The sequence below is a fragment of the Camelus dromedarius genome, chromosome 31, assembly GCF_036321535.1.
Source record: "Camelus dromedarius isolate mCamDro1 chromosome 31, mCamDro1.pat, whole genome shotgun sequence".
NCBI lineage: Eukaryota > Metazoa > Chordata > Mammalia > Artiodactyla > Camelidae > Camelus > Camelus dromedarius.
Window position 1 is genome coordinate 23,759,868 of NC_087466.1, and position 283,105 is coordinate 24,042,972.

At 53.7% G+C, this 283,105-nt stretch overlaps 1 protein-coding gene and 3 long non-coding RNA genes across 10 annotated transcripts; 3 read left to right on the forward strand and 1 right to left on the reverse strand.

Moving 5' to 3' along the window:
- Positions 1–23,633: 23,633 nt before the first annotated feature.
- On the forward strand, positions 23,634–180,941 carry ADGRD1 (adhesion G protein-coupled receptor D1). 5 transcript variants are annotated; one of them, XM_064481327.1, is made up of 26 exons: positions 23,634–23,708; positions 55,433–55,585; positions 55,674–55,710; positions 65,985–66,068; positions 70,122–70,244; positions 80,046–80,225; positions 82,101–82,355; positions 86,231–86,295; positions 87,371–87,526; positions 91,501–91,560; positions 94,575–94,692; positions 95,659–95,769; positions 97,662–97,737; positions 105,930–106,071; positions 137,514–137,587; positions 141,268–141,391; positions 152,685–152,788; positions 154,357–154,468; positions 156,797–156,950; positions 162,074–162,140; positions 164,482–164,548; positions 172,547–172,638; positions 175,314–175,440; positions 176,623–176,664; positions 177,956–178,048; positions 178,448–180,941. In XM_064481327.1, exons 2-26 carry the CDS (start codon positions 55,520–55,522, stop codon positions 178,541–178,543), a joined length of 2,625 nt encoding a protein of 874 aa, XP_064337397.1. In that variant the 5' UTR covers positions 23,634–23,708; positions 55,433–55,519; the 3' UTR covers positions 178,544–180,941. The 5 variants fall into 5 exon arrangements, with proteins under 5 accessions (XP_064337397.1, XP_064337398.1, XP_064337399.1 ...); XM_064481329.1 differs by lacking the exon at positions 23,634–23,708 and adding an exon at positions 68,195–68,290 and having other exon boundaries at positions 54,892–55,585; XM_064481326.1 differs by lacking the exon at positions 23,634–23,708 and adding an exon at positions 54,892–55,313.
- Positions 180,942–220,426: 39,485 nt separating this feature from the next.
- LOC116149973 (uncharacterized) lies at positions 220,427–222,782 on the forward strand. Its single transcript, XR_004133565.2, has 2 exons — positions 220,427–220,740; positions 222,358–222,782. It is a non-coding gene; the product is annotated as an uncharacterized LOC116149973 (long non-coding RNA).
- A 19,040-nt stretch (positions 222,783–241,822) lies between these two features.
- LOC116149972 (uncharacterized) lies at positions 241,823–247,165 on the forward strand. Of its 3 annotated transcripts, none has more exons than XR_010378620.1 (4): positions 241,823–242,482; positions 243,144–243,275; positions 243,473–244,262; positions 246,628–247,165. It is a non-coding gene; the product is annotated as an uncharacterized LOC116149972 (long non-coding RNA). The 3 variants fall into 3 exon arrangements; XR_010378619.1 differs by having other exon boundaries at positions 241,826–242,482; positions 243,961–244,262; XR_004133563.2 differs by lacking the exon at positions 241,823–242,482 and adding an exon at positions 242,835–242,971 and having other exon boundaries at positions 243,961–244,262.
- A 26,776-nt stretch (positions 247,166–273,941) lies between these two features.
- LOC135319777 (uncharacterized) lies at positions 273,942–278,715 on the reverse strand. The gene is made up of 3 exons (XR_010378646.1): positions 278,552–278,715; positions 274,347–274,442; positions 273,942–274,029 (listed from the first exon to the last, which is right to left on the reverse strand). It is a non-coding gene; the product is annotated as an uncharacterized LOC135319777 (long non-coding RNA).
- Between the last annotated feature and the right edge of the window lie 4,390 nt (positions 278,716–283,105).

The following is a 283,105-nucleotide window of genomic DNA, read 5'->3' on the forward strand; positions in this document are numbered from 1 at the left end:
CTTTTAATAATGTGTACGGTTTGTTCCCTAAGTTCTGATCTCTGTGCTCAGGGTTGTAATAATGGCAGCGAAGCGTTCATCTCAGGTGGGCGGTCCAGTCTCTGCAGAACTGCCGTGAGGCTGAGATGCTGAGACAGAGGCCTGAAAGCCTGACAGGAATTGAGTCTGCCTGAGAGCCCAGGGAAAGACAGCGGTGATCTGAAGGTGTTTGAGGAAGAAAGGACTTGAGGCCAAGGGAACAAAACCCTGGGCAGAGAATGTGGCTGGAGAGCCGGGCGCCAGGTGGATGGAGGCCCATGGGCAGGGGTTTCAAAGTCCATTTACAGCTTCGACGCTGGGGAACACAATGGGGAGCCGTTGATGGGTCAGAGTGGCATTTTAGAAATTTGGCATCAGGAGTGGGTGTCCAGGGGCCGGTGACAATCTAGACTTGCCCCACTCCAGTCCGTTTGATGCCGCAATGTTTCAGAAAAGGTAGGATGGCACCATGGTTACAGCAAAACCTGAACAAGCAGCTTGGCAAGACCTAAACTGAATACACACCCGCCATGAATGCCAGGCACCATCTTTTTTTTTTAACCACTGAACTCATTTTTCTTCCGCCAACATCACTGAGGTATAATTGACACAAATTATACATATTTACGGTGTACAATGTGGTGTTTTGACATACCTTATGAAGTGGTTACCACAGTCAAGGTATTCAGATCATCACCTCACAGTTGTTTTTTGTGTGTAGTTGAACGTTTACAGTTACTCTGAGCACATTTCAAGCACATAGTACAGTATTATTAACCCTGGTCGCCATGCTGTACGTTAGCTCTCCAGAGCTCATTCATTCTGCATGGCTGGAGCTTTGTGCCCTGTGACTGCCATCCTGTTCCCTGCTCCTGTGTCTCCTGCTCCCAGCCCCTGGCAACCGCCTTCCTACTCTGCTCCTGTGAGTTCAGCTTTTTTAGATTGCACATACAACTACTGTCACACACTAAGTGTCTTTCTGTCTCTGCTTTATTTCACTGCACAGATTGTCCCTGAGTTTCATTCACGTTGTAAATGACAGGATTTCCTTTTTTTTTAAGGCAGATTAATAGTCTGTTGTGTATAGACGTTTTCCTTAGCCACTCATCTGTCCATGGACACTGAGGTTGATTCCGTATCTTGGCCATTGTAAATAAGTTTGCTTCTTAAGACGAAGGGGTGAAAAAATTAAGGAGCTTCTCCAAGTAGTAGAGGTGAGACCTGAGCCTATCTGAAGTTACTGCACACATGAATTCAAGGCCAGTTAGTTGATGGACAAAACTATCTGTTAGGTGAGGTGGCTCTGCTGTGATCCCCTGGGCATGAAAGATGAGAAGCCAAACTGTGAGGACACTTTATTCTAGGCAGCGCTGAGGCCAGCCTGGCCGAGTGGACTGGTGGGCAGTCTTTGATTGAGTAGCATTGCTTTTTGTTCCCTCAGATAGCTGACCATTTCCCCTCAAAGGGGAAAGTTGTTAAATACTTTGTTAAAAATTCAGGGGTTTGATTTTACAGCTAGGAAAAAAAATTAAGGGTTTGAACAGCTAAAACATACCCAGTAACCACATTTTCCGTGTACTATTTAGAGATAACTTGTCAACCTTTTGTCATGTATCCTTTCCAGCGTCATCTCAAAGAATGGGAGTACACTCTGATAGTGTCTGATAATCATTCTTCACTTTTTATTGTGGGCTTCCCCGTGTCGGGTAGCTTTGCACCACTTTCAGTGATGGCCTCGTCACCCACAGCACGGACAGGCCAGTCCGTCATCCGACACATTCTGTCTTTGTTCAGATTATGTTTCTGTGTTCTCTGTGCAGCTGTCAGAGTGGGTTTAGCTCTAACTTCCAAGGGCTTTGAACTGCCACGTTCTTTCACCGCCATGTACTACTAAAACTTGTGTTTTTTAATTTTGACTTTGAAGATGGGCCCTGCTTTATCAAATCCTAATAGATGGAAAATCAGAATTATTTTGAAAAGAATCTTTCTGTGTGTGTGTTTTGCCGTATTATCTTCAGCTCTCTATCCCTGGTGTCTGACGTGGCGCAAGATGCTGCCGTACACGTCTGTGTGGAATTAAACACTTATTAAATAGTTTCCTTGCTGCCACTTCCTCCGCAAATTCATATTTTGTCTTTTCAGAGAGATTCAACATGAGGCATGTACTCTTACCCCTCTTCCAGTATTCAGACTGTGTTATGTTCCAATTTGGAACTCAGGCAGTATTGACTGATGGTGTGGGGACTGGATGTATAGGGAGAAGGTCTGGGGGAGATGAAACCAAAGAAAACTGCCATGAAGAAAAGGAAATTGAAAGCTTAAACTGCAAAACACACACACACACACACACACACACACACACACACACACACACACACACACACCCCTGTTAACAGGTGCCAGTTACTCAGTAGTGGCGCTGAGATGGCCTGCTCCCTTCCAAGACCACATCTGGCTGTGCGGTTACTGTTAAGTGCGTCTGAGCAGACTGGAGGAGGATGGGTGGGCAGTGAACGTAAGGAGTCTCGTTTCCCGGGTCTGTGACTGGAGGCCCTGTAGGTAAGGGATTGTGTAAGAAGGTAAACTTTGTCGTAACGCACAACTGTTAATAAACTGGCGGCTTAAAATCTAGCTCCCAACTCCGTCATCGCTTCCTCTGGACACGCGGGGACTTCTGTCTAGACCGTCTGCTGCTGATGTCTCCGGAGTTCCAGAAGCAGTGTCCCTGCCCTTGCAGGGATCCGGAATGCTGTCCCTCTGTGACTAACTTCTGATTCCAAGCCTGGGGCCGGTGCAGCCCAGAGGCGGTGTGTCCTCGGAGCCCTGCTGTGGGAGTTCCAGAAGGACGGCCTGACTTAGACCCATAGTGATCTGTCTCTGTGACCCAGCGGGTTGCTGCCCAGAACAAAGTTGGGGTCCTCTTAGCATGGGGTTAGGGCTGAGGTCAGGGGTGGTGGCTCTGGGGGTGATCACTTAATGGCCATACATTGATTATATATTTTTCAAGTAATTGTTACTAACCAATTTATTCACACTTTATACATAACCGCAATGGACATTTTTTGTATATATGGTTTGAACCTTTTTTTCCCTTGAGGTGGGAAGCCCCATAAAAAAAGACCAGCAGGAAGCCCAGGCAGGGCCACTACTCTCCTGCCGGCACCATCCGGTTCCCTGGCCCAGAGGCTCTATCTACACTTTTTGCCTCTGAAATGGCTTACTTCTAGAAAAATGGAACTTACCCCTAAAATTATATTGGTTCCCTGAGCTCACTCCTGATTGGTTATTTCTCTCACTCCTGATTGGTCCAGTTCCCTCACTCCTGATTGGTTATTTCTCTCCCTCCTGATTGGTCCTTTTCTACAAAGCTTGTTCCTAATTAGTCAACTTTTGTTATACCTTATTTGCATACGATGTTGCAAAGTCTAGACTAGCAGCCTATAAAAGCCTGTGTAAACCGACAGACGGGGTTCAGAGCTTGGAGTGTTAACTCCTCTGGGCCTGCTGCCGTAAGAAACCTGAGTTCTCCAACCCTCCAAGTGCTGCTTCTTGGTGTCTCCCCCAGTTCCAGGTTGCTGTCACAACTGAGCTTTCACACACTTTTCTGCAACACCCTTAGAAATGGGAGTGGGATGATTTAGTCCGGGCTTATGATAATCACTGTGTTTGAAAAGGCATTGTTCAACTCCTCTTTTGGGCTCTGATTAATTTTTAAAACGTCTTGCGTTATTTTCGTAATTCCTTTTAGCCCACTTGAAATACTAAGGTCATAGTTGTCTTTCCCAGAGGAGGCCCCTTGCTGGCGTCATGTTGTTGTCTGCAGGTGAGCTGCTTCACCTACTTCCTCTCTTCCTGTGTCTTAAGAGATTCCACCATAAACCCTTCCTCTGGCGTAATTTTGGGAGCTTAGTTCCCGAGCTTGCAGAAGGGAGAGACGGATTAGAGTTTCCGTGGGATGCGTGATGTTTAGGAAATCCCTCCTTCCTTGGCCATTTCCTGGTTCTTACCCTTTCCTCCTCTGTTTGGGCTCTGCGTTTCCTCTGCTGCTTTGCCCCCGTCCTGCCTGCTTGAGAATGCATCCCGAGAAGCTCGTCAGCGTGGGGCGTGTGCCTGCTGGCGCCGCCGTGACAAGGTGCCACAGCCTGGGTGGCTTAGAGAGGCGACATCTGTTTTCTCCCGCTGCTGAAGGTTAGAAGTCCAAGATCGAGGCTCGGGCGGGGTTCGGTTTCTGGTGAGAATTCTTCTGGTTTGCAGATGGCCCTTTGTCCTCACATGGCCCTTCCTCTGTTCTCTGGAGGGAGGGAGATTGCCCTGTTCCTCTTCTTACAAGGACACCCATTCTGTCCCATTACAGCCCCGCCCTTATGAGCTAACGTAACCTCCAGTACCTCCCTACAGGCTCCTTCAAATACCGCCACCCTGGGGGTTAGGGCTTCAACGCGTGGAGACGGAGGGGCACGAACATCCAGTTCATACAGCGTGTGAGTTTCATGTTAGTTCATAAGGTGCAGGTGCTCCTTGAACCTGAAGCACCACCTCCTGATGTGTGGGATGCCCCTCAGTGGCCCTTCTCAAACTGGCCAGCTTTTTGCTTCTCCGTGAAGAACACGTTGACTGCTCTGGGATCCTGCCTTCGGGTCCCACAGCTGCCCCGCTGCCGCCTCACAGGTGCTGGTACTAAACGCATTCTTCAGGCATCCATGGTTTGTCCTTGCTTGCTTTTTTTTTTGAGATGTAATTTTTTGTTTGTGCTACTCTAGTTTCCCTGTTAATCTTTTTAAATTGAAGTATACTTGATTTACAGTGTTGTGTCAGTTTCTTGTGTACAGCAAATTGATACAGTTATATATATATATGTATTCCTTTTCAGATTCTTTTTGATTATTGGTTATCACAATATTGAATATAGTTCCCTGTGCTGTACAGTAGGACCTTGCTGTTTACTTTATATATAGTGGTGTGTATCTGCTAATCCCAAATTCCTAATTTATCCCTCCTCACCCCTTCCCCTTTTGGTAACCATATGTGGAATCTAAAAAAATCATACAGATGGGCTTATTTACAAAACAAAACCAGACCTGTTTTATAGGCAGAGGCGGAGGGAAAATACGCCACTGTTGCCAGCATCGTCAAAGTCCCACCTGTGAAATGTTATTGCCAAAAAGTAAACCCTGAAGAGGCAAATCCAGCTCTTAAACTTCACCACCAGTTTACAGAAATGCAGCATCAGAGGAATATGTCCAATTACACTGTTCAGATCAAGTCAGCAAAATCCAGAATGTGAGAAACTGAACAGAACAACTTACTTCTAGGGAAAAAAAAAAAAAAGAACAAGGGAGAAAAGACAGCTTAACTGACACTTAAGAGCATCATAAATTAGAAGCTGTCTGTGGATTTTTGTTTGGGTCTGGACTTTGACAAAGTCTAGAAAAATATGTATTTGGTAGACAATCCAAGAAATTTGAGCATTGATTATACATTTGATTAAACTAAGGAGTTACTGTTAATTTGGGTGTGATAAGCTTTTTGAAAGTCTGCTTTTGTGTATGTGTGAAAATTTCTGTAATGAAAATGTGAGAGTTCTGCCTCAGCCCTTCCTCTGATGACTGTAGCAGTCACTGGTGACTTCTAGGCCCACCGGTTCCTTAGGGGTGGCAAATGGCAGGTTCCTAATTTTGTCGCTCCTCCCGCATGTGTTAGCTGGACATTTTTATCAGGAATAACTTTCCTTCATCAACCATCTGACTGCCCTAAGACGTGGTCCATGTGGGGCAGACAAGACAAATACTCAAGTTCTGTTCTCTACTGACCTTCTGAGTCATGATTTATGCTCTAGGAACCTTCAGATGTGACCAGGGAGTTTTTTTCCTTTTTCTTTGCAATTTCGTTAGGTACGCGTGTCTTTTAACATATGTGTTGTGCTTCAATATTTTGTAGTCCTTGTTTCTTTTTCTTTTTTTTTTAACATTTTTTATTGATTTATAATCATTTTACAATGTTGTATCAAATTCCAGTGTAGAGCACAATTTTTCAGTTATACATGAACATATATTCATTGTCACATGTTTTTCTTTGTGAGCCACCATAAGATCTTGTATGTATTTCCCTGTGCTATACGGTATAATCTCGTTTATCTGTTCTACAATTTTGAAATCCCGTCTGTCCCTTCCCACCCCCCACCCCCTTGGCAACCACAAGTTTGTATTTGATGTCTATGAGTCTATTTCTGTTTTGTATTTATGCTTTGTTTTTTTTTTTTCAGATTCCACGTATGAGCGATCTCATATGGTATTTTTCTTTCTCTTTCTGGCTTACTTCACTTAGAAGGACATTCTCCAGGAGCATCCATGTTGCTGCAAATGGCATTATGTTGTCATTTTTTATGGCTGAGTAGTATTCCATCGTATAAATATACCACTTCTTCTTTATCCAGTCGTCTGTCGATGGACATTTAGGCTGTTTACATGTCTTGGCTATCGTGAATAGTGCTGCTATGAACGTTGGGGTGCAGGTGTCATCCTGAAGTAGGGTTCCTTCTGGATATATGCCCAGGAGTGGGATTCCTGGGTCATATGGTAAGTCTATACCTAGTCTTTTGAGGAATCTCCATACTGTTTTCCACAGTGGCTGCACCAAACTGCATTCCCACCAGCAGTGTAGGAGGGTTCCCCTTTCTCCACAGCCTCTCCAGCATTTGTCATTTGTGGATTTTTGAATGATGGCCATTCTGACTGGTGTGAGGTGATACCTCATTGTAGTTTTGATTTGCATTTCTCTGATAATTAGTGATACTGAGCATTTTTTCATGTGCCTATTGATCATTTGTATTTCTTCCTTGGAGAATTGCTTGTTTAGGTCTTCTGCCCATTTTTGGATGGGGTTGTTTGGTTGTTTCTTATTAAGTAGTCCTTGTTTTCTTTCTGATGGTCAGATGATGGTATCTTTGCCCAGTGGGGGCCCCATCAAGTTAGTTCCTGTGTCATTTTGATAGGACCCTTCTCTCTTTTAATAACGATTTTGCTTGAGGTGAGACAAGATATCCTAGGGTCCTCCTGGCTGTTTCCTGGCTCAGACCACAGAGATTTCTCTGGGAAGTCCTGGAGAGAGGCTCTTCAGAGACAAGAATCTGGGTGCTAGGGCTGTTTGTTGTTACTAGTTTATCACTGCTTCTAGCCTTTTGGTTGACAAAGGTAGGCAATAAGTATTTTGTGAAAGGGAAAAAAAATCAGTTCATACTGTTATTTTCAATTAAAACTTAAAAATGCTCTTTTTACTTTGTTTGATTTTATAGTTACATCTTTTTTATGCTGAAATCTTGGTTTTTTAAAAAAAAACAATTTTAATAAATTGCTTCATCTTATTGCATCTCACAGATCTAGAGTAACAACATTATGGATATTACCACTTATGAGAATAACACTGAATGCAGTCTACAGTTTCTTTCTGTACGTGTTTTCTTTCCTGTTAACAGTATATGGTCAAAATACAGTGTTTTTTTGGGGGGAGGGTGAGTATAGCTCAGTGGTAGAGTGTGTGCTTAGCTTAGCATGCAGGAGGTCCTGGGTTCAAACCGCAGTACCTGCATTAAAAAAAAAAAAATGTTTTACAGAAACACACTCACAGGCATAGAAAAAAAACTTGTGGTCCCCAGCAGGGAGAGGTGGGAAGGGATAAATTGGGAGTTTGAGATTTGCAGATACTAACTACTGTATATAAAATAGATAAACAACAATTCTTCTGTACAGCACAGGGAACTGTATTCAGTATCTTGTGGAAACCTCAGGAGCATATGTATGTGTGTGTATGACTGAAACATACTGTCCACCAAAAATTGACACACTACTGTAAACTCACTATACTTCAATTTAAAAAGATGAAAAAAAAAACCTTTAAAAATCACTTGGAATAATTCTCTTTGTGGTTATGCCATCAACTTGGTACAGAATTAGGTTTGTTTATTTCATTTTTTGGGTAACGGTCCTTTTCTTTTTTATAACTTTTTTAAAAGGGGGAGAAACATTTATGATCCTGAAGCTAAAACCAGAAATCAAGTTTACCTTGAGAGGTTAAGGTTTATTTCTGTCGCTCCCCTCCACCCCAGGTAACTAGTTTATTAGTTTTTACTTTATTGTTCTGCTGTTTCTCTTGGAAAGTAAAAATGCACATTTTTATATGTTTCGAAAATTTAAGCCTGTATGTGTGTGTGTGTGCGTGTGTTACATAATTTATATTCTCCCTTCATTACATAAAAGTTTCCACACTATATATACTCTTCTGAGCTTTTTAATTTTAATTGAAGTACCGTCAGTTACAATGTGTCAATTTCTGGTGTACAGCACTTTAAATAATACATCCCGGGTCGACTCTGTAGCTATAGAAGACGTTTGCATTCATTTTCACAAGTGCGTGGGTGTATGTTAAGGCCATGATACTCTTAAGATATATTCACAGAGACCATCTCGATGGGCACGGGGGTTACTTCCAGTCTTTTGAAAGAACATCTCTGGGAATATAACTTGGCAGTGTAGTTCCAGAGCACATTTGTAGCAGATAACTAGAAGTCGGGTTGGGGGTCAGAGGGTAAAGGCACATTCAGTTTTGCTAGATATTGCCAAATTCCTCCCTTTCGGGATCATAAATGAGTTTCATTCCCAGCAGCAATGTATTCTGTTTTGGCCACAATAATTTTTTAAAAGTTATTACATCTTAAAAATTTTTTACCTAAAAATTTAGATTTCTCACTTTCTCTTGAGATTTGAAACAATCTGGGGACACACACTCCATCCCACGTGGCCGGAATGGGTTCTCCACGTTGTCACAACTCCCGCTCCTGACCAATGTATGCATGTTAGCTCACACATGGCCCAGGGATTGGTTCGTAGGCATGTGAACTTGCGAGTCCTTGGTATAAGTGGTCCTTCATGGTTAACTCATCATTACCTGTGAATGAGACAGAAAATGTACCTGCTTCCGCAGTACTTCCATTTGTGAGCATGTGTGTGTGTGTGTGTCTGTATCTGTGTGTGGAGAGAGGGCTCTGTATAGTTTATACAGTTTTTGTGTAACATAGAAATTTGTAGATCTTCAGGTTTTTAAAATTTTTGTTATTTTTGTTGCATAGAGATTGAGTGGGTTTGAAATAGCGAGACTATCAACTTTATTTTAGGACCTTTACCTTAATCTTACTAAGAAGCCAGCACAGAGGGAAAGGTGTTTGTGTGGGTCAGGGCAGGTGTGTGTGGGGCCTGGCCTGACCTTGAAATCGAGATCAGGGGCCTGAGTTTTTATGTCAAACAGCTGAGAATCGTCACAGGCATCTAACGAGGACAGGCTTGAACTGGTGCTTTTGGTGGCGACAACTGACATGCTGAGAAAGATGGAGATTTCACTGGTGAGTGATCCTTTCAAGATTAAATCGCCAAATATTTGGTAATATTAAATTCTTAAAATATTCTAGTTGAATAAAAGCCTTTTGATATCAGTCCTTGTTGTCGGAGGATAATTGGCACTGAAAGTAGTCACTTGAAATAAATCTGTTTAAAAACAGAGTCAGCATTTCAGAGTGAAGAGTGAAAAGTGATTAGGTCTTTATTTTGAAAAGTGAAGCTAAAAATTATGACAAGTTTTATATTTAATGCCACTGAGTTTGTGATTGAAATTATGTGCTAATTCTCAGAGCAAACCAAAAATGAACTGCACGAATTCGGGAGGAATACAATTTGTATGGTAGCATTACAGTTTCTGCTTGAGTTCACACTTGATTTTCACAGCATAATCATAATTTTTTTTGGTAAATATATCTAAGGCCTTAGTTAGTCTTTCAGGATTTGAGTTATTCACTTTTTAATTTTTTAAAATTTTTGTGTATATATATATTTTTATTGAAGTATAGTCAGTTTACAAGGTTGTGTCAGTTTCTGGTGCTCAGCACAGTGACTCGGTCATACATGAACATGCATATATTCGTTTGCATATTCCTTTTCAGCATAAGTTACTACAAGATATTGAATAAAGTTCCCTGTGCTCTACAGTATGAACTTGTTGTTTATCTATTTTATGTATTTTAGTATCTGTAAATCTAGAACTCCCAATTTATCCCTTCCCACCCACTTCCCCCCCGGTAACCATACGTTTCTTTTCTATGTCTGTGAGTCTGTTTCTGTTTTGTAAGTAAGTTCGTTTGTCCTTTTTTTTTTCGATTCCACATATAAGTGATCTCATATGGTATTTTTCTTTCTCTTTCTGGCTTACTTCACTTAGAATGATGATCTCCGGGTACATCTGTGTTGCTGCAAATGGCATTATTTTATTCTTTTTACGGCTGAGTAGTATTCCATTGTATAACTATACCCCAGCTTCTTTATCCAGTCATTTGTTGATGGACATTTAGGTTGCTTCCGTGTCTTGGCTGTTGTATATAGTGCTGCTATTAACACTGGGGTGCGTGTATATTTCTGAATTAAGGTTTCCTCTGGATATATGCCCAGGAGTGGGATTGCTGGATCATATGGTAAGTCTATTTTTAGTTTTTTAAGGAACCTCCATAGTGTTTTCCACAGTGGCTGCACCAAACTGCATTCCCACCAGCAGTGCAGGAGGGTTCCCCTTTCTCCACAGCCTCTCCAGCATTTGTCATTTGTGGATTTTTGAATGATGGCCATTCTGACTGGTGTGAGGTGATACCTCATTGTAGTTTTGATTTGCATTTCTCTGATAATTAGTGATATTGAGCTTTTTTCATGGGCTGATTGGCCATTTGTAGGTCTTCCTTGGAGAACTGCTTGTTTAGGTCTTCTGCCCAATTTTGGATGGGGTTGCTTGTTTTTTTGTTGTTAAGCCATGTGAGCTGCTTATATATTCTGGAAATTGAGCCCTTGTCAGGCTCATCTTCCGCAAACATCTTCTCCCATTCCGCAGGCTGTCTTTGTGTTTTGCTTGTGGCGTTGTCCCCTTTCGGAGCACTGGTCACCCCTGCTGATTTCTCTTTTGCAACTTTAGCTGCTGGAATTCTGCCAGAGTCTTTTTTTTCTTGGGGGTGGGGTGCCTTTGCCTGAGATTTGGGCAGTTCTTCAACGTGCCTTTTATCCAGTTTATCAAACCTTGCATGTTCTGCAGGACTTAAAATCAAAGGAGATTTTTACTGCTACTGATTTTTTTTTTTTCAGTATAATTCCATTAATTGAAGAGGGATCACTAAGACCAGAGATGTTTGCCTCCTGGCTTGGGAGGTGACAGATGCAGGGACAGGCATTTAGGAGTTATTTTATAAATGGTCAGTCATGGATAATGTTGCATTTTGACTTCCACCTCCTTTCACCTCAGTTTAGGAATGTGGGTGGGGTGATGAGACCCCCTGTACTACACGTGATTCTCAGAGGACCCTGTCTACAGCCAATCTTCGAGGCTGGGGCACGGTGGTCACCCCGGGTCTTTTGTCACACAGTAGGCCTGGCGCTGTGACGGCTGCTCTGAAAAGATGACATTTTTAGAGCTGCCAACAATGTTAACATACGCATACTTTAAAAAGTCTTAAATGGGAATTTTATTTCAAAGAGCTCTTTCTTTGCGTCTTAGGATTAAAATGACTATCACACACTGTTAGTGTTTTCTTTTGCCAAAACTCAAGCAAATTCAAAAACTCCAGAAGGGGTCTGAGTCCACGATGCTTTGGAACATACCTAATTAAAGTGACGCGTCCTGTTCTTCATACAAGTAGCTGGAATCCCTGTCGCCTTCCAAGAGGTGGTGACTGGGGTGACTTGATTTCAATCTGAGTTAGAATTAACTCAGTTTCTTCATGGAAGGCATACCTTTTTGATGTACGTTAGTGGTAACACTAACAATATGCCTTATTTCTCTCTCTATAGTCGCACATTATACACACATGTGTGTATTAAAGGCAGTTAGTGTTTATGTCATGGACGTAGCAAATGCAGCAAGTACCTTCTCATTAAATCCTTTTACCAATCCTAATAGAGCCATACTATTATTTTCCTCATTTTAGAGATAAAAAAAAATGCTTGTTTGGAAGACAGCTGTTAAGAACTCAGCCATGCTACACAGTAGTAGGGTCAGGATTTCAACTCAGGCAGTCTGCTTGATTTTAAGTCATAAGACACCACGAGCCTTCTCAACTTGGCCGCCGTCCACTCCAATTTATATTACTTACTGAGTCGGTAGGCATTTACTGTAAGTCATTTTGTGTGGAAGGAGATTTGGGGAGGTGGGAAAAAAGCAAGTGCGTCAGAGCTAGAAAGACCTGGGTTCCAACTGCATGAAATCTCTGAGCCCCAGTTCCTTCCTCCGTAGAATCGATTTCTTTCTGCCACGTTCACCAGTCCCCTGGGTTGTGACGGTTCCTGGGAGGGGAGGAGCGGCCAGGCTGTCAAAGAGAAAAGGGGGCAGTCCATCACGTCCTCATGCAGTCCCTGGTTCCCCCAGCGTTTCCTGATGCCATTTCGTCACCACGGTGACTGGAATTGCCACACACCTATTCTTCGTCCATTTAACATTTTATTCTTAGGGAAGATAAAGTACTGTGTGTCTCTTAGGTTTCAGGGAAAGCCATCAGAAATTACTTTCTTTTTCAGAAATTGAAGTAGAGTTGATTTAAAATGTGTTCGTTTCTGGTGTACAGCGTAGTGATTCAGTTATGCATATATATTTTTTTCATATTCTTTTCCATTATAGGTTATTACAAGCTATTGAATATAGTTCCCTGTGCTCTACAGTAGGACCTGGTTGTTTATCCATTTTATATAGAGTAATTGGTATCTGTTATTCCCAAACTCCTAATTTATCCCTCCCACACTTTCCCCTTTGGTACCCATAGATTTGTTTCCTTTGTCTGTGAGTCTGTTTCTCTTTTGTAAATAAGTTCCTTTGTGTCATTTTTTTAGATCGCACATACAAGTGATACCATGTGATATTTGTCTTTGTCTGACTCACTTAATGTGATCATCTCCAGGTCCATCCATGTTGCTGCACATGGCATGATTTCATCCTTTTTTATGGCTAATACTCCTGTTGTATAAATACACCACAGCTTCTTTATCCAGTCGTCTGTGGATGGGCACTTCGGTGGCTCCCATGTCTCGGCTGTTGTAAACAGTGCTGCTGCGAACACTGTGGGCACGAGAAGTTACTTTCCTTTTAGGAGAACTGCTGTGAACTGTCCTCCTGGTTCCCAAACCACAGGGAGCTGGGCTGCGTCTCAGCAACGTAACTCTTGGATCGTTTACATCAACAAGCTCATTTTACATGGTAAAGATTTAAACTTTCTCTTAAGAAAAATTTCCAAATACAGACAATTTAAGAGAATCATATAAAGAACCCAATCTAGCGCCATCCAGCGTCAACAGTTAACAAAGGCATTTATAAACCAGTAAGGTTCACGGCGGACATTACTTCACGACCAGTTACCTCAGTAATGTTTTACATCGAAACTGTCAGGCATCAAGGTCCTAGCGATTTCTTTTTTTAAGAGATTTTTAAAAAAGCTCAGGATAAGACACAAATACAACTGAATTTGGAATTTGTTATTTCTACCTAGGAATATAGTAAGGGGTTTTCAATAAGAAAAAAAAGTTCCTTAGTTAAAAGAAGACATCCATATTTCTGATTTTTATATTTTCTTTCTGTGTTGTAAAATCTGGTGTTTATTTATTTTTTGGTTTTTCTTTTTGAGAAATAAATGATGTTTTTGACTTGTTGAAAATTTTCTTAGAAATAAATAACCAGTTTTTGATTCTGCAACAGCAGGTGTTGATTATACAAAACATCTAGACAAGAGCTACAAATATAAAAGCCACCTGAACCCGCACGCTCTGAGGCAGGCGCCTTTCTGGCCTCACGGTTTGTGTCATCACGTGTTCTTTTTTTCGGGCACTTTATAAGAGGACAGTCATTTGCGTCTTCATATTTAAAACGAGGAAGGGAATTCATGGCACCTCCGCTAGGTGGCACGGTGCCTTAAAGGGCCCAGCCCAGTGCCTGGCACCCGGGTGAGCGCTCGGTTCGACGTGGGCTGCTCGTTCTCTGTCGGGAAGACAAGTCCCCAGCCCCACCCCACCCTCCATCACGTGCAGTGAGGGCTTCCAAGCTCAGGGCCACGCCCTGTAGTACGTCTTTCCCGACGTGCTCCCAGATGGACGAGGGCGGGGACCCCAGCTGTGCGTTCCCACAGTACCTGCACGTCTCCTTTGCATGCGGGGCCGTGTTTGCTTTTACCTGCCCGCCTCCCACCCTGGACCGTGGGTTCCTTGAGAGCAGGGATGAAGCTGTGTGTCTGCCAGCACATCCCTAGGACCAAGCCTGGCACACAGCAGGGCCTGATAAAACGAACAAGCGAATGCAAAGCCCGTATGCCTGGTCCTCACCGCTCCATTCCCACGCGGAGATTTCCCCCTCACCACGCAGGCTAATACTTCATTTCATGTGTCTTGTAATATTCCCTGTTTCCTGTGTGAAATAATAGATCCTCTGAGTGAACACTCATTTGACTTTTCTTCCATCCCCCTCGTGCTCAGTAACCAAAGGTGACAAACTGGTGGGGTATGGTTCCATAGCTCTCAGGTTACCATACTCTGTGTGTGTGTATTTAGTGAGTTTTTAGTACTTCTAATGCTTTGCACAATGGCACACACAATATATTCCTTGGGTCCAAAAATGAAGACATGTTAAAAGGCATGCTGGTGAAAGCTCTCCCCATTCTGGAAGTGCATCTTGAGGTGGGAAGCCCCATAAAAAAGGCCGGCAGGACCCCCAGGCAGGGCCACTACTCTCCTGCCGGCACCATCCGGGTTCCCTAGCCCAGCAGCTCTATCTCACTTTTTGCCTCTGAAACAGCTTACTTCTAGGAAAGTGGAACTTACCCCTAAAATTCTATTGGTTCCCTGAGCTCACTCATGATTGGTCCATTTCCCTAACTCCTGATTGGCCCATTTGTAGTACTTCATTTGCATGGAGCTCATTCCTGATTGGTTATTTCTCTCCCTCCTGATTGGTCCATTTCTGCAAAGCTTGTTCCTAATTAGTCAACTTTTGTTATACCTCATTTGCGTACGATGTTGCAAAGTGTAAACTGGCAGCCTGTAAAAGCCTGTGTAAACCTACAGACGGGGTTCAGAGCTTGGAGTGTTAACTCCTCTCGGCCGACTGGTGTAATAAAGCTGAATTTGCCAACTCTCGCATGCTGCTTGGTCTCTCGCCTGGCCCCAGGTTGCTGTCACCGCTGAGCCGTAACACCGAGCAACACGATTTTCTGCAACAATCTCACCCCAGCGTGTCGTGGCTCTTACTAGTGTCTTACGTATCCTGCCATACTTTGTTTATGCACAAACCAGGCATAACATAGACTCTTCCTTTTCCACCATTTTAAAAACACAAAAGTTAGCTTACTTAGACAATACGCATTTTTCTTTTTGCACACTGCCATAGACCTTGGAGATCAGGCGGTGTTGCGCGAGATCTCTGTCTTTAACTGATTGCGTTGCAGTGCAGCTGAATGGAGGCACCAGAATTTCTTTAACCAGTCTCCTGCTGAGGATAGCTGGGTCGTTTGCAGTATTTCACTGTGACAAACACGCTGCAAGCGTATTGTTGTGTGCTTGTTACTGTGTGTGTGCGCAGACACACCCGCGGGGTAAGTTCCTTGCAGCAAAATTGTGGGTCACAGATGAACTTTGACAGCAGTTACTGATTTGACTCCCAGAGCCAGGCACCGGCTTACACTTCCTCGGGCAAAGCTGAGTTCTCCCATAGCCTCAGTAACAGCGTGTGTTACTCAGCTTCTGCACTGTGACCGTTAGGATAAGGGAAAGATGGTGATACAGTGTGGTTTTAGTTTGCCATTCTCCTACTAGCAGTGAGAATGAACCACGTTTCACTCACAGCTGGAACTGTGGCAGCCTTTTTGGATTGGCTTCTCACCTAGTAATTTGAATCTGAGTTTTCTCCATGTCTTTTCATGGCTTGATAGCTCATTGCTTTTTGGTGCTGAATAATATTCCATCGTCTGGGTGAACCACAGCTTATCCCTTCGCCTACTGCAGGACATCTTGGTTGCTTCCGAGTTCGGACAATTATGAATAAAGCTGCTATAAACTTTTGCATGGGCTGAAGTTTCCAACTCCTTTGGGTCAATACCAAGGAGTGCCGTGGGTGGATTTTATGATAAAAGGATGTTTAGTTTTGTAAGAATCATGGCTGTCTTCCACAGTGGCCGTACCATGTTGCATTCCCACCAGCAAAGGAGGAGAGTTCCTGTCGCATTGGCTTATCCTCTGAAACCATATTCACCTGAGGATTTTCAGGGCGCTTTCTCTATAATTTTCTATGCTAATATATCAATTCTTAAGAAAGCTGCTTTGTTAAGTTACATTTTCTTTGAAAAATAAATATTTCATTTAGGTATTCTAGTTTATTTTCATAGAGTTAAACAAATTGTTCCCTCCAGGTTTCTTTAGTTTCCTTTCTCTGCAATTAACTGTCCTTTGCCATTTCTTATTTTACATTTAGGCATTCTCTTATTTTTCTTAGATTACGTAAAAACGGAAGTCCTTAGATTTTTAAGATAGCTCTCATATTTTTGTGTTTCTTAGTGTTTTGTTTCCTCTTTATTCCTTCTTTCTTCCCCTGGAATTTTTGGGATCTTTTTCTAATTTCTTTAACTTTAGCTTTAATTTAGACATTTAAGAAATTCTTATTTGGTAACAAATTATGCTGGACTGATTTTTTTTTTTTTTGTCTAATGCTGTAGTTGATTTCCATTGCTTTGTTTCAGAGTTGTCATTTTCTATATAATGTGCAAATTTATTTAGATTGAACTCTAAATATTTATGAGGTATTTTTAAACAGTTTCCAAAGGGTGGTGTTTTAATTTTTTCAACCTTTATTGACTTACAGTTGATATAGGACATTGTATATGTTTAAGGTTTCCAGTGGGATAATTCAATGCCTGTATACACTGCAAAATGATGATCACCGCAGGGTTAAGTAACACTTCCACCACCTCATAGAATTACCATTTTTTTGGTTGTTTTACTCTGGTAAGGGCATTTAAAACCTACTCGCACAGCAGACTTCAAGTACACAATACAGGGTCGCTAACCACAGCCACCATGCGGTACATTGGACCCCAGAACTGATTCTTCTTATCACTAGAACTTTGTACCCTCGGGCCAGTGACTCCCCACTTCCCCCACCTCCTGCCCCGGCAGCCGCCATGCTGCTCTGTTCCTCTGAGTCACACAGTGTATTTTTCTATTTGTGAAGGTGTTGTTTCCTGTCCTCTAGTAAGACCCATTTCAAAATTCATCTTTTATTTTAACTTTATTCTGAAATGGGTATCCCTTTAGACAAACGGAATGGTTTTCTCCATTTTAAGTTTCAGCTGGTTATTGCTAACACGCAGATAAAATTTTTAAAGATTTTATCTTTAATCCAACTGCTTTAACACACTCCTTGATTTGACAAGTCTTTTGCCTTTTCTGGGGATTCAATCACGTTCTGCAGAAAGAGACTGTATTAGGGTGTTTCTAATATTTATATTGATTATTGTATCTTTTCATATTTTTGAATCTGCTGGAACCACTGATTAATTTGAATCATAATGGCAGTTATGGGCGTCCATGTCTTGTTCCTTATTTTAATGGAAAAAGCATTAGTATTTACTGTTTTAAATGATCTTTATTCTTGGTCTCTGGCAGAGAATTTTTAATGTCTTTAAGAATTTTATTTGTAATGATTTCATTTGAAATGATTACTGATCTCTAACAATCGCCTTTAGACAGCATCTGCTCACAGTAATTTGTTTTTTCCTCCTTTGTTGGATGTAACTTTTAACATGTCGATAGATTTCTCAACAGCGATTGTTCTTGAATTTCTGGAATAAATTGGTCACAGTGTGTGTTTGATGCATCCCTGCGTCCTCCTTGTCAATTTCTGTGTCTGTGCGAGGGAGGGCGGTCAGCAGTGTTCCGGTTTTATGTCACCGTGGTCGGGTTGTTGGTGCCAGGCTTCGGGAACCTCCTCTCCCTGGCTGGCTGGCTGGGTGCCTGCGTCTGCCCACCCGCTCTCTCCCCTCTGCTGGCCGCCTCTGTGAAATGAGAATGCTGGTGATACTCTCAGGATTGCCGTGAGGACCGAGTGAGCTGGTGCACGTGAAGCACGAGGTGGCCTGCCACGCACTCTCAGACGCCAGGGGAAGCTGTGCTGCTGTCCTCAAGCGAAGTGAGAATCTTTCTGTATTTTCCCTCATCTGGAATTATACACAGGATTTGTCCCCTGACTTCAACCTTGTCCCCGCGGCACAGAATGTCAAGTGGTCCTGAAATGAGGGCACCTGAGGTGGGAAGATCTGAACGGAAAGTGATTTCAGAGAAGGAAAACCACCCCTGGTGGGCTCTGCGGTGCTGGACCTTTTTGAAGCCGGTAGGTAAACCCCTTTGGTGGCAGACAATGCTGATTCCCCCGCTGGAGGAGGAAGGAGCTGGCGCGCAGCTGCACCGTCTCCTCTGAGGCTCCCGGCCTCTGTGCTGAGATGTTGACGCGCTCTCATCTGTCAAGACCCGCGGCCCAGCCAGGCCTCAGTGTTATGGGTCAGCAAACAGCGATCTCTTCCAGGAAGAGGCGGCTTCTCTGTCTTCTGTATTTAAACGAAGAGAGTTAACCTCCGACTTAGGGGCAGACTTGCGTTTCTGAAGCGAAGTCCCATGCCCACACGACTGTAAACGTAAGGTTGTGTGTACCAGGGCAGAGAGAAGCGGAGAAGTAAGTCGCTAGGTTGGCGTGGCCGTGGCTCACTTAACCAGGTGGTAGAGTTATGTTGGAAAGGGGGAGGTCCAGCCACGGGCCTCAGTCACTCCTGATGGTGTCTGATGTCGCTGAGAGCAACATATCCAGTCTCACGTTGACTCTTCAGTTTATCCACATCGCTCCAGCCCTGTCATTCTTCCCTCTGTCCCACGAATATGCCAAACTCCCGCCCTTCTTTCCATCCCATTTGCCTGGAAGGTTATTGCCGGCTGCCTCCTTTGTCGCGCTCAGGGCTCTGCACAAGTGCGCCTCCTGACTGCCGTTCCCCAGTATCACGGCTCCAGGAGAGCTCTGTTTCCTTGATGGCTTTACCCCCCCAGCGTCAGGCCCCGGGGGAATAAGTAAATAAATGAGCTCCGGGGATGGCTGGCCTGTACCAGCCAGTGTTCTGCATCCTGGGAGCAACGGGCCATCAGCGCATTGTGAAGTTTGGAAAGAAGTGTTCTGTTGAACGCTGTGAAATTACCGATATTTTTACATTTTGACCTACAAAACGGCAAGTTCCTATGGTTGAGCCTAAGAACATGGCAGCTTTCTGGCTCTTTTTTTAAAATCACAATTGGAGATTTTTTTTTTAACAGAACTCTCTTAATAAATGGTAGAATCAATATAAAAAAAAAAACCCAGTCGAGATTAGATGATCATTAAAGAACTTAACCAACTTTACACACATACAACATGGCACCTACCAATTGCAGAATAAATATGTATTTTCTTTTTTTTGTCGTTTTAGTTTTTTAAAATTGAAGTGTAGTTGACTTACAGTGTTGTGTTAGTTTCAAATGTACAGCAAAGTGACTCAGTCATACACACATATTCTTTTTCATATTCTTTTTCATTATATGGTCTACAAGATATTGAATGTAGTTTCCCTGTGCTCTGCAGAAGGACCTTGCTGTTTATCTGCTTTATATACAGTAGTGTGTATCTGCTAATCCCAAACTCCTAATGTATCCCTGCCCCTGGCTCTTCATTTAAATATTTCTCACTAATGTTCTCACACAGAACAAAGCTCCTCCTCCTCCCCACCCAGGTATGTTTTTCTACCAACGCTGACTCTATTTCCAACCCAAATTTCAGATCATTTCTTCTGTTCACCATCCCCACCCTCCAGACTAAACCTCCCCTTTTCAGTCTGGCCAATCTCAGCCAGCAGGTGGAAAGGTGGAGAGCAGTCAGAAACCATCTGCATTCATATGAGAAAGAGGTGATGGCTCTACACTCTTACTGGAAATATTGGCATTTGAAAAAGAGTTTTCGTAACTGATGCGAATCTTCAGTTGACATAATTTCAGACACTTTAACAAAGTGAAATGAAACAGTTCAAGGTGACTGGCTGTATTTGTCAGGTTTTTTTTTCTTTTCTGTTGCACATGACAGAAAAATCTAAAAGTGGCTTAAAGAGTATTTATTTCTATGTAATGAGAAGTCTAGACTTCTACCCGAAAGAGAGTGGTAGGGACTGGATTCTGTCCCCCCCTCCCCGAACACCTGAAACAGATGAAAAGTTGGACAAGATAGATAAAACAATTTTTAAAAAATTAACAGAGCCGGTTTGCGATGTTGTGCCAGTTTCTGGCGTGCAGCACAGTTATTTACAGATACGCATATATATTCTTTTTCATAACAGGCTATTACGAGGTACTGAATACAGTTCCCTGTGCTGCACAGTAGACTGCTTTCCTATTCTGATTACGGTACCTAACGCTGCAGTGAATATCGCGGTGTATATAACCTGTCCGATTAGTGGGTCTTTGGATGTACACCCAGGAATGGGATCACTAGATCATATTGCTAATTCTGTAGCTCTGTTTCTAATTTTTGGAGGAATCTCCGTACTGTTTTCTGTAGCAGCTGCACCAATTTACATTCCCACCAACAGTGCACGAGGCTCCCCTTTCTCCGCATCCTTGCCGACACTTATTTTTTATCTTTTTGAAAACAGCCATTCTGACAGGTGTGAGGTGTCTGGTAGGCATGGCTGGCCCCTGGTCTGGTTGGTTGTCAGGCCCTGCCTTGTGCAGAGGCTGCTGGCAGCTGGTGCATGGGGCTGCATCCTGAGGCTGAGCCTGGGGGAGGGGGGCGGGGGGCCTGGGGGCGATCACCTGCCCACCGGTGGGTGGAGCCAGGTTCAGGCGTGGGTAGTTGCTGAGCTGGGGGTCCTGGATCTAGAGTCAGCCTGCTGGTGGGCAGGGACGTTCCCGACATGGCTGGCTGTGGCGTCTGGGTGTTCCAAATTTGGTCTTGGCCTGCTGGTGGGTGGGGCCAGGGCCCAGGGTCTCTGGCTGCAGGGCCCTGGGGTCCTGAAGCTGATGGGTGGGGCTGGATCCCCCAGGGGTTCCGGTGGCTGGGCTGGATCCCAACGTGACAGGTGGTGGGGCTGTCCGGGGGTTGGCGTCCGCCCTCTGGCCTGCTGGTGGCTGGGCTGGGTCCCAATATGACAGGCGGAGGGGCTGTCCTGGGGCTGGCGTCCGCCCTCTGGCCTGCTGGTGGCTGGGGCTGGGTCCTGACGGCTGGCTGTGGGGCCCCGGGCTTCCAGGGGCAGAGCCGGGTCCCAGGGTCCTGTGCACTCAGGGGGCCTCACAGTGGCCAGCCTGCTGATGGGTGGGGCTGTGTCGGCGCCCAGTTGGCTGCTCCTCTTGAGGAACCCGGTGCTGGTGTGAGCTGGGTCTGGGAGCTAACAAGATAGGAGGGGTGATGTGGGGCATCCCAACGTCCGCGTGCCTGCACCAGTGTCCATGTGGTAGAAGGGACCCCCCCGCAATGACTGTGCTGGTGCCTGTGTTCCCAGGGGGCGCTCCCCTGGCCTCCTGCCTCTCAGGGAGGCTCTCCAAGATCAGCAAGTGCGTCCGACCCAGGATCCTTTCAAATTTCTGCTTCTGCCCAGGGTCTTGGAGTGGGTGAGAGTCTTTTTTTAAAATTTTTTTTGCTTCATTGTTATTTTATTTATTTATTTTTAGGGGGGAGTTTATTAGGTTTACTTATTTATTTATTTATTTTTAGAGGAGGTGCTGGGGATTGAACCCAGGACCGTGCGTATGCTAAGCATGTGCCCCACCCCCTGAGCTGCACACCCCACCCCCGGGTGAGATTCTTGGTATCAGGGCTTGAACCTGTTTCCTCCTCTTCTGTTTTTGGACGCATCTGAGAAGAATTGGCGCTAATTCTTCTTTAAGTGTCTGTGAAGCCGTCTGGGCCTGGACCTTTCTTGGGAGGTTTCCTGGGAGGTTTCTGACTACTGATTCAGTTAACAACCCTTCTCATGGTGGGTGTGTTCAGATTTCCTATTTCCGCGTCACCTAGGGTGCAGCTGAACGCAGGAATTCCCGGCGTCTGCCCCACACTCAGTGAGTCAGAGGCTGGGTCTGAGCGTCAGTCCTGGTGAAACGTCCCCAGAATTAGCTCACCATCGGTCAAGTCTGGAAGGTCACTGTGATGGTTCTCTTCTGTCCAGTCTGATGAAGTGCTTGTTTCGTCAGACGATTTGCCGACGGTCATGTGCAAAACCAGGCCCCCACGCGGTGTCCTCGTGTGACCAACGTGCGTGGGGCTGTCGCTCTTCCTGCTTTGTAAACAGACTCAGTTCTGCGATGTTCCCTGGGCCTAGAAACAAAATCCTGTTAAATAAAAAGAAAACCTTGCAAGTGGTCCCTTTAAAGTTTAAATGATCCACGTAGCTGCGGTACTTACCACCGTCTGAGAGGGAGGCCCAGCCTCCCCACGGCCGGCCCGCGGGGACTCCCTGACTCGGCCGGTGCCCCCCGACAGACTCCCGCTCTGGCCTGCTTCCTGGTCCTCAGGTGTGCCCGCCTCCTGGACACCCAGGGTCGTTGCTTTTCTGTCGTCTCTGCCTCGTCTGTGTTCCCCTGCAGCCTCCCTGTCTCTCTCTAGTGGATTAAAATAAATTTATCCTCTTACAGTTCCAGAGGTCAGAAGTCAGAAGTTAAGGGGTCTGCAGGGCTACCGTGCTTTTGGGGGGTTCCGGGGAGGCCTTCTTGCCTTTTTCAGGCTGTCGATCCCTTGGCCTGTGGCCGCTCCCTCAAAGCCCTGCGACCTCTGCTTCCACCCTCACGTCCCCTCCGACCCTGACCCTCCTCCCTCTCCCACGGACCCTGCGATGACATTGGGCCACCAGGATGGTCCAGGACCCTCCCTCATCTCCAGGGCCTTGACTCAGTCACACCTACACGGTCCCCTCCCCCTGCGCGGTGAATCCCACGGGTTCACTTAGGGTGAGGACGCGGACCTCTTTGGGGGCCGTACTCAGCCAGGCCCAGCAGGCATCTCTGCGGCTTGTGCTGCTGAACAGGTGCCCCCGTTCCCCCCACGGGCTCCCCTCCCAGTAAGGGGTTAACTCTGGGCTCCAGCCTCATGTCACGCAGCAGCTGGGGGAGCGGCACCTCCGTGACTCTGGTCCCCTCGCCCTGGTCACGCTGTGCCTGGCAGCCTTCATCCCTGTCTTGTTATCTTCCGATACCATTTAACGCTGGGTACTGAGCACCTGTCAGGCCCGTGCCGTCAGTGAGCATCCCGGGAGACTGGGCTGCTGCTTCCGAGCCCCTGCTGTCCCGCTAGGATGTGCACCTCGTGGGCGCAGGACCCTCCTCTATGCTGTTCGCTGTACCCCAGAGATTAGAACGCGGGGAGCGGGGCCCTCCTGAGTCATTCAGGCGACTGTTGGGTGAATTCCCCTGCCAGCCACCAGGGGGCACTCACGCTCCGTGCTTGTGGCCACATGCTCGGTGGGAATCAGCTTTTAAAAATCCCCGAAAAACAGATCCCTGGTGATCACACCTGCAGTTTACTTTCTGGAAAGGGGACATGAAGGGGCCCCCTGGTGTGAATGACCGCAGCGCGGATTTGTAAGCTCTCAGGTGAGCGGAGCCTCCCGGGTGTGTGTCGGGGGGCGGGGGGGTCTGGCTGCCTGGGCTGCACCGGGGGCCGCGCTCCCCTTTCCTGAGTGTTCCTGAGCTTCCTGAGGCCTTACCCAGGGGCACTCATTCACCGCCAGCGAGACCCGTACGTGCGCCAGAGCCCAGCACTCAGGAGGGCACGGGCCGGGTGTCTCCCGGAGTGCCAGGGAGACTGCAGATGCCGAGCGCCCGGCCGCTGGAGCTGGCAGCCTTCAGGGAGAGGCTGCGGCGCCCCCGGTCCCCGCACGCGCGGCTGCTCAAGGCGCCCGGGAGCAGCAGCAGCCTCGCCGGGCGCGCGCGTTCGAGCTGCGCAGGTGCTCCCCCCTCCTCTGACGCTTGGAGTCACACCACGTCGGCTGGAGGTTTTTAGGGAGATGATTATGCACTCTGGACCTGCATCTTGAAATAATTAAATGTTCTAAGTCGAAATGAAACTGTCTCTGGCAGACGAATAGCTGAAAATAAAAAAATCAGCGCAGAGAGCCGGACTTCGCGGCAGCGTTGCGGGGGGCAGGTACCTGTGGGAGGCACCAGGCGGATGTTGTAAGCCGGGAGAGCCTTTGAGGTACCAAGGTGGCTTGTAGGACGACACAGATCTCTCTGCCAAAGGCTGTTGCTCTGGGGACCCCTAAGGTGTTAGAGAACGTCAGATGCTTGGAAAGAAGAAAGGGGCGAGATCGCAGCAGAAGGGCTCGGAGACACGCTGCGGCTTCCTCCTCCTCCACCTGTGCTTGTCCCCGCCGGCGGATGCAGACCGCGAGGGGCCGGGGGGCCACCTGCGGGCTCGTGGGGCTCGGGTGCGGCCGGGCTGGGCTGTGGCCCGAGCGGTAGCATTTCTGACCAGCTCCCAGCGGGTTCCGAGTCTCTGGGTCTTGGATCCCACTTTAGTGCTAAGGTGCGAAGAGGCAGGCATCTTGGAGGGGCGACTTCCACGCGGGGCGTCAGCCCGCCTCCCACCGGGGGCCACCTGCGCTTTTCATCAGGAGCCCTGGGTGCTCAGCACCGTTCCAGTGGCTGGAGGGGCATGGTGGGTACACTTGAACTTGACCCCTGCCCTATTGGGGTGATTATTTTCACTTGGGGAACACGTGATCCCAGAGACCTGCTATTCCTGACTGTGAACGCCACAAGCCACGAAGCCCGGTGGCCGGGATGGGGGTGTCGCTGGGCTGGTTTCCGAAGTCAGGGCGGAGCCCGAGAGCCGAGGTCTGCGGGATGAGGGGGTGATCGGCTGAGATGGTGGTGGGGGGCGAGGGAGCTGCCTGTGCAAAGGCGGGGGCAGGAGGCTGGAAGGCCACGTGGTGGGGACACAGTGGGCGGGACGCATCGGAGCTGAGGCTGGCAGGGAGCCGGCGGGGTGGTCTTCCTGCCCAGGGGGCAGCCCGGGTGGCGACACACTAAGGGGAGGTGGGATTTCAAGACGTAGGTGCAGCAGGTCTGCATCCGACAGACGTATCCCTGCGAAGCGTGAGCTCGTTTCAGGGGCCGAGGAAGCGGAGAGGCGTGCGGGCGTCTCCACGTGAGGGCGGCAGACCCGCGGCTCCGAGGGCTGGCAGTGCAGAGGGCGGGGGTGGCTGTAGAGCCCTTACACCGATATTCCCGATGCCTTGGCGGGAGCTGAAAACCCTCACCAACAGCCCCAGGCGTGACATCCAGGTGTCCTACCTCCGTCCGGCTGCTTGTTGGTTTCCAGGTGAAGGTGACACGTGGGGTGGCAGGGGGGAGGGCACCTGCCTCCCTGACCTCTCCTGTCTCATCCGGAGCATGTGGCGTGGCCCCCCGCCCCAGCCCTGCAGTGGATAAGAATTCCCATCATGATGTGTTGCAGGGGTCCCGGCAGACACACAGATGATTTGCCAGATGGCAAAAATAATTAAATCCCGAATTAGCTCTGAGGAGGGAGCAGGAGCCGTCCACTGCAGGGGTTCTGGGGACAGGTGGCCAAGTGTTGCAGGCGCCGCCATTCCACCCTCTCTGAGAGGCATTAGGCTGGCCGTCCTGGGGCCTGTGACTTGCATCCTTTCTGAATTCAGAGGACAGAGCAGATGGCAAACAGCCCTCCAAAGAGGGCAGGAACAGCCGTCAGGTGGGACCACTTCCCGCCAGGGGCGAGGTCAGAGTGGGCAAGGCGACTATCTGAATCAGCGCAAGAGGACAGCTGTTTCCATTCTTCCATGCCTTTTGTACAAGTGGGACAGTGAGGAGGCTCAGATTTCCCCATAATTTCCGAGCAACAGGGAGTCAGCCAGTTTCCAAAGGGGTGTGATTGTCCAGGGTGGACGCCATCACGCCCGCATCCCCGAGGCTCATTCTAGTGGCATCGAAAAAAAATGCTTTACATTTCCCTGTGTTGAAGTTGGAGGGGCCAGTTGGAGTCACACGTCTGTCGTCCAGGACCGAGCTCCGCGGGGTGGGCAGGTGGGCACGCCAGCGCGTCAGTGACGTGCTCTTCAGGCCAGTGGCGGGGGGCGGCTCTGCCACCCTGGGGCCGCATGCTGCTGGAGGCTGCCGGGCACGCGTCCTTTCTTCGCGGGCACAGGGGCTCATGTCCTGGCTTCCTGGGAAGCTGGGTGTGGCTGACGGAAGTGAGCAGACGGAGTGTGAGGCTCCCGGTCCTGACCTGCAAATCAGCCCACACCAGCGGCTGCCTCCTTAAGGTCCGGTCCACTGGCTTGAGGGAGGTTAGTGGGATGAAGGCACCGTGGGCACAGAGGGAAGCTGCCTGAAGGCAGGAGCCATGTGGGGGTCTCTGTGAGGAGGAGGTGAATCTAGCTGGTGATTCTGGATTTGCTTGTTCCTGAAGGCCGTGTCATCCAACCTAACGCAGAGCGAGGCCGTCTGCTGGGCTCGGGGACAGAGGGCAAGGGGAGAACCAGCTGGCCTGGGGAGTGGTCCAGACTGCTCCTGGGCCTGTGCTGGGACCGGCACTGCAGTGCGGTCCAGGTCACAGAGCTGGCTGTCAGGGTTCACGGCGAGGCTCACCCCCGAGGTGCTGTCTTCAGCGTGGTGGTGTGAGCGCCGGCCGCCCAGAATCTCTGAAGGCAGCCTCCCGACCTTTCTCCTAGTGGAGTCAGGCTTTATCACTGATGCTCCGAAATCAGAGACTGCCCGTGGAATTCAGCACCGCTTCACCGGCCCTTTTCTGCCAGCACATTTTTTGGCCAAATGATGACGGGCCTGGCTGTTTGGACTGTCATAAATTCAGAAGACATGTCCGTGTCAACCTTGCCAAGGGCGTGCCGCGTGGCCGCTGCATCCCACCAAGCTGTGGGGAGGAGGGGTGGCCGACTTGGCTGAGAACAAAGTCTGCGTAAACATTTTTTCGTGGCTGATATCAAATGTGTTAGTCAGGGCCCTTGGCTGCAAGCCACAGACTGACTCTGGGTCTCTGTGAAGAAAGGAAAGTTTTGGAAGGATGTGGAGGGTTCACAGAGTCGCTGGTGGGGGCTGGAGGGTCCTGCTCGGAAAACAGAACCAACCAAGGGAAGGCTGTGTGCTGGCATCACGGCGAGGCACACTGTCCACTGCTCACCCCGGACGCGGACCCGGGGAGAGGACCCCGTTCACAGAGCCTGGGCACCGGCTTCCCCGGGCTGCGCCAGGGTGGGGAAGCAGAGCGTCCTGTCCCCTTCAGTGTCCCGAGTGGGTGGAAATGTTGCCTCCACATCCAAAGGCAAATTCCTCTCCCCAAAATTAAGATTACAGAAATGTCTTTCTCGGGGGGAGGTATAGCTCAGTGGTAGAGCGCATGCTTAGCATGCCGGAGGTCCGGGGTTCAAGCCCCAGTCCCTCCATTAAATAAATAAGTAAATAAACCTAATTACCTTCCCCCTCCCCAAAATAAAAAGTCTTTCTTTCACATGAAACAGTCCAGATGAGTGGATTTGGGGGTGCAGGCCCTTCCCACTTGGGGCTTCACTGTGTCTCAAGGAGGTGGGGAGCGTACTCAAGTGCCTCTTCAAGGCCTGGTAGGGGTGGGGGGATGGGTGACACGCGTCCTTTTGCTCCCGTTCCCAGAGCTGCTGCTGAGGCTAACGCAACTTCAAGCGATGCCAGGGAACAGAAACAAAAGGATGCCAGCGGACACTATCAGGCCCCGTTGGAGGAAGAGAGGATGGTTGGCCCCTGGACAGATAAAAAAAGTGATCCGTGTGAGCTCCCAGGGCTGGACGTGCGTGCGGGGGCGTCTTGGGACTTGGAGGAGACCCGGAGGGCACTCTTGTTTGCTGAAGGGCTAAATGCGTTAGGCACTTTGCTAATAGAATCTCGCTTAATCCTCCGCACAACCCTTTAGAGTAAATATTATTCTTTCCACTTTGCACACGAGAACACTCAGTTAACAGGCTGCAGAGGGGTTCCATCAGCCAGCAAGGCCCGGAGCTGGAGCTTGCACCCCGGTGGTCTGCCCCAGAGCCGGCCCCCTTCCCTCTGCCACCCGATGTCAGGGTCCCTGGGCTCCTGGCCTGACTTGGAAGACACTCTCCTTTTCACTGGGACAGTTTGGAATGCAACTAAATTTGGTCTAAGATAAGCCACAGGCAGGAAAAGTAAGCAGCAGGGGTCGGAGGTTGAATTTTGGGAAAAGCTGGAGAGGGTAAGAGGAAGAGGGAAAAGGGTGAATCTGGCTCAGGCGTGGGCAGTTAGCATCAAATATTTCCCTAACTGCAAAAAAAAGAAGAAGAAAAAAAATTAAGGGACGGAGAGATGCCAAGAAAATGAAGTACAAGGCGTTGGCTTTTTTGGCAAAGCAAATGTGTCTGAAATCACTTAGAAGATAGGGAAGGAGTTGCCTCACACAGTGTGATCCCTCAGGCCTGGCTTTTTTATCTGTCTCTTCAGAAACGCTGCGTCTGGAGGAACCCCGTTAGCCGAAGACGGTGGGCTTGCCTGTTAATTGCTTTCTATTATAAATCTCAGCCAGTCATCGCCACAGGGAAATGGGAAGTTCTCAGAGACGCCAAAAGTGGAAATGGCCTTTTTCTGAGCCGAGAGTTCGGCCGTCCTCGGCGAGACCGACTTGGTTGAACGTTCCCGGAGCGCCGCGCTGTATCACTCAGTGGGGATTGTGGGCGCGGTGATCACAGGCTCCAGGAATCTCTAATGCTTCGTAGGTCTGATAGGAAGTGTCTGAGGCAGATAAGCTGACCTACTCGGTTGGACGCTGAGCTCTGAGGGAAAACAGCATTTGATCCTGCGCCTGGGATGGGGCAAGGGCAGGTGCTGCCACGACTGCCAGCGAGCAGCATTCCAACGTCCGTGGGGTCTCTGACCCGCGTGGTGGTGTTTTGTCGGTCAAACCCCTTCCGCCAGCTGGTCAATGCCACTCTCCTACTGAGACTGAAAGTCTGATTTGAGCCCTCAGGTCTGGTTTGGCCTGGGTGACTCTTTTCAGAATATTCGAATTCGTGGTCAGCGTTGAAAAATCAAAAGGGTTTTCCACAAAATTTAGGATTTCCAGCATCTCCTAAAAAACCCCCACAAAAATGGAAAGATCTTACCAAACTGACCCGTTTCTACCTGGCAGAAGGGACTGCATTCCTGAGATCCCCAGGAAAGCCCGCGTGGCCTGCAGGGCAGGTGCCGGCTACCTTTTGGCTGTCGGGGACGCCGCTATGCCCCCCCTCCGCCACTCCAGCAGGCGAGCTCAGTCCTCTCGGCCTCCCTTAGCTCACCTTCGCAGCCACGTGTGAGAGCTCAGGCTCGGCTGCGTCCTTGCCAACACGTGGGGCGGCCAGTCCTTGTCATTTTAGCCGTTCCGGGGCATGGAGAGTGGGACATCGCTGTGGTTTTACTTTGCATCTTCCTAAAGACTGATGACGTGGAGGAATTACTCGTGGGCTTGTTGGCCACTCACAGCTCTTCTTTTCTGAAGGGCCGTTGTGCCGGAGACGGCCCCCTACCCTGAGTTTTCCAGCTGCTTCTTGCTCTCCCAGAAGCACCTCTAACTCCTTCCTCGGGGCACCAGCCCTTGCTGGTGGGCAGCCCGCTCCTTAGAGGGCTGGTGCCAGCCCCTTGGGAACCCAGCCGGAGCCGGATGCAGGAGACCCCTCGTTAGTGCCGTCTCTGCCCGGCAGCCTCCTTCCACACCGCGCGTAGGGGAAACCGAGTGTCAAGGGTTTGAGCCTCATCCTGACTTTCCATCAGGTGACTCGAGCTTCTGTGTCTGGCCTGGGGGCAGAGAGCGGCTTAGAGAGCCCGCAGCACAGGTGAACAGCTACGCCGCGGGGACGGGGGTGGTGATGGGCGCGCTGCGGGCGGAGAGAGCAACACATGCGCGAACACTGCAAACGGCATCGTACCCAGGCCTGGGGCTCACTTGCCCCGTGCAGTGCTCTGCTGACCTCTGGTCCGTGAAGCAGGTGAGGGGGCCTTCGCCCAGCCCTCACCGTGGGACCTCCTTCTCCGCCTGCGGAGGATGTGTCGTGAGGAGAGCTGCCCTCAGGCCGACCGTTGCTTGGTGGTGGCCGCTGGGTGGTGACCACGCCACCTCTGCGGTCTTCCCTCTCGTTCCCCGCAGGCCCACTCTGCTTTCCCAGCAGGGCTGTGACTTCTCTGGGTCAGGAGCCACCCGTTGTGTCAGTCCGCGCGCCTTCCAGCACTCAGCAAGGAACCGCGCAGCACCCCGGGGGCTCGTCTCCGGGTGGTGGTCGATGCCAACGAGTCCGGCCAGGCAGTAGAAAGCTGGGGCTGTGGACTTCCAAGCAGAGACCAGCTTCTCACTAAGGAAGGCGGGCGCCGTAACGGGGCAGCTGGCGTTGCCCAAACAAGCAGTCACTCTTTGGAAGCGCCCTGAGCTAAGCGCAGAAGGAGGCAGAGGTCGGCGGCTTCGGGAACACGCGGCGTTCTTTCGTCTGCTATTTTAAAGGCTTCAGACTGGTAAAGCATAGCCTTTGTTTTCTGCTTCTGAGTGAAAGGAAGGGATACGTTCGGATTTTGTGGTTTGGGAGGAGAGATGTTTCTCCGCTGTTGACTGAACTCATTCAAATTCTTGAGCCTCGTCTGCGTGAATTACATATTTGGAAAAACAAAAGATGAGTGAAGAATCGAACATATAATAAAGAACATTTTAACAAGCCGGTTTCTTCAAAGCAAAAGTCCTAACATGTGCTCTAAATGTTCATAGAACAGGAGTTTGGTTAAGTCACGTGCCGGGATCCATTCTTCTTGTAAAGATGTGCAATGTTCCATGTGAGGCGAGAGGGCCCTCTCTCTGTTTTTTAGAGGTGTATTCTCTTCTCAGATTGCTGCCTGTGCTTCCAGACTGGTTCCTCACTCTTTACATGTACTTTGTGTCCTGTGGACAAAGAATGTGGCCATTTCAGTAAACAAAAGACAATGCAGCTATTAAGCCACCGGCCCCTGCAGCTGCCCCGAGAGGATTCAGGATGGAGAAGACAGGACACGGTCCTGGGTAGTTAAGGTGCAGATCAAAGGAGTGATTACGGTGAGCGCAGGCCCTTGCACCCTCCCATGCACAGAAAAGCACTAAAAATCATGAACTTGAGATGCCTGGTTTTCATGATTAGCAGTAATCTTTGGATGTTTGACTACATTTTTTTGTTTGTTTGTTTGCTTTGTCTTGTCACATAGTACCTATCCTGGCTCCTCCCTTACCTCCTTGGAACTGTCCCTCAGAGCCGGCTGTCTGCCGGGCTACAGTCCTCAGCAAGTCTGATGAACACAACACAATTCTCAACTTCTAGGCTGTGCACTTTTTTCAGTTGGTAGTACCCACCCAGAGAGAAGCGATGTGTGTGTGCGTGTGTGTGCGTGCGTGCGCGCGCAGGTGTTTTACATAAATGGTGTCATGCCTATGGCTGACTCTGTGACTTGATTTTTTCGTGCAGTGTTTCTCGGAGACCCTCCTGCGTTGTTGGCACCTGTAGGTCTGATTCATTCTTTCGGCAGCTACGCGACCCAGTGAGACAAAACAGGCATGTGTGTCCATCTAGTCACTTCTAGAGCATTTGGAGAATTCTGGAGCCTTTCAAAGTCATACAGTTTGACAACTTGCTCCCATTACCAGGGAATGAGGAATCACGGATATTTCTAAGCTTCCTAAAATCCCAATAATTTTGAAGATGTCCCCCCTAAATATCTGCAGCAAGTCAGGATTTCTTTCCCGAAAAATGGTAGCCTTTTTGTCCATGAAGCCCCCTCATTTTCCTATACATTCACTTGCCTAGATTAATTGGCTGCTCTGCCCTCTCCCAGTCCTGGATAACTGAAATTTAAAGGGTCATGATTTCTCTATGATCTTTGTCAGAGACCAGTCTGAAGACATAACCCCAGAGGGGGTCCCCTCACCTGGAGCTGCTGGCGTCTTCCCACAACACCACCCCAGGGACGGGTGTGAGGGGACCGCCGACACTGGGCAAAGCTGCACCACAGGATTCGAGTTCCTGGATTCAGCTGCGCCTGCAGCCAGAAGCCCCCACTGGCCTTTTCCTCCAGTGGGCTAATTGTACATGCCCCTTTTGCTTCCATCAAATGGTTTGGCAACAGATATGAAGCTCACTGACAGAGCTTCCTTGTCAGATTTTTTCCCCACTATCGTGCTATGCTTCTTTCTGGTTTCAGCATCCCCCACGATGCCCTGCCTTTCTTCGCTATTTCTTTCAACCTTGCAAAAGACCCAAAAGATCAACAGTCTATATACAGTGAAACCATTACTTGTTTGATTGCATAATGATTACTCTGGGTACTGTATATTAGTTCATATTTGGCCTAGGTAATATGGCAAAAAAAAAAAAAAAAACCTCACAATTGAGCAAGAATTCTTTTCTCTGCAGCTTTAGCATAACCTAGTTGGCAACACATTTTACTGGGAAAGTAACATATGGAGAAGCTTTGCTGCCTCCTCATTACGTTTATGTTTTCTTGTATTCATCATTCTGGAGTTCCTGCCAAAAGTTTACATCTAATTGCCTCTGCATCACATTTTCCCTCCCAAATAGAGAAGAAAATCGTGTGGCTTATAAATTGTTATAAACACTTTCACTGTGCATTGATTTTGTTTTCCTGTTCCACACGGACTCACAAATTTAAAATTCTTCGTAAGGCGCCTCGGACATTATTTCAGGCAACGCAAAGCATGAGTGGTACTATTTCTCTCTTAATGAGAACACTGCTGGGCATATTGGCCAGCAATTTCCATGCTTTATTATTGTGGCAAATGAGAAGGGACTGTTGTTAAAAGGTTCAAACAGGGATGGGATACGAAGTTTTTTTTTGTTTGTTTTTTTTTTAATGTTAAAGGAAGAAGGATTCTCTTGAGAGGAAGATACTATGGAGACTGGGAAGGTTTCCAAAGTCTCTGAATCATTGCACATGAAATCACAAGAAAAAATGGAATCCCTCCAGGGGTGCACATGAATGTGAATCTGTGTGTGTGTTTGAGAAATTAAGGCAACCACGAGCTGTGTGTGTGGATGTGGTAACTACATATTTGTGCACTAACAGAACATAGTATTAAGGTAGTAGTGACCTTTAAAATGTACACTTTTTTATAAAACATTTTTCTTTTGGAATATTTAGAGGCTGCACAGTGTAGTGGTTAAGAACGTGAGTGCTATGGAATTTGACACAACATTGTAAAATGACTATAACGCAATAAAAATGTTAAAAAAAAAAAAGAATGTGGGTGCTAGAATAAAACTTCCTGGGTTTGAACCTTTATCCTCCTGCTCATAAATGGTTTGATCTTGGGCAACTTACTTCACCTCTTTGGGCTTAAGTTTCCTCATCTGGAAAGCAGAAATTAAAAATAGCATATATATCCAGCACTCCCACTCTAGGCATATATCTGGAAAGGATGAAAACTCTGATTTGAAAAGATACATTCACCTCAGTGTTCATAGCAGCACTATTTACAACAGTCAAGATAAGGAAGCAACCCAAGTGCCCATCAACAAGATGACTAGCTTAATAAAATGTGGTGTATATATATGATGAAATATTACTCAGCCATAAAAAGAATGAAATATTGCTGTTTGCAGCAACATGGAGGGATCTAGAGAGTGTTATACTTAATGAAGTAATCCAGACAGAGAAAGACAAATATTATATGCTATCACTCATATGTGGAATCTGAAATATGATACAAATGAATCTGTATACAAAACAGAAACAGATTCACAGACACAGAAAACAAAATTATCGTTGCCCAAGGGGAAAAGGGAGGAGGGGTAAGTTAGGAGTATGGGATTAGTGGATACAAACTATTACATAAAATAGATAAGTGGCAAGGATTTACTGTACAGCACAGGGAATTATATTCAGTATCTTGTAATAACCTATAATGGAAAATAATCTGAAAAAAGTATAGCTGAATCACTTTGCTGTACACCTGAAACTAACAGTATTGTAAATCAACTACAATTCAATTAAAAATAGCATATATCTCATTAGAGTTGTTATAAGGATTCAATGAATTATTATAGGTAGGCACTTTGAACAAGGTCTGCACAGGGTTATTGCTCTAGAAGTGTCTGCTTTGAGGAGGATGGTGATGGTGATGAGGATGATGATGAAGGCGATGATGTCTTTGATGGTGGTGTCTGTAGTGATGAAGACGGTGATGCCTGTGATGATGGTGAATGTTGTCTATGATGAGGGGGATGATTATGAAGATGGCGACAAAGAAGGGGTAGGATCGCATCTCCTTCTACAAGAACTGGCACTGTCTAGCAGTCAGCCCGACTGAGGAGCTTCTCATTAAGAGTGCCGAGACACAAAGTCAAGAGCAAACTAAAAATATGCTTGTTGTTGAAAATCTCAGAAAGGTCATGGTTTCAGATATATTTCCTCATTTTCCAGAATGCATGAAAACCTCATTACTCCCCTGCCTCTTTTGGTGGCTCTTAGAGGTCTTGACTCTGGGTTCGTCTGGACAGCCAGTTCAGCAGCTGCAAAGACTCGGGGAAAACAAGGCTGGCTGTAGACACAGTAATACTTTTGGAGCAGGGCTACATGCAAGGGTTTTTTCCTCCCACTTGCATAATGGCTACTCCTGCAGGTCTGACTAAGACGTGTGACGGCACAGTAAATGTCAATTTGCCTTGCAAGCAATGTTTCCCCCCACACACAACAGCCTTCGCTGTTGCTTTGTACTGCTTAGAAGAACTATATTCTGATCTTGCAAGTGATTTTCAGAAGATTTTCCTGAAAATGTCAGTGTATAGATTGAGAGCCTTTTGCCCTAGGACATGCTCCAGTTTTCAAATGGGCTTTGGCCAATCCACCCCGCCCCCCCCCCCCCATTGCAGGCTATGATTTGAAACCTAACCAAATGCTCTCAGAAGAATAGACTGTTGAGTAGTTTAATAGCATTAATTTAAATAGATTAGAAACAGTATTATTTTCTACATTTATAATTATCATGTGGCATACTCTTTGTCTGATCATCTCTGAGTACATGTACAAGGGAAATAAAGGATAGTTCCTGCCATTACAGAAATAATTTGATAAAGAGACAGAAGAGGAATGAGGTGTATAAATGATACCCACACAGCCCCCTTATTAACATTAGTAATAGGAATTAACTAGTTTAAAGTAACCTGTAAGAGATTATGTTCAGGGTTCAGGAAATAGGATCCTTAATGACTGTACAAAGGGCAGAGTTTTCTTCAAGGATGAGGAAAATTTGTAATTGTTTAAGTGGGAAACAAGCAGTTGAGTCCAGGGCATAAAAACTTTGTAATTTCAAAAAATTCTTCACCTGCTGAGACAATTTTTTAAGAGTGGTTTACAGACATCCAAAATGTAGGGTCAAGGACATAAAATAATTCAGACTGAGACACATGAATGATTTAGGTGTCTCAGTTCTATGACCGAGATTATTTTCTGTGGCAGATGTGGAAATAGTAATTAACATCAGTGGGCACTTGACATAAGTTCTCTATTGTCCCTTTGCCCCCTGAGGCTGGGAGCGCGTGTTTGAGCAAGATTTCAAAAGTAGTTTGGGCACTGGCATGCTTACACCCTTCTTCCCCCACCCGTCTCCCCTGTACCCCAAATCTATGCGTGCGTTACGGCCTTTGGTCCTTGAAACCACCCCCCTCCCAACCAGGCAAAATCATCCCAGCAACAGCATCCTTTTTATTCCCTTTCTCATGAGAGAAGTGTCAGACCCAGTAAGCAGCCAGTGGCAGTCGTCACATTATTTTAGAAACAGTGCTTTGTGAGACAACCCATTTTCTTGGGAATTTTTAGTGTTGTAAGTCTTTACGGGAAATGAGGTTGACCAGGGATGAAATGTGGCAGCTGGAAGTTTGTTCAACTCTTTTCCCCCAGGATTTACTGAAGATTTTAGGACCAGCGATCCATGGGGATCTCTTAGCTGGGTTATCAGCTACATTCCAAGCAAATCTGTCTTTTTCAGTTTTTAAAAAAGGAAGCTATAGGTGGTCGTCTTTGGGATAAAGGGAGATTACAAAATACAAAATAAAACAAAACAAAACAAAACAAAACCCCACCAAAACCCCAAACACCCTGATAAGATTTCTGTCAGCCCGAGAGGGAGAGTTTTAATAACTTCATCCTCCTCCCCGCTGTGTCATATCTACTAACCAAAATAACATCTAATCTGTTGAATTCCAAGTGACTTCATTAAAGGACAGAGTTTGGGGTTTGAGGTCTCTGAGACTGACCCTGGGTTTCTCTGTGCTCTAGGATCTCAGAAGGAAAGACCAAAGGAAGGTACCTTATATGCTGGAAAGATCTGTGGTGGCTGAGAAAGGGAAATGGAGAGGGTGCTTCCTCTGTTTTTTCCAAAGTTACTTTTAAGGAATTGACGGTAGGGTCAGCTGTCTCTTTCCCTGTTCAGCTCCAGCTCAGCTGGCAAGAGAGGAGCATTCCTCGGACACTTAGCAAAACACCACATTGAAAACAAATAAATATGGGTGAGCCCCAGGGAAGGATGCTAGGGAGAGGTCTACGGGGCCGTGAAAGTTTCTTTTGTTAACAGCTCCAGCCGCTGGGACCCAGGGACGGACGCAGCGGGGCCACTCCGCTGAAGCAGAGATAAACACACTTCAGAAAACAAGCTGAGCAGTGAGTTGTTTCCACCCCTTTAAATTACAAACCAAAAAGTCAAGAAGGACATTTTTAGTTATGCAAGTGGTTTCTTAAGTGGTTCTTGTGGGCAATGTGTGAATTCTCAAGAGCGTCACCAGCCCGTGACGTGGAGGAGACCAGGGAACTGTGATGTGTGAGTCACTGTTGAGATGTGAGGGCTCCAGGAGCCCTCAGCGGTCCTCTGCCTCCTGGCAGAGCTGCTCCGGGACCCCAGGTGGTAAGCCTGTGCCCAGGGGGGCGTCCACACTTTGTGTTGTTCTCCTAATAACCCTAAGTCTCCTGGGGTCCAGGCCACCCCTTGAGGGCCCCCAACATGGCGGCCGGATGAGGATGTCCTCCCATCACTCTGCCTTCACACCAGGGCTCCCAGCTCACGTCAGCCACCCACATGGTCCCTGGCAGAGCGGGATCACCTTGGAATCTGGTTATCTATTTAATTCTGGGTTTCCGGTGGATGGGGTACCTCCTTCCCCTTGACTCCAGTCCCCTGCTGCCCCCAGCCTGTTTTTCATCTTCTTAAATTGCACCACCAGCTACTTGGTTGCTCAAACCCAAAACCCAGGAGTCTGTGGTGACTTTTCAGATTCTCTCCTTGGCCTCATCCAATTCATCATCAAGTCCCACCAGCTTTCTTTCCAAAAGTCTGTCTTCATTCCCATTGTCACCACCCTGTCCAAGACACCATTACCTCCTGGCTAGGTGTCCCCAAAGCTGCTAAGCCAGATTTCTTGCATCCAGTGCACCCTGTTCCCCAGGGGTCTGCTGTTTATACAGTCACTGGAGCAGTCTTTTAAAAATACCAGTTAGCTTTGTTTATGGTTTCCTTTGCTGCACAAAAGCTCTCAAATGGGAGAAAATATTTGCAAACAATATGACCAAAAAGGACATAATTTCCAGAATATACTAAGACCTCATACAACTCAATAGCAAAAACAAAACAAAAACAAAAAACAACAAAAAAAACCCCAAAAAACAAAAGACCCTAACAACCCAACCCAAAAATGGGCAGAAGACCTAAAGAAGCATTTCTCCAATGAAGACATACAATTGGCCAACAGACACATGGTTAAATGCTCAATATTGCTAATTATCAGAGAAATGCAAATCAAAATTACAATGAGGTATCACCCCACACCTCAGTCGGAATGGCCGTCGTTAAAAAGCCCACAAACTACAAATGCTGGAGAGGGTGTGGAGAAAAGGGAACCCTCCTTCACTGTTGATGGAAATGTGGTTTGGTGCAGCCATTATGGAAAACTGTATGGTGCTTCCTTAAAAGAACCAGAAACAGACTTACTCTATGATCCAGCAATCCCACTCCTGGACATATATCTGGAGGGAACTAATTTGAAAAGACACATGCACCCCCGTATTCACAGCAGCACTATTTACAACAGCCAAGACATGGAAGCAACCTAAGTGTCTATCAACAGATGACTGGATAAAGAAGTTGTGGTATGTTTATACAATGGAATATTACTCAGACATAAAAAAGAATGAAATAATGCCATTTGCTGCAGCATGGATGGACCTGGAGATGGTTATACTAAGTGAAGTCAGCCAGAAAGAGAAAGACAAATACCATATGATATCACTTATATGTGGAACCTAAAGGAATGACACAAATGAACTTATTGACAAAACAGAAATATACTCACAGACATAGAAAACAAACTTATGATTACCAGAGGTGAAAGGTGGTGGGAGGGATAAACTACTGTATATAAAGTAGATGAACAACAAAGGCCTGCTGCACAGCACAGGGAACTACAGTCAATATCCTGCAACAGCCTATAGTGAAAAAGAATATGGAAAGGAATATATATATATGCATAAATAACTGAATCCCTATGCTGAACTCCAGAAACTAACACCACATTGTAAACCGAATGAGCTTCAATTAAAAAAAAGAAATCAGTTAGCTCAGGTACTCTCCTCTCTGAGACCCTCCAGTGGCTTCCCATTCTAAACTGAATCCAGTCCAACCTCCTTCCACAGTCCACAGAGCTGTTTGTGGTCTGGCCCCTGCATGCTTCACCCTCTTTGGACCTCTCTGCCTTTGCTTATGTGTTTCAGGCACATCAGTTTTTTTTTTTTCTAACAGATACCAGGCTCATTTGTGCCTAAGGGAGTTTGATGTCTTCATCTGGGATAATTGCCCTCAAAGTTTTGCTTGCCTGGTTCCGTCAGATCATTCAGGGCTCAGCTCAAATATCACCTGTTTAGCAAGGAAGACTCCTGCAGACCATCAGCTAGGGTAATACCTCCGTTCTCTCCCCCCAGGCATGAACACCAAACAGTGTTTTATTTTATTTGAAGCACTTATCACCATTTTCAGTTTTCCTACTCTTTGTTCTCCTTGTGCTGTGGGTTTCTCCTACCTCCTCCTCTGGAATATAAGTTCCTTCAGGGCAGACATCTGTTTTTTGTGTTCACTGCTCCATCCCCAGGGCCTGGAAGAGTCTCTGGTATGCAGTAGATGCTTAATAAATGTTTAATTATAAACAAAGCCTCTGAAAGGACTGTGGCAGAGGGACTGCGAGGTTGGGGTATTTTGTGCAGGGTCTGCTAAGATGCTGGGTTTATGGGTGTATGTGAAGCTTACCCACAGGTCACTTTTCCTAGCGGGAGCGTCTGTGAGGGTGTGGATGCATCAAAAAGCAGTTTTGTTGGGGGAAAGGAGGCAGTGGTTGCAAGAAAGAAAGGGCTGACGCTGAGCCCTATCTCATGGCTTCTCAGCTTCCATAATCACATGACTGAATCCTAAATCATCTCTCTCTCTGTATTTCTATACGTATATGTATATATAGAAAACATAGCTATCTATTTATTTATTCATTTTATCTAGGGAACCCTGACCAATATACCTTCCCTCCCTCCCTCCCACCTACAAATATATATTAAGCTTGAATTTAATTGAATAGAAAATTGATATAACCTGGCCTTTGTGCTCTAGGAACAAATAATCTAGTAAGAGACTTAAGGGCACAAAAACTCAGAACTCGAGGCAGGATTTAGCAGGTGACACGAGATAGGTGTAGTAACACAATACTCCGAGGGCTCGCAGAAGGGAGGCAGACCACGAAGTGGTTGGGGGGATTAAATCAGGAGCCAGGCTGTCTGAGGTCAAGTACCTGTTCCCCCTTTTTATGGCCTGTGTAATCTTTGGCAAGGTGTTTAATGGTCTGTGCCTCATTTTCTTTACTTACAAAATACAGAAATGATTAGTATCTACCTCAAAGACTTTTCAGAACTAGGAGGCAAAATAATGCACACAAGGCACTTTAGATGGCATCTTAATGTTAAGTATTTAACATGTAGGATTGAGGAAGGAGATACTTTATTCTTCAGTGGGGTAGGATTTACATTTAAGGTGAAGATGGGCAAGGACCTTCCAAGTGGAGCCATGTAAGCAAAGGGAGCAAGAAAGGGTGAGTGACAGCAGTTGAAATGTTCAGCTTGGTGGGAAAATCGGAAGGAGAAAGTGATGATACCAGGAAGGGATGTGGGACTGCAGTGGAGAAGAATGTATTAGTAATCGCTCTCTTTTCAGTGAGTAATTATGTTATCACTGAAGATCTCTAAGCAGGGAAATTACTGCAATGCTTTAATTTCTGCAACAGTTTACTGGCTCAGAAGTCCCTGGTTACCTATGATGTCTTAGCAAAACATTTCTTTCCTTCTATTTGATTGAGTTTATCTTGCTATTTCTTTTTTAGTCTTAACATGGAAGCTTAGTTTATTGATGGGATGTTTCTTTCTTTTAATGTAACTATTCTGTGCTATCAATTTCTCTTTAAGCACTGGGTTAGCTGTAACCCACATATTTTTATGTGCTGTATTTTCCTTTCCGCTCAGTTCAAAATATTTTCTAATTCCCCTCGAGTATTCCTCTTCCACCTATGGGATTGTTGGGAGAATGCTGTTTAATTTCCAAGTGATTGGAAATTTTTCTGCTCCTTTTCCATTATTGATTTCTAGTTTAATTTCATGGCGTCTGGAGAGTATGCTGTGGATGACTTCAATTATGTAAATTGGCTAACCTCTGTTTTATGGCCCAAGATTTGGTCCATGCTGGTGAATGCTTCATGTGCACTCGTGCATTCTGCTGTTGTTGGGTGGGGTGTCCCACACATGCCAATTGGATCCAGATGGTTGTTTTTCATTTCTTCTAAATCCCTTGCTAACTTTCGTCTCCTAGCTCTGTTACTGAGAAAGGAGTGTTGAAGTGTCCAATTCATATTGCAGATTTGTCCACTGCTGCTTTCATTTCTGTCAGTTTTCTCTTCATGTGTTTTGAAGCTCTGTAGTTAGGTGCATGCTTGTTTAGTATTGTTATGTCTTCTTGATGAATCGACTCTATTATCTATGTGGGATTCCTCTTTTTCTTCAGGAATTTTCTTTGTTCTGAAGTCTATCTTGTCTGGTATTAATATAACCAGTGCAGCCTTTTTCTTTTTTTTGGATTAGTGTTTGCATCATATAAATTTTTCCATTTTCTTCCTTTTAACTTACCTGTATCATTATGGTGAGTTTCTTGTAGCTGGCACATATTTGGATCATCATACAAAATTTAATCTGACAATTTCTGTCTTAACATTGGTGTGTTGTACCTAACTTATCATTTTATTATTATTTTCTGTTTGTTTAAATTTTTTGTCCCTGTCTCCTCTTTCCTGACTTCTTTTGGATTATATTTTAGCATTTCATTTTATTTATTATTTTTTATTTTAACTGTGTCTGCATAATTTTTTAGTGGCAGCTCTAGGGATTGCAATATGCATTCTCAACTTTTCACAGTCTGTTTAGAATTAATGTCTTGCTACTTCAGTTTGAGTGTAGATACCTTGTCACTCTGTAGATACCTTTACCTCCTCTCTTTATGCATGGCTTTTTACATATCACATTTGCATACATTCACGACTCCTTCAGTCAATGTTATCTTTGCTGCTGTTGTTATTTTTCTTATATTATTTTGCTTTCAGCTGTCAACGTGTTTAAAGAACTTGAGCAGGGGGAAGAACAGTACATTTACACATGTATCCACTCTTTCTGTTGCTTTTTCACCATTCCTAGAGAACTGGGCCAACAGAAAGTAAGTGGAGACTGAAAAATAGAGAGACACCGAGTTTCTGATGATGTTGACCGAGTTCTGACTATGGCCGTACTATCCTCTGGACTTTTCATAACTTGAGTAAATTCATAACATTCTTTTCCCTCTGTCTAAGCAGTTTTGAGTTGGATTTTCTGTCATTTGCAACAGAAAGTACCCTGGTTGACACTGGCTTAAAGGAGGAGGTTTTGGGGAAAGGGTACTGTGATACTTTTTGGGCTATGGTTTAGGTTATAAGAGGCTAATAAATGACAAAATTGTGGTGAAACTCAATTGGATTTCAAATCCAAATATCTTTAAACAAATTTCTAATTAAATCCTATGTGTAGGGTCTTTAAGAATTTCAGGATTAGAATATTTGTTGGTGGACGCTTTCCCAGAATAAAGCCCCTGAAATGCAGCTCCATCTCTGAAGGTTTTCGTGGAATTTGACATTGCAGTTCACTGAGAGAGACAGCAGAGTATTGACTCATTGCTGGTTTTCCTGCAGTGGTCTAGCATGATTTTTTAAAAAGGGCAAGATGATTGTCATTTCCTCTGCAGCTGATTTCACTTCTAAATGGCAAATCATAGTGTTTGCTGGATGAAACGTTAATTGCTCGCACGGTGATGGTGGTGGTGATGTCAGATGATGATCACTTTGTGCCTCACTGTCTCTTAAGGCCCCACCTGCTAATATCTAGAGTTGTTTATTCCTCCATTGCAGGTAGATGAAAATGAAGGTGGGCTTGTGGGTAGATGCCCATGACTGTGAAAAAGTGACTGAGCTCAGAGACAAAGTGGAAAACTCACTCTGGACTGAGAAATCATCTACGGTGAGTGAGCACGATGTGACCCAAATCAGCATGTCATCCTGTATTAGCTGGAGATTATTTTCAAGTACACTTAACTGAAACTAGACTCTAGTGGCTTAGCCAGATAGAGGGGCAGGTAGGGCAGTTCCGTGACGTCATCAAAGATCCAGCCTTTAAGCTTCTAACCTTTGGCTCTGCCATTATTAGCCTATGGGACTTTGGGGGCAGGTTTACTAGATATAATTCATATATAGGAAAAAAAATCACCCTGTTTAGAGTACAGTTCTATGAGCTTTGACAAACACATAGAGGCATGCGACTATGACCATAGCAAGGTATCGAACAAAGGTAACACCCCCCTCCACATTTCCCCGTGCCACTTTATTAATATCTCCTTTCACCCCTACCTTGACAGCCGCTGATCTGTTTCCTGTCTCTACTGTTTCGTTTTTATAAGAATGCCACATAGAACGTGGAAATCCAATCATAAAGGACAGTCAAATGTGCTTACACATATTCAAGAAATCAAAATAATAATTAGTTCATTTGTGTCCTTATTATAATGGTTATTATTTTTTAGGTTCTCCGTATAAATGTCACATGGCATTCTTCTTTCTCTTACCGCATTCTGTTGATTCTTATTTTGTAGCTGGCTTTATTCCTTTGATCACTATGTAAGTTTAAAAAGCTAAAGATCTAATCTGTTCTTAGAAACAATAATTAGTACATATATGAAAACTACAAAAATGGTCAGTGTACTGTATATATGTATTTCCATGCAATATACTGTGTACGTGCAATTGAACTGTAAGAATTCTACATAATAAAACTGAAAAAGGGCAAAAAATACAAAAAAAAACCCAAATAAATGAACTCATTCTTTCATGTGGGACAAGGAATTTGAGATTTGTGGTGTTGTGTGTATCAATGTTTTTCCATTTTAGGAAACCTGAGATGTACTCTTTTATGGGTATACCTTTTATGAATATAGTTTGTCAGTCCATTCACAAGCTGAAGGACATCTGAGGTGCTTCTCGTATTTGGAGGTTATGGCTAAAGCTGCTACGAACCTCTGCATGCAGACTTTTGTGTGAACGTGTCCCAAGTTTTACCTAGTAGTGGGATTGCTGGGCCATATGGCGGGTAGACGTTTAGGTTTATGTGAAACTGCAAAAGCGCATTGCAACGGCTGAGCCGTCCAGCACAGCAACGTCTGGGGGTCCCAGTTGTTTTATCTCCTCACCCGCATCTGCTTTTGTAGTTTCCTCCCGCCTGATAGGGTGTGCTAGTGTCTCTCTGCGCTTCTAATTTGCATTTGCATCATGACTACAGCTGTTAAGCATGTTTTCCCGTGCTGATTTTCCATCAGTGTGTCTTCTTTGGTGAAATGTCTTCTCAAGATCCTTCACCAATTTTGTATTGAGTTGTTTGTTTTATCGAGATTTGTGAGTCTTGGATCAAGATATGCACTTTGTAAATATCTTCTTTCAGTCTTTGGTCTTTTCATTTTCTCAGCACTGTCTTTCGAAGAGCTTAGGTTTCAGATTTTGATGAGGTTCGAGTTCTCATTTTTGTTTTTCTTTCGTGGTTTGTACGTTTTGTTTGTCTTTGCCTTACTCAAGGTCATAAAGATTTCCCCCTGTGTTTTCTTCTAGAAGTTTTATACTTTTAGGTTTTATGTTTACAACTATGATTCAATTTGAGTTAAATTTTTCTGTACTGTGAGGTATGGGTTGAGAGTCTTTTTTTTTTTTGGCGTGTGAATGTCCAATTGTTCCAGCTCCATATGTTGAAAAAGCTATCATTTCTCTATTGTGTTCCTTTTGCACTTTTGTTGGAAATCAATTAACAACGTAGACTGGGGCTACTTAGGCTGCATTCTCTCTTCTGTTTCATCCACGTAAGTGTATAATCTTTTGCTAATACCACACTCTATAGCAAGTCTTGAAATCAGGTATTAAAGTTCTCCAACTTTGCACATGTTTTCCAAAATAGTTTTGGCTGTTCTGGTCTCTTCGCTGTTCCATATGCATTTCAGAATGAGCTGGTTGATTTCTATCCGAAAACCCTGGTGGGATTTTGATTGGGATTGTACAGTTGGGATTTGAGCGGGATTCTCTGGGGGAGAACTGACATGTTCACAGTGTTCAATTATCCAGTCCGACAGCACGGTGCATCTTTCCACTGACTTAGGTGCTCTTTGCACGTATTTTGTTAGATTTATACCTATTTCATTTTTGGCACTATTATAAATGGTATTTTTATATTTTAATTTCTAATCACGCACTGCTAGCCTGTCAAACTACAGTAAATTTTTTATTTTGACCTTGTTTCCTGTGACTTTGATAAACTCACTTGTTAGTTCAACTAATTTATATAAAGTTCCCCATTTAAAGTGCACAATTCAGTATTTTTAGTGTATTGACAGAGCTGTGTAAACATTGCCATAATCTAATCTCAGAACATCTTCATCTCCTCGAATCCAGATGTCTCTCTTTCGTCTGGATTTCTAGTTTAACTCCATTGATTAGAGCACGTACCTTATTTGATTTGATATTTTATGTTTGTGGAGGTTCTTTTTATGACCTGTGTTGGTTAATGTTGTATGTGCGCTTAAACAGGACGTCACTTCTCTGCGGTGGAGTGTTTTATCAGTGCCATTAGTCACGCGGGTTAATAGTGTCGGTCAGGTCTCCTGTAGCCTTCGCGACTGTCTACCTACTTTATTGTTTGCTGAGAGACGGGACTCCAGGTTCAACTGCAGCTTCGCCTAGGTTTCCCGTCACGTATTCCCGTTTTTGTACCGTGTATCCCACAGTTCTTCTGTCAGATGAGAGCGTGTTTAGGATTGTTACGTGTTGTTGCTTCGTCCTTATCTACGGATTCTCTTTACTCCGACTCTCCCCTTGTCCCGAAGCCTCCTTTGTCTGACAGCAGAGCCACCGTGCTTTCTGTTGTGCAGTGTTTGCGAGCTGTATCCTCCCCGTCTACTTTTACTTCTAACCTAGCTACGTACTTGTATTTAAAATGCGTTTCTTGTAGACAGTGCTATGCTTCAGTCTCTCTGTTTCATCCAGGCTGGGAATCTCTGCCCTGTCTTCGCTGTGCTCACACCCTCCAGACTCAGTGCAAGGACTGAACACAACCTTCTCTTCTAGACGGTTAACTTCTGTTTGTTTCATCTCGCCTTCATCTTCCTCGACTTCTGGTTTTTGATCCCCTTTTGGATTAATTCAGAATTTGCTATGAGTCCGCTTTGTGTATTTTTGTTCGCTTATTATGTATGCCTCTACGACATTTCCCCCGGGGGCTGCCCTAAGGTTTACAACACGTTTTCCCCCTCCAGTGGTTGTCATAGGATATGTCTCTTAATAGATCACATATTACCTTCCGGACATATTATACCATTTCCTGTGCGGTGCAGACACCTCACACCTGGACCCCCACTTTCTCCCTCCCCTCTTTTGGGATATTTTTCATGCATTATACTTCATGCTGCATCTAGAATTCTCTCTTTCTCTTTAACTTTTGCTGTTTTAATTATATGTCTTGGTGTGGGTGTCTTTGGGTTCATCTTGTTTGGGATTCTCTGTGTGTTTGTTTGTTTGTTTGTTTTGTACCTGGATATCTGTTTCCTTCTACAGTTTTGAAAGTTTTCACCCATAACTTCATCAAATACTTTTTCAGCCCCTTCCTCTCTCTCTCTCCTCCTTCTGAAACCCCTACCATGTGAATGTTGTGCACTTGACATCCTCCCAGAGGTCCCTTAAACTGTCCTCATTTTAAAAAACTCTGATCTTCTTTTGCTGCTCTGATTGGATCATTTCCATCATTCCATCTTCCAGATCACTTCTTCTTCTTCTTTTCTTTAGTCTGCTGTTACTTCCTTCTAGTGTGTTTTTCATTTCGTTTATTGAATTCCTCACCTCTGACTGGTTCTTTTTTATGTTTTCTGGCTCTTTGTTAAAATTCTCACTGTGTTCATTCTACCCTTTCCCTGGCTCAGTTGGCGTTCTTATTACTGATGCTTTGAACTCTTTATCTGGTAAATTATTTATCTCTGTTTCATTAGTTGTTTCTTAGGTTTTTTTTTTTTTCTTGTTCTTTTGTCTGAAATATATTCCAGTCTTCTCACTCCTTGAGACTTTCTCTATCTCTATGAAATGAGGAGAAACAGCTACCTAACCTGGTCTTGAAGGTGTGTCCTTGTGTGGGAGCCTCCCTACGAAGTCTGCCTGTGCCCAGTGGCTTTGGTGGGAGAGCTGAATCTGAGGGCCTTGTCTTGCCCCACAACGTGCTGGCAGCTGGCACCTTGGTGGGAGGTGATGCTGGAGAAGGAGGGCCTTCTCCTCTGCTCAGGGCTCTCACCACCCTAGCGGGCTTGGGGGTGGGTCCCCAGGTGCTGGAGCAGAAGCCCAGAGGGTCATGTTCGAGCCTGTTCCGTTCCCTCTGAGTGTGCACGCTCCCTATCCCAGCCAGGGCACCTTCGCCCCAGAGGGGAACAGGGCTGGACTGAAAGGCCCAGAGTGAGCACCTGGTGCAGGCCTGGACGAACGCTGGGGTGGTCTCGGCCCACCAGCCAGGGGTCCTGACCTGCTGCCTCCGAGAACATTGGTAACGGCCACTCTCGCCTTGTTTGGATGCAGTGCTGGGTTGTCGCCACCCCTGTCCCCGACAGCTGCACACCCTCTCTGGCCATGGCGGCTTCTGTCCTCGTGGGGAGCTGCACCGGAGCTGCACGGGTGAGAGCAGGCACGTGGCGTGCGCTGGGGTGTGTGCGGGTGTGGCCACGGGAGTCCCGGGCAGTTTCAGTCTGCTCCCTCTGCCGGGTTCCTGGGTGTGAGCATGTGTGTGTGCACACTCATTACAAGGGGAGTCTAGGTTTCTTACAGCCCTCCTGTTAGTCCCACTGGCTTTCCAACCAGCTAACGGGACCCATGTTCCCACTGTCAGACCCCGGGACCGGGATGGCCCGCGTGTGGTCTGAGCTGCTCACTCCCCAGGGAGGGTCTTCCCCCTGCGTAATCCCTTTCCTCCTCTGCGTCCCTGCCTAGGGGCACAGGTCTTGGCCTGATCACATCTCTCCCCTTCCTACCTGACTCCACGTGGATTTTTTTTACAGCCTTGGTTGTACAAGAGTCTTTCTGCCAGTCTCCAGCTGGTTTTCGGTGAGAGCTGTTCCACGCGTACATGTATTTTTGATGCGTTCTTGTGGGGAAGGGGAGCCCAGCCTCTTTTTGCTCTGCCATCTTGATCCCTCCCCCTCTCTTTCATTTTTTATTGAGGTAAAATTCAAGCACCTACAACTCACTTCTTTAAGGTGCAAAATTGAGTGATTTTTTTTGTATATTCACGAAGTTATGCAGCCATCACTACTGTCTAGTTTCAGAACATTTTCACCCTCCCCCCAGAGAAATTATACCCAGGACCAGGCACTCCTCAGTCCCCCGACTCCCAGCCTTTCTCCTTCACTTTGAAAAATAATGTTACTAGATACAGAGTTCTGGGTTGCAGGGCCCCTCCTCCTCATGCCCCAAACTCCGGATGTTTCACCACATTGTCTCCTGACTTGCACAGTTTCTGATAAGAAGTCTACTGGCTCCTCCGTACGTGATGTGTATTTTCCTCTTGCTGCCTTCGTGATTTCTCTTTTGGTGATCATGTGTCCAGGCGTGTTTATGTAGTGTGTTTACATGGTGTGTGTGCACGTGTGGTGTGACGTGTGTGCACATGCGTGTGTGTGTGCATCTGTGGGTGCGCACCTGTGTGGTGTGTTTGGTGTTTATCTTTCTTGGGATTGTCTGAGCTTCTTGGGTCTGTGGTTGAATGTATTTCATTATTTGTGGACTTTCTTGTCCGTTGTCTTTTCAAATGCCTTGTTCTGCCTCACTCTCTCCCGTCTACATCTGGAATTTCAATTTCAGCATCAGAATATCGGATAGTGAGATACGCTTCTTCATGCTCTGTTTTCTTAAAAAAATTATTTTTTTTTGACTTTGTGCTTCGGCTCGGCTCATTTTAATTGACTTATCGTAGGGTTCGTGGATTCCGTCCCCGCCAGTGTTGAGTCTCCTGCTGAGCCCAGAGCAGGAGTGTTCGATCTGTTATCAGCTGCATCTTTAGTGAGAGCATTTCCATTCTGCTCCTTCGTGTGCGCCTCGTCTCTCTGCAGACCTTTCCCTCCTGTCCATCAGGGCTGTCGCACGTCCCAGGAAAGCATTTAACATATTAGTCAGCGTTACTGGAACCTTTCTGACTTCCAGTTTTGATTGCTCTGTCTCTTGACAGCGTGTTGGTTTTTCTTGCTTTTTTGTGTGTGTCACAATTTTAGAATGAGTGCTGGGCATCAGGCGGGAAACAGTGCAGACTGAGGTAAGTAGTATTCATGCCGGGAAATGGGTACAGCTCTTTTCTGCTAGGTCACTAGTGCACATGCGTGCTTGTGCCTGTGTGTGCAAGTGTGTAAATGCATGTGTGTGCATGCATGCACATGCTGTGTGTGTGTCACATGAGCATGACTACGCGTGTGTGCATGCATGTGTGTGCGTGTTAAGCCAGTCTGGTTAGCAGCGGAGCTGGGTTTGGGTTCTGTTGCCGTGGTTACCTCGGTGCACCCCTGGCTTCGGCTGCCTCTGGCATAACCTTGCACTTGGGGGGGGTTTGCTTTGGCAGAGTGTTCCTGCTCCACTTTCAGTTTTAGGCCTTTCTCGTCTGCCAGAACATCTCGTGCTCTCGCCTCTCCCATCACCAGGGTGCTGAGTCCTGCTGGCCTGGAAGTCAGGCAGTGGGAATTCTGTTTCCCTGGTCAGCCTCAGTCTCAGGTGGCCCAAGTCCCTTGTCACGGGTGGATTTCCTCAGCGGCTCTGCCCCTCTCCCAGGAGAAGGGGATCTCCCTGCCTCTCTCTGGGGTCAGAGGGTGGTGTCTCCCCTGCCTCCTGCCATAGAGGTGCTCCTGGTGCCCTGGGGTGCAGTGCTGGCTGTCCTCCAGCGACTCCAGGACTGTGGTCCCTGGGGGACAAGGCCCAGGCAGGCATGATGCCTTCGTGGTGGTGGCCACTCACTTCTCCAGTGGGCCCCACTGAGAGACTGTCTCCAGGCTCCCCCCCTGCCCTCATTTTCCTCTGAGTACCTGTTGGGGTCACGGAGAAGGGGGGGTGTGACCTCCCCTTTGTTTGCAGCAGCCAGGACCCTGTGCTCTCAGCCTTGTCCACACCAGACATTCCAACATCACTGCAATTCTTTTTTTTTTGGTGGTGGTAGGGTAATTTGGCTTGTTTGTTTATACTGGAGAAACTGGGGACTGAACCCAGGACCTCGTGCATGCTAAGCACGTGCCCTACCCCTGAGCTGTACCCTCCCCCTCACTGCAATTCTTTTGCCAAATTCTCCTTACCTGCTGGAGCCCCACTTCTTCCCGTGCTCTGCCTCACATGAGCCAAGGCCCACGTCCCCTCTCTCCTTGGAGGGGTCTGTCTTCCTCACACCTCCAGCCAGGCAGGGTCTCTCAAACGCTCCCTGTTCATGGGGTCAGGATAAGTCACGATTTTGGAGGTTAAAGGGCTGTTCTTGTTGCAGAGTGGGAAATGCTCCTTCCAGCTTTCTACGTCCTCGGAGCAAAAGCTTGGTTTTCCCACTCCTGCTCCTGCAGGAGAGCGTCCCCGTCTCTTCAGGAATAGTCAGTTTCCAGCGTTGTGTTAATGTCTGGTGTACCGCGTACTCATATGTGTTCATACACATATGTGTTCAGCTGTATGTATATATACATATGTACTCCTTTCCACGTTCTTTTTCATCATAGGCTGTTACAAAGTATTGAACGGAGTTCCCTGTGCTACACAGCAGGTCTTTGTCTGGTTTTAAGGTTTTCCTTGTGTTTCCACTTGTACAAGGGCTTCTGCCAAAGTTCAGTACGTATTCTGTGAGAATTGTTTCACGTGTGGATGCATTTTTGACGGATTCTGAGAGAGGGTGAGCTCCGTGTCCTTCTTGAAGGCCCTTCTCCATCCCTTCTTATCACTTCCACGTTCTGGCCAGAAAGAAGGTCCAGGGCAACAGGCTTCAGGAAGAGCGAAGATGACAAGCGTTTTCTCAGACGCCCATGCCGGACACCTCTCCCTGTATCTTGCTGTGTGTCTCCACTTGGCCACCCTGACTGAAAGGGAAGCGATCACTTTTCACTGAGCTTACGGGCACCCGGATGCACGTGGGGTTCTGCCTGGGGAGAAGGGAGAGACTAGATCTGGGTAGGCCATTAGCCACGTCGGCCATGCACAGCCTTGCGTAAAACCCTCCTCCCCAACTCGACAACTTTTTAAGCTTTTACCTCTCCCCTCCTCTTTGGAAACTGGATGAAATCTATGCACACTCTTCCCCTAAAATTTCACATAGTCTGCATTTGGACAAAGTTGTGCGTGTGATTTCAGGGTGTGCTTCCCGGGCGGGCTCTGGGAACCCAGTGGGGGGATCAGCAGGGCCCAGCGGCTCCTCACAGGTCTGATGGTTTGCTGCAGGGCATGTGGAGGGTGGGGAGGTGTGCAGGGGTGATGAGAGTCAGGCGTTAAGGACTGGTGGTCCTCACTGCTTCTCCAGCCCTGCCCCGCGTCTGGGCAGCTCTGCGGCGTTTTCCTTCGTGGGGAGCGGGCTGTCCTCTTGCCGGGCACGAGGACGCTTGTCTGGATGTGGGTGAGTCATCTAATTATGTCCCCGTTTTCAGCCGGCTTCACACTTGGCTTCATCCTTGTAAAAGTTTACGGAATAGAGCCTAACTGGAATTTAAAGTCCCTTTACATTTGTTCGGCTTTATTGATGTATAGTTGACAAACTGTAACACACGTTGGGTGTGCAGCGTGGTGACCTGATACACGTGTGTGTGCTTGTGAAAGGGTTCCCGCAGTAGGGTCAAATTAACACGTCCTTCAACTCACGCCTCACATGTTTACCTTTTTTTCTTTTTTTTTTTGGTGAGCCCACTTACGCTCTACTCTCTTAGCAAACTTCAATTACACCACAGTTTCACCAGCCACAGCCACCATGTGGTACTTTAGCTCCTCAGGCCGCGTCATCGTGTAACGGAAAGTTTGTACCCTTTTACCAACCTCTCCCCATTCCGCCCCCAACTCCCCCAAAACCACCATTCTGCTTTGCTTCTATGACTACAAGTTTTATTTATTTATTTATTTTAAAAAATTTCACACGTAAGGGACATTAGGGTCCCATTTAAAATATTTAATTAACATCTACCCCAGTACAAACCTGATATACTTTTACCGTAGCATAACAATTTTTCCACCCCTTGAGTTAAACACATTCGCTCATTCAAGAGATATTATTGATGGCAAATGCTGGAGAGGGTGTGGAGAAAAGGGAGCACCCCTACACTGTTGGTGGGAATGCAATTTGGTGCAGCCACTGTGGAAAACAGTGTGGAGAGTCCTTAAAGAACTAAAAACGGACTTACCCTATGAGCTAGCAATCCCATTCCTGGGCATATATCTGGAGAAAACTCAAAGAGACACATGCACCCCAGTGTTCATAGCAGCACTGTTTACAACAGGCAAGACATGGAAGCCACCTAAATGTCCATTGATAAATGGCTGGATAAAGAAGATGTGGTATATCTATACAATGGAATACTACTCAGCCATAAAAAAGAATGAAATGCCATTTGCAGCAACATGGATGGACCTAGAGATGACCATACTAAGTGAAGTAAGCCAGACAAAGACAAAAATCATATATCACTTGTATGGGGAAACTAAAGAAATGAAACAAATTAACTTAATTATAAAACAGAAACAAATTCACAGACATGGAAAACAAGCTTACAGTTACCAGAGAGGAAAGGGGAGTGGGGAGGGCTAAATTGGGAGTTTGGGATTAGCAGATACACACTACTGTATATAAAATAGATAAACAACAAGGTCCTACCATACAGCACAGGGAACTCTATTCAATAGCTTGTAATAGCCTATATTGAATATATGCATAACTGGATCACTATGCTGTACACCAGAAACTAACACATTATAAATCCATAAAAACCTAGAAATATTGTTTGAATAATATCTTGAATATTAAGTACTAGCCCTGTTCTAGGGGCTGAGGATACAGAGTAAACCAGACAGAAAAATTTCCCTACTCTTATGGGGAGACACTGATAGCAAACGACATAAACACTGAAGGTATAAAGGGCGTCGGGCAGCAGCGGCACCAAGAAAAATGTAACAGAAAAGGAAAGGCTTTAAGGAGCGGAAGCATGAGCGTCAAGATGGTCTTGGGGCTGACCTGAAGGAGATGGTGAGGCCAGCACACAGAGGGTCCACGGTCCCGGCGCCCGGACCACGCTCCGCCAGCGCCATCTCCAGCGTCTCCCACTGCGGGGCAGGCTGCTTTCCACGAGGGCGGGCTCGTCTCAGCACCCGAGCACGCAGGGGGGAAGGTGAGCGGTGTGAATCCACACAAACCTGCTCTGCAGGGGGTTGAGACGGAAGGTAAGTCCACGGCGAGTGAGGGCAGGCTCTGCCGAGTTTGATTTATATCCAGTTCACATGACTATTACTGTGCTGCGATACCTCCCATTACCTGATGCTGAATTTTATGGTTAAAAAAGGAATATTACTGGGGGTGGGGAGGGTATAGCTCAAATGGTAGAGCGCATGCTTAGCATGCATGAGGTCCAGGGTTCAATCCCTGGTCCCTCCTCTAAAAATAAATAGATCTAATTGTCTCCCCCTGTTAGAAAAAAAAAAAAAAGCAATGTACTGGCAGGGGTCCAGTCTGGGCAATGGGCAAGCTCCACATCATTAGCAATCTGTCTAATTCTTTGCAAATGAAGAACTGCACCGAGAAAACCTGCATCTCCTGCGGTTCCTGCTGCCTGCTTCCCTTTCTTCCAGCGGGAGGCAGCTGGAGGGCAGAAGACTGCCGAAATGCAGAGATAAAGGCTGTAGATTCGTTTCCCCGAGGCCACCAGCCGAGGCAACAGGATAAAGGTCGTAATTACAACAGTGGAATTGATCATTTTCTCAACTGCGAAGAGATAGAGAACCGTGCGGGCAGTTTTCTGGAGCCCAGCTGCAGCGGTGCGGGGGGGGTCAGGCTCTCAGATCATCCGCGAGGCTGTGGGCTGCAGGCACAAGTTAAAAATAATCACTTCCCGGTTTTGACATCACATTTTTTTTCTCCCCCATGGAGACTGGAAGTCATTTTCTTACCCTCTTTAGGAAGTGCTTGGCCTCAGGACTGTTCCCATTTAAAGTCAGGATGGAGGAGGTAATAATATTAGCTAACGTTTAATGGGTGTTATTGTCTACTTTACAGTAATAGTAATGATCCGAGCTAACATTTATTGAGTGCTGTGTCTTTTTTCATTGCAAAAAATAGCAAGCCTTTATGGGGTGCTGCATATTTTCCAAGCACTGCTTTTGAGAGCCTTGTCTGTATCATCTCATTTCTTATTACAACCCCAGGGAGCAGGAACGATTACCTCCATTTTACAGATGAGGAATTTGAAACAGAGATGTTCAGTAACTTGCCTAAGAACACACAGCGAGTGAACACTGGCAGTGCTACAGGGAGGTGTTAAACCACAGCACATTACAGCTGTGACGGTAACCGTGTGTGTGTGTGTGTGTGTGTGTGTGTGTGTGTGTTTACACGTATGCTGTGTAGATTAGATGAAGTTTTGGTCTCTTGTGAAATGAGGTGCAGGGTCTGCTGCTCTGCTGTCCCCTTGAAAACGCTGTGCGGGTCGCTGTGCTGGCTGGGACCTGGGGTCTGGTGTGATCGCACAGATCACCTTGTAAATGGTTTCATTCGCCTGGGAAAGGGTTAAAGAGAAAAATGCCAGAATTATGTGGAGGGCACGGGGGTGCAGTTCACTGTCTTTCCCCACCCCCTAGATCATCTTCTTTCTTTCTTTGGGCAGACAAAATTCAGCTCTCCACGGAGTTTATGGTTTGCTGTACGTTTTGTATTTGTTGGTGTTTGTGCCGACTTCTGAGGGTGTTGTTGGAAGGCACCTAACGTGGACACAGCGCAGGTCTGTTCCCTCTGCTTCTGAACCTAAGGTCCTGAAAACGTTTCCAGTTGCTCTTAACGGACTGGTGTTAGGACCCAGGAAGGGCAGAGCAGCCATGGGATATAAATAGAGAAGCAGAGCAGAGCGAAGTTTGTGGAGCGGGCCTGACATCACTCACTCTCTCCACTCCGGGCGCTGGGGACGGACAGACAGGACGGACAGACGAGCTGTGAGCCAGGGTCAGACCGCCAGGAGCTGGGCAGAGACGCACCAGCCGGGGCGCCCACGGGGGCTCCAGAAAGTTCCTCCCACGTCTAGGAAGGAGAGAACCGTCCAACTCCAAACCTGTATGGAGACAATGAGGACTCTTGACATAAAAAGGAAACCGTGAGGGGCCACGACCTCCCTCTGCGAGCCTGAGGCTGAGCGCTGCCGCCCCAGCCCCACTGCCCCCGGCCGTGCCCGGGGCTGCTTCTCCTCCCCGGCCCCCAGCCCGTCCGCCCCGCCGGTGTGTTTAGCGGTCACCGGAGACTGAAGCACTGGAAGGCGAGGGACAAACCCCGGTTAGCTCCCCGCGGCTGACTCCCTGCGTTAACTCTCTGTGGTTCACAAACTTTGGAGAAACAGATTGTGGGGGTTTTGTCTTTCTTTCTGGAACATGTGAAAATGTCCTTTTCCCAAGGAAGTGAAAACTAAAGAGGACACTGTGCCAGAGACCCTCGGGAATTCCGCTTGGACCACATTTTCACCTCGTCGGGGGAGAAACACCATGAGGAAGCTGCTGCCCCTTTGCTGCTGGCGTCCCTGGCTGCTCTTACTTCACTGCGGCTTCCAGGTAACGTCCCCGGCCGCTCTCACCGCGGCGGGCTAGGTTCTGCCAGGGGGCTCCCAGCGGGTCTCACAATGTGGTGTTTTGTGCGCAGGTGCACGGAGCCGTCGCCAGGTCACAGGCCCATCCAGGTAAGGCAGCTCCCCTCCCGCTCCGCGCAGCGCGGGGGTCTGGAAGCACTTTGCTTGTCTGTTTCTGCACCTGTGGGCGAGGGGCCCTTCCTGGGGCGCCTCTGGCCCCCAGCCGCCCTGACACCCTGCCCTCCGGGTCACTCTGCTTCACCGCCCACGTCCGACTTGGAGAAGCAGGTCTCCCCGTGCGCGCCCGGGAGCCTCTGGCTCTGGGGCATTTGAAACCTTGTGATTCAGGAAACGAGGTGAGCTCGGATGGAGGGAGCAGCTCTGTCTCGGGCCCCCATCATGTGTCTCCTGTGCAGATTCGATTCGCTGGAGCGGACTTAGTGCTCCCTCCCCGCCCCGTTCTGTCCCCGTCCCACCATGGGAACTTGGCCCCTCTGGCCCTTCCGAGGAAACCCTCTGCCCGCGTGCTTTCCTGCTGCCGGGCCCACGTTTCTTCTGCCGCCGTGAGTCCTCGGCCTGCAAGTACTGGCACTAGGCTCTCCACCGGGGCGGGCGGAGAGGGCATGAAGCCTTCTGCTGCCTCCTCTGCAGCCGGAGGCCCAGCGCGTAGAGGCGGAGGCCTGTGTGAGGGTGGCGGGAATTGGCCTGGCTGGTCCTCGATCCCATTTGCTGCTTGGCTGGCTTGTGCGTGGTGGAGGAGACCCCAAGTCCTTGTTCGGGAGCTGTGAGAACAGCCCCGGCCTCGGGGTGGGCACGCCTCTGACCCACGATTTCTCCTATGAGCAGCGCTGCCCGCCTCCCCGGCGAGCTGGGCGTTACCGACTCACCGGAGATTGTGGGCACAGCACCCCGGCCCATGCAGGTCCCAGGGGACAGCTCAGGTCTGGAGGGAGCAGCAGTGCCCTGCGGGTGAAGGCGGACGTGGGGTGGGGCTCCGTCCCCTTTGGAGGGACGCTGCGCTCACGGTGATTTGGGGACATCCCGCTGTCCCCCACCTCCACCTGCCCTTCTCAGTGGTTCTGGTGTTGCCATTTCTCTCTCGTCCCCACGTTCAAGTTAAATCTTCTGTTGAAAGGGTGTGAAGGCAGTGCATTTGCACCAGCTCCCCTTTCCAAAATGCTGAAAGAAAGAAAAGGGCTTTCTGTGGTTGGGGATAGAGAACTCCATCCAGCACCACGTGAAAGAGAGCCCCTCTCGCTTCTCCACGCCTGGAGGCTCCTGCTGGCTTCCCAGGGGAGATGCGGGCAGCCCTCTGGCCGGGGATGTCAGGCAGAGCCACCAGACCGCCCTGAGGCTCCGGCCCGGGCAGGTGGAGAGGAAGCTGTAGGCGTTCCCCACTTCAGGCCTTGGCCATGTGGAGGCCACCGTGCCCACCCATGTCCACCCATGTCCACTCGCATCCTTGACCCTCAATTTCAAGGAACGGCTTAAATTCAATCTTGGTTCCATAGAGAAACTGCTCCTCTCACGTCTTAACTTAGGGTTGGGAAAAAAGCGTTCCTCGGTCAGCTAACCACTGTAGAGAAGTAGTAATGATACTGACGATCATAGAAGTGTTACTAAAAAGAATCAACGAGCGCCAAAGCCCGTGTGGAGAACTGGGCCCGGGGGTGCTGGCTGCTAAGCCCCGGGCCGCCTGGCGAGCGGTGCTCGGCGCTTGGAGGGCGCCGCTCCTGACGAGTTCTCCAGCTGTCACGCTCTCGCTCTTCTCGTTCTCCGTCACCCCGAGTGTGTGGTGCCCATTATTTCCTTCTCTTCTGCCTTCCCTCCTTCCCACTGAGAATACAGATGAAGGCTAACCTAGGTGGGTCTTCATCCCCTGTGGACGAGGCGTTATTTCTTCTTTTCCTTTTCTTCCTCCCCTCTCTCCTCCCTCCCTCCCACCTTCTGTCCTTCCTTCCTTCTCTTTCTCTCGCCTTTTCTTTCCTGCCATCCTTTCCCTCTTATTCCCTCCCTCTCCCTCTTCCTCTCCAGTCCTTTTACCTTGTCTTCTCTTCCTCCGTCGTGGACCCTGCTCAGCCCCCTTCCTGCTGACAGGTCAGACCCCCCAGTGTCACTGCAGCGTCAGCCCCTGGGAGCCTTGCTGCGTTTCTGCTTCTGCGCAGGACGCCTGCAGCATCCCGAGGGGAGCCCGGCGGAGGAAGCCTGACCCCCAGCCGGCCTTCCCGAGAGCGACCGCCTAGGCACACATCAACGCGCAGAGACCCTGTTCCTAATGGGAAGAAATTTGGGTTTTTTTTAAAAAATATATATATTTTTAATTGGAGTGTAGTTGATTTACAGTGTTGTGTTAATTTCTGGTGCACAGCATAGTATTTCATTATACACATGTGCTCCTTTCAGATTCTTTTCCGTTATAGGTTATTACAAGCTATTGAATACAGCTCCCCGTGCTGCACAGTAGGACCTTGTTGTTTATCTGTTTTGTACGTGGTGGTGTGTATCTGCAGATCGAGTGGGAAGAGATGTGGACACAGCCCGAGTACTTATGAGTGTGGCCGTGGCTACGTGAACTGTAGCCTTTTATTCTGAGGAACGCGAAGTGGGAAGTAAGAACGCCAAGATGATGGTGTCTGGGGTGGGGTTACGTCGACCCTGTACAACCCCCAGCCCCTGGAAGGGGCCTCGTCACTCTCCTGCTGCAGGTGAGGACGCGGTCTCTCCCAGAGAGTAAGTGCTTGGCTCAAGGGCGCACAGCCGGTAGGGCACAGAGGTGACTTGAGGCGGTCACGGTGTGGAGTGGCTGGGGGAGGGGTGCCCTGGCTGTTAGGTGAGCCTGAAGCAGGGGTCCCCAGTAGAGGCTGGACTCCTAGTCTCCTGAAGGGCAGCCTGTTTTCCAGCACACCCACGCCAGGCCGTCCTTTCTGGGGCCCTAACCGGGTGAGTCCGCGTTTCCTGCTTCCCAACACCGTGCTTGCGCACAGTGGGTGCTTAGCTAACTGTCCGCTGGCTGGATGAGCGCCGTCAGCTGATTTGCTGGCCGTCTGCTGAGCTGAGTCACTGAAGATGGCCAGCCTGGTGATTTCAGCGCCCAGCTGGGGGTCTGGCTTCATTATCTGGCTCAGCTGCCTGCATCTCCCCGGTCTTTCTCTCCCCCATGCAGGAAGGCGTTTAGTTTCACCAATAGTTGGAAAGCAACCTCAGATCCTTTTGAGTCTTTGCGTTATCTGTGTTCTGTCATTTTGGAGACGTTACAGCATGCTGTGGCTGGAAGGACCACCAAGCTCTATCTAGCCCACCTCCCCATTTGACAGCAGATGGAGGTGAGGCCCAGAGAGGGGAAGCTGGGGACCCCACCCCACACCTGAAACCTTTTCTCTGGCCCCAGGCTGCCCAATTTCTTGCTCGGGCCCCAAGGACGGTGTTCGGAAACTGCGACCGTGGGTAGATCTAATCCATGAATGGTACCAGCCAAGAGATTGCACGTCATTTAAAAAAAGTTTATAAACAGATGACTTTTTTTAATGAGGAAAGGGGGACTTAAAACCCATGTCATCGTCCACAAGTTTCCTGGCCCTGGGGGACGTGGGCAGCTGGTTTCATCTCCAGGGGGCGGTGCCGCTTGCCTCACTGGCCCCAGTTAGAGGGCCGGGCGGCCAACACCGTGATTATGGTAATTATAATTCCCTCTGTTTACAGAGTGGATTTTTTTTTTCTGGGTGAATCAATAGTTTTTTTCCTTCATTTTTATTTTTTAATTGAGATATAACTGGCATTTCAAATTGCATTAGCTTTGGTTGGGGGGTATAGCTCAGGGGTCGAGCACGTGCTAGGTGTGCACAAGGTCCTGGGCTCAACCTCCAGTGCTTCCATTAAGGGGAAAAATATACATTTGTTTCAGGTGTTTGGCATAATGGTTTGATTTCTGTACCTTTGTGCAATGATCAGCACAGTACGTCCAGCTGGTGTTTGTCACCAGCACAGTGTTGTATGTATAGCCTCTAAAGGACCGTTGGAACCACGAGGTCAAGGCAGAAACCTCATTCTTCATCCCCCTGGTGCAGACACAAAAGTGTTTATGATGGAATTGGTAAAAAGTAATGTTTATGCCCTACTGAATGTGAAAATTAGGCAAACAGAGATTTGGGCGGCATCAGAATTACATATGTAGTCTTTCTGGTTTATTCTTTTGTTTATTCATGATCGCATTTCATCATTCATTCTACCTGTATAGTTAAAAAAATTTATCTTTAAATGGAGGTGCTGGGGATTGAACCCAGGACTTCGTGCATGCTAAGCGCACACTCTACCACTGAGCTGTACCCTCCCCCACTACCTATATTGTTTAAAAAAATTAATTGCTGACATTAAGATTGAGAGGAGATTTCAAATGCAAAACCCTGAATTTCTGGTGCACACACAGACACGTGCCAGCCCGTTTTGGACGTGGGGAGACAGCGCAAACAGAACAAGGTCTCTGCGCTCAAGCTGCAAAGAGCCTGATACAGGAGGGAAGCAAAAAGCAAACATACTCACGAACAGAAGCGTTCAAATAACAGTACGCACCGCGGGAAGACACAATGAGGAACTGGGAGAGAGTGTGGATTGTGGTGGTGGCCAGGAGTGGTCAGGGAAGGCCCCTCAGAGGAGGTGTCCTGGGGGCTGAGGCCCGAATCACAGAGTGAGTTATGCACAGTGAGAGAAGGGCCTTCCGGGCAGTGGGGACGGCAGGCCAGCCCTGCCGTGGCGGTGAGCTTGGTGTGCCATGGGCAGAGCAGGACGGAGCCGCCATCTGCCCAGCGGCCGGCCGGGACCAGTCTTCCTCCGGGTGGCGTGGATTTCTGCGGAATAGTCAGCAGAACACTGGGGACGTATCTCCCTACACAGATTCAAGGCGTAAGGGCTTCGCTTCAGTGACACAAAGAGTAACAGGGACGGGATAGAAGTGGGAAATTAGGAAGAAAAACTGAACAGGAAAAAATGAAAGGTTTGGTTCACTTTCTTTTTGAATATTTTCTGTTTTTGGTGATAAATGTTTCCTTTTACTGTTACTATCTTATTTTCCAACCAGTGTCAAAGAAGGATTTGCCGGCCACTGTCACTGCTGTCACTTGCGATACTTATTATTGCTTTAAATTGAAGTACAGTCAGTTGCAACGCGTCTATCACAGTGTCTCTTTCTGAATATTGTTTGTTTGCTGAAGGGGAGCTAGTGAGGTTTCTTCATTGATTTCCACCTGGAGGAGGCACCGGGGATTGAACCTGGGACCTCCTGGGTGCTGAGCGTGCGCTCTGCCACTGAGCTATACCCTCCCCGCTTCTCTTTCTGAATATCGATACCCCTCCTTTCCTCCCTCCTTACCTCCCTCCCTCCCTCCTTATCTCACCAAACTGGATCCAGGGAACATTAAACCCAGACGGGAAGTTGTCCCTGAAGAACTGATGTGGCGATGCAGGCTGAAAACCTCTCTCCTAGCTTATCTTTTAGGGCCGGGGACGTTGTGAAGTCCCTGTGTGAGCTGGGTTATCACACGGCTGCTGCCTTGTCTAAGTAGACACTTAGTCTGTATGAGAGTTTATCCGGTGAAAACCAGGTGATTGTACAACCCAGAGATCTCATTTCACCTTCTTTTTGGGAAAACAGCCAGAGTGAATTATTTGCAAAGAATGAGATCTTCTTCTGACAGTTTCAGGGTGATGGGTGATTTGCCCCTTAGGTTGTAAAAAGGCATCTTCATATTACATTCAGTTCTTTGGATCTTGGTGACATCTCGCGATGTTTTAATTTAAAAAAACAACAACAACAACAACCCTTAATTGCTAGCATTAACATTTGGGGAGATTTCAAATGAAAAAATCTGGGTTCCTGGCTTGCCTTTGGAAATGGGAGGCCTGGCTTCGTCCTGGGATCTCTCTGCAGAGGGGTGATCTTCTGTCCTGGGGAGCAGCACTCTTCTTTAGAGAGGACACACAGTGTCCGACTTGCACCAGCCTCCACCCCTCCCACCTCGAGACTTCAGTACCGAAACTCGGGGTGATTCCTTTGTTTCCAGCCTCTGTCCTGGTGGGTCCCCGCCTGGGCCTTCCAGGCTGGAAACCGTCTTGAACACTATGCCTGGCCTCGGTCCAGGTACCTCCTCATGCCCCTGGCCCCTGTGGATATTTCAGTCATCACCCCCTCCATTCCTTCTTTCGGTCTGTTGGACTAACTCCGTGTTGATCGTTAACCAGATGTCTGTGCAACGTGGTGGGAGTTCACCCTCGTCCGCAGTGCAATGGTGTGGAGTGGCCGCCCCTCCTGACCGCAGACCCCCCCTTCCCATCACTCACACTTCCCATCCCTGGGCTGGCTTGGACGGGGCGGACACAGTCCTTTGATTCTGTCAGCCCTGCTGCCCAGAACGGACGTGGCCATTTGTAAACGGAGCTGGCAGGAACAGATTCATTACCCACAGGGTTTACTTTCTGAGGATGAGTATGCTGAAGATACAACGTCTGTTCTTTGGGCACAGATGTTAGTTCCTTTTCTGACTCTACCCGCCCCACGATGAATTGAATAACAAGTCCGGGATGTTTTCTCCTCTTCAAAATGAATATCCTAGATTTCCCCAGAAAGCATGGTAGAAATGAAAGTGAGTATGTCTGAACGCTGTGTTTCGCATTCTCGCGATTGCAGTGCTGGCGAGAACCATTCCCAGCAGACGTCCGCTAAGTCTCTTGACTTCCAGTTTGGACCCGTGTCCATAACCCGGGAGGGACCGCCTCGCTGATGCAAACTGAACAGCAGACCCGATGATGTGGGGCTGGGTGCGCGGTTTGCATCCTGCAGACAGAAATTCAGATGTTAGACGGGGCACTTCCGTTTTCATCTGAAAATTTAGTGTGGACATCACCTATGGTTGTTTGAATTGCGAAGCCAGCCTTAAAGTACTTTTTAAAAGAATACAGGTCTGAACATTCAAATAGAACAGAAATATAAATCTTCTCACATCTTATACCCACTTCCTCAATTTCTTTTCCCCAAAATACGGTTATCAGTTTCTAGGGTGTCCATCCAGACCTGCCCCACTTCCTCTTTTCCTCTTCCCTTCCTCCATGCCCATTGACAACTGTATTTTACGCAAATAGTTCATAGCACATACATTTTTTCTCACTCTGAGTTTTAAAAATGTAACAATGTAACTTGAAGAACATTCTATATCCAGGCCTGTATATGAGCCTCAATATTTACCAGCTACACACTAGACCATTATAGAGACGCCCCGTATTTGCCCAGCCAGCCTGCTGTTAATGAGCATGTATGCTGTTGGCAGATTCTTGATACTATAAAAAAAAAATGCAGCTGTTACTCTTGCACGTAGGTCTTTGATCATGTGCATGAGTGAATCTGCAGAATAAATTCCCAGGCGTGGAATGACTGGATTGCATGGAGTGTGCGCTTAAAGTTTTGATAGATATAACAATCCTGCCCTCCAGAAAGGCTGTGTGGATTTGAACTCTTACCAGAAAAGTGGTAGAACCTGCCAACTCAGTGTATGTAACTTCTTGTTTGCCAGCCTGACAAGCGAACAGGCTAGCTCACCGCAGGTTTAAACAAGCGTTTTAAAATTATGAGCAAGGTTGAGCTTCTTTCCATATCTCTAAAAATCATTTGCATTTCTTTTCCTTTGAGCTGTCTGTGTCCTTGGCCTCAATATTCTGTTGGTTTCAATTTCCTTAATGACAGGAGTTTTATTCGCAGAATGCATTTAATATAGCTAACAATAAATCAGTATGTTTTACTCTAGGTGCTCTATAAATACGGTTCCCCAGTTTAATTTAGCTTGATTCATTCTTCAGAACAGGAAATATTAAAAATCTTCCGTACAGAAATTTTAGAGTAAAAACTTTTTAATTAAAAAATTGTTTTAATTAAAAAATTTTCATATTTATAACCTGCTTTGCTCAGAAGCTTTTATGTTTTGTTTTATGGTATTTAAATTTTGATCCATCTGGAAATTGTTACAGTAGAAAGAGGGAGGTGAGGATCTTAATGTTTTTGTAGGTGGCTGATGGGTTCTCATATCTTTGGCTGAATGAATGAACTTTCTCATCTGATTTAAAATACCGTCTATATAATAAATCAAACCTTCGTATTTGCTTGGGAATATTTATGGGCTCTCCCCCACTGAACGGTCTACTCGTGTGTGAGACCACATCGCCTTTACCATCTGGCTTTACAGTGCGTCTCAACATCTGCTGTGGCTAGCCCCCCTCCCCCACTGTCCTTTCACGTCCTCTCTCCAGATTTGCTGGGTTATTCTTGCTTATTTATCATTCTCTATAAGATCCACAATCAGCTTTCTCTGACACAAAAATCTCAGGATTTCTACACCAAATTTCCTAATATATATATATTTATATTAATGAAAGGATAGGTGACAACTGAAATGATTTTTTGAGTTTTCTTTATGAAGAATAGGTTAAGTCCACTATGGAGGACAGTACAGAGTTTCCTTAAGAAACTAAAAATGGACTTACCATATGATCCAGCAATCCCACTCCTGGGTGTATATGTGGAGAAAAACTCTCATTCAAAAAGACACATGCACCCCAGTGTTCATGGCAGCACTGTTTACAATAGCCAAGACATGGAAGCCACCTAAATGTCCATTGCCTGATGGCTGGATAAAGAAGTTGTGATGTGTTTATATATACACAATGGGATATTACTCAGCCATAAAAAAGAATGAAATAATGCCATCGGCTGCAACATGGATGGACCTAGAGATCTCCATTCTAAGTGAAGTAAATCAGACAGAGAAAGACAAATATCATACGATAGCACCTATACGTGGAATCTAAAAAATGATACAAATGAACTTACTTACAAAGCAGAAACAGACCCACAGACATAGAAAACAAACTGTGGTCATTGGAGGGAAAGCGGGGTGTGGGAGGGTTAGGTTAGGAGTTTGGGATTACCGTATGCACACTGCTGTTTATAAATAAAGATAAACAACAAGGACCTATTGTATAGCAGAGAGAACTGTATTCAATTTCTTGTAATGAGCTATAATGGAAAAGAATCTGAAAAAATATGTATGTATGTATATGTAGAACTGAATCGCTTTGCTGTACACATGAAGCTAGCATTGTAAATTGACTACACTTCAAGACGAAATAAGAATTAAAAAAAGAGTAAGTTAAGTCCTTCATTTATCCAAGGGTTCTTTTACACCCTTCAGTATTGTTTTATTGTGTTCTTCACGGGCATGTGGTGTAGTTCTTATTCTTTTGTTCTTAAATGTCTTCTCTTTAGTGGCTGCATTTGCAAATGAGAACCTTGCTTCTGTTTTTTAGCATTATTTTTTGAATACAGGAGAGCCACTGACATTTGCATATTTAGCCTGTATCAGCCGTCTTACTAAGTTCTTTTATTGTTTGTAACAGTTTTTCACTTTCCAAATTCTTTTCTTATGTGTAATAGCTTTTCATTTTCATTATCAGGCATACATCATTTGAAAATAATGATCGTATTATCTTTTTTTTTTTTTGCAATGAACAACCCGAAGATTCCTTTCTTAATTTTAACTTTTCTAGGATCTGGCAGACATTAGGGCATTTCGTCATCTGGACCATTATTTCCACTTTTGGGAACCCATCACAGAGAACTAATCCAAGAGATGATTCAAGTTAGAGAACGGTTGAGTGTGTGACGGTGCAGCCGCCCGAGGGACAGTTACCCCAGCTTGATTATGAGGGCTAGAGAGAAGAAAATGCATGAAATAATTCGTGTGGTATTAAGTGAGTAGAGCTGGGCCAAAAAGAATGTATCTGCACAAAATAGCATCTGCTCAAAGTACTAGGCTCACGGAGGCAATTTTGGAACAATTCGTTTTTAGTATGGCGGAAGCAGAGAGAGAGAGAGCAGAAAGTTCAAGACCAAACACCACGCCCAGCACGATAACAGTGCAGGTTTTCCTCCTTTTTCAGCCTTATTTTTCCCTCTTGTCTGATTGCATCAGGCACTTCTTCTAAAACTCGGGAAGGGATGATGGGATAATGGACTGTCTTGTCCTGTTTCTGGTGCATGTGGGCGTGCTTCTCACGTGGCACCATTAGACGCCGTGGCTTTCATTTTCTTTGATTAAAAGATCATCTCCCTTCCAATTTATTCTGTTTTATCCTATACAAATATTCGTTTATGTTTTAACTTACTGAGTTTTTCGAAAACCAGGAGTGGCTGTTGAGTTTTTATTCACATGCCTTTCGAACCCACCCCACGGCCCCTGCGATGCTGACTCCACCTCCCGTTCCTGATGCAGGTGGTAAGTAGCTCCTGGTGTCCAGCTCTGTCTTTCCTAGTGGTGATTTAACATTATCATTGTTTTTTTACCCCCAAGGGTTTGAAGTCTTGGCTTCCGCTTCCTATTACTGGCCGTTGGAAAATGTGGACGGGATCCACGAACTTCAGGACACAACTGGAGGTAGGCACGGGTGGTGAGAGTAACTGAGGCTGTCGGCAGGGTGGCTCTCGGGAATCGGGGGGCCTTCGGGAGAGACAAGCAAAGAGCACCCGCTTTGAAGCCAGGATGGTGGAGATTAATATGCATCTGTGTAGCTTCCCCCAATCATTGTTATTGCAAAGTATTGTACTGGAACTGTTATAGATTTTTATGATTGAAGGACAGCGTTTATGATTCGAAATACTATTAAGATGTGCATTTTCTCCAACAACCTTACAGCAAAAGCAGCTGTTTAAAGCTTTAAACTGCAGACGATAGATCAGCCTCTGTACGAGCACAGATGGATGTTTCCAGAGTAGACCCACCTAGCATCAGCAACATGCCCGTCAAAACAGGGGTCCATCTGAAACTAGCGCCAAAGGTCATGCCAACAAGGTGAACCCCCTGTTTGCGGGGTCACCATTTCACTCAGCAAAGATGCCCCCCTCCTACCCGTCAGCCCCTCTGCACATGACTGGCAGCTCCCCTTTGAAAAGATCAAACATATAAGATGCTTCCAGTGGTCCCCAACTCCATGCGAAGTCGTTAATGTTTCCAGTTGACTCAGTTCAGGCAGTGCAGAAGGCACCCCGACCCCAATCTCCCCGAGCGCTTTTTCCATTCCAATAAGAAGCTTTTGTAAAGTCTAAGTGCTGAGTGGTTTCGGATGCTTTTCCATTTTAATTTCTCTTTCCTTGCCGCTCTTGGTCATGTCAGACGGCCGACGTGAACAGCAAGGGCTTATGTGCTGTCCTTGCACGTGCTCGCAGAGTCCATACTGGCTCTTTGTAATGGATTAAAAAAAAAAACAAAAACACGCGACACGTTGCTGATCACTGTGCTTCCCACACCAGCACACGGCTGTTTCCTTATTCCCGGGACTTAACGGGCTGCTGTAAGTTGCCGCCTCAGATTCTAAAACGTTTCCCTTGAAATTTGCAAATGGAGAAGCATGACAGGTGAGGTCTGGGCGGCTGGCATCCTGAGAGCAGCAGCTTGGCCAAGGGCGGGGTCATCCCCGCTGGCCGGGCCACCTCCCTCCGCCCCCTGCTGCCTCGCGCTGGCCTGCGTATCGGGCAGCAGTGGCAGCCGCGGTGAAAATCCGTCCAGTGGCTGCGTATTTGCTCCAAAGAATCTGTACCACAGGGGTGCAAGTGCCCTGTGGAAATCTATTTTATGACTAGCTCAGGTTAAAAGAAATGGCTTCCCCTTGTTTTAATCTGACTCTCTTTTCTCAAGGCCTTTATTATAAAGCCTCTGAAAGGAGATCATTCCTCCAAGTGGAAAATGCATTGTCCGAACACCTCCTAACATCTTAGCAATTACTTCAAACAGGGTCTCCAGTAATGAGCAGTGTATCTCTCTCCTCGCCCCCTTGGCTCAGCTCATTGTGGAAGATGACCAGACACAACCACACTGTGGTGGAATTTTGTTCCCCGAATGTATTAATTCCCCATAAAACTGGGCATATATCGATGTTTGTCCCGAAACCCTCGAAAGATGGAGATTGCATCCATTCTTTATGTTATGACGCTCTGCTGGCTGGCATGTGTCAGTTTGATTATAGGCTTCTTAAGGGGGAAAAAAAAGGCCCCGAATCCATCAGCACGTCTTGCTGCTGGGGACAGCTGAGTGGCGCTGAAGCCATTGCCGGGCGCACTGCTCTGTCATTTGTTGCTCAGTTCTCTGTTGCTTTGTCCATTTGTCATAATAACGTGTGGTCATTTCCATGCCGTGTTTCATGTTCCATCCATTCTTGTGACATCACAACCATTAATCCTCTTGTGAAGGCTCTTTTATGGCCGAGTTCGATTTCATATCTCTCAACTAGGGATCCGATGGCAGGGGGAGCCAGCCAATGGGACCCACTGTTGGCGGCCAAACGCAGCGGCACGTGCGCCCCAGCTTCCGGCCTGAACCAGCCGCTGGGGTCTGCCCTGATGCGGACTCCGCCGGGGAGAGGGTGCTAGGACTTACAGACAAAGTCTGCTGGGTAAAAGGCAGGCTTCTCGATGCGTCCGCTGAGTTGAGAGATATGGGGATTCCGTTTGTGTTTTGTGTCACTCATTCATTGTGCTTTTTCTTTTTTCTTTTGTTGTTTCACCCAGCGTTACGAACCCACAACCTCACTGTGCTTCTTCCCCATAATTCTGCCTTTGTTTATACCAATGACTCTGCCTACTCAAATTTCCCTGCGACCGTAGGTGAGCACTCGTTCCTTCTGTGTTCTGCCGAGTTCGGATCTGCGATGAGCGTCCAGTCCAGTCCCCTTTGGTTCTCTGTGAAGTCCCTGTAGCTTGGCGAGCCAACAAGAAAATGTCCCCAGAAAGGAGCCCAAGGTCCAGGATCCTGAAGATGGCTATTTCGAGTTAGGTCTAAAGAAAGTGTCCCAGATTGCCCCGGATAGGTGATTTCAAGTGACCTGGGTCTTCCAAACCAGCTGCTTGTTTTTAGAACGATACAGACGTAAGATGAGATGTTTTCTAAAAATAGCAATTGTTTGGATTTTTAAATGGATTATACTCTTTTGGGGGAGGAAAAACATGCCCTTCTAATGGAAAATCCAAGCTGATTTTAGCATACCTCATCAAAAATTTGATCTCTTCCAAACATTAAAATCAGCGTTTCTTCTGTAACTGGAATTAAAAAAAAAAAAACCAAACTCATTGGAAGCTGTTACATAAACTGCACACCCCCCAGGAGTCATGGTTAAACGATTTCTTATTTAATAACCTCCAGACCCCGTATGTTTCAGATTTTTCTTGCCCAGCACAGAGCGACAAGGTAGCAGCAGCTGTGGTATCTCCCCGATCAGCACAGAAAATCAGCTCAGATACTTCAGGTCTCACCGAGGGTCTTTTTTCAACGTACAACCCAATTGCTTTTTCAGCTACAAAATGTTTCGCTTCTAAGATTAATTTTACCCATCAAACTGGCTGGTTTGGGGGTTTCTATAGCCTCATTCAATCATGCAACTGCTAGTTATTTGCCCTTTTAATTTCACAACTATATGAATGCCACCCCCCGCCCCCACCAGCAATAAATGAGATAGAGGGAAGAATAATGAGTTTAAAGACAGAAGGGAAACACGCTGGAACCCTTCAAGTTGTTTATCCCCATGGCAACGGTTGTTAGCAAACCTGAGCTGGTGGCGTGGTCTGACCCCAGAACCCGCACCTCCGGTACGTCTTCAGTGGGGCCGACGGCTCCACGGGCAGTGGGCATGTGCCCTTGTGCCTGACAAGGCATCTGGGCGACTTTGACCCCGGTTAACAATCCGTGACAAATCACCCTTGGTCTTCGTAGTCTCCCCTGATCCATTCTGTAAACCATTTACATCACACTCACACCATCAGATAGGTTTGCTAAGGGAATGGAACAAAACAAAACGATGACGGAGTTCGCGTCTCAGCCAGGACAGCTGGCCCTGAGGTCTTGTCCTTGGCGGGCTCCACTGGGCCGGCTCGGAATGTAACTCTGGGTTTTCCTCCGGGAGCCTGAAAACGGATTCTCGTCAAGTCACGGGCTCCCAAGCCTAGGTTTGGGGTGCTTTCGATTAGAACTCAAAAGGAGACAGAGTTCAGGGGTAGTTTTTTGCTGAAACTTGCATCTCAGTGTTTCACTTGGAAAGTCTAGTGTCAAGGTGGCCGTGGGAAGGACTCGTGAACAGGCTGATGGAATGAAAGTTTAGGGCAGGAGGAGATGCCAATCATAGCGCTCCTGGCAGCTCTGCCATCAGCAGATGCAGGCATTAGAATCTCATTATATTATAGGACGTACTATACCCTAGAAAATACTAATATGGTAGGATATTTACTCTTAAATAGTCACCCCAACCTACATTGCTGATAATTTAGTTATTAATAAATGTTGATGCCATTAATATTATAGACTAGCAATGCTAGAAATACGTAATTATAAAGATAAATCATGCAGTGTGTTTAGCTGTAAGTTGTCTGTAAGCCTCACACGTCTTTGGACTTTTCATCTTGTGTGGTTATTAAGCGACACCGTCTCGCCGTTCTTCTTGCTTAGACATTGTGGAAGGGAAGGTCAGCAAAGGCGTTTACTTCAAGGAGGACAAAGGAGTCACGTTTCTCCATTACGGGAGCTACAAGGCTTCCTGCATCAGCAACCCAGCGCAGTGCGGCCCTGAGGGTGAGTGACGGGCCACCGTCTTTTTTTTTAATTCATTTCACTTTCAGGTAGCATCTAGTCCTCTGGGCCGGGGCAGACACGGAAGTGAGGTTCCCGTGGGCTGCGGGATGCGTGAGAACCTCACACGTGGACCTGAGCGGATGGGAGGGCGGGGGATGGGGGCACCTAGAATTGTAATGAGAGACCACCCTGGAGACAGAATTACTTACTCTTGTAAAGAAGAAAACAAAACAAAACAAAACAAAACAAAACAAAACACCGAGAAACAGCAGGGGAGGGGATAGCGCAGTGATGGAGTGCATGCCTAATGCACCCGAGGTCCTGGGTTCGATGCCCAGTACCTCCATTAAAAAAATGAATAACCTGATTACCTCCCCCCCAAAAAAAGATGAAAAATAAATAAATTTAAAAAAATAAAATAGTTGGCAAACAATTGGAAAAAAAAAACCTAAGAAAGAAACAAACAAAAACCCCTCCACATAAAAGAGACACAAGGATGTCCTGTTGGGGCTTGGATAGGGCCGTGGCGTTGGTGGGAAGCAAACTGGCGGTGTGGCTCACACAGTGTCATTTCTGGCTCTAGGCTGCTGGTGATCGGTCTGGGCAGGACTTGCCCTTCTTTTTTTCCTTTCTTTTCTTTTTTAAAATTGAAGTACAGTTAATTACAATGCGTCAGTTTCTGGTGCACAGCACGATGTCCCAGCCATGCATATATATGCATGTATATGTTTTCATATTTTTTTCCATTAAAGGTTATTATAAGATATTGAACATAGTTCCCTGTGCTCTACAAAATAAACTTTTTAAAAAATCTATTTTTATATAGATAACATTTGTAAATCTCAAACTCCCAAATGTATCCCCTCCCACCCCTTTTCTCCAGTAACCGTAAGATTGTTCACTAAGTCTGCTTCTGTTTTGTAGATGAGTTCAATAGTGTCCTTTTTTTTTTATTTTTATTTTTTAAATTCCACATGTGAGTGATATCATGTGGTATTTTTCTTTCTCTTTCTGGCTTATTTCACTTAGAATGACGATCTCCAGGTCCATCCATGTTGCTGCAAATGGCATTATTTCATTCTTTTTATGGCAGAGTAGTATTCCATTGTATAAATATACCACAACTTCTTTATCCAGTCATCTGTTGATGGACATCTAGGTTGCTTCCATGTCTTGGCTGTTGTAAATAGTGCTGCTGTGAACATTGGAGTGTGTGTATGTTTTTGCATTAGAGTTCCCTCCAGATGGGAATGGCCAATAGACATGTCAAAAAAATGCTCAGTATCACTAATTATCAGAGAAATGCAGATCAACTCTACAATGAGGTATCACCTCACACCAGTCAGAATGGCCGTCATTCAAAAGTCCATGCACGATAAATGCTGGAGAGGCTGTGGAGAACAGGGAACCCTCCTGCACTGCTGGTGGGAATGTACTTTGGTGCAGCCACTGTGGAAAACAGTGTGAAGATTCCTCAAAAGACTAAAAACAGACTCGCCCTATGATCCAGCCATCCCACTTAAGACCCGTGCTCGTGGGTTTGCTTTTATGTCCATCAAGGTTGGAGGGGGGCGGTGCAGAGAGCTGTCCCAGCAAAAGGTTGCAGGTCTGTGGTTGAAATGATGCCACGGACAGAACACACAGAGGCCAAAGGGAAGCTAGGGGCCTGTTCCTTCCTCTTTTTCTCTGTGAAAGGTAACATGCTCCCTAGTCGCTTTATCTGAGCTTCAGGCAGTGGACATCTGGGCCATGTTTCAAAACTTCCTGGAAAATTGTTCCCGGCCATCCAAATCAAGCCTCAAGCCTCCAAGTTCCATTATCCGAAACAAATGAACATTTTTTTCTTTCTAGGAAAAAAAAAGAGTTTAATGCAGCCTATCTGAAAGTCCTAAAGATTTTTGGTTATCCCATGGCCTTATCAAAGCAGCCTGGCGGTGAATTCATTGTTCTCGAAGCTGGGCCCTATTGGAGTGCGTTCCAGTAAAAGTAAACAAAACTTCCCACGGTGATAACCTGAGAGAGGAGGCGTCTTGGCCTCTGCAGGACCAAGTTTTGAGAAATGGTTTTGAGGTCCGAAACCGTGGCCAGGTTTACAAATCTTCAGCTCAGGCCGTTCCTGAGTTCCAACAGCCCTATAAACACAGCAGACTTGTTTATTTCTCTAAATTTAAAACAGCCCCACCTCAGCTGCGGGGACCGCGGCAACCGGGAGGGCAGGCGTGTCCCCGCCCCGGCCGGGAGGGCTGGCAGGCTCTGCCCGGCCCGTCTCCGGGTCTGCGGGACCCGCTTCTCTCCAGCTGCCCACGGGAGTGTATTCACCTGGGATGGGAGGGTCCCAGGAGGTCCCGTGATGGGACTGTCCCAGACAACCAGCCCTTGAAGGGTGACTGGGCTGGGACCCCTGGGAAGCATGGCTGTTGGAAATCAGAACTGTTGGGAAGTTTTATCTGAACTCTGAGGTCACAGACTGGACGCCTCTGAGCGGACTCTGGCCTCTGGCTGCATTTGGTTTTAAATTGGAGTTAAAATTTTTTAATTAGCTGCCAACATTGAAACATAGGAAAATGTCACATGAAAATATAGATTTTAATTTCTCTTAAGAAATCCGCCCCCGACCTCGACTCTGACTGGGTGGGACTGAATTGCAGGGGCCCCTTTGTGCTGGACGTTGCCCTCCAGTTCATCCCAGGCTCCTGGCCCTTTGGGCATTGGGCCAGGTGGACACGGAGCACAGTAATAATGTGGGCTCCGTGGCCAGGCGGCCTGGGTTCCAGCCCCAGTTCTGATCCTTTCTGCGGTGACCTTGGGCAGCCACTTAACCTCTGAGTCCGAGTTCCTTATCTGTAAAACCAGTCAATCAAACTGCCTTCTCATGCAGCTGTCCGGAAGGCTGAGAGTTCACACACCCCTGGCACGTGGTCGGGCCAGATTTGAGAGGCCCTTGGGTTCATTTTTGCCTGTGTGGGTGGCTGTCACTGGGATCTTGGTGTTATCCAACTTGCCCATTTTTTAAAATATAGTTCCATTTATTTTATAGTTGATTTACAATGTTGTGTTAGTTTCTGGTGTATGACAGAGTGATTCAGTTATACATACACACACACACACACACACACACACATATATTCTTTTTCATTCCAGGCCATTACAAGGTATTGAATGTAGTTCCCTGTACTATATAGTAGGACCTTGTGGTTTATGTTTTGAATGTAGTGGTGTGTATCTGCTGATCCCAAACTCCTAATTTATCCCTCCCCTGCCTTTTCCCTTTGGTAACCATGAGTTTGTTTTCTATGTCTGTGAGTCTCTGTTTTGTAAATAAGTTCATTTGTGTCATTTTTTTTTTGATTCCACACATAAGTGGTATCACATGGTATTTGTCTTTCTCTGTCTGACTTACTTCACTTAGTATGATGATCTCCAGGTCCATCCATGTTGCTGCAAATGGCGTTATTTTTGTTCTTTTTAATGGCTGAGTAGTATTCCATTGTGTATCTTCTTTACCCAGTCATCTGTAGATGGACATTTGGGTTGTTCCCATGTCTTGGCTGTTGTAAACAGTGCTGCTGTGAACACTGGGGTGCATGTATTTTTTCAAATAAATTTTCTCTGGATACATGCCCAGGAGTGGGACTGCATAGGGTAAGTGTACTTTTAGCGTTTTAAGGACACTCCGTCCTGTTCTCCATAGTGGCTGCACCAGTTACATTCCCACCAACAGTGTGGGAGGGTTCCCTTTTCTCCACACCCTCCAGTTTGCCTGCTTAATGTGACCCTCTGATGAGGGCAGACATAGTTGGACTGATCATAATAATGACCCATGATTGTTAATTGTTTACTACATGCCAGTCAGGGTTTTAATCCCATTACACGTATTAATTCATTTCATCCTCAAAGAAAACGAGAGAGACTGGAGCTCCAGTGGTGTAGAAAGCTGTGAACTTTGACTTCATGTCCCACCCTGTGGACCTCTCGTGTGTCACAGTTAACGGGAGACTTTTAAAGTGTTTCTTGGGTGGCCACCTTCCGTAGAGTATGGCCAGGTAGCCAGTGAAGCCAGGAAGCCTCCAGTCAACCTTGGCCCCCCCAAGAGAGGATGCTGGTGTGGGCCTTGATGTGGACACTGAGGGAGGCTGGGTATTCCTGGATCTACCGCCCTTGGTCTAGACTTCAGACAGGGCCTCCAAGCATGGATACCACCCTAAGGACCACTGCATGCGTTTCCTGGTTTTATGACCATATCCTTTGCTCAAGTGGGGTTCCCTGGGGCCTCCATGAGCTTGTATGTCTGGATTCAACAAGAGCAGGGTGTGAACAGGGAAGATCTGTCCAGCATTTTCCAAATGCACCTCCGTGGAGCACGTGAGGTCTGTGAGATGATTCAGGTGGCCCTTGGAGCGGTTACAAAATGCATGGTTATGTTTTAATTTTAAGACAGATAGCTGAGCAGAACTGGGATTCCACTCATACTAGTTAGAATGAGACTTCAGTAAGTAGCAAGCTTTTAAAATTTTTTCTATTTTTTTCATGGAGGGAGGTAATTAAGATTTATTTTCTTATTTATTTACTTGATGGAGGTACCGGGGATGGAACCCAGGACCTCGGGCAAGCTAGGCGTGCACTGTGCCACTGAGCTGCACCCTCACCCCAGTAGCAAGCTTCAAAAATGGGTTGACTTAAAGAACAGTGTTTCATAATCATAATAGAGGCGCTTTGCAGACGTGATGAAAACATGAGCGACTAAAATGCAGGAACCGCGGCTTCTTCGGGTACCTTGGCCTCGCCTCCCCCTCACTTCTTCCTGGAGGTGCGGGTGGGCACAGATGTATAACCCGTTATTCTTACAACGGAACCAACACTTAGATAAAGAGGGAAGCTCTCCCACGCCCGGTCCCACAGGTCAGCTGTTTTCATGCTTGTTGTTTTCAAACTCTCTTGTGGTCTCTGTTCATATTTTCGGCTGTTTTTTTTTTTTTTTAAGGAATGTTTTAAGAGACAGGGTTGAGGTTAGAGCTTTTCAAAACAGGACGAAGCATCTGAGCAGTCTGGCTGCTCCCTCTCCGGGCTCTCCGCTAGACCCTGGAGTCTTCCTTGTCCACCCGGGCGCCCGCTCCAAGCCCGTCCAGCCACATCCTGCTGGGCCCTGGGGGTCTCTCCACCTGCCCGTCCACCTTCCTTTGTTTCTCCGAACTGCCCGTGGGGCTTGCCTTCTGGCAAACGGCGCCTCCTGAGGAAGGTTTCTCACGGTACTGGGTGTGGATGCAGGGAAGCTTTTGAGGATCTTTTGAGAGAAAAAGGCTATTTGAACGTCAACCTCGGGAAACACTGCGTTCTTTCAATACCAAGCTGGCTCTCCAACTCCCATGAGCGGCACACACACACGTGGGGAAACCCAGAGTAGGAAGGGGCCCTTCCTGGAACGTCCCAGCACCTTGTGTCCCCCCCGTGTAGACGTCGAGGGCTCAGTTCCAGTGTCTCCTCTTAGTGCTCACCACAGCTGTCACCGTGGGGACGCCCGCCGTTTATGTCTGTCTTTCCACTTCCTGGCCACTTCTGTCTTCAGACTCTTGCTCATAGTGCCTGATGTGTATGAGCTGCTAAAAAATGTTTGTTGAATGAATAACTGAATGTATGAATGACCCTGTTGCTGTGGCCTGGATGTCTATGTCTGCCCCCTAATTCATACACTGCAGCCGTATCCCTGCTGTGACCATATTTGGAGGGATTAGGGTTAGATGAGGTCATAGTGGGGGACGAGATTAACGCCCTTCTAAGAGAAGGCGGGAACGTGGGCTCTCTGTGTGCGTGGACCAAGGAAGGCCATGTGGAGACAGAACCAGGAAGAGAGCTTTCGCCAAGAACCCAACGTGCTGGCAACCTGGTCGCAGACTCTCAGCTTCCAGAACTGTCGGAAACGACCGTTGTTTAAGACGCCCAGGCTGCAATGCTTGTTACAGCAGCCCGAGTGGACTGAGACAAGCGTTGTCCAAGACAGGTCTCAGCCCGGAAGTGACATCGATGTCCTGAGCTTCCCCCTCCAGGATGTTCTTTATAAAAAAAAAAAATTTTTTTTATCGAAGTGCAGTTGATTTACAATGTGTTAGTTTCTGGTGTACAGTGAAGTGCTTCGGTTATACATACATATATATATTATTTTTCATATTCTTTTCATTATGGTTTATTACAGGATATTTAATATAGTTCCTCATATTATATAGTAGGACCTTGTTGTTTATCTATTCTGCATAAGGTAGTTTGTATTTGCTGATCCCAAACTCCTAATTTATCCCTCCCCCTCCCTTTTCCCCTTTGGTAACCACAAGTGTGCTTTCTATGTCTGTGAATCTATTTCTGTTTTGTAAATAAGTTCAATTTGTGTCATAATTTAGATTCCACATGTAAGTGATACCATGATGTTTGTCTCTCTCTGTCTGACTTACTTCGTTTAGAATGATGATCTCCAGGTCCATCCATGTGGCTGCAAATGGCATTATTTCATTCTTTTTTATGGCTGAGTAGTATTCCATTGCGTACATACGCCACATCTTTATCCAGTCGTCTGTGGATGGACACTTAGGCTGTTTCCATGTCTTGGCTGTTGTAAATAGTGCTGCTCTGAACACTGGGGTCTGTGTATCTCTTTGAATTAGTTTTCTCCACTTAATTTCCTTTATAAGGTATTCTTTATACAGTAAGGAAATTCATTTCTGGTCTGTTAAATGTATTACAAACATTTTTTTCCTGGGCTGCCGTTTGTCTTTTGACTTTGTCATGATACATGCTTTGCCTTGCAGAATGTTATAATATTTATGCACTCAAATTTATCCATCTTTTCTCGTGTCAGCTGGGTACTTTTTCTTTTCATTGTTTTGTCTTATTGAGAAAGAGCTTTCCTCACTTTATTTTTCGGATGGGTTAGGGTTCAGTGCTCCTAGGAAGAAAAAAAGCACTGAATCAATTTGTCGATACTGTGCTTATTTCTCCTTCAGATTTATTCCTCTTCGTGCTGACAGTCCCAAGTGCGGGAAGCAAAGTTCCTGAAAAAAATGCGAATATTAGCAGGCTCACTGTGAGCCTTTCAGGACTCTGCAAAGACGCAGATTGATATTTAAATACCAGCTGTTCCTCAGACAGAAACGACTCTCCTCCAGGCTGGATTAACAGAAATGGAAAGCTTGCCTTAGAATAACCATCGTTTCTTTCCCTCTTCCCTTACCTAACACCAAATTGAATGTTTTGTCTTTTTCTCCCTGCGCTGAAAGACATTTGGCCAAGACAGGACTGACTTAAAGGAATTTTTAAATGCGGCGAAGTGTTTGGGGAAAAATGGACTTTTGTGAATCCTGCTGGGAATTCGTTTCATAACAAAAGTTTCACAATGCACTGTATTCGTTTCTCTGTGAAATTGGTTGTTTCTGAGCGGAGGGGTGCGGCAGGAGGTGGGGGTGGGGGTTCTTCTGGAATCTGGGCCGCCGCAGGGCAAGGCGGACAGAGGTGGCAGGATGCCCGGCCCGTGGGTCCTGCCACCCACCGCCTTCAGGGGGTGCGCTGGGGACAGAGTGTCCGGGACAGGCCAGCTGACCCCTGGGCAAACTCCAGAGTCCCATCCTTCTGCTGGGGTGACCCACATCACAGGGCACTTTTGAGGACTTCCTGCTTTTCTCACTGACCCTAAGAACACAGTCCTCACGACCTGGAGTTCTCCTCTGGGGTCTCTCTGAGCTCAAGGAGAGTCGTAGGCCCCATCCGTTTTTTTGAGATTTCTCTTAACATTAAAAAATACAGATTTTCATACTTCATAAGTGAAGTAAGCCAGAAAGAGAAAAAAAAACACCACATCACTCATATGTGGAATCTAAAAAAAATGACACAAATGAGCTTATTTGCAAAACAAACAGACTCATAGACATAGAAAACAAACTTACGATTACCAAAGGGGGAAGGGGGTGGGGGATAAATTAGGAGTTTGGGATTAACAGATATACACTACTAACTATAAAATAGATAAACAACACGGTCCTACTGCAGAGCACAGGGAACTATTCCAGTATCTTGTAATAGCCTATAATGAAAAAGAATATGAAAAGGAATATATATATATATAAAACTGAATCACTGTGCTGTATACCAGAAACTAACACAACATTGTCAACCAACTACACTTCAATTAAAAAAAGGCAAAAAAATAAAGAAACTCCAAATCAGGCTCGTAAAATCCTGCCATGTTTACACGAATCATACCAGGGCTTTGGACTCACAAAGGCATCATGCAATGTGATTGTCACGATTTCATTGTCACAAGACATTTGAACAACTTGTAACACATCTGTCCACTCAGAAGGCATTACAGCCAGGACGGCTGGTAGTGGGACAGAAGTTTATACGTGATGACAGATGTCTTCTTTGAACTCAGTGACTCAGCCTGTGTCCATAATCTCATTTGAAGGTAAGGGCTGAAGTCTCACTTTGGCGCCATTTATATAAAGAGGGTCCTGGGCAAAGGGCCTTCCGCGTTTCCCTCCCACCCCCGTCGCGGGCGGGCTTTGCTCAGCTCTGGGCATCACACGCTCTCCCCGCCCAGAGCCTGGGCCAGGCTGTCGGGGGTGCGGGGGCAGCCTGACCTAGCTCTGGCTTTCACGCACCGGGGCCAGGCAGGCTGCTGGTGCGCACGTGCGTGTACACACACACACACACACACACACACAGACACAGAGTTACTCTCACGCAAAGAAGGGACAAATGTTACGGCGGTGGAGAAGCAGAGCAAAACACTCAGGGCTCCAAAGGCGACGTCTGGAGCCTCTAGCGCGGTCAGGCTCTTACCCGTCGCTGGGCGGCGGTGGGGGCACCCGCCCCCAGGCTTGCAAGGTGATCGTGGCGCCAGGTCTTCACCATCATAAGCTGGACTTGCTTCTCATGCTCCACCTGCTTCTGGTGATGGAGAGACACCAACCAACGAGCCAGCTCATTCCTGCTCCCGTTTGAGTGGAGACCATTCAGTCCACGTGGAGCATGGGGCCCGGGCCCAGGACGCCAGCGTCTGCAGACTGGCTGTCTTGACAGGGACCTTGGCTGCCAGGGCCCCGGTGAGCCCCACTGTGTTGGAAACAGACAACCATCGGTATCAAAACCTTTAAGACTGGGTCTCCCCTTGGACTAGAGACTCCCTACTACTGGGAGTTAATCCTGAAGGCATGTCGTCTGACGTGTGCAGGAAGGCTTAGCTTCCAGTGCTGTTTGCAAAAGAAAGAGTTGAAGGAAACTGTAAGACCCCGCTCTGGGAGGGTTGCTGTTTAAAAAAAAAATTAGAGTTCCTGCTTAGAAGGTAACGCTGTGCAGATAAAAACAATAGCGATGTGAAGGTGTAGGTATGGGCATTGGAGGGGGTTTATGGTGTAGTAAGTTTAAAACACGTGCCTTGTAAACTGGCCAAATAGGTTTCTGGAGGAGCTCCCTCAACAGACGATGTCTGTGGGGTCAGAGTGGGTTTGAATCTGAAGGGAGTCCATCTCTAGTTCAGTGACTTGGGCAAACCGGCCTCAGTGTTTTCATCTGCATAATGGGGATGAAAACCAGGATCTGTAATATTTAAAACTCTCAGAAAAGTGTCTGGTACTTAGCGGGCTCTTGATAAATATCACCTGGTGGTGTTGCCTGTATTTTATGAATTGAACATACATTGTCTCTAGAATGAGGGGGAAAAAATGCCTTTTCAAAGAACCAGGAGAACCATCTGCTTCTGTGAGGTTAAATCCCCTCAGCTTTTCATGAACACTGACCCATCGCCTTTCCTGTCCTCAGGGGTCACGTTCTCTTTTTTCTGGAAGACCCAAGGAGAACAGTCCAGACCAACCCCCTCTGCGTACGGGGGTCAGGTCATTTCCAACGGGTTCAAAGTCTGCTCCAGCGGTGGCAAGGGCTCGGTGGAGCTGTATGCGCGGGAGAACTCCATGACGTGGGCGGCCACCTTCAGCCCCCCAGGTAAGGGTGCCCGCGGCCAGAGGGGTGCGGGGAGGCGGGAAGAGGGGGAGGCGGGAGGAGGGGGAGGCAGGATCGCCCACGAGGGAGGGGACGGACCCCAGGGGCAGCGCGCTCTTCCTTTGGCCTCCGGGCACATGAGCCCTCCCTCTAAGGGGCTGTTTGGGAAACTGGGCAGGGTAAGACGGTGTCCTTTGCTGAGATGCCCGTGGTGGGTTAAGGGCCTGGGTCCTGCAGCTGGGTGTCTGGGTTCCCTCTGACCCCCGACTGTGTCTCTGCATCATGTTGCTTAATGTGCTGAGCCTCGGTTTCCGGACAGTGAAGAAATGAGTGCTACTTAGCTTCCAGTTTGGGGGAAATTACATGGAATGCTGCCTGCAAAGGGCTCAGCACAGTGGTGTCTGTTTTCTGCCTCTTCCTGCACATCCCCCGCCCACCCCCGCATCTTTCTTTTCCTCCTTCTCCCCGCCTCCTTCGTTTTGGTGGTACAGACTTGGAAGTATTTAGAAGATGATGCAAAGAAGCTTTTGGAAAAGAGGGTGACGACTGGGGGAGAAAGGGGAGCAGGAGGAGGGGTGTGCGGGCACTGGGCAGTGGGGGCCTGGGGCTCGGGGGGATGCTCTGGGCCAGGTGGGAGGGTGCGGGCAGGGCAGCATGGTTCTGTCTGATGACTCTGATTTTCTCCGGGGTGCAGTGTCGTGGGTGGACGGCCGGGCCTGAGGCAGAGGTGCAGGGCAGGCAGCTGGGGGAGGCTGGGGTCTGGAGTGGGAGCGGGGAGGGGGCCCGGGGACTCAGAGTGTTGTAGGTAGCGTGGTGAGGGGGCCCAGGCCAGACTAGAGACTAAGAAGGGCAGTGTGGTCCTGTTTGTTGATGGAAGGGACTTGTTGTTCTTGCTTCCACGCTCAAGGACAAGCGATGCTTTGGGCCTGTCTAGGATCCAGGGGCGCTCTGGGGACTCACAGTTAGAAAGCTGGGCAAGCCTGAGCACGAAGCCGGGGGTAGCTGCTGGGTGACTTAAGCTGACCGCCTGGCTCGGGTAATCTGTACCCTGCAAAGTGCCCCTTCCAGCAGCAAGTCCGTGAGGGCGTCTAGACACACACTTGCACAAATATTTGTGGGGCAAGCTGCCGCCAAAGTCCGGCGGACTCTCTTTTTGTTGGTGAACGTGGTTCTCATGCTGGAGAGATGAGTCATGCAAAGGCTCCTTGATGGAAGGTCCTGATGGAGCCAGGACTGGTCTGGCCTCCCCTGGAGCTGCCATGGTGGTTGGCACGAGGTCAGGGCCAGGGTGGATGGGTACCAGTGGCCTGTGGGCTGAACTGGGTCCTCCAAGAGGTCTCATTGACCTGCACTGTGATGGCCGAGGCTGGGTTAAAAAAAATATTTTTGAACAAATTATGACCATTAGTTATTACTTCATTTAATTGAAAATAGCCAAGGGTCTCTTGGAACTGCTTCTGGAGTTTGGGGGGTGGGGGCAATTTCTTTCCTGGTGCTGCGAAGGACTGAGGGAAGTCAGGTGGATATTATGACCCATACTAGGACTCAGCCAAAGGCAGCAGTGCCCCGCCATCATAGGAAAGAGAAATATCGGGCTGGGTACACCTCAGTGGTAGAGCACGTGCTTAGTATGCATAGGGTCGGGGGTTCAATCCTCAGTGCCTCCATTAAAAAAAAAAATGATAAATAAACCTAATTACCTCCCCCTCCCGAAAAACAAAACAAAAGTTGCTTAGTAAATGAAAATGAAAGAAAGAAAGAGAAAAAGAAAGAGAAAAAGGAAAGAGAGAGGGAACGGTGCTTACAACTGAAATAACCATGGGCGGAGGGGCTGGCACTGGGCCCGCGTCCTCAGAAGGCATCTCTGCTCTCTCCCAGGCCCCTACTGGACTCACGTGCTGTTTACATGGAAGTCCAAGGAGGGTCTGAAGGTCTACGTCAATGGGACCCTGAGCACATCAGACCCAAGTGGAAAAGTGTCTCACGCCTACGGGGAGCCCAGCGTCAACCTCGTCATAGGATCTGAGCAGGACCAGACCAAGGGCTACGAGAACGGAGCTTTTGACGAGTTCATCATCTGGGAGCGGGCCCTGACTCCGGATGAGATCGCCATGTACTTCACGGCCGCCGTTGGTCAGTGAAGGGGGGGCTGCGGGCAGGCCTGACCTCGGCTCCTGGGGTCCCCTTCCCACCCGCCTCCCCTTCCCGGCGCTTCTCTTCTCCCCCGTCCCGATGCAGCCGTCAGGACTGCAGGCTGAGATGGGTCCTGGTGAGCCTCAAAGGCAGTGGTTTTTCTAGAACCCCTGTTCCCTAGGATGGAGGAATTAAGTAACGGTTTCCCAGAAACACACGGAGATGAGTATTCTCCCGCTGGCCGTCGGGGAGGTTTTGAGGTGTCTGTGGTAGGCGGTTATGGAAAGCTTTGGGGAACAAATATTCCAGGCCCATTAGTGCATGCGACCCACAAATGACACAAATGGCGTTTACCACACGTCCCTTCATACCAGACTCGGCGATGGGCCCTTGGGGAGCCCCAAGGATGCCCCCCCCCCCGCTCAGCACAGAGCTGTGGTTCAGGTTGGGGACCTGTGGGACAGGTGGACCTGGCTTAAATCCTCACTCAACCGCGACGAGCCGTGGGACTTGGGAAGTCACCTTTAAAAATCTGAGGCAAAACTCATATAACGTGAATGTAACCATTTTACAGCGTGCAGTCGTGTGGTCCTCACTCTGTCCATGATACTGGCCAACCATCACCCCAGCAGGAAGCCAGGCACCCACGAGCAGTCACCCCCCACTTCTCCTCCTTCTGGCTCCCGGCAACCGCTTGTTTACCTTCTGTCTCTATGGACTTACCTACTCTGGATTTTCCATATAAATGGACCATATAACATGTGACCTTTCATGTCTCAGATGATGTCACAGGAAACCTCTGTTTTGGACTCTGCCTTCCTTTGCTTTCTTGTGCTGCCAGGACGGGCTCCCCGCAGGGTTCCATCCTCCAGCAACCTTGGCAGGAAACTCGGTGTGTCTCTCCTCTGTTACCTGCTGACCATCACTCTCATTGGCCCAGATTGACCCGTATGTTTCCCACGAACCAACTGCTGTGGGTGGGGGTGTAGAATACCCCGATTGGCTTAAGCCTGGGTCACAACCCACCCCTGAAATGGCAGTGGGGTCAGCCTCACCCAAAACAAAGAGAAAAAGGGGCTCCCCAACACACGGTCAGGTTTGCTGGGTTCAAGAGCTGCTGTGCAAGCGAAACAGCCTGTGTCCATGGAAGCTCTGACAATTCCATCTTTCACCCAGAAAACAGAATTCATCCCTTTTCACAGAAGTGACGTAGTGAGACAGGCTGGGACCTGGGGCCGGAGACCCTTTACCGCAGGGCTGGCACCTGGACAGACCTCTCCTCGAGCAACAGAACACAAAGAAACTATAAGGGACTAAAACTAGCCGCACACATGCACAGTAGCAGTCGGGGCAAATGATGACCCCTAAGATGAGGCCACAACCCACAACATGTGTTACCAGCCTGTGTCCTTGGACTCTTTAATCAATAGACGTTGACAAGAGGCCAGATGAGACATTCAGGCAAGGCTTTACTGGGACTCGTGCTGCAGCCTCGGGGAGCAAAAACAAGGAACAGGTTCCCTTGCTCACTCCCTAGGCGGGTGGTGGGGAGGCTGTGAGCTGGCCCCATGGGTGAGGGTGAGGGCAGATTGATCGATCAGGCCAGAGGGGTGGCTTAGGGGTCTGCCCACCCCCTTGGTGGTGCTGTGAGCAAGGACCGTGTGCAGTCCTCTGCCTTTGCTCCCAGCACCTCAGAAGTGGCCATCGGGAGGCTTTGCCTAGATTGCTCACCTGCCCTCTTATTAATTTTTATTGATTAAAGAGTCCAAGGGCCCAGGCTGGTCAGTAGGACAAAATATACCTCTCTTTAGGAGAAAGAAAGGATATCAGCCTATTGCATTTTATTGCCTAAGAGTCAGAGATTTGTCACTTTGAGACCAAGATGTCATCTGTATTTGCATTACTGAGAGCCTCAAACAAATCCTGCCTTCGCGATAGCTTGCTGTTGTAGCAGCCTTAGGAAGAGGCCGTACCGCTGCTGGTTCTTGTGGCCGTCCCAGCAAACCCTCGTCACCAAGACATGCCCAGGCTCAGGGATGTGGCACGTCAGTACCCACCCTCCCCCAGTGGTACAGCGTGTCAGGAAGTCCTTGCTGCTGAATCGCGTCTGTGCCGTTCACTCTCGCCCTCCATGCTTCTTGAGGATGCCGTGCGAGTCTCTGGGGGACTCAGGAGAAGTGTTCTGTTAACATTCCTGCATCCTGGTGTGGGGGGCGGGGGGTGCGTGCCCTCACTTTTGCTGAACCAGAACTGGACCCATGGGGTCCCCACGCCACTTGGGGACTTGGTTCTGAAGACGGGGCCATGATGAAAAGCATCATAGGAGAAGGGGCCCTTGAAGCCCCCGCAGGGCTGCCCGTGGGGCTCTGGGGCCTTCGCTCTGTCAGCCAGCTCAGCCTGTTCACAGCCGCTGTGCTCAGACAGACGACTGGGGCTGAAATCCAGCCTGCCGTGGGGCTGTGTCCACAGGAGGAACTAGACCCTGGTCTTTGCACAAAGATGTGTGTGCACGTGGAGCTGTGGGCAGGGGCTGCACGTGCCCTGTCCTGAGGGGCCCTCTCCTGACCCTGGTAGCTCGGGCAGGTGCTGTTTTCTGACGGATCGGTCCAGATGGGGTGGCCTTCCTTCTCTCTCAGTCACGCAGAGGTGGAGTGCCGATCCACTGCCACCCTGGCGGGGCTTCCCTCCAGCACTGGGATGGAGGGCTCCTCCTTTTGTAGGGAAGCAGAGGGAGTGGAAGGCTGTCTTCAGAGTCCCAGGACTGGAACGCGTGCCTCTTTGACACTAGGAACACACTCAGCACAGCCAGATGCTCACACAACAAGAGCCACCCAGGAACCGGGGCTGACCTAGGACACGGCAGACTCATTTCTCACCTGAGTCTCGCGTGCGCGTCACTGTGAGCGGCGGTGCGAGGAGCAGGGCTGCGGGCAGAGTTTCATTGTCCTCCACTTTCTCTGCCGGACTCACAAGTGAAATGTAATTTGATGGGGCTCCTGGGCCTTCCAGGAGCAAATGTCACTCTGACTTGGAGAACAGAGTCTGGGGCCCTGGGCTGCCCAGCAGTGTCACGCTTTCTGCTCTCACCAGCTACCCAGCCCGACCCCCACCCACGGGGTCATTTACTTCTGGAACCAGCGAGGGGGGTGATGAGGCCACTTCCTCAGGCCACCGAAAGCTACCGGAGGCGTTTCCAGCAGTGAAGCAGCGTGTCTAGCCAAGTCTGTGTCCTCACCAGGGACTACTAAGATTAGGGATCGTTGGTGGAAACAGGCAGAAAACAGCAAGTCACGGCTAAGTCTTTGACCTGAGATGCCTTCATTGTTGTAATCGTTCGTAGTTAACCAAATGGGGTCTTTAATAGAAAGAACAATTAGAGTCCCCGGGGTGGCAAGGGCTCAGGAAGATAGTCCCCCCACCACGTCACTGGGGTCCACTCCAGCATCCCCTCGCTGGGAGGGGAGGTGGCCAGGTCTCCTGTCTGTCCCGGCCCAATGGTTCACAGAGCTCTGTATTTTATCTCCGACTAGTCCAGACGCAAAGGAAATCCATTTCCTCTGCTTCTTTATTTATTTGAAATCGGCAAAAAGCCTGTGTAAAATCATCTTTTTCTGTGATGACTTGCATGATGGGTGTTGCAAAGCAATTTAGATTATACATAGAAAAATAATTGGACCTGGGAAAATCCATGCCATCTAGCCATCCAGGCAATTTATTAGCCCTGATCTTCCCAGCAATGTTCCTCCTCAGAACATTCTCAGGCTGGCTTAGTTGCGTCTGAAGCTAGTAGGTTTCTGAACAAGGACAAGCCTTCCCGAGGGTGAACCTGGTGACCATGTTTTAGTCCCTAACTAAGCATTATCGATTTTTTCCAGGAAAGCATGTCTTCTTGTCTTCAACACCACCAAGCCTCTTCATGACACCCACAGCAAACACCGTGGTGAGCAGACACGTTTATCTTTTGTCCCCCATCTTGGTGATGTCTTGTTGCTGATTTTTCGCTTGGACTGTATGCGGGCAGAGTGGGAGTCGCACTAGACAGCCTGGCTCTCCCTCACTGGCAGGATAATGTCTGGGAGGAAATAATACATGGAGGAGAGGCTGACTTTGGCACTAATTCTTGATGCTCAGAGTGACTAAAGGGAAGCCCCCTCTGCTTCCCGGGGCCTGTAGCCTCAGGTGCCTCCACGGAGTAGCCAAGACTGTCTGGGGACACCTGGACACTGAGCCTGTTTGCTGGTGCACTTGGCACAGTGAGCACAGAGCGAGGATGAGCTGGCCTTGATGCTTGACTTCTTCCTTTGCCATTTTCTTCCTTTTTGGGGGGTGGAGTGGGTAATTAGGTTTGCTTGCTTGCTTGTTTGTTTGTTTGTTTACTAATGGAGGTTCTGGGGATTGAACCCAGGACCTCGTGCATGCTAAGCATGTGCTCTACCACTGAGCGACATCCACCCCCTCCCTTATGCCATTTTTTTCCTGATGTTTGAGGAAAGGATGAATTCATTTAGAAAGCATTCCCCTCTGGAATTAGCATTTGTGATCAAACAATTTTTCTTCCACGAGGACTTTAATGTCAATTGCGAGTGAGCAGACTCTAGAACCATCTGCTTGGGGTCAAATCCCGGTTCCACCAGTCATTTCTGCGCAAGTGTCTTGATGCTTAGTTTTGTCTGTCAAACGGGTGTGTTATTTCGTGAGGCTGTTGTAAGGATGAAATGTTAGCAAATGTAAAACAGTCACAAGAGTGCCTGGTGTACGGTAGGTCCTATTACTCTTATTATTGCGGTGTAAGAAGCACAAGACCCAGAGGATGCACTGAACTTCTGTAGAACATCTCGGCTTTAGTTCTTAATAGGAACTCAGGTCTCTGATTTCTTAAATATTTTTCTTTTTAATGGAGGTACTGGGGATTGAACCCAGGACCTCGTGCATGCTAAGCGTGCGCTCTACCACTGAGATCTCTACCCACCACCCTTCCTAAATGATTTATTTTAAATGTCACTGATTTCTTTTAGCCGCCCACCGATGCCTACCATCCCATCATAACCAACTTGACAGAGGAGAGGAAGAACTTCCAGAGTGCTGGAGTTGTTTTGAATTACCTCCAAAATGTGTCCCTCAGCTTACCCAATAAATCCCTCTCGGAGGAAACAGGACTGAATCTCACCAAGGTAAAGCTGTTTGATTTCTGTGCCGAGCGGATCGGGGATGGCCGACTGTCAGACTATGGCCCACAGATGTGCCTTGTTTAACTTACACAGAGTTTAAAAATTAGAAACTGTAAAAGTCTGGACTTGAGACTTCTCACGAACAACCAGGTGGTGTAGCCACTCCAGCCAGCTCTGCACAGCTCCGTGGGGCCTCCTTCTGATGGGACCCAACCCTTCATTTCTTTTTCTCAGCACTCAGCCAGCCTGGCCCATCTCCCCATCTACCTGGCCCCCGTAGGCATTCGGGTTTGGAACTCCTGTTCTAAATTCTGCCGTCTCCCTTGTATCAGGTAAAAGGTGGAGCTGGGTCTTCGGCAGATTTAGCTGTGGGGCCATAGTGGGACCCCAGCGCTGTGACTTGTATCTCAGTGGGAATTCCCAGGCTCATCTAAATCGTTTTGTAAATGCACCGTGCAAGGCATTGGCACCAAGGTGCTTTCTCTTTTCATTCTCCTCAAAATCTTTCCAGGCCAAGGTAGAGGAGGATGCTGGGCTCTCGTGGACTTGATAACTTCAATCTCAGCACCAGGGCTCTTGGCTGATGTGGAGACAGAAGGGATGTTTGAGGCTGTTTCACTTCAAAAGTACAGCATAAGGGTGAAGAGCAGGATGTGTAGGGTCTGACTGCCGGGTTGAATGTCTCTCTGCCGGGTTGAATGTCTCTCTGCCGGTTACTTCCTGTGCACCCTTGGTCATGTTACTTAACACCTCTTTGCCTCACTTTGCTCATCTGAGAAGTGGGGGAAAGAACAGTAGTATTCACCCCATCGGGGACTAAATGGGTTCCTCCGCAAAGCCTGATGAGTACTTTTTAAGGGTTCTTAATTTGTACTGGTTTCCTTGCTGAAGACAGACCCAGAGAAGCACCCAAAGCAGCAGGTGAAAGCACGTGTTCAGTAAATAGAGACACCCTGAAATGCAGGGTGGGCCCCAATAGCTTTCCTGCCCAGGTGAGGGAGGCAAGAGACTTCTCAGATTGCTTTCATCCATTTATAGCACATGCTAGGTCTGGGGCTGCAGGATGGCCGAGAGCCACTTCCTGCCTCCAAGAGGCTCAGGGCTGAAGGGCGAGGGTGGACCACGGGCTCTGAAAAGCGCTGGAAGGCGAGGTCCGGAGCTGCAGGAACCGGGGGGTTCAGGGCTCAAGCAAACCCAGCTCTGTGTCCTAGCACGCCTCCGCTTCTGGACTCACTCACCCAGGGCTCTCTCTGTTACAACGGTTGTGACCGCAAATCACCAATATGATTAAATACTTTTCAAAAAATAAAAATCAGAGCATTTAATCGCTTCCCTCCAGGCAAATCGGTTTCTTCGGCGTTCAGTCACGGCAGGGATCCGGGAGGCAGCCCTCTGGCTCCCTTGGCACCTGCTGTTTCCCGGGCGCGGGGGCAGCTGCACACACCACGCCTTACTGACGGCGACCCTGTGAGAAAGGAGGGGCGGGGCGCCGCTGCCTTTATAGGGAGGGACTGTCTTTCCCATGAGTCCCTCTGCCAATATCCCCTCACATGACCGTGCCTAGACCAATCACTGGCCGAGGGGAGGTTCCCGGCATGCTGCCTCAGCCAATCACAGGAGGTGTGGGCGGGGCCGAGGCGGCCCGAGCACTTCCGGGCTCCCCACATGAGCCCAGCGGTGTGGGTGTGAGGCTGCCCAGAAGGAGGAGGCTGCCGGGAGGGCTCGGGCCTCTCTGTAGGCTTGACGGGGTGTCTGTGCGGGAACAGAGAATCCACTGCTCGTCTCCTTGGAAAACGCTCCTGAGCTTGGTGATTCCCTGTTTGCTTTGACTCCCTTCTCCCCTCGCCCAGACAGGACAGTCAGAGGTCATAAGCTCAGATGCGTGCAGGGACCAAATAAGGTAAATGGATGCCGGGGTCCGATGGATAATAGGGAGGAGTGGAGACTGTGGCAAACTGGAAGGCACCCACCCACAGGGAGGAGCAGCTAGCTGCTCCGAGTCACCTGATTTTAATCTTTACCATGACCGCTTCTGGTTTTGCAAGCAAAGCTCCATACCTGGATTTTTTTTTTTTTTTTAGAAAATCATCCAATTTTAAAAAATAGACAGCTGACTGAAATTTAAAAGCAATTATGGACAAACCAAATCAAAGACAGTCATGAGGCAGATTTGGCCTGTGGGTCATCAGTTTGAGATCTCTGGTGTGGATCCGTGTGGAGATACCCAACTCTCAGTATCCCGGAGAGGAACCATACCGATGTACCCAGAACTCCACCAATCTCTGATTTGATGAGAAATAAAAAATCTTTGGCATCCATTATTCAATTTTCCATTAAGTCCTGGCTTCTCACCACTGATAGCTGAACAGGAAAATGACAAGAATTCGTTTCCTGTGCTGCATAATAAGGTGGTCATTAGCCACAAGTGGCTCCTGGACACCTGAACTGTGGCCAGTTCAAATTAGGATGTGCTGTAAGTGTAAAATACACATAGAATTTCTAAAACTTAGTATCACAGAAGAATGTGAAATACCAAATTGATCATTTTTACAGTGATTACCTGTTGCAGTGATATTTTAGGTTTATTGGACCAAGTAGAATATGTTTTTAAAATTAATTTCACCAGTTTTCTTTTTACTTTTTAAAATATAGCTACTAGAAAATTTAAAATAAAAATGTGGCTCCCATTGTATTTCTATTCAGCTGAACCACTCTAGATCAGTAGTCAGTAAACTATAGCCCTTGGGCCAAATCTAGCCCATTGCCTGTTTTTGGAAATAAAATTTTGCTGTACCACACTCATTTACTTGTGTGTTGTCTATGGCTAATTTTGCCCGACAGTGGCAGGACTAAGGGTTTGTGACAGAGTGAGGGTATAGCACATAAAGCCTGAATTTTCTACTAGGTGACCCTTTAAAAACAAAAAAGTGCTGGTCCTTGGTCTACATTATAAACTCTGCCCACTAGACCTCAAGCCCAGTGAGGATAGAGATCACGGTTGGTTTTTTTCATTCTAAATTCTTCAGGCATTGCACTTAGGGTCTTAGTATCTATAAAATAAATATAAATGAAAGAATGAGGGGTTTTGGTGATGTATTCTCTAAATATTTAGTGTCTAAATGTGTGAGGAAGAATGTGATTTTTCCCGAGAGGGCAGTTTGTTGGAAATACAAGAGACTTAGATCAGGCTCTAAGTGTAATTCTGATAGTAGGAGACACAGTTAAAAACCTGCGTGAGTAATGAAATGAGGGAGACAGACTAGGTGTAGCTATAGGGCGGGGTGAGGACTGGGGTGACCCGGGTAACGCACATCTGCCCAAGGGAGCAGCTGCTGTTCAATTTTGGTCAGTGGCGGCCATGTGGGACAGTGGGGTAGGGATTGTTCTAGCTTCTGCTTTTTTTTTCAAAAGAACCAGGAAACACATATATTTTCAGTTAAATCTCCCGTTTGAAGATGTTAGAAGCTAATTTCCTTTTTCAGAACAGTAGTGAGCCAAACCAGACATGGTTTTAAGGTGATTTTGACCAAGTGCCCCCAAGTAACTTCTGCTTTATGGAGAGGTAATTTCCAATGAACAAGTGTTTTGTTTTGTTTTGTTTAATGCCAGGGAAAGCATATTGAGCATGATTTGTTTGTTTATTCATTCAGCCGTTCGTTCATTCATTCATTCATTCAACAGGCATTTACTGAGGGCCTGGCACTGTGCTTAGGGCTTCTGCTGTAACTAAATGGTGTTCATTCTGACATCTAAATGCTTCTCGTTGCCTAAAGGGTTGTCACAGGGAAAAAAATGAGAAAACGCGTATAAAAGGGCTTTGTAAAATATAACCCAATCCATTCATGGGAGCTATTTTCATTTACTACTTTACATATTCAAAATGCAGCCTGTGGCTGGCAAAGATGGGAAAATCGAAGGTCTTACACTTCTGAGACTTAAGGACACACACTCAGCAATGTCATCTTGTCTGCTTTTAGACTTTCTTGAAAACCGTGGGAGAGGTTCTTCGTTTGCCCAGTTGGACTGCCGTGTCAGAGGTAAGAGGAAAGACCATTTTGAACTTCAAAACGTACATACCTTGGGAGCCATTTTGTCTTCCTTGAAGGGGCGTTAACCTGGCCCCATCCTTATCTGTGAGGGAAACAGCCCTTAGTCCTGAGATCCGGGATATAAAAGCTCATTTCGACTGGATGGATGACCTACTTGCCATGCTCTTTCTTCTCTGTGGACCAGAGTTCTGTGAGCATCAGGGACATGGTGCCGTTGTCAGTCATGAGCAGGGAAACGGATTTCTTCATGAAGAATGTATGCTTGTTTATCATTTTAATAATACATATATTTTCACCATCACATTGTTCCTGAATGATAATAAAACACATGTATGATGTTTAAAGATCACTAGATTAAATGAAAAAAGTAGAACATGTAACAATACACTTCATGATTTTCTTTTTAAATTGAAGTATAGTCGGTTTACAGTGTTGTGTTAGTTTCTGGTGTACAGCATAATGCTTCAGTCACATATTATATATATATATATATATATATATATATATATATATATATATATATATATATATTCCTTTTCATATTTTTCTTCATTATAGGCTATTAACAGGCTATTTTCTGTGCTATACAGTGGGATCTTGTTGTTCATCAATTTTATGTATAATAGTTAGTATCTGCAAATCCCAAACTCCCAATTTATCCCTCTACCTCTTCCCCTTAACCATAAGTTTGTCTTCTATGTCTGTGAATCTGGTTCTCTTTTGGAAATAAGTTCATTTTTTGAAGTTTCCGTATATAAGTGATATCATATGATAATTTTCTTTCTCTTTCTGACTTACTTCACTTAGAATAATAATCTCCAGGTCCACCCATGTTGCTGCAAATGGCATTATTTTATTCTTTTTATGGCTGAATAGTATTCCATTGTATATATACACCACATCTTCTTTATCCAGTTATCTGTCAATGGACATTTCACTTCATGATTTTAAGTGTAAAAATCAAAACAGCTTCTCTTTTTCTCTGTAATCAAAAGAATTGGAAAGGAGGTTAGAATACTTTTTGTTTTCTTTTTTAAAATAACTTTATTGATTTTACTTATTTAAAAAATAAAACAAGTGAATATGTTGTGGAGAAGTTAGAAAATGCAGATGATAAAAGTATATAAAATAAAAGTCACCTGAAATCCTCAGGCTGAGAGATAATGTTAACACTCTTGTGCATATTCCTTAGAGTCTGGTTTTCAATTCTCTTGTATGCATATATAGTCTGCACATATGCTATGGACCTGAGTTTACCCATTTTCCTTCATTATGTCAAGAGCACTTCCCAATGATATTACATATTCTTCCATGATGCTGTATCAGTCAGGCTAGGCTAGGCTGTGCTGCAGTAACAAATAGCTCCTATATCTCAGTGGCTCAGCACAGTGGACGTTTACTTCTTACTCCTGCCAAGTCTGATATGGGTCAGAGGAGCCTCTTCTCCATCCAGTGACCTGAGGATCCTGGCTTGGTCCATTTTCTGATGTCTCTGTCTCAACACATGACTTCCAAGGTTACCCCACCGTGGAGGTGGTGGAGGAAGACAAGACTCTTAACTGCCTTGCCTAGACTGGCCGCACACATACCAGTGTGACATTACACTGCTCCCTTTTCTGAACTCCTACAGTGTTCAATGCATATTTGCCAGTGTGAGGCAGAATGACATCTCATTCTCTCGTAAGTAATGAGATTGCTCCAGGGTTTACGTTTTGTGAACTTTTTATTTGAATGAGATTGGACTTCACCTTGGCAGAGGGAGAAAAAAATGGTCTTAAATTTAAGGCTGATATGATCTTACCTAGAAACACATTAAAAAAAAAAAAAAAGGCACAGCCCTCCAGAGTTCATGATTTCTTGCGGGGGTGGGGGGCTGTGTGCAGGGCTGCTGCTAGGAACCACCCGGAGGCTGACCCGTGGAGGACCTGAGCAGATGTTTTTTCTGCATTGTTTTCAGTTAACTCTTCCTGAAGGCTCTGCCGCAAAACATGAATAACCATGAAACTATTCAGACCCAGGCAGGCTCTACTGTGCATTAAAGAGGAGATATGAATCAGCCGCCACCCAGCAGAACTGCCTGCCAGAAACAGATTTTCCTGTGCTTAACTGTGCTTGCCTGATTGAAATCAGACACAGGCCTGAAGGAAAAGGTCTCACGTTGGCCTAAGTGTTCTATTTCCAGCTCATTGGACTCTCGTGGAGCATGTGTTTGTGAGCACGCCGAGGACGCTTAGCAACAGACAGATGTTTGTTTCAGAAAGGCGGGAAGGAGGGGAGGCAGTGAGGCAGAGACTCACACGCTGCGCTCCTGGGGGAACCTGAGAGGCCCCTCCCTGCTCAACGTGTGTCTGACGATGAGTGACAGCTCAGTCTGAGCTCACTGCAGAGAAATGGGGTGGCCAGGAGGGACCCCTGCCTTCTTGGGGTGGCACCCACTGGGATCTCTTTTGCTGTGGGGCCTCAGAGTGAGTGTGGGGACTCCCACGGGGGAAGGGCATGCTAGCTAGCACATGGGGGAGGCCAGGGATGACTTGGGGTGCTGGCGTCTCTGAAGCACCCGCCCCTTCACGGAGATCAGGACAGAACTGCTAGCATCCTCACTTTGGAGGGTATTTGGGGCTGATTACCCTCCTCCTCGTGAGACAGAAGGGGATGCAGCTGGAGGGGCAGGTCAGAGACTTGCCAGGGTCCCCAGCGAGTTGAGGCTGGAGCCAGGACCAGGTCCCAGTCTCCCCCGTCTGAGCATAGATGCCTTGGAGCCGATGTGACCTCCGTGGTCGCCTCCGCGCCTGTGAAGTGGGGTAGGGGTGTGACCCTCTCCTCTCCCGGGGGCGTGAGGACAGAGCCTGGCCCGGGAGGCGGCTCAGCAGGTGCTGGCGGTGCTCCTTTGGAGGAATGTTGACGGCGAGCGCGGTGCCTGACTGTGCGTTTGGTGCCTCCTTCTCCCGCCATCACTGCACGAGCTCCCTCTTCACGTCTCCTTCCTCTTGTGGTGTTTTCAGGACAGCGCCTTGGTGCTGGGCTTGATAGAAACCGTCGACGCCGTCCTGGGCCACATATCTTCCAACCTGCAGGCCAGCGAGCCCAAGGTCACCATCGCGGGCTCCTCGTCCATGGCAGGTAGCTCGGCGCGCGCGCGCGCGGGTGGGGACCGGCGGGGCGCGGGGCGCGTTTCCCTCGGCGCCGCGCACCGGTGCGCACGGGCTCGCGCGCCGGCAGCGGGGACAGCGCTCTCCCGCGTCCTAAACTACGTTGCCCGAGGCGCGGTCACATTTTGGAGGAAGGCGGAGTTCGGTCACGGCGGCCGTGCTCAGCGCGCTGCTCACGCAGGACCATGTGAACCTTGGATGCTGACTTGGGGGCCAAACTCATCTCGTATGACAACGGCCTGGAGTGTCCGTGGGGTAACGGGCGCACGGTCAGGTTTCCCACGGTCAGCTGGAGGCTTTGCCAAGATAACCCTCGCGCAGCCCCTGCAAGCAGACGTCTCGGCCCTTCTGTTTGAAAGTCTGTATCTGGCGAGCATGGCAGAGCTAATGCGTCACCCCAGAGCCAAGCTCTGGGAAGTAAGCTGAATTCACCCACTTGCGTTAGTTTTAACGGGAGTTTGTCGGCCAGGAGAGCTCCCTTTGGGGTGGGATGATGCGTCTGCCTCTCGTCAAAGATGGGCGTCTGAGGTGTTTTCATGGGCTCCCCAGCCTGGAGGAGGAGCCCCCCCGCCCCCAGCACAGGGGTCTCCCTGCAGGACTGGGCGCAGCCAGTGCCCGAGGCATCTGGAGCCGAGGGGCTGCCCCAAGGGCGGAGGGGTCACTGCAGGCCTGGAGCCCCCGCAGCGTGTGGCGGGCGGACATGCCAGCCACATGGTTGCAATTTCCACCCTGAATGCGCCTACTTTTTAGGTCCTCATTTCCTAAAGGTAATTACACTCCCCAGGAGAGCTCTTTCTGTTAAAAAAAAAAAAAAAAAAAAAAAAAAAAAGAAGAAAAAAGAAAGAAAGAAAAGAAAAGGCAAAAGCAAACGGGGTTTACAGCCTGGTTTCCTGCCCTGCAGCTGACTGACTGCAGCTTCCTCTCTGGCTTGTTCTAGACTTTTCAGTGGCCAGACTCCTACCCAAGACCATGAACTCCTCCCACTACCGCTTCCCGGCCCGGGGCCAGAGCTACATCGAGATCCCCCACGAGGCTTTCCACAGCCAAGGTGAGCACAGCCGCGGACCCCTACAGCCCGGGACCCTGGGGGGAGACTCAACCCAGAGAGCTCTGGCCTGGCCGAGGGGCTGCCTGGCCTCCTCCGGGTCCCTGCGGGGGCGGCTCTGGGCCAGGTCTCCGTGGTGGGAACACAGTGTGTCGCTGGAGGAGCCTAACGTGTTCTCCCAGGCTCTCTCCAAGTCCCCGCCAGCCCAGCGAGCCGGGACTGGGGAGGAGGGGCCGGGAATCCGCATCCTGGACAGCCTGCTGGGTGATTTTGGTCCTCCGGGCAGGAGGCTGTGCGTCCTCTCGAATCTGCACGGCTCCTCGCTAGCAGAACTTAAGCAGATGTGACCACCTCCCCGCTCAGGGTGGCCTCAGGCTGGGTGAGGGGGTCTGCCTGCTCAGGGACCCCGGGTCCTCCTGGGCAGGATGAAGCCGAGGGCTGTAATGAACCAGCAGCCGAGGTGACCCTGGTTACTCCTTCCGGGGCCCCAGGTGGTTCTGGCCATTTTTGCTGCAGTGACTGTCCCCTCTGCCCCTTGAAAGGTGACTGTGCTCTGCAGGCCTTTCCCTTCATCCCAGGGGTCTTGGGCAGTCAGGGAGTCGTGGGTTCTTAGCTCCTGACAACCTGGCCAGAGGCCACATGCTTCCTGGTTCTGCCTTGTTGACTGGGGACCAGGCTGGGTGATGCAGGACCGTGATGGCCTCTCCCAGCAAGGAGTCGTCACTCCCCGGCCCTCGGGAGCCCTCCTCTGTTCCCTGTTCCCTCTAGCTGGCTGGTGTGACAGGTGCTCCGGGATGTCAGGTGTGTCCTGTCCTCAGGGGGCCGTCCCCCTACACTCAGGGTGAACGGGGGAGTGCAATTTAAGGGCGGACAATGCCGCGGGCGACCGGCTGCGTATGCGATCCTTTCTCATCTCACGCCACCTGGCTGCATGGAGTGTTAGAAATCCTCAGTTTTGCAGAACTGGCAGGGCCACAGCCTCGTGGTCTGTACATATGGAAACTTCTCACACTTGGCAGGAGAACTTATTAGTCACAGCACCGACTCTGTGGCTGGAATTTTTGGCCTCGAATCCTGGCTAGTCCACTTACCGGCTGTGTGGCTTGGACAAGTTGCTGCACGTGCCGGGCCTCAGTTTCCTCCTCTGTGAAACAGGGGGCAGTAGGAGTACCTGCCTCAGTGCATGGCAGTGGGAACTGAAGCAGCAAAGCCCTCATCCCGGGGCCTGGCCCACGGGGAGCGGTGAGCACGATCTGAATTGCTGATTGCATTTGTGAAATGCTAACACCCTCCACAGAGTCCGGAAGAACTGAGAAGTCAGCTCGCAGCTTGCTTCCCCCAGCCTCCTGTTGAGCTGGTGGAGGGAAGTAACGGAATATACGATTCCGGCTTCCAAGTTGTGATATTCTGAGAGGTGGGACCCAGCCGGAGGCACGACAGACGTCGGGGTGACTTGTGAATCCTGCTTCTGCTGCCTCGCTCAAGTGCTGGTGTTGCTATAAATACTCCACGCAGACGGCCTCCGAGACACGCTCACGGCTGCCGCGCTGGGCTGCGGCCCGCAGCTGGAGCGGGGCTCTGGACTCAGATGCTCGTGCTGTTCCTGGCGTGTCTGGCTCCCCCGGGAGCCGCAGCGTCTGTGCGTCGAGAGCTGGCTCAGGCGGGAGGTGGGGAGTGGTCACCACGGTTGAATTCACAGTTGAAGAGTGGAGTGGGCTCTCGCCAGCTCTGACCCTGGGTGTCCCTCCCCGTCTCCCCCTCCAGGAGCTGCCCGGCTCCTGCTTGTGAGGTCCGCGCCGCGCGTTGCTGGGCGAGCGGGCCTGGCGGGGGCTTTGTGTCTCTCCTGCGCGTCCCCCGGGATGCTGACAGGTGTCTGCCGTCTGTTCTTTCCCCAGCCTGGACCACCATCGTGGGCCTCCTCTACCACTCCGTGCACTATTACCTGAGCAACATCCCGCCAGCCAACACCAAGTGAGTCTCCTGGGGCCGCACGGCATGGAGCGGGGAGAGGGCGTGCGGGTTTGCGTGGCGCTGACCTCGGTGTGTGCCAGAGGACTTGTGATGCCACTATCAGAGTGAGGGAGATGCAGGGACTCCTACGCTGGGGGTCCGGCAAGTCCTGGGGCATGTGACAGCGCAGTGATGACCGTGTGGGTTCCACCTTGCCAGCTGTGTGGCCTTGGACAAGTGACTTGATTATTCTGCACCTCAGTTTCCACTTCTGTGGGATGCAAGGCCGGCAGCACATGCTTACATCAGTCAAGGCTGTGTGGGATGCATCAGCTTAGGCCGAAGGCCAGGGAGCTAAGGGCTCGAGCGACTAAGAAGGGCTGTAGGCTGGCTTCAGGCATGGCTGGATCCAGGGACCCAGAGGATCTGTCTTGACCTGGCCTCTCTGTCCCCTGCCTCTGCCCTCCTCTGTGCTGGCTCATTTCCAGGCAGGCCCCTCCATCGAGGCACGGCTAGCTCTTGTAGCTTCAGGCCCACATGGGTTTGGGTCCTGAGATCTCAAGAAGGAAAGTGACTCTCTTTCGTGAATGAAAAGTCAGTTTCATTCAAAACCCAGGGAGGTCTGTGACTGGCCCACTCGGGTCAAGTGCCCATCCTGGCCCCCCAGTCATGGTGTGAGAGGATCCTGCTCTCTGTCCTGTTCTCTCACTGGCCACGTCTGCTCACGTGACCGTCTAGGGTTCAGGGATGGATCAGCCCTACTCAGACCACGGGGAGGGGCCGGTTCCCCAGGGAGCGATTAGGGAAGGTAGAAATATCATCGGGGAGTGGGGCCTGCTCCTCCCTTTCACGGGGTCGCTGGGAGGGAGCAGGAGGGCAGAGCCCAGGGCCCGTGCAGAGAAGGTGCCAACAAGGTGTGAGCCTGAGGGACTGTTTCTACAGTTAGTGTTTGGAGGATGGAGCCATTTCTGGCAGGGCAGAGCCGCCCCAGATAGGGGCTCAGTGGAGGGCAGCAGGCCGGCTCGGGTCCAGCTCCATTCCTGGTCACCTGGCGCAGCGCCCGGCCCAGAGTGGGGGCTCGGGAGAGGGCCCTGCATCTCAGAAGGAGCCATCCAGCGCCTTCACCACGGGCCCCAGCGAGGCCCTGCTTCCCGGCCCCAGTGGACAGAGACTGGGAGCGCTGATGGGTGCGGGGAGGGCCGTTCCTGCAAGTTTGCCCCCCCTGCCGGTGGGGAGCCCGGGGGTGAGCTGTAGCTGGGGTCTGGCGTCATCGGTGGTGGGGAGCAGAGGCTGTTTGCACCACCTACAGTTGGGGGGTAGATGGCAAATACCTCCCCGTGGTGCCGGCGCCTGCGCCCTGCGGTCTTGTGTCTCTCCGATGAAGCGCCTCTCCCGACGCCCGATGTGAGGGGCCGGTCCTCCTGCAGACCCCTGGGGGAGGGCTGGGGTGGGCGGCACGCAGCCGTGGTTCACCTGTAGACCTGGAGGAAGGCCAGGTTCTGGGCCTCTCTTTGAGAAAGTCGCAAAGGAAGATGCAACCTACTTTCCTCTGAAACATCCCTTCTCGACTCTTTGGGGGAAATTTCTCCAAACCCGAGATTCTGAGTGAAAAGTGGACCCACTCGTGGCCCCCACGCACTTATTTAAGCTCTCACTGCTGAAGGTTCAGACAGAAACGGACTTTCCAGTGAAATCCAGGAACATGTATTTATGGCTGTCACCGGTCCCAGCTCCTCCTGCTCACTGCATGACAGGCCAGTAAATTGAGGGGCGAGCTGTTGGGGGCGAGGAATAGCGACTTTCTTCGGAAAGCCAGCAGATGGAGAAGATGGTGGACTAGTGTCCCAAAGAACTGTCTTCCCTGAGTTAGAATTCAGACTTCTTTTGTACTCAGAGGGGAGGGAGCAAAGTCAGGTGTTCCCTGGGTCCGGTCAGCCTCCCGAGGGGTGTGTTAATTTCGTCCTTCCTGCGGTCGTTCCCAGGGGGGCCTGGTCAGGGTGCTCCCTGTGAGCTCAACCAAGGTGTTTTAGCTTAACGCGCACTCCCTGGGAGGCAGGTTCCCCGAGATGGGCCGTTACGTGTAATTTAAGCTCGTTGGTGAGCTTGGCACGTGCCTGGCTCCCTCCGTGCCTGCGTTCTCCTTTCTAAGAGTGGTGCCGGCTGTCCCGACGCCCGAGGGGCTCCGTGAGCGCTTAGCTCGTGGTTTACATAAAGCGCGATGCCCTGGAACGTGACATGTTAAGCGCTCGCTGGCTTTATCCCTCCACAAGGTGGTCGGACGTTCTCCCGTGACCTGCCTCTGAGATAATTAGCAAGTTGCACGCAGGATCAGAAGCAGACCAGTGGAATCGCGCTGATAGCATTCTGGCGTCTGCATGTGCAGGCACTGCTGACTTCGTTCCGTTTTAGTTTTGTGCACGATCCTCTTCACCTGTTCATGGGTTTTGTGAGGTTGAAAAGACGCGGTGGAACCGTAATGTCCTTTAAATCCCTCTGCAGTGTTGGGGGTGGAGTCAGCACGTGAGTTTAAGGCACTGGGATGCATTCCCCAGCCCCACGCCCCGCCCTGTGTGGACCACTCAGGGCCCAAGTGACACCTGCCTGGGGCAACGCCTGACCGTCCACAGGTCCTGGGCGGGGCTTAGCTGGTCTCTGCAGGGCCGCCTGCACACAGCGGTCCTCTGAGTCTCCCCTCCCCTGGCCCCGCAGTACAAGGAGTGTTGAGTTCTTACTGATTCTCTTCCTGCCAGACGAGCGACTCGGATAACTGATGCCTTCAAACCAGCCACCTGAGCTGGACGGGGCAGGGTCACCTGCTCCCACTCCTCCTCCATAGAGGACATGCGGCCCAGAGCTCCAGCGGTCAGAGACGGGCTGAGACTGGCCCTCAGGGTGTCAGCGTCTCGTTGATGGACTCTCAGGTGCTTCAGAAGGATGCATTCCTGGAGGCTGACTCAGCTGAAATGTCTCCACTTCTTTGTAGAGTTAACGCCGAGCAATCAAGGCAGGAGCAATGGCAGAGTCAGAAAGTACGATCTTGCAGCCCTTGGTGTAGTCACTGATTCATCCTCTGTGCCAACACCACTGGGCGAAGGGCCGTGGGGGGACAGGGCTGTCATTCACCATCACCCCACGGGGTACCTGCTAATCACCAGGTGAGGAGGTCCCCGAGAGCAGAGTTGTTGTCAACCTCACTCCCACCAACAAGTCTTACCAGCACTGGGACAGGCTGACATCCTACGTCCCCCGAAGTGAAGCAGTGGGAAGGAGTTAGCATGGCCGGTGGGGTCATCTTGCCCCCAGGTGCTTGACCAGAAGCCCCTATCAGGACACAGTCAAGGGACATTCTGCAAAACTTTGGTTTGGACTGGGGAACCGTCCATGCAGTAGAAGGAGTGGGGGCTCTGCCAGCTCGGGGAGGACTGAGACCCGGGAGTCAAATGGGGTGCAGCCCTCCCCTTGACTGGAAGGAAGCAGAGCTCTGGAGGACACCGCAGGGACACCGGGGACACTGGCCTGTGGGCCGGGCGCCAGATCACGTATGGAAGCCACGTTAGCTTTCTGAGCCAGATGATGGTGTGGTTGTGATGGAGGGGACAGACTTTATTTTTAGAAGATGCACATTAGAGCATCCCGAGGCGAGTGTCATGACGTACCTTCTGATGGCTGAGCAGAAAGAAGGGGTGTGTGTTGCTTGGCGTTTCCAGCGGTTTGTCGCTGCTGTGCTGGTGGTCAGCATGAACGCGGCTCTGATGGCGAGGGTGAGGCTGGGCTCCAGAGTTAAGTGGAGTTTTGGGGCTGAACTAGCTAGACAAATGGTTCATTTACTAGAGAATATTTGCAGTTTAAAAACTTTTTTTTTACTTCCCTGTATGACTAGGTTTAACCGTGGGCCCCCGATACTCAGAACGGTGTCTTCACGAGGCCCCTTTACGGGGTCCCCGTGTGCTAGCTTCTTTGGCTCAAGGATCAGAGCTGATCCTTCCATGTGCTGGAAGTCAGTGTTTCGCCTGCAGATTTCAGAGTCCCCACATCTGTCCCTGAGATCCTGGTGTCTTCCATCCTCTCTGTGTTTAACTGAAGGCAGAGATGACAAGAGGGGTGGTCTCGGCCCAAATGTGCTGAAATTTGGGAACCTGCAGACCCAGACTTCGGCCTGTGTCAGTCCAGCCCCCGTAGGGGCCAGATGGGTAATTCGGGGGAAGTTGAATTCACGGGTTATTTGCAAGGACCAGGGTGTGCTCACCACTGTAAAGGGTGATATAGCAACAGGAAACGTTCTCGGAACAAGGGAAGCGGGTGGGCTGCGACCTCCTCGGGCTGACGGGGCAGGAGGACACAGCTCCTGAGCGGAGCTGGAGGGGCCGTGGACAGGCCACCAGACAGGCACCGCGCCCGACGGTGGGCTGGGGCCGACGTGGCGTGACCCCCGGGAACAGTGCTGTCTGGGGCTCACTCTCCTAGTGGATTAAAAAAGAAATCAAACCTGGATCAGATTTATGAAAACAAAGCAAAACCCTTATTAAAATTCAAGGAGGGGCGAGGATGTAGCTCAAGTGGTAGAGCGCATGCTTAGCATGCACGAGGTCCTGGGTTCAGTCCCCAGTGCCTCCGAAAAATAAACAAATAAACCGGGTTACCTCCGCCCGCCCCACCCCGTGCTAAATCAATCAGCTGATCAAGGGGCCGGAAAGATTAAGTGAAGTCATTAAAACAAAACAAAACAAAACAACCTCTTTTTATTCTGAAAAAAATTCAAGCATCTGTGAAAACAGAGAGGTGGTCCTCTCCGGGTCACAGCGGTTCCCACCCACGGCCGTCTGCGCTTCGTCCGCACACCCGCCCTCTCTCCCCGGCCCCACCAGTTAGTTATTTTGAGGCAAATCTCTGACATCGTTCAGTTTCATCTGTAAATATTTAGTCTCTATTTTTAAAAGATAAAGACGCTTTAAAAGAGACAGAGTAAACGACGTTCTGTGATCGCATCTAAAAAGTAAACTTAGTCGGTCCGATGTCTCGTCCCTGTCGACCTGGGTGGGTCGTGTTGGGGCGGCGGGCTCCCCCTGGATGGGGCCTCTGCAGGGCAGACCCAGCCAGGAGGAAGGGCCTCGCTGGCTGCAGGAGGAGTGAGTCACTGGGGACCAGCCATGCAAACCCGTCTGCTTAAACTGGGAAATCGCGCTTTTCCAGAGTAAAAATATTCTTAGGGGCAGGGTCGCCCGACAGCCTCACCATGATTTGGTGAGTCTGGCATCCATTTCTGCCCTGAAACGCGGTGTTTACCAGGCTACGTGCGGCTGAATCCTGGAGTGCAATCATGGAATCTGAATCCGCTCTGGATTTGCAATCTGCCTGTTGATTTAAGGTTGTCCGTTAAGGCTTACATTTCCCCCGTATGTGTTTCTTAAGACTTTGATCTAAGTCATCATTGTCTGCTTGTGAGCAGATTCATTCATCCTGCACATTAGTGGAGGACCTACTGTGTGTCGGGCAGTGACCAGGATGGATAAGAATTGGGCCCCAATGGAGCTTATATCCCAGTGGAAGGTGACCGCCGACCGGACGAACTATTAGAAAATGTGCACAGAGTTGGGGAAGGGGGAGTGATAAAGGTGCTCTAGTTTTAGGGTCTCACACTCATGGTTGCGATTTTATTGTTGGCTCATATTATAGTCCTAATTTCTGCTAGAAAAATGATTTCTAGTTTGTCTGGTGGAACTACACACACGATGAATTCCCGGACTTCTGCAGAGAAAAGCATGACTTTAAGGGGCTGGGTACCTGGAGTCTCAGGGGAAACAATGCTGAGCTGAAACATCTTAGCTCCCCGGAGTCACGGGCAGAGAGGCCGCCCACCTGGGCCGCCTGCTCGTTCTGTGAGCGCGTTGGCCTCTGTCACTGGGGACCACGGCTTTCTGTCTTTGGGTCTAATTTGCCCCTGGTGACATCAAGCCAGTCTTAACTTTCTAACACAGAAGCTGAACCACAGGCATTCTCAGCGGGAGTGATGCCACCTCTGTGGGGTGAAAATTGGTTTTGGGGACAAAGAGTCTGAGACGTTACAATGGCTGTGGCTTTGCAAAGTTCCAGAAAGCATATTTAGGTACGTAAGCAGATTTCCTGTATCTCTGTGATACTAAAATTCCATGGGGTGGGTGGGGTATTAGAAAAAAATGTTTCTAAAAAGACTCTTTAAGGGGCGAGAATAAAAAAAAAATGTTTGGGAAGCGCTAGGCTAGAGTGATGCTTTCTTCTCGGTGTGTTTTGGGTTTGAAAATGCGTGTTTCCTCTTCCACGGGTGTCTTCTAGCTTTGGGCAGGCTCCAGTGAAGGTTCCCCGAGGAAGGATAACCAGATAGGGGATCGGACGTGTTTTGTGAGTTTCCAGGGGAGCCTCGGGGTTTCGCCCTGGGTGGTGATGGCACGGGCACGAGGAGTGAATGCCTGTGTTTTGCCTCAGACCCGGGTGCTTGGTGGCGTTCCGTAGAGATACCCACTTGCTCTAGTGAAGGCAGGGCTGGGCTGTTAAACCTTTATGGCGCTGTTTGTGTAAACATCTCATGCTTACCATTCCAGGAGTAGTTCCGCGTGCCTCTGGGGGCCTGCTCTTTCTCAGGGACTCGTGTGAGAAGCGTGGGCAGAGCGGGCGGGGTGGGGGGAGGGGGAGGCTGCTGGCCCCCCCGGCTCCGCCCCAAGTGCCCCAGTTTGAGTCTAGGTAGCAGGTAAAACTAGTCGAAGGCGGAGGAAGACGGTGTGCCCAGCTCGCAGGGGCCCATCAGCTGCTCTGAAGATGGTTCTCTGGGCAGAAACACACGGAGGCGCGGAATCCTCAGTCGGGCTTTGGAGAGTGAACAGGAAGGCGCGCCAAGTCCAGATTAGGCGAGAAACCCGCACATAGCTGGGTGCCCCGAGTGGGGCCGGATGACTCCGAGTCTCAGGCACCCTTGCGGAAGCTGCCTGAGATTCAAACTCCAGCCACAAACATGCTGCCCCAGGCCAGGCAGGGCCAGACGGGGGCGAGGCAGGCAGTCACCTAGAGCACGGCATTCGGAGCAGTGCCCAGTCTGGGAGTCATTCACGGGCCGCCTGTGCCAGACCCTGACCGTGAGCACCTCCTTAGCTCTTGCCCCCCAGGTTCCTTGCTTGCCTGGCCCTGAGTATCCTTTCGGCCTCATGACTCCAGGAGGCAAGTGTCATGTATATCAGTCAGGGTTCTTTTGACTGGGTTGTAAGTGAGAGAAACTCCAGCTCGAGCTGTTTTAGGCAGAAGAGGAGTTTACTGGATCATGTAAACTGAAAAGTGCACGGGTAGGGTGGCTTCAGGAGCAGCTTGATCCAGCATCCAGTTACTGTCGCTCAGCTCGATCTCTCAGCTCTTCTGCAGGGTGGACTCCCTTCCCAGTCAGTCTCTCTGCTCCTGATTGTAAGCCACCACCAAGACCTCACGCTTCAGGGCTGACATCTAGCAGAGAGACGTGAGACTCGCTGATTTAGGATTTCTCATCTGAACCTTGTTGCTTCTCCTGGGATCTTCCTGGCTCACGTGCTCATCCCTGAAAAACCCCCAGGAGGAATGCAGCGCTCTGATTAATTCAGGCCTGGACAGCAGGGTTTACTCTTGAGTCAAGGAGGGAGTCCCTTCCAAAGCACACGGGCTGGAAGTGGGGAAGGGTGGTCACCTGGAGGGGAGCTGAGGTCCCTTCATCGGGAGGAGAATGACGGGATCCTGGGCGACAGGACAGCGGGTGTCCATCACACGACTTCTCCCCGCACTGGTTAACAATCAGGGCAAGCGAGGTTCCACCAGGGGAGTCACTTGCCCAAGGCCACACAGCCAGGCATGGGCTTGCTGAGGCTCCAACTCACTGTGCTGGCTTCTCTGCCGTCCCCACTCCATGGGCCACCTCCCCCTCTTCTGCTAGATTATAGGCGCTGTGCGGTCAGTGGTTCCGTCTCACCTTGGCACCAGCTTCAGGCCTTAAAGAGAGAGCCACGTCCTGGGTGATAGAAATAAAAGGCCAACCCCGAGACTTCGGTCTCAAAAATCTGGCTCCACGTTAATGGTTTTTACTGGTGCACAGTCGATTTACGGTATTGTCTCAGTTTCCGGTGTACAGCACAGGGGTTCATTTCTGCATATTTTAAACCCGAGCCCAGCGGCACGCCGCCCCTTTGAAAACCCTGATTTGTAACGATGTTCCCTTTGTTTCCAAGGATCACTGAGGCAGCACATTACAAAAGCTGCTTGCTGTCTGCCGCCAGCCACCTGATCTCCCTGGAGGTCTCCCCGACGCCCAGGCTCTCCCAGAACCTGTCGGGCTCCCCGCTCGTCACTGTCCATCTCCGGCACCACTTGGTGAGTTGAAGCGAATTCGCCCTCATTTCTGTTCTTCGGTTTGTTTTGCAACGAGGACTGTTCCGTCGTCTGTATGATTGTGCACAGAAACCTAGGAGGGATCGGTGGTGGCGGCCGGAGTGAGCAGTTCTCTCCCCAGCGTGCCTTTTCTCCTGACTGTCTTTGAGCTCCCGGGGAAAGGCCCCCGGGCAGTGGGGGGGATGGACACAGCACTGACCTCGGGTGCCAGGGCCTCTGAGGGCCGGTGTCGCCCTCAGAGATGCATGTGCGGCGACTGTGGGTGCTTCTGACTTACAGCGTGTCCTTTTGGGAGGAGGGGACAAACTGGCCAGTTGTCCCTTACCTTGATGACAGCCATTAGCAAGACGAAGCGCTCTGCTGTCTCTGAGAAACGCACGTCCGCGCTTCGAGAGACCGTGTTTACGCTTTGTGCCCTGGGGGATGAGCCGTTCGCCTTGCTCCCCCGGAGCCAGCGCTCTCTCTGCGTTTGCTGTGTCCTTGTGGGCGGCGGGAACCACAGAGGTACTGGGGACACAGGTGTGCGCCTGTCCTTGAGGAAGTGCAGCTCTTCCTGTGCCGGGATCATGTCCTGTGTGTGACACAGCGTCGATTCAACGCCCGAAGGCTGCGGCTTTTCAGGAACTCAGTGTGCATTTCTGTTGTTTGAAGTAATACAGAGAGGTTTCCCACTGGGATTTTTGACTTCATTCTGCTTTATACTGTTCCGTCCCATTCCACCCACGCTACCTGAAGACCACCACACTACCTGCTGCGTGCCAGCTGCTGGGTTTGGGGCCTCTCTTGCCGGTCCACGTGTGAGTGCGTTTCATCCCCTCCTGGACGAGACGGCCCTTGGGCTGCTGAGGGAAGCCGGCCAGTCGGGCTGGAGGACCGCTCACTGCAGCCTCTGTGTCGCCCGGCCCGGCCCCTCCTTCCCCGCGGTGGCAGGTCCTTTCTTGTCTCCCTGGAAACCCAGTCCGCCCAGTGGTCCGTATTTGTGCTGCACAGGCCGATGGGTGCCCCCAGATGGCCGTGGCCTCCTGACCTCTTTCATCCTGACCATGTCACCTCCATGTCACCACCTGTCTCATCAGTCCTCAGGGAAGGACGTCTTCCTCCTCTTCTTCAGTGCTACCCTTTCTTCAGGAACCTTCCCTGCCCTCTGCTCGCCACCCACCCCCGCGTGCCCCACCCCCCTCCCCATGATCCTTTCCATCCTGCAAAGGTGCCCCATCCACCTGCAGAGAGTCTTGACCTGAGGATGCCCCACCACCCTACTACCAATCTCTCTCACCTTTTGAAAATCACAAAACATTTAAAATTTTTCATTTGTGTGGGGGAGAGTAGAGCTCAGTGGCAGAGTGCACGCCTCGCATGCACGAGGTCCTGGGTTCAATCCCTGGCACCTCCATTAAAGAAAAATGCATCAACAAACCTAATTGTCTCCCCCCAACAACAACAAAATAAATGAAGCTTTCCAACTGTGGTAAAATACACATCATCGCAGGAAGTTTACCACGTGAACCGTTTTTAAGCGAACAGTTCGGTGATGCGAAGTGCATTTCGTATTGCTGTGCACCCGTCACCACCACCCCCCTCTAGAACCCTCTTCATCTTAAAAAACGGAAACTCTGTCCCCGTTAAACACTGACCCCCACCCCCTCCCAGCCCCGCCCCCCCCACCATCTCCGTGGCTTTGACGGCGCTGGGGACCTCACCTAAGTGAAGTCGTGCAGGACTTGTCCTCTTGCGTCTGGCTTGTTCTGCTTGGCATCACGTCCCCGAGGTTCACCCGTGTCGTGACGCGTGCTGAAATTTCCCCCTTTCTAAGGCTGAATAATATTCTGCTGTGCGGATGGATCACACTTTTATCTGTGCGTCCATCGACGGATGCGTGGGTTGCTCCCAGCTCTTGGCTCTTGTGAGTGATGCTGCCGTGAACGTGGGTGGATGAGCACCTCTGCAAGACCCTGCTTTCAGTCCCCGTGGGTGTGCGTGCAGAAGGGGCCGCGCCGGATCCCACGTTCTGGGGACCTTGTGGGACGTGCACCTCCCCCTTCTCTTCTTCGAACTATTCAAAGTCGATTTGCACCATCTCTGCTTTCTATACCCATTTCCAAGCTGCACAGAATGGTCTCAGAAGTCTGCAGAGACCTCTGCTCACCTGAGCTCCGTCAGGCCGGCACCCCCGAGGCCCCGAGGTCCCCACCCTGACCTGGCCCGCGCGGGCGCCGCCCTGACCCTGACGCCGGCCCGTCTCTGCCGCACCGCCTGCTCTAACTCCTGAGACAGGTGTTGCTTCGGTCCCTCTGTGTCACGCTCACTTCTCTGAGTTCACGGGCTTGCTGTGGTTTCAGTCGCCACCGCCGTGCACACGTCCCTGACGACAGGAAGTCCACAGCTTCCCTTGGCCCCGCCCGGCAGCTCCTGCTGGCTGGCGGGCTTCTCGGCTCCAGGCGCGCAGCGTGGGCACCTGGCCCCGAGCATGCGTCCTCAGGTCCGGTGCTTCTGTCGCAGCGCCGTCCGCCTTCGGCTCCGAGTCTGGGACCTTGGCGCCCTCCTGGGTCCTGGCCGCTGCGCTCCACGCAGGCCCGGGGTGTCCCTCCCACGTGCCCTCCCTCTGGCTGCCCGCCCCCCGGTTCAGAGTCTCGTTGCTGATTCGGTCCTGCCTGAGCTAGGCGCTTCCGGACGGTTGTCCCTGCTTCACTCCCGCCAAGTTCCCAGGCTTATCCTCCAGAAATACACACCAGATGGTGTTACTCACCTATTTAAAATCAATCAGTGACTCAAGTTTCCCCGAAGAAACTGGGCCTCACAGTCAGGTCTCCAGCGGACCTTTCCTAGCCTGACTTTCCATGTGAACCTTTGTCCAGCAGAATGGAAACACTCGCTCTCCTTTGAAGTCCAGGCCCAGTCGGCCTCTCCATCTTTCTGTGCCCCCCTCCCTTCGTCTGGAATCCCTCCTCCCATGTCTCTGGGATCCGGCCCCACCCATGACAAGGTCGCTGGAGTCGCTCCCAGCTCCTCTGCCAAGCCCTCTCTGATCTCCCGGGGAAGAGCCGTTCTTCCCTCCATGGCGTCCCTGCACTGCATCGGTCCATGTCCGAGGACCTTTATTTCTGCAAGTCTGCCGTCTCTTCAAGCAGCCGGGCCTTTCTGCAGAAGCCACCCTGTTCCCCATCTGGAGTCACCTCTTCCTTCCATAATGCCCCGCGTTGGGCTTTGGATCCGGCAGCGGCTCAGCGAATCTTTGTGCTCAGAGCAGGCAGCCTCCTCCTGGAGCTGTGTTGTTATCTGTGCGTCTTTGTGTGGAGAGAATGCTCGTCCTTGGGGCTCTTCCCCCACAGCCCCCGCGAGGACGCTGCTAACTCTACGAGAATGAGCGCGGCGGGCTCAGCCTGCATTGGAAATTGAGTCCTGCCGTGACGCAGAGGCAGCTTTAGTGCCTCCAGTGCTGGGAGTTTTGTAATGTGGCGTTGAGATATTGCAAGTCTGTAATCAAGAGAGCATAAAAGCAGAGAAGGCTTGCTTTAAAGACTCTGGCAGCGGCATGCATTTGAGGTTGAAGTTGCCCCAGTGAAGGGGGGCTGTGGGTCACAGCAGATGTCGGGGGCCAGCTGTGCTGGGGCTGCGGGGTGCTGAGAGCAGGCAGGCTGGGGACCAGGTCCCGACCCCGAGACAGGAGGCTGAGCAGGAAGGGTAGGGAGGAACAGCCTGGGGAGGTGCTGAGAAGACAGCCTCGTGCTGGGATTTCCCGGTGTTTCCCGTGAGTTCACATGCGCATGGGCATGTCCATGCACGTGTGCACACACACACACACACACACCCAGTACACATGGAGACACACTAATACAGGCGCACAGCCGGACCCAGCACGCCAAAGGGAGAGTGGTAGGAGGGATGGCTCACGAGTCGCGGGCCTGTCCTGGGCCAGAGGGTGCCAGGGAAGGGGGTGTAGTTCCAGGGTCACCTGTCTGGGTTTGTGCACCGAGACAGCAGCCCCCCAAGCCATGGACCATGCGCACAGACGCACTCACACATTCCAGCACCCAGGCTTCCTCCTGCGTCTGGAAGGCGCCCACGTGCTCATGGACAAGTGCTCCTCGGGGTCTGTGACCTTCTCAAAGCACAAACAGGCACACACACGCACACACTTTGCTGGACCCAGAATACACACACACACGCACACACAAGTGCACACCCGTGCCCACAGCTCCCACACCCCCATCCTTGTTAGATTGGGTCGGCGTGAGCCTGGAAATTGAAGAGTGGCCGTGATTTTGTTTTGTTCATCACAGTTTTTTTACCCCCCTGCCAACCCCTTTCCGAGTGGGGCCGGCTCCACCCTCAGGAGGGCCCCCCCCCCAGGACCTCACAGTCTGCCTGCTCTCCCACCCAAGCAGCCCCTTCACCTTCCCCCTCCTTCCAAGCAGGGCTGCCCCACATTCTGATGGCACCGAACCCTCGCCCTCACGGCTCGCAGCAAGGCAGGGAGGCTGTCAATGGAGTTCCCCCTCTACCCCCGATGTGAGATTGCGGTCCTTCTCCTGCTGTTTGCGTGTCTCTGAGGGGCGCTGGTCCCAGTCACATGCCGCCACACGCCCGCTGCGGAGCACCCTCCCCCAGAGTTTTCCCAAAGAGACTTTTCATCCAACAAGACAAAACCTCACAGGATGCCGGGGTCAGCGCACCCTGCCAGCGGGGGCTCCCCCTCAGCCCGTTTCTTTTGGGATGCTCTGCCATCGATTTATTTCATGCCACAAAGAGCCCTGCTGTAAAAGTTTTTCACAATTTTCTTAGGAAACCAACTCAAGTCAGTTGCTGCTGCAAACAAATGAACAAACCAGAATCCACTTGCCTGCTCTCGAGCGGCTTTGCTTTGAGACCTCGGTGTTCGCGGCAGTGCGACGTGGGCCTGCGGGTGGGGACCACGGCAAGTTACTGTGCTCTCCCTTCGTGAGTTACAGCGTCTTGCGGGGGAGATGCTGTGAAACTGCACAGCTGTCCTTCATCCCGTTACTTTCTCCGTGAATTTTAGCTTCCGTGGGTGGTGGTTTCCTGCAGAAATCATTACTGTAGTGTCTGCATAATGGTGATTTCTGTGTCCGTCGTTCCTTCTGCATTTATTAACTGCAACACTAATATAAGGACAAAGCGTCATTCATGCATTCAATTATTTATTTACATCAACGTGACTCCTTGAATATTTCTTCCCTAGATTATAATCCAACAACGATCACTGTCTATTTCGTTGCTCAAATACCCCCAGCTGTGACCATCGGGAGCTTTTTTCCAGTTGGCTTTTCTGTGTCCTTTTGACGTGCCTTCCTCGTTTTTCAATCTTTTCGTACTTTCTGGCATTAAAGCCATTCTAGGCTCATGGAACCCACCCTTTCTCCAAGAAGCCCCAGGCCATTTTATTGGAGAGCGGTGGTGTTTAGACACCAAGATCTGGGTGCCAGGTGTGCTCATTTCTGCTGGGGTGTCGTTGCTTCCTGATCCCCTGAGCAGACGGAGCTGGGAAGTTACGTATGTACTTATACAAGCGAACACATGCACTTCCCTGTGTCTGTCCATCTGTAGGTACGTATGTCAAAAAGCATGGGTTCATTCTGATAACTCTTTCCGATCTAAGAGCACAGAACTCACTCGCGTCTTTCCTCACATCCGTCATCCTCCAGACCTGCCTCTCATTGTTCTTGGTGTTTGTTTCTTATTCGTTTAAGTGCATTGCACACAGCAGATGCAGGATTGCTCACCGTACCCCTGTGGGAAACAACTGTGCTAACTAGAGAACAGCATTTGTTCGAGTTCTCTTGGATGTTGGCTTATGTGTGACGGCTGAAATTCTGTTTCACAAACGTGCCTAAGTCTGTTCCTTTCTTTCCTGCTCCCAGAGGGGTTGCATCCTTTATGGTAGAGTGAGATTCATCGGTGCTTGTCTGTATCCCCTTCCTGGTCCATTTCAGTTGCTGATTCACTGGGGGCGGGGTGCATGTGGTCAGATCTGTGCAAGCAGGTGCACTCAGCAGAGGGGCCCCCCCCGCCCCGTCCCATCCTCTGTTCCTTCTGCTCCACCCCCACCCACGCACTCTAGGTAAGCAGTTCTCTTGGTTTCTGGTTGGTCTTTTCTGTGTTTTGTTTGTGTTGAATGAATAGGCATGTGTACATTTTCTTCCATCTCCATCTTTTTCCCCCAGAGGGAAGTGGGCTGCAGAAACTCTTTTGAACTTTGCAGTTTTTCACTTCACAGTATATCCTGCACATCACTCTAAACCAGTTGATAGAGATCATCTTTTTTTTTTCTGCACAGTGCTCTGCTGTGTGGCTTTCTTCAGCCATCATGGCGTTGGGAGTTTGAGTTGTTTCCAATATTTTGCAAGCAATTTGTTGGAGTGAATGACCTTGTGCATCTGCGTTTTCCTGCTGTGAGAGGTACAGCCTCCAGGCCGGGTTCTCCAGAAAGTGTGTGTCTCCTTGCAGATGCCTCCCTACCCAGGCTCCTCCCTCCCTCCCTTGTCTTGCCCTCTGGCCGTTCAGGGGCAGCGGAGGGACAAACAGCAGAGAGGACGGGAAGAGCTCAGCCCCTACACGTGAGGTCACTCTGAGAATGGACGCTTTCAGCCGGTTCCTCCCCTCGGCCTCTCCTGCGATCCACGCGTGCACACGCACATGTGTTTAATTCGTTTCTGAAGATGCAGCCTTACGAGCTGTCGAGCACAGACAACAGAACGGATCTCCCAGATGAGATGTGTTGCATGGTGATCATCCACAGGGCCTAGATGAATAGCGATTTGGGGAGCAGCAGAGCCTAGAATAATGCCCCTCCCCCCGAGTGACGGAGAGGCTCTGGAAGGGGTGGGCGGGCGGCAGGTGCCGCCGGGCCGCTGGGCTGCCTGGGCCGACCCGTGTGACCTGGGGCCTGGCTGGGGGGAGGCGGAGGGTGGCTTCGAGTGGTGTTGAAAGCCACTGGGCTTCAGGTGTAGCTGGAGAGGCAGCACCAGATGGAATCGAGTGTCACTACTCTTTTGGCAGAAACAATTTTCTTCTTTAAGGACACCAGCCTTCCAGACTCAAGATGCTGAGGAGAGAGGTTTGGATGAGAGTCTCTTTGTTCTGCGAGGCTCTGGGCAGGGGCTCCCTGGGACACTTTCACTGCTCCTTGACACATTCTCGTCACAGGGGTGCCTTGATAGACCAGGGACAGCGAGGGAGGGGAGGTGAGGGGAGGCGGGAGGGCGGGGGTGGGGGGGCAGTCCTCTGAAAACACCCCTCCTCCCCCCACCGCAGCTGGCGTGCCAGCTTCTGTTGGCCTGGCTGCTGCTGCTGGGTGTTTTGCAGAAGTTTAGATTTTTTTCCTTCTGTGAAATCAGAAAGATGCCAGTTTGGAAACCAGAGAAAGAGAAAGGGTGGATTCAAATGCAATGCCTGTTTTAATGCTGGGTTACTGAAGTTATTTTTAAAGAAGCAAGTTTCTGAGCGAAGTCTGTCGTCCTGAGGAGAGGCGGGGAGGAATGCCGATCACACAGCAGAGGACGCTAATTGCGGCTTCTCGCAGCCAGGCGTTCTCCGGGGCCTTGGAGGTTTTGCTTTTGAAGGTTGCTTTTACATTTCTGAGGACGGTTTTGGAGGCTTTTTTGGGTTTCAGTGATTTGTCCGATGGGAACCGTTTCTCATGGAGGCCCGTACCAGCGGGAAGCATGGGGGCGAGCAGGGCTCAGGAGGAGCGTGGAGGCTGGCAGGCTGTCCCCGTCGCCGAGGGACACATGGCAAGGCGCCGCCGACCTTTATCCCTGGGGGGTGCGGGGGGGGGGCAAGGCTGATGGGCTGCTTCTTCTGGCCTGGAGCGGGGGCTCCGTGGGGTCTCCCCGGGGCTGTGGTCTCAGGCCCGTCCCCAGGCCTTCGTCGGGGAGCTGCAAGGAGGGTTAGCTAAATCCGGGATGAGGGTGGCCCACTGAGGCGCGGTGCCCGTGTTTCTGGGCCATGTGGCCACATTGTTCCGTCCATGTCTAAGCCCAGCAAGTCCCATCTGTTACATCAGATGGTCGGGCAGCAGAGGGCAAGTCGGAGCAGGATGCTCAGAGCCCAGCCTGGCCTCTGACCCCAGGGCCTGGAACATGCACTGAGGGCAGACAGAGAGGCCGGAGTAGCCGCAGGCCTGCCCGGGGGCCCCACCGCCACCTTGGGCCTGTCCCCGGGCCGTCCAGGGGCTGACTGGTCTCATTAAGCTTCCCCTCTGAGCCCGACAGATTTCTTCTCCCAAAGTGCCGATTTTAGTGTCTTGTGGGCACCTGTGTCTCATCAGCTAGGACGTTTGCATAAACCTCGGGGAGTGGGCTCCGGGAGGTTCCTGCGCGACCCCAAGCCTCGGGCGTTGAAGTCCCCACTGGACAGAAGGACGACTCCTTTCCTCTGGGCCCTGGGCCTCCTGGCTGAGATGGTCCTGGCTTCTGTGTTGGTGAAATTCACCAGGCAGGGCTTCTCAGCCGCGACACTACTGCTGTGCGGCGTCCAAATACATTTCCGAACGGTGCCAGGGGCCGCTGGAGACGCCCTGCAGAGCACCGCCGGTGCGTGCTCCGGCAACAGTGGCCGCCGGGCCATTCTCGTTGCTGTGTGATGGCCCGTCCAATTTATTTACCCGTGGATATTTGGTGGTTTCTCATTTCGGACTATTAAAAACAGTCACTTTTCTCTGCTTGCTAAATTGTAATTTTTTTAAGTAAATTTTTTCCATCCTTTTTTTTTTTTTGGTGGAGGGGGGAGGTAATTAGGTTTATTTATTTATTTGTTTGTTTTTGGAAGAGGTAGTGGGAGTTGAACCCAGAACCTCATGCACGCCAGGCATGCGCTTTACCACTTGAGCTGCACCTCCCCCCCAGTTAAATTGTAATATTCAGGACTAGACTTAAGAGAGGTGCAAGCAAGTGGGTTGATGTTGCTGAGAGGTGTGAGCCCTCCTGGCGGGGGTTGTGGCTTCGCCACCGTTACTTCTCTAGGATGTGCTGTGCATGAGAAAACAGTTTTATTTTGAGTGGAAAAAAAAAAAGTTTGCTATGCCTCCTGTGGCCATTCATTGGCGCTAGGGACCTGGGATGTTCCTGGTCCGCAGACTGCCTCGTAAACCCTGGTTCCCACATACGGTGATTTAAAAAAATACACGTGCGCGCACACACACATAGACGTGCGCATGGAGACACACCGACACACACATGCACACACATGCAGACACACACAAGTGCACACATGCGTAGCCGAGTGTCATTTGAAGCCCCGCCATCCAGAGGCCACCACCGTGAACACATGAACGAGCTTCCTGGGGGAGCTTCTGGAGGGGAACGTGTGTGCTCCGCAGCTTCCCGTCAGCAGTTTGAGCTATCCATGCTGCCGCTTCCTTTCTCATTTAGCTTGCCTGTGTTTCCATGCCAGTAACTATAAAATACAGAATCATATTCGTGGCTGCGTAACGGCCTGTTTATTTACTGTCCTTCTGTTGTACATTTAGTTTGTTCCCTGTTTTCATGACTATAAACGAAACTGTAATGAGCCTGCTGTGTTCTTGTTCAGTTTTTGCTGTAGGATAACGTCTTCAAAGTAGAATCGCTCAGTTAAAAGTCCACGCTTTATTCTTCTCCTTTTAAAATTCATTTTGTGTGTTTAAGCTCAATCTCCATCTCCTTACCAGGGGAGGAAGTGGTCTCATGGAAGCGAAGTGTTAGAGCTAGAGGCACAAAATAGATAAACAACAAGGACCTACTGTAGAGCACAGGGAACTGTATTCAATTTCTCGTAATGAGTCGTAATGGAAAAGAAACTGAAAGTACACATATGTATGTATATATGTGTATAATCCCTTTGCTGCACACCTGAAACTAACCTTGCAAATCGACTACACATCAATAAAAAAATGTTAGAGCCAGGAGCTCACAGTATTCTGAGCAAACGTCTCCTTTCCTCCCAGTTTTAAAAGTAGGCATGCTCTTCAAGTGTAGGGTACTTACAGAGAAGCACACACGTAAGCGTGTGCCGTATGGCACTTCCACGGAGTGAACGCACGCGTGACATCACCTCCCCACCAGCAGGAAACAGCGCGTGCCCAGCATCGCAGAGCGCGCCTCCCGGACACTGCCCGTCAGTCGGTCTGGGGCAGAGCAGACAGTGCGTCTTGGATGTGCCGTTTGGTGACTGAATACAGGCACTTCTGTTTGTTGTAAGCCCGGGAGAGGAGCTGCAAGCTTGTGGGGCACGCACGTGTTTACTGAATCGGCAACGCCAGACAATTCCCCCCGAAGGGGATGCTGGTGCACCCCGTCATTCATGTGCGGCTGTTCCAGCTGCCAGCACGTGGCCTTGTCCGCCATCTCCAGGCTTGCTTTTCTGGAGGCTTATGCTGTCTCGTTCGGTCTTTATTTGCTTTCCCTTAAAGACCATGCTGTCTGCATGCTCGTTGACTGTTCTGGTGGTGCGTTTTGGTCCGTGTTATCCCAGTCTGTGCCCATTTTTCTACTGGGATGCCTTCCTTTTTCCTCCTTATTGACTTTCAGGCGTCCTTGCGATATTCTGGGGTGAGTCCGTTGTCGGGTCTGAACTGCAGGTGTCTTTTCTGACTGGGTCTTGCCTTTTTACTCTTGGGGTGTCTCCCGAGGAACGGGAGTTTTACATTTTAACTCACTCTGCCTCATTCAGCCCTTCTTCTGTGCTTCGTGCTTTTGTGTCCTGGTCAAGGAACGTCGCCTGACCCGAGGTCACAAAGATGGTCTCCCTGAAAGCTCCATTGTTCTCTCTCTCACGTTTGGACCAAGTCCTTCTGTAACAGTTTCTGTGTGTGCTGTGAAGCAGAGGGCAGGATTTATTTACTTTTCCCAGGTGGATATCGCATTTACTGTGGGCTGTTGGTTGAAGCGATAAGCCTCCCTTTTTACACTGCCATGCCGCCTTTGTCATCAGCCAATTCACTGCTCACGTGTGGGGCTGTTTCTGGACTCTGCTCCTGTTTGTTTATTCTGGTGCCAATACCTCGCTCTCCTGCTGACTGCTGCAGGTTTCCAACAGGTCCGGAGACGGGCTCAAGCCCTCCACCTTGGTTCTACCAGGTTACCTGGGCTATTTTTGGTGAGATACCCATTTTAACATTTGATACACATTGACACACATTTGCTACACAAAGTACTTTTTTGGAAAGCTTGTAACAACGTGTACTGCCCCTGAAGAGGCACCAGCTTCCCCCCATCATTGCAAACTCTGATGGCAAGACGTCCCCTCGCGCTGTTACTGTGGCTTTTTCTTTGCATTTCTTTGATGATTACTGCAGCCAGACGTCTTGTCCCACGGGAATCGGCCACTTGCATTTTTATTGCTCATATCATGTTTGTTTCCCCATTGACTTCTAAGCGCTGTCTGCCTAGTACGGTGTTAACTCATGGCCTGATGTCTCAACCTACCACGCTTACTTTTCATTTTGACTGTTTTGATCATGTGCAAGTTAAAAATTTTTATAGCATCAAATGTATCCACCGTTTTCTGCAGAAGAAGGGTGTGTTAGTTTCTAATTGCTGCTGTAACAAATCACCACAGAGTGGTTTAAAACAACACAACTTTACAATCTTGCAGCTCTGGAGGTCAGACCTCCAACATCAGTCTCCTTGGGCTAAAATCAAGGTGCCAGCAGGTCTCCGTTCCTTCTGGAAGCCCCAGAAGAGACTCTGTCTCCTTGCAGCTTCACCTTTAACCTCTACTTCCATCTTCATGTGTCCTTCTCTGTCTCTGACCCTCCCACCTCCCCCTCCCACATCAGACCCTTGCAGATCATCCAGGATAATCTCCTATCTCAAGAGCTTCAACGTAACCCCACCTGCAAAGCCCCTTTTGCAGTGTCAAGTAACATTCACAGGTTCTCGGGACGAGGATGTGGTCTCTTTTGGCCGGCCGCGTTGCTCCCTTTACCGCGGAGGGCAGTTTAGGGGTCTGCAGAAAGCGCCTTCCAGATCAGCACCAGTGAAGCCCTCCGGGAAGGCAGCGGTTTCTGAGCGTGGACAGCCACCACTGTGGGGTGGGCAGACTTTTCTAAACCATAAGACTGGACCTTTCCCTCTGATGGATGTGATGCGACACAGAGGCAGATAAATGCTCGCTGCGCCTTACTCCTTCCCCAGCAGAGGAGCCCGGTCAGCTGTGTGGCAGGGCCGGGACGCTGGATGTCAGCATGTGTCCTTAGAAACAGTGGTCTGCCTGCTTCCATGGAACCGAGAAAGTGCTCTCCCCGGCTTTGTGGCCACGTGTGAATGCCAGATAATTCAGCGTGTGGCACCCCCAGTGTGTCCCAGTGACATGGAGAAGAAACAGAAGACCACTAATCTAACACTCGTGTCAAAGCCCATCTCTTAAGCAGCCCGTTTGCTGAACACAGAGCATCTCTTGTCTGCAAGGGAAACCAGGGAGCTGGTTCAGCCGACTCTGTGGTCCTGGGGTGACCGTGGGCACCGGGCACCTCTCATCACACAGTGTGTCTTAACCACGCAGCCATCCTCCTGTGGGGCTTCCAGATTCCACGTGGGCAGAGGAGACACCGCTTCTCACTCTGCACTTTTGAAATCGCTCCACGGACACCCTGGGAATGGGAATGCGGGCCGGGCAAAGCCTCTGTCCCCACTGTCTGCAGCTCCTGTTAAACGCGGGTAGGGAGGGCCTCGGGCTGCCCAGCCTGCCTGTTTGAACTCTCTGCCTTTTTTTTTCAATGGCTTTTCTTCCAAGAAAACTGAGATGCAGTGTCATGGGCTGGCTTGAGTCTTTCCAGCCCTTTAACCTCATCTGCCCACCTCCCTCTCCATAGTGCCACCAGACAGAGGCCTCTGAGAGCAGAACCAGCTCTGGTGGGCGATGTTCGGGGCTGCAGGTGTTCGCCCAGCTCAGCTAAAACTCTGGACTAACATCCAACCCCCTCCCTTCAGGGATGCTTCCAAGCCCCACTTCCTTTCTCTGCCATTGCCCTTTGTGGGACCAGCAGGGCCCACCACAGTCCCAGAGCCCTGGAGCGCTGCAGCTCGTGGAGGGGGACGGGGCTGCCCACGCCCTGTCTCCTCCGAGACCTCGGGCTCCTTAGGCAAAACAGCCTAGCTTCCTTCCAGGGACCAGCGCTGCATGCCAGACTGTGGGGGGTGGGGGCTCTTGCCGCCACTCAAAGCACCCCAAGATGTTGTCACCCCCACCTCCCACATCCGGGGTGTCTGCCTGCCTCGTCGGTGTGAAAGCAGGCGGAGCTGTTCAGGTGACTGGCCTGTGAGTTGCCACCTGGGCAGGATGCCTTTGAAATGACCCCAGACTGGCCCCTTGCCTGGTTCAAATGTCCACATGTGGCCCTGGGATTCCTATGCCTTTGACCCCCCGAGAGTGGAGGTGACATTTCTGTCCAGATGCAGCCCCCAGCTCTTCAGACAGAGACCACGAGGGCTCTCCCCGAGGAATCACAACCTCTCCCCAGCGGGATGCGCCCCAGCCCCGCCCCCAGCAAGGCCCCGCCCCGCGGAAGCCCCGCCCCGCGGGAGCCCCGCCCCCGCCGGGCTGCTGAGCCGGGGGCCTGGTGGAACTCGCCAGCTGGCTGTCTTCAAAGGGCGTCTCGCAAACCCACCGGTCACTGTTCAAGTCGCCTCCCTCCCCGGGGACGAGCCACCTGACGGATCCCAACACTCGCTCTGAGAGTTCGGCCTTGTGGTGGGCGTCACGACTCAGTGCGGGTCCCTGAAAACATACTCGGTGGTTCCGTGGAAGCTTCCGGCCGGCACTCGGTGGCCCTGGCGGTGAGGGCCGGCGGCGGCCAGGCGGCCGCGGGGGGCGCGTGGAGCCGCCGCCACGAGCCCGGGCTCCCCTGGCGGCGGCGTGTGGCGCTGCCCCTGCCCTCCCGGCCTCCGCCCCGTCCCAGCCGGGGGCGCTGCTGGGGAAGCCCCGGGACCGCCTCGGCGGCCCCTCGGTCAGTCCGGTCGCCCCCCGCCCCCCCCAAGCCGGGCGAAGCTCCCGGCGGGCCTGCGGCCTTCGCGGACACGCGAGGAGACCGGCCCGCGTCCAGCGCTCCCCGCCGCGCGGGAGCCGGCTCGCCGCGCTGCTCCTGCCCTGCCTGCCGAGCGGGGCTGTCGGCGGGCCCCCGTCGGCTCGTCCGGATGGGGTGGGGCCGGGGTTCTGTGCGGCGGGGGTGGGGCGGGCCGGGGTGGGGTCTGAGGGAGCCGAGGTTTCCAGAGCCGGCCTGCACGCTGGTGACGTAGACGCTCATTCATTCACCGGACAAACACTGGTTGAGCACCGCGCGCGTGCTCTGCGTTGTCGCGGGCTCCGGGGACGCAGACGTGTCCACATAGGGTGTTCTCTTCCCTGCTGGGAGTGTGGGCGTGCTGCGCTGGGCTGCTGGTTTCTTTCTCTTCTGAGATTGGCCTGGACACATGGAATCCTTATTCTTGGCGGGGCTGGGAGCGTGTGTGGTGATGAGGGCGTCTAGACGGGCACCTCTTTGATGGGAAAGTGAGTGTGAGTCCCTCTCATCCAGCTCCCGGAGTCGGGGTGATGGGCTGGAGGCCAGCGGTGGGGAGGACGGCCTGTGGGCTGGGGGGACACAGGAGAGGCAAGGGACGTGGTCCTCGCCAGGGGCCAGCACAGCTGCGTTGTTCACTGGGGGAGGACGGCTGAGTCATGGTGGGGCCTCGGTGAAGAGGCAGAGGGCTGGGGACACACACGGTGTCACATGGCGCCGAAGAAAGTTCCATGCGAGCTGATGATCTGGGGTGTTAGTGTCTGAGCATTTGCTCGGTGCTCTTAGCAGGACATAGCCCGCCCTCTGCTGGCCCCACCACGTGGATGAGAAAAGACCAGCCTGCTGGCTCGGTTTCCATCTCACGTCCCAAATCCATTCATGTCCCATCTCCACTGTCCCCACCCAAGATCTTCCTCCCTCGTCCGAGCCCCAGGGACAGTCTCCCAATGGCTCTTCCGCTGCTGGACTTGCCCCACCGCCCACGTGTCCAGAGCGAGGCAGTCGGCCCTCCACGTCCATGGGTTCAATCAATCTGGCTCAAAAATATTAGCAGAACAAATTCCAGAAAGTTCTGAAAAGCAAAACTTACATTTGTTGGGTGCTGGCAACCGTCTGCCTAGCACCTGCGTTGAATTTACAACTAATTTCATAGCATGTCCCTTGCAGTGGGCGTTATAAGGGATCTGGAGGTGACTTTGTGTACGTGGGAGTCGGTAGGTTGTATGCAAATACGAAGCCATTTTACGTAAGGGGCTTGAATGTCTTCGGCTTTTGCTATCCGAGGGTGGGGGGATGGTCCTGGAACCAGTCCCCCGTGGATACCGAGGGATGACTTCATTCGAAACATCCGTCAAATTGAGTGACTCTTGTGCTTGAAACCCTGTTCTGCCTTCCCTGTGTTCTGAGTCAGATCTAAGTCTACAAAGCCCTGCTGTTTCCTCTCAGCCCTGTTCTGTGCTGCACTCCTCTTCCCTCTCTGACTCTGCCCCGGGGCCTTTGCACCTGCCGCATCTGCTGCAGCTCAGACCAGCTGCAGTGTCGCTCTCTGAGGGGTCTTCCCTGACCCGGGGGGGGTCACCATCGTGCCCTGTTCCCTGGTGGCACTAACACTCAGCATGTCGTCACTTGATGGGTGTTTGTCTTTCCCCCAAGCTGTGCACTTTGTGCGTTCTCGCTCGTCACCCTGTGGGCAGCAGATGGCACACAGCAGGGTCTTTTGACGAGGACACTGAGCTTGGAAAAGTGAAATGACCTTCTCCGAATTACCCAGCTGGGGAGTGATGGCGACAGGTATTGGATCCAGGTCTGAGAGACACCAAAGCCCCGAGTTCAGACGCAGCCGGTGCTCTCTGGGGGATAAGTGCCGGCTTCGGTTAGCATCTTCAGACGTGTTCTGTGTTTCATGCCAGGGAAGAACAACGCACTGCTCAAGACTTAGCTTTTCTGCATTTAGTTGTCGGTGTGATGTCGGTAGCTGGTCCCCAAACATGATGTTTCCTTGATTGTTTTAAGGTTTGAAATAGAAACACTGCAACGTCAATCACTTGACTGGTGTGATGCTGTTGTCATGTTTTTTTTTAAGAAGCTACACGGTAACAATGTAAATGGAGGTCAAAATACAAGAAGAAAGATGTTCCCGTCTTCCTAGATACAGTCCTATTCACGCCTCGCACACACGCGTGCGTTTTATACAGCAGGAGCCGCCACGTAGATGAAGGCTTTCTTCTCCCAGTTAATTATTTTCCATCTGTCTGTCAAAGGCAAATGATTGCTTGGAGATTCATTCACATTAAAACGAGTAGAGAGAAAAATTATGCCACTATTAAGTACTCTTATTCTTGCTTGTTTATCTGCTTTAAAAAAAATAAGCAAAGCTTTAAAAACAAGCCAGTGTTGGGGAGATACGACCCTGCTTCTGTCTCCAGTCTGCTCGCCCGGGCGCCTGTTTGCACGTGCTCGCCATCTGGGGCGCGCTCCCGCGGCGGCCGGGCGCTCGGCGACCCGGCACCTGGGCGGACCCTCCCTCCCTGCGGACCAGGCAGGTCTGGGCGCAGCCCGGGAGGCGGCGCAGCCGGACCACGTGGCCTGGAGCTCTCCCCACTTCCCCGTGCTTCTCTGTTGCGGGGTCTTGCTCTTTTATTTGGTATTTCAGAGCAGGCGCCGTGTCTGATGGAGAACGCATGTATTTTCTAAACTAGGCTTGACAAATCTTCCAGTTTTCAAGAATCCATAATTCATTTAATATGAAAATTCTCCAGATTTTTGGAACACGGTTCAGGCCTCACACAACATGCCTGGAGACGAGGACCAGCTCCACAACTGTGGCTCCCTCCGGGTGCTCCCAGTGCTCCCATCTCCCCCGTCCTCCTCCTGTCGCCATGATCATAACAGCCAGCGCGGCTCGCAGCTCTGAGCGCTTCAGGGTGCCAGGGGCTGGCTGGAGCACCTGCCCTGAATGCAGGAGTCCTGACTGCCCCGCAGACAGTCTAGCTGGGGGCACATCCTCTTTCCTCCCCTACTGGGGCAGAGGACAGAGGGGCTGGTACTGGGGTCCCAGGACAGGTGTGACACACTAATGCCTCCAGGGGCCAGCCCCAAAGTGGCCCAATGGTGAGACTCTTGGGCACTCTCCCTGCCCCCGCCCCGTGAGACTTGCCCCCACCTGTGACTCTAAACCCCGGCCAGGAGGCACTGATGGTTCCCATGACCCCCCACTGCCCACTCCCACTCCTGGACACTGGGTGAAGAGATGGGCAGGGACCCTGTGCACCCCGACCCTGGCCGCCGGGATGGAGGCCCAGACGACTGGGTCGGAGCTTGGCCCCGACAGGAGGTGTGGCAGAGCAGAGGGGTGTCCCACATCTGTGCGACATGGAAGTGGCCAGCACCGCCTCTAAGCCATCACGGACAGACGGCTTCCCTCTGCCAGGTCAGGGGTGGGAATTCCAGTCTGAGCTGCAGCCTTTCCAGACAGAAGTCTGACCAACTGCATCAGCAGGAGGGGCTTTTCCCCTTCGTTAGGGGGGCTCCGGGCGCAGCAGTGGTGCTGTAAGACCCCCACCACGGTGCTTCGTGGAACGTGGTGAATCAGTGGGAGGAGGTTCGGCTTCGAGGAAAATGACGTCATTATCGTCAACCACTGCCCCCAGAGCCCCCAAAGGTCTCCCCAAAAGCCCCCGAAGCCCCAAAAGACAGCAGCTTGAACAGCGGGCTGGCTCTGTCTCTGGGGGGGGGGGACAGTCCCCAGTCTTGCAGTGTGGGGCCCCGGGGACCAGCGCTTACAGGATCTGGACCCTGTTCTCCAAGCCCAGGGTGGTGCCCCGCTTGTCACCCCCACACCACACACCCCCGGGGGTGGGCCGTGGGGCTGGGGGCTCTGGTCCGTGTGCCCACCGACACCCCACCGCTCAGAGTCTAGTCACATGGCAGCTGCAGCTTCCAGGCTGGGAAGCACGGGCTCTGCTGGCGGTCAGCCGGAGGCCCGTTCCCTGGCACGAGGGAGAACAGATGTCCGTCTGCCACAGACCTCTGTCCTGCTCGCCCCGGGAGCTGAGGGCTCTGCGTCCTGCTTGCTGGGTGGGAGGCTGCGGGGTCAGCCCCAGGCCAGCAGGCTTTCTGAAACTGAGCGGGCGGGGAGGCCGGGTCATCTCCGAGCTTCCCCCTCCCCAGCGAGGGCGTCCCCCCGGCCTTCCTGCAGCTGGCCGGAGGGAGCTGGCGTCACGGGGGCTGGAGGCGGCCACCCATCCTCCGGGCTCGGGAGGTGCTGCTGCAGCCCTGGTGTGGCCCAGATGTGCATGGGGCTGGCCGACCATCCCGGGTTCAAACCCGCGGCCTCCGGGAAGCCCTGGGGCGTGGGAGTCTCGGGTGATTGAGGGCTCCTTGGCCTTGCAGGGTGGAGGGCGTTCCAGGCGCCTCCCAGCTGACACTCAGATCAGTAATTCATTCCATGATGATCATAGGCTGCTGATCCAGTAACTGTTTATAGTTCACATGAAAGACTCTTGTCCTCTGAGGCACCGTTCTTAGTTTATGGGCGGGACGAGATCACTCTCAGATGTTGGTGTGGCCCTCCTGCCCTCCATGGGACAAACCCATGTCCAAGGGGCCCCGGAGTCCAGAACTGGATCCATCGAGTGGGGGCTGAACACCAGAACCTGCCGCCTCTCCTCCCCGGGACCCAGACCTTCTCCTCCACAGGCCCCCTCTCCAGTGCTCCCTCCTGCTGAGAGGCCCTGGCTCAGAGAGCAGCCAACAGGTCCTCCCTGAGGCTAAGGCAGGCCCTGCTTTCCCCACGAGCAGAGTGCCAGCTCTGGAGCTAACCCCCTGGGTTCAAGTGCCAGCTCCATCACGGGTTAGCTGTGTGACCTTGGGCTGGTCACTGGAGGTCTCTGGTCTCAGCTTCCTCCCATGTACGGTGGGGCCCGTAATGCTGTCTGCAGACGGGCATGAGGGCTCTGTGAGCTCAGAGGTGCGAAGCAGGTGCAGCAGCACTGGCTAGTGTGTGGGCGGCTCTCGGGAGGCAGCAGCCGCAGGGCTCCACCCCAGTGCCCGTCTCAACTCATTCACTTCTGGTCCGCCCTCCTGGTTTCTGCACGTCTGTTCCCCATGCCCTTCTCTGCCCTTATGTTGATAAGCTTCTTTACACCCTAAATGCCTCCCTTTCTCTCACTCTCATCATAGCCAGAAATTCTGGGAATGAAATGCTCATTGCAGCGTTTTCCAATGTGTTAACTGGAGATGTAACCAAGATGCCGTGTTCATCCATTCACCTCCCCCACGCCTGCAAAATGACACCAGGGGTGATCAGCTGAACTGGCTTCTGGTGAGTGCTGGTTAGGGACAGCTGACAACGCCTGGTGCGCCTGATCATTTTTCGGAAGGCTGTGAGGATAAACACGGTATCTTGATTATGTTTGCATTTACATAACCAAGTGGCCCACTGTGACCGCATGCTCTGTGGGCTGAGTGTAGAAGCAGGGCCACCCCTGTGAGTGGTGAACCTGCTGCCCAGCTTTCAGGAATGGGTTTTATTAGGTAGGAGAAAGATGTGAGTTCCTCACCAAGGACTGGCCGCGCCTCTCCTTGGGGCTGGTGGTGGGACTGAAAGTCTGGAGGTGTCTGGTGGAGGGAGGGGTGGTGGGAGATACAAAAGAAAGAGGTCAGAGCCAACACTTGAAGCCTGGAAAAGTGAGACAGTCATGGCCTACAAGGTCACCCTGGGTGGTCCAGGAAGCCCTCCTGCTGCTGCTTGGGCTCTGTCCTGCCCCTGGGGAACTGGGCAAAAATGCTTCATCTGCAAAGTGCTTGGAGCATCCATTGGCTCTACCAGTTCCAGGAAGTTGTGCAGGAAGCTGGGAACTCAGTGAGTCCCAGCTGGGACAGCGCCGCACTCGTGGCCGTTGGTGGCCCCTTACGGAACAGAACAACAGAGCCCTTGTCTTTTACACAAGAATCCTCGTCACCAGTGCTGTTCCCAGGACACCCTGGCTGCACTCGTGGCAGGCAGTGCTGCTAGTTGGGTGGGCCAGGTGTCCTGGAGTTGCTCCATTAGAATGTGACTTGTTTCCTGGTCTAGATTTGCAGGGGTCATGAGCCATTTGCCCTCCTTCCCTCCTTCCAATGCTCACCAGCTGTGTTCAGCGGGAGGGCTGACGGGGCGGTCCTCTTGGTGACGTCCACACCTGCATAAGGTTTAGGATTTTGCCGATTTGTCCCCAAGTAACAAGAATTCTTGGTCTCTTTCGATTGGCATCAGCAAAGGCCCATGGTACACTTCATTGTCTTCTCTGTTATTTGATTTGAAACAGAACTTGGGTGTTTGCATTTAAATGGTAGATTTCCATCAAGATTCCTCTGTTTAAACAAGTTGAGAAATCTCAGTAACAGCATGTAATTTTCTGGAGTGTAAGCTCTTTGGGACAGCGGCGGATGTCTGACCTCCTGAAACTTTTAAAATGATTCTTGACCAATGGTTTCCTTTGCTGTGCAAAAGCTTTTATGTTTAATTAGGTCCCATTTGTTTAGTTTTGCTTTTATTTTCCTTACTCCAGAAGCTGGTTTGAAAAAAATATTACTCTGATTTATGTCAAAGCGTGTTCTGACGATGCTTTCCTCTAGGAGTTTTGTAGTATCTGGTCTTATGTTGGGGTCTTTAATCCGTGTTGAGTTTATTTTTGTATGTGGTGTTAGAGAATGTTCTAATTTTATTCTTTCACAGGTAGCTGTCCAGTTTGCCTAGGGCCACTTGTTGAAGAGACTTTCTTTTCTCCGTTGTATACTCTTGCCTCCTTTGTCCTAGATTAAGTGGCCGTAAGTGCACGGGTTTACTTCTGGACTTTCCATCCTGTTGCACTGATCTGTGTGTCTGTTTTTGTGCCAGGACCACACTGTTTTGATGACCGTAGCTTTGTAGGATGGTCTGGAGTCAGGGAGCGTGATTCCTCCAGCTCTGTTCTTTCTCAAGACTGTTTTGGGTGTTCAGGGTCTTTTGTGTTTCCATAGAAATTTTAACTTTTGTTGTTGTTGTTTCAGGTCTGTGAAAAGTGTCATTGGCAATTTGATAGGGATTGTGTTGAATCTGTGTATTTCGACCAATAGGGAGCATTTTAGAGGAAGAGGGGACATTTTTTTTTTCCCAGGGTGGCTGGAACGATGCGTTGACTCTTATCTAAGAAGGGGCTCAAGCTTGTTTCAAAGGATGCCTCCAAACTCCCATCTTCCCTCACCTTCTCAAATGAACCCGTGTGGGTTGAGGTCTCCTCCTCCTCACACTGCAGAAATCACATCTTTCCTAGCCTCCTGGGGTCTGTCTGCAGGACCAGGAAAGACCACTGTCAGGAGAGGAGGGGCTCCCGGGAGCAGAGCGGCAGGAGGTTGCCGCCCACCCCACGGCCCGAGAAACTGCGCCTGTCAGTGCGGTACCCACTCCACCCAGGTGCTCACCCTCCACCTCTGGCCGCTCTGAGCCTCCGTCACAGCCTCGGACCCAGGGGCTGACGGGGCTGGAGGAGGAGGGCTGGGTGGAGTCGCAGCAGCAGGAGGGCCGAGACCCCCGCAGTGAGTCCAGTGCTGGCAGGGTGGGGCCCTGAGCATCCTTGGGGCAGCTCCTTCCGCTCCACTGACGGCCGTGCTCACTCCTCACTCACTTTTTGGAGCCTTCTCTTCCCAGCCTGGACCAGCTGGCCCCACACGAGCCCTGCGCCCCCGAGGGGGGGGTTACTGCCCCTGTTCCCAGTCATCCAGGGGTCCAAGGAGGCTCTCCTGGTGCTGATGGAGACTGAACACCTCTCCCCTCCTCCAGGGACCGACGGGCTTCTTCCTCAGTGAGTAGCCGGGAGGCGACCATGCACGGACTAGCTTAGACCCGGCTCGAGGGGAGCAGTGGGGACGGGGGACAGAGAGAGCGATGAGAAACCTGCTGCAGTGAAATCAGGTGAAACAGAGACACGTGGGGAACAGGTTCAGAGCAGCCGAAACAAGGGAAGTCGAGGGCGCCTTCCTTTCTCGGGGACTTAGTGGAATCGAGTCGAGGAGGCTGGTTTCACGAGCTCTTTCGGGATCATAGGTGACTCTGAAGGGGCGGGGGCCCCCAGGGAGCAAAAGTCGTGATAACAGCAGCAACCAGACCGGCTGAGGGCCCAGCCGGTCCTGCCGTGGGGGGCCACCACCTGCCCGGTGCATTTGGCCCATTTTCCAGCACACAGCGCATCTGGGGGTGCCGCCGGCCACACAGCCCGCCACGTGCACGGAGCCTGGGGCTGCTCTCTGCCAGATCCGGGCACTGAGACCTCCCGAGTCATGCCCCGTCACGTGCGGGTTTCCAGACAGTCCTTCCATTCTTTCTTGTAATTGCTTTTCTGACAACCCTCGTGGCGCCGACACCTGCACCGTCGCGGCAGAACCAGGGATGCTGGTAGACGGGACACCCTACTCGCCGCCGTCTGCGTGCCCCGCGCTCCTTCACTCTCCCAGAGCTCTCAGTTTGCATCTTCCTTTTTGTCATATTTACACCATTGCTTATAACGAGCGTTTTATCTTTCTTTTCTTGGAAACCCTTCTTTGTTTGTTCAGGGCTGCTAAATTCTGCCGACGTGCCCTTCCACATCAGGAAAAGGCATATCTTTAAGGAGAAGTTTTTCTATAGAAGCCAACACAGTGGTTTGGGAAAAAAATCTCAAATGGATTTTGTGCCCTTTGGATGACAGGTGTTCATTTCACCAGTAATTGGCCGTGTTCATATTTCGGGACCTTGGGGATCTGGCTTAAGAAATCATGTTCTGTGGACTGTTCCCATTTAGATCTTCAGTTCTGCTCATTGAAATGCAAGTGTAGTCTGGCAGAGATGGCGAGCTGGCTGAATGGTTATTTCCCTGTGGTTATCGACCAGTTTTGCCAGTTTTGCATCTGTTAATCAGATTTATTTCTGCATACCTGATGACCTCAGAGGTGTGTGATTCTTTGAATTTTCCTTTGAAGTGATATGGCCATCTTAGTGGTTGCTTCATCATCAGTGAGTTAAAGAATATAATTAATAGGTGTTCATTTTATATCTGAGAGTCATGATTTTACCCTTTTCAACTGTAGTCTTTTAGTGTGGGAGAAGGGGATTTCAAGGGAAAGGCTTTGGATAGTCTCTAGGATTTTTTCTTTTTTTCTTTTCTTTTTTTTTTTTTTTTTTTTGCGTGTGTGAATTTAAGGCCCCGGGGAAATTTGGGTTAAACTATGTTATAAATGAACTAATAAAATAGAGTAGCAAATGGGAAGATGGGGAACAGAAATGATTAATGGGAAATACGTGTTACTGAACACATCTTTCCTTAGACAGTTCAAGAATGCAGGCTGTGGGCTTCTAAATTCCTAGTTTCTTTTCTAAGTAAAATCGCTCATCGTTCATGAGAAATACTATCATTTTTAATGTGCTTTATAAGAGGGTTCAAGATCGCAAACATGATTTATTATTATTAACAGCCATAGAACCAGGCTGTAAAACATATCAGCATTTTCTAACCTTTAATCCCATAAACCATTATTTATGTAGAAATAAAAGTGTTACCCTCCCTGGGACTTTCCGAGATGGCCCCCAGGGGTTACCTGTAATCAGAACTTCCTGATTATCTGCCAGTCCTGGAAGTTTATGTTGAGAGTTCTGCTTTGCAGTCTGTGTCATGAAAGCACTCTTTTTTTCCCCTCCCGTCTAAGGACACTGATGTACTGAGAGTCAGCCTTTCTCTATTTTGATTGCAAACTCTTTTCAGACGTGCATTCAAGGTTATAGTTGAGTTTATAATCCCAGAAGGTTTTCTGGCTGCAGGAAAACATTCCAACATTTTTTTTCTCCCTTCTTGTATCACAGTACAGATAACATTAAAGTCTGCAAAACATCTTTGAAAAATTCTAACCAGGTGTCTGGGGAAAAAAATTGATAACACAAATATTCCATGAGCAAGGGGCATCTGGGAAGAAAAATATTCCGGAAGGAGGCCTGGAGGCAAAAGCTGACCACTTTTGATGTGGGTGGAGGATGGATGCTGACCCGGACGGGCGGCAGGCTGTGGACGGGCCTTCTGTGAAGTCATCGCTCCCCTGGGTTCTGGCCTGGACCACACAAGAGATACTAGTGCTTCAAAGTGGGAACAAAACATACACCTCAGGATGCAAACGGGGATGTTGATGTAAAACCTGGGGCCCTGGGGAGTAGAAGGAAGTCCCTGGGAAGAGGTGAAGCTGTCTGTGCCTGGCCTGTGCCTCTGGTCGCACAGGGACTGCTTGGGACTCACACGTGGTGACCGTGGGCCAACAGCCGAGATTTGAGGTGCCAGGGAGGTGGGCGCGTGGTAACTAATTGTAGTGTAATTGTCTTCCGTGCTGGGACTAACCGTCTTACCTGTGGTCCCCTTAGCTGGCTTGCCGACCGATTCCGTGGTCCTGTGCCGGGTTCAGCTAATCCAAAGGAGACTTAAATATCAAAGCCCCGGGCTTAATGGTGGGGACATTGCGTCTCCCACTCCAGCTAGAAAGCCTGGCTCGGTGATCACTGATTCTGGTTGATGCTGGTTTAACGCTTTTTAAAACTTTTTATTTTGAAATAACGGTAATTCACAGGAACACCACTGGAATCAAGATGCCGATGCACCTCACCACCCAGAACATCTGCCTCCCTTTGGCTGCGTTTTCTTCCCCCGCCGCCCCTGACTGCTGGCAGCAACTACCCATCTGTTTTCTGTCTTTAGGGCTTTGTCGTTTTGAAAATGGTGCCTGAGTGGAATCGTACAGACTTGGCCTTTTGAGTTTGGCTTTTTCCATCCTTCCTGATGCCTGTGAGGTCCATGCAAGCTGCCATGTGTATCACTAGTTCCTACCTTTGGTTGACGAATCGTGACCCAGGGCCTGGATGAATTGCAGGGAGTTTAGCCAGTCGCCCCCGGAGGGCTGTTTTGGTTGTTGCCAGTGTTTGATAATTACAAGTAAAGCTGCTGTGAAGACGCATGAACTGGTTTTCCTGCAGACACAGCTTCCATTTCTCTGGGGTAAATGCCCAGGAGTGAAAATGCAGGGTCATGGGTTAAATATTTTCAATATTAAAAAAAAAAAAAAACTCCCAAACTGTTTTCCAGACATTTCGCATTCCCACCAGCAGTGGCTGAGCAATTTGGTTCCTCTGCATCTTTGCCGGCATTTGGTGCAGTCGGTCTTTTATTTTCGTTATTCCCAGTGTGATCGGAGTCTGGATTTCCCTAGGGGTTAGTGATGCTGAAGATCTTGTCTTGTGGTTCTTGGCCATCTGTATGTCCTCTTCAGCGAAATGTCTCTTCATCAAGGCCTTTCCCCTTTTTCTAACTGAATTCTTTATTTTCACAGTGGAGCTTTGAGAATCCTTTATAAATTCTAGATATGACGCCTGTGTCAGACATGCGCTTTGTAAATATTTTCTACTGGTCTGTAGCTTGGCGTTTTATTAAAAAGAGATAAATTGGGAGTTTTAGATTTGCAGATACTAACTACGGTGTACAAAATAGGTGAACAACAAGGTCCTACTGTAGAGCACAGGGAACTATACTCAATACCCTGTAATAACCTGTAATGGGAAAGAATCTGAAAAAGCTTCTGCACGTGTATATGTATGACTGAGTCACTGTGCTGTACGCCTGAAACTAACACAACTTTGTAAATTAACTATAGTTCAATTAAAAAGTGGTTAAAAATGTTACTAGTGTTACACACAAATGGTCTACACTGATAACAAATTCATTCACTGATATTCCTTGAAATAAAAAAAAACAAGACTGTTTGCAGCTCATTCTTGTCAAACGGAGATGGAGACTCTCGGAAAGTTCCTGCCTCCTTTTCTGCTTCTGTTTTCGGCCCCGCGCTCCGCCGACCTGTGACCCCCCCGTCTGCTCTCTGAGACGTCGCAGCTGCAACCGCCAAGCGCAGGGACAGCCCGGGGGCCGGTCTGGCCCGTGTCAGCCCATTTCCCCCCGAGACCATCCTGGTCCGGCGTTGCCTGGGCCAGGGGGATGATCAGAAAACACTTCCTATGCGACTTCAGTCAGGCTGTCCTCTTTCCAGCTCCCCGTGTGACGTCACAGGTTTTGTTTCTCTTTGTTTTTTGCTTGAAGCCTCAAAGCAGGTTCCTGTCTGCGTGTTTCCCTCGCCTACTGAGTGTCAGCCGTGAGCATGAGACTCAGGCGTCTGCAGCCCCGTTCCTCTCTGACTGGAGCCGTGCTGGCTCGCAGGAGAGGGGATGGGGGAAACCACGGAGGGTCCCATTTAGAATTCCACTCCCTCTGTCAGCAGGCCCTCCCCTGGGCCGAGTCCTACAGGGACCGTGAAGGTGGAGAAAGTTGAGTTCCCCGCAGGTGCGGGGACACCGCGTACCCCAGGCCTCTGGGTGGGGGCCTCGAGGGCGTCTCCCAGCCTGGTCCCGGTGGCCGGGGGCTGACACATCCCTGCGGTGTCTCCGCTGCACTCAGCTGCGCGTGGAGGGGAGAGACAGGTCGGGAGGTTGGGGCCCGTCTGGAACTGAGGCCCGGCCGACAGCTGAGGGTGAGGACGTGTCAGCCCCTCCCGGGCCATCTGTGCACGTGTGGTCAGGACGTGTCTGTCCACAGACAGGACAGACGGACTCCAGCCCAAAGGGGCCTCTGTCAGCTGGTGGGCCTGGAAGGGCTGGGGAAGGTGGGGGTTCAGGCATCATTTGGACAGGGGAGAGGGCATGGGGGCTGGGGGTCAGGGCCCTTGAGATGTCCTTGGATGACCTAACCACACACTGAGGCTCCAGAAGCAGCCTGGGGTGAATGTACCCCGGGCACCCCTGCCTCTCCCGGGAGCCAGGATGGGGAGAGCCCAGTGCAGAGGCTGCTGAGTGGTGGTGGGGTGGCTGGGTAGAGCCCCTGATCCACGGGGTCAAAGCTGTCAGCTTCTCACCCTGCCTGACCTTGTGCCCTCGGCACTCGGGCCGGCCCAGCCCATCAGCCCGCCCAGGTCCCCTTCCCGGGGGTCAGTCTCAGGTGTCTCCTTCGTGGGCACCCCCTCCAGCCACCCCCATCCCGCTCTGGGCCTGCCTCGTCGTCTTCAAGGAGGGGCTGCCCCTACGGAGCTGGACTGCCTAGGACTCTGTGAGACCCAGAAACATCCGCAAACGCCGGGGGACCGAGGCCGGCTAAAGGGTCTTCTGCGCCACCCCCACCCCATCACTCAGTTATTCCTGTTTCCCCCCAAGGCGGGACGTTTCAAGCCTGCAGAGTGCTGGGCCCCGGCTCGTGACAGGAGCCAGGCCGGAGCGGAGGGTGCACGGCAGGGACGGCTGCCCCAGACCTTCCGCCCACAGCGTGCGGACCTGCCCACGGCTCTGGGGTCGGCGTTCTGACCACCTCCCTGGGGGCCAGAGCTCAGGGCTGTGGTACCATCCGCGTTTTGCTTGGGAAACAGTGTTAGGCAAATGTCTCTCCAACTAGTGTGTGAGGGAAGCTGTGCGCAGCCAGCCCCCGTGCCTGCGGCTCCCGCCTCCACATACCCCACCCACGGCGGATGGGAAACACTTGGGAAAAAAATTCCGGAAAGTTCCGAAAAGCAAAACTTGCATTGGCCGTGCCTGGTAACTGTTTACAGAGCATTTATGTTGTGTTAGGTGTCGGAAATAACCCAGAGACGACCTGAGGTCCCCAGGAGGGAGCTCGTCGGTTACGTGCAAATGCGGCACCGCTTTGTACGAGGTGGGCCTCGTCTAACCCCCACGGGTACCGAGGGACTGCCGCACGGGAAGGAAAAGCAAGCGCGTCTCCAGACGAGGAGCATTCACAGCTGCTGCCAGGAGACTGCTCTCGAGCTGCATCCCCGAGGAGACCCCTTGCTGCGCCCTGGTCACAGTGATTACTTGATTAATCCTCTCTGCTTCTCCCCACGTGGGAAGTCCCTCCGGCTGTTTGCAGACGTCTCAGAACACACAGGAGATGTTCCCTGGGGCCCACGTGGCCCTTGCCCGTCGGACGTGCTGAAGCGAAGGTGTCTGATGGAGGGTCGGGCTCCGCGGGGTCCGTGGGCTCTGGACCCACGAGGGGTCCGGGTGGCTGCTGCCCTCCCCAGCCTGATGAGGACACCCGGCTCCCGGACCCCGGCCAGCGGGGTGGCTGGCTGGAACGGCTCTCCTCTCTCACCCCGGCACTCGGGAGGCAGATGGGCGGGTGCACCTCCCACATCTCCAGGAAAGTGGGCTGTGACCCCGTGCTCCTCTCTCCAATGGCACCACGCCCCGTGTCAGCACCCGCCGCTCCCCTCCTAATCGTGCTCCTGGGGCCTGTCTAGGCCTCCTTTCTTGAAGATGTGCTGAGAGCCTTTGTTCCATTCCGGCTGCAAACTCTTCACCCAGAAGGAGGGGCTCTGCTTTTCCCATCGCAGGAGCGGAGCCTCGAGGAACCCAGACGGAGGCAGGAGTTTCCTGTTTCGGGTGTTACCCTGGCGCCAGATCCCAAGGAGCCCTGCCGGCCCTCCACCCTGCTGGCCACACACACGCTGGGCTCGGGGCTCTGCCTGATTTATTTTTCCATTCCCCGTGGAGAGCAGTTTAGATCTGCAGTCAGAGGGGCAGGACTCCGCCTCTGTGCCGCCCCCAGGTGGAAATGCTGCCGTGGGCTCAGAGCGGGTGCTGGTTCCCGGGTCTAGGTTGGAGGCCGTGAGGGAAAAAAGTGAACTGTCTCCCCGGGGAAGCCCTCAGGGCCTCCCACTGTGTGTGAGCCTGGGCCAGGCTCCTTCCAGTCCTGGCTGCCTGGACATTTCCTTACGCGACACAAGCATCACCCACGTGCACCTCCTTGTTTGAAAATGTTACATAAACACCTGGGACCTAATTAACCTGAGAAGCACAGCAAAGGAGACCACTGACAAAAATGAAAAGACAACCCACTGAATGGGAGAAGGTATCTGCAAATGATATGACCTATTAGGGCTTAATATCCACCATATGTAAACAGCTCACACAGCTCAACATGAAGAAAACAAACAACCCTGTGAAAAAGTGGGCAAAAGAACTGAAGAGACATTTTTCCAAAGAGGAAGTGCAGATGGCCAACAGGTACATAAAAAAGATGCTCAGCATCACTCATCATCAGGGAAATTCAAATCAAAACCACAATGAGATGTCGCCTCACATTTGTCAGAATGGCCATCATCAGAAAGAACACAGATGACCAACGCTGGAGAGGGTGTGGGGAAGAGGGAGCCCTGCTGCACTGCTGCTGGGAGTGTGAGCTGTGCAGCCACAGTGGAAAAAACAGTGTGGAGGTTTCTCAAAAAACTAAAACTAGAACTACTAGATGACCCAGCAATTGCACTTCTGGGCATATTTCTGAAAAAAAAAAAACAAAAAAACAAAAAAAAAACCAGAAACACTGAAATTCCAAAAGTTACATGCACCCCAATGTTCACAGCAGCACTATTTAGAACAGCCAAGGCATGGAAGCAACCTACACGTCCGTCAACAGAGGACTGGAGAAAGAAGCTGTGGTGTATTTTTACGGTGGAATACTACTTAGCCATAAAAAAGAATGAAAGTTTACCATTAGCAGCAACATGGATGGACCTGGAGGGCATTACACTAAAAGAAATACAGCAGAGAAAGACAAATAGTACATGATATCAATTACATGTGGAATCTAAAAAAATACAACAAACTAGTGAATATATAAAAAAAAAGAAACAGACTCACAGATCTAGAGAACAAATTAGTGGGGACCAGTGGGGAGAGGGAAGCGGGGAGGGGCAAGATGGGGGGAGCAAAACACAGCACAGGGAGCAGTCCTGGAGGGCGTGCGGCTAGTGCTGCAGGAGGTGGGGGTCGCACTTCGTGTCTTCGACTCGGTGGGTTTCGCACTTTGCAGCTCCCCTCGCTGATGGCCTCCTGCTGTGCCAAGTGGCTGCAAGACCCAGGGCTCCGTGTGTCTGCACGGAGCTCACGGCAGGCTGAGAGTTAGGGGGCACAGGAGAAGAGACTCTTTTCTAGCCTTCAGTGGTTCTCGGGTTCATGTGCGTCCCCCGAAGGCCTTGTCCCCACGCCCAGGGTCTGCGATTCTGCGGTGGGGCCCTGGCATGGCCGCTCCAGGTCCCCGGCTGATGCCGGGACAGCCGTGGGGGCCACACTCACGCACCCTCCTTGGCATTGAACGTGGGAAGGGGCGCCAGCCGGGGTGGCCCAGGTGGCGTGGGGACCAGGCCGGGCATCTTGGGCATAGCTAGAAAAACAGGGTGAGAGAAATGAGGGCTTGACCTTTTTAGGGTTTCTTCCTGTTGACTTTCCTGAGCCTGAGGGTGTGTCGCTTGGGCGCCCCGAGTTTCTATAAGGGTTTGAGGTCAGGTAAACGCATCTCCCCGAGCACCAGGCCCCTCCCTCCCAAACCAGTGGGCGCTCGGAGAGAGGGTGGCCCTCTCGGTTCCGACTTGCACGCTATCTTTCAGCCCAGCTTGGCCGTCCAAACTGGGTGGGCGTCCGGGGCGCCCGTCCATGCAGCTGCAGCCGCGTCCCGCCCGCGGGAAGGCAGAGCTCACCTGCGCGTTAGCACGGGGCTCCGTGAGTGAGTGAGCAGCGGGCCATCAGATAAGGGGATTTCGATTTGATCAGGAATCAATTAGCGACCACGTATCCCGGAGTCCAGCCGCCTGTGAGCAGCCCTGGTTTCCGCTGGAGCCGCCGGCTTCCCAGGCTTCCTGGCAACGGGTCCTGGAGGAAGCTCTGCATCTGTTTAGGGCAGTCCAGCTGCTGCCTGGTGCCCCGAGCTGGCATCCAGGAAGTCCCAGGACGAGGCTTTTGCTCTCTCGGGAAAGCGAGAAGCCTAGGAACAGGGTCGTTGATTGATCTGTTCAGTCGTTCATTCTTTGGTCCATTCATTTAATAAATACTCAGTAAGCGCCTGCTGTGTGCCACACACTAGGCGAGGCACTGGGGACACAGCAGGGGGTGAACAGCCGAGGGCTCACCGTGTGCACGTTCTGGAGAGGAAGTCAGCAGACAAACAAGTGCATGCGTAACACGCTGCGTGGAACGCGATGCTACGAAGAACGCAGCTAAGAGAGGGGGCAGGTTGGTGGTGTTTTGAATGGGCAGGCAGGGTCTCGGGGAGGAAGTAACCTGCGGCAGCGACCCGGAGGGAGCGAGGGAGGGGGCCCTGTGGTTGCCTCGGGGAGGGGCATTCTAGAGGGAGGCTGCAGCAAGTGCAAAGGCCCCGAGGCAGGACCCCTGGTTGATGGGCTGTTGTGGGCAAAGGAGTGCGGCGTGAGGTGGGGCTGGCTGACCACAAGGGTTGAGATGGAAAGTCACGGCTTTGTGTATCACCCACCCAGGGTCTGGTGGGCCGTGGGAGGGCAGCTCGTGCTTCATTGCTGGGAACTCTGCTCCTCCAGCTGGACTGTGAAGCGTATCTCTTCTCTGTCATTTCAGACTCAAAGGCAGTACATCGAGGCCACCAATGAGAGCAACAGAGTCTTCCTGTACTGCGCCTTCCTGGACTTCAGGTACGGTGTGCTCAGGGGGCTCCCGGGGCCGGGAGGGGGCAGAGGAGGGGAGGGCGTGGGGGCCTCAGGGTGCAGGGTGTCCAGCCTTATGCTCGGTCACAGGACGGTCAGGTTATGATCTTTTTTTTCCCCGTTTGTCTTGTATGTTCTCTTTTTCTTACTTCGTTTGGATTTGGGGTATATTTTTGTTGCCACTTTATCTCCACTGTTGATTTCTCGTGTCTTCCTTTTAACTTTTTTTTTTTTTTTTGCAGTGGTTCCCCTAGGGCTTAGAGCGTGTATCTGTAACCCGCCTGTGTCTACCTTTAAACAACACTGTATCACCCCCGTGTGCTCTGAGACATTGTAACAGCCTTTTCATAATTCTTCTCACCGTCCTTTGTGCCAGTCTTACCACACATTTACCTTTACTGATGCCGTAAATGCACGTGCATCGCTAGTATTTTTGCTTTACATAATCAGTTGTCTTCTAAAGCAATTCAAATTAAGAAAATCATAATTGTATGTTTCCCTTCCTTTTTCTTCCCCCCCTTTTCCAGCTCTTTAATTTCTTTGTGCAGAGACACGTTTCCGTCCGACATATTCCTGTAACCTTCCTTGCAGTGCAAATTGCTGGCAGGAAGTTCAGTTCTTGTGTTTCTGAGAAAGTATCCTCTTTTAGTTTTGAAAGATTTTCTCGCTGGGCTTAGGGTGCTGGGTCACATTTTTTTCTAGATTTACACTTTAAGAAAGGATGCAAGCCATCTATCAGTACATTATTCTTTTTAAAAGTGAAACATTATTAAAAAGCACGTGTCCCGTTGGACCTTCGTGTCACCCTGATTGCCTCTCCTCTTGCCGGTGGCGGCCACGTGGGGAGACTTGTGTGTGTGTGTTCTTAATAATTTACGCGTGGTTTATGTTTACGTTCCCAGGAAATGCATGGTGTGGTTTAGCACCACGTCTTTCCATCATCCCGCCCCTCTTTGCATTGCCTTCTGCCCACGGCTCTTCTAACTGACGCGCAGCCCCGTACGCACCACGTTGCATTTGCGCACAGGAGTGAACTTCTTTCTACTTCCTAGGTCACGGGGCTGGACGTATTTTATGTTATTTGATATCCTCGGCCTGGCTTCCGTCGCAGATTTATTTGCGCCCAAGCCGGGGAGCGAGCCCCTCGTCCCCGCGGGCCCCCGGGACATGCTTCTTGACGCAGGCGCAGAGGCCGTGCCGCGCGGGGCTCAGCTCGGCCACCCCGGCTGACAGCGTTGTCACGCCCGCCCGGCCCCGTTAGGGGAAAGGTGGCCTTCGCGGCTTTTACTTCGCAGTCACTCTGCATAAGCAGAAGACGCCCTTTCCAGCCCTGCGCCCGCGCCCCCCCAGTTCGGGCCCGCCACTAACTGAAGAAGGGCGCTCCTGCATTCGGGGGACAGACCAAGGTGCATCTCTGACCCGGCAGCCGGCGTCGCTGACTCCCCTCGGGGACAGTCAGCTGGAGCGGGCGGCCCGGGAGGGGGGACGTGCCCGTCTCTAAGTCCCTCTTATTCCGATGTTCCTGGGGAGGCTTTGCTCCTTAAGCTGAGAGGTCCGCGTGGCGCTGGCTGCGCTCTCTGGTCTCCGCTAAATGCCGCCACCCCCCTGAGGAGGGCAGACCGCTTGTCACCAACACTGCCTCCACAGTGGCTGTCCCCGCATCGCTGCCGTCAGGGTCGGTGCCACTCCCGAGTCACCTCCAGGGGACACCTCCCACCCCACCCTCAGGTCTCGTGTTGCCCAAGCCTCACCCAGGGTTACAGCCACTCCATGTCCTCGTGGGGACACTCCCTGCCTCAGAGAGGAAATTAAAATGCTGCCCGTGAGTGCTTTGTCCATGGGACACCGGCAGGAGGGGGCAGGACTGCATCTTTATCGGTCACCCCCCTGGGACGGCCACGTTTCTCATCTGCTCTGTTCACGGCTGGCCCTGCAGTGAAAACTGAATGTTAAGCAAAGAGAAACTCAAGCTTTTAAATCTCTTCAACTTCCAAAAAGCTGTCCCCAAGGTCCCCTGCCTTCGGCCCAAGCAAAGGTCTGTCTTTGCTGATAACGCCAAGTTGCAGTTTCTGGGAAGGATCATTTCAGCATCATTTTTGGAATTTGACGATACAGAGAGATCCAGAGAAGAAACCTGCTGTCACCAATATTCTCACCGTAAGAATTAACCACAGTTAACATTTGAGCGTATTTGCTTCAAGTCATTTTTGTCTTGGTTTGTACTTTAAGAAATGATACAAGATTGAAGGAGGGGACAGCTGAGCGGTGGAGCGCATGGTTCTGTCCCAAGGACCTCTGTTAAAAGAAGAAGAAAAGAAATGATACAAGTAATAGGTGGAAACCGTATTCTTTTTTTAAAAAAGTAAAACATTATCAAAAAGCAAACGTGTAGAAGACTTTCACATCTCGTCCTGGTCTCCTTCCCTCTCCGAGGGGGAGGTTCCCCAATAATTTGTGTATAATTTATGGTCATGTCCACAGAAAACGCAGGCTCTTCTTTTGCTTTGTGCCCCTGGCACCATCACTCCACGTTACACGTTGCACATTATGCGTCTGTGTTTCACCCACGCGGACACGTGTTGCTTCTGACTGATGTGTAGAGCCCTGTCGTGTTTGTGTCTGACACGTTGCATTCATCCAGGCCCCCAGGGGACATCAGGTGACTTCAGAATGTTCTCTATCTGATGTCACTGTCATCTGTCATTCAGTAAGTAGCCCAGACGCCCCGCTGTGCGTGCAGCTCCAGATTCCCTAGACGAGGGATGCTGGGCTGCAGGACTGGCGTATTCCTTTTTTTTTTTTCTTTTTTAATTGAAGTATAATTGACGTACAACGTTGTCTTAGTTTCGAGAGGACAGCAAAGTGACTCATATATATATATATAGACACGTATATACACACATATGCATTCTTTTTCCGATTCTTTTCCATTAAGGTCATTACAAGTTATTGAATATAGTTCCCTGTGCTCTACAGCAGGACCTTGTTGTTTATCTGTTTTATATACAGTAACGTGCATCTGTTAATCCCAAACTCCTAATTTATCCCCCCTTGCCCCTTGCCCCTCTGGTAACCAGAGTTTGTTTTCTATGTCTGTGAGTCTGTTTCTGGTTTGTAAATAAGTTCATTTCTATCATTTTTTTAAGATTCCACATATGAGTGATATCATATGGTATTTGTCTTTCTCTGTCTGACTTACTTCACTTAGAATGATGATCTCCCGGTCCATCCATGTTGCTGCAAATGGCATTATTTGATTCTTTTTTATGGCTGAGTAGTATTCCATTGTATAGATATACCTCAACTTCTTTATCCAGTCATCTACTGATGGACACTTGGGTGGCTTCCGTGTCTTGGCTATTGTATATAGTGCTGCTATGAACATTGGGGTGCAGGTGTCTTTTCAAATTAGAGCTTTCATCTTTTCTGGATATATGCCCAGGAGGGCACATTTCATTTTTACTGGCTATTAGTCGGGTGCTTTCCAAAGTGATCATGCCGAAGTGGTTATACCATTTTCCTCTAAGGAAACAAATCTTGCTTCCTTGTGGCCTGACTGACACCAGGCACATCCTACTCTCGTCAGCCTGATGGGTGAGAACACAGTCTCAGCTCACGGGCCAAGGGGGGCTATCGCGTCCCGCTGACCACTTCTCCTGTGTCCTCAGCTCCGGAGAAGGCGTCTGGTCGAACCAGGGCTGCGCTCTCACGGAAGGGAACCTCAGCTACTCCACCTGCCGCTGCACACACCTCACCAACTTCGCCATCCTGATGCAGGTGGTCCCGCTGGAGGTGAGCGCCGGGCAGTGGGAGGTCCTGGACCACGGAGGGGGGGTGCCCTTTCTCCATCAGTCTGCAGTAGGGCCGGGTGGCCAGTCTCTGAGAGATCTGACTTCCAGGGTCAGCGTTAGCCCTGTGGTTGAGGGGGGCTGCCCACCGCCTTCTGGGTCCCCCTCTCTAAACAGGGCCAGGACGGCGACCCTAGCTGCAGGTTAAGGAGGGAAGAGGCCCCTCCTCGCTGGGCTTCTCTGCTTCAGAATATTTAACTTTATCACCTGCTAGGTCAGCACTAGAGATGAATTTCTTTGGTTTAAAGCAAGCATAGCTGGTAAGGGAAGGAAAAGAAGCTCTTCAAGATGCCCCTGGGGCGCCGCCTCTGAACTGCTGCTGTCCCTGACACCGGGGTGTGAATGCCTTCCTTGGCTCCTAGGCCCCCAGAGGCAGATGAGCTTCCTGGTGGGGGCGGAGAGCAGGGAGGGGACAGGGCTTCCCCCAGGATTCCCGAGGTGCAGGGGAGCCGGGTACCTCGAGGCAAGTTTGGTTTCGTCCCACGCTGAGCTGTGGAAACTGGAACATTGACGTGTGACTCTGGGTTTCTGGCTTCTTTTGAAGATTCAGAGGGTTTGGTGCTGCGGAGCCAGAGTTTTTACTGGGAGCGGTGGGGCCAGAGCTGGGTGGGGCTGTCCTCCCCCGTCAGCCGAGCTGAGCCCTCCGCCGGCCACTTGTCAGGAAGGGGCCCTGAGCTCCCACCTCCGTGTGCCTCCGTGAAGGGAGCGGGCTGCGGCGGGTGGGAGATGGGGGCGCCTGCTCCCGCCGAGTCACCTTTGCTGTGTGACCCGCTCTGGCAAACCCACTCCTGTGACGGGGCTGGGGTCCCCACCCGCTCCACGGGGCCTGTGTGTCTATGACAGACTCCGTTCCCCGGGGTTTCATAGTCCAGGGGCTGCATCTGTTGGACATCAGCAAATGTCTGGCAAGCACACGACGCATCAGGTTTGTGAGGGATGCTGTGATTCCGGTAGCGACACCGAGACTGTGGCCGGGGTTTCCCTGAGGACTGATGCCGTGTCCGCCATCGTTCAGCAAATACCTACCCGGCACCCACAGGTGGGCCGGGCCGGGGGGTTCACTTGTGAACAAGAGACACAATGTCTGTAAGAAAGACAGACAAATAAATGAACAATAAGTAGGTAATTTCAGATAGCAGTACAGGTGGGCGGGACACTGGAGAGAGGGACGGAGGAGGAGGGCGCCTTTCCAGAGTGTGGTCGGGGGAGGTGTCTCCGAGGAGGTGACACCTGGATGGCCACCAGGCTGCTTGCCAGCAGCCCCGGGGGAAGCATACTCCAGGCTGAGAAGGGGCAAGCGCTGGGGCGGGAGGTAGACGAGGAGGGGGCGGCGGGCGGCGGGCGCGAGGGATCTTCACGTTTGCCGAGAGCACGTGGCTGCCACGAGGAGCATGGAGTGGAGGCTCCAGACAGGTTCCCGGGGACGCGGGGCGGGGAGGGGGCGCTGCGCCACCCTCTCCCGCCCATCCCCACCCGCTCCCGCTCAGCCGCACCCAGCGCTGTCGCTCTGGACGGAGGCCCTTTGCTCTGCCTGTGCCGACGCTTCAGGTGAGGGTGGGCTGTGCCGACGTCCCGGCAGCCCCTCAGCCGGCGCGGCGGGGAGGGCGGGTGCGGCCGGGGGTCCCGACGGCGGGTGGAGAGAAGCCAGGCACTCATGTCGGGTCCTTCAGGCCATGGCTCTTACTTTTAGGGTCCCGAACCGGCGGTTCTTCATAGACCTGAAGGGTGCAGGCCCCCGGCCCCCCAGCGCCCTTGGTGGAGTCTCTGTTCAGGCAGCTGTGACCCCCAAGCAGCCCCGGGGAGCAGTTTTTGAAGGTGTGACATCGAGGGGCAGCTGCCCGTCGAGTAACTGGCACCCCGTCCCCTTTAGCCGCCGTCCTTGCCGCGTGCTCGGCCAGACCCCCTTTTCTTGCTGTCCCGCAGCTCCTGCATCCTGGACCGGGCTGCACACTGGGCTGTGACCCACTGGTGGCTGAGGAGATCGGTGTGGTGGGCTGTCGCTAGTAATTTAAAGAAAAGTGGCGTAAGATGGACCACGTACCAGGGAGCCCTGAAGGGGGCAGGTGGGTCCCTGTCCGTGAGCCCCAGCGTCAGTTACCCCGACTGCACGAGATGCTCGTTTTGCTGGTCCATCCGCTCCATCGCTCCCTCCGCTGTCCCTGCTTGTCCTAGTCTGCGGTCACGACATCACTCCTGTCTCCTAGCTCGGGCCCCCCAAGATGAGGAGCAGGGCCTCCGTGAGGCTCACGCCCCCACCTCCGTCCTGCACACAGGCCCCCCTGTCCTCCCTTCCGCCGGGGCCTCGGCCCGAGGCTCACCTGGCTCCCCTCTGGTGTCTGGGAGGGGGGAGTCCAGCCACTCACTTTAGAAGAGGCGCCACGCTGCCGCCACGCAGAACCTATGGCAGCAGGGCTGGGAGGGTCCGCGTGGTCCTGTGCCGGAGGCCTCTGCCTGGCGGGTGGAGGAAATGAGGCCCGGAGGGCGGGGTGGCCTGGCCTGTGGTTGTTCACCCTCTATCAACAAAACATGGAATTCTTGGCAAACCCTAGGCTTCGTAGGCGTTATTCAGGAAAAACCACGGTGCTCGTGACCTTGAGTGGGGGGGAGGGCGGAGCCATGCCGACAGGGACCCCTGAGAAGGGGCGGCGCGGAGGCAGGTGTGGCCCCCGGAAGGGTGCAGGGGGCTTCAGACACAAAACGTCCGGGGGGGCAGAGGCGGCAGATGCGGTGGGAGTGGGGAACCGTCGCGGCCGGTGGGGACGTGGCGAGCTGAGACCCCCGCCCCGTGGACAGGGCAGCCCAGCAGATCAGACTCCGTGCTGCCCCCTCTTCGAGAAAAGCTGGAGGCTGGTTTTGGGCAGAATCTCCTGGTGTTTAGACGCGGCCTTAATTCTTCTGTCTAGGCCTCGTGTGAGGGGTGTGTCCGTGGGCGGGCCTGGCCCGGTGTCCCAGGACCGGCAGCCCTCCCCGCGTGCTCAGGAACCACCAGCTCTTGTGAGGATGCTGACTTCGGCTCCACGGGTCTGCGTGTGGCCCGGGTCCTTCCTTCTAGCAGAGCCCGGGTGGTACCCAGGCACCGCTGGCCCCCGACCACGCTCTGAGTACACCCTAGACACACGTACCTCGTCTGTAAAAGTCAGCTCCAGCTTCCTGTTCACGTCTGGTGACAATGGCCGGGCCGATTGTTCCAGATTTGAAGGGACGGCGCGTTAGGGTTGGTCTGATTCCAGATGTGTGCTCAGTACAGGTGGGAACATGACCTAGTTTGGGGGTCTGCAGGAGGTAAGTTGCAGAGCAAGCCTGTCAGACCGCCTTTTGGGAGAGGAGTTCCAGGGACGCAGCAAACAGCATGATTTAAAACGAGCCGCAGATGCAGAGCCTGCAGGGCAGGTGTTCTGCGTGTGGGCGTGGCCATCGATGCTCCTCCCACAAGGGCAGCTCTGGAGGGTGGGCACCGGGGGTCACTGGAGGTGGCATGGAACAGACAACCTGCTGGTGCAGCCAGGACAGGACAGGCACCGTTTCAGGGTCTCTTCTCTCCTTCCGGCCTCGCCACGTGGAGGGGGCGCTGTCACCATCGCCATCACAGGTGAGAGTCTGGGGACGTCCCCCAGGTCCCCAGGGAGTGGAGTCTGGACTTGAGCTCTGCTCTCAAATCCCAAAGCTCAGGCTGGTGGCCGTGCCCCTGGACGGCCCGCGAGCAGAGCAGCTTCCTCTGCATCCTTCACACACCGAGGACTGAATCCGGTTTACTCTGTGACGCGGGTGGGTCTGCTGGCCGGCGGGAGTGGGCCGAGGGGCCCGACACTCTCAGGAAGCTGTGTTTGTGCATGTGGGAGGGGGCATGGGAGGCAGCTCAGTCCAGCGAGCTAAAAACATCCGGAGTCACAGAGCGGCTGTGATTATAGACCTGTGACCGCCCAGCGGGGACGCCAGATTTAGACTGTCTGTGGGTGTCTTCGTGGAAGCAAATCATAGCTACTCATTGCCAGGAAAGGTCGAGTTTGAAATGGCTTAAAATTATTCATGCTAAAAATGAACAAAACAAAAGCTAAAGCAGTTATCACAAGTAGACGCCAAATCCGTAGTACGTTTGGAGCGTTAATAAAAACAGCACCAGCGCCTTGTTTCCCTGATAAGTCTGCATCCTCCGGAGCCCCGCCAAGGAGAGCAGGAAATGGGCCTGGACCCCCTCCGTCCCGTGCGAATCCTGATCGTGGACACTCAGGATGGCCCGTCGGGACCCCCGTGCAGCCCAGCGCATCTGGCCACTCGACTGTGACTGTTTTCGTTGTCTTCTACTTAACCTGTCCTTACCTTCTTCTCTGATTAAAAACATCATAGTTAATATTTAGCTAGTACGTACACCTTCAAAAACCTCAAGCTGTCAAAGGTATTTGAGTGAAGTCTTTCTCCCACCACGTCTGCCTCCTAATTCCACTCCTGTGAAACCACGGCTGTTACCAGCGTCTCACGCCTCCTCTGTCCAGGTGTGAGTCGTGCCCTGGCCGCAGGGCCGTCCCTGCAGATGGGGCGTCAGGCCTCCTCCCTGCCCCGCAGTTTGCTCCACGGTTGCCCAAGCCCCTGCCTCGTACTTGTCACAGCTGGGTCATGCACAATCAGGAGCCCCGGCTCTGAGGACGTTCGTCCAGGCAGCTGCCACCGGGCACCCAGCTGGGCCGGTCTCTGGCTTCTTCCAGCAGCCCAGTGGTGCGTGCACCATCTTGGACGCACCCGTCCAGAAGAAAGTCCCGGCAGGCGAATCTGTGGGCCAAGGGCACAGGCACTGAAATTTTGAAAGACACCAATACGTAGCTCTCTGGGGACCCCGACCCAGTTTGCACTTCCTCCAGGGGGTGAGAACGGGCGACTTGACTGTAAATGTGAGTCGCAGAAGTGCGGCTCCCTGGCTGGGGCTGTCTGACTTGCGATGTACGTGCATCTCACGCGGGGAATAAGCTTTTACACTAACGCCAGTACCTCTGGGTCCGAGTCCATCGCGCGGGGTGCCAGCCGGGCGCCTCCCTCAAACTCGTTCTCCGCATCTTTAAAATCAGCAAACTCAAATCCAGTAAGAGTTCCAAGAAACTAACTTGTTTCCTATTGGATAAAATTACCTCAAAGTTAATTTGGAGCCGCGAGTTTCAAGAAAATCAAGGGAAAGAGTGGAAGGAGAGACTTGGCTGTGACACTGATCGGAGTACACTGAGAAGCTGCCGTGACCAAAGCGGCATGCCCAGAAGGGAGTCATCGGGACAGACAGAGAGTCCAGAATGGACCCCGTAACTTCTCGACACACCCAGGAGAATCTGTGTTGCAGAATTAAGAGGCAGAAAGCAAGATACTGTGCAAAAGTATAAGATAATATTTGCAACCTTATTTGTGGTGGAAATAACAGAACAACAGAAACATTAACGAACGTAGCACTAACGACTGTGTAAATCCTGACACATCAATGCCAAGGAAGGTCACGTACCTCTATGTTGACAGAGGTGATTGAATCAAGAAATAAGCTGCAGTTATGATTAAAGAATGAATTATAATCGCGCCAGCTGGCTTGACGGAATCTCCAAGGTATTGCGTGAAAAGGGCAAGATGCTGAACGGAGCGTGTAAGTATCTCGTTTTTATAAGACCGGGTCAGATCCCGGTGTGTGCATGGGTTCACGTGGGAGGTTGTGTCTCAGTATATGGTAAGAAGAAGGGTCTAGAAGGTGCATGCTAGGCTGTCAGCAGGGTCGGGGGGCCATGTGGGTCCAGTAAGGGCAGGAGGTGGTGGTGGGGGTCACATACGGGTCGAACCTCCTATTTGGAGAGACTGGACCAGGACCCCCCGTGAGACAAGTTCCTGTTGATGCATTTGTGTGGAATGACCTCAGATGATTGAATAAGTGGCTTGGAGAGGTGGTTGTAAGGTCTGCTCCCCAGGTGAGGTTCTGAGAGCACCTCTCGTTCACGGTCCTTCCCGACACCCAGGGCCACCGAGCCCGGCATGGTGCAGAGGTGGCGTGAACACACGTGAATGAGCGAGTCTGTTCCAGAGGGGAGAGGAGCTCAGGGTAGTACGGGAGCGTCTCCCTGGACGCCGGAACGCGGAGCGCACGCTGGTTTAGTCAGTCACCTGGCTCCTAGGCACAGGGATGGGCAGGTGTGCAGGTGCAGGCAGGTGGGCACCGCAATGTTGGGCATCCCTAAGGACTGACCAGCAGGGGGCGCCGGGAACCGAGGAACAGAGGCTCCCTCGGCGGGGGATGCTCTCGCGGGCTGGTCCAGGAAGGAGGCAGGTGTATGTCACCTGGGGCTTCTTGAGTGCCTGACTTAAGAGCGGAATTTGTAGGAAGGGAAGTCAGAACAGTCAGGCTTTGGAGGAAGTGAGAACAGGAAGGCTCTGGGGTGAAGGGCTGAAGCTACGGGAGTGTCCGGGACCCCCACCCAAGGTTCGCAACCCAGGGGCACCGTCTGGTTGTCTAACGTGGGGAAGCTGTGTGTAACGACAAATGGTCCTGCCAAGGCTGCACCGGGGGGCCTGGGGACGCTCAAGGTGGGGTGGTGGTGGGCATGGCCCTTGCTGGCAGGAGCACCGGTGTGGCTTGAACTTCCTCCAGGTGGCTTCCCCCCCCCGCCCCACCCGGCCCAGGCGCCCCCCCCCCCGTCCCCTTGAGGCGTGGGCGTCTGTCCTGGGGAAGGAGCAGGAGCGCCGTGTCGGGGCAGGTGCACCTGAAAGCTGGTGCCAGGAAGCCCCGCGCCTTCCCTCAGGCGGAGCCCAGCCAGGGAGCCTGGGGTGAGGGGCCGGGCAGCCACAGGCCAGGAGCAGTTCCCTAAGCCAGAGGCACAGCCCATGGTCTGGAGGCTGACTTCGGCCAGTGGACTTGTGCCACTTAGCCCATTTGTCAATATTTCAAAATCCAGATACATTACCTAAAATTTTGGATGTGTGGTTTTCTTACAAAAGCTGCAGGAGCAGCTCTGGCCGCACAGAGTCCCACTCCTGACCGAGCCGCCCTGCCCCCTGCAGATGGGTGTGTGCACTGCAGCTCGCCCCAGTCCCCACCACTCCCTACTGCCTCCCACAGGCTAGGGGCCGGCTGCCACTCACCTTCCCACTGCTGTTCTGTGTTTAGGAAGACGGTGCCATGTTCCTTGTTCTTTTCTAGGGTAGGAAAGTGACATCTGCCAAGAGGAACTTTTGAAAAAGGAAAAGAAGATAAAGATAACTCTTTTTGGAAGAAGAGACCCGCTTGTTTATTATGTATGCAGGCTCCCGCTGGCCTCATGAATTTATATGAGCCGCCTCTCTGGAGGCATTGGCGTTTGTGGTCTCTGACTCAGAGGAATCCATGTCCTGAAGCAAACTCCAGGCTTTTCTGGGCATTTCTAAATCTAGCCACTGACGGGACAGGAAGGGTATGGCTGGGGCACACCATGCCTTCCCGATGCCGGAGCTGCAGTGGGGGTCCTGCCTCCACAGGACCCGCTTCCCCATCTCTCGGGGCCGGTGTCCCCTCTGGGCCAGTGGCTGTAGGACCCGCCCAGCAGTCACCTGGCGAGTGTAGCTGCCAAAAGCTACTCGCCCTGGCTCTGGCTGCCTGGGAGGACGAATGTGAAGTGGCAGCTTAATTACACAGCGGCCCTGGGGCTGGGCAGTCCCCTCCCTCTGAGCTGTGTTTGTGGTCCTGCGAGTGTAGCAGACAGGCCAGGCCAGCAGCTAGTGCCGGTGGAGGGCTCAGCTCACCCCCGGGAAGCAGTCCCTTCCTCCAGGGTCCCCGCACACGCATGCCACTCACCCGAGGAGCACCCACTACACGGCACCCCTGGGAAGGGAAGTGGGTTCCTCTCCAGGTGCAAGGGCGCCCTCGGGCAAGGTGATCTGGGAGCCACGCCTGCTGGGTGGAGGCTTGGTGGAAATGGGGTGTAAGGAGGAGCAGCGAGGAGGTCCGGGGGTGGAGGGGGTGGGGGTTAAGGCAGGGGCTACGGAAAGTGGGGAAAACGAGAGACATATGGGTATGTGTCAGCCGAGGAAGCAGAAGGACTCGGGGAGGGGGGCTTGGAGGGGAGTGGGGACCCAGAAGGACTCTCAGATCCGGGCCCCTCCCCGCCTTCCACTTACCACCTCCACCGCAGCCCCCGCTCCTTCCATCACAGCCTCGTCAGTCCCAGAACTCTCGACCTTATTTATTCATGTTTATCTGTTTCTGTCTTTGCTCAGCATCTGCTTTCCCCATTGCAGTGTGAGCCCCACGCCAGGCACACAGTGGGTGCTTAATACCTGCTTGCTGCAGATGGGAGCCCAGGCCGTCTGGGTTGCCCGCCCAGACCGAGGACACTCCAGTCTATGAGCAGTCTTCAGGGTTTTCAAAGGGCCTTTTAATCACCTCTCATGTTCAGCTTATGGGCTCACTTTATAATTCACGGGTCATGGAAAAGAGGACCTTCCGATGCCTTATGTTCTGTATGAGCATTTCAAGGCTGCCCCGCTGGGGTGTTAGCTCGGCTCAGGAGAGGGGCCACAGCTCACTCTTCCTAGTGTTGTGCCTGGCATAAGGCTGGCTTTGGCTGGGGCTGGTAAAAGTGTGGTGAAGAGTTGGTTGACGGTGGGTTTGGCTGATAGTGGGGTTGGTTAATGGTAGAGCTGGTTGATGATGGGGTTGGTTGATGGTAAGGTTGGTTGATGGTGAAGCTGGTTGATGGTAAGGTTGGTTAATGGTTGAGTTGGTTGATTACAGGGGTTGGCTGATGGTGAGGTTGACCGATGGTAAGGTAGGCTTATGATAAGGTTGGTTGATGGTGGAGTTGGTTGATGGTAAGGTATGCTGATGGTATGGTTGCTTTATGGTAAGCTTGGTTGGTGGTAGGGTTGGTCAATGGTAAGACTGGTTAATGGGTGAACTGGTTGATAACAGGGTTGGTTGATGGTGGAGCTGATTGGTGGTGGCGTTGATTGGTGGTGGTGCTGGTTGATGGTAAGGTAGGTTGATGATAAGGGTGGCTGATGGTGGAGTGGGTCGATGGTGGGGTTGAAGATCCCATGGTGCAGGACTGGGTAGGTGTGGGTCTGAGGCTAAGGCTGGACTTCCGTTTATCTGAAGCTCCAGGCAGAGGGTGCACAGAGAACAGGTAAAGATTTCAGTGAGTGTGTCTGACCAGGCACAGCCCTCGCGCATGGGAAGCTTCTGTATTGTGCAGTGAACTCTCGGTTTAGCCCACCGGAACCTCGCCACCAGTCTGTGAATGGAGGAGGTAAAACTTGATCATCTCTCTAAGAGGCATATAAACAGTGCTGTAGACTAAATAAATCTTTCATAGTGAATCAGCAGGGGAGTCAGAGGAGTACACTTGAGGGCTCTTTCCACCCTGAAACTGTCAGCAAAAACCTCTGGAAAACCATTATCCTCGGTGCAACCCTGCTGTTCTCAGAGCTGTGGGTGCTGAGACAGTGAGAGTGTCGTGAACATGATCTCTGTCCTCAGCTCCCCATCTCTCCAGGAGAAAGAAGACATGCAGTGTGACGGCGGCAGCGAAGAGCGGGGCACATCCCACCGGGGGAAGAGAGACGATTGAAGCAGAACAGACATGAGCAGGGATGGGGCAAAGCCGAGGCCCTGTGGAGCGGAGGGCTCACGCAGAGAACCTGGGCTCAGAGCCCCACTAGGGAGGGGACTGCCCGGGGCCGACGGGTGAAGATGTCCCCGGGGCCAGGCAAGCCCTCGGACGCAGGCACGTTGCTGCCCTTCACTTCCTGACGTGGCCGTCGATTACGTTAATTCCGGCTCAGTGGGTGCTGCACAGGAGGACCTTAGTTTCCAAGACCAGCGGACGGTCTGACAACGTCCATAAACTCTTGTAACGGACACTTCCCTGTGTCTCCAGGCAGACATCATTGGCATGGTAACAAGATTTTCCAATTGCCTTATGAGACAACAAAGAAGCGTTACACATTCTGTACAATGTTAGTGTTTTCTCATTTGGTTTTAGTCTCCGTTTCTGAAAAGTATCACTTCAGTGACAGCAGCTTCAGAAGAGGTGCTCTCTTCTCGTCCCCCAGAGAACCTGAGAGATACCAAGCTATATACGTGTATTCATATTCATATTTATATTTATATTTACCTGCAGGATTTCTCAGAAGCCTTAAATTGCTTCTAGTCACCAAAAGCCTTTAGAGGCAGGGAGAGAGTGCAGCTTTCCTGAAACTTATCTAACGCCAGAAACCTCATTTCACAGGAGACGAGCAACAGCGTCTCGTGGGAACCAGAGTGTTAAGATACAGAGTGCGGGGATGTGGCCCTAGGAATACGTTCCCATTGCCTTCCTAGGACATTTGATGATTCAGAATGCCACCTGCAGACAGAGAAGGCCAGGGCTGCAGGGCGTCCTGGCCCAGGCTGGAGGGACCTTGACGTCTGGTGCTGAACACAGGCGCAGAGAGAGCTCCCGGCTGGGTCTCTGGCGCCGACGGAGCCGTGAGCCACGGCAGGAAGCCCACGCCTCTGCGGGGACAGGCTCCGGGAAGCTGGCCTGCTAAGCGTGCGACTGAGGGAGCATGGAGCAACTTGGCTCCCAGGGTCAAACGTGTGTGCCCTTGAGACGCCAGTTCCCAGAGCCAAGGGAGCTGCCATCTGGGGTTGTGCTGTTAGGTGGGCTGTGGTTTCCGTCACTCCCCTTTGTGGCTTTGCAGCTGCTAAACTCACCACGTTTGTTTATGCTCTACCCGGCGTCAGGGATTATAGCAAAGTCCTCCAGCCAGGAGTAGTCACAAGTCCCGGGTCAGCAGCTGGGACAGGGTCACGCTGGGACTTGAACCCGGGGGTCTGGGTCCTGGGTCCGGCTCTTAAGCAAACCCTACATCTCCTGTGCAGCTAAGGGCGTTGCAGTCCAGACGCGGGGGTGCAGGGCAGGCGGGCTGGGCAGGGATCGGCGGGGGAGTGGAGGGGCTGGGCAGTGGCAGGGCAGAGGCTGGACGGATGGGGGAGTTTGAGTGGTTGGCGGAGCCATTTGGAGCATCTGAAATGTGCAGAACTGAGGGCCAGCACCAAAGAACTGGACCTCCTGGTGGCCGCAGTGGGGCACCTGAGGAGAGGCAGGGGCTGGTGGTCACCACCAACTCACGGCACAGTGGCTGCCTCATGTTCGGCTGTGCATTGGCCCCGGGACCCTTTCCAGCCTGAAGCCCCCCATCAGGGCCAGTCCCCCTCCAGGACCGGGACCGGCCGGCTGACCACCTCTGCTTTGCTTCCCGCACAGCTCGCTCTCGGACACCAGGTGGCGCTCTCGTCCATCAGCTACATCGGCTGCTCGCTGTCGGTGCTCTGCCTGGCCGTCACGCTGGTGACCTTCGCCGTGCTCTCGTGAGTCATCTCCTGCTCTCCCCGGGCTCCGGGAGGTTTGGCGGCTTTGTGTAAATGTCAGTGCCACCCCTGCACCACTTTAGTTTCACTTGTACTCGGGACTCTGCCTACGGTGTGCGCCAGCTGGGCAGTTACTGTTTGTTTCGAGATCTGGGGTGCAGGGAGGGCGCTGGGGGGTGGCTACTGGAAAAGGGACGAGAGAGGAGGGGTGCAGAACTGGAGGACACCTGGCTTAGGCTAAGCTGGAAAGTTCTGGAAAGGTCCCCAGCCCACAGGGCTTGCTGACCACTGACTGGCCAGCTGAGAGCCAGGATTGAGGACCTGCTCCCTCCAAATGGTATCAAAGCAGCAAGATCCCGTGGGGCGGGGCTGCGGGAGGCCCTCCGGGTGAGAAGATGGGGTTTGGGGGACACCTCCCAGCCGGCCGAAGCCACATCGCCCCATCACTGCTTAAAGCAGTGGAGTGGAGGCTGGCGGCTGGTCCCTCTGCAGCCCTCTCTGAACTGGGACAGGAAAGTGAAGCGAGGGACCTGCGTCTGGGCGGACAGCTGGGAAGTCCTGTTCGCGCACCGCCTCAGGCCTGCTGGGCCTCAGGGGCGGGGGTTTTACTCACACCCGGGGGGGGCTCACACTCTGGGGCTGCTTGGGAGTTTATACCTGCCCCCCCCCACACCTTCCTCTGCTGGTGGGGGTTCCTCCTGGAGGCCAGCGCCCCTCCTCACCTGCCCTGTTCCCTGAGGACACCCGCCACCCGGCTGCGTCTGTGACTGGGGTTGGGGGCCCAGGCTGGGCTGATCGGGGGCTGCAGTAAAATCAGCAGGCGAGGCAGTCAGTTTCCTGAGCCCCTCCTTCTCTTCCGCCCCCCGCTCTGGAACCCCGGGCGCTTTGAGGGGAGGTGGGCGGGTGTGCAGATGACCACACGGGCTTCTGGTGGGATCTGAGCCAGGTGAGAGGAGACAGATGTGGGTTTGGAGGGGCCCCAGCCTTACAATCAGGACGTTTCTTCTTTGATTCCCTCACCCCGCCCAGTTGTAGTCAGCGCTGAGGACAGGACGCAGCTGTGCCCAAGGCAGATAAAACCTGCCTGGGTGGGGAATGGGGGCCGGACGAGGAGTGAGGACTCAAAGGCCTGAATAGACATCGTCCCAGCTTTCAGAGCCCAGCCGAGAGAGCAGTTTAAGAGGGGCTGGATGTCCTCTGCTCCCTCTGGGACGCTCTCATCCCCGGGAGGCCTGTGAAGGGAGTTTACTGCGGAGGAGCAGCTGGTGCAAAGGCCTGGAGGCTGAGCAGACTGGAGGTCCTGGAGGACCAGGAAAGGGTGTCTGTGTGTGAGCAGGAGAAGGGACAGGGGTCAGAGCGATGGACAGGGGTCAGGCCCTGCAGGGCCTGCGGAAGGAGCTGGGTCATTTCTAAGAGCAATAGGAAGCCACTGCAGGTTTCCAGCCTGGAGTGGCTGCATCTGGGAGGCTTATAAGGACATCTTCGGCGGCCCTGGGAGGTGCAGTACCGAGCAGCCGTGGCTGAGCCAGTGCTGGTCCGGGGCCTCACCCCTGCCTCTCTGTCCCCAGCTCGGTCAGCACCATCCGGAACCAGCGCTACCACATCCATGCCAACCTGTCCCTTGCCGTCCTGGTGGCCCAGGTCCTGCTGCTCATCAGCTTCCGCTTCGAGCCGGGCACGGTGAGTAGGCGCCCTCTGTCCCATGGTGTCAAAAGTGGGCCTCCCTCCTGCCCCCGCCCCTCCACATCACCAGGGGTGGTACCTTCTCCTGCTGGTTTCAACTCAGAACTCAGACCACATCCCCCAGACAGCAAGACTGTGGCTCCTCAGGGACAGTGACAGGCGGGTGCTGGAGTCCCTGCTCAACATCAGACTCAGTGATGAAGACACGTGTGGCCCACGGTGTGTGGGGCTCTGTGCTGAGGGCGCCATAGATCCACCCAGTCAGTCCTTGTACCAGCCCACGAGGTGATGCTGTCAAAACCCTCCTGCTCTAGACGCAGGACTGAGGGCTACCGCAGCTCGCCCAGGGTTACCTGGTAAGTGCTGACTAGGGTCTGACCTTGTGCAGTCTTGCTGCAGACACTGTCCTCCCTCCTGCTCTGACCACCCACAGCCGCACCCCCTCTGCCTGCCGAGGGTGGGCTCTCGGCAAAGGGACGGGGAAGACCCAGACCCGCCATCTCCCCGCCCTTGGTATCGCGTGAGGGTTCTCCAGGGACCCAGGAAGTCTTAGATCTCACAGAAGGTAAAATGCCGAGGCTGAAACGGCCCAGGCTTGGGTGACATGGGTTATAGCCACAGCCGATGAGAGGGAGAAGCAGAGATATGCTTGCCCCACACAGGAAGGAGGGAGAGGTGGTTCTGGGGAACCGAGCAGTGTAAGTCAGTGGTCCTGGGATGCAACCCGGATTGGCTGATGTGGGGTGAGCCCTTTATCCCACATGGTGAAGGTCAGCAGAGCCTCACTTCTCCCCACCCATCAGGGTCCTCAGCCCCACCACCTTTCCGGGGGTGGCTGCCTCCAGACGGATCCACCCTCCTCTGCTCACAGGTTTAGGGTTTCATCCAAGCACCTAAGAGTTCCTGGCTGTGCCATGGACAGGTGAGGGCGGCACCAGCCTCATTCTCTCCTTCTGGATGCATCTCAAGCTCCACTGTCTATCATCACATGGGGTTCCCTAAAATGCAGGTTTGGGTTCAGGTCCCACTGCGTGGTGGCAGCAGGAGGGAAAGCAGTCCAGGCACCCCATTCCGGATGGTGACCCTGGGACTGGGAGAGCTGCTCCCTCCGCGTATCTGAAATCCCAGGCAGGGCCGAGTGGTCCTGCTTCAGTGATCCGCCCACTGGGGGACCTCTGTGGCAGACGAGAGGTAACTGTGGTGGTTGGTCTCACCTCACGCAAAAGGGGCAGCTGGTCCTAGAAAAGGCAGGGCCACCGGTGCTGGGACCACAAATACAATATATGTGTCTCATTTTTGTATCTCAGTGTAACAGGTCCTGATAACAAGAAACATGGCATTTCAGCCACTTGTATATGCATTTTTAATCTGTGAATTAACTGACCGGGGGTCCTTGGGAGGACGTGGAGCCCCCCACCGAGGTGGTGGTTCTGGTTTTCATGTTTGTTTTCCTCCCCGGGGCTCCCGGTTCCCTGGACCTTTTATCCGAGCTCAGGGATGGGTGGCTGCTAACTCAGAGAGCACAGGGGGATCTCTGATCTGGGGTCCCGGGAGAATCTGAGACCGTGTGGCTGAGCCTGGAGTTACGGCCGACACACCAGGGAGCAGGGGGGGCCAGCAGAGCCTGGCTGCCCTGAGCAGGGAGCCGAGCCCGCTGTGCTGAGCAGGCCCCTGCCCTCGCTGGCTCCTCGGAGAGAAGTCGGGGGCCGCCTTCTGGGTATGGGCGCTGCGAGCAGCGGGAAACAAGACACTGCAGGGAGTTGGCGCATCTCTGTCCATTCCCCTGCTGAGAGCAAACTCTAGGGAAGCCCTGGGTCACGCAGGCCTCTTTCAGCTCCCGGGGGTAACTGACACCCTGAGGTGGAGCCGGATCGCAGGCTGCTTGCTCCCTGGCCCTCCACTCCCTTCCCCTCCTGGGCTCCGCCCTGCCGACCTTCCCTCTGGGACCCAGCGCTCCAGGCTCCCGTCCTGACCTGCTCCCTGGGGGCCCGCCCACCCGGGAACCCACCCCATTGGACCGGGTGGGTCACATGCCTCCTCCTGACCAATCCTGCTGCAGGGTGGAGATGTTCATACTGATTGGCTGGGCCTGGATCCCTGCCCTCTGCTGAACCAATTGCTGCTCCTGGTGGGGGGATCTGATGCAGTGATTGGCTACTGCCTGAGTCACGTGTTCCACCCAAATCACTCGGCCTGGAAAGGCAAGACGTGACTCCCAGGAGAAAATGAGGCCACGTATCGGGAAGGTGCCCCCAGGAAACGGATCAGGGAGGCCGGGACCCCTGCTCACAGCCCGAGGGAGCTTACCCTCTGCTCTGCTCCTAGACCCCGTGCCGGGTGCTGGCCGTGCTCCTGCACTACTTCTTCCTGAGCGCCTTTGCGTGGATGCTGGTGGAAGGTCTGCATCTCTACAGCATGGTGATCAAGGTCTTCGGCTCGGAGGACAGCAAGCGCGGCTACTACTACGGGATGGGCTGGGGTAGGTGGGGGGGGGCGGGATGGGGCGCGGGGGGGATGGGATAGAGCCGGGTGGGGTGGGGCGGTGGGTTGCCCTTTCACCTTCCTGTGACGCACCCGGAAGAAGCCAGGTTGCTCTTAGCCTTCAGCTTCCCCACCCTTTTTCAGAAAGGTCGGTTCCCATGGGGAGCGCTTTGGAGTTCTCTGTCCTCGGGGTCGGCTTCCCTCCCACCTGGGGAAGTCCCAGAGGCACTGCTCTGGGGCCAGTGCGTGGACAGTGGCCCGCTTCGCTTGGATTGATGCCCCTGCTTTAGTGCAGGGCACTGGGCAGGGGAGGTGGCCTCTAATGTCAGTGGGTGAGTGTCCCGAGGTGAGCACACTCAGGGACCATATTCTCGACCAGTCACACCTGGGATAGTCCCAGATGAAGGGACGGAGGGAACCCTGGTCTCCTGGTCCCTCTTACCTGGAAGAGTTTCTGCAGCATGGCCCTGGGGAGAGTGAGAAATGCAGACAGCCTGGCCCAGAGGTATCGTGGCTCTGGGCTGGGCCCCAGGGGAGGGAGCCTGTCTCACCGGCCACACCTGCCTGGAGTTGTGGCCTAGGTGTCCCAGCCTGAGTTTTTGTTTTTTTCTTTTTCTTTTTCTTTTTTTTTTTTTTTTTTTGTTTTTATCCAGACTTAATAGATTTTCTTGAATCCTTTTTTCTTAATTTGCTGTATGCCCTTGGGTAGTTTTACAGAGCCTTTCCATGGCCGTGCGTTTTTACAGCTAATTTCCACCAGCGGTGGTGGTCTCACTGAGGGGTGGTCTGTGGAGCTGCCGTCACCCTGGGAGTCACCTCCCCATGGACTCGGCTTGTTTATTTCACTTCCTCCTGCACAGCTGGAGGAAGACCCCAGAGCACGGGGTAGTTGACACCGGGCATTCCAGCGTCTGCTCTGAATCATTAATCCGACATAGGGACCTGCTGCTCGTTTCTGATTTTCTTCAAATAGACTTAATGGTCACAGCCCTCATTGTGCAGGGAGCAGACGGACGTGTTATTTTGTGCTCTGAGCTGCCTGATGGAACTTACTTGGGGATGTAGTGGAGGTAAATTACACACCCCTCCTGCCTTCTCCAGGGAGACTGGAGAGGCTCATTGGGTGATGTGGAGAGAGGGGACGCGGCAGCCACCTCCAAACTGGTGTGGTCGCCGCTGATGCCCTGGGCCCAGCCTGTGAGCAGGCTTGCTGTTCCTGGTGCAGTTTTCCACCCTGGGCCCCCAGAACGAATGTCTTCTCCGCCCCACCCTCCCCTTGGTGAGCCCGACTCAGAAGTGACCTTCTCCTCCAGTCCTGCCGTGACTCCCTGCGAGAGCAGGGTTACTCCTGCCTCTGACTTCCGACTGCACGTAGTGAGGGTTGATAGGACAACATGGGACCCACCACCTGCCGTCCTGAGGTCCTTTATGAAGATGGTCATACAGTGTAGAGACGCACACACACCCCCCGCAAGCCAAGCAGAGACAGTTGAAATGAATTAAAAGTGTGAAATTTGTCTCTCCGGTGAGAGGAGCCATCTCTGTTGGCTCAGGATGGAGGTGGTTGGTCAGGGGGTCATAATCCAATCCAATCCAGCTGTGAAGGATGCTGGAGATAAAAATGAGACATGAAAGAAATTCATCACCAATGTTTAAAAATCGAGAGATCTTACATAAAATTATAGAGTTCTTTTAAAAAATGTGATGATCTGGGAACCCTGAGCTTCCATTCCTGCTTGACAACGTTAGCTGTGAGGTTTCTGATGCCAGCATCTTCCTGGTGGGTGTCTGCGTGGGGAGCCCCTGTTAGAAGTTCTCTGTGAATGGAGCGCTGGGCTGGGATCCAGCCGGCCTGCCGCCTCTTGTCTCCACGTCAGCTTCCCCTTAGCTGATTTCATCAGGGCTCGTGACCAACCTCCAGCCTTCCGATTGGGTCAGACTCAGCTCTGGTCTAAGTGAAGACCGTCTGCAGTGGCTGGGCTCTCTCCACATGCAGTTATTGATTAAAAAGGAGCTGGAAGCTGGCCCAGGGCGTGGGAGAGTTCACGCTGCAGGGAGGGCCCCTCGGAGAGGCTGCTTCCCCATAGATTTCCACCCTGCTCTTATCCCGACCTTCTAACAGCATCATTTTTGGAAACCAAAAGACTGTGTTTTCAGAGGAGGTGGCATGGAGGTGTCAAACTAACAACATACCCAAGGTTTTGTTGTACGTCAGCCCCCCTGCTTGAGCTTGTAAGATGAGTGGAATGTAACCTCTGTCCTCAAGGAGTCCACATGGGAACCGGGGAGGTGAGTGATAAACAGTCGAGAGTTTACACGTCGGTGCAGCAGACAGAAATCTCTGACCACAGACTCAGAAGAGAAAGAAACAGAACTTGCTTTATTTTTCTCTATTACGATTTCTGTTGTGAGCCCCCACTCATCTTGGGGTGAACACTTAATCTTAGTTCATTCTGAGCCCTGCCTTTCTTTGCAGTGGTGCTGGTGTACCAGGAAGATGACAGGTGCCGAGACCCTGGGAGTTGTATTAGTCAGGGCAGGCTAGGTAATGCTGCTGTAACAAGCAGTCCTGACTCACATTGGCTGAAAACAACAGTGTTTATTTCCAGATTACACTACATGTCCTCAGTGGGCTGGCCGTCACCTGAGGGGCTCTGCTCACAGCAGTCACTCAGGAGCCCAGGGTGATGGAGAAGGCGCTGCCTTGAGCCACTGCCATGAGAGGGAAGGTGACATGGGCAGATGTCACCCTGGAAATGAAATACTCAGCCATTAGAGGCGTGTGTCACTTCTGTTCACAACCCACTGCCCAGAAGGAGCCGGTGGCCCCCACACCCCCAGGGTGCAGAAGTGCAAACCTCCCACACGCCCAGAGCAAAGCGTCCGGAATGTGGCACCGGTGATGTGACGGGGGAGGAGTGGACCACTTGTCTCCTGGCATTGCCATCTCAGCCCCTTCTCCGTCAAGATATCCCCGCCCCTCTGTTGGGTTTCACATCGTCCGTTGTCTCAGGTCTCCGTCTGTCTGTCTGGGCCAATGTCTCGTGGCAGGTGCACCTTATGGTCAGGCCTGCATCACCCCTCCCTCTGTCCTTGGTCTCAGGAGGCAGAAGGCAGGGAGGCACCGGTGCGGTCCCTCTGAGAGGCCGCCACATTCCAGAGGGCAGTTCTTGAGCCCCATAGAGTAGGCGTCCACACGGCAGGGCCAGGGGGACCCCACACTGCCTGCAGAAGCAGGTCCCGTGCCTGCGTGGGTTATCAGGGTGTGAATCTCAGGTGGCGGCGCCAGTAGAAAAGGCATCCGAGCTGCTTCATAATAGTGGAGGTTGTTCAGGGGGCGGCCTCGCGCAGCGGCGCCTCCTTGTTCGCACGCACGGCCGCCTCTCCTGTGAGCCTCGGCGCAGCCCGGCGGGGAGGGCTGTTAGCTCCGATTCCAGGGTGAGAACGTGCTGGCCCAGAGGGGTTCATCCGGGCCCCTGGGCTGCACCGGGGTCCAGGGTGGGCCTGGGAGCAGAACCAGGTGCTGTTTGGCTCCGCAGCCCAGGCTGTTCCATGCACTGCTTTCTTCATCCTGCTCCCCTCTGTGAGCCTTTTCTTTTCAACAGCACACACGCTCAGCCGGTCTCTGTGGCTCCTGCAGCCTGCTTCAGAGAAAGCAGAGAGTAGGGCCTGCCCTCATCTCAGACAGACCCTTCTGGTCACCGTCCCGGTGGCCTGGCCTCTGCCAGACACGGAGGATGGTGCAGGAGGAGGAACGGCAAAGGAGCGTCAGTTTGGGATTGTAGGAGACATGCGTCAGTTGTGGGTGCAAAGAATCCTCGACTCCTTCACTTAACTTTGGGCAGCAGAGACGCCAGCCCCTGACTCGGGCACCTCTGGTCCCTACTGCCCCTTGCAGAACCCACCAGCAGGGGCCCCTGGGGACGTGGCCTCGGCCCCGTGTGTGCACCTGCTGGGCTGTCCCGGGACCCGGTGCTCCCACAGCGCCTGCTCCTCCCACCCCTGAGGCTCGGGCTTCCTTCTGGAGGATGGGGGGCTCTCGGTCCTTGATGTCCTCAAGGCCCCTCACCACCTCAAGTCCCCCGTGCCCTTCTCACCCCAAGTAAGCCAGGCAGCAGGGGTTCCCTGCATTGGCCGAGGAAACCGAGGCCCTCGGTGAGTGGGCAGCGGACCCCAGGTGCCCCACCCCTACTCGCTTCCTGCAGCTCTGGGCCCATCTGAGCGGGAGCACCCCAGCCAGAGGCTCCAACACCCAGGGAAGGCTCCAGCTTCTGTTAGCTCATGCACGCAGGTGGAGACCACGAGCGGGGCAGTGGGGTCAGCGGCGAGAGCACGTCCTGGTCTGTCCGCCTCTCCCTGGAAGCCAGTTGGTCCCCTTTGAGGGCCTGGCTGCTGTCTGGTCCAGCCCCTCTGTGACGCAGTCAGACTGTCTTGATGTCAAGACAAAGTGTCAGAGATACAACTCTCCAGAAGTTCCTTTTCAAAGACGTTATTTAAAACCAACACCGAGAGGGCAGGCGTAGAGCTGACTGCACCCCCAGAGGTCGCAGGAGGGCTGCGGTGTCGGGGCGCCAGGCCTGGAGCCCGGGACAGGCATCCCTCTGGGTCCAGGGGACCTGGGGCAGAGACCACCCATGGGTGGGGCAGACTCAGCCAGGGCGCAACGTGCTGCGTATTCCAGTGTGTTTCCCCACCCTATTTTATTTTATTTTATTTTTTATTTTATTCTATTCTATTTCATTTTATTCTAGTAATAGGCAAAATGCAGTTTCCTTGTCGAGAGCCTTTTCTCTCCACCACCCTCTGGAGGAGAGGGTCAGTGGGTGGAAAAAGCATCCGTTTCTGTCTCTCCTCCCGGCCCCCGCCCCTCATTGCACAGGGGGCAGGGGGAGGGGCTGCTGCGCTCAGGGCCCTGCATCAGACGGAGCCCTGAGGACGCTGCTCTCCCAGCAGCCAGAAGTGGGTTCCTTTCAGATACAGAAATCGATTCATAACAGATCTGCCTTAAAATGCACACGCGTGCGCGCATTCTTTCTATATATTGGGTATGAAATGAATCAGCGAACAAACGATTAATCAGGAGACTGGAGCTTATAGACGATCCTCTCTCATTTTCTGCAGGCTTTCCTCTTCTGATCTGTATCATTTCAATAGTCTTTGCCACGGACAGTTACGGAGCAAGTAAGAAGTAAGTGAAGGGGACAATCTCTGTGTTTGGCGGGGGTTCCATGGGAAGCAGCGCTGTGATGGGTCCCCGTGTCTTCCCCTGTTCTTCTGGGGGAGGGTCTGCACAGGGCTGGCATCCTGCAGGCTCATAGACTGAGAAACACCCCCCTGCTGTGCTCTGGGCACTCTCCCACCTTGGAACTAGCAACGGGGGGCTCAGAGTGCTTGCAGGATCGGGTGGCCAGTTGGAGTCTCTGATCTAAACTTTTTCATCCATGTGGTTTCCTAGACACACAGTCCGGTCACCCATGGAGCCCAATTTGGTGACCCTTTAGTCCTTTGTTGGAGTGGTCGGTGGGCGATTGCCTAGCACACAGAAGGTGCCCGTTGAATTACAGCCGAGTTAGTACATGATGGCTTGAGTAAGTGTGGCCCAGGGTGGGCCCTAAGGTTCTCATCACTTGGGCAGCAGCAGATGGGACTTTGAGGGGCTCCAGACCTCATGCCGTCATTTTGAAACTGGAGCTGGTGGGTCTGCAGCTGAATCAGGAGGAGGACAGGATGGTGCTGTGTGTCCAGGACAGGTGTTCACATTCCAGAAGCATGATTTCCTTTCCTTCCAAGAGAAAAAGGCTCAGATGTCTTTAGGAAGCTGCCCCCTCTCTTCCGCCAAGCTGAGGAACCACTGAGGGAGAGCATCACGGAGAGTGTTTAGTTGGAGAGAGAGAGTTAAACATTTCTCAGCTGAGCTGCTAAACGGGGAGGAAGCTGGCTTTTTGTACTTTAGGGCGACGATTTCCTGAAGATGAAGCACTTAGAGGAAGCACCGTCTGAGCTCATGTTGAAACCAGAATGACTAAACCACCACTGTTCCGGCCCATTCCGTGCACTCCTGCGTGGTTTCCGAAGGCAAGGAGCTCATTAAAGGAAGAAACTTCTCAGACACGTGTCACTGGCACTTGTTCTGTTTCACTCCATCTGGAGTGTGCAGACGCTGGCCCGCCCCCAGTGCGTGTCTCAGCTCCAGGCCCGTCTCTCACAGAAGCCTCCCTCCTGCTCACGTGCCCGAGACCAAGGCAGCAGAGGGTCAGGAGGGTCTGGGGAGGACAGGGGTCTGAAGACCCTCATCGGCTGGCCGTCCTGCAGGACAGTGCTGGAGAGCACCGGCTTCCTCTCTGCAGAGTCGTCGCCCTCCCAGGGAGCCTGGGTTGGAGCCGCATCTTTGCAGGGGAACCAGCACCAGGCTCCCTGCGTTTTCACTTTAAACGCCGCGTCCTCGGACGGAAGGCTCTTCCCTCCCAGCTCTGGGCTCTGGACGTGAACGAGCCTCTTACAGGGGCTGTGACCTGTTTGGGGCATTCAGTGTCTCCTGGTCCAGGAGGTCTCGGGGGAGGACCGGGGGCAGAAAGGCAGGGCCCAGGCGCATGGACTTGGGTCCCCTAACCTCCCTGGGCCTCAGCTTCCCCCTGTGCAGGGCGGGTGTCCTCACAGCGCCTCCCAGGGGTCACCGTGAGGTTACAGGAGGAGATGCAGCCCCTGGGTTGCTGTGCTGTGGGCGGGCGGGGGCTCAGTGGGCCGGCTTGAGTGAGTGAACGGGGCGGCCCCGCAGGGACGTCCACGTCCTGTGTTGGTGAGGACGTGCCTGCGCCCGGCCAGATCCCAGAGAACATGCCAGGTCCCGGGGCTGCCCCAGATCCAGGGGGTGACGTGTCCCCGGGAGCCCCAGGCTCTTGGCGGCTCTCATGCTCAGGAGAGAAGTGAGGTGGTCAAGGGGCTGGCTTTCTTGCCCAAGTTCCTGGAATGACACCTCGGGAACCAGGGAGAATTTCACATCCTCATACTGGACCCTGCTTCCCAGACGAGGCTTCTCTGGAACTCCGAGCTGCAGCTGGGCTCCGCTGGGACCTCTCCTCTTGGCTGGGTGGCCCTGCTGTGCAGTGGAACTGACCAGTAGGTGATGAGCAGGTGGAGGTGGCCAGCCCTGTGTCACGTGCTGGCTCCTCGCTCTAATCCCAGCTGCAGACACCGAAGTGCCCGGAAGAGAGCTGGCCCCTGGCAAGGGTCTTACTTTCTTGTCATAATAAAATTAAAACCTTTTTTGGATTTGGGCTAGACTGTTGAGAGAAGGTGACCTGCTAAAGCTTTCTTTTCCCTGAGCTGGTCTGCAGACTGGGGACACCCTTCCCAAGGGCGGGGGACACGAGGTCACGGCCAGGATGCGGCGTGTGTGTTGGGAAGAGCACTGTCCCTGGACCGTGCCCCAGGTTGTCCCTGTGCCGTCTTGGCAGCTGCTCTGGCGGAAGCGCCCCGGCGCCCGGGCAGGTGGGTGACGCCCTGAAGTAACACTCTGCCCCCTCCCGCAGTTGCTGGCTGTCTCTCAGGAACGGCGCCGTCTGGGCCTTCGTCGCCCCAGCGCTCTTCATCATTGTGGTATGTCCCCCGCCGCCGTGCGGACACGGGGCGGGGCGGGGCAGACACGGGGCGGGGCGGGGTGGGGCGGGCCGGGGGGGAGGAGGCACCGGGGCTCTGCTGAGACGGGCCAGGGCCCCCCCCACCCCGAGAGCGCGTCCCAAGCTGGGCGGCATCGTCCTGCTAAAGCCGCTCTTGGCGGATGTGGCCGGGGTCTCGTTTGTCCCAGCGCCTCTCAGGGAGGGTTAACGCAGCTCTGTTTAAGGCTCTCCCAGCTGAAGCGCGGGCGAGGGTGTGCACCCGGGAGGGGCCGTAACAGAAGTCCTGTGATCACAAGGGGCAGGAAACCCGGCTCAGAGAGGTCGGCGGGAACGGGCATCTGTGAGCCCAGGGCAGGAGCCGGCCGGGCCGCTTGGTCCAGGGCTCGGGCGGGGCCGCCTCCGTGTGTTCCCGCGCCCCGTCCCTCAGCTGTTCCCCTCCAGGGCAGCTCCACTGGCAGACGGGTCGCCCCGGGGCTGATAAGGAACTCAAGGGAGGGCCTCATAAAACCCTAGTGACTGTCAGGGGGAGAGACCCCTTCGCTGTCCTGCTGCTGTTGGAGCCGCGTGTCCCGCAGCCGTCCCAGGGCCGAGTGTCCTCACACTGCGGGGCGAGGGCAGGGCTCCTGCCGGAGACACTTGCTCCTTCAGGGCCCGCACGCACCGCCGCCCCCGCCGGGCGTCCCTGCCTGCCGTCGCGGCAACCACGGCCTGTGTCCCGGGCCTCGTGATAACTCACACTGCCCGTGTCACCAGTGGTGGCCGTCAGCAGGCACTTGGGGAGCGGGTCCGTGGAGGCGCTGAAGCCCAGCGCCCCTGCTGCCCGCCCCCGCGGACAGCCCACAGATGCTGCGAGGCCAGCCCTCCCCTCTCGGCCCCGCTCCTGCTCCCTTCCCCAGCTGCTGGTTGAAAGCTTCCCTTGACTTTGTTCCCAGTTTGTGCCGCTGACTGAGGCCGGGGGCCCTGGTGGTTAATTAGAAGCGTATCCGAGGGAAGATGCTGAGGTCACGGCTTCTTCCTCCTTGATTAACGTTCCGCTCAGACGTCCTCACGCCACACGGAGGGGCGGCGGCCTCTTCCTGGTAAAGAGCTTCTGGAAGGGCAGAGTCGGGGTCGTCACCGTGGTGTCATCGTCTGTCTGGGACGGGGGGGTGGCACGACACCCTCAGTCAGGCTGCGCTGACTGCTCCCCTGCACGCCCGGCTCCTGCCGGGTGACGCATGCTCCGGGGCGTCCACAGGGACCAGCTGGAGACAGGGTTTCCCTTCACCCCGTGCTGGCCTGTGGGCCTCCTGGGCCCTCCGTGGCCCCGGTGTCCGGCCTCTGTGCCAGGGGAGGGCCGGGCCGCGCTCCCTGCCCGGTGGGGCTGTGGGCCCACTGGGGTCTCTGTAGGATCTGCATGGGGCCCTGGTGGGAGCGGTGGGCCACGGGGAGATGGGAGCCATGTGGGCGTCAGCTGAGCGCCCCTCCCCAAGCTGTGCCCAGGGCGCTGGTCTGGACGGACGTGGACCAGGTTCAGGTGTGGGGGGTGGACGGATGCCCAGAGTGCACCCCGGCCCCCTGTGCAGGGCTGTGGGTGCAGGGCTGCTCCATCCCCCACAGCCACACTGCTGTTGCAGCGCCGGCCGCAGCCCGACCGCAGGCTCCCTGAAGCTGTCTCTCTGCTTTCAGCCCTTCTGTCTCACAGGAGCCGCTGTCCCAGGGGGTCAGAATCACACTATTGTGTCCCCTCTGCGAGGGAGGGGCACCGCAGTCTCTGCCAGGCCAGGGCAGGTGGCGCACCTGTTCTGTAGAGGAGATTGCCTTCCAGGAAGGGGGCAGCGTCGGGAGGGCACAGGGCCGAGGTCCCCGAGCGTCAGCCCCTCCTCTGCGCTAACCCACAGCTCTGAGGACAGGCCTGTTTCTTCGCTGACCTGCTCTCGGCTGCGGGAGGAGGCGGTGTGTTGTCGTGGTGACGTGTCCCTGACTTTCAGTCCAGGCTGCCCCCTGTCCCCTGTCCCCGGGGCTGCATGAGGACCGTCTGCAGTCCCTTGACCGCTGGCCTTTCGCAGGATGCCAGGGGCCTCAGGGGGTGACCCCGCATGTTACCTCTCTTCCTGCTCTCTGGGGTCAGGGAGGGCGATACACCTGGTCAACCTGAGACACAGGCTCAGACCAGACTCCAGTGCCCTCGAGGATTAAACCCTCCCGGGCAGAGCACGGGCGCTGGAGGGGGTGGAAGGGGAGCAACTGGATTTGCAGTCCCCGCGTCCCCTGTTCTCTCTGCCCTGACTTAACCCTCCAGATCTGGGGGGCCGGCAGGATCGCCCCCGTTCCAGACTTTCCCAGGTGGTCTGAGTGTCTGTCCTGACTTTGGTCAGTGACAGCGGGGGATCCGGAGGCGGCCCTGCCCGGACCCTTCCCCACCCCCACCCCAGCGCAGGGTCCAGCAGTGGGGTCCCAGCCTCCTGTGTCCTCCGGGCCTGCTGGAGCCCCGCTGTTGTTCCCGAGGGGGCGTCACCTCCAGCCCCAGCCCAGCCCTGCTCCTCAAGGTCAGCCATCAACCCTGAGAATGGCAGTCCTCCAACTTGTCAGTGGTGGAATTGCTGGGGAGCCTGAGAGCAGCTCGCACGCTGGGCCCCGCCTCAGAGGGTCCGGGTTTACTGGACCCGGGATCCGCGATTTGTCAGAGCTCCAGGGAATTCCAGCGTGGAGCCAGCCTGAGGTCCACGATGGGCTTGGGGAAGTCAGAGAGCCCCGCTTAGAAGTGGGCTGAAAAGTCTTGGACGACGGCTTCACAGTCACGTGCGTGGTCAGCTGGCTGCGGCCAACGTGGTAAAGCACGCTTCTTGGTGCAACAGACACAGCCACTTCCTTACACGCTCTCTGCGGCAGCTGTCACGCTGTCGCAGTTGAGTTTAATTGTTGCCAGAGAGGCTGGGTGTCCCCCAACGCCAGGCACATTTGCTCCCTGGACCTTGACAGAAGCAGCACGTAGACCCAGGGCTGGGATGCGGCGGAGGGGTCCCGAGACCCAGCCTCCCTGACTCTGTCAGGTCTCTCGCTGGCCGGGGCCGGGGGTGCCTTGTGTGCTTCGTCCCCTCAGAGGACCCTTGGCTGTGCCGTCGTGAGTTGCACCACATTGTCCCCCAGGTCCTCTACCTGGTTTCCAAACGAAGACAGCAGGTTTCAGAACAAGAAGTGTGGCCTGACCCCGTTGTATAGAGCGTGCACAGCTCTGCCTGGGTGCACGTTCCCGTGAGTCTGCCCACAGGACGAGTGCACACGAGATGGGGCTCCCTAGAGAGCGATTTGTGTCCGGGGAGCACGCCCTTCAACGTCCCCTGTTTAGAAACACTCATGTGTCTCTTGCAGAGTTTTAAACTGAAACGCTCATGGGCAGGTGCGTGTTTGTGCTGGGGCGTGTGGTTTCTGTGTGTCCTGATGAGCTGGCCCCGGAGGGGCAGGCACCTAGGGACGGTGATGGTCCCTGTGGTGCCTGCTGGGCCCAGTGCTGGCGAGGAAAGAACAGAGCTGAGCCCCTTCCTGTAACAGCTCGTGCTGTCACCTCACTGCCAAATGCACGCCCACCGACTGTCCCTCTGCAAGCTGTTCCCACAAGTGTGACGGGAAATGTGTGTCATTTTCTGGGGGACTCCAGTTAGGGTGAGTGCAAACACATCCCAAGGACTCAGCGGGTTTTACAGAAGCAGGGACCCCGCGGCCAGCAGGGGCATCTTGGCCTGAGCCCCGCCCCCTCCCCACGGGGTCTGCTCCGTGTCCACCCCGCTGGGGAGAAAGCCTCCAACCAGGGAAGAGGGTCTGGAGTCTTAAAATTCTCCTCTCACTTGAGAAGGAGCCACAGTGGCCACGTGAGTACATTGGTAAAGACACACGGATTCAGACACAGTTACAAATTCATAGACACGGACACGACATGGACACAAACACGGTCACCGCTGCAGGCGCTTAGATGGGGAGGGAGGTACAGAGTCCGACACGCACGCGGAACCGGGCGTGGACACACACCGCAGGCCTTACGCTGTCCGTGCTGTGTGTTCGTGCGCACGTGCAGCCTTGCGTTGTCAGATCGTGCTGTCCGTCCCGATGGCTTGCCACCAGTACCTGAGCGGTGACCCTGAGCCAGGTCAAGACACAGAGCCTGGCCCGAACCCCAGAAGCCCTACCCAGCCCGCTCCCTCCTCGGAGCAGAGGCCCCCGTGATGTTGAGTGTGTGTCCTTCCTCCACCCGCCCCCCCCCCCTGCTTGCTGGCATGCGGCCCTTTGACGTCCGTCCCCCGTAGCTTGCCGGCTGTTCTGAGGCAGGGGCGCTTAGCCAGTGAGATGCCCCCGTCTCCTTACAGACGGGGCCTTTTCTGGTCTGCAGCCAGGCGCAAGTCAGGGCGAGCGAGATGGAGCGAGGGGCCCAGGCCACTTCTGTTCTGTATTTTCATGAAACGCCAGACTCGTTTCCCCCGCAGCCGCCGCTCCCACACTTAATTGCGCATTGATGCAGGATCAGAGGCCAGGGCGCCCTCTCTCGTGATGCCGCCCGCAGCAGACATGCTTGTCTTACCAACGCGGAGGGAATGTGGGCGCCAGATGAGATCAGACAGGCCCCCAGCTGATGTGGGGGGGGGAATAAATCAGCCCCAGCGAAGCTTTCGAGAGACAGGATTGATGATGGACTGTAACAGACAGTAATGCCAGCAGCTTAAGCACGACTGAAGCGCTTTCTTAAGGCCTTTCTTGGGCCTTAAATACAGAGGCCAAGAAATAACAAAAGGGCTGAAATCCAATTAATCACTGAGAGCATTTCCGTGCCTGTTAAACAATTTGCCATAATCTGATTTTCCATTCAGTGGCCACATCACATGGTCTATGAATAGCAGTCTGTGAATCCCCTGGCGTCTCACCTGAGTCGCACGTTTCAGCCTCCAGCTGGCGAAGGGGGAGGTTATCTTAATGAGACGAGCGGGGTCACGCGGGGGGTTCAGGCCCCCCCAGAGGCTGCCTGGCGCCCGTCCCCCGGGTTCTGGGCTCTGGTTTGTCCACCTCTTTCCCTGAATTACTGGGACATTTCACAATTAAGTCTCTTTCCTCCTGAGCCCAAGGATGCTACTAAGACGTTCACAGAAAAAGGGATTTATGTTATTCCCCTTTTATAATTTAATTAGTTTGATTTTTGAATTTTAACACACATGGTTAAAACTTTGAAAGCAACGCTTAACAACGTACACGGATAGTCTGTCCCCAGGCCTCTCCTCGACTCCCTGGTTTCCACCTGCCCCCCCCCCCCCGCAGCGGACAACCCCTGGTGCTAACTGCTTGTGTGTCCTGGGGGCCCCGTGCAGACGCGGGCGAGTATGAGCGTAGATTCGCCTCGTGCTGGGCCTCCTCCACCCGGCAGATGTCGGTCCGTGGCTTTATCGGCACTGGAAGAGCTGTCTTTGTCCACTAGGTCCGCAGTGCAGGCCGACCACCGTAGCCCCCAAACCGCTCCCTGTGGAAAACAAGTCAAGTTGTTTCCAGTCTTTTCTTGTTACAAGTGAGGCTTCAGCCTTGGCCAGTGAGTGAGGAACCCAGGGCATCGTTCCCAGAGCTGCTGTTTATTTATGACTTAGATGGCTGACGCCTTGAGCACGTGTGAGCACATCTGACTGTCCGTCATGACTGGATCACCGCGTTCCGTTGATTCTTGTTTCATGGTTGGCTTTATTCCTTTGATAACCGTGTAAGTTTAAAAAGCTAAAGCTCTGAACTGTTCTTAGAAACACTGATCAGTAGATACACGTAAACTTAAAAAATGTGCAGCGTATTGTGTATCTGTATTTACGTGTGATACACTGTATACGTGGAGTCAAATTGTAACAATCTGCCTAATAAAACTGAAAAGTGGAAAAAGAAAAAGAAAGAGGCAGGTCTTGCAGGGTGGTGGGTGGAGAACCTAGGGACGTGTTCTCGCCCAGAAAGCAAGGAAACTGCCGGAAGAGTTACCCGTGTAAGACACCCAGACCTCTCAGAGCTCCAGAACTCACCCACTGGCACTGAAACTGAAGAGCATTTATTCACGAAAAATTGCTGGCTCTTGGTGAGAGCAGCAGGGTCTGTGGCTTTGGGCCGGGGCCACCCCAGCCCACGTCCCCGCCTCGTGACGCAGCTGTTGACACTGGAGGCGAGGGTGTGCGGTGCCCACCTGCCCCAGAGCATACGCTCTTCTCAGATGCCGCTGGACCTCGGTGTCTGGAATTGAAACCCCTGTCCTTGAAGCAGCCACCTGTTAGTTCCCTCGCACTTGTCACTGTCCCCCTTGAATGGGGCGTCCCCGCGTTTTCACACCAGAAGCCCAGCATCCGGGCGGACCCACCTCTTTCTGTCTGGCTGAGCGTGGCTTTCTCGCGGCTGTAACGCAGTCAGCCGGCGCCGGGGGGCGGGAGGCGCAGGGGTTGCTGGATGTTCCCATCCGCGAACCTCTCCGTCTTCCCTGACCGCAGGAGAATCCCACCATGGCCCTCGTTTTACACAACGAGGGCCAAGGAGGTGGCCTGACTGCCAGGAGCTGGGCTGCCAGGTGGGAGGTGGTTAGTTCAGACCAGGGCCCAGCTAAGAGCATTTGTTCTCCTTTCACTGTAACGGCTGACGGTTAAGCCTTTACTCGCTTGCTGCGGTAGTGTAAGCCAGGGACCGAGCGGGCAGAGATGCCGGCTCCCCGGGGCTCCGCCCCACATAGCAGCGGGCCTGGGGGTGTCTCACTGCTGCACAGGCCCTGAAGGAGAGGCTGCTGCTGACTCGAGGACCCAGGAGCTGGGAGGGGGAGGAGGAGGTGGGCTGGGCGTGGGACAGGGCTGCGCACGGAGGCAGAGTGGGGAGAGGTGTCTGCAGGGTCCCTGAGATAAGAGGTGAGAGCAGAGGTGCTTGGGAAAAGCATCAGGCTGGGCGCCCAGGGGAGGCCTCCAAGGCAGGTGTGTGTGTGGCGTGGCCAGCCTGGGAGGGGCCTGGGTGCCCACCTGTAGCTCCCTTCACAGCCTAGGATGCTCTGCTGTGCCCCGGGCTTCAGCCGCTTTCCCTGTGAGGCCTGCCAGGCCTGTCGTTGCCCTGTCGTTGTCTGTGGTCGGGCCCAGACGTTCACACGTGGCCTGAAACTGGACTCCCCACCGACTCTGTAAATGACCTCAGAGTTTTTCAAAAACAAGGGAGAGGTCCCTGGTCCCAGCACTGCCCCTGAATCTGGCTGTGGCCCCTGGAGCAGAAGGAGCTCGGGGTGGGCGGCCCTCACTTCCCCTGCTGTCACCTGCCTGTCAGGCTCCTGTTCCGGACCCTGGAGAGCTGCCCGCGGGAGGGGCAGGTTCTGCTGGAGCCTCTGCCAGAGACACTCTCAGCCCCCCAGCCCCCCGCCCACAAGGGGAGCCTCCCAGCAGGTTCCTAGCAGGGAGGGAGCCTTGGGGAAGAGATGACAGCCCTCTGCTTGGACTCCTGGGTCCTACAGCCGCAGGCCGGGGGTGGGGGCGGGAAGTGAGAGCTAGGCTGTCCTCTGGGCTTTGCAGACGTGGCTTCTCATCCGTCTAACACTCCGATTGCACTGTGGGCATCACCACTCTTTCTCATCAGGTGGGGAAACAGGTTCAGAGGACTTGGGTAAGTTGCCAGGGCCACACCAGTGAGCATGTGCTGACATGGGCTGGGCCCAGGCCTGGCTGATTCTGAGGCTCATGCTCGCCTTGGTGCTGAGCCGAGGGGAGCGCCCTTCCATGTGCTCCTGGGGACTAGAATGGGGTGTCTTGCTGTCTGTTCTTGGTGGCACAGCCTCGAGCCCTGGGAAGGCAGTCTTGCAGGTGGTCTGCGTTGGTAAGCGTTCAAGGACACAGCTTAGGTTCCTCCCAGAGACCCGCCTGTGGTCTCGGGAGGCCTGGCTGGGGAGTGGGCGCTGCCAGGTGGGCTGGGGTGTGCTGCAGCTGTGTGCCAGCCCCTCACCCCGTCTCCCGTGCCCCTCCTCCTCGTGCAGGTCAACATCGGCATCCTCATCGCCGTGACCAGGGTCATTTCACAGATCAGCGCTGACAACTACAAGATACACGGTGACCCCAGCGCCTTCAAGTAAGCTGGGCCCTGGGCTGGCGGCTGCACCCCCGCCCGTGGAGATGGCTCGGGGCAGCAGGGGGGCAGGGCGCAGCCCTGGTCTCACTTGGTGTCCTCTCCACATCATTGGGAGCACAGGGCTCAGGTTTTCATCCGTCTCTGTGGGAGGACCAGCCCCCGTTCTCAGCTCGCTGCCAGCATTTGTAAAGGGGGGGGGGTTCTCCCAGGGACTGCTTCACCCCTGGGGTGAGAGGAGCTTGCGGCGGGGCAGAGAGAATCCTGGAAATTGGCCGCCCGACCTGTGTCAGTCCTGCCTCAGCCCCTCCCCACGGGGACCTGTGGGTCGCTCAGCCCCGCAACGCCTCGTCCTCCTCGCCTGTGAAGTGGGGTGGCCGTGGTCGTCTCACAGGGCGGGCCTCCCTGGCGTGTCTGGGGCTGGTCCCCAGGAGGAGCAGGGGTCTCGGGCAGGGATTCCACCCACACGCTCGCTGCCTTCTGGGCCTTCCTGACCCCATACGCAGGGTTCTGCCGAATGCAACCCAACCCAGCACAATTTGGCTAAAGCAGAAGGCGTGTTTATTGACACAAGTGACCATAGTCCAGGGGGGAGTCTAGAATGGCTTGGGCCAGGGGATCAGGTAACATCACCAGGACCCCGTTGTTCCTCATTTCTCAGCTCTGTGTCCTCTGTCGGCTTCGTGCTGAGAGGGACTCTGCCTTCTGGTGACAGAAGAGCCACAACAGGAGGTTCAGGTCCCTGGGAAGGTGTGTCTGTTTCCCCCGCAGTCAGACGGAGAACCTGGGCCTGGGGGCCGAGACCCAGACCAGCCCACATGCCCATCCCTGAACCAGTCTCGGAGGATGGGAGTCACCCGTTAACCGGGACCTGAGGCACATGGTGCGTCCTGGTTCTGGGGTGCAGCCAGCAGCCCCAAACCACACGGCCAGGAAGTGCGGGAGGCGGTTCCTCACAGGGGACTTAGGGGCACAGACACCAGGGAGCTGACGTTCCCTAAGTCGCTTTAGCCTCGCTGAATCTCTTCTGATCTGAAAGGGAAGCCCGTAAACGCGCCAGCAGCAAATCAGTAAGACAATCATCCTGTGATGAATCCTAAACACTGTGAATTAACCTGACAAGTGGCTCCGGCCTCTGGGGCTTTTTCAGCCCCTGGGAACCGTGGCGGCTGCGCCCCGTGGGAGAGGAGATGCTCCCGCATCAGGGGTCGCCTTTCTTCCTCCTCCATCCAGAGCAGACAGGCTGCCCCGTGAGGCTGACCCTCGGGGCCTGGCCAGGGAGGAGCCCGTCCCTCCCTCACCCCGACCTCAGCCCCCCGGGGCCTCCCCTCGGCGCTTAGAACCCTGTTGGTCTCCAGCACAAGCTCCCGCTCCCCCGTCTGGCCCGGCACTGGCGGGACCACAGCCCTCCTGGGCCCAGAACAGCCCGGGTGCTCAGCCCACACCTGTGCGCCCCGTCTCTGCCCCCAGCCTGCCCCTCTCTTTGCCCCCACGGCCCCGGGAGGCAGCCTCGTCCACGGCCTGTCTGCTCTCAGGGGACCTGGTCCCCGAGTGGAGGCTGACATGGGGGAGGTGGGGGCTGTGCTTCAGGAGGGCGCTTCCGTGTCTCTGTGGGCTGGCGGCGCGGCCCGCTGTCCCTCCCGTGTCCTGCAGGTGACAGGACGGCCCAGGGACCGACCTCCTGGAGAGAGCCCACCTGGCTCCCGGGGCAGACCCCTGATTCCCCCCCACCGCCCGGCACAGGCCCTGCACTGGCTCCTCCTCTTCAAGGGGCCGGGCCGGACTAACAAGCCAGCCAAGTGCTCATGACTGACAGACGAGGTGCTTCCTCAGGAGCCTGTCCCGGGCTGGCTCCCACCTGCTTCCTAAGCCATGTTCTGTGGTCACGAGCCCCAACTCCCCAGCAAGCAGCAGAGAACTGTGTTTTCCCAAGTGAGACCCGGGTCCTGGGGGCGGGGGCAGGTGGAGCCGCCCACGTGAGCAAGGACGTGGGAAGTGGGCGCTCACGTGGCCCAAGCCCCTCGCAGGCCCGGCCCCCCCGGGGGGGCGGCCTCGGGGAGTAACGTGCGTCTGGACGGCGCCCCCACCTGCCCCGGCCTCCTCTGGTGCAGGGACCCCCCCTCCTGCGTTTGACAAGGGGGCCTGACAGCTCTGGCCGCGTGAACAGGGGTCCTCAGTGAGCCTCCTCTAGGAGAGGGTTTTCCAGAGATCTTCAGTTTTATTGCCTTCATTTTTCAGAAGAAACAAGCGTGGCTTTAAAAACAGCACATTTGATGCCTGTGTCTCAGTGACTGCTCCTTTCAATTACAGCTTTCCAGGATCTAAAGATTGAAGCTGAATAATTCAAGATATTTTGCCTTCCCAGATTCAGGTGTTTTATTTTACCTGTATTGACTTTATGAAGACACCTGGGCTGCAGCCTCCCCGAGAGCTGACGTGTGGTTCCGGGCGCCCAGCGCCAGCTGCGGCCGAGCAGGGCCAGGGCTGTCAGCTTGGCCCAGAGGTGGCTGGGGGGGGGGGCCCGGACTCACACGTCCCAGACGGCCAGCTCCTCACTCGTGGTGCGGAGCCCAGGGCTCAGTCCCGGCAGGGGCCATCTGCTCGCATCCAGGAGCCTCACGTCGGGACCCACCCTGCCTGCCCACCACCCAGAGTGGCCACGCCTGTTTCCCTTTCAGGTTGACAGCGAAAGCTGTGGCTGTGCTGCTGCCCATCCTGGGAACCTCATGGGTCTTCGGCGTCCTTGCTGTCAACAGCCAGGCCGTGGTCTTCCAGTACATGTTTGCCATACTCAACTCCCTGCAGGTGAGGCCCGATGGACCGTCAGACGGGCGAGCTGGCTTCAGTTTTGTGCGTGGAGGTGGGGGCACCCCGGAGGCCGGCAGACAAAGCCATCGAGGGAGCACACACCAGGGTCTGAGCAGACGAGGTGTGCAGGGTCATGACCCCATTCACAGCAGGGCCGCCTCGTCCTCCTGGCCAGTATCTGTGGGAGGCCCCTCCAGGCCTGAAAGAAGATGGTCAGCCTGTGGGCAGCGCCTGAACGAGAGCCGGGCGTGGAGAGGTGGTGATAGTGGGGGTGGGTGATGGAGAGCTGGTGGTGGTACCTCGGGTTCTGAGTTCTCATCTGCCCCCTGCGTGGAAGGGCTGGAAGGGTAACAGCCTAGAAACCAAAGACGTGAGATGCCCAGCATCTCAGTCCCCAGACCCACAAGCCCGCACAGCCGAGCCGAAGGCTGAAGCCTGGCGAGCACCCGCACCGCCCAGCCCCGTGCTCACTGCAGCGTCCTCGCTGCGCCCGGCCTTCGCGGCTGGCTGCTGTGTACCAAGCCCCCACGCGCAGCTTCCCTCTGGTGGTTTCTAGCGAAAGGTGGCAGGGGGTCCTGGCTGCAGCCGCCACACGCTCCTCATTTCCCTTCTCGGTGTCCCACTCTCCTCCTCCACAAAGCGGGGACAACAACAGGACCCAGCTCCCGGGGCTGCTTTTAGCACTGAGTGCGATGACTCCCGTGAAGGGCCTGCCCAGTGCTGACGCGGAGTACGGTCTCTAGGCGTCTGGGGACATCCCCATTCTTGCATCTGTTTTCACTGTGACCGTCGTCCTCAGCCTGCGGCGCGGACGCCAAGGCTCAGCTAGGGTGACGGCGCCACGCCCTCCCACTCGCCCTCCCCAGCAGGTTCGCTCCTCTCCCGGCTAAGCCTGCCTGGGATCCACCTGTCTCTCTGTCTTTGTCCAAGCGTCACAGCACCGGTGGGCCCCGGTCACACTGGCTGTCTCCGTCTAGGCCAGATCCCAGGACACCCTTCCACCCTCATGGCCTCCGGGTCACAGGATCCGGCCCCACAGCCCGCTCCCACGCTCCCCGACGCCGAGCCGTGCCGGTGCCGCTCAGAGCCCGTGGGCGGCGCTGGGAAGAGCCCTCAGGAGGTGTTTGCAACAAAATGCGAGTGGCTCTAATTCTGTGTTTTTCTCCCCTCCGTTCCCAGGGATTTTTCATCTTCCTCTTTCACTGTCTCCTGAATTCGGAGGTATGTCTGCTCCACATCTTGACCACATGAAGCTGTTTTTTCATTTCTGAAAGGGCGCGGAGAGCGGGAACGGTGTTGCCCCTCAGGCCGGTGTCGGGGAGTGGGATCCTGAGTGAGCCCTGGTGCTGGACACGGGCTGTGTGCAGGGAGCCACTTTCCATCAGCCTTGCTCCCTTGTGCTGGTTGCTAAGCAACGTACGTGCATCCTCCCGCATTGGTGTCACGCAGGCACCGATGGCTCTGTGGAGGACCAGGGGAGACGGAGACAGGGTGGGATAGCTGAGCCGAGAACCGGGACCTTGTTTGGCACCTGATGTATTAGGGAGAGTGAGATGCACATGTGCTCCCAGAAAACCCTCCCCAGAGGCATTCGGGAAGCCGCCCGAGGTGAGAGGAGGAGCCCCGACTGCGGGGGCGGGGGGGCTTCTGTGACGCGGCCTCCACAGGCCTGGGGTAGTGGGGCTCATTCTTCTCGGTGCCTCCGGGAGCCTCGCCCCTGCTGTGCACTTGGCCATGGGTGAGTGCCACACCCCATCCCTTGGGGCTTACAGTCCACGGGAGAAGTTTTATCCTTAAATTGTGGGCTTGGCTTGCGTTCCTTGGCATCTGCGCCCCTGCCAGGCTACCGTCAGGGGGAAATGCCTCTGGAGTGGTGACTGGGACCAGGGCAGGAGCACCACCTCATCTGTGCTTTGTCAGGAGCGTCCATCCATTTGCTCAGGGGTGGGTCAGGCAAGACGGGGGGAGCTGTGGGGGTGGGGCAGGGCGGGGTGAGTTGCCAAGGTGAGTTGGCGGCCGACGGGGGCCGGGGGGGGGGGGAGTCCCATGATTGCAAAGACCAGGGAGCAGCCCAGGCCGGGTCTGAGACTGGTCCCGCGGCAGAGGGGGTGCAGCCTCAGAACCACACACGGCCCGCCCCACGTGTGCGTCTGTTCCTTTACCTCTGTGTGTGGCTCTGTGCCAGGCACGCACTCTGCCCCCATGCCCTTCACTGTTGAGCGTGGCCTGTCTCCCCACCCAGAGCTGTGCGGCAGCAAAGGCCAGGCCAGATCCAGCTCCTTCTGCCCGTGCAGGGTCCGGGCCGTTGGTGGGGACACAGCCTCCACCTGCCAGATGAGTCAGTGACACAGAGCTCAGCTCTGGACCACGGACTCTGTCTGGGTCTGACGTTCAGGAATCCTGTCCTCCTCTGCGCTCGGTGTTTCTGCTTTAAATCAGCACAGACTCCTCGAGACCTTTTAGAATGACCTCTTACCACTGCTTCTAACGCGCCTTCCATTCTGCTTTGAAGGTGAGAGCGGCCTTCAAGCATAAAACCAAGGTCTGGTCCCTCACGAGCAGCTCCGCCCGCCACGCCAACGTGAAGCCCTTCAGCTCGGACATTGTGAGTGCCCAGCGTGTCTCGCCTGCCCCCTTCCCCCGCTGGCCGGCCCTGCCCTGAGCGCCTCCCCTCCTCAGCCCTCACTGACCGAGAGCTCTGGTTCCCTGTCCCCGTTGCCTGGTAAGCCTGTCCTTGTCAGCCCCGCCCTGGACTTGCTTTCCAGCTTCATGAGTTACGTGCAGCCTCTGCCTTACTGAGGATGGCGCGGCTCTGAGGATGGCGTGGCACTGAGGATGGGTCTTTTAAATCCTGAGCCTCCAGCCTCAGCTCCTCCTTCCCTGGCACCATCATCTGCATCATCTGTCCTGGGCAGACAGCTGCCCGGGCTGGGCCGGGGTGATGGAGGCTCAGGGGCTGGTCCTCATTCAACCCTTTCATGCCTCCCCCCTTTGCGGTTTGCAGATGAATGGGACCCGGCCAGGCACAGGCTCCACCAAGCTCGGCCCCTGGGACAAGAGCAGCCACTCTGCGCACCGCGTGGACCTGTCTGCCGTGTGAGCAGGGGGGCCACTGCCCCGGCTGGCCTGCTGCTCAGAATCCCCCAGCCCCTGCAAACAACACACGAGAAACACTCCACCCTCGCCAGCGGGACCCTCTCCTCGTTGCTGTCTGGACGTGGGGGTCACGGCCCCTGTGACAGCCGTCCTCACCTGTGACCCGCCCTCTGTGACAGAGCCCACGGCTCAGCCCGCAGCCTGTTTCACAGCGATGGCGACCCTGGCTGTGGGCTGAGCGTCTGCCTCCGGGCCCCTGGAACACACCACGGTCCCTCCCCGTAATCACTGCAAGTGCACGGAGTGTCGGCCCCTTGATACCGTGTGCACACAGGACCCAGGGCTGCAGCACCAGGAGGGAAGTTTAGCCTCTGCCACGCGAAGGGGACGGGGACCAGAGGCGAGGGTCCTGCAGGGGAGGGTCAGGCGGAGGCAGCTGTGGGCACATGGAAAAGCGAATAAGGAAGGTTTGCCACCTGCTGACTTTACCCAACAAGGTCCCCAAAGCCAGGCGCCCACCAAACAGTGACCCTTTCTGCAGGGTGACACCAGCGTGGGCCACCTTCACGATCTGGTCATGTGCCCATGCTGGGGCTCCGCTGAGGCCGAGGGCTTTGGGCTGGAGGGGCCAGGGGGGTGGCTGCCCAGGCCCTGTCTGTGGGCGGTGCCTTGCCAAGGTGAAGCCCCAGGTGGGGTCTTCTGCCCCGAGAGCTTCTCAGCCCCTTCCCCGGGAGCCCCGGGAGTGCTGGCTCGCCAGACCCACAGGCAGCCGTAAACTCTGCCCCTTTTCTTGCATCTGAGCCTTCTCTGTGTTCACGGCGGCCCACCAAGCCACCGTCTTCCAGCTTCCCCTAGAGAGTTTCTCCCTCATCACGTGTAAATTTTCCACGTCTGTAAGGAGCAGATCCCAGTGTGGGGGGAGCACAGTACATGATTTCCTGTCGCTACGGAGGCAGATCCTGACAGGCGGCGGCTGCCTGCTCCCCGCGTGGCACGCTGCTGGGAGGGGGTCCGGCCCGGGGACGGAGGGTGGCAGTAACCGTGTCTTCCGAGTTGACATTAATTCGTGGACCTGGCCTGAGCCCCCTGGGAAATGGGATAATCACTATGGCTCCGCGTGTGGGTTTGCGGTCCTGGATGGGAGCCGGAAGGCCGCTGGAATGTTGGCAGAGAGACTACGAGCTGTCGTGCTGTGATGACAGCTCTCCCCGTGCTGTGGCGAGTGTGGGTGAGAAGTGCCAGCCTGCTTGTGATACTGGAAGCCCTTCCTTTAGAACTGTGACGGTCGTGGCGTTAATGCCCGCCCCCCACGTCTGCTTTGTGTCGGAGTGAGTGTTTATGGAGTTCCGGGGACCTTTTCCCTCTTCAGTGGACGCCTTCGTAGGTCACCCCCTCCCCCGCCCCCGAGGACCACGAGTGTAAGGTCATCTTCAAGGTCTCCTGCCGGGGCACGGGCCGCACACCCAGCCGCGTGTTGCGCTTCCTCCCGGGTGAGGTCCCACGTGCACCAGCCCACCCAGCACCCGGTGGCAGCGCCACGTGCCGTCCCCACGGACCTGCCGCGGGGGGTGAGCCCGGCTGGTGCAGGCGGAGACCCCACGCTGCGTGAAAAGTCCGAGTGTGCCGGCGCCTGCCCCAGGCGCCCCTGGCGCCCCCGGAAGCCAGTCCCGTGTAGTGCGGTTTAGGCCCTTGTCCAGCCTGAGCGCACCTAGAAGTGAGAACACTGTATTCCTACGATTTACACTTGGATTTTTTTTTCTTATTTAGTTTCTGCTGAAGCAAATCAAGTAGGGAACTGTCCTCATTTTAGATGGGACTCTGTTTTTTTTTTTTAACTCTCAGCGTATTCACTCTACGTAGCTAACGTGTCAGGGGAAGTAACGGACGAACCTTTTATTTCTAAAGAATGGAAGTAGCGCACCCTGTTGATAGGCTGCATGTTTGGCTTCTGCGGTACTTTGTTATCTACACATAATTTGGTCAAAGATAAGAAATCGGAAAGAACTGTGTGTTCAAAGGAGTTTCTCGCACAGGAAAAATGATGAGCGCCACGCAGCAGTGAAAATACGTTGTGATTTTGGGGAAATAAAATCTTAACATCCTCCAAATAAAGTGTGATCCTCGATCTCTTGCTAGTGGAAGGGCAGCGGAACTGTGAGTCTTCCTGACAAAACTCTAAAGAGAAACAAAACACACGTGGGTGAGAGCCTGGCCTGGGATTCACTCAACACGCATTTGTCCAGCGCCTTCTGGGCACCTGGCACACGCCAGCTCCGGGGACACAGTGGTGGACGATGCCCTGCGCTCTGGGGAGACGCCAGCCAGTGGGCGTGGTGAGGAGGGACCGGCACTGGGGCTGGTGCAGCCCCGTGTCTCCCCAGGCTGATGCACTGCACGGTATACTGGTGCTTTTTTTTTTTTTAACTTTAACAATATACTTTATTTAAGGGGGGAGAGGGTATAGCTCAACGCTAGAGCGCGTGCTTAGCACAAGGTCCTGGGCTCAGTCCCCGGTGCCTCCATTAAACACATGAATGGATGAACAAATAAGTAAATAGATAAACAGACGAACCAAATTACTCCCCGAAAACAGAAACCCCCCAAAGACGTACTTCATTTAAGCTAATATATATCAAAAATATTATTTCAACACACAATCAATGTTAAAAAAAATTACTGAGCTATTTTACATCGTTTTTCCTACACCAAGTCTTTAAATCAGATTTATTATTTTTTATTAAAATCTTCAAAATTAAAAAAAAGTCTTTACACGATTTTTAAAGTTTACACTCCATCTGTCATTACAAGTTACTGGCTCCATTCCCCGTGTTGTGTGACGCGTCCTGTAGCCGATCGGCGCCCAGTCGTGTTCAGCCTCCTCCGCCCGACCTTAGATTGTCCCCCTCCTCCGCCGGGGGCCACCGGTCTGCTCTCTGTGTCTGTGAGTCTGCTTCTGTCACATTCCCTAGTGTGTTGTATTTCTTAGATTTTATATATATATACACACACACTGGTGCTTCCCCCGTCCTCCCCAGCTGTGTTTGTTCGTTTGTGTCACCACGTCACTCTTGGCACCTTGTGCACAGTGGACATCCGTCTGCTTTTAAACTAGATGCATTTTCCCCGTGACTAGATTTTGTTCATAATTATAACCATAACATACATATATACAAAAAGCATTCAGTTACACATTATGTTTCACCAAACCCTTGCACTGTTTCCATGCCTCTGTGTTATATACAGCACATGTAACACCTATTTTGTTTATATTCATATTACATATTTTAATATACTTTACATCTAGAGAGCTCGATAGGTATTGATGTCTTCCTGCTGCCGACCTTCTTCCCCCTAATATTGATTATTTTCCAGGTTAAAATTTCAAAATTGGATTTCTGCACCAGAGTAAATGATTCCATGACTCCTGAAACACTTTGCTAAATTGCTTACCAAAACGGTCCCTGGGTCGATTCTCGCTGTCAAGGATAACTTATTCCTAGTCTCGTTTTTCAAGTATTTTACCAGCAAGGAGTGTTCCCCGTGTCTTTGTTACCAAGTTCACACGTGTGACGCTGCCATCGTCTGCGTGTCTTCGCTCACTGCTGAGATGGAAAGGTTTTCATCTCTGCCTTTACTTTTCCTTTCCCTTGGAAGGAGGGGTGAACATTCTGAACACCCAGGGGAGACATTTCCTTTATCTGTGGTATTTTCTCACCACGCTTTGAGTCCATCTCCGTCCTGTGCTCCTGTGGTCGATATGAAGTGGGCCTGGTCAGAGTCAGAGGGTCAGGGTGATGTCCCACTCGGCGAGGACAATGAGGACCAGCCTCCCGCTCGCACACTGACAGCACAGCCTGCATTTATCATCACTGCCACGGGCATCCTGTGAAAATGCCTCGGCCGGCTTCCAGGTTTCCAGCTCTCGTTGAGACCCTGGTTGAGCCCCTGGGGCACGGTTCCTGCTCCCCCCTGGGATGTGGGAGGGAGGTGGGCGCAGGCGAGGCTGCTTCCTGCCACAGCTTCCTTCAGCCAGGAGGCCTGAGTGCGGTGAGTGGGGACAGAGCAAGGAGCCAAGGGGCCACCAGAAAGGATGCTCCACGGGGGGTCCTCATGGCTGCCCCGGGGGTGGGGGTGGGGGAGTGGTGCCTGATCCCTGGTCCCTGCCTCCTTCCAACAGAACCCACAGCCCACCTTTCCCAGCAACCTTCTCACGCCATCTTCCCTGCAGAGACGCCTCAGAACTTGGAGTCCACACCCAGAGGACACGATTCTTCTGGGCTCGAAAAATAGTTTACCCTTTAAACTATTTTTTTCACCATGTTTAGGGAGTTTGGGTGTGCGTGCTAGGGCGGTGGGGGAGGTAGGGCTGGTGCTCAGTTCTCACCATTGGCCGACTCCCTACTTCCTTCCTTTTTCTAATTTCATTATTTTTTGAGTATACTTGGCACACAACATTGTAGTAGTCTGAGGTGTAGAACTCGATGACTTGACATTGGTGTGCGCACGGCAGAAGGATCACCGCAATGAGTCTAGTTAACACCCATCGCCAGGCACAGCTACAGAATTTCCCCCCTTGTGATGAGAGCTGCTAAGATCTACTTTCAACGCCTCTCAAATATCCAGTACAGTAGTATTAACTCTAGCCGCCGCGTTGCAGATTGCATCCACAGGGCTTCTCTCTTTTGCAACTGGAAGTCTGTGCCTTTTGACTCCCTTTATCCACGTCGCCTACCCCCAGCCCCCTGCCTCTGGCACCGCCAGTCATTCATAGCATTTACTTGCATTTTCATATGACTTCTTAAGTCGGTGACAGCAAGGGATTCATCTGGTATAAAAACGCAACGTCCAGTTTGTGTCACTGCGCGGGCACCGCCTTGAGACTCTATGATGATGTCGAGAGCCACCCGATGTTGTAAGACTGCCTTTCTCAATAAAGACGCTTCAAATTTAAAAGATTTATAGCTTGTTGACTGTCATTTAAGGCTTCTCGGGGAAACTCTGGCTAAAGCTTCCACATGAGTATTGACATCTCCAACTCCCAGCGCAGGAAGAAAAATAGAAGCCAAATGGCTAACCGAGCCCATCTTGCTTCTTACAAGGGGTAGTTTCCAGAGGCTGAGCTGAGGGCTGTGTGAGTATGCCCCTGAGTCCAGGGAAGTCCTAAGAGGCAGCATCCTCTCCACCTGGGAGGGACCCACGGCCAGAAGTTAGTGTCACAAAGCCATTGGGTTCCATTTGGGGCTACCCAGTAAACACCAGGCTATGTATCCCAGTCAATTCCCAGCCAACTGAGGTGGGAAGCCCCATGAAAAGACCGGCAGGACCCCCAGGCAGGGCCACTACTTTCCCACCAGCGCCGTCCGGTTCCCTGGCCCAGAGGCTCTGTCTCACTTTTGTGCATCTATGAAATGGCTTGCTTCTAGGAAAGTGGAACATACTCCTAAGATTCTATTGGTTCCCTAAGCTCACTCCTGACTGGTCCATTTGCAACACCTCATTTGCATAAAGCTCACTCCTGATTGGCCCATGTCTAAAAAGCTCATTCCTGATTGGTCAACTTTGTTACACCTTATTTGCATATGATGTTGCAAAGTCTAGACTGGCAGCCTATAAAAGCCTGTGTAAACCTACAGACGGGGTCCAGAGCTTGGAGTGTTAACTCTTCTGGGCCCCATGGCCTGATAAATCTGAGTTCTCCAACCCTCCAAGTGCTGCTTGGTCTCTCGCCAGGACCCAGGGTGCTGTAACACTGAGCTGTGACACCGAGCTGAAACGCAGTCACTAGCCTTTACAATGATAGTTGCCACACAAGAATCATGCGGTGCCCCATCCCCGCCGGCGGGTGTCATTAGGTAAGTTCGTCTTTGTAAAATTAAGCTGTTCCCAACATAATGGGGCTTTGGGTTTTAGACGTCCATAATCCAGTGTTAACCATATAAATCTGTCCCATAATTGGGGAACGGTACTCCCCAAAGGACGAAAGGTGCCATTCTTCAGCTCTGACCTTCTGGTTCTTTCCTGAGAGATGGGGCCTTAGCAGCATGAAGAAAAAGCAAATAGCAAAGTCTAGAGCTGTTTCAGGCTTGGTTGGTGGTTCCAATTCCAATTCATGCAGATTCCAATCAGTGATATTCGTGGTTTCTGAAGTAATACAGTAATACAAGCCTTTCCTTCTTCTAAGATGAGCTTTCTTAAAGCCAACCAGTTGAATCCTTGTAATGGGGACAACCACCAAGGTAACTCAGAAGTGCTGGAAACGGGCCATTTTCCACAAATCCAACAACTGGGTTCATTTTAAAAGTCAGCACCTGACTTTTGGAGAAAAACATTTGAATCAAAAGCATTGACATATGGAAAAAGGCAAATAAAAAGGAAGATTTTGCAGACTGGGCCCCAGATCTCGGGAAAGCTGTCCACAGCAAGGTTTTGTTTGCTTCCTCCTCCTGGCTCTTGTCTAGTTCATTTGAGCTTCAGGTCTCTGGATAGTTGTGAGGTCCAGGCAGGAGGCAGCATCTTCTTTAGGCAAGAAACATGAATCCAGGAGTCAATGCCCTTAAGCTTAGTGGCACAAGGGTTAGTTAATCGTGCCTGGTAAGGCCCCTTCCGACAAGGCTGGACAGCATCTTTGTGAAGGCGTTGTTTCTAGTAGACACAGTCACTGGGTGGGAGGTCGCGATGCAAGCCTTCAGCTCCCAGGAGCACGCTGTGAAAAGTCTGCCCTGCAAGCTTTGCATGAATTTTAAGGGCTTTAGTTAATTCTGGGCAAAAGGTGAGAAGATATCCTTTAATCATGGCAGATTCATATGTTCGTTCATCTAGTTTCATGAGCCTGCCAGTAACAATTTAAGATGGTGACAGTCTGTTTTTCCTGAGGGAGTGGATCTGAGATTATGCAAAACCAAAGGCAGTGCTTCAAGCCACGGCAGCTTGAATGGTTCAACTAATTTTCAAACTAACAGTTTCAATTATTCCGTTAGTGCACTCTGCCCATCCAGAGGCCTGAGGATGGTGGGGGCAGTGAAAACGCTGCACAACTGGTCAAATGTTACATACAGGCTGTAAAATTTGTCCTGCAAAGTGGGAGCTTCTGTCGCTCTGTACGTGGTTCAGAGGGAATCTGAGTTGGGATCTTTTTTTTTTCTAATAGCACGTCACTAACTACTGTGTCTGCAGCTTTGCGACAAGGAAATGCTTCTACCCAGAGAGAGAAATGTGCAAATCACTACCAGAACACATTTATACCCTTGAGAGGGAGACAACTGGATGAAGTCCGTTTGCGGTATCTCAAAGAATCCTGAAGGGAGAGGAAGGTGTCCTGTGGAGGCATAAATAGGTTCTCCTGGGTTATATAAGTTTAGGACAAATTGGACATCTCCAATAAACTCAGTGGGTTGTCTTTGGGGGTAACTTCCAGGAGCATTGTTTTCCCTATTTTATCAGTATTGCAATGAGTTAATTCATATACGTAATTCAAAATTTGTTCTCCTATTAAAGATCTGACCCATTAGCATGGAATTGACAATGAAATTTTGTTCTCTCTGTGACACCCATCATTTTCAGGTGATGAGTAGGATTATGACTGATTACATTTGACTAGGACATATCCAACTTTGAGGAATTTCATGTATTGTCTAGAACATTTATGTTAATAACATTTAGCCGTACCATACAACCTAAGAAGATTTATCATCATTTGACAATACTTCCTATGTCATTTATCATACCAATAAACCTAATTAGTTTAATATCTCTCTTTTAGAAGGAGAGAAAATAAATCTTTTGAGGTGTTCCAGAGGCCCTTCTGGAAAACTCTAAGGTTATTTCCAGGTCAGTAAGTCTTCATTTACAATTTGGTTTTTAGAACACTTGTCAAAAATATCAAGTTTTAAAAACACTTGGTCGAATAGACCATAGATCACTGTGAAACAAGACTTAGTTATCCATTTGATCAAAGTCACAAAGACTTCACAGGCAAAAACAGGAAGTTAAATAGTCGTAAAAAGTCTTAGCTACAAAAATATGGAATCTCTGTTTTTTTAATCAGATTACATTAATAGTCAATAAAAATTTTGCTTACAATTTCTCATTAAGACCATCCTGATAATCTAAAAAAAAACTTTGTCCTTTTAACAAAGAGAACAAATGTTAACTTTGTGCCAGATTACTTTTGATATTAAAATATCTTCATTAAATTCATTCCAATCTTAACCAGTCTTGATCATACACAAAATTCCTTTCCAAATATTTCTTAAAAATTTAACTTAACTCATTATTTAGCTTAATTGAGCAAAATTCTAAGGGTGTAAGTTACCAAAAGGAATTGGGAACCTGTTTTCAAACTGACGTATCATAACATATAATTATTCTTGAAGAGTTCACCTAAAAACTCTTATCCATTTACATTTATTTAATTTATTTATGAAAGTATTACGCCAAGTTATTTTTCTTGCTGACAAACTTTGTAACAAAGATAACATGAACTTACTTGACTTTCAGGACATCTCAGCACAATGAGAGCAGTATGCTTAATGTTGGTAACTCTAAAGATGAGACCATATTGATTACACCAACAGGCTTGCACTAGCTGTAAATACTGAATATCTTCCCAGATCACGTGAGCCTGAAACTCCTTTAGGTCGGTTTCTGTTATACTCCTGAGACGTTTATGTGAGTGCCTGTTTGTTTAAGCCAGTTAAATGGATTTCTTTTACACATTAACTGTGGCAATGCCACCTGGAGATAGAAAAGTACCATTTTGATAACATACATACATACAGATACGCACAGACATCTCAGAGTTTTCATCTTAAAACTTCAGCCACGAGTCAGGCGCAATGTGAAACTCACTAGTGTTTGCAAGTAACAGGTGGAATAAGTAAGTGTGCCCCTCACATGGTGGTCTCCCGTTACTCGTGGAGAAGACTTTCAAGGTCTGTATTTGCCCCTGAGAAGTGATGTTAAGGAGGCCCTTTGGGCAAGAGGGAGTCCTTTTTAGCAATCTGTATTTAAAAAGACCTTGTTCCCTGTCTCTTTTTTTTTTTTTTCCTTCAGTCTTAAGAGGTGGAGGTGGTCTGGATAAGAGTTCCTGGAGAGGTTACAAGCCTTTTGCGATAAACCGGGGAGGTTTGGAGACTGATGAAAAAGAATGGGTGGAATTGAACAGCCTCTCAAGCTGCATTTCCAGTTTTGCAAAGATTTGTTAAAAGGAGCTTCAGTGGCATCATAGGTTGATCCATCCATCCAACTACACCTGGTTTTAAATGGGCTGCATTACGGGGTAGGGGGTGGGGTGGGCAGTATTCCTAGCCTTCTGCAAGGGATCAAACTCAGTATTGTTCCTTTAAAAAGTTCAGAGGGACGTGAACAGCACGGTGGAGAGCATTGCGGTGGGCGTTCAGAAGAACAGGAAGGAGCAGAGGGAGCCAGAGAGGGCGCTCGCACACCTCAGAGAAATTTCTCCAGCTGGGAAATCCTTTGAGATGATTGTTGAGTCAGTTTCTTTGCGGGGAAGCAATAGTGGATTCATTCGGGGACCTCTAAACACCGCTTGCAGCAGCTTCCTATGCTTCCTGTCTTATCCTGTAGGGTTTTTCCCCCAATTAAGTGTGCAAATAGAGTAATTCAGAAACCTCGAATGAGGCCCAGTGACTCGAGAGAGTTTCAAGTCATTGTGGGTCATTTTAGTCCAACGTCAGAGTAATTTTTAAGAGGAGGGCCCATAAGTTTTAAAACGAGCTTGAACTCTGGATGGGGACTGCCCGTCAGCGGGGGCCTTAGAAACTAAACTCCCCATAGCTGAGTACTCTCACGATTCCCTTCCTGGATAAAGCTGACAACAGAGAAACCCAAATAAAGGCTCAGAACCTCCACCAAAATGGGAGGTTTGGAACCACGAGGACCTACCCCCATGACCCATGGCTGCCAAGGAGACAGCCGAGCCCAGGGGGCCCCTAGGTGCCCTACTCATGTCCATGGCGGGCTGGAAGCGGAGGTGAGTCACTCTGAGTTCCACCTCTGACACCGTGTAATGATGAACAATAATTAGCATCAAGGCTGCAAAGCACAGAGCTTTACTCAGGGCTATGAGAACTGCAGTTTGTAGAGGGAGGGTACAGCTCAGTGGTAGGGGGCGTGCTTAACACACACAAGGCCCTGGGCTCAATCCCCAGCACCTCCACTAAAAAAAAATAATAATTAAAAAATACATAAATAAACCTAATTACTCCCCCCCTGCCTTCCCCCCAAGAATTGCAGCTTAGGAGACACAGATTCGGGTGAATTGAAAGTGTTCCAGGGAGGAGGAAGTGTCAGGGGCTCATAAAGGCAAAAGCCACAAGGTTGTTCAAGAATTATGACTTATTCTGATGCAATTTGTCCTTCACGGGATAGGCTGTCACATGTTACTTTAGGGGAAGTGTCCAATAAGTAGGCAGGCGTCAGGAGTCACCTTAGAGAAAGGGTCCGATAAGTATCTTGAGTTTCTGGAGTACTGGGCAGATGTCCTGGACGCCTGCGCGAGGACAACTAGTGGCCAGAACGGCCGAGACGTGCGGCGTACTTCCTCGGGGGCCTCCCGGCCCCGTTTCGGAGAGCCCTCTCAGCAACGCCAAGCCTGTTTGCACTTCCCTTTCGCAAGATGGAGGCACTGTTGCTGTGGGGGAGGACGCAGCTCCTCTTCCCAGAATCTAAAGAATGAATCCCCTTTCCCCACGAAGGAACATCGGTGCCCACAACCAGATGAACTCCAGACACCAAACCCAAACCGAAGAGGAGTGCGTTGGGGGTCAGTGGTTGGAGTGAAAGGCCTGCCCAGGTGTCAGACACACCCCTTCCTGCACTGACGGCTGCGGCCAATAGGGATTCAGGCCCCTTCTGACAGTCAAGGCCCCTGAGGACCCCCAGGTGAGGGCCCGGAGGAGCAGCCCTGGGGCTCTGAGGCCCCGGACTTGATGGGTGCAGCAGCCCTCAGCCCTGAAGCCAGCTCACAGGGAGGCTGGTGGGGCACCTGCTCTCACCTTGGACCCTTTCTCTGCCTGCAGGATGGAGCCGCCACCGTGTCTCCAGAGAGCGGAGTGCAGACCTGCTTCTGCAACACTCAGAGGTCCCCTGGGCCCCGCAGCTCCCTGTCCTCTGTTCCCCCAGGGCACCTGGGGCCAGCGGCGGGGCAGGAAGCAGGTTTCATCACTGTTCACACCTGCAGGGGCCACCAGGTGAGCGGATTTGCAGGAAACGCTGCCGTGGGGGTGGGTCTGAGCCTCCCAGGGCCCTTCAAACCCCACGTGGTGTGTTACCCACAGCTGAGCCCTGGGAGGAAGGGCTGGTGTGTCTCCTGCTCTGTGGCTGTAACTGCAGGTTTGAGCTGCAGAAGGAGGAGTTTGACACTGGGAAGGAAGAAGGGAGCTCCTTTGCAGAGAGAGGACAGAGGATTCCAGAGAGTGAAGCAGGCCTCCTGCCTCCGAGCCCGGCCTGAAGCTGGAACCGCAAGGCGACTGGCTCCCTGAACTCCCCGCGAAGGAGCAGCAGAGCCCAGACTTCAGGGGAGGGCCCAGCCCTTTCCTGTAAGATCACTGTCGCTGCAGCAGCTGGAGGCTCTGTGGGCATGCAAACGCAAATACCGCAGAATCCTCTCTCCCCTCTAACGGTTCCACCTGGGCTGTCAAAGGGGTCCCGGCACCTGGTGTGAGGGAGCAGTGGGGGTGTTTGCTCTGCCCCCCAGGCTGCAGGAGGGGAGTGGGGCAGGTCTGCGGGGAGAGGCGGCAGTGGGGCAGGAGTCCAGGGACTGAAGTGGGGGGGCAGGGGGGCAGCTGGGGGCGGTGTGCAGAGGCTCAGCTGGAGAAAACAAAATTCAGGGCAGGCAGGCACCCCGCGGGGGAGGGCTGAGCGGCGCTGTCTGCAGAGCTGGGCTGGGCTGAGCACTGGGTTCGGCGGACCTGGGCCCGCAGGGAAGGTGTTTCTCATGATCCCACGGAAGGGCAGATGCACGGGTGGTGAGCCCCCCATCACCAGGAGGGTTCAAACCGAGATGGGGCGATGGGTCTGCAGCCAGGGGCGCCGTCCTCAGGGGGAGGTGGGACCGGGCTCCTCCCCTTCAGGTCCCTGGTGACGCCTGTTGGAGACCGTGTCTGCGAAGCTGGAGCGTGTCAGGGCGTGGCTTCTCCCTGCAGAGTCTGACTCAGGGTCTGGGGGTGCCGGGGACCCCCTTGCCTCCGCAGCTGCTCCTGTGTCTGAGAATTTTCACTCCTGGGGTCTGAGTGCCCCAGGCCTGGAACTGGTCTTGGACCCTCCTCCTTTGTGCAGCCGGGGCTCCCAGAGGGCAGGGGTCTCGATCCCAGTGCCGGGAACAGCTTTGGCTCCAGGCATATTCTCACCCAGTGTGTGTCGACATACGGGACAAACAGGGGGGTCGGTGCCCCCTGCCCCCCTCCCGCCCCCTGGGCTATGAGACAGGAGCCTTGGTCCTGGGGCCCTTGAGGGCCCAGCCTGCGGAGATGAGCCCTGGACGGTGGTGACCACCCCCGCAGGAAGCCCCCAGAGGAGGCAGCATTCAGAGAAGTCTGGCCCCAGCTGCTGGTGTCGTCCCGCAGGAGGGGTCTTCCCGCTGTGACAACTAAGGACGCACTGAGTGGGCCACCCCTCCCTGTACCATTGGAAGATGGTCTTGCTTGGAAACCAAACTCAAGTTAGGAGCAGTGGGTGCTGTGTGTGTGGACTGTCAGGCACGAGGTTTGTTTCCGATTCTGGACCCATGTCAGCCCTGAGCCCCCGGTCCCTGTGCACACACAATGGCGGGTGGACAGAGGACGAAGCCCAGGGAGCCATGTCATGGGGCGGCCCCCTCAGCACCGCCATCCACCAGGGCGGGACCCGGGGGATCGGATCTGGGACGAGCGGGTCCCGGGTGGGAGCAGGGCCCCTGCTCAGGAAGCGGCCCCTGCTGCCCGTGCTGGGCCAGCGGACAGAGGGGCCCCGTCCTAGGAGGGCCCCAGCACAGCCCTGCCGGGAGCAGATCCGTCCACCCCGGGGAAGTGGTGCAGGACCCCCCCTGATTCCCACAGGAAGTGGCCCCAGGACCCAGTGTCTGCTGGGCACGGTGGGGTGAGCTCTGCTCAGGGGACCAGGCTCGGTTTCCTCCGGCTTGTGCTTGGTCCCGTCAGGAGCGGGGGGCGGGCTTCAGGGAGCCCGGGGGAGGGGTTCTGTCTGGGGCGAGGTGCCCAGAGCACCCCAGCACCCAAGTGAGCCCCGGGCAGCAGCGACGGGACCCTCGGGGTGCACGTGGGCCTGACGCCCCGGGAACGGACCCTCCAGGGCTGCGAAGTGTCCGCCCCGTCCATCCTGCCCGAGACAGCCTCTGCCCCGCAGAGGGGCTGCGCTCGCTGTTCAGACAAATGTTAAACAAGGGGCGAGTGAGGGGCCTGAGCCTCAGAGCCCTCGGGCAGCTGTCTGGCTTCTATTTAGTAACAAGGGCCATTTGTGGGCATTTCCACGCATTATCTACTGGAAAAGGGGTCACTATTTTAAAACACTTCAGTTTTTGAGTAGTTTTAAGTCCGCAGCACAATTGAGGGGACGGTGCAGAGCTGTCCCGCACGCCCCCGGCCACGCCAGCCTCCCCCCAACACCGCCCCCAGGGGTGCGTTTGTTACAGCTGATGAGCCTGCCCTGACGCGCCACCGCCGGGAGTCCGGAGTTACGTCAGGGTTCACGCGTGCTCACGTCCGTCCCGGGGGCTTGGACAAATGGGTAAGGACGCGTATGCATCACTACAGCCTCATACTGAGTATTTTTGAGGCGGGAAGCCCCACAAAAAGACCTGCAGGGCCCCAAGCAGGGCCGCTGCTCTCCTGCCGGCACCATCCGGCTCCGTGGCCCAGCGGCTCTACCTCGCTTTTTGCCTCTGAAACGGCTTACTTACCCCTAAGGTTCTATTGGTTCCCTGAGCTCAGTTCTGATTGGTTATTGCCCTCACGTCTGATTGGCCCACTTCCCTAACTTCTGATTGGTCCACTTGTAGTACTTCATTTGCATGGAGCTCACTCCTGGTTGGTTATTCCTCTCACTCCTGATTGGTCTATTTCTACAAAGCTTCTTCCTGGTTGGTCAATTTCTGTTATACTTTATTTGCCTATGATGTTGCAAAGCGTAAAACTGGCAGCCTATAAAGGCCTGTGTAAACCTACAGACGGGGTCCAGAGCTTGGAGTGTTGACTATTACGGGGCTCCTGGCATAATAGAGCTGAGCTCTCCAGCTCTCCGAGTGCTGCCTAGTCTCTCGCCCGGATCCAGGTTGCTGTCAGAACTGAGCTGCAATACCGAGCCGTAACACATTTTTCTGCAACATTTTCATTGCCCTGGGAACCCTCTGTGCTCCGCAGTTCTTCCCTCCCTCACGCCTCACTGCTGGCAACACTTACTTTAAGTTGTCTCCAGACCCTTGCCTCTTCCAGAATGTCACGTAGCTGGAATCCTGCGGCAGGGAGCCTTTTCAGATGGCTGCTGCCACTCACCGACGTGCATTTAGGAATCCTCCGTGTCTCTGTTGGGCTTGATAGGTCGTTTGTTTTTTTTTCCAGCTTTAATGTGACATAATTGGCAGATAAATTTGTGCAGGTTTAGGGGATACAACATGTTGATTGGAAACACTTGTATGTTGTGAAAAACACACATCTTACCACATCACGTAGTTGCCACTTCTTTTTTGTGGTGAGAACACTTAAAATTTGCCTTCTTACTTATTTTTCTTCTTTATTTTCTAGTGAATTTCAAGTACATAACCCAGTAGTATTAACTGTGACAAGTGCCTGTGTTAGATTCTCCGGCACTTACGGTCTAACTGGAGGTTGGTGTCCCCCGACCAGCACTTCCCCATTTCCCACACCCCGACCCCTTAGTAATCAGCATTCTGCTGTCTGCTCGTGTGAGCCTGGCTTTTTTCGATCTCACACGTGGGTGATATCACACAGTGTTTGTCTGACTTATTTCATTTAGAGTAATTCCTTCAAGTTGATCCGTGTTGTCGCCAGTGACGGGATTCCCTCTTTTCTCGTGGCTGAGTAATATTCCATTGTGTGTCCGTGTACATACACGACGTCTTTATCCATTCATCCACGGACGGGCACTGAGGCTGTTCCGCGTTCTGGCTTCCGTGAGCACTGCTGCAGAGAGCACAGGAGTGCAGGTGCCTCTTTGAAACGCTGTTTTCGTTTCCTTTGGGTGTGAACCCGGAAGCAGAATTGCTGGAGCATGTGAAATTTCTATTTTGAATTATTCGCTGAGACACCGCTGTTGCCCACAGAGGCTGTACCAGGTCGCATTCCTGCCAGCAGGGCTCCCTCTTCTCTAAGTCTTGGTTTCCTCCTGGTGAGCAAGTGGGTGCCTGAGTACCCCCCACTGAGCAGGGTCGGGGGGGCGGGTACGTCGTCCTCTCCAGGGGGTGAGAAGCTAATAAAAAGCCACAGGACCCATGACAGGCTCTCTCTTAGAGTGTCCTCGATTATCCCAGGGGAAGGCTCATTTTTCCTTTTATTGAAATTTAATTACAAACCGCAAGTGCCAGCCCAATAGACTTCCGCAGGGTGAGCACGCCCGGGTGACCTGCGTGCAGCTCAGGAAGCCACACTTCCAGCCGAGCAGGGGACCCTCCCACCCCCTCCCGCTTAGGACGGGCTCGCTCTGAAATCCAGCAGGTGGCAACAGCAATCAGAGAAACCGCTGTTCAGTTCCGTCTGGAAAATACAGTGAAAAGCAATAGATCGGGAATGCTCAAGGGCCCTTACGGGCAGGACCGCAGCTCTCCTGGGTCTGTGCCTGAGACGGGTTGGTTCTAATGACAAATCCCGTGAGACCCTCATTCCATTTGCCCTTTCATTGTCTAGGGTTTTGGCTCTGTTTACTTTGCCTCACGTCCCCACTTTATTCACAAGGAATCAATCCACCAGAAAAACCAATTAAAAACCCGAAGAGATTAAGGGCATTTACTGTTACCATGTGCACATTTCAAATGGCATCGGGGATAAACAGCTTAAAACCTACTCACATTAAAATTAAACTAATACTTCACATTCAGCATGCATTTCCTCAGTCAGGTTTTGTGTTGTTTCTATGGAAACATGGAGCACTTGTGCTAAATGCGGCCCCCTTCAAAGTTTATGTACTCTCCACCCAGGTCTAGTAGCTCCCACTAACACCCAACACTTCCTCGGTGAGGCTTGTCTCTGATGTATGACGCACATTGTCTGATGCATCATCATTTTCAGGCAAGTTTACTGGTAAGTAAACAGAAGTTTTGCCTCAGGGAGGACGTCTGCACTAAGACTTTGGGGGAACAGAACAGTGTGCCCCAAGATTCCTTCCGGTGCATGGCTGTGGGTTTTGTGTCTACGCAGTAAAAAGGAACAGACTTTTCAAGGGCCTGCCTTCAAGGGAGTTCGGGGTCTGTCCCAATTCTCATTCAACCAGCAAGAACAGCCCTGAATTCACAGGAGCGAGCTCAGACAGCTTCCATCAGAGATCGGAAGGAAAAATCCAAACCATAAGCTCCATTTTTTGAACCGAGTGTATTTAATTAATACCTCTGAGTGTCATTTAGACTCTCTTGCCTCAAAAAGTAGAGACTGGCATCAGGAGTGGGGCGGTGCTCAGGAGTCATCCTTGGTCAGTGTCGGGTCCTACACATCACTCGACGTGGCTACTTTGCTGAGTGTGTCTGTAGCATATAAGGACCCATGTCTTTCGTACAACATGGCTCTTAAATGCACGCTGTCTCCCTCCTCTGATGCTCGGCTGGAGAAACAGGGATCTGGTCCATCACTGCAGGAAAACTGTTCACGGTGGGTGCACCCCAGAGAGAGATGCGCCATCCTTGCCCCGCAGTTCAGGGGCTCCGTGAGGCACAACGGCAAGGAGACTTTTGATTATGTATGATTTCATCCCACATACTGACTTCAGACCTTTACTTCTGGAAAAGACGTAACTCAGCTATTTTATTAAAAAGTATGAGGTTTTTTAAAAATGATTCTGCTGTTGATTGATTCCTTGAGTATGCGTGAGCACATGTGACGGTCCTTTACGACTGGATCACCGCATTCTGTTGATCCTTATTTTGTGGTTGGCTTTATTCCTTTGATAACTAGGTAAGCTTAAAAAGCTAAAGCTCTAACCTGTTCTTGGAAACAATGGGCAGTACACATATGCAGATTTTAAAACGGCTTTACCTCTCAGTGAGCTGCCCTTCCTGGGATGAACTTTGTTTACCAAAAAATAAAAATAAGAAGTTGTACCAGGACGGAATGTTTAGGGCGAGGGGACTGGCACATTTCTTAACAGTGGTCGTGGCTATAGGGCTGTATGCATTTGCCCAAGCTCATGGAACTATCCCGAGAAAAGTTAATTTTTCTGTATGTAAATTTAAAAAGTGAATAAAATTTTAGAAGTTAAAAAAATAGAGGGACCCACTGTCTAAGGGAAGCTTGTAAGGTTCTGGGCTCAGGCCAGGCGCCCAGGGGCAGGAGCAGTGCGGCAGAAGTGACCGTCGCTGTCACAGAGGAGACGCCCACTCCCTCCACGCTTGGGGGATGAGAACGCGGATCGTAACTCACACGGAGCACGAGCTGCATGTCGGCGCTGTTCCAGCTAAGCCCGCACGGAAGCCGGTCTGCGGCTCCAGAGGCGGAGACACGGAGAGAGGGAGCGACGTCCCCCTGCCCCCCGGCTTGCAGCCAGCAGCTTCCAGCATCCGTGGCCTCACCCACTGCACATCCTGAACCCGAGCAGGACTCCGGGTTATTAATACAGAGCGTGAAACACAGCTGCTGATCCGCCCAGCCGGCCACTCCAGCCTGACGGCCTCTTGGTGCCACAGGGATGGAGTGTGGAGGGTGTTGGAGTCCAGGAGCCCCCGTGGAGGTTGCTTCCTTAGAAGGCAGCCTCCTTGGTGAGGCTCCCTCTTCCCACATCTACCTCTGGGACCCGGGGTTGGCGGAGGGCCCGCTCAGGTGCCAGGAGAGGCACAGAGACCCCCACTCACAGCCCTGCTCCTGCTGGTAAGCCACAACCTCCCCGAGCCCCAGTGGACCCTGGTGCCCGCGTCGGCCACACATCCCTGGTGGCCTCACTGCTCACAGCCAAGGAGGCGCCCCCCCCCAGGTGGCACCCCCAGCCTCTCTCCCCGTCTCGCTGTGGCACCCTGGCCCGCCCTCCACTCTGCCACGCTCCTGCCTTGTGCTCACGCCTGGGGAGCGGCTCCCTGGTGTACCCGCGCGGACGCAGTTCTCGCGCCCCGGGAAAACCACGCGTCGTTGCAGTGGACACTGGTGCTTGTGGCGTCTTGGTGGTTTGTTGCCCAGCATCCACTGGACAAACTGACGGTTGTAGGAGGCAGGACTGGACAAATGGGCAGTTTGCACTCCTCCAAACGGTTCATTAGCCCTGAAGACATCAGGTTGATTACACTACAGCCAACAGTCGAGCAGCGATAGGAAGTCAGGAATATCTGTATATACATTCTTAGGGCCTGGTATTCAGGCATCTCTGGAAAATTTCCTTTCTACCCAACGTGGCTGCCCCACCCGGGACTCACACCCCCTCCTGGACTTCGCGCCTGGTGCCACCCACGTGGGGCCCCAGCCCTGGGCCGCTGTCCAGGGCTCGGAGCTCGGCTGTCACCCCGATCCCCGAGCTCTGGGCGCTAAGGCTGCTGGCTGTTCTACGCGTGAGGGGGCAGCGCTTCTGAAGTTCAAGTAGCGGTGCTGAGCTCCCGTCCCGCCCCAGTCCCACCCAGTCAGCCCCCTTCCTCCTGCTCCCCTGTGGCTGAGCATCACGGCTCAGCGTCTGGGGAAGAGGAAGGATGAATGGTGCGGACGGGGCAGAGCGCCCGGGCTGGAGGAAGTAGGGGAAGGCTCAGAGGGTAGCTCGGAGTGAGGATTGGGTGTGCTTAGACGCAGGAAGGGCTCCGCATCCTCCCCACCCCGCTGTTGGTCGAATGGGGAAACGGGACCCAGAGGTGTGTTCCTAGGAACAGGCGAAGGGGACCTGTGGTTGAGCTCTGAGCCCGGATGCTTCCGTGTCTGGGTTGATGGGGGTCCAATATCACCTTTCCAAGGCTTCCTGGGGAGACGGTGAAGGTCAGGACTCTGAGAGCATCACCTCCAAGCCCCTTAGGACCACATGGGGAAACTGAGGCCGGGTGGGAGACGTGGTTCCCTAAGACCACTCTGGCAGGGGTGGAACCCAGACCAGAACCCAGGATGCTCGGCTCTCTGACCACGTAGTCATGGTCTTGCCGGATGCAACCGGTGTTCCAGGTTCTTGTCCCGTCCCAGAAAGAATTCAGAGGCAAGACGCAGTGGTTAAAAATAGTAAAGTGAGGATTTATTTAAGGATGGATTGTACACTCTCAAGGGGAGAGCAGGCAGGCTCAGGTGAGCGGCTGCCCTCAGTTTCTCTGGCAAGTTGGTTACACAGGGTGTAAAAATGAATGGGCAGAATATTCACTGGGGAGAGAAGGGTCTGGGGTTGTGTTCCCTGATTATCACCCCAACTCCACATTCCCAAAGGGAGGAGGGACTTTTGTCCTCGTTTAGTCTGGATCGGAAGTGTCCTGGCGTCGGTGCGTGATGGGTACTTCCGACCTGCAAGGCTAATTTTATTGAAACGAGAGCATAATAAGCAAAAGGTTGCATTTGGACATGAAATTCCCGCCTTTTCTCACCTTTCTTTGTTCATCTCCAGGCCACTCACCACCCCAAAAGGTGTGGCCCCTTATCAGCCCAGAGGGTCCTGCTTTTCCTTCTCTGCCAGGGGACCCCTTGTGCTCACACGGTGTGTGGTTCCCTGCATCCGGCCCGTGCCCCTCCTTTCTGCCCCATTCCTGCCATGTGGTCTGCGTCCCCCTTTGTCTGCTCACATCTAGCTGCTTGCCTGCTCTGACAGTGGGGGCAGAGCACAGGGAAATTTGGTCAGGATGACTTACATTCCCATGTATTTGAAAAGCGGAGGCCTGGCTGGGTTCACAGGCTCGGCATTCATTCCCTCTGTCTCTTCTCCCCTCTCAGTCCTGTAAAAGCAGCCTGTCTCCCCGTAGTCACAAAACCACAGGGAGGGAGCCGTGCGGGGCACACGTCCTCCTGGGTCCCCCCGAACCAGGCGCTATGGGGCCAGCCCTGCCGGGGCCGGTTCACAGTCCACAGCAAAGCGAGGCGGGCGTGCAGTCCCGGGACCTGTGACTTTGGGACTGTTGCCCGGTTCACCACGTGTCTGTACAAGGAGACGCCTGCACTCGGCAGCCCTTGGAAGCAGTCCTGAGCCAAGCTCAGCTTCGGACTCCGTGGTGAACTCACACCATCCGGCTTAATGCACAAAAGCAGGGCGTGCCAGGTGGGTTCCCACTGAAATCTGCTGGGGCTGAATCAAGTTTGTTCCTCAGCGGAATCCTCCTCCCTGACGCAGGGCGTGGGTCAGAGGGAGCTGGGAGGGGGGCGGCGCTGGGCCTGCAGGGCTGTGGGAGTCGGGGTCACAGGCTGAGCAAACTTGGAGAGTTTTCTGCCGCAAACACAGTCACTGTTAGAGGAACCGCCCGGGGGACTGGGCTGGGTCTCCAGAGGCCTGAGATTCGGTTTGAAAACAATCAGTGCTCCCTTGGTGAGCAAACTCCCCGGAGTGACCGGGCCACCTGCTCAGGGATGTGGCGCCCCCCCAGCTTTCACCCTGAAGCTACAGGATTGGTGTCTCCTTTCCAGTCCCCAGCTGCCCTCCTGCTGGCCCGTTTTCAAGGCGGCAGTTTGTCCACCATCCAAGTAGGTGGCTGGTGCCCGGGGCCCGGGGCCCGAGGTCGGCTCATATCTCAATACCTAGGCTGGTTAGCGATGGGATGGGACCGTGGAGTGAGAAGCCACTGCTTCGTAATGCTCACATGGTGTACCCTGGGGTGAAGGCCTTCCTGAGTGTCCTTCTGGGGTCACCTGGCTGCCCTGCAGAAGGTCCAGGTCCCAGGAACACACACCCTCATGAAGGCACCAATTCAAGCTACAGGAATCTTCACGGAGAGAAAAAGGGTTCTTTGATTGCACCATCTGTGTCAAACTTCTGGTCCAGGAACCTTCACCTTGAAGGAAGTTTTGTCTGATGGAAAACGAAGCCCAGGAGAACTGAGTTCTGTGGTAAGTCAGGCAGGCACCTGCCCACGGGGGACGCACCCCTACGCCTGCCCCGCGAGATGCTCCGGGCTTCTGTCCGGAATGACCGCACTGCCGCGGAGTCACGCACGACGCGCTGTGGCTGGAGCTCTGACTTCTGTGGAAGCAACAGCTGGCGTGTGGTGTGCCCATGGGCTTCCCAGGGGGCGCAGGGGGTCCAGACTGAAGCTCCTCCGCCCTGGCCCCGGCAGCTGGCGCTCCGCTCCTTGAAGACGCCTCGACGTCTGAGCCAGCTTGACACTGCCCTTCTCCGTCTTCTCGGCTTCCCCAAGAAAGGGCCAGGAGTTCCTGACTCTCTGGCTGCAATTTCTCGTCTTCCGTCAGACTGGAGAGTGATGAACTACACGGGTCGCATGCCCGAAATGTTTAATTAGAAGCAGACCTGGGTGCTTGCTTTCCAGATCATCCCCCCAGACTTGGACACAGGTGTCTGCGTGCGTCTGGGCTTCCTGGGACCCTCTCAGGAGCCGCCTTTCAAGGACAGACTCGGGCGCCTGCAGCACAAATGACGCTCGTTCAGAAAGACGGAGCGGATGTCTGAGTGCTGAAAACACAGTACTGCGTTCCTGGACTGTATCGTTGAGACAACTTCATCTTTATCTGATACTCAGGGGGACAGTTGTTCCTGGAAGTGAAAGGCGAGTTAGAGGCTACTGCGCCCGTAAATCATCCATAAACAGAGGAAGAGCTGACCTCCCACAGTGGTCGGACTTCTGTGTGTGCGAAGCTGGGGAATGCTCGTTTTAAATGTCTCAGCAGGACAAGAGTCAGACTGGCTCTGCACCCCAGCTCTCCTGTCAGATGGCAGCTTTCCTGCAGGAAGTCTGGGTCCGGTGTGCACACTGAGAAGAGGCGTCCTGTGTCTGGCTGGTTAGGGCTTCATGGGTGCCCCACGGTGAGTGTCAGCAGGGGGTATCAGAGGTCTTGGAAGGGAAAGGCTGTTTCAGCGAATGGTGTGGTTGGATTTACCTTGCAGAGGGAGGACAGCTGACACATGGGTCTTGTGAAATGCACTGAATGTCCTGTCATGGTGACCGATAATAAAAGCTACGACTTAACCAGACTCCAGCGGCGCAAAAGCTTCTTAAAACATCAAACGGTCCTCGTGGGCTTCCCTGGCTGCTGTCACACACGTTTTAAGAAGCAATTTGCATCTCCCTTCCAGTTGGAACTGGCTGTTGCCTTTCTGTTCTTAAATTTGTGTCATCCAACTGCTTGCAGATCTCAGGGAGCTACTGTTCCTGTTTGTTTGAAATCATCTCTCTGAGGTCCTAGCCTTGCCTGAGATTGGCCGCGCCCAGCTCAGATCACTCTGTCAAGGCATGCCTCGTTCATCTTTATTTACTGACCATTTATTATATCTTATTCATTAAGGAAAGAATGTATTCTAATTTTTTTTATTGAAGTATATGTGATTTATAATAGCACATGACTGCTGCCCCTGCCTCTCCCTTTCCCCAGGTGGGACAGGATGAGTGTGTCTCGACTCGTGTCAGGAGGAGGAGGAAGGAACCGCAGGTCCCTGAAGGCTGGTCTGAGCGCTGAGAGACTGGGACGGCCCACAGCCCTTGGGCAGGGCGTGGGGAGACGGGCCTCAGGGCCCTGACCAGCTCGGACCCACCACCTCCCGCTGCCCAGGGTTGGGGGTGGGCAGGACAGTGTTTAGCACCCACCTGGGGCCCTGGGGGGCTCGGGAGCTCCTGCTGCTGCTTCCCCTCCACCCCCACACCCCACTCTGCTTCTGCTCCTTAGCGGAGCAAAGGGAGAGCCCCCGACCCCACCACAGGGTTCCCAGCCAGGGAGTTGAGGAGAACCTAGGACAGACCGCGTGGGTGGGTGAGAAGCCTAGAAGCGTGCCCCCCAGACTGGTGGGAAGTTCTGCCAAATGCGCACTTGCAGGGGCTGAAGGGTGAGCCTGAACCAACAGGCGATGCCCTTGCTGTGACCTTGGGGTCCACAGATACATCCTCCAAAATCGGGGGGCGGGGCCCCGGCAGCATCTGCTGACGGAGGGACGACGTAGCCCCCGTGTCCAGCAGGCCTGCCCTCGGCCTCCACGGGCCTGGAGCCGCCCTCCCGGGCCCTTCCTCTGCACCCGAGGTGGGGCTGCTCCGCTGGGCGGTGACCGCGCAGCCCTCCCACAGCTGCAACCAGCAGCTGCTCGAGTCACTTAGGGACGGTTGTGTCCCTGCAGCGTCCCCGTGGGCTCTGTGCCCAGGAGGCCAGGAGGGGCTCTCGTCCAGGGAGCTGGGATTCTGGGCTGAACACACTCCGTCATGACGGCTGGTTCCGGATAAGACGCGCGTGAGGTGTGAGCCTCAGTCTGCGATCTTAGGTTTGCAAGGAAACAGCACTTCGGGTCGCTTTTCCGTAACTGAAGCTCATCTGTCTGAGGCTCCGCTGTGTGTCTTTGGTGGAGCCGTCACGTCAGCCCGGTCAGGGTCCGCTTTCCCCTTCCCCTGGTGTTGCTCCAAGTCCCGCAAAGGTGAGGGGGCAATTTTTTTTCTTATTTATGTCCAAGACCTCCCCTATTCATTGATGTGTTTGGCAAATTTCCAGATGTATGAGTATGAGCTGAGTCAGAAAACGCAAGCCCCTCGCCGTCCGCCTGCGTCCAGGATGTGCTGGGGGCCGGGCTGCAGCCGCAAAGGTGGCCGGTCCCTCGTCTGGTCGGGTCAGGTCATTGTTCCAACCCTGACCACCATCCTCCCGACCACTCAGTGGGCGCCCCAGGTTCCTTCACATAAACTCACTTTCTGCCTGATCTGCCCAAGTGCCCATCTGAGATGCTGACCAGTGTGTGGGGCCACGTGATGCTGTGACATTGTGGGTGAGGGGCCCCTGGTCTGGGACGTCATGACTCCCATTAATCCCTCAGACTCTGGTCCTCGCTGGTCTCTGTGATTCCTTCTCCTCCCCCACGGCAGCTCCAGGATCCACGTCTCTCTCTGCCCCCCCCCCCAGGAGCCTGGGGACTGCCAGCTGCTCCCTCCTCCTCCGGGGAAGCCTGGGGACCCCAAGATCCGTCTCACGACTCTGTGTGGACAAAGTCCAACAGCAATGGAGGGTCGGGGCACCAGGAAAGTGGGGCTGGGTCAGGGGATGTGACACCAGGCACACTGAGCATCGCAGGAGCCGCCCCTGAACGGGGACAAGCTAGGTCAGAAGCGTGGGAGGTGACAGCTGAGGGCTCCACCCCGGCCTCACGTGAACCAGTAACTCAGAGGCACCTGAGATGGGAAGGAGAAGATCCTGAATTGTCTAGAAAAAGCATCTGCCACCCTGAACAATGCCATTCACCTGGAAGGGCGTCTGCTGTGTTTAACCATCAGGCAGAGTGAGGGCTCTGGAGGGGAACTACGTTCAGTTGTCAGAGAACCAAGTTCTGTCACACACTTGGGCTGAGGGCTTAGAAGTCCATGTGAGCTGAGTGTGCTTCGGGAGAAGCGGTTACGGGCAGCGTGACAGATGTCAGATCTGCTTTAGAGCCAGCAGATGCAGAAACAATTTTGCTTCTTTACCAAGAAGTGGGGTTTGCCCAGGGCTGATGGCTGCTCTGGGCCTGACGTCATCGTGAGTCTGGAGGGCGGGGGCGGGGGGACATTCAGTCACCTGAGGGCGGGCGAAAGGCCGCCTCAGCCCAGTCCCGGGAGCAGCTGAGCCGGGAGGAGGGGGGAGAAGCAGCGGACGGATGGAGGGAAGAGGAGGCAGAGGGCAAAGGAGGGAGGGAGAGCTGGGCTGCGAGGAGGGGCGCGGGGTGGGGGAGCCACGGGCGAGGTCCTGATTTGGGGGCACCTGCCCGGCTCAGGTCTGGGGAGGAGGCGGGGAGCTTCCGGTTGGAGGAGGAACCACCAGCAGAGCTTTTCCACCCGCCACGTACAAGGCTTCAGGATGCGCTGCTGCCTTCACTCACTCAGGAGAGCTCTGTCATCATCCGCTGTGGCCCTGACACTGCTGACAGATGGTGCCAAGGAGGACAAGGACCTGCCCTCCTAGGAAGCCGACAACAGACAGTAACATGAGAAGGAAGCCAAGACGATTTTCTGCAGTGATAACGGCTACACCGGGAACAAGACAGTGATGAGGCGGAGAACCACGTGGGGACCGCTGCCACGGGGTCAGAGAAGGTCTCTGCGATGGGACAGCAGCGCTGAGAGCGGGAAGGGGAGAAGGAACAGCCACGCGGACGTGGCGGGAAGACCGTTCTAGACAGAGGGCAGAGCAACCGCAAAGCCCATGGGACAGGCTGACGCGTGGGGCCTCTGACAAACTGGAAGAACCTGAGCGCCACCGACACCACGTGAGCACTGAGCACGGCCCCGAGGCCAGGTGGGAGCCCGCGGCGGGGCCGGGTCAGGTTCTGGGGGAGTTTATTTGAACTTGGGGACATGGTATCGACTGTATTTCATCTGCTCCCCAGGTAGCCCAGTGCAGTGGCCGGGGCGGTGTCTCACCTCCTGCGATGCTCTGACTTTGGAAATGTCACTGCCTTTCTCCAGGAAACATGAAAATCAGACTGTAGAATGCTCGGGCCCAAGAGAAAGCAATTTCAAGGGTGTTATAAGAACCAAAGGTGGGAAGGATCTGGTTTCTCGGAGCATAATCGGGGTTTGTGTCAGAAGCTGAGGGAATGGATGACACTCGAGACAGGAGATGTGCGATACAGGCCGCTGGGTCCACCGCGAACGCAGCCGCTCCCGTCCCACTGAGGACGGGGGTTCACGCAGGCCCATGAGGAGACGTGGGCCAGCCCCTTGGTGCCCCTGACAACAGCCCCTTAGAAAGCAGCTCTGAACCCTGGTCCTGCCAGCCCAGTGCGGCTGGGCTGTGGGACGTGGGACAGGGCAGTGTCCCCGGGGTGGGGGCACTTTGTTAAATCACAGAAGATGAATTAAGGCACCACTGTGCCTGGAGGTGTCCTGGGGATACAAAGGAATCAAAGACAGAGACCACTGAACTAATTTTGGCGTGTCACCCCCCACTGTTAGGAGGTCTCATGAAAGCTGAACAGGAATCAAAGGGTGACCTGCCAGGAGGGAAATAAAGGACCTCATGAAAATGTGGAGGTCCACAGGGTCTCACTGCATCAACACAAGCTGTAAAGTACAAAATGCAGTTGGCAGGGAGGCACCTGGGTCCAGGGACGCAGGGCAGCCCCACCGGGGAGCCCCTCCTGGCTGGTTAAGCCCTGGGTCTCTCCAGTCTGCCCCTCCTCCTGCCTCAGTCACCTCTGGGATGGCAAACCACCCAAGAGTGCTTTGGCTCAAAACACCGGGGATTCATTATTTCCCACAATTCTGTGGTCAGATTTCAGGCAGGACCAGGCGGTTGCCCAGGTGGCCTTGGCTGGGGTCACTCCCTCAGCTGCCTCCAGTTAGTGGCGGGGCTGAGCTGGAAGGTTCTAGAAGGTTCTTAAACACCTGCCACCTTGTTTTCAGCACCACTGAAAGCAGCCAGGGTAAATCTACCACCAAGATCTCAAAATTTCCCCAGAGACCATTTTATTATCAAGAGGAGAGTTCGGGAGAGGAATCTGTCAAGTGAGTGAAGGCTGTCAAGTGTAGGCGCTTTCTCATCTGAAGGATGGTTCTGAACCACGGGCCTTGGGGCAGTTTCTCCTTGAAGTCTGGGCAGCCAGGATCCCAGGTGATGGATCGCTCTGAGCTTGAACTTGAGACTTCACTAGTCTTGATCTCAGCCGGGAAGAAGGGAGACTGGAGATATTCTGAAAAATACAATGTTTGATTAACTAATTCCCAAGAAAATGGAGCCAGAACATCTCATTTGGGGGAATTTAGGAAGCTTGGCTATTGGCTCCATCAAATGCCCAAAGCTCACTGTGCATCTGATGAAGTGACCGGTTCCCGGGAGGGTGGCTGTGGATGGACTGCTCAGCACCCTCCCTGCCTGCCCCTCCCTCCCGCCCTGCAGGGACCTGCGCGTCCTCCCCTCCACCAGCCCCCCCCCCCCCGCTGGCCTCCCATCAGCACAGACGCCCGAGAACACCTCCCTCCACCCTGAAAGTGCTCCGTCTCTGCCACACTCACTCACCCCTTAGCTGCCCTCCGTTCTCCGCTCACGGGGAGCCTTCCAGGGAAATGGGTGCAGCAGGAGGAGGTTTGCACGGAGTGTCTAAGGTGCTTTTCTTTCCGGTGTTCCTGTCACTGTGGCCACTCCCAGCCACCCAGGTGGGCTGCTTCCAGGAGCTCAGGGGAGCATTACAGGTGGTGCCCATCTTCCTCCTAATAGACCCCCCCTGTATTTGGGACACACCCCCCAGGGGCATACTGAGAGTAAAAATTCCTTGTTACTTATCTGAAATTAAAATTTAACTCGCATCCTGTATTTTATTTGCTAAATGTGACGATTCTACCTGGAATGACTTAGGTATGTCCCTGTGATGCCCCTCTGAAGTGTCACCTGTGTGTTTAGATGTGCAGATCGGACCATGACATGCATATGTGGCAGTTTCCCCCTTAAAGAAGAGGACTCTGTAATGAGAATTATCACTCCCCAGCCGGGGGTCTCCTCCCAGCCAGGGTCCCTGCTTGGCAGGTGTGTGGGACCCCGTGGTCTGTGGGGAGAGCAGGGGGCAGGGGCACACTGTCCTGTGCCCTCCAGCACACGCTGGGGAAATGCTGACTCAGGACCATGAGGGACATGTAAGAGGATGTTGTCTGAGTGTGTGTGTGGCAGCCAGGAGTTGGAGGCTACCTGGGGAGGGTGGAGGAAAAATGTGGGGACTGACCACCTGGGAGCACGATGCAGCCACGAATAATGATGGAGTCACTGTGCACTGAGCAATACAAGCACCCGTTCAAACATAATTGAAAAGTGTCATAAACAGAATGACCTATACAACACAACACCATTGAGGTCTACGTAAAATGCATGCCCACCAAACTGCAATGGACATGTTATGAGGACACTTAAATAAAGATAGCCATTAAACACAGTTCAAGGATTTCCTAAGCATGAAATTTTAAGGAAGAGTCTCAATAAACACACTCAAATAAAGAAGATAAAAATTCAATAAAAATGAAAAAGGTACTAGCAAACACAGTTTTATGATTTCCTAAGAGCAGGAGAGGAAGGGGATTAAAGAAGAATAAAGAAATAATAAAACCAGATGGAATTCACGTGCAGACAAATGACAAAATCTGTGCAGTGTGATTAGTTCACCCCGCTTGTCTTGAGACCCGATAAAGAACGTGAAAATGGAAGCAGTGAAGAGGGGCTGTGAGGACCCTGGAAGCCCGTCCATGCGGACATCACCTAGTCTGTCCCCGTTCCCACTACAGAGCATTCGAAGCCCTGCTCCTCTGGCCTGGCCCCGCCCCGTCTGGCCCCGCCCTCTGGTCTGGCCCCGCCCCCGCATGACCCCACCCCTCCAGGCTGGCCCCGCCCCTGGCCTGGCCCCGCACCAGTCTGGCCCCGCCCCCAGTCTGGCCCCGCCCCGTCTGGCCCCGCCCTCTGGTCTGGCCCCGCCCCCACCTGACCCCGCCCCTCCGGCCGGGCCCCACCCCCAGGCCCCCACCTGGGCCTTCCCCACTCTGCAGTGTGACCTCAAGGGTTATGGCAACGGGTGTGACGGCCTTTCCGCTGTGGGGCGCAGTCCGGAGCTTCCAAGGCCCCGGGGTCTGCACACGCGGACCCTGCGGAGGCGGGCGGGCGCGTCTCTCTGGGACCCCCCGGCCCTTGCTCCCTGTTCCCACCTCCCCGGCTGTCCTGCCTCCGTCCACTGCATGGAACCCCAGGAAGAGCAGCGTCCTCCTGTCCCGCTCCTGGGGCAGTGCCTGCAGGGATGGGGGTCCCCGGAATTCCCCCCCCCCAGACCAACGCCCCCACCCCTGCCCAGGCCCTTACGCAGGGAAACCTTCCCAAATGTCAGGCCATTGACATTCCGTGCGCAAAGACAATTCTGTGGAAACAGTAAAAATGATGGATGGTGGTTGAAGCCAGGCCAGTGGTGTCAGCAATTTTTTCTCCATTTCTCATTTTTGTCTGTTGTTTCAATTCTGCCTCAAATAGGAAGAAGCTTCAGAGACAAATAACGAGGCACCATGTGAGGAGGTGGCCTTGAGAGGAGGCTAGGACGTCAGCAGGCGTGGACGCCGGACCGGGGGTGGCGCCGTCCGGTTTCCAGGTGCGCGATGCCGAGGGAGAGACTGCTCATCCAACCTCAGCTTCTCCTTCCGCACAGGGGCCCGATGGAATTCACCTCCCAGGGCGCTGGCCCTCGGGTCCTAACTTCCTTGGAACGTGTCCGCTTTGATCCATGTGCACTGCTACCCTCCCGAGGCACCATCCCCCTTGTCAGGTTACCTGCAGTCTCCTAAGCCCCCGCCCCCACCCTGAGTCATCTTTTAAAGCCTCTGAACTGAATGAAGTCATCTCTGCACCTGAAGTCCCTCCAGTGGTTTCCTGTTGCCTCAAACCTCAAATGCAGTAAAGGCTGGACCTGGACAGAAAAGTGGAGACTTGGTGGCACCTGAGGTGGCAGACCAGAGGGGTTGCCTTGGGCCGGGGAGGAGGAGCGAAGTTTGGGTGATGCAGAGAAGGGCCACTGGTGGACCCAGCTCCGCACACCTCCTGGGTTGGGGAAGCGAGTGGTGGGCAGGGCCCTGGGGCACACATGGTGCTGAACCACTGCCCACCTGGGAAGGACCCCCTGGGGAACCCTAGGACCATGGGGGAGGGGCCGGGGCTCCCGGGGACGGGGCTCTGCAGGGCAGCTGGAGGAGCTGGAGGGACATCCTCTTGTTCAGAAGCCCCTCCCCTCTCCGGTCCCCACCAGAACCCCAGTGGCCAGGAGCTGGCAGGGTCCTGCTCAGGGGAGCAGGTTCACAGACCCCAGACCCCTTCATGGAGCAGAGCATGGCAGGGGGGATGTGTCAGCAGGAGATCTCCGCACAGAGGCCAACAGGGTCCTGGGGGACTGTCCCCAACCCTGGGATGCATTTCCCCACTCTCCCCAGCATGGGCTGAGGTCCTGCCTCACTGGACCTTGCTAGTCCCCAGGTCACCATGTACCTCTGCCTGGGGCCCTGACCTCCTGCCCCTCTGCCCTCAAGGCCCCCCTCTCCTGGTCAGCCTTGCTCACCCCTCCCATCTCAGCTCCAGCCTCCCTCCCCAGGGAAGTGTTCCTCCCCTGTGTCCCCTAGGTCTTGTCCCCTGGGCTGTCTCCTCCTTCATGCCACTCAGCACAGCTGACAGGTCACCTCTGGTCAATCCCCTTCCCTCTAGAGGCAGGTCCTTGTCCTTGTGCTCAAAGACCACCCTTCCCTGCTGCCTTGCGCACAGTAGGTGCGTCATCCTGGGAGGAGCCTGCAGTGAGTCAGCCCTGGCTACACAGAGGGTGCATATTAGTAAGAAAGGAATAGATGGAGGGGCTGAGCCCTGCTTCAGGGATCCAAGATGTAAATAGGGGCCAAAGCCAGAGAGACACCACAGAGGTCCATACTGTGAGAAATCCCGCACAGCAGCTCTTGGGGGCCTCGGTTCTGGCCAGTGTGAAAGTGGACACTTCTCTTGCTGATGAGCAGGGGCTGCCAAGGAAGTGGGGGGTGCAGAGCTGGTGACAGGAATTGTCTGGTCCACAGAAAGAGGATGGAGGAAAGTGTTCCATAAGGTACCTTCCTCCACCCCTGGACAGGATGGGACAGTGATGGGCGCAGAGGGGTCATCCCCCACGCTCTTCACAGCCCCATCCCATCAGCGAGGTCTGATCCACCCTGGCTTGGTCCACTCTCCCCAGGTCTCCTGCTGCCGTCCTGGTCCAGGCCCCCGTCCTGTCCCACCCGGGCTGTAGTGACATTGCTCTTGGAGTATGAGACCATCACACATCCATCTCAGTTATGTGAATTCAGATACATGCACTTGGGAAGAAACTGAGAGGCAGGTCATTGTCGGGGGAACTCAGGTGCCAGCGGGGGTCCTGCCACCACAGGTGAGTGACAGCTGCCTGAGAATCCTGTTACACATCTTCATGTTCCGATCGAGACACAAGTGGATTCTCACTTGCCAGGTGGATTCACTCATCATGTGGGCCGCAGCCCTGCACAGAAGGGAGCTTGGTCAAAACTGCCTTTATAAATCTCTGAAACCACCCATGAAACACAACACCCAATGGCTTTGCAAAATTCGTCCAAAACAGATGCAAATATATTCAGAATGTGAAATACACAGCAAAATGAACAGCATATCATAAATAGTACATGTGTAAATTTAATTTTACAGCTCAATTTGAATTATTTCTTTTTTTTTTTTTTTTTTTGCAAAACACATACATTTGAATGCTTATGAATTAAACGTGGATTTGGTGAGAACACAGTTGTTCAGTCTCAGAACGGCCAGCAGAGAACAGGCCCCACTTCACAGAGTCAAACCCTCAGCTCTGCAGGTGCACATCTCACATCAGCCCTGGGAACCAGTGGTGCCCTCACCTGCCCTGCAGTTCCACAGAGGAAGCCCAGTGCGCTGGGGTTGGAGATTAAGGCAGAGTCTGCCAAGTGCACCCCAACTTCTCACAGCCCAGATGAGTGATTTGACAAAAACCAGTGTAAAATCCCTGTCAGCCAGCCCCTCTGAGCCCTGTCCCTCATCTTAAAGGCACCAAGTTCTGCATGTACCAATGCATTCACTTTGTTTAATCTAGTGTTTCTCAAGAAAAAAAAAAAATCACAGAATCCTGTTTTCATGCAACAGGTATTAATATCTGCAGATTTAGTGTTTGCATAAGAGACTATGAAAAAGGCAGGTCTGTACGATGAATCCCAAACCCCTCAGCCTGGCATTCAAAGCCTTCAAAAGTTTGACTCCCATCATGACAGCCAACACTGACACAGTGACTGCATTCGCAACACACTCTTCTTAACACTTAACCTATGTTAGCTCATTCGAGGCAGGTATTATTATCATCATCAAACCATCACCATCATCATCATCATCATTCAGAGAGTTTATAAGACACACTGAGCTATGGGTCCCAAGTCTGTGATCCCTGCAATAGTTAGCTTCTGTGGGAGTAACAAACATCTCCAAAGTTTCAGCAGCATGAGGGAACTTGAGTTAGTTTCTCACTCACAGGAACACCCAGGGTCCCAGGCTGACAGAGGCTCTCCCTGTCAGAACTACACTCTCAGGAATACATGGGCCCCCTGGTTGTAGCAGCAGGAAAGATGCTGGGTGAGGGACAGATGCTGGTTCTTCTCTGCCTCAGCCCAGCTGTCACCATGTGCCTCCTGTCCTCAGCCCATTGGCCAAAACTAATCACATGGCCCTGCCCATCAGCAGGGAGGTGGAACATGTGGGGACAGATGGAGTGTCCAGTGGGCACCATGACCCCCACCACCCCAATCCTGCTCAGTCTTGAGTAGGACTTAGAGGGCCCCCCATTTATGCTCATGTTTCTCGGACTTCTTGGATATCAAAGTCCAGAGAAAAGAGTAGGCTTAAGTAGCCTTGCTATTGTTTTTTTCTTTTTTTTCATGACTTTGATTTAATTTGCAGAGCACCCAAGTAGTGAGCAAAACATGCACTAAAAACTTGGCAAAATCCCACTGAAAATGTAGCCCTCAAAGTTTCCAAGTGAAGCTCAGAGCACATCTTTCGAACATCAGCCGAAATGAATTCAGAGACACGTTTGTTCAATGTACAGCAAACTTTCTCCCCTAAATTTATTAAATATGAAGCAAAATGAACAACAACAAAAAAGTGATGGTCTTTTGATTGTTCATGGTGCTATGTGGCCCCAGAAGACAAAGAAGCTTTCCAGGTCTGGGGAGCAGAATGAGCAGGATGAATCTGTATCAGTTAGCACTTGCTGTGTAACAACCAATCCCAAATCTCAATGGCACAAACAATAAGCACTTATTTCTCATGGGTCAGTGGATAGGCTGGGGTGACTCAGCTCAGCTCAGCAGGGCTCCTTCAAGGATCTGGGGGTTGGCTGGCTGCATGTCAGCTAATTTCAAGGAGGCTCGGCTGGGCAGCTGCACTGCTGCATGCCTGTCTGCGGTCAGCTTTGCTCCACGTGTCTCCCATCCTCCCAGACCAGCAGGCTGTTCTGGTGGCAGTGGAAGCACAGGGAGCAAGTCTGACTGTGCAAGCCCTTTCAAGCCTGTGGTGGCATCTGTCCATTCATTGTCCAAACATCTCAGATGACCAAGCCCAAAGTTCAGGGGTGTGGATATTCCATCCACAGAGGTAGGAGGAGAAAGGGAATAATATTTCCGAAAAGCCATCTAATCTCCCCCAGAATGCAGCCACGTGTGGGCCTGGGGTGCCCTCTGCACCACTCACAGCCCAGACCCGCTGTGTCCTCAGCTGGACTCAGAAGTCACGGCTCCCACTGCCCAACCCGGGGGCCGACATGCTGATTCCTGACCCATGTGGTCTTGTCTCCACCTCCCATGGTGACTGAAATAAGCTTAAAGCATTCCTGCCATTTCCCCACAAGGTGCCGCAAACTCGCCACCTTGGAGGCCCCAAATCTCTGAGTTCAGAGCTGTTGATGATTAGAAACTCTTCACCCGGAATAGGATTACTTCTCACATTTCTGATGAGTTGCCAGCATAATCAGACCATCCCACTGGGGGCGGTTTTACAGGTACATCTGTGCTCGGAACATAAAGGCTTATTACAATCCGATCGCTCATCGTGAGTAAGTGCATTGCAAATTACGGTTCAGGAGGAGTTTGTGGAGGGACGACCTTTCTTTCTTAGAATCCTCTGATCAGAGGTATATTTCCTCAGATTGGAGTCATAAAACACCCATAAGTAGTAATTCCGTGTTTGTTATATATGAGTGTAAATTACCTGTTAAGCGTCTAAGAGCATGTCAGCTCCCAGAAGCCTGGTATCTTCAGAGAATGCAATAGAGGACTGTCTTCTCCTGCTTTCAGGATTCTGATTTCCAGCGTGCTGAGGAGCTGGGGACGTGTAAGCCGAGGTTACTGTCACTCCTTCCCCATTGGACTGGCCAGAGCCAGTCATGGGCTCAAACCCAAAGCCAAGGTCAAAGGGTGGGCACCCTGCAGGGACGGGTAAAGAACAGGGCCACAGCTCAGTCCAGCCTTGCAGAGGGCCCTCTTGCCCATGGGTGAGAGACGCAGGGCTGCCCCCGGCGCACAGGTGAGGAACGGGCACAGGCAGGTGTGACTAGCAAACGTCTCAGGAGGACCACTCTCTAACCCGGGCCAGCCTCACTCTTCTGCAAAGGGACAGATTGAAAGTGGAGAGATGAGGGTCGGTGATGTTTGCAGGGACGCTGCATGAGGACTTGCAGAAATGTCTGTGTCTCTTTTTCTCTTTCAGAAGTTGATTTAGCGTCAAGCAAGAGGAAACTTTGCTTAACACTACAGAGCATCTCAAGACTTGAGTTACAAAAGAATACCACAGTATTTGCACCTGTAATTGGCCTCTCCTTTTACGCATGTTGGCAAGAGAAAAAAATAGCATATGGCTGAAAGATAAAATAACTGAATTTCCATGGAAACCTTTAAAATGAGAGGTAAGGCTTATGTTAAAAGGATGGATTAACCTACATAGTAAACCTTTTTTTTGTTTGTTTAACACTAGTTGATCAAAAATCTTTTTTTCCTTTTGATGACCTGTTTTTTCATATACAGACTGGAAATAAAGTTTTACATGTCTTTTTTTTTTTTTTTTTTTTTTTCTGCCTTGGTTGGTGTTTCAACAAAGTAGCTCTAAATTCCATCCATTCGGATGTTAAACATTTTGATTTATTTAAACAGGGATTGATCATAGGTGAAAAAATGACTTTGAACGGTATACAGGACTGGTGGAGATCGGCTATTTCAGCTCAACACCAGAGCTCCCCACTCCTGACATTTCTAAGGCATATCTGTAAAGAAGACAGACAACTGGCTGAGAAGCAAACTTTGAAATACAATGTTACAGCGAGTATGGAAAATGATACACTTGATGTTATGCTAAACAATTACTGGTTAACAATGGCAATTTCCCCAGAGGAAACAGAAAGACAAAATAGAGCTAAAAGGATGTGTACGGATAGTCTAAAGCCAGAGGGCAATGAAAGGAATTAGTAATTACAATTTAGAAAGGAGATGGAGATTCTAATTAATTAGCTTTAGTAAATATAATACACATGTAGAAGGGTAGGCAACCATTCAGAGACTCAAAATACTTACCTGATAGATTAGCAGGGGAAGAAAAAGGAATGAAAAAATTCTCAAGAGGACAAGATCATAAGGTCCCATAATTTTTTTAAGGCATTTTTGTCAGTTCCCCACAAGGGTGAACATTTCTACATTTGTTTAAAATGTCTCTGAAAAGTTCACAAAAAGCAGACTTGCCCACGGAGGGGAGAACTTGAAGATCTGTGTTTAAGTGGTGGTTGTGAGAGAAAGAGTTACAGCCACTTAAAGTCATACCAGCACCTTCCTAGTAAAAATAAATGTAACTTCACTAAAAGCTCTAAAGTGGTCAAAAGCTTGGGGGAGATTAGGAGGGAAAAGGGAGAACACAGGAGAGAAACAGGCTTAGGAGAGGGTTTCTTCTAAGGTGGGAGCACGTGGGTCTCCTTAAGGTGACGGGAGGGAGCCGGGGGCCTCTGGACCCACCGGGCGGAGCCGCAGGTCTGATGGGGGCCACGGCAGACGCAGGGCCAGCACGTGCTGCTCAGGGCTGCCCGGTCATTTTCAGTTGCTGCTCCTTCTGTCCCAGGCTTTAAATATTTGGAATATTTCCCTGGACGCACGAGGTCCTGGGCTGAAGACAGGATGAAGACCCAGAGGTGGTGCAGGTGCCCAGGACGTGGTTCAGGAGGAACCTGCCCGGGTTGAGAGGGCAGGGAGGCCGAGTGAGCGCTGGCGCCGCTGGGGCCTGAGCGCAGGAGGACGTCCGTCTGGGGGTTGGAGGAGGTGGGAGCGCCGGCCTCAGCATCACACCTGGGAGGTGTCAGGTGGCCTCGGCAGGAACAAGAGTCACCACGGTGTCACCCTGTTTGCACCTGATTCCACCCTCCGTCCTCCCGAGCTGCTCCACCACCCCGGTCAGCTGACTCCTTCCTCACTGGAGCCTGACAGGGACACCCGGTTTGTATAAAACATCAGACACCCAAACACAAGGGAAGGGGCCTGAAGTCGCATCAGCTAAATCCCGCTCATCAAGCCTCTCCCGAGGCCCCGCTCTTCCTAAAGCAGGATGAGTAGCAAACCCCTGGCAGCGTGGTGTGTGGACGCCGCAGGAGTGACTCACAGTTGGTTAATTTCAAATAGAGTTAACAGCACAGGATAATCCAGACCCCTCCTCCTCACAGAACAAGGCTGCCAGGAACCATGCTTCTCAGCACTGCCCCCCATGGCGCGCCGTTTCCCCTCTCAGGAGTCAGCCCTGTCCCCCGAGCCGTGGGACACCCCAGCTGGAGATCCTCCATCACCGTGTCTGCTGCCAGTCCCCTCCGTCTGTGTTAGTGGTCAGCCTCCACGTGCGTGTTCCTGCTCCAAGTGACCAGTTAAAGCAGGTGTGTCACTGCACATGTTTCCTGAGAGAGCCCTGAGTCAGCGCAGGGCTCCTGCCGTGGGTGTCCCTGCATCCCTGCCACCCCGACCTGGCACCAGCACATGAATGGAAGTGGGGGGGGATTCCATGCATTCAGCCCTGCAGCCGGTTCTGTGCATCCTCGGGGCCCTCACGCCCAGCAGGAGGAGACGTGAGGACAAAGGACGTGTGAGAAGGGCCCTGCCCTCTGCCAGCCAGGGGTCCAACGTGCAGAGCCAGGGGACACACATGTGACCTTTCAGTTCAGGGTGAAGGGGCCAGAGCGGACTCCAGTGTCCAGGGTTCTTGGTGCCACAGCAGAAACCCTCTCTGTCTTAAAGTCGAAGGGAAGCCATCCTCTGCTTTCAGGGTCCACAGAACTGTTGCCAGGGGCCAGGCATCAGGGACCCTCAGGGGTCACACCCAGGCACCCCTTCCTGTGCACCCCACTGGCCTCCACGTGACCCCTCCAGCTCTGCCTCCCTCACTTGAACCTCTAATCCTGGAGTAAGCACCTGATTGGCCAAGCCGGGAGCATCTCCTCACCCTGGGTACCAGCCCTGGAGGAGCCTCATTTGTTAAAAGGAGCCACACAGGGTCCCTGTGAACAGGTGAACACACGGCATTTAACCTGCCCCAGTCCAGGCTCACCTCTGTGGTTGCTGGTCCTAAACTCTTATAAACAGCTGAGTGTAAACAACCCGATGAATGTTTTATATATATATTTATATATTCACATGCATATATATGCATGTGTATCTTTACTGAGCTAATTTCCAGAAACAGAGTCTCCGTGGAGGAGGACAGTTGTTGGAAACCGGCCAGGCTGAGTCTAGGAAGGCTGATAACACGTCCTTCCTTCGAAGGGACCGCGCCCTGGGGGAGTGCAGAGAGACGTCCTGTGACGGCCGATGCCTCCTGCCTGATAGGACGCAGATTGTGTCCGCAGCTGAACAAAGGCTAAACTGGAGCCCTGGCTCTTTCTGACCTCAGGGAACATTCTGGCAGCCAGAGCCCGGTTTTCCCCCCCCCAGGATTGTAGAGAAAAACAGAATTTGAAAACTGGTGATGTGCATTAGTTTCCTTGCTGTGTCCCTTTAAGGCAAGCTCCCAGCTGCCTTATCCGGGGCACCTGTCCCCACGCCCCAGGCTCAGAGGCCCCAGGAGAGCTGATGGAACCAGGTTCCTTTCCTCGGTTCAGGGTTCAGCCGAGTAAGCTGGAGCTTACTGCTGGCTCCCTGCTGCGCCTGGAGCCCTGCTGGTGCTGTAGGCTGGAGCCAGGAGGGCAAGCAGCCGGAGAGGCTTTACAGGAAAAGGCAACCGCCCCAGAGACCACACAAACAGGAGGATGTGGACAGGTGACTGGCATTTACTGGGTCCCCATGTGGACTCGACTCTGTGGGGAAACAAAACACAGAGATGCTCAGGGCCAGACCCGTTTGCGGACGCCGGATCGAGCAGGATGGGAGTCTGTTGTTACACTGCATCCAGTGATGGGGTGAGGCATGCGCAGGTCGCACCCTCCCTGCAAGTCGTGTCGCAAACAGCGCGCTACACAGCAGACGTCCTGCCTTCGGACAGGGGCAGACTGTCTCGCTTCTGTTTCCACGTTAAAGATCGGTTCTGATTGCACAACTGACGCAGGAACGTTGTCCGGGGGGGCTGCGGTGGGAATGTATGCATTCGTTTTGAGTTAGCCAGCCACGTGTGGACACCTTCCTGTAAAGCTGAGGCGTCAGCTTTGACGCCGCCCCGGTCACCCCTCCTCGCGTGAGCCCGGTAACCTGCAGCGTTCACACCAGCCTGGCGCTTCTCCCTTGAGCTCGCTTCCCTCTGGCACGCTCACGAGAGGAAGGCCCGCAGTGGCGCTCTGCCTACGCAGGGCCCGTATCAGCACCCCGGCGTGGCCGCTCCCCGGGCCCCCAGCCTTGTCTGAGCAGGCTGGACGCTGCTTCCCCGTCACAGGAGGCTGGGGCAGGCGGGGGTCCCAGGGCCCTTCCACCTCACTGCGCTGCCTTCCCTGGGGGATCACCCTGGTCTACAGGGCTGAGCCTGGGACCCCACCACCACGTCCGCAACCCAGCCGGCAGGAGGGAGAAAGGGACTGGAAGTGGAGGGCGGTCAGCTTCCTTATAAGGAAGTCACCGGAAGTGAGGGCATCACGCCTGCTCACATCCCACTGGCCAGAACTTGGTCACATGACCACACCTCACCGCAAAGGAGCCTGGGGAATGTAGTCTCCAGCCTGCTAAACTCAGGGGCTCTGCTAAAAATGGGGGGGAGTGGGTGTCTTTCTGACAGACTGCACACGCCAGGAGGAGTGACAGTGTTGCTGTCTTTCCACCTGGAGCGTTAGTACAAGCCCCGCTGAGAACAGCTTCTCAGTAAACTCTGAATGGTTAAACTTCGAATGATTAAATGAATGCGGCATAATGAAGGAAGGAATAGCTTACAATTCTTTCTTTACAAAACAAAAACCTTACAGGATGGGTGGCTGCCTCAGTGGGGTTATTAACCTGCAAGTGCCTTGAGAACAAGGGGGAAACATAACGAACAATCTGTGCACTTTAAGTAATAGCTTATTGGACATGATCCTCAAAGAACAAGCTTTTGCCAAACCTAACCCCCTTTTCCCTATGGCATGCCGATCTGGGGGGAGGGGAAGGTTAAAGTTAAAAAAAATGTAGTGACCAGTGTGGAGAGGGAAAGAGGGAGGGGCAAGTTAGGGCTATGGGGTGGAAACATGCAAACTTCTATGTATAAAACAGATAAGCAACAAGGACATACTGCAGGGTATGGGGAATTATAGCCATTATGTTGCAATACGTTTTAATGGAGTAAAATCTGTCAAAATACTGAATCACTCTGCTGTAACCCGAAACCATTATGACATTGTAAATCAACTGCTCTTCGATTAAAAAAAAAAAAGTTCCCAACCAGAACACCTTTGACAATTCCCAGGTGTGTACAGATACAAAGTTCACGAAACCCATTTGCTGGTTAGAAGTACACACTTCATTACTTCTCGAAGGACTGAAACAGACTTAACTAAACCCTGCCAATCAAGTCACTATTCGGCGGACACCAAGCATGGAAATTTAATCCCTAAGTGGAACCTTAATAAAGTCATGTGTGGCTGAAAATGAGACCACTAATGAAACAATTTCTGGGAGTGTCTGGACATTTTACAGAGAAATGAATGATGCTTGTTGGAATAATTTTGAATAATATCTCTCGTGCTCCAAGGCAGACTTGGAAGACCCACTGGGGACATCCAGAGTTTGGGGCTATGGGGAATATCAATAATTCTAGAAATTTTCACAGCCCTTGGTCCTGGGATTGCTGAGGAAGCTTCAGACAGTGGGAGTCACACTTGACAGACAGAGTCAGACTTCCGGGATTTTACTGGCATGTCCCGAATCCTGGAACGTTTCTCTTTCATATAACCCACATCTCTACAGCAGTGCAGCCTTCACATTCAGGGCAAAGATTCAGGACTGGTCCATGACCACCTTCCTCGCCTCTCATCCCACATCCAGCATCTTATAAGTTCTAGAGGGTCTACCTCAAATACGTATTGACTTAGTTTATGTCCCCCCAGAAGCTGGCCTGGAGCACAGCTCTGCCACAGGGCTCCACCTGCGCTCTGGGGGCTCAGAGGAGGGAGTGTCGAGGGCAGACTGGGGATCCAGGAGAGGAGGTCATGAGAGGCTGGGCCTCAGACGTTTCTGGAGGTGAGAGGAGGTCTGAGCGCTGTGTAGAGCTCAGCCCCTGCCTTTTTGGGTTCCTGCTCCTTAACTGCTGTGTGGGTTCACCCCAGCAGCACCGAGGGCAGCTGGCAGGGCAGCCAGTCTGCGACTTTCTCCACTTAAGGACAGACCTGTCACCACGGGACTGTGCTCACCTCCTCTGGACACAGAACTGTGGGCGCAGTTGTACCCCCATCTTACAACTTACTTTAGGAGCCTCCACACCAGAATCTCTCTTTCTGATTCTAAGCCTTTGCATCTCATTAGGCAGCATTTCCAGTTTCCAAATCAAGAAGCGAGTCCCAGGACTGGGGTTTCGCTCCAGCGCACACATCCATAGTCTGCATTTCCCTGATACCTTGAACGGCTGTGGATGATTCATCAGCTCCCGAGTTCATGAATGAGGTTAAAAATTCAAATTTCATTAGAGACTCAAGATCTTCCACAGTTCAGTATAATTTATATTCCGCTAATGCACAAAGCCCCCAATCTTCATGCTGATACACTCAGGGCTAAACCTTCCAACTACGAAAGTACCATTTTAAGGAGCGCATTACAGTGAGCTCAGAGAGGCGTGAGCCCGTGGCTGGGCTGAATCTGCAGGACCAGAGAAAGGGCAGGACGCAGGGCAGGGTGGCCGAGCTCTGGCCACAAATGCCCAGCAGGCCTTAGTCCCAGCCAGTCCCAGGCTCTGGCTGGTGTCAGCGGGTCTCAGAGATGAGTGTTAATGGGGAGGGTATAGTTCAAGTGGCAGAGCACATACTTGGTAAGCATGAGGTCCTGGGTTCAAGTACCTCCTCTAAAAATACACCTAATTACCTTCCCTCCTAGCATAAAATAATTAAATACAATAATAAATAAATAAAATTATAAAAAAAAAAAAAAGTGTGTCCAAGACCAGAAGTGGGGGCCAGGCTGCATCCTTCTTCTCTTCCCAACAGGTCCCCATGTGGAGGCGGCTGGGGGTCTGGGGCCCTGACCCAGCGTCTGTGGAGAGATGTCTCCCCGCATCCACCTCTCCTCTAGGAGCGCCTGAGTTTCCCTCGGAAATCACCTCCCACGGTAAGACCCGTGATCCAGGCAGTGCACCCTCTGCTCCAGGTGGGACTGGGAGTCTGGTCTAGTCAAGTAAAGCCCAGCAGGGACTGAAGTGACTAGTCCCGATCCAGTCACATGACCTCAGCTTGTCCAGTCAGGGTGAGCGCCAGGCCTTGCCCCAGGACCAACAGGAAAGGCTCCTGCACTTCCCACTGCCTATGTTCTGGCTGCAGTGATTGGGCAGAGCTGGTCACATGACCTCTGTGTGTCCAATCAGAGTGAGCATCAGGACTTGCTCAAGGACCAATAGGGAAGGCTCTTACAGTTCCGCTGGCTGTATCCTGGCTGCACTGATTGGGTGAGAAATGGTCACATGACCTCGTTCAGTCCAATCACCAGGAGCGCCAGGCCTTGCCCCGGGCCGACAGGAGAGCCTCGGCCCTGAGAGGAGGCGGGGACGGGACGCTGCCGCCGCCTTGTCACTGTGGAGGATCCTGGAGGAGCCCGGCGGGGAGACTGGGGCCTGTTAGCGAAGCCAGGCCGCATGAAGGCAAAGGCTTGAGCTGGAAGAAGGAGCAGACTGAGTTCTGACGACACCACCGGAGCCCTGGATCCAGCCGCGCCTGAAGCTGGGCCTGCGCTGCCGAGACCGCAGGTCAGGAGCGCACCAACCGCCCCGCTTTTTCCTGAGCAAATCTGAGGTGCGTTTCTGCCCCTCTGGGGCGAGGAGTCCTCGTTAGTACAGAGGGGGCGGGGCGGGGCCCAGAACGGGGACTGTGCCCTTCCCGTCGCCCTGGCCCCGGTGTCCCGTCTGAAGGGGGGGTCAGGGAGCCCGTCCTGGGGGTGGGGGGTCAGGGGCGCCGGGGCCGCGGGGGGTGGGGGTCACCCGGAAACCACTCCCAGGAGTAGGGCACGCGTAGGGGGGCGTGGAGCTGCGGGCACACAGCGGTCTGTGGGCAACGCAGAGTAATAGCCTCCAGCTGCAGCGCACGCACAGGTGGACGCGCACAGGGCTCAGAGCAGACTCTTGGCAACACAGATAAGCAGTGACACTCACAGGCGACATGTGAAAGTGACGCGAGGTACTGCCACGTTCAGGCAGCACTGATGTATCACACAGCAGCACGGGGCCCAGGTAGCACACGGGTCACGTAGACAAAGATGGCATCCATCCAGGTAGCGGTGTGTGGGAGGCTGACAGTACAGTCACCGGGAACACACGTAAGAAGCCCGTAGAGCACAAGAGGACGGCACGTGGGTGACACGCAGCGGAACAGCTGTAAGACAAACAGGTGAGGCACACCGGTAGCCCCCGCGTCACACCCACAGGCAGTTCACATGGGGCCCCACTGCCGGTAACACAGACGCCGCCCCAGATGCACGCACGTGGACTGTATCAAGCTGCAGCACATACACAAGCTGACGCAGCCCCAGACTCGGTCATAAGATTCGAGAAGGATCAGATCTGGGCCCAGTGCTTCCTTTTAGCGTGAGAGCCAGAGGCTCTGGGAGACACCGCGTGTTTGGAAATGGGTGGCAGGTAGAGAAGGGCTGGCAGCTTGGCTGTCGTGCTTGCGTCTGTGGGAAAGCCTGGGGCGCTTAGCATTGGTCTGAGTCCTTGTTTGTGTATTGCGTCAGACCCCTAAATCGTTATCCTTCAGCCTTCCCCAGAGACGACCATCAGGATGTTTAAGTAAAATAACTTTCATGCACATTGCCTTTCCGGCATCACAGGAGCAGTAAACATTTTGCAATGATGCCTTATCTTAGATCTAAAAAACTTGCCTGGACCCCTCCTTGACTTCACAGATCTTCCCCGGTTACGTCCTGTTGCCTGGCCCTTCCCAAGAGCCCCTCTCATTAATGGAAAGAGGGCTTATCTGGGGTGTTGTGGCTGCTGAGAGACCTTCAGATAGCGCGGGGGGCGGGGGGCCCTCCAGGAGCGGGGCAGCGCTGGGCTTCCTGCACCCACCCCTGAGAGCTCCGAGGAAAGACGGGGCCGGGGTCCCTCACGAGGAGGTTGTTGAGGAAACGGTGGAGAGCGGTGCTGCACCTGGACTTTCCGTCCTGGGAGCATTTTCTCCTCTCCACCTTTGGAGTGACCTGAGGATGCTGTCCCTGCTGTGGGCCAGCGCTGACGAAGCTGTGGACACCTTGCCAAGGTGGGGCCGATGGAGGAAGCTGACCCTGGGAGGCGCTGTCATCTGCCGGGTCCTCAGGGGAAGCCCTCACCCAGGGTGGGGCGAGGAGGCTGTCTCATAGCTGTTGCTGTGAGGCCACTCTGAGCCAAGCTCCCTCCCTCCCTTTCCTTCACACAGCACGCACGGGGTAGCAGGAGAAGGGGAAGGACTCTAAGCTCTGGATGAAAATCTGCTAAATTTCCCACGTTGCTGATGCTTGGCACTGTCCAGGGTCCAGGTCTGCAGCTTCGACCCAGAGAATCATGCTCCGCCCCTGGCAGAGACGGCGACCCATGGGCACAGCACAGGCTCGGACCCGGGTTCCCTGGTAGGTGAGCCGCCCTTCTGCGTCATGGAGATGACAGTCACAGCTCAGCCGTGACAGGACTGGGACCCCTCACCCACTGCACCCACCCGGGGACAGGTTTGGGAGCTGGACCATCTCAGTATGACAGTTCTGTTCAAGGTCATGCTCAGCCCAGCTCCCAGAATGCTCCTGGCAGAGCCTGCAGAACTGAGAAAAGAGTTTCTGCATGAATTAAAAATGTATTAAGGCTTTGAAAGACATCAAAGTCAATTCCAGTTTTCAAGAACAAAACACATTTCATGGAATGTCATTGCAATTACCCTGCATTATCAACACCTCTTAGCATCATCTCCATCCTCTCATTTCTTATGCATGATCTTAGCACAGAGTGACATCTGCCTTAGTTTTAATTACAAGCTCATAGTGTCTGAGCGCATTTAGAAGGGAAAGGGACACAGTTCTCCTTGGAGGATAATTATGTGCTTGCTGTAGCCCGTTTACTGTGCCCCAGGCAGTGTATGGCTCAGCCCACACACCCACCATGGACCTTGCTAGAGCTTTGACACCGGCTGCAGGTGCTGAGTGGGTCCAAGAGCCAGTGCCCTCCCAATCAGGTGATCAAGACTGTCTGCATCCCCAAGACCAGTGTGAGATCACTGGGTGTCTCTAAGTCTTCCCGGCGAAGCCCCGAGGGCCAGTCAGGAAGGAAGCCTTGGGCAGTGCCTCACAGCCTACATACAGGGGGTCTCTTGGCCCTGAAATCTCTGGGATGTCGGCTACAGTCAGAAGGTGCTCTCCCAGGGAAGACGCTGCCCCTGAGTGGCCAGACCTTTCCACTCATTCATTTGTTTATCATGTGTTTCCTGGGAACCAGACTCCATCCTTGGTACTGAAGATACGAATCGCAGCAAAGCAGACTCATCCCCTGCCCTTAAGTTCACAGTCCAGAGAAGGATACAGAAGGGGAGTTACTAATCACAGAATCGCAACCTGTGATATATATCGGGACAGACAATTACAGGGAGTTTGGGGGGAACGTGTAACAGGGAGGTCCAGGGAGCTGACATCTGGAGGGTGTGCAGTCAAAGGGCAGGACATTCCAAGCAGAAGGAACAGCAGGTGCAAAGGTCCTGAGGTGAGAGGCCGCACACCACTCAAGTACAAACATCATTGCACCAAAACCTGACACTGACTCGGGGCTCACTGTGCTCACACGCAGTTCTTGCCTCCTTAAATACACCTTCTCATCTGATTCTCATTCCAGCCTGAAAAGTAAAAACAACTTAATGAGCATATTACCATTATTATTTCCGTACTGCAGATGAGGGTGCCAAGGTGCACTATGGGTAATTTGCCCAAGTTCACACAGTTTGTGAGTGGCAGGGCCTGAACAAAGCCATCTGGCACCCGGTGCTGAACTAAAAGATCTCCTAGCACAGCTTGAGCTGTAAGGAGAGAAGAACGCACCGGCAGAGACGTCCTCCCGAGGCTGGGACCCACAACCCACCAGATCCCCAGGCCGGCTCCCTGCAGGGCAGTGGGGTAATGACGAGAGAGGATGCTGAGGACTTTGGGGCCTCAAAGAGAGCAGGGAAGAAGCTGGAGAGAGAGTGACCCCGTCTGATTGCAGACAGACCTGCTTGGGTGTGAGTGACATCAGCCAGGCTCCCTCCCGCATCATTGTAACCAAGTGTCAGAAAAGATAAATAGAGCCATCTTAGACCAGCGACCTGAAAACCCACCTGCCAGGCTACTGACGCACCTGCTGGATCCTTCCTGGGCTGCTGACACCCGCCGCTCGCTGCTGCATTACAGGTGCAAGCCTGCGGCGGAGTGGGGCCCGCCGGGTGGCCAGGGGAGGGGAGGTGGTGTGCTTCCCGTCACTGGAGGCTGAAGAGCAGTGAGCCCTGGACCTCCATCCCAGCCAGGCCCTTGCTCCCTGCCCGGCCCAGCACGTGAAGATCCGCTCTGCTGCCTGCTCCCCTCCAGTGGCTGCTCTCATGGGCGTGGGCCGGGCAGGAGCTGCCACGCGTGGTGCAGGGGAGCCCTGACCCCCACTACCCACGTGTGGTCGGGGACCAGGAAATGCGGAATCCCCGTTCTCGGCTCCAGCCCAGGAATCGGCATCCATGGTGTGAGCAGCCTCAGGGGCTTGGGGCTTGGAGGGCAGTTGCCGTGAGCAGTTGGCACAGCACAGCACAGGGGGAAGAAATGCACCCATTGTGGCTGCATCAGGCAGGGTGAGTCCCACGTGTGGAGAAGCGGGGTCCAGGGCTGGCATCACCGTTCACAGTCATAAGGGAAGGAGGCCCCTCTATCTCATAGGAATTCCTCAAAATCTGATTCTTCCTTACGTTCCAAGATGACTGCGTAAGCTCCAACCTCCACATCTACATTCCAACTGCTGGGACAGGCAGGCCACCACCTTATCTGACTCTACTCTCCCGACCTTCTCGTCACCGCCAGGCTTGGGGAACACAAAAAACCACAGCAGCCACAGCCTGTGTCCTGGGATGAGCACTGGGAAAGCCAGAGTGACCCTCCCAGCAGCGCCAGGGTGAGCGTTCTGTGTGCCCCGCGCTCTCGCCCCACGTGGCGAGAGCCTGCCTGGTGTCCACCTGTAGGACCCAGCAGGGAGAGGAGGGAGAGAGTCGACACACTTAGGAAAGTTCTTGCAAGCCTGGAAACCTGTAGAACCAGGAGCAGAGCAGAGGGACAGACCTGTTTGCGATGTAACTGACAAGCACAGCTCGTGAATCTGATGGAAGCAGAGGAGGCTCCATAATGTCCAGTCACGTGGACAGGCTGCAGAGGGTGCAGGAGCCAGACCACTATCTCATCTGTCTGCACCGACTCCATCAGACCCATGGCTTTTCTTGATTAAATCTTCTGTAAGGGTGCCTGGTGTGGGCGTGCGGGGGAAGGGGGGCAGTCGCACGTGTCCAGGGGCAACGTGAGAGCACCAAGGGGTGCCCCCCACGACCAGCACCTGCCAACAGCCCCCCTTCCTTCCCCAGCCCCTGGGCTACGAGCTGACTTCACCCCCAGACTCTGAGCTCGGCGAGCAGCCAGTGTTCTTGCAAACGGTCTCTCTGGTGGTGGCTTATCTTTGGCTTCGCCTTCATTCTCTCTGAAACATTTTAGATGACTTACTGATTTCTCCAGACAATCATCGATTGCTTTCTCTGGCATTGCATTCTCGATTTCCTTCCTGCCTCTCTGATATTTTTATCCGCCGCCATCATTGTCTCTCTTCCCCATGTGCAGACGTTTCCCCGAGGTTCAGTTATTAGCCACCTTCCCTTTGTAAACACTCCCTTGGAATTCCGTCTACCCCTGTGGTCCAAGTATCATGTAAATAACTCCCATCTCTGCATCTCCAGCCTCGACCCCTTTTCCAGATTCTGTCTCCACTGAAATCCTGCCATGTGATATCTCTGATCTGTTCAGGGTGCATCCAATTATCTGACCTCCCAATACTCGCTCCCGCTGTCTTGTTCAGGGCAGCCCCACCTTCCCAGCCCCCAGGTCCCAAATACCGATGTCATGCCTCCTTGAAATGTGCTGATGACCCACATCCAATCCAAGACCCATGTCTGGGCTGTCTTGGATCTGTAACCAGACAGAATAGGTGTCGCTGATGGCACTGGTGGCACCAAGAGAACGAGGATCCGATTAGGCTGAAAAGCAGGGCTGTCTCTAGCCGCTAAACGCTGCCCTCTTGCAGGAGACATCTGGGCAGCGCTCTGCAAAGGCCAGCCTCGGGATGCGCAAACACCCTGAACGAGGCGCACGCTGAGGCAGTGTGCTTGATGGGGGCAGCCCCTCAGAAGTCACTGTTGCTCCCTAGCCAGACAAGCACTGAGTAAACGCAAGTGATCAGCGCCCAAAGTCAGGTCCCCTCGGGCCCCACGTGCAGGGAGGGGGCGTCCGGCAACCCTGAGGCGCGGCACAGCGCAGGGTCGGCAGGCTTCCGGGAAGTGGCCGCTAGATGGACAAGCAACGAACAAATGAATGAACGTGCAAGAGCGCTGCCCACAGATGCAGCCTCTCCCCGGAGGATGCGTGACAGCCATAGGGGCTCCCTGGTCAGAAGCCCGAGCTCCCGGCGCCCACGGCTCCTGGCGGCAAATGCCTGTAAGACCAAGCGCTGGTCCCACGTGTCAGCTCTCGGGGAGGCTGCAGCCGGGTGCCTTCACAAAGTCAATACAGGTAAAATAAAACACCTGAATCTGGGAAGGCAAAATACCTTGAATTATTCAGCTTCAATCTTTAGATCCTGGAAAGCTGTAATTGAAAGGAGCAGTCACTGAGACACAGGCATCAAATGTGCTGTTTTTAAAGCCACGCTTGTTTCTTCTGAAAAATGAAGGCAATAAAACTGAAGATCTCTGGAAAACCCTCTCCTAGAGGAGGCTCACTGAGGACCCCTGTTCACGCGGCCAGAGCTGTCAGGCCCCCTTGTCAAACGCAGGAGGGGGAGTCCCTGCGCCAGAGGAGGCCTGGGCAGGTGGGGGCGCCGTCAAGACGCATGTTACTCCCTGATGCCGCCCCCCCGGGGGGGGTGCCGGGCCGCGTGAGCGCCCACCTCCCACGTCCTCGCTCACCTGCGCGGCTCCACGCGGCTCCACCTGCCCCCGCCCCCAGGGCCCGGGTCTCACTTGGGAAAACAGTTCTCTGTTGCTTGCTGGGGAGTCGGGGCTCGTGACCACGGAACACGGCTTAGGAAGCAGGTGGGAGCCAGCCCGGGATGGGCTCCCGAGGAAGCACCTCGTCTGTCAGTGATGAGCGCCGAGCTGCTCGCAGGGAGGAAAGTGCTGGACTGAATCCGAGAGACGAGGCGGAAGGAGGAGCCAGAAGTGATCCCAAGAGTCTGGGCTGCGTCTTACCGCCTGGATCCAGGCTCCTGCTTCCCCAGCCTGGGAAAGGATGGTCACACTAATGACATGAAGAAGACAGAGGGCACGTGACCGGGGTGCGGCCCGGCCCCTTGAAGAGAAGGAGCCAGCGCAGGGCCTGTGCCGGGCGGTGGTGGGGGAATCAGGGGTCTGCCCAGGGAGCCGGGTGGGCTCTCTCCAGGAGGTCAGTCCCTGGGCCGTCCTGTCACCTGCAGGACACGGGAGGGACAGCGGGCCACGCCGCCAGCCCACAGAGACACGGAAGCGCCCTCCTGAAGCACAGCCCCCACCTCCCCCATGTCAGCCTCCACTCGGGGACCAGGTCCCCTGAGAGCAGACAGGCCGTGGACGAGGCTGCCTCCCGGGGCCGTGGGGGCAAAGAGAGGGGCAGGCAGGGGGCAGAGACGGGGCGCACAGGTGTGGGCTGAGCACCCGGGCTGTTCTGGGCCCAGGAGGGCTGTGGTCCCGCCAGTGTCGGGCCAGACAGGGGAGCGGGAGCTTGTGCTGGAGACCGACAGGGTTCTGAGCGCCGAGGGGAGGCCCCGGGGGTCTGAGGTCGGGGTGAGGGAGGGACAGGCTCCTCCCTGGCCAGGCCCCGAGGGTCAGCCTCACAGGGCAGCCTGTCTGCTCTGGATGGAGGAGGAAGAAAGGCGACCCCTGATGCGGGAGCATCTCCTCTCCCATGGGGCGCAGCTGCCACAGTTCCCAGGGGCTGAAAAAGCCCCAGAGGCCGGAGCCACTTGTCAGGTTAATTCACAGTGTTTAGCATTCATCACAGGTTACTCGTCTCATTGATTTGCTGCTGGCGCGTTTACGGGTTTTCCTTTCCGTTCAGAAGGGTTACAGGGTAGCTGGAGCACCTGCAGTTGAGCCAGTGCTTGGGAACTGTGAAAGCTGCTGGCACTTCAGGTATTTTCAGTTCAGCAAAATGGAAATGAGCCTTCATGATAAACGTTCAGCGTGGCAGGGCCGGTGTCCTGGGAAGTCACTGTCTGTCATCACATGTCAGGCGCCTCTCTCCCCCGACCCCCCTCCAACTCCAGCTCCAGGACAAGGGACCCCTGTGTGCTCCGTCCACTGGCTGTGGGGTGGGTCTGCCCACAGTCCCCTCTTGTTCTGTGTGACATCTGTCTGTTTGTAATTCCCACCAGTGGCCCTGCCTCTAATGTTCAGAACAGCCCCCAAACTCCCTGTGAGGAGGCACTTCTCCCGTTACTTTCTGGCCTGTGGTTTGGGGGCGCTGACTGCACCCCAGAGCCAGAGTGGACCATGTGACTTAACTGGTGACTTCCATCCGCTGTGGCTGGTTCAGGGGTGGGCATGTGTCCCAGCCTGAGTCTCAGCCTCCAGGCTCAGGACCTCCGTCAGCAGGTGAGAGAGAGAGGGTCCTCCCGTGTCACCAGGAGGCAGAGGCCCAGCCTGAAGCCCACACACAGGATGCAGAGCCAAAAGACGCACGCAAAGCAGGCACTGGGTCCTGGTGATGTCACCGCAAAGTCACTGCTGTAAAGCAGGTCATTCTGAGGTCTGGACTTGACAGTTACCTGTGTCGACAAATACACCTTGTGGTTTAGCCAGTTTGTGTTGGGCTTTCTGTCACTTGCAATTGGCAGAACCCCGCTAATGGGGTGAGAAAAACCTAGAAGACAGCCAGTGTGTGGGCTGAATCCCCACCCGAGACCTCTGGTCCTTCTGCAGATGGACCAGCCCCAGAGCACACCAGGAAACTCTACCCTGGTTGTTGAAAGGGTTAAGGACTAATGGGGTGTGTGTGTGTGTGTGTGTGTGTGTGTTTGTGTATTTGTGTGTGTGTTTGTGTATTTGTGTGTGTATTTGTGTTTGTGTGTGTATTTGTGTGTATGTGTATTTGTGTGTGTTTGTGTATTTGTGTTTGTATGTTTGTGTGTATTTGTGTGTGTGTTTGCGTTTGTATTTGTGTGTGTATTTGTGTGTTTCCGTTTGTATTTGTGTATTTGTGTGTTTGTGTATTTGCGTGTGTATGTGTGTGTGTATTTGTGTGTGTGTGTGTTTGTGTGTATTTGTGTTTGTGTGTGTATTTGTGTGTGTGTATTTGTTTGTGTATTTGTGTGTGTATTTGTGTGTGTGTGTGTATTTGTGTGTGTTTGTGTCTGTGTGTATGTGCATATTTGTGTGTGTGTGTTTGCGTTTGTGTTTGTGTGTGTGTGTATGTGTGTTTGCGTGTGTATGTGTGTGTGTATATGTGTGTATTTGTGTGTGTGTGTTTGCGTGTGTATGTGTGTGTATATGTGTGTATTTGTGTATGTGTGTGTATGTGTGTGTATTTGTGTGTGTATGTGTGTGTATTTGTGTGTGTATGTGTATTTGTGTTTGTGTATTTGTGTGTGTATGTGTGTGTATGTGTGTATTTGTGTGTGTGTATGTGTGTGTATTTGTGTGTGTGTGTATGTGTGTGTATGTGTGTGTATTAGTGTGTGTATTTGTGTTTGTGTATTTGCGTGTGTATGTGTGTGTGTGTATATGTGTGTGTATTTGTGTTTGTGTGTTTGTGTGTATTTGTGTTTGTGTGTGAATGTATTTGTGTTTGTGTTTGTGTGTTTGTATTTGTGTGTTTGTGTATTTGTGTGTATTTGTGTGTTTGTATTTGTGTTTGTGTGTGTTTGCGTTTGTATTTGTGTGGGTATTTGTGTGTGTGTACTTGTGTGTGTGTATGTGTGTGTGTATTTGTGTGTGTGTGTATGTGTGTCTATATGTTTGCGTGTGTATTTGTGTGTGTGTGTGTGTGTTTGTGTGTGTGTACTAGCACACTACCAGGCTCTCACTTCCCGCCCCCACCCCCGGCCTGCGGCTGTAGGACCCAGGAGTCCAAGCAGAGGGCTGTCATCTCTTCCCCAAGGCTCCCTCCCTGCTAGGAACCTGCTGGGAGGCTCCCCTTGTGGGCGGGGGGCTGGGGGGCTGAGAGTGTCTCTGGCAGAGGCTCCTGCAGAACCTGCCCCTCCCGCGGGCAGCTCTCCAGGGTCCGGAACAGGAGCCTGACAGGCAGGTGACAGCAGGGGAAGTGAGGGCCGCCCACCCCGAGCTCCTTCTGCTCCAGGGGCCACAGCCAGATTCGGGGTTGGTGCTGGGACCAGGGACCTCTCCCTTCCTTCTGAAAAACTCTGATGTCTAAAAAACGGAACCACCTTCTTTGCCTCAGTTTCCTATCTGTAAAGTGAGGGTACTCCTCCTCTCTCCCTGGGTCTCGGGAGGGTGGGACCCCGCGGCGTCTGCACAGAGGGCATGTTCAGAACAGCAGCGCCTGCCCTGCGCTCTGGCTCGTGCAGTGATGATCGGGAGGCCACCCCGGACCGGGTCACGGCCGTGAGCCAGCGCAGACGGGAGAACGTTGTTTGCAAAGCGCAGCTCCACTGCCCTCACATGGAAGAGTAGTGCCCGGAGCTTGCATTGCTAATCGGATCATTGCTTTCATGAACATAGGGAATCTGCAGCGACACACTTACCTGCAGTCATTAGAAGCTGGTGGTGGTGATGAGGAGGGTGGTTATCCTCTGAGCTCAGACTGAGCTGGCGTACTGCTAGGCAAACCCTCTTGCCTCTAACACAAGGCTCAGATCCAGCCCGGTGATCTGTCTTGGTCGTCAGTGCCTCGGGGCAGTGGGGATGCACGTGGAATGTCCTCCTAGAAAGCTGTTCCGGCACCTCTCTCCCAGTTAAATGTAGACCCTGGAGGCCTGGGCCCACCAGTTTCTGCCCTTTCAGCCTGGTTCCTGTGACATTTACAAAAGTCTGACCTGCAGGACAGACAGAGAATTCAGCATCCACTCCCCCGACCCCTGTTCCCACTGCAGAAGGAGGACCGGTCAGTGCATCCCAGGCATCATTCAGGAGCTGGGGTGTCAGGTGTCTGGGGAGATGTGCAGGTGTGGGAAATGTGGGACTTTTCTCCAGAGGCAGCGAGTTCAGGAGACCCGTGTAATGGGACAGGAGTTCTCGCCCATCATCTCCCCAGGACCGTGGCTCTGTGCCCCTGCTCTCGCACCTTGCTCTGCTTCAGCCCCAAACACCTCCATTAGGGCTGGAACCACAGGGCCATCAGGCTCACCCTCCTCGGCCTGAGAAGCTCTCCTCACCTCCCACCTCAGATCTCAGCATAAATGTCGTGTCCGGTCCAGGAGCCCTTCCTGACCAACAGACCAAGAGTACAGCCTAGGAGTACTGCATTCTTTCAGGATAACCCCAGGCCTGCCATCCTCACTCCCAGTGTCTATTTGTAAAGACTTATCTGTTGATGTAGGGGCCGCCTTCCCCACTAGACTCTAAGCTCCAAAGTCCAGGCTATGCCTGCCCCTGCCCCTCGTCTGCAGTGTCACCTCAGCGAGTCGGCCTGGGCATCCGTCCCCTGTAGCTGGAGGTCCCCACTAGGTCTCCTCTCACACTCACAGGGGCTTCTTTCTGAACCAGAGATCCAGGCCCCGGGTCTCAAAATTCAGGGAGCTCCTGGAATAGCTGGCCAGACATGGACCTCCAGCCGGGCGTGGAGAGTCCAGGCCAGCAGAGGCCCCAGCCACCTGCCCAGGCAGGATAGACCGGGCAACAGCAACATGGCACCACTGCCCAGGCGTCAGAATGGAAGCCCGCATCTGTGACAGGCCCTGGAAGGAATAATAAGTGATTGTGTTTCCCAAACACCAACGTGTGTCTGATTAATAAGGGACAGCCGACCTTTGGCTGTTTCTTGGTGTCTGTACTTAGGACCCAGAAAAAGCAGTTTGGTATCAGGCTGCTGGCATTACTGGCTGTTACAGCCCATCCGTGTGCCTGTTTCCCCAGAGGTTTTGCCGTGTCTGGTTTCTTCCTGTTGCTCCCTCTCTTGCCAGGCCTGTCTGTTCCTCTGGTGCGCATGCTCCCTCCACCGTGGGGGGACAGTCACACCTGCTGTGGCACTGTGAGAGGAGGCGCGGCTGCCCCGCGGGCTCCAGTCCCGCGTCGGTGTGCAGTTGGCAGGGGGACAGCGGCTGCCAGTGAAACAAAGCCAGTGTTTCATGAAAACTCAAAGCAGAAGCCGGCCTGCCCCCTCCCTCCCTTCATTTCACGGGTCCTGCTCCGCACCTGGTGGAGCCGCCCCCAAGTCCCCCTGCCAATCAGAAGGCCCCGGGGAGGCGGGGTGACGAGAGTGTCACTGGGGCTTCACCACCCAAGCACCTCTCCACGGGGCCTGCCCACAAGCCACTCACACCAGGTGTGGGACAAATCACTGGGAGATTAACTCAGGGGCTGCGCTGCGACTCCAGATGGAAATGGAGACCCCGCTGCCGCGGGATGCTGGGCACGGATGAGATGCTGCGTTTCTGTCTGATCTGGTTGTTTAAACTAGATGGTGTTCTTGTTTCTGGTTTTATTTTCTCATCTCATCCAAAGCTACTTTTAAAACTGTGTTCAGAATTACGGTTTAGAAAAGTAGAGAGCAGGAAAGAGTGAAGCTCCCAGCCAGACAACGTGGACACAGCCGGACAGGCTGCAAACCAGCAGCTTTTCTTGAACCTGTGAGCGAGCTGGGCTTGCAGAGCAAACGGCTCGCCTGGAATCCTGAGAATCCGGGGTCTGTGGAAGCAGAACCAGAACATGAGGTTAATTGGGGCAGCCAGTGTCAAATACATAAGAAGATTAAACTAGAAATGTTAGCAGATTGTTAAAGGTGGAGCACGGGCTGATGACGGACTCTGAAGCAGGCTGTCCGCAGACACAGGTTCCACACCCGGCTTGTTCCAGACTTTTCCTCCAGGAAACCCACCAGGCGCCCCCAGGCAGCTTAGGGAGAACCCTGAGGAGGAGGCTCCACAGCGGGGAGGGAGGGGGCCATCACTGAAACACCCCAAGACCCACATCCTCCTCCATCCTTGGGGCAGAGGAGAAAGGACCACAACACCGCATCCTGAGGCAGGATCCCACCGTGGGTGGGGGAGGGGAATGGGGGCCTCTTCCCTGGGGGACGGGCAGGGACACCGTGTCCGCCAGACCCAGTCACAGTGCCCACCCAAGATGGCAGCAGGACTAAGCATCTGAGAGCCCCCACTCCATACTCTTAACACCCTACTAAGGACCCGCATATAGAGTTGACAGTGGACACAGCGCTCTGTGGGGCAGCACCAGGGGGATCCACATTTGAGGGGCAACAGAAACGAGGCACCCCAGAGGCGTTGGAGGTCTCTGGTGGAGCCCACCTCGGCTCCCGACTAGTGTCGCACAGCCCCTAGCACTGCAGGCCGAGCGGGAGGAAAGGCGTGCTTGTCTCCAAGCACAGACAGTGCTGACCTGCCAGGTACACATACCCTGCCCTGAACAGAAATCACAGGGCACAGAAATGAGCAAGGCAAAATGAAGCACCACCTGAAGACACAGTGTGGTTCTCAGAGCCAGGCTTTTACTCAGCGCTCCAGACCTACCAGACAGGAAATCGAATTTTTTAAAACAGTATGATACAGGTTCTCATGGAAAAGATGGTGAATGCGCTATTTGGTAGGTAATTTCAGCAGAGAGGGAACCTATAAACAAGAATAAAACGGTGATGCCAGAGATCAAAATGACGGTAATAGAAATAAAGAAATCATCCAAAGGGTGTGTAAGTAAACTTGACAGAGCCTCGTAAAGAATCAAAGACCACTTAGACAAGCCAGTGGAAATTTCCCAAACCAAAACACAAGACAGAGGAAAACAGAAATGGACTTTTAAAAACACCCACGTAGAATAGAGCTTCCGAAACCAGTGGAACAAAAAAAATCAAAAGCGCTGAAGTACCCACAATGCCCAGATGGAGCAGGAGAGAGTGGGCTGGAAGGAACGGCTGAAGGACAATCGCCGGATTTTCCAAAATGGGGGAAGACAGCAAACCACAAAGTTCAAGAAACTGAAAGATCGCCAAGCAGGGGGGACGAGGACCCCCCGGAGCCCCAGCCCATCCATCAAACCACGGAAGATCCAAGCAGAGGGACGCTCGGGGGGACCGGGGGTGGGGGTGTCGCCCGGAGAGGGACAGAGGTGCAAATCACGCAGCCATCCTCAGGGAAAGTTGCCAAACTGAAGCACAGGAAGAGACATCTTTAAGGTGCTGAGGGGGAACAGGGGGAGTCCCCCTGTGCCCATTGGAAACACCTCACAAAAGTGAGGGAGACATGAAGCCATTCCTGGTAAACACCCGCGGCCCCACCTCCGCAAGACACGCTAAAGGAAGTTCCCCCGGCTGAGGGGACGCGGTGCACGTGGGGACTGAACTAGGAACAACCAGAGTAAGAAATGGGCTCAGGGAAGATACACAGTATCTGCTTAATTCTTACGTCAGTTAAAAGCCATTGGATGCTAGTGTGCTGAGCCGTGTGTGTAACATGGCAGCAACGTGCCGGGCTCGGGGCAGAGAGGGTGCTCACACAGCAGGGGGGCAGTATTGCACCACGTGAAGGGGACACGGAGCGTTTGAAAATGAATATTACACACCACAGTTCAACCACCAAAAATGTTTCTAAATGAGGAATAAACAATTGATCAGCTGAGGAGATAAGACGGAATAACAAACGCATCGGAACTCAGACAAGGCAGGAAACACTCCACCGGTTGCCACCTCAGTGAGAGGGTCCAAACTCTCCCGCTAACACCCAGGGGGCGTCAGACTGGATACAGATGAGCAAGAACCGGCCACACACGGGCAACGAGAAATGCACTTCACACGTCAGAGCACCTGTCTGTCAGCAGGAAGAGGGACGGGGAAGGCACGCCGCGCAGGCAGCACACAGAGGAGGCTGCGGCGAAGCCCCGGTTTCAGGTAAAGCGGGCGTCAGAACGAGGGCGACACTCAGAGGCAAGCAGGTCGTCGCGGGAGGAGAAACGGCCGTGCCCCCCAGGGAGACGTAGCAATCCAGGGTGGCGGTGCGCCTCCCAGCAGAGCTGCAGATCACACGAAGTGACGACTGATTGGACTGAAAGGAGGAACCGACAGACCCGCAGGTGGAGGAGGAGCCCCCACGCTGCGCCCTCAGCCACCCCAGACGCGCAGACGGGAAGTCAGTGAGGACGCTGCCACCCGGCGGCGAGACCGAGCCGCTCGCCGCGGACGTTCCGGACACTCTGCTCGGTGACCGCAGAACGTCCAGGGCACACAGAGCACTCGCTCAGCCGGGCCACACACACCAGGGCCGTAAGATTTAAAACTGCAAACCATGCAAGTGCGCTCTTGAGCCGTTGTGGAATTAAGCCGGAAATCAGTATCCAGAAAATGCCCCAAAGTTTGGAAACTGAACAACACATTTCTAATAAGCCGGGAGTCACGCAGGAAGTCTCCACTGGATAAACACACACACATACAATATCGCACAGACGCGTATGAAATCGCAAACACACACACGTGAAAGGGAAACTACAGCAGACCCGGCGAGCTGCATTTAAAGCGGCCCTGAGGGGTTCAGACTGTCACAGGCACAGAGAAAGCGCGAAGACACCGTGCCGGCTGCGCTGAGGCTGCAAACGCTGACAGTCACGGCCTGGGTCCCCGCAGAGGGTGAAGTGCAGGGCGGCACACGGGTTCTCCCCACTATGCATCTGTAAGCTGTTCGCAGAGGGGCCCCCTGCTCAGGGCCCGGACCCCCTGGTGAGGAAGATGGACAGTGTCTGGAGGCGGGAGGCAGCATCAGAATGTGGTCTCCCTCCGACCCCTCAGCAGAGGAGCCCCAGGGCTGTGGTCCCAGGTGATGGCTGTTACCCCCTTGTGAGCAGGTGGGGTGGGCTGGAGGTAACGCCCCCTCGGGAACGACAGCGGGGCTCCAGCAGGCCCAGAGGACACGGGAGGCTGGGACCCCACTGCTGGAACCCTCGCTGGGGTGGGGGTGGGGAAGGGTCCGGGCAGGGCCGCCTCCGAATCCCCCGCTGTCACTGACCAAAGTCAGGACAGACACTCAGACCACCTGGGAAAGTCTGGAACGGGGGCGATCCTGCCGGCCCCCCAGATCTGGAGGGTTAAGTCAGGGCAGAGAGAACCGGGGACGCGGGGACTGCAAATCCAGTTGCTCCCCTTCCACCCCCTCCAGCGCCCGTGCTCTGCCCGGGAGGGTTTAATCCTCGAGGGCACTGGAGTCTGGTCTGAGCCTATGTCTCAGGTTGACCAGGTGTATCGCCCTCCCTGACCCCAGAGAGCAGGAAGAGAGGGTGCACGCGGGGTCGCCCCCTGAGGCCCCTGGCATCCTGCTAAAGGCCAGCGGTCAAGTGACTGCAGACGGTCCTCATGCAGCCCCGGGGACAGGGGACAGGGGGCAGCCTGGACTGAAAGCTCAGGGACACATCACCACGACAACACACCGCCTCCTCCCGCAGCCGAGAGCAGGTCAGCGAAGAAACAGGCCTGTCCTCAGAGCTGTGGGTTAGCGCAGAGGAGGGGCTGACGCTCGGGGACCTCGGCCCTGTGCCCTCCTGACGCTGCCCCCTTCCTGGAAGGCAATCTCCTCTACAGAACAGGTGCGCCGTCCTGGCCTGGCAGGACCCCCGGCCCCATGCTTGGTTCCCGGACTGGTCCAGCTCCTCTGAGGCCCCCCCCACAGGAAGCCATCCTTGTTCACGTCCATCCCCAGACGGTGGCTCAGCCTCCAAGGATGGCGGCCAGGACGTGAGGGTCAAAGATCAGTCGTGATGGTGGGGACTGACCGGTCAGCAGGGACCCTGGGCCGAGGGCAGGTTTCAGCTGAGCCCCGCCCAGCCGCCTGCTCCCCCTGCTGCCTCGGGGATGTTCACCCAGGTTGGGGGGTTTCCCCCCAGCCCCTCAGTCCAGAGCAGCTGCTACAAGGGCCTCCGGCAGCGTCGCGTCTGCTCAGCCCCTGATGTCTTGTTTTACCAGCACACTGAGCACCGGAAGTGGGCTCTCTGGTGAAATGACCAGCTTGTTAACTAGCATCCCTGGTCTTAGAAACGCGTTCTTGCTGGATGAGGGGACCCCCCCCACATCTGACATGTGCAGGTGAAGGGGCCAGCAGGACAGGCGGTCTGCACCCACGGTCCCTGCGCAGTCCTGGCTCCACCTCGTGGGTCAGAGGACGCTGCGGCTGGCGCTGAGCCGGGGGTAAAGGCCCCGCCCTGGACGTCAGGTGGACGTCACGGCGGGGCTGGATCAGTCCCAGTGGGGAGACCTGAGAGCTTCTCGGGCCTTCAGGAGAGCTTGACGGGGGCCTTCAGCATCTGCCTCCCGATGAGCGAGTGTGACCATGACGCCTGCGTGTCCGGGTGGGTCTGAGCCTCGCCGCGCCTGGTAGGAGGGCTGTGCGCGAGCACGTGGCCCTCGTCATCGCAGACTTTCCGGAAGGAACTCACGCACCAGAAATAACCGAATCCCTGTCTGTGAACAAATCGGCTTAGGCGACGTCACCACCTCCCTCTCCCTGATGGCAGCTCCGTGTCACAGCCGGGAGGACGTGCAGGAGGAGGGCCGCTGTGCTGCTCCCTGAGGCAGGCGGCCAGGTTGACTCCTGGCGACTGTGGACCAGGGAGGCAGGTGGAGGATGTGGTCTGAAAAGAAATGCCCTTAAAATTCAGGCAAGAAAGGCAGCCCCTTGACCACCTCACTTCTCTCCTGAGCATGAGAGCCACCGAGAGCCTGGGGCTCCCGGGGACACGTCACCCCCTGGATCTGGGGCAGCCCCGGGACCTGGCATGTTCTCCGGGATCTGGCCGGGCGCAGGCACGCCCTCACCAACACAGGACGAGGCCGTCCCTGCGGGGCCGCCCCGTTCACTCACTCAAGCCGGCCCACTGAGCCCCCGCCCGCCCACAGCACAGCAACCCAGGGGCTGCATCTCCTCCCGTAACCTCACGGTGCCCCCTGGGAGGCGCTGTGACGACACCCGCCCTGCACAGGGGGAAGCTGAGGCCCAGGGAGGTTAGGGGACCCACGTCCACGCGCCTGGGCCCCGCCTTTCTGCCCCTGGTCCTCCCCCGAGACCTCCTGGACCAGGAGACACTGAATGCCCCAAACAGGTCACAGCCCCTGTAAGAGGCTCGTTCACGTCCAGAGCCCAGAGCTGGGAGGGAAGAGCCTCCTGTCCGAGGACGCGGCGTTTAAAGTGAAAACGCAGGGAGCCTGGTGCTGGTTCCCCTGCAAAGATGCGGCTCCAACCCAGGCTCCCTGCGAGGGCGACGACTCTGCAGAGAGGAAGCCGGTGCTCTCCAGCACTGTCCTGCAGGACGGCCAGCCGACGAGGGTCTTCAGACCCCTGTCCTCCCCAGACCCTCAGGGAGCCTCCCGACCCTCTGCTGGGGCTGCCTGGCCCCAGGCTTAGGTCAGGAGGGACTGTCCTTGCTGACCCCGCCGCCCCTTCCAGGAGCCACGCAGGTGTCTCTTTCCCTTCCCTCCCCCATCTCGCAATTTCCAGAAGAAAGAAACCTCAGAAAAAGAAAAGCCAACTTTCATCAAAGGCAAACCCCAAACTCCACACAAGTAGATCTGGCTTCCTCCTTGCCCAGCGTCAGGGCGGTTTAGCTGCCAAAGCTGCCGCGTGACAGCGCAACGTCCTCTTCGTCGTCTTCTTTTTTTTCCCTGAGCTTCTTATCAAATATTTCTGTGCCTTTTATCCTAAGGCTTTTTTCTCCTCTTCTTTTCTTTTCAGACTGAAAGCTTCTGAACTATTTTTCATGATGTTCCTGCCGGAGGAGGCGCCCCTGGAAACACCCTTGCACCGCTCTCCCTCCTGCCGAGGCTGGGTGCCGACTGGGAGCTGCCGGCCTGCTGCTGAAACAGTGTCCTGGGTGAGCGGGCGGGGCCGGGCCGGGGCCGGGGCCGGGGGGCCGGGAGCCGAGGTGGGGCGGCGGACTCGCGCCCGGAGGCCCTCTCCCCGCGCCGCACCCCCATGCCTGCCGACCAGGGGCAAGAGCTTTCAAAGGGGAGTTTCGGGGAGGTGCACAGGTGGAGGGAGGGGCCGCGCGTGGCGCAGCACGGTCAGCGCTGACCCTCGTCGTGAGGTTGGTCGTGCGGTGGTCTGGTCTCTGTCGTCTTGCGTCCTTTAAGTACAGTTCATCCTCGGCTCCAGGGCCGGTTTGTTCTTGCTTATTTGAGGCCAGACCTTGGAATCGTGCGGAGCTGCTTCAGCCTGGTCATCATGCGGGTCACGTCTTCCACCTGGGGTGGGGGGGGGTGGTTAGTACCTACAAAACAGCCCAAAGGATGCGGCTCAGGATCATTTCTCCGGCCCCGACAAGGAACTAAAGGTCCTTGAAACTTTGTGTAATGGCTGAACTGTTAGTGTTCTGTGTTGCCTGACTGTTTCCCTTTGTTTCTGCATTTTCTTGTTTCTCTGATTAAACTTATTCTTGACTAAAGTTTTTCTACAGACAGGAGGCAGGCGGAGGACGTGGGGAGGGGTCTGTGTGGGGAAGACCCCGCAGGGCCCCGCTCCGGTTCACACCGAGGACCGATCCCCACGCCCCGCGCCCTCTGCCGTCACAGACTCCGGTTCCCTCTCTCATCGACAGACGGGTCGGCGGTCAGTAGGAGGAGGGTTAGCTGTCCCCTGAGATCCCCACAGGGATTCACTTGGCCTCACACATGCTTGTGAGCAAACACGACAGAGCAGGAGGCACTGATGGTTCTAAAGGCAGAAGAAAACTTCAGAGACTCAGCCATCAAGACACCATCTCGTTTGACCCAAAGGGGACGAGGTGGCATCTGAGCCCAGCCCCTAGTGTCGTGCACCACGGTAGCAAGTGTCCAGGCGAAGTGGGTTGGGTCCACACCTTGGGGGTGAGAATCTGGTCAAAGTTCTGATCGGTGAGGATGGGGCAGGGAGTCGGGGTTGGGGTCAGGAGGCTGACTTTTCCCACAGTCTTTACACCCTCGGAGGGTTTACTCTGTGCATTTGAAGTTTGCTTCAAAAACGAGGATAAACACACCGTTAAAAGCAGCCAGCCGCTTGAAGTGTCTGGTGCCAGCTTTCAGGGTACGACGGGCGTGGAAATCCCACGACAACCCAGCCCCCAGTGTCTCTGTGCGCACGGGCCGTGGGCGCCGCAGCCAGGAGTCCCCCAGGAGTGGCTGTGGCCTGGCCGATGGCGGTGGTGCATCTTCTCCTTCACACGTCCCTCCTCATCCCTGCGATTCTTCAAGAGCAGCCCCCCCACACTTACTTATTTACAGCGGGGTGACGTTGCAGCACTGCTGGGCGACGAATGGTCGGCTCATCTCGGGTCCTTCTAGCCATGATTGCACTTCTGAACGAAGACGCCTCCAACTGTTAGGCCTCTATTCTGGGAGGGAGAGAGAGGCTGACTGTAAGTTCTGCTGCCGTGGACCACAAATATCTTCATCTGCTTGGGCTGCAGCAAAAAAGTTACCAGAGACCGGGCAGCTTGTAAACAACAGAAATTTATTTACTTCTGGAGGCCGGAAGCCCTAGACGGCGGCGCTGGCAGCCTCGGGGTCCGGGGAAGGCCCGCTCCCTGGTCCAGATGCCGTCTGCTCGCTGCGGCCTGACGTGGAGGCATTACAGGAGCGCTTGGGTCCCTTTTATAAAAACACGACCCCATCCATGAGGGCTCCACCATTGGCACCCAGTCACTCCCCAGAGAGCCCGCCTCCTGGTCCCACCGCATCTGGGGCTGTGATTCCAGCATCTGAATCTGGGAGGGGCACAAACTTTGCAGCTGTGGCAACTGATGCTTCTTGTATTTGCTTGGCTGCAGCATTTTTTTCCCACCTTGCAGGAGTCTCTGCGATCTCATTTGCGATTGCCTTTCCCATACCCTCGTACACTCACTTCTTTTCTGCCCAGATTCAGTGGGTTGGTAGCAGTAACAGGAGAAAGTCACTAGGTCTGCCACAAGGCTCACTGGAGAATTTTAAAATGTTGAAGGACTGTCGCTGAAAGCATCACGGTCCTGGTCTGGACTTTCCCCCCCGAATTCATATCTGAGACGAGTGTGTTTTCATTCACAGGACTGCGTTTCCTTTGGCCTCCAGGTACATAGGAGAGTTAGGCTTGTTTTAATTATTGCTTTATTTTCTTTCCACAAACCAATCAGAAATGAAAAGAATTCAGAAGCGTGTGCCGGTACCATTCAAACCTTTCCAGAAGCGCCGGGAATAAACAGCAGGACCCCGGTCTCAGCATCGCTCTGAAGCCGGGCAGACGCCGTGCATCTGGCATCAATTCCCTGGGCCAAATCTCCTGCCATTTCCGTGGTCATCTACAGAACCCAGGCTGAAATGCAGAAACCACGGGGGTTGTTGGAGCCCAGCGTGGACATTTCCACGTCTGCCCAGTTACAGCGGTAGTAATGTTTGTCCCTGGTGTGTGGTGCACGTGGCCCGAAGCAGCATCTCACGGCACATTTCACGGTGGGTCGCCGAGAAGTTATGCTTGGAGAACTTCTGCATGAGATATTTTGGGAAACAGAACAGTGTGTCCTCGGGTTGTCCTGTGTGGCTGGTATATGCTTTTGTGTCTCTGCACTAAATAAAAGCGCATTTCACTGGCTGGCCTCGAGGGCAGCCGGGCTCGGAGCCAGCGCTCATTCAATCAGGAAGAAAAGCCCTCGGTGCCAACAGACTGGATGGGAGCGGGCCGTTTGTGAGCAGAGAGAGCCAACGGGAAAACAGAAACAGCAGACGTCTGTCTCGGGCAGATTCGGCCAGCTGGATCAATGAGTCTGAAGAAACAGAGCCTGAAGTCGGGCAGGAGCAGCCGCTGCGCACCGTGTAAGGGCAGCGAGCGCTGCCCTGGGGGCCCCGCGGGAGGAGCCTCCTCCGCCCGGCGTGGGCAGTGCAGTCACCCTGGGGTGGGGAGGCTGGTGATGCTGTGCCGAGTCTGGTGCCCGCGGTCATGAGGGGTCAGACGACGGGTCCGCCTGGGAAACCTGGGGGCCCCGCAGCAGAATGTGATCAGGTCGTGCCCTGCTGTCCTGAGCGAGGCTTCCTGCTTGGAGTGGCGCCGTGAGGCGAGAGGCGGCTCAGTCACAACTCTGCCGGAGGCCCTTCCTGCCCACATTTCGGAGGGCAAACCTGAGCGTCTGTGTCTGCCTCGTGGGACTGCAGGGCGAAGGCAGCTCCCTGCGGGGTCAGGTCAGTTTCCATGGTGAGAGGTCACCTATTGGCCAGAGTCACCCCTTGGATCCTGGCTGTTAGGATGGGTGTATCGGGAGACCTGGGCAATCGGTCACACTGGGTCACACGGGATCGGTCACCATGTGGACACCCAGCCCGAGCTGACAGTGGGGCCCTCTCCCTGGGAAGGTGCCCTTGGGGCCAGGAGAGTCCATCTCAGACAGGGCTGGCCTCTAACTTGGAGGAGGCAGAAGAGCTCAGGGACCAGCAGGTGGAAACCCTGAGAAGTCCAACCTCCGGTAACAAACAGTGAAGCAGCCACGTTGGGAGAATCAGAGGGGAGGTGGCCTCTCTCTTGGCAAACCACACTTTCCTGGGTTCTCTCCAGCACCGGGCAGCCCCGTGCCAGCTCCTCCTCCTTCAGGAGGGAAGGGAAGGTCCCGTGTGAGCTGAGGAATTGGGTCAGCCCAGGGACATCAGCGACCAGTGAGTCCTCAGAGCTCCCAGGTCCGCCCGCCAACACCTCCTCCGCTTTTACCAGTTTGCACCAAATTCTGCCGCTTACGGCTACGGTCCCTGCAGAGCTGCACGGGACCAGCACCCTCCGCCCTGCCCAGCTCCGGGGGAGGGTTTCTTTCATCCCCACTGGGTGTTGATTCCTCCCCTTCTTTTGAGGCAGGAAAAGATGGAGATGAACTTGGAACAGAGATGCATACAGATTCTTCTCCCACTGTGTTCCGTTCAAGGTGTTTCTCCAAACGTGAGCCGAGAGCCTGGGCGTGAAGGAGAGAGGAGAGACCTCAAGGGCCAGGTGAGCGTGGCGGGCAGGGGAGCCGGGAAGGAGCAGGGGGCTGCGTCCCTTGGAGCCTGTGGGCCACCTGCCTCCCCCGTCCCCTTCCCCTCATCATCGTCTCCATCACCTTCTCCTCTGCCCCCCCCCCGACCCCGGCCCTTTCTCCATCCCCTTCTGCTCCCCCTTCCCGCCCCCTCCCTCGCCATCCCCCCCAGGCTGGATGAGCTGTGATGGGTCTGGCAGCATGCGTCCTCCGGGACCGGGGCCCCAGAGGCTCCTGCCGCTGCGTGAGGATGCTCAGGGACGCGGCCGGCCGAGGTGTGCTGAGTCTGGGGCTCTGGCTCTCCTGGCCCCTTCGTGCTGCGTCTGTCACGAGGAGCCCCAGGTCCTTCACAGTCTCCCATGGGACAGAGGTCGAGCCAGAATACCGGGATAAAGCCGTAATTTCCCCGTGTTTACCGTCTTCAGCTCGGCGGGGGAGGGGCTGTCCTCTCAGCAACCCCAGGGGTTCGGAGTGAGTCCGGCATCGCTCTCCTCTCACCACCCTCCACATGCTCATTTTGTTTTTTTAATTGAAGTGAGTTTCATAGAACCAGACATTTTAAAAATTACACTCCAGCAGCATCCAGAACGTTCACAATACTGATAAACCATCACTGCTGCCTCAGTCCAGAGCATTTTCATCACCCCACCCCACCCACAGCCCATGGCGACCGAGGGTCCACCTCCTCTCCGACTCTGAATTTACTGATTCTGACTCATCAGTACAAGCGAAACCACACGACACACGACCGTTTTTCTGCCCAGAATGGCGTTTTGGAGGTCCGTCCACGGCGGACCGTCCGTCAGCACATCGCTGCGCATCCCCTGCTTCCCACCGCGCTGTGGCTGCTGCCGTTTTCTACCTGCCGTCTGTTCGGTGCGGACTGGTGTCTCGTTGCGTAGGATTCGCAGTGTCCCAGCGACTCGTGACGCTGAGAACCTCCTCACATGTGTGTTGACCACGTATGTATCTTCTTTTGAAAAATCTCTGTTCAAGTCCTTTGCTCATTAAAACCAATCAGGTCATCTGTCTTCCTGCTGTTGGGTTGTAAGAGTTCCTTCTACGTCTACATTCTAGACCCTCAGCTTACGTGTGGTTTGCAAACATTTCCCCTCATTCTGTAGGTTGTTTTTTCATTTCCTTGATGGTTTCCTTCGACACACAAAACATTTAACTTTGATGAAGCCCAGTTCATGTGTTTTTTTTTTTGCTGTTTATGCCTTTGGTAGCACATCTAAGAATCTCACTGCCAGACCCCAAGTCACGAAGATTCGCTCCTACATTTTCTCCTGATGGTCTTGTTCTGTTAGCTTTTCCATTTCGATCTTTGACCGCCTTTGAGTTACTTTTTACGTGTGGAGTGAGGTAGACTAGTTTCATCCTCTTGCACGTGGAAATCCAGCTTTCCCAGCCCCTTTTCGCAAAGAGACTGTTCTTTCCGGATTGAATTATCTCGGCATCCTTGTCGAAAAGCAATCGACCGTGGGTGTGTGAGTTAAGTTCTGGACTCTCCGTTTCATTCCACTGGTTTGTAAGTGTGTCTTTGTGCCAGTGCCACACTGTTTCCGACTGATGTAGCAGCGTATTGATATTGAGATAGGGAGGTGTGAGTCCTGCAGCTCTGTTCTTATTTCTCAATATCGTGTTGACTATTTGGGACAACTTGCAATTTCATGAGAATTTTGAGATCTGATTCACCAGATGTGAGGGGGAAAAAGCCGAAGCTGTTCTGATAGGGAGTTCGCTGCATCTGTGAATTGCTTTGGGGCGCTTTGACGTCTTAACAATATTAAAACTTTCAATCTGTGAACACAGGATATATTCCCTTTTTTTTATATACATCTTATCTAATTACTTTCATTGATGTTTAGTGGTTTCCAGCGTGCAAGTCTTACACCTTTTGATTAAACTTATTCCTGAGTATTTTATTCTTTTTGATGCTGTTTTTATATGAAAGTTCTTTCCTAATTTCATTTTTGGATCATGCATTGCTAGTGTATAGAAACACAACTAGCTTTTATCTGTTGAACTTGTATCCTGCAACTTTGCAGAATTCTCTTATTAGCTCTGGCAGTTTCCTGTGACGTATTTAGGATTTTCAATATTTAAGATCGAGTCATCTGTGGATAGAGATGGTTTCACGTCTTCATTTCCAATCTGTATGCCTTTCCTTCCCTTTCCTTGCCTAATTGTTCTGGTGAGAACAACACAGTGTTGAACAGAGGAGGGAAGCGGGAAGCCTGTCTTGTTCCTGAACGAGGCTGGGAAGCTGTGTATTTTTCCATCATGAAAGGCTGCTGGCTTTTGTCAGAGACTTTTTCTGTATTGGTTGAGATGATCATCTTTCTTCTTCATCTTCTGTTGTGTTACGTTGAATGACTTTGGTGTGTTTTAACCATCCTCGCGTTCCTGAGATAAATCCCATTGGGTAGTGGAATTTATTAGTCTTTTCAATATGCTGCTAGATCAAACTTCCTAGTATTTTGCTGATATTTTATGCACCAATATTCACAAGGGGAACTGGTATGTGGTTTTCTTTTCTTGTGATGTCTTTGTCTGGCTTCGGTATAAGGGTGACACTGGCCTCATGTAACGCTTTAGAGAGTGTTTCCTCCTCTTCCGTTTATAAAGAAGGGTTTGAAGAGGTCTTGGCCCTTCTGAATGTTGGGCAGCGTTCCCCAGTGCAGGCGTCTTGCCGCGGTTTAGACTGAGTCCTGCTTCAGTCGCTTGCCCTGTTACGGCTCTGCACAGGTTTTCCCTTTCTTCCTGAGTCAGATCTGTCATTTACGTGTTTCTAAGATGCCCCCCCCACCAGACTTTATCAGATCCCTTTTCTCAGTGGCACGTGTCACAGAGCGGCCGCCTGGTGATTCCACGGTTAGCACCTAGGGTTGCTAGTGCCCAGGACGATCAGAGCTGGGGCTCTCAGGCGGTGCCACGTGGAGCCTGACAGGGACTGCAGCACAGCAGAAGGCAGGGCCCCGCCAAGCAGAGATTCTCGCCTGATAGCTACGCTGAGCCCTTCCCGCGGCCCTGCCGAGGTCAGGACGCCCGTGCCTTTCAAGGTATCCAAACGAACAAATGTCTCCCCCAAGCAAGCCAACCAACCAACCAACCACCTTTGTCCTTCATCCAGCAAGAACCAGATTTCAGCCACTTGCCCCCAAGAGTCTTAAATTCTAAAGCTATCCTCTCCAAACTTTGTAGAATTTTGTTCCCACCACCCGTTACCATGACGACCCACCTATTGATCGAGTTAGTTTCATGAACAGCGGAGGTGGCGAGGCCACTTACGGTGCTGGTCTTACCCAAGTGTATCTTCATCAGTGTGCTGGATTAGGTTCTCCAGCTCCTGTGGACGCCACGTGCTTCCAGGACCCTAAACGACCAGACGATACTCTCAGAAAGCACAGCCCATCCGGGGGTGACGTGAACGCCGCTGCACGGGGAGCAGGGCAGGAAGAAGCAGAAACAGTACAGAGTCGTCAACTCAGAAATTCAGCTCTGATCCGGGAACATCCCGATTTGAGAGCAGAGCTTCAGTAGAACTGATGAATTATAAATCCTCTCCTCCCCAAGCTGCTTACACAAAACCGATCCACACAGTGCTCATTCACCACTTTATTTAATACTTTCATTTCTATTTTTGGGGAGGGGGGAGTGTCCATGCTCCGGGGCCTGTGGGTTGAGCTAATTAGCACCTAGGGCAGGTGGGGGTGGGGGCGGGGAGGAACTGGTCTGCTTTGTGATGTTTATGCAGCAAAGAATGTCAGGGGAAAAAAGCTTCTTTATGTAACTTAATGGGGGACTCTCCATGTTAGCTACAGGATTTCACCAAGACTTCAAATAAATTAAATGAAATTTCCACCAGCTCTTATCCTCAAAGTTATTTGAAGAGAGAGGAGCGTTAGAATTTAAACCCAGTGACTACACAGAGAGAGAGTGGTGATGGCTGACTTCCTCAGCCCACATCTTCCTTCCCGGAAAAGGAGCGAAGCTGTGGATATAAAAGTTCTGATAATACTTGCCCTCTCCTCAGTAGCTCTGGATGAATTCCTCCCACCCCGAGAGCCTGCAGAGAACCGCACGTGGGCCGCACAGGCTCCTGCTCCAAAGCGCTTCCTCAGGAGAGACCGTCCATCACTGACTAGCTGGCTCAGCCCCCGGCGGGTCTTCTCAGGAGCCCTGGGGACGGACCCCACGGCAGGGGGCTGGGGGACGTCCTTTCCCCAGAATGGGCCCCTCCCACTGGTCCCTCTCTCCACCCCCAGCAATGAAATGCAGGGGCCAAGCCTGCGCTGTGCGGGCTCTGTCCACCCGGCCCACCAGTCTCCCAATAGCTGGGGAACAACGTATTCTGTGTTCCCGTTACTCTGCGGGTCTGGACGGGGATCCTGAGCGGTTCATTTCCAGGGGACACACAGCTCCCTCCAAGGGCCCCGTGGCGGCTGAATCTGCCCCGGGACCAACACCAGCGACTCCCATCCCCGCATCTGCCCTGCGCAAACTCCGGACTGCATCCCGTCCCCCCCGCCCAGGCCTCCCCGTCAGGGGAGGGGCACCGACATCCACTCCGCGGCCCCAGGCCAACTTCTAGGCAGGTGCTCAGTGAGTGTTTCTTGCTGAAGTAATGAACCCCTGGTCACAGCTCACCAGTCCTCTTTGGAATCCCGTAGGGGGGCCTGTGGTTCAGTTTGGGGGGCGTCACAAGCATGGAAGGAGGTGCTTCCGGCGCCAAGCTTGTCCTGTGCCCCCTCAGAGCCGGTCCTTCCCCCCAGTGCCCCCGATTTGCTGGGAGGCAAGTGTTTGAGCTGCTGTGAATATTTGATGGCCCAGCCGTGCAGGAGAAGCTCTGAAGCATCGCAGAGCGGCCTCCTGCGCAGATGGCAGCCTCTCGAGGATGGAAGGGCCCTCGGGGTTCATTCTGCATCAGAGGTTCAGGGGCCAGCGGCCTGAAAAGCAATTCAGTTACCCTCTCGGTGAGGCCTCGGAAGCTTCTGGAAGCCGCCAGGCTCTCAGAGGGTGTCGCTCTCAGACCCCCTGAGCTCTGCCCCGCTGGCATAACCCCTGGACCTGACCCTCAGCCTCCCTCACACCCCCTGGGGTGACCCTTGGAGTCCCTGTCTCCTGTGGGGCTCACACCACCCCCGTCTGCCCCCTGGAGCGTGGATGCTGTGAACACGGGCCTGGTCTGCTCAGTCCCCGTGTCCCCGGCACCGATGGATGGATGGAGGAGGAAGGAAGGAAGGGCCACTTCCGGGCCCGGCCCCAGGTCTTCCTACGGCGCTGGTCCCCACACCTCAGAGACACGTGGAGACCGGGGAGCTTGTTAAAGAGCACGGGCCCGGCGTCTCCCCCGTGCTCTGAGGCGGGAGTCTGGGCCGGGACCCAAGAACCTGCATCGCTAACGAGGACTCCTAGAGGCTTCTAACCTGCGACCAGGTGCGGCCCCCACAAGGCAGCCCCTGGGAGGACAGCGCTGCCCTCTCTGCTCTCCGTCCCGCGGATCCAAACGAGGCCGAGGCTCGGGGTTCTTCCTTCTGGACGCCGAGGATGCCTCTCTCCGGTGGTGCTGAAGAGCGGGTGGGAAGGGCAGACATCTCGCAGGGACGGGCTCTCAGGCTGTCGGGGGGAAGCAGATTCGCGAGGCTGTTTCCCAGAGTGTGGTGGCCACGGTGTCGGCAGGGGACCTGCACCCGCCACCTCGGACGCCAGCCGACGGGACGCTGGACTCTCACCTCGCTTTGCTCGGGGCTCATTCAGTGCCGGCGTGCCTGCTGCCCCAGCCTGGTGCCCAGGGAGGAGACGGGAGGTTCTGGGCCCGGGAGGACCTGGGGTGACAGCCCCAAACTCAGGGGACGGTGAGCTCGGTGGGCGAGGCCAGAGTCAGGGGAAGGGAGACCAGGGTGCTCCCCAGAGCCTGCCACGGGGGCGCCCCAGACACACACCAGCACCTGTGTGCCCGCACGTGCACACACGTACACATGCATACGCACACGTGCATACACACCCACACGTGTGCACACACACAGCACCACCACCGTGCCCTCTGCCTCGCCCTCTCTGAAAGGACTTTCCCATCCCCGCAGTGCCCCACACCTGCCGCTCCTGCAAACCTCGGAGAAGCCAGGCCCCACTGAAGCGACCTCTGGTTCCTGCAGAAGGCGTGGCCCTCGCACACCAGGGCAGGCTTGGCCCCCCGTCCCAAGCCCTCTGCTGTCCCGCCACCGAGAGAGGGCTCCCCGGGGACACCGGGGCCTGTTAACTCCCATGTTTAAGACATTCAGGAGCCTGTTTTCCCCAAATTGGAAGATTTGCAGCCACAGGACCTGTCCTGGTCATTTCAGGAAACCGAGGGCTCAGGGGAAGGTTCCAGAACCTTCTGTGAAAAGGACATGGGAGCTGCTGATGCTGGAGACTGAGCTGGACGAGCCGAGAGGGACACGGTGACCCAGAGAAGCTGTGGAACTCAGCAGGGGACAGAGCAGAGCCCCCCCCAGGCCCTGCGTCTGGGGGCGGGGCTGGCGGGCAGCTGTGAGATCCCTGGGGGCCTGGCTCATTCTCGGCCCCCACCCTCCCCTGTCTGCTTCCCCTCCTGGCCTGGCCCCAGGCAAGGGACCAGAGGGCCTCAGGGGGAGGGGGCTGCAGCTGGGCCCTGTGGGGAGGGGAGCGACTCTGAAAGGCCCTCAGAGAGCCACACAAGACAGCCTTGTTTGCGAACAGCCTCCCCAGGCTGGGATCTCCACCCTGCTGAGCAGGAAGGGTGACCCGGACCCGCGGTCAGAGGGCCTGGACTGCGTGGGGGACCTGCGGGGCTATTTCTAGCTCCTTCTCTGGCCCCACAGACACGGGGCATTGAAAGAGGCTGTTTGCAGCTTGAAATATCCTGCTGGGGGCCCTCCCTGCAGCTGGAACCTCGCTGAGGGCAGAGGTGACAGACCTCAGGGCAGGAGGGGTCAGAGGGCCCAGCTGTGAGGGTGGACAAGGCTGAAGCCTCCGCACTGGCCAGGAGGGCCCCTTGGGGGCCCCGGGGGCAGCGTGACCTTCCTCCACAAGCTTCCCTGGCTCCCCGTTGCGGTGGGGGGAGTCCAGGCCCCTCCTGACCCAGGTCAGCCCTGTGACAGCCACTCTCAGTGTCCACCCTCCCCGCGTCCCGGTCTCTGGGCTGAGACCGCCTCCCCAGGGCTGAGACCCCATCCCCAGGGCTGAGACCCCCTCCCCAGGGCTGAGACCGCCTCCCCAGGGCTGAGGCCCCCTCCCCAGGGCTGAGACCGCCTCCCCAGGGCTGAGACCCGCTCCCCAGGGCAGGGCCAGCAGCCCCGCCCTCTGAGCTCCGTGCCCAGAGCGAGACTCCAAGGATGGCCCCGGGGGTGCACAGGAGAGATGACGGTGACCCCTGCCCGGTGCGCGGTGAGCCCCGGGTACCACCCCGCCCGTTAGTGCCGCTGCTGCCTGGACTGTGGGATGCAGTGGCCTGCAGCCAGCCCTGCAGGGTCCGCTCAGGGCAGGGACAGCCCCTGACTGTCCCCAAGGACCCAAGTCAAATCCCTCTGCGACCAGCTGGGGGGCCCGCGGGTCCACCGGACCTGTTTCCTCTCCTGTGAAAGGGGAGTGAAGATCACAGCGGGGACCCTGGCAGGCGGGGTGGGGGCTGTGAGGATAACGGAGGGAGCAGGTGGGAGACACCCTCTCCCACCTGGCGGGATCAGCACGCTGAGGTCCCCAGACCCCCTCCTGGGTCAGAGGTGACCATGACAGACGGCACCCTTCCTCCTCCCAGCAAGCGGCCGGTCCTTGGGGCGTAGGGGGAAAGACAGAGGGCAGGCCTGCCTTGGGAAAATGTCCCCCTAGAACTGGGGGCCCTGATTCAGACCCTGAGGAGGAACCTCTGGGCCCAGCATGGATGCCTGGGGGTGCCCCTCACAAGGGGTCTTCTCCTCCTCCCCCAGCCCCCACAGCACACCCTGAGCTGCAGGGCCCTGAGGACAAGCTGGCAGGGCGTGGCCCTGGGGCAGGTGCAGTGGGAGGGAGGCCTGGGCTCAAAGCCGCAGGGGGAGGGGCAGGGACATCCTTGAGGCTCAGACCCCAGCACATGTGGGGGCAGAGTGACACCTGCAGGGGGCAGTGCAGAGCCAGCGCAGAGCAGCAGCACCGAATGAATGAGTCGTGAGAAACTCTCCAGAGGTTCCCAGAGACGGCGTTGGGGACGAGGCCCCTGAAAGGGAGTGGGGTTGGTATCTCGCAGGTGGGCTGATGAGCCAGCGGAAAGAGAAGAGACTCAAGCAGGTCGCGGCACAAAGGGAAATGTAATGAACATCTCAGGATGGGGCAGCTTCAGGCACAGTTTGATCCAGCAGCTCAAACACTGACTTTAGGGCCTGACCTCTCTTCACCTCGTGGCTCAGGTTCCCTGTGTCCATGTCTCTCCAGGGTTACATGTTCCAAAACAGAGTCTCTTCTCCAAGCAGGTCCCGTCAAATCCTCACCCCTGAGCCCAACGCCCAGGCCATGGGAAGGGCATGTTCTGGTCTGCAGAGGCCTGAGTCACAGGAGCCCATCGTGGCCTGGGGGTGGAGTCAGCCTCACGCAGACCACACAGACAGAGAGGGGATGGGACCCCCAGTGAACAGAAGAAGCAAGGAGCCCAGGCCTCTCAGCTGTCTCTCCAGGACTGGGCTTCAGAAATCCCTCCTGCAGAAGTGGTGCCGCCACCTCCCGGCCCCCAGATGCCCAACGGGCTTTCCCTCCTCCTGAGTCTGCGGTCACAGTGCCTGAAACAGGGCGCATGGAAGGACCCACAGGCGCCGCACGGGAGGAGAGCTGGCCGCCTTAACCTCCCGGCCCGCATGCTGTCCCGCCGCGTCCTGGCTGTCCCCCGTCTTTGTCACGGGTCAGCCTGGGCTGCTTTCTGAGGGGCTGCTCCTGTCACCCGAGCCAGGAGGAGGGACACAGCCCCAGGGACGCTTGCTAATTAACGAGACAGTGTGATTAGCCAGTTAAAGGCAAACTCCTAAGGCTGCTGACGGGGTTTCTAATTTGGGAGGAGGAAAGGGGTTAAGCTGTGCTGAGAGCAGGAAAGGTTTGGAATCCAAGATGGTTTCTGGTTCCGTGTTTTGTCCTGGTAATTAACTGGATGGAAGTTGTTAAAGTTTATGAGGAAACCAGAGATAATGTGGGTTCACCGACTCTCTGGAAGATTAAGTTCATTTATCTCCTCCCAGAACTGCCAGAATCACCCAAGTCGATGCTGATTCAGAGAGAGAGGAGCAGAGCGGGCTGCAGCAGCGCTCGCCCGAAAGTGAGGGGGAAAATGAGAGGCTTTGTGTTTTGGGCACCTCAACGTGTAGCGCCCAAGGGGAAATCAGAGCGCTAGCTGCTTCCTCAGGTGATTTCAGGATGTGGAATTGCTTTCAGTTTCGTCGTCTTGGCCGACTTCGCCCCTAGAAGCCTGCATCTGGCCTGGGGGGCGGCCTCCCCCACCCTGAGGACCTGCCCTCCCCCAGCCCTCCCCTCCCTGCACCTGTGTCTCAGCCCCAGGACCCCTCCTTCCTGCAGGGGGTGGGCCTCCCCTCCGGGCTCCCCAGCACCCCCCCACTTTGTCCGGAACAGCCCCTTCCCTTCCCTTAACCCCTTTCTGCTGGTGATTCAAGTCCTGGGGTTGGGGGCACCAGCCTCCATCTTCCCCTGGAAACATCCAGGCCAGTGCCCCTCTCACTGTTTTTTTAAACTACCTGCCTCCTCGCACAGGTTATCTCTTGACACATTAATAGCCACTATTTTTTAATTTAAATTGTAAATACGTTGTTGCAGAACTGTAATTCCTCATGTTACAAATATTGACATTTAAAAATAAACTAGTGCATCTCTCTTCTCAGTGTAGCCCGTGGGATCTGAGACCACGGAGATGCCACTCTCCCCATCATTCGCTTATGACTCCAACACGGAGATTTGCATCTTTCTCCTTTAACTCATAGTTTGCTCCATTCCATTTTGCCCGAGAATTTTCATCCTAAGTAGTATATGTTTGCTTAAAAATATTTTATTTTTACCATATTACGCTTTGCTGCAAATATGTATACAGAAACTCATTTACGTATCAAAATAATTCTATGTCTATAAAGCTCCAGGGGTGAATGCATTCTTCTGGACTGAATGAGAATTGCATTGTTAGTAGCAGCCAGTACATCGGAGATAAACATAGTAACTTTAAACGATCATTTACAAAATAAAATGGAAACTGCCCTTTATAGAAGTGGAGTCCATGCTCTCTAAGCCTTAATGGAAGGCATTGCCTAACTGTCACCCTGGGGGCTCCCTGGGTCCCTACGCCCCGGCCCAGGATAAGGCACCTGAGGCTTGCAGGATCGGGAGGATTTCCCTGTGAATTTCTCTGTAACTGGACCTTCGCTGATGCCCCCAGCCCCACCCCTCCACCCCTATGCTCCGTGGGGCGGGACCAGGTCAAGGAGCTCACCCCTGCACAGAGCCTGGCGCCCCTACGCTCGGGGAGCCCTGCAAACCGGGTCCCGACAGCACTGCCATCTCTTCATTTCTCGTGGTCCTTAGCACTGTGGATTTCTCTCATTTTATGTGTTTACTGTGTATGTTGTCTGTCCACCTGCCCCAGGATGGAGCTCCAGGCGGCAGGGATTTGGTCTGTTTTGTTCCCTGACAGATCTGCAGAGCCTAGAACAGTGCCTGGCACACAGTAGGTGCTGCAGGAAATGTTTGTTGAATGAATGAACGCGGGCACATTCGAGGTGATGGCGAGTTGTGGAGGGGAGGTCTCAACTCAGACACCAGGGTGGCAGAGGAAGGGTTACTTGGCAATCTGACACATTTACACCATAGATCCAGAAAGCCGGTTTCCGCTGACATTTACAACATATCCCAAACAGAGCAGGGAGATTCATTTTCAAAGTGTATCAAAATCAATTTGCCTTTAGGCAAAGTCAGAGAAACCAGTTTTGCCGCCACCTGTCCTTCTATAAATTGCATTTTCCAGACAGCTGCAGAGACAAAGAGGATAGGTCAGTTTCTCCCCCAGCGTGGTGACTGTCACTCTGTCCTCCAGCCCGAGCTCTGCGCATGCCTTTTGGTCCAGCTGGTATCCGAGCTTTGCACACGGGGCTGCTGAGGCAGCTCCAGCCTCAGGTCTGGCTTCTTACTGTGCGGGGAGGGTGGGTGTCTTGGCCCAACAGGACCCTCTGCGCAGCAGTGGCCAGGAGAGCTGCTGTTCCTTCAAATAAACACTGTTGTGCCTGGAACCAGCCCTGCACCCTCACCCTTCTCAGCAGGACATTTGGAGGCCGAGACCCCTTCCCTCCAGAGCACCGTCCAGCCTTGGCGGCCCCTGCAGCTCTGAGCACCCTGCCTCTCCCAGGGGTGCCCTCGGGGTGCAGGGCTGGAGCAGCCCCTGGTCAGGTGGGCGCAGCAGGTGCAGGTGTGTCTGTGTAACGGGGAGGCCCCTGCCCTTAAGAGAGGTGAGCCCTCTCCACTTCTCCGCAGTCCCCACCCCTCCCTGTCGCTCCCCTCCAGACGCCTGCACTCCCACACTCCTGCCTGGGCCCTGAGGACACTCGCCTTCACGGCCTTGTCCTGAATCCTTGTCGGGTCTGAGGCACGCAGCGCTGTGGTCAGCAGCTGGGTGCGAGGGACTGAGCTGCTGGGAAGTGAGGCTCCCACACTCTGTGTCATCCTCCCCACACTCCCCGCGCTGTGAGCCCAGGAGATGGCTTTGGGTGATTTAGAAATGGACCCTTCCTTAGACACGTTACTGCCATCTGCTGGGAGGCTGTCCCAGTGGTCCCAAGGGAGGGTGGGGAGATGCATCCAGACCCCTGGGAGAGAGGCCAGCGGTGAGAAGGCTGGGCGGTCCAGCAGGAGCCCTCAACCCCCTCCCCTGACCTTGTAGGACCTCGGCCCCCCCCCCCCCGTTTGAACAAGAGCCTGGCGTCCGAGGCCGATCAGGGCAATCATGCTGCTGCGAGGACTCCGGTGGAGCGGACGAGGGTGCGGGCCCTCGCCTCCCTCCTCATTAGCAGGCTTAATGAGCCTGCGCCCCGTGGAATTCCATTTCAGAGAACGATCAGCAACTAATCAAAGGGACAAATCGCCAAGGCCACCCGACCCGCGGCAGCAGAGGAAGGAGGGGGGCCTCCCCCGGCACCGTGGGGACGTCTCAGATGTGATTAAGTAAACGCTCGGGGACAGACAGGGTGGCTGTCCTCCCCCACCCTGTCTCCCAGAGCTGGGACGCCAGCAGACATGGCTTAAACAGCCCGTGTTTCTGAAAGGCAGGCGCTGCTTTCCTGAAAGCGCTGGCAAAGGAGGGGCCCCTCCTGGTCCAGCCTGTGCTCGTCACAGAGCCACTCACTGTGGCCAGGGAGACGGGGAACGTCCGGTGACCTGGCTTGGCAACGTGCTCCCTGCGAGCTCAGAGACGGGGTCTGTCCCCCTCGAATGAATGGGCTGAGGATGGAGGCGAGGTTCCCGTGGGGGTGCTGGGCAGGTGCACGTACACACGGATGTATATACACACGTGCACACGCAGCTACATGCACATGCGTGCACATATACACCCGCACACTTCTGTCCCGGGAGGAGCAGAAAGCCCCGGACTTGGAGCCCAGAGTCCCTGTCCGATGGGGAACCTCAGGCAGCTGCTCTGGGACTCTCACCACCCACCTGCTCATCGGGGTGGGGTGGGGTGGGGGTGACCAGGTGGGCTCTAGTCCAGCCTGACCCCTGGCATCCTGCAGCCCAGGACAGGCCGGGGGGAAGGTGAGGGGTGAGTGGACAGCCCATTCTGGCCAAACAGGGAGCTGGAGCGGGGGCGGGGACACGACCCCAGCACTTCCTAGATGCAGCATCACCTGCCCTTCCCCCTCTGCCCACCTGGCACCTGGCGAAGGGCCACGGCCTGCCTCCTGTCCGGGGAGGAGACCAGAGGGAGGGGCAGGACCCCAGCTGGACAGAGGCCGGCGCTCTGGGAGGGCTGGCGGGGGAGACACGTGGTTTCCTCTGCTCCCTGCTCCTCCGTGGACGCCCTCTGTGGGGTGCGGAGGGGCACAGGCAGGTTTCCAGTGTGAACAGATGGAGATGTGAGCCCCCGGCAGGGGCCGGGGAGAGGGCACGAGAGAGGCCTGGCAGCGTGCCCTGGCCCCGTGGTCCTGCGCACAGGGAGAGGAGGCTGGGGCCCTGGGTGTCCCCAGGAAGGGGACCAGGGGACAAAGGTAAGGCAGAGGTCACGTCCCGCGGCATCCTGCACAGCTGATGGGGCCGCTGTCTAGTCCCTCCACAGACACCGCTGATGTCAGTCACTGGGCGCCCGGCTGCCATGGCAACAGTGCCGTGGCGGCCCCACCCGCCTCCGCGCCAGCGCAGCTGGGATTCATGTGTTAAATTAATTTAGGATCATCACCGCCCCTGGGAGTCAAGTCTAAAGCCACTTTGGGTGCTGGGCCCTGACCTTCCAGGACCCATCATGAGAGGACACAGGAGGGTCAGGAAGGAGCCCGCACCCGCGCCCCAGGCCTCCTGTCAGCCACCCCTGCCGCCTCCGCAGCTGTGGGTGGGGAGACGAAGGAGCCACCTGAGCGGGGGTGCAGGTTATGTTCACAGGGTCCCTGCAGTGGCGACCCCCACGCTGGGCCGTTCAGACCTGAGCGTCCTCAGGACCCCAGCCCCTCCCAGCCCCCACCCTGAGGTGACCAATGTCCTCAAGCTTCTCTCTGCATTTTCATCTGTGCTTTGACCCGCTCCGGGCACCCTGCACACGCAGGGGTGCGGCTGCCACTCTGCACGTGTGTGAGATGCAGCCATCCAGCCCCGACGCCTGTGATCGGCTGACTGAGCGCAGCTTGTTTCTGAATGTCGCCCTCCCGTGGTAGCCGGTGCGTTGGGAAGGGAGGGAGTAGCTCAGTGGGAAAGTGCACGCTTAGCACGCGCCAGTCCCGGTTCCGGCCCAGGACCTCCACTGAAGAAGTAAAGCGCGTCAGTCATTCCTCCGTTCACTTTCCCTGCGGGCGGAACCCGCGTGCGTCGCACTCCATCAGCGCTAACAAGGCCGTCTGCTCGCTTGTGCGTTTGTGAGCGATGCTCCCACGCACGCGCAGGGTGTTGGGATGATTCAGTGAGTCGGCGCCTCTGCCCACCCGCCTTCGCACCGGGCCCGGCCGCTCTCGAAAGTTACATGAGTGTGTTGATACCGTGATCACTGGTGGGATCGCATTGGGATGTTCTGGCAACGGACCCTTTGGAACCAAGGACGCGCCTCCCAGAGCCGTCTTGCTCTGTGTCCTGGATCACTGCCCCGTGAGCGCCTCCTCGGGCTCCCTGACCTTCCAACCCGAGCCTGTGGCCCTGGGTGCCCTGGGGGATGCGACACAGAGGGCAGGGTCAGCGAGGTAAAATCACAGACAGGGTCAAGACAAGACAGCGACAAACGCCGTCAGCAGCATTAGGAACAACCGGAGCTACGTCACTTGTCTCTTGTGGAGGGCTGGGCTGTGTCTGCTGCTTTAGTGGGGCCGTCCTCACACCTCACACCTCAGTCATGCCAACAGGACGACTGTCCCCATTTTACAGACGGGCAAACTGAGAGTCTGAGTGGTGACGTCACTGCCCCAAGTCACAGCGGCTGCGGCTGGATTCTGGCTCAGATCCGCCCGACTGTCAGCCTGCGCCCCTCACCCCTCCTGCCCCAGAGGCGGGCGCCCTGCCGGCCACGTCCCGGCACTCCCACCGCGGGAGACCACGGGCCTCCTCTCCTGAGTCCCAGCCTCCCTCCCACTGGCTCCAGCTGAGGCTCTGGCTTCTCTTTCCTCTCCCCCCCGAGCACAGGCGCAGCTCTGGGGCAGCAGTGAATGATGTGGGACTCGCTCTCTGCACGCTCTGAACCACAACCAGGGAACCGGCTTCGGCATGAATCCCGGGGCACCAAACTGCAGCCAGCACATGGCCAGGAAATGAGGACCTGCCACATCTGGGACTCCGGGGTGCGGGTCCTGGGTGGCAGGGCAGACGCAGTTTTATCGGGAACGCGGCGTCCAGAGTCATCACCGCACAAGCCAAGTCCTCGTGGACTAAAGACTTAATCTGTCATCAGGGATGAAATAGATGGAGATTCAGCCTGTTTTCCACGGCGTGCACATGATGGATGCTCAAATGCGCAGCAGACCCTCTCCCGGGGCTTCTCTAGAATCTGACAAACCCAGAAAGATTTTGCAGGGGAGGGAGAGGCCAGGGCAGTTCTGAGCACCAGACGACGAACAGCTCTTCAAACCGAAAGGGACAGGCAGAGCCTGGGCGCCCATCTGCCCTGAAATCGCCCCCTAGGGCGCTGGGACGTCCCTGCCGGGGTCCCGTCCTCCGCGTGCGCTCCTGGATGGCAGCGAGTTTGTGGGGAGAGGTGAGCGGGGTCGGGCCGAGCGGGCTGTTCCGCCTGCCCGCCCCCCCCAGCACTTCCGCGGGCCGCCCGTGCTTCTCTGCTGCACTGCGAGCAGGCCGGCTCCCCCTCGACCTTCTCATGTCTGCCTCCAGCCCCAGTCCCAGCCTGCAGACGAGCGAAATCAATGATGGAGTCACAGAAGGGAGTGAAGGGAAATGCCCGTGGCCCGTGTGCCCCTGGTTAAGGGACAGTCTATTTCAGCACCAGAATGAGCTAGAAAAGCTCAACTCTAAAATTCACTGTTACTGCCAATATGTATTTGATGCAACCGTCACACTGAAAATTCATGGAGATAGTCTGTTCCATAATTGATTTTCTATTCCTTCGGAGATGCTGACACAAATATGAATAAGGCACAGATGTGGGACGGGATGCCAGAGACCTCGAGCATCCTCGCAAACCGAGGGGTGTGACGGCCCCTCTGCAATCTGGGGGGACGTGGAAAAGTGAACTTCAGAGAGAAGGGAACTGCGATGGCGGTCGTGCGATCTCCATTAAAAGTCATAAAAGTCATCCTTTAGAGAAATCAAACAGGAGAAAAGAGTCACCTTCTCTACTCGGCATATCGGTAGATTACAGTTCATTTCCAGACCTGGAAATAAGACTGAGATTCCAGCTGCTGAATAATACATCTTCATTCTTTCATACAGAGGACTCAAAAAAAAAAAAAAAAAAAAAACCCAAAGGTGAAACACAGTGATTTTCAACCTCGTTTCTCCTCTGACACACAAACAGGCAGCGGCAATCATTTCTGCAGCCCTGTCCCCAGGACACGAGGGGAATGTCACAGAAAACAACCAGGCTGCGTCGCGGGGGTGTCAGCGGCTCAGGCTTGCCATCGGGAGCGCAGAGAGCTGGGAGAGGGGACCCGGGAAAGTTCCAGAAGCAGGAGGGACCGAGGGCAAAGGCATCCGGCAGAGTGGGGTGGCCGCCAGAGGCAGGGCCACGGCGTGGATGTCAGCGCGTGTGGGTCCAGGCACCCTCCCCCCGACGCCGCCCTCCTCCTGTCCCCGGGCCCCCTTCCTCAGTTCCTCCTCCTCCTGCTGGTGCAGGAAGGACCACAGCGGCGTGGTCTCTGTGACGGATTCCGGTGGCCAGTTGAATCCTGGAGCACTTCTAAACAGCTGTGTGCCAGGCGTGAGTCTTCTCTGCTCGAGGTGGAAGAGGCTTCCCCGTCGGGGCTGCCCCGGCCGGAAGCTCCTCCCCGGGCCGGGGTGGGCGGGTGTCAGGGCCTCCAGGACTTTGCGTCTGTCCTGTTTTCATCACCTCGGGCAAAAATAACAGAACCACCCAGGACCCTGGACCGCTGGTCGGGGCCCCCTGGGCCCTCCGCCTCCCTCAGGCACGGCAGGTGGCTTCCCAGCACCTCCAACCCTGCCCAAGCTCTGACGCTCCCGGAACATTCTGTCTGGAGATGCTCTGCGCTGTCCCAGGACCCTGGGCTTCTCTCGGGAACCATGAACTACCCTGTCCCTCCAGTCGGGTGGCGTCGATGACAGTACAGGGCCCTGTATGTACTACTACGCAGGGGAGGGAGGAGGGGGGATCCATGAGAAAGGGGAGGCGACGATGAGGGGAGGGGACGGAGGAGAAGCAGGTGGAAAGCAGAGGTGAGGGGCCAGCTGCCTGCGCCTCTACTTGGGGTGGGGAGCACAAGGGAGTCGGTCCCACAGCCGTTTCTCGAAGCACCTCCAGGAGCCTCAGGACCCCACTCTGAGCCATATGCTGAATTCACGCCGTGGAGTCACGCCTGGTTTGCCGTCAGATGCACCATCTGTGAGACTGGTACCCAGTAACCACAGTGTCCCCGCCCTGAGCCTGGCTGCTCAGGCACCGTCCTCCGCCACCGTCCACAGGCATCTCCCTGGGTCCCAACCTCTCCTGCCCCAGGACAGCTGACAGCGGCTCCCTCCCTGCAGCACTGGCCTGAGTGACCCCCGGGCATCTCCACTGAGACGGGGATCAAAGTCAGGAGCCCCTGCAATTAGCCAGCATCTCCCCAGGCCCAGCTGGACTTGACCTCTGACCTGCTTTCCAGCACCATCATTGAGCCCTAAATGGTGATCTGATGTGGGCTTGAGGGGCTGACCCCCCAGGATGCTCCCGCTGGTCTGGGAAGAGAGGGGTTGGAGACCGGGGTGTGTCTGTGATGTTCTGCAAAGCTCAGAGGGGAGAGGGTGACAAGGCCTGATGCCCCAGGTGACCGTCCTCAAAAGGAAGGAGAGAGGGCGTGACAAGTTCCATCTTGAAAGGAAATGCCGGGGCTCCAGGAGGTGGAGTGAAGAACGTTGGGGCCACAAGACAGCGAACGTGCTGGAGCTGGATGGCCCCCAGACGGGCACAGACTGCATGTCCCTTCGTCTCCACAGCCACCCTGCCGGGAGGGGTCTTACATCCACCCCACAAGCCAGGAGACGAAGCCTGCGGCTCACGGGGATGGAGCAGGGCTTGGCCTCGGTCTCTCAGACCCTAAAGTCCCTGAGGTGCCACTTCCCTCTCCGGGCAGGGGAGGAGGGACTGGGCATGGTGGGTCCATCCGTCTATGTGGATAACTGACCAGGGCTCCTGGGGAAACGTGGGGCATGCACAGGTGAGTGGGGAGCACCTGGCAGTACAGAGATTGAACACACGCACACACATGCACGCACGCACGCAGGCACACACACCCATGTGTGCAATCACAGGACAGGACACACGGTCCCCAGGAAAGAGGTCCGGTGGCCAAACTGGAAAAGCCCCTCTCCCCTGTCACCTCTGGTGTCCCGAGAGATTCTTGAAACACTGGGTAAAATTACAAACTGTGGGGAGAGTGTGGACTCCAGTTAATAACGACACTGGCATTAGTTCAGGAGCTGCCCTGAGGGGCCCACCTGTAGGACATCAGTGAAGGGGAAGCCGGCGATGGGGCTTCAGGAGAGCTCTCTGCACTGTCCTCACGGCTTTTCGGTAAGACTAACGGCATTCTACAATGAGCTGTTTCTTAAAATACGTAAATTCATACTGGGTGAGTGTGGGGTCACAGTGGTCCCCTGAAGGTGTGCCCACGGGGAGGTCCCATCAACAGGGAGAGGCACCTGGGCCTCCGGGCTCAGCGTTCCCATGACAACCGAGACATCGCCACCCGGGGGAGGGGTGTGTGCCAGATTCTATGAACATTGTTTTTTGTTTTTTTGCTTTAATCTCCCCCAAACAGGACATGCCCATGGTTCAAAAAATAGAGTATAAAACAGGGTGCAGCAGGGAGGAGAGGAGTCTCTTCTTTGTTACTTGGACCACAGAGTCTCCCGTTGGCCTCACCAAAGGCAGCCGTCACCCTCCCGTTTAAAGGGTCTTTCCAGAGACTGTCTGAACATGAACGAGAACATAGAAGAATGAGCAGGAACAAGATGAATTAAAATACACATGCACTTGTGCATCTCCCAGTGGTAGCACATTACAGGCATTTGTTAATATTATATGATCTTCCTTTTTTCAGTAAACAGAAATCTCAAAGTCTCTTCCAAATCATTGGAACTGCAGCACCCTGATGGTGGTTAAAGGCCCCGAGTGTCCCGTGTACAGACGCCCACGAGTCAGTGAAGTGGTTCCCTCACGGCAGACGTTCATCTCAGTCTTCCGTTACAACAGACAAGCCTGCAGTGAGCATCCTTGCCCAGACGCCCTTGTGCGCGTCATGGCGTTGCTTTTAATGCCTGCTTGGAGAGCTGTGAGAACACTGCATGGTAATTTATTTAATGGGTCCCTATTTTTAAACATTTAGATTGTCTCCAATTTTTCCATCATTATAAACAGCACTGCTAGGATCATAAATCTTGGCATACATCCGTGGGGTGAATTTCTAGAGGGAAGTGCTGGGCAGACACATTTTAACCTCAAAGCTGCTTCAAGCCCACTTCCCGAGGCCTGAGTCAGGGCTGCCCTGCCTGGTGGTGCAGGTTGCGCACTGCTCAGAGGTCCCAGAACAGGCCGCGGAGGAGCCCGTGGTCCACTCCCAGGTGACACCTGGAGCAGGTAACTTTTTCTAGTCTGCACAAAGGCGCTGGAGATGCTAGCAGGTACTGGCTAAGTGGTCAGAGGAAGAGTCTGAGGTCAGAGAAGCCCCCACGGAGCTTCAGACACACGTGGTGCGACCTCCCCTTCCCTCTACAATGCCAGTGGTCCACGGGCACCAAATCTCCTCTCCTCTGAGCCCCAGCGCTGTGCAGCCTTCTCCACACAGGCGATTCCTGAAGGACCTGGGCGTCCCTTTCCTCTGACCCCAGGCCGCGGCGGATGTGGGGACCAGGAGTTGGAGGCCGGGGGGCTGCGAGCTCCTGCCCACAGAGGGGAGGCCGCTGGCCGCTGCCCGGAAGGACGCCTGCCCCGTGGGGCCTGACCTTCTGAGTTTAAAGAGAAGCTAAAAGGCTGAAAGCTGGCATTTTAACTTTAAATTCTTCAAAGCTGGCTTCATGCAGACCAATTAAATGACACCCCGGGCCACCAGTCTGCAAGGCCTGCCTTAAACGTTTGAAATGTGGCCGAACCTGCAGGGTCATGTGTAAGTAATGAGCTCTGGCAGGGGCCCCCACCTGGGGAGCTCGGTGCTGTTCAGACTCAGACCCCCGAAAAGCCCAAGTGTCTGCCCCCCGCAACCCGCCAACCCGGTGGCCGGGCTGGGAGAAGGCGCCCTTCGTAGAGAGGGACGCAGCTCCACTCCCACCCCTGCTCCTTTTCTCGGCTGCAGAGCTGTGCGGTCAGACTGTCAGGGGAACCTTTGAGAACCCATTTCAGCCCCTCACCTGCTGGAGAGGGCCCGGCAGGAGGAGCCGTGGTCACCGCACCGCACACCCGCAGCCGGGAGGCCTGAGCCTTGGACGTCCGAGTCTGACCTTGTTCTGACTTTGCAGGGCCTGGGGCAGAGCTGCTTCTTGGGGGGCCACTGCCCCGCAGGGCTGGCAGGGGCTGTCGGTGAAGGGAGACTGCACCTGCCTGGTGGGCCCGGATGTGGGGGATCCTTGGGAGGCGGCGCTGGGGCATGAGCACCAGGTGCAAGCACGCCTGGGGGAGATCCTGCTCCTGGAAGCACCTGGAGACGGGACCGCAGGGCCGCCGGTCCCGGGAGGCCTCCTTTGGCCGCTGCTGAGGTCAGTTAATTCGCACACTCACGACGGCCTGCAAAGGTGGGTCCAGAGCGCAGGGGAGCGCAGCCCTGAGAATTAAGCCTGTGCCCCCCAGCCTCCGCTCTGGGTCACCCAGCCCTGCCCACAGCGTCAGATTCCAGCTTCCTGACGGCCAGGGGCCGGGTGCCGTGCGAGCATCTCTGTGACACCACCCCCACCCAGGCCATCCATCCAGAGGACCGAGGGCCCTGTGAGTCCACACCCCGGACCCAGCAGCAGCCTCCAGAGTCGCATCTCCCAGGAGCCCCCCAAGGGCAAACAGACAGCTTCCAGGGGGCCCAGAAGCCCTGAACAGGGCTGCAAACTGGAGACCGTGGGTTTGGGGTAAGAATTTCTGCACAGAGAACTTTCCCAGGCACCTCTGACAACACCCGCCTGGGCACTGCCCCAGTGGGGCTCCGTGTGTGAAGAGGTTTATTATAAAGATCTGGCCTGTGTGGCTTGGGAGGCTGCGACATTTAAGGTCTGCAGCCGGCCGGCTGGAGGCCAAGGATGCCCGGGGTGTGGGGGGAGTTCCAGTCTGGGTCCGAGGCTGACGGCAGGCCGGGGTCCACGCCCCCCTGCCGTGACCGTCAGGCAGAGTGAACGTGCCCTCCTGGCCCTCTTTGTTCTGCTCAGGCCTGTAGTGCTGCTTGGAGGAGGCCCACCCACTGAGGGGGGCTGCCCCCTTCACCCAGTCCATGGGCGCAAGCACCGGTTCCTCCAAAACACCCTCCCAGACACACCCTGAGCGCCGCTATCCGGCGCCGGGTCAGGTAGATGCAGAGTTAACCATCACAGGCGGACAGGCGGTGCCTGCTCACCACCGTTACAGACACATTTCTCGTGTTTCAACACCGTGAGCTCAGAGCCACCAGGTGGGGCGGGTGGGGAGGGTGGCTGACCGCGTCCCGAGCCCCCACAGCTGCTCCCGCCTCTCCCAGAGCGGGTCTGACACCGTCACTCGGACGTGCCCGCTGGGATCAGGGCTTCCCGTCACCGAGCAGACACGTGTCGTTTCCTCCCTCCCCCCCTCCCCCCTCCTCTGCTTTGGCTCCACGTCTCTTTGCAGAGGAAGGAAATAGGGAACCCAGCGCCAACCGCCTGCCCGGCCCCCACCTCACAGGACAGGAGAGCAGGGTCCCCCAGGGCCAGCCTGAGCCTCCCGGGGGCGGCCTGACACCGCTTCCTCCCCCGTCTCCCTGTCTCTCTCTGTCTCCCTGTCTCTGTCTTTCTGTCTCCCTGTCTCTTTCTGTCTCTGTCTCCCTGTCTCTGTCTCTCCGTCTCTGTCTCTCTGTCTCTCCGTCTCTCTCTGTCTCTGTCTCTCTCGTAGGTTTAGTCCCTCAAAAGAGCTGCTTTTGTACCCAAACGGGATCTTGAAATTGCCCGAGGTCAGCGCATTAGCCCCGCAGACAAAGGCGGCTGGGAGCCCTCAGACCCCCTGCTGTCCCTAAAGTGAAGCCGCCTCTGACTCTCCCGCCGCAGGGTCCCCGCGAGGGGCCGCTTCCGCTCAGACAGGGCGACCCTCTGCCTGGGACGCTGTCGCAGGAGAGTCACTCTGAGTGTGTTTCCACCCGCTAAGGTCCACGCGTGCTCCGAGGGGACAGCTGTCATTCACTGTGGCCGGAGGCTGTCACTTGCCAGGATCTCACAGTCAAGTGTAATCGGGGAAACCTGGGGAGAGTTCAGCTCGAACCCCCTCCCCACACGGAGGCGCGGGGGCAACCAGGGGGCTCCTCTCTGCTCAGCCCCAGGCCGCGCTCGGGGGCAGAGCTGCTCCCGGGCCTGGGGACCGAGGATTTCACAGGGACCGCGAACGCCCCCAGAGAGGGGTGTGAGCTCCCACGGCTGAGGCGGCTCCCTCACAGCCGTGTCTCTCCTCCCACACACTCTGTCCAGACGCCGACGTCCCGCCCTGTGCTGGGCACAGCCAGGGGGCCCACGGACGCGGATGGAGGGGCCCCCGGCTGGTCCACCTGACCCCCTTGTCAGGTGCGGGGACCTCCTCAGCCTTTCCCACCACCATCCCTGCCCTCCATTGGGGGTTAACGGGCTCCCAGGGCCAGAGGACAGGGATGGTCCCTGGGGGGTAATCTACGGGGGCTCAGGACCCAGGCAGGCATCACTCAGCTGTGACCAGTGGGGGAATTGGTGCCTGCTGGTGGTGGACGGTCCCCGTGCTGTCAACAGGAGGAAGGTCGTACTGCCCCTCAGCCTGGGCTATGCACAGGGTCACCTGAATGAGACCAGACAGTCACTGGCACTGACCCCACCCACTCCCGGGGGCCCTGGGGCCTCAGGTGGGCGGTCTTCCGGGCAGGGGTGGGGGCGCCCCGCTGCTGGCTGGGCTCCTGCATGCTTAAGCACCCTCGTGTCTGTCCTGGAGGTGGAGATCTGAAGCGTTTGTTTTTCTAGTCTTTCTATTTTATAATAGACCCTGGTTTCTGAATCCTCAGCCAAGGATTGAATGCCTTCATCCTCGGTTTCCATGGAAACGCCCTCCCCTGAGGCCCCTGGGGGTCGTGGCAGGGGACACGTGGGTGACGGCGCAGGTCGGGGATCTGCCTGCCCAGGCCGCCACCGCCTCTGCGCAGCCGGGCCTGCTCCCTCACCGGCAAGCGGGGTGGCAGACCCTGCGTCGCAGGTGCGCGAGGACTCCCTGTGTCAGTCTCACGGAACACCCGGAGCAAAGCCTTGCTCCTGAGTCAGTCAGCGCGTGAATGCCGATTGTGGGCATCTCGGGCTGGGGCCAGGGTGCTGCTGGATGAGGAGGGGCGGGGGGCACCACATTAGAGGAAGATGTTCGGTGACATAACCGTGCGTGAAACTGAGAGTGAACAGCAGGGAAGGAGGCCGGGACTGGGCCGTGCAGGGGCTCAGCTTGCCCTGTGACACCCGATGCCGAGTCACCTGCATTCGTTAGCTCCTCCCTGGGGAAAGGTGGGCTGAGGAGGCTGGTCCTACCCCGGCCCCCAGCCCCTGAACCCGCACGGCCAGCCACGAGGCTGTGCCCCGCTGCCGGTGTGCCCGGCTGGGCTGGGACTGACGACCTACCGATTATAAATGTTACCTTCAGGCACATTAATGCATGTAAACATGCAGAAAACGCCAGATGCCCCGCACCGAGCGGCTCAGAGCAGTGACCTCTAAGGGTCACCCGGGGAAGGGGAGAGCGGTGACCACAGGGGCACCGGGCCCGTCTGTAGTGCCTGGACTTTGCATGAGGAGAGCATGTCCATCTGTCGCTGTGTGCGCCACCTCTCGGTGCCCGAGGGGCTGGGGCATTCAGCAGCCGGGCTGGGCCTCGGTTTTCTGTGTGTAAAGTGGGGGCACTAAGGGAACCACAGGGAAGTCGTTAGATCGCATGCTGCTGCGACTACAGCCCGGCCAGCAGGGGCCCAACACGGCCAGCGGGGCCCACGGGCTGTGAGACGACAGCAGCCCCTCCCTCGCCCCGTGTAAGATGAGGGGACGCAGGAGGGAGCCCTCACTTGCATGGCAGGCACACACCCCGCAGGGTCTGAATCCTCACGATGGGTGGCTGCGGTTGGGGGGCTCCTCTGACCTCAGACTCTTCCTCTGACAGCTCAGCCAGGGCCCCGCTAGCACCTGCTCCAGGGGACAGCTGCCCCCTGCTCCCTCCTGCGCCCCCACCCCCGCCCCCCTCTGGGCACCTTAAGCAGCGCGCAGCCTGTGCCACGGGCTCTCCTGATGGTCTAACCGCACCTCTCTGCCAGCGGCTTCTCCCTCCCCACCCACTGCCTGCCTTGGGGGATTCCTACGAAGGGCCTCCTTCTCCCGGCCCGGCCACCCAGTGGGCGGGTTGTGGGGGGCAGACACTTGGGCTTTTCGGGGGTCTGAGTCTGAACAGCACCGAGCTCCCCAGGTGGGGGCCCCTGCCAGAGCTCATTACTTACACATGACCCTGCAGGTTCGGCCACATTTCAAACGTTTAAGGCAGGCCTTGCAGACTGGTGGCCCGGGGTGTCATTTAATTGGTCTGCATGAAGCCAGCTTTGAAGAATTTAAAGTTAAAATGCCAGCTTTCAGCCTTTTAGCTTCTCTTTAAACTCAGAAGGTCAGGCCCCACGGGGCAGGCGTCCTTCCGGGCAGCGGCCAGCGGCCTCCCCTCTGTGGGCAGGAGCTCGCAGCCCCCCGGCCTCCAACTCCTGGTCCCCGCATCCGCCGCGGCCTGGGGTCAGAGGAAAGGGACGCCCAGGTCCTTCAGGAATCGCCTGTGTGGAGAAGGCTGCACAGCGCTGGGGCTCAGAGGAGAGGAGATTTGGTGCCCGTGGACCACTGGCATTGTAGAGGGAAGGGGAGGTCGCACCACGTGTGTCTGAAGCTCCGTGGGGGCTTCTCTGACCTCAGACTCTTCTTCTGACCACTCAGCCAGTACCTGCTAGCATCTCCAGCGCCTTTTGTGCAGACTAGAAAAAGTTACCTGCTCCAGGTGTCACCTGGGAGTGGACCACGGGCTCCTCCGCGGCCCGTTCTGGGACCTCTGAGCAGTGCGCAACCTGCACCACCAGGCAGGGCAGCCCTGACTCAGGCCTCGGGAAGTGGGCTTGAAGCAGCTTTGAGGTTAAAATGTGTCTGCCCAGCACTTCCCTCTAGAAATTCACCCCACGGATGTATGCCAAGATTTATGGTCCTAGCAGTGCTATTTACAATGGTGGAAAAATTGGAGACAATCTAAATGTTTAAAATAGAAGATGCATTATATAAATTATTGTACATTATTCTAATAGTGTTCCCAGCAGATTAAAATAATGCCGTAGTGTGCACAAAGATATCTGAACAAAGACATTCATTATGATGCTGTTTGTAATAAAAGACAGAGATAAACGTCTGTTGATAGGGAATTGCTTAAATAAATTATGGAGCATCTGTACGGAAGGGCACTCTGAAACCATTAAAATAATGAGAGTGCTGTGAAAGAAGAATTGTACAATATGAAAATGGATATGCGTGTGCCAGGCTGTGTGTCTGCGTGTGTCTGTGTGTGTGTGTGCGTGTGTGCACTTGTTCAAGTTCAGACCATCTCTGGAAAGATTCTTAAAAACAGGGTGACAGCAGCTGCCTTTGTGGAGGCTTTGGGGTCAAAATAACAAGGAAGAAACTTTTTTCCTCCCCACTGGGTCCCATTTGATAGCTTACACTTTTTAACCATGCATGCATCTTTTTCTCAAATTCTTGTTTTTTACTGCAGCGTAGTCCATTGACAGTGTTGGTTTCAGGTGCACAGCAAAGCAATCCAGTTACACATGCACATACGTGTACATTTTCAGTTTCTTTCCCATTGTGGTTCATTATAAAAAAACTGAGTATAGCTCCCTGTGCTGTACAGGAGGGCCTGTTGTTCACCAATTTTATGTATAGTAGTATGTGTGTGTGTTAATCCCAAACTCCTAATCTTTCCTTCCCTCTCCTTTCCCCCTGGTAACCTCTGTTTGTTTTCTATGTCTATGAGTTGATTTCTGGCTTGTAAATAAAATCTGTACCTTTTTTTTTAGATGCCACATAAAAGCAACATCACATGGTATTTGTCTGTCTCTGTCTGATTTACTTCACTTAGTATGATCATCTCTAGGTCCATCCACGTTGCAGCAAATGGCGTTATTTCCTACTTTTTTTGGCTGAGGAGTACTCCACTGTATAAATGTACCACGTCTTCCTCATCCAGTCATCTGCCTGTGGACTTTTAGGTTGTTTCCATGTCTTGGCTGTTGTAAACAGTGCTTCTGTGAACACTGGGGTAACCCTGGATATATTTTTGGGAGAGATAAAAGCAAAAAAAAAAAAAAAAAAAAAAAGAATCACACAATCGAATGTACAAAATCTAGCGATGGCGGAACCATGTCTCGGCCGTCGTCAGCAATGCTCCGCCAGCCCAGGTCCCTCTCCTCTGTGCACGTCACCTCCTCGTGGGAAACAGTCCTTCGTCTCTTAACTACACAACCCAACACCAACCATATTCGATACTTTAAAGAAGCTTAATTGTCAGATAGTCCCGGTCTCGCTGAAAGCTTGTGAAGGTAACACAGACGTTTCTCACGGACTCCGCACAGGTTCCCCACCGCTAACACCTTACGTGACCACGGCGCGTTTGACACAACTCAGTGAGCCAGTATTGATCGTTATTCATAACTAAGCCCTTACTCTGCTCATGTTCCCTCCTTCTTCCCTAGTGTCCTTTCGGTCCCTACTCCCCAGCCAGGGGCAGAACCACATTTAGGCGTCATGCCCCCTTGGGGCTATTTTGGCTGTGCCATTTCTCCGACCCCCTGGCTCCTCGTGACTTTGGCCTTGTTGAGGAGCAGGGAGACACGCGGCCTCCACACAGTGTTTCCAGGGACACCTGCTCCTCCCGCCCACTGACATTTGGGGCAGTGAGGATGTGGGGCAGGTGGTGAGCGGAGCTGAGGGCAGCTCTGCGGGCCTTCCAGGAGGCAGTGTCCCTCTGGGCGTGGGGTTCATGTCACTGAGGGAGCGGCAGGAACTCCCGGGGTCAGAGCAATGTTGGAGACTCAGCCTCCGAGAGGCCCAGGCTGGAGCCTCCATCTCTGCCGCGCAGAGTGGGTGCAGCCACGCCCCGCTGGAGGGTGGTGATGCCACAGAGCGAGGCCTCAGACAGACCAGGCCCAGCGCCGGCACCCAGTAAGTGGGAGTGAGTTCGGGGGGGTCCTTATGAGAGAGGCCAGACCTGCACCGGGCCCCACAGCGTTGGGTGTGGTTGAGGCGGTTACGGGCTAAATGGTGTCGCCTCAAAATTCACCTGCTGAGTCTCTGGCCCTGGGATGTGGAGACGGGGCCTTTAAATGGGTGACGGACGTAAAGTGAAGTCATTCGGGTGGGGACAAATCCCATAGGACTGGTGTTCTTTGTTTTTATTTATTTAGGGGGGTAATTAAGTTGTTTATTTATTTATTTAATGGAGGCACCGGGGACGGAACCCAGGACCTCATACTTGCCCCTCCTGGGAACGGAGAGTGGAGCATGGCCTTCACCCAAGTGACTGGGTCCCTGCACGGGCGGGCAGCGGCCATCACAGGGCAGACGGGGAGGCCGGCCAGGGCCTCAGCACCCAGGAGGCAGGAGAGGTAGACTGGCGGGGTGGTGAGCAGTGGGCAAACATAAAATGAGCACGAATTTCGAGATGACAGCCACAGAGTGCTAAACCCGAGCAGGGTCCCTCTGAGTGTGGAGGAGACCCCGGCCCAGCAGATGCGTCTGCTCTGGACGACACTTGAGTGAGAAGCACGTTACTAAGATCCAGAAACCGGCAGGAGGCGCTCCTGCCCCCATCGCCCCGGGACCAGGAGAGAGCCGCTGCACAGAGGAGGAAGCTGAGGGTTCGGAGGTGCCCCGGGGACTCAGGGGTAACAGCAAAGCCGGAGTCCCAGCCAGGCTGCAGGGCAGTGAGAGGTCAGCGAGCATGTACCGCCCTGAATCCGCCTGACCAGGCGGAGGCATCGGCGTCCTGAGCACGGCGCCCCCCACCCCAGTGTCAGTGCTGGAATCCGGGGGTGGGGGCTTTTCTTTCACAGGCAGGAGTGTCCCCCACCTCCCGTTTCAGCTCTAGTTGGAGAAACACTTAACACGCTCCGACACAAATGGACTTACTCGTCCACTCTGTCATTGATTTCGCTCGTCTGCAGGCTGGGACTGGGGCTGGAGGCAGACATGAGAAGGTCGAGGGGGAGCCGGCCTGCTCGCAGTGCAGCAGAGAAGCACGGGCGGCCCGCGGAAGTGCTGGGGGGGGCGGGCAGGCGGAACAGCCCGCTCGGTCCGACCCCGCTCACCTCTCCCCACAAACTCGCTGCCATCCAGGAGCGCACGTGGAGGACGGGACCCCGGCAGGGACGTCCCAGCGCCCTAGGGGGCGATTTCAGGGCAGATGGGCGCCCAGGCTCTGCCTGTCCCTCTTTGGTCTGAAGAGCTGTCCGTCGTCTGGTGCTCAGAACTGCCCTGGCCTCTCCCTCCCCTGCAAAACCTTTCTGGGTTTGTCAGATTCTAGAGAAGCCCCGGGAGAGGGTCTGCTGCGCATTTGAGCATCCATCATGCGCACGCCGTGGAAAACAGGCTGAAATCTCCATCTATTTCATCCCTGATGACAGATTAAGTCTTTAGTCCACGAGGACTTGGCTTGTGCGGTGATGACTCTGGACGCCGCGTTCCCGATAAAACTGCGTCTGCGCTGCCACCCAGGACCCGCACCCCGGAGTCCCAGATGTGGCAGGTCCTCATTTCCTGGCCGTGTGCTGGCTGCAGTTTGGTGCCCCGGGATTCATGCCGAAGCCGGTTCCCTGGTTGTGGTTCAGAGCGTGCAGAGAGCGAGTCCCACATCATTCACTGCTGCCCCAGAGCTGCGCCTGTGCTCGGGGGGGGGGGGGGGGGAGAGGAAAGAGAAGCCAGAGCCTCAGCTGGAGCCAGTGGGAGGGAGGCTGGGACTCGGGAGAGGAGGCCCGTGGTCTCCCGCGGTGAGAGTGCCGGAACGTGGCCGGCAGGGCGCCCGCCTCTGGGGCAGGAGGGGTGAGGGGTGCAGGCTGAGAGTCGGGCAGATCTGAGCTAGAATCCAGCCGCAGCCGCCGTGACTTGGGGCAATGACGTCACCACTCAGACTCTCAGTTTGCCCGTCTGTAAAATGGGGACAGTCATTCTGTTGGCATGACTGAGGTGTGAGGTGAAGATAGACACAATTTAGTTGCCCAAAGCTTGTTAATGAGTTTGAGAAATTCATGGTGATGAGGTGGTGGCAGCAGCTCCAGCCACAGCCTCCAGGTTCCCGAGTGTTCGGGCGAGAGCTCACCTGGGTCCGCAGGTTCCAATGTGAATGTTGCCTGAAACTGATGGGCTCAGCTGGGTCACCTGGTCCCACTGGAAACCATCCTTGTGGCAGGAGGGTGAGCCCTGTGCTCAGACCTGAGTCACACAGGGTTGGGTGGACAGGAAGAACCAACGTCCACCATGAATGGGGAGCGGGGGGTGGGAATGAGAACAGCACCTGGAAAGGGGCCCCTCTGCTCGGCTGCCGCAGGTGCAGACGTCCACACGGACCCCCACCCACGAGCTTCCTCCCACATCTGCACCCGGCCCTCTCCCCGGCCTGGTTCACCTCTCCCCTCCTGCAGACCCAGGACATAGCGTGGCTTTGCCCGCACCCTGACGCCAGGAACAGTCCTGCCCCCCACCGTCCCCAGTCCCTGCCTCCCTCCTGACTCCTGGTCCTGCTGTTCACATCGGGAGTGGGTTCCCCAGCAGAGACATCAGACACGGGTGTTTACTGCACATGTGAGGGAGGGGTCTGGGAGGGGCAGTTCTGAGCGTCAACCTGGCTGGGCTACGGCGCCCAGGTCTTTGATCCATATTCTGTGAGGGTGGTTCTAGGTGAGGTTGACATTTAACTCAGTGGACTCTGAGTAAAGCAGATTGCCCTCCCTAGGGTGGGTGGGCCTCGTCCAATCAGGTGATGTCCTGAATAGAGCAAAAGACTGACCTCCCCAGGGTCAAGGGGGAATTCTGCAGCAGACAGCCTTCAGGCTGAATGGCACCAGTGACTCTCCTGGGTCTGCAGCCACACAGCCCACCCTGCAGATTTTAAACACACCAGCCTCCACAATCACATGAGCCAACGGTTTATGATAAACCTTCCCACAGATACATGACCTCTTGGTTCTGTGGCTCTGCAGAACCCTGACTAACACAGGTCCTGAGTGTGAGCCTTTCTGGCTCTTAGGAGGACCCCAGAACTGATGTGGGGGCCCTGGGAGGGTGCAGGGAGGCCTAGGATGCACGTGGGGGTGGGAAGGACTCAGAGCAGGGACACCGGGGCAGCCCCGCCTTCCTGACTCTCCTAGGATGGCTTACCTGCAGTGTGAGCCCCTCTGTCACCTATCAGCACCCCCAGTTTTCCTACCATTTCTCCTCCGGCTCCCCCCGATGAACGAGCTTGTCTATGAATTGTAGGATTCCAGGAAACCTCTTAAACTCAATCCGTCCCAGCACTGGGGCCACCGGGCACACGACTCCACGGGTGAAGGCGTCTCCGGGGGCTGCGTGGACTTTCTCCCAGATGGAGGAGGCTGTGATGTCGTGTCCCAGCGGTGGGGCCAGAGAACGTTTCTGAAGCTGGCATTTCTATGATAAAAATCCCGTTCTAAAATTTATGACCCTGAGCAGCACATTCATTTTCCTGACACAGAAGGAAATAAGGCGTGCGTTTTTCCAGTTTCTTTTCTAACTCATCGGGCACCATGTACATTACTCCTATGCTTGTCAAAATGTTTTAATTCATGAATTTGCTTTTTTTAAAGTGCGGGATTGGCAGGAACTTGGGAGGGCCCCCCTCCTGAGAATACCTTTGGGTGATTATCCCCAAATGATGTCCCTGAGTGTCCATCCTGGGACAGGACAGCCCGAACCCTGGGGTGGAGGCTGCCAGCTTCTCTGCTCACCTGTGTCCACGGCCCTGGGCTCAGCACTGCCCTTGGCTCCAAGGGCCCCCAAGGGCCTCCTCAACCTCCTGCAGGAACCGCCTGACATCCAGGAACCTGCAGTCCCGGGACCCCACAGAGACCTCAGTGTGAGGAGTGGCGGCTGGAGGGGCCCCCAAGACACCCCCAGCAATCCACCCTCAGCCCCTCGGCCTCCCTGGGGTCTCACCTGCCCCAAACAGCAGAGCTCCTCCCCAGCAGCCTGGACGGGCCTCCTTCCCCCACCCCCAGCGCCAGCAGAGGGGGCCTCGGAGAAGTGGGGTGTCCAGGACACTGTTCAAGCATGGACTGGCTGACCCCCGCCTGAGAGCCCAGCGCAGGCCTGGGGGTGAGGGTGAGCCTGGGGACAGGACACACCCCACAGGGCGTCTCAGGTCGAGTGATTTGTGGGGCAGCACAAAAGGAAATTCAGGGCCCCTTGTTCCAAAATCAGGGAAAAGTGCTGTGAACGGCACTGAAATATGAGCTCCTCCCTCTCCCTTGGTGTCTCCAGGCGTGCCGTGGGCGCTTGTATTTGCCATTTATTTTATTTTATTGTTCTATGTGAATAAAATTAAAATTTCAAGTTGTTGGCGTAAGTTTTACCGCTCGTTTTTATATTTACAACAACGGTTTAAATGTAGACGTGAACATCTAACTCGGGTGGGAAGTCAGCGGAAAGGCACACATCTTGTCGGCGGCTCCCCTGGAGGGGGCCTGCGGGGGGCGGCCCGGGGCAGGTGGAGGCAGGGGGTCCCCGGGTGTGGAACCGGAGCGCTCGGGGGCACAGGGACCCTCAGGGCGAGAGCAGCCCTCAGGGGACACCCACACGCACTAGGAGGCCACCAGCTCCCTGCTCTGCGTGGACTCCGGGGCCCTGGCCCTCCCCTCCTCCCCCAGCCCACAGGGAGCCCAGTCACAGCTGCTCAGCCAGGGCTCGCGGTGGGCACGTGGGGGAGGGGGCCTGCTCCCAGCCCGGGACACGCTCCGCCTTCACCCTCCATCTCGGGCTTTAGAGAAGAGCTCTCTTCATCCCACAGAGACAGTGGCCCAGGCGGGAGGGGAAAGGCTGCTGCCGCCTGGATTCCCCAGGAGCAACCCGAGCGCTGAGCCCCTCCAGGATCCACACGTGTCCAGGGGCCGCACCCCCAGACCCGGAGCCCAGCGGCAGGGGCTCAGCGGAGGGCAGCCCAGAGCAGGGAGGCCACTGCCCAGAAGGCAGCCGGGGTCTGCGGGGCTCCCTCCAAATGCCCCCTCTGGCCTTCCCAGAGCCTGTGTGCCTGAGGGTCCTTCCAAGATTTCCCCGAGCTCCAGCCGTTCCTCCTCACTGGGAAGGGCCCCAGTGACCCCAGCGGGGCAGACCCCTCCCAGCCTCCGGGCAAAGTCAGCCTCCTTCTGAGCGCCTCCAGCTTGACTCTGTCTCGGGGGCGGCGAGGGGGATGTGTCGGAACAGAAACTCTGCCAGGGGATTTTCTGTATTTAGGCCTTCTTTCTCCTGAAGGGTCTCTGCTGTTACTAAGCCTTGCCCTGAATTCAGCTTAGTGGAGAAATCTCCGCCGGTCGCTGGAGAGAGCAGGGTGCAGATTTGGGTGAGAAAACTCATTTCCGAGAGCCCCGCGACCAACTGCAGAAGTGAGCGAACACGCCGACCAGCGCACGCGAGGAGGAGGCAGAGGGCAGGCGGGGGAGGGCGTTAGCCTCGCGCCCAGTAGACAAAGGTTTGGTGTCTGGAACATGTAAGGGGCTTCCCAAGTCAGCAGTCAGCAGAGAAAACCCGACAGGAGAGTGGGCAGTTGTAGGAACAGGCGTTCACAGAAAAGGATGGAAAACCTCAATGAAACACGAGCACAGACGTCCCGACCCACTGGTCAGCCAGGCACTGCGCGCGGCAGATCTGGCACGTTTCCCGCCTCCCGGTCCATGCTGCCCTGCTTTGGAGTGTAGACAGCAGCCCGGGACCCCCGCCCCACCTCCTCGCTGCGGCCGCGCCAGGGCCTCCCCTGGAAAGTCCCGGGAGGGGGCACCCCAGCTTCGTCAGCAAAGTGACCCGGCGCCTGTCCTCCGCTGTCCGTTCCCGAGTCCCCTGAGCCACTCCGGTGGGAGCGCCACTGGTCACCGTGCTGATGCAGGAGGCAGGCTGTGCTATGTCAGTGAGACGTTCAGGGCGCTGGGCAGGGTGGGCCCTTGGTACAGGTCTGGGGGGCCCACCTGTGTCCCCTCCTTGTCTGGGGGACATTTATGCCTCTGCAGGGGACTCCCGCTGAGGGCAAGCTGGGAAGGGAGGGTTTCTAAAGGGGAACTCACTTCCTGCCTTGTAATGAGGGGCTCAGGACAGGAGGGGGGCGCCTGTACCTCAGCAAGAACAGGAGAGCTCAATAGTGATGACACTAGTAGCCGCAGGCACGGTTTACTGCGATCTGCCGCGAGCCTGGGGCTGCGCCCAGCCCTGCCCTCACCTCCCCACACCCTCCTCTCCCTGGAAGGAGGCACCGCCGTCATCACCACCATCACCACCGCCGTCATCGTCACCTGCATCTCTGCCATCGCTCGGCTGATGCTCACAAGATCCCCATCACCTTCATCACCATCACCACCATCGTCACCTTCACCTTCATCATCATCGTCATGAACATAATCACCACCGCACTGACTCTCACAAGATCAGCATCACCATCTTCTTCGTGACCCTCATCACCAGCATCAACACCACCGTCGTCACCAGCATCCCTATTTCACAGCTGAAGAAGCTCAGCCACTGGGCGCTAAGCGATGACCACATGAAAAAGAGGTTAAATTTCTCCTAAGCGCACAAGTTCCCTTTTCCCTCGGGTCCTCCTGGAAGCAGCTGACTGAAGCTGACCAGGCCGCACTCAGCCAGTGGGTGGGATAAATGGGAGACGAGGGGTCCCCTCCGTCCTGTCAGACCCAGAAGTTGCTCTCCTGGTCTCGGCTCACCGTGCGCTGGTCAGAACTCAAGTCCATTGGTCACGAGGTCCCCGAGGCTGCACGGGAGGCTGGGAACTGCAGTCTTTGCAGCCACGTGCCTGATCCCACTGGAGGCTCCGACCCACTGGAGGGGCAGAAGTGGAGGGAGGAGCCTGGGAGTCTGCGTTTATGACGAGCTGTTGGGAATGCGGAGACCCAGGCTGAGGAGCAAAGCGTGGGGCTCAGTCGCCCCGTGTCTTTCCCTGTGGGGCACCTGCTCAGGGCCATGGAGGCTCCATTCAGCCCAGGATCCTCTCTGCAGAGCCTCCTGACGGGCCTCTGAGGACGGGCCTTCCTGGCTCCTCTGTCAGTTGGCGCAGCATTTCTTGTGGTGGGTTCTCCCCCAGGACCGTCCCTGGGACGCCTGGCGCCTGCTCTGTTTGCCCAGCCTTGATCTGACGCGGGCAATGGAGGCAAAGAGCTGGCTGAGCAGGGGGGTAATTTCTCCTGCGACATCAACATACCTGGTGCATCGCCAAGCCTGCTCCTTAGACGTTCAACTGCGTTCAGGGACGGGAACCTAAGAATCCCCACCAAGGGTCTCTTTGTCTCCAACTTCAGAGGGGAGTGTGTGTGGGGCCCGGGGGTGGCATGAGGAGACACCGAGACTCCAGCCAAGGGGAGGGGACCCCTGTGGCTTCCGGGGCAGGGATGCGTGTCCTCAGCGTGCAGGCGATATGAGCGGGGGGACCGTGGTGACTGGGCTGCAGCCCCCGTGGGCAGGACACTTTCTCATCGGGGACCCAGGAGCCGCATCGCCATGGCCTCCGGCCCACGTCCCCTGACTCGTCCCTGAGGTCAAACATCAGCTAATCCCCATGAAGGATAAGACAGCCCCATACACCCCATTCTGCAGGCGTCGGCGCTGGGCAAACACCGACACGTCGGGGTGCTGCCCACCGGGCTGCTCCAGCCGAGCCAGGGAAGGACGGGTGACACTTCCCTGAGAGTCCACGTCCACCCTGCGGTTGCCACCTTGCAGGACGTGCAGTGCCGTGACCGGCCTCGCCACAGCCTGGTGGGAGGCATCTGTGTGCCCACCAACCCCAACCACACTATACACCGTTTTGCAGCAAAGGGGTCACCCCAGAACCCCCACCCCCGAGCTTCCAAGGCCTGGCCGGGTGAGCCGTAACTGCCAGACTTCTCTCCATTTAAGCAAATCTCCGCTGCAGGCCTCACTTCCTCCCCCCAGCTCTGACCGTCTCAGTGAGCGTTGCAGCGCGTGTCCTGGTTCTCGCGTCCCGCGTGCGCATCGAGCGTCTCTCCAGGTGGACCTGAGACGCGGAGGAGCGCAGGGCGGGCCGGGCTCTGTCCCCGGGACGCGCCCGGTTGCCTGGCCGCGAAGAGCCACGCAAACGCACGTTCTCCCCAGCAGCACGTCGGAGTCCTGCTCCGCTCCTCTCCGCTCACACTCGCTGTTGCCAGCCGTGCTCGTGTTTGCCAAGTAGATGAGAAAGGAGATCTTGTTTAAACTTGCTTTTCCCTCCTTCCTACTGAGCTGGGCATTTTCCGTGTTTATCTGGCCACTCGTCATTTCTCTCCCGTGAACTTGTGTTTCTGTCCTTTGCCTGAATTACTGCAGGCCGTTCGTCCGCTTCATATCCCTCTGTGCAGGTGGCGCGTGTTCTGCCCGTGGATCCGTTGCTCTGTGCGGTGTGAATGCTCTCCCCAAGTCTGCGGGTCGGCCTTAGCTGTCTTGAGTCCCATAGAAATCCTAAGTTTCGAGGTAGTCGATGTGTTCTTCATTTGAGCCTCTTAACTAGGACCCTCTGGCCAGGCTCCTCCTGCAGCCACAGCCCCCCTCTCTGTGCCCCACACTTGGGACCCTGGTCGGGGGGCTTCCTGATGGCCCAGGGACTGGGGACCCTCTGGCCTGAGCGAAACAGGGAGCTTCTCTGCCACCCAGGGAGCTGCGCCTACACTCCCTCCGAGGGGGGCCTGAGCCCAGCCACAACGGGCCCTGCCTTGGCCATCTCCCCCGCCACGGAGGGACACGAGGGTGTTCTTACACCTGTAGTTGCTCCTTCATCCAGTTTTGGTCATTCTTTATATTAAGTTTCCGCTGCTTAAATCCCCATGCGATTTCTGCCTCCTGGCCGGGAGCAGACTGATGCCCAAGTCAGGAGGAGGAGTCACAGGAGAGCTGAGGACCGGTCCCCGTCGCAAAGGGCACTAGGTGGGAATGAGCCGAGGAGCTGGAGGGCCCCAAGGAGAATATTCTGTCCAACACAGTGATTCAAAATGTTCACAGATTCTACTCCACTTAAAGTTATAAAGTATTGGTTATATTCCCTGTGCTGTGAACTTGCAGCTTATTTTTATTTGCTGTCTTGTAGTTTGTCCTCTTACTCCCCTTCCCCTGTCTGGTCCCTCCCCCTCCCCCCTCCCACCGTAACCCTTAGTTTGTTCTCTGAGTCTGTGAGGCTGCTTTGTTGCTCGTTCTTTTGTTGTCTTTTTTAGATCCCACATCTAAGTGATAACATGCAGCGTCTGTCTTTCTTTCCTGACTTATTCCCCCACACAGAATACCTCCAGGTCCACCCATGTTGTTGCAAATGGAAAAATTATCGTTCTTGTTTATGGCTGAGTAGTATTCCATTGTACATACATATACCACAACATCTTCATCCTTTCATCTGTGGATGGACACTTAGGTTGCTTCCCTATCTTGGCCATTGTAAATAACGCTGCTATGAACATTGAGGTGGATGTATCTTTTCAAATCAGTGTTTTCATTTTCTTTGGCTATTCAGCCAGGAGTGGGATGGCTGGATCCTACGTTAGTTCTATTTTTGCTTTTCTGAGGAAGTGCCATGCTGTTCTCCACAGTGGCTGCACCTAATTTACATTTCCACCAACAGTGTGCGAGGGCTCCCTTTTCTCCACACACTCGCCAATATTAGTTATCTGTGTTCTTTTTGACGATGGCCAATCCGACAGGTGTGAGGTGATGTCTCATGGTAGTTTTGATTTGCATTTCTCTGATGACTAACGATGTCGAGCTTCTTCCCACGTGCCTGTTGGCCATCTGTGTGTCTTCTTTGGGAAAATATCTATTCAGATCTTCTGCCCATGTTTCAGTTGGGGTGTTTGTTCTTCTCACATTGAGTTGGATGAGCTTTTTATATATTTTGGATATTAACCCCTTATCAGCCACATCACTTGCAAATATTCTTTTCCCACTCAGGAGGTTGTGTTTCCGTTTTGTTGACAGTTTCCTTTGCTGTGCTAAAGCTTTCGAGCTTAATTAGGTCCTATTTGCTTATTTTTGCTATTATTTCCTTTGCCTGAGGAGACAGAGTAAAAAAACATATTGCTACAATTTACGTCAAAACACATTCTGCCTGTTTTCTTCTAGGAATTTTATGATTTCTGTCTTACATTTAGGTCTTTAATTCATTTTGAATTTATTTATTTATCATTTATTTGTTTTCGTGGTTGTCATCTTTTTTCTTAATGGATTTTCTTTTTCGTGGGGGTGGGGCATTGGGAGGTAGTTAGGTTTGTTTATATTTTTTCAGAGGAGGTACTGGGGATTGAACATAGGACCTTGTGCGTGCTGAGCATGCAGCCTGCCATCTGAGCTATCCCTCCCCCTGGAGTTTGTTCTTACAGTGAAGGAATGTTCTCATCCCATTCTTCTACATGCCGCTGCCCGGTCTTCCGGGCGCCGCTCGCTGAGCAGGCTGTCTTTTCTCCACTGTATGTCCTCGCCTCCTCTGTCCGGGATTAACTGCCTGTAAGTGTGTGGGCTTATTCCTGGGCTGTCCCGTCCCATTGATCTGTGTGTCTGTTTTGGGGCCAGTGCGATGCTGTTTTGATGACTGTAGCTTTGTAGTAATCAGGGGGCGTGATTCCCCCAGCTTTGTTTTTTCTCAAAATTATTTTGGCTCTTAGGGGTATTTTATGCTTCCGTACGAATTTTAAAATTATTTTTCCTACTTACGTGAAAACTGCCATTGATATCTTGATGAGGATTGCAATGAATCTAACTTGGCTTGGGTAGCGCGGCCAGTTTCACAGTATGGTCTGTCCTTCCCTCCGTTTGTGTTGTCTTCAGTTTCTTTCGTCAGTGTCTTACAGTTTTCTGAGGTCTTTTACCTCCTTAGATAAATTTATTTCTGGGTATTTTATTCTTTTTGATCCTATTATAGATGGGATTGTTTCTGTAATTGCCTGATATTTCTGATAACTTGTTGTTAATGCATAGAAATGCAACAGATTTCTGTGTATTAACTTCGTATCCTGCAAATTTGCCAAACTCATTGATGAGCCCTAGTAGATTTTGGTGACACAGTTGTGGATTTTATCCCCAGGGCAAGGGGACCGCTGGAGGGGGTTTTCGGGGAGGGCCGTGGGGCGAGCAGGGTGACCTGCTCAAGGGTCACCAGGCAGCCCAAAGGAGAAGGATTACGAAGCAGGAGTGAACGTCCAGGACACTCGAGGAAGAGGGGCTGGGACCAGGCAGGAGTGGGGAGGGGACAGAGGTGGACGGATTTGGGGTCTGTTCTGGGGACGGAGATGACAGGACATGACGTGGAGTTGGATGGAGGAGAGGAGGAAGAGAGAAGGACCAAGGGTGGCTCTGAGGCGTGGGGCCCCTGAGAAGGGATGGAGGGAGGTGAGTGCCCAGAGGGCCTGGCCCAGAGGACGGGCTCCAACTAATGAATGAATGCGTGAATGAGCAAATGATGAATGAGTGAATAAATGAGAGTGATTGAATGAACGAATGAATGAGTGAATGAATGAATATATGAGTGAATGAGTCAATGAATGAGTGAGCGAGTGAATGAGAGTGTAATGAATGAGTGTGTGAGCGAATGAGTCAGGAATGAGTGAGTGAATGACTATGAATGAGTGTGTGAGGGAGTGAATGAGTGCACGTGTGAGTGAATGAGCCCGTGCACAGGGCCCCCTCCCCGTCACCCCCGCTCCCCAGGCCAGCAGACCCCTGGGTCCCTCACTCCTTCCAACCTCCCAGTGCTGCCCCTGCACCCGAGCACTGGGTAGAATCCAGGGCTCCCGTAGTTGAAAGTCACGTTGCTTCAAATGAGGACCGGGTGCTGGTGAGCAAAGCCTGGCTTCTGACAGTGCTCTGGTCCCCGCACCTGCACACCAAGCAGCTCCAGCAAACGTGACAGAGAAGAGGACGATCCTGGTTGCAGGCGAAGCTCAGAGCCCCTCTCTTCTCCTGGGAACAAAGGGCTGAAAGGACGCTGCCAGTTTCGGGTCCCGGCCCTCCTCAAGGACGGCATGTCTGGACCACCTGCCCGGGCGCTCTGAGACGGTGCTGCAAAAGCTGAAAGTAAGTCTGCAGAGCTGCCGGCTCCAGCCCTGCCCGGACTCAGGGCTCCTCCAGGGAAGGCGCAGGGCTGCCGCGGGGCTGCCTGGAGGACTCGGAGCACCACAACCTGAGAGCTCTGTGGGCGGAAAGCAAGGCTCCCGGAAGGGGCCTGGTGAGCTTCCCCTCCAAGCGCAGGGCCAGGGCTGCGGGGCTGGGCTGCAGAGAGAAGGTGGTGAGCGTCGGGGGCAGGTGGGGCGGGGCGCAGGGGCTCAGCACTGGGAGAACCGGATGGCAGCCCCCGTGACCTCAAACTTCAGCGCTTGTCTCTCCCAGGCCTGCGTGTGACGTGGGTCCCTTGAGGGTGCAGGACTCGGCGGCGTCTGCGCTGTGGGCTGGTGAGGGGGAACAGGAGACACAGCGGGGCGGGGGTTCAACAGAACAAGGCAGAGACGGCCAGGAAGGAGGAGCC

What these genes read in the sequence shown, in the direction of transcription:
- ADGRD1 (XM_064481329.1), top strand. Translation starts at nt 55,520, where the DNA reads ATGAGGAAGCTGCTGCCCCTTTGCTGCTGGCGTCCCTGGCTGCTCTTA. An exon ending in ACTTCAGGACACAACTGGAG is followed by an intron (nt 66,069 to 68,194) that starts GTAGGCACGGGT and finishes TGTTTCACCCAG; the next exon opens with CGTTACGAACCCACAACCTC. An exon ending in AGCCCTTCAGCTCGGACATT is followed by an intron (nt 178,049 to 178,447) that starts GTGAGTGCCCAG and finishes TGCGGTTTGCAG; the next exon opens with ATGAATGGGACCCGGCCAGG.